The sequence below is a fragment of the Phyllopteryx taeniolatus genome, chromosome 6, assembly GCF_024500385.1.
Source record: "Phyllopteryx taeniolatus isolate TA_2022b chromosome 6, UOR_Ptae_1.2, whole genome shotgun sequence".
Lineage (NCBI taxonomy): Eukaryota > Metazoa > Chordata > Actinopteri > Syngnathiformes > Syngnathidae > Phyllopteryx > Phyllopteryx taeniolatus.
In genome coordinates this window covers 13,984,327-14,248,193 of record NC_084507.1, presented here as the reverse complement: position 1 = coordinate 14,248,193, position 263,867 = coordinate 13,984,327, and the positions used below count along the sequence as shown (strand labels likewise).

Here is a 263,867-nt window from a genome sequence, read left to right as displayed (position 1 = left end):
TTCAATTGCACAATTCCAATTATTCATCCTTACTGTGCTTCAGTCATACCCAGCCTTCCGAATCCCGCTAAATGGTGCCACAGCCATTATATGATCTGCCATCCTTTTGCAAATACGCGCCACTACTAGAAAGATTTTGCTATGTTTTTCCTTTCCCTCAACCTGTAATTAATGTTCTTCGGGGGGATGTGCAAATATAGTTGCTCAGTCTTTTAGCCAATTATGCAGAACAAAGACAGTGGATGTCAGCAGAATCCTCAGCGCTCAGGGAGCTCCGAGCACCAGCAGGCCTGACCTTCAGGCTTTCACTTCTTTACCGCTCCTTATCTGCCACATGTTACTGTCTTATTCGCGTCCAGGCTCAGTCTGCTGCAGTCTTCCAAGGACGGCTCCAGCGTTTTAATTCAAACACACGCAACAAGCACATTTTTTTTCGACTGCTTATTTCAACAGAATTTTCCTACTTGGAATAACAGACATTGGCCAAGGTCGAACAATCCTAATTTGGATCAGCACCAAATTTGATTCTTTTGTGGCTTCATCTACACTAAAATTTGATGGGTTCTTCCTTGGCCTATACTCCATCCTTTTCAAAGTTTTGTGGAAATTAATGTTGAAGTGTTAGTAGTGTTTTCATAATCCTGCTAATGATTAAAAAAAAACATCAATGAAGACATTTGTTTAGTAGTTTTTGCATAACTCTGCTTATTCCAAAACATACTGGAAAGAAAAAGGCTTCTTCGGGAAAATAAAATGTCCTCAAGCTACACCAAAAATGAAAGATTGCTCTCTTTGCTGTTATCAAACCAGAACACAAAGTTTCATGGAAATCTGTAAAGTAGTGTTTGTGTATTGTAACTCTGGTTATTATTGAAAATAACTAAAGGAAAAATAAAAAAATACCCTACTCGCAACGTTAGTAAGATTTTCTTTTTTTTTTTACTTGGCCAATTCTCCACATCTGCATCTAACCCTAAGGTTTGGAGAAATTGGTAAATTAATTTAGACTCTCCTAATTATTTACAAAATAGCTGTGAAGAAATATCCTCAATTAATGCTAACAAAAGTGCAGAACCTTTCCTTGGTCTACATAAAAATGTATTGGGTTCTTTCTTGGTGCAACCCCTAAAACATTTACAGTATGTGAAATAGGTGTCGCATAACTCTTGACAACTATTGTTCTAGTAATGATGAAACTTTGCAATGCTATCACATCTGGAGAAAATAAATGTCCTCAAAATTGAAACCAAAATCCAATGGGTTATAATCTGAAATATCCTGTAACAATACTAGCAAAAGTGAAGAAAATTGAATTGATTCTTTCATGGTCCAACCCCTACACAATGTGTCATGGAAATCTGTAGGTTTGCTGAACCTAAAAAGAAGAAACACGGCAAGGCTACCAAAATTGAAAGAAAATTCCACCAAATTCTTCTTTCTTGGGCAGTGTCACATACCTTTCCAAAGTTTTGTGGTAATTGTTGAACAGGTTAATGCGTGAACCTAAACATAAATTAAAAAAAACAAACAGAAGAAATAACCTTGCAAATTCAACAACAGTCGGGGACAAAGGCCTGGAAAAATGAATGGTTTCTTTATTGGCAGCCCTCCACACAATATGGCGAAAATCATTTTTGTAGCACTCATGTCTTCCTGCTACAACACAAACAGTGCTTAAAGCATGTTGACTTGATAAGTATAAAGATGCCATTTTGAAGTCATTTGACTGTGATTCTATGACCTATTTTGAAACAGGTTCATCACTGTGGCACCATCTTATTTTATCAAAAGCTATTGCCTAAATTGCATATACAAATTATGTGTTTTGAGTATCTTGTGCACGGTGGTGTGTTGTATTTACCGGGATATTGGACTGGCTGATCTTTCTGGAAAGACTGGCTCTGCAAAAAGGAAGCCAGACATGCTCCCACTGACTTGTGCATACCCTGGAGCCGAGTGGCTGGCACGTTAGATGGTGTGAGCACCAGGTTCCAGTGCATCCATTGTTCGAGCCAAGTAGCCATATAGGCTGCTGAAAGAGATGGGCCGCATTCATCAAACAGTAGTTTGCTGTTTCTATTTGAATTTTAGCAGATTCACTGCCATTGACGGCTTTAGAAGTCAAATATCCAAGTTTACTGGGTAGGCTGGCAGTGAATAAGTTTTAAAGGAGTCTCGGAAATGCACCAGGCAGTGACAATACAATAGTAAACAATATTACATACTGTAAATAACACAAATATGAAATGTTGCACAGATTTTAGGCGGCACAGTGGATGATTAGTAAGCACATCTGCCTCACAGATCTGAGGTCTAGGGTTCAAATCCGGGCTCCAGCCTTTCTGTGTGGAATTTGCACGTTCTCCCCGTGCCTGAGTGGGTTTTCTCTGGGTACTCCAGTTTCCTCCCATGCTCCAAAAACATGCATGGTAGGTTAACTGAAGACTCTAAATTGTCCGTAGGTGTGAATGTGAATGTGAGTGTGAATGTTGTATGTTTATATGTCCCCTGCAATTGGCTGATGTCTATTTCAGGGTGTACCCCGCCTCTCGCCCAACGTCAGCTGGGAGCTCACCCGTGACCCTAGTGAGGGTAAGTGTTACAAAGAATGGATGGATGGACACAGCTTTTAGTTTGCCTGGACTGATTCTTCCCCCAATTGATTTAAACGAGGGTAACCTCAGCATCACTCCATTGGCTGCCGTCGGCAATTACTTTGTCGATTTAAATGATTGGCACACCTCTAATTTTCTATGCTGTCGCTGTAATTAAGGTTTTCAGCACTTTTCTTAATGGGTTTATTTATGTGGTTTTGGCACACACGGGTGTGTATATACACCACAATAAGTGTACAGTGGTTCCCGGCGGTAAATGTATTTTGATCGGAAAAAAGTTCAATCAGCATCCCACGTTAACATACACAGTGCTGGGAAAGTTTTCTACGTGAACAAGTTCAAGGTTCAGTTCACTGTTCCAAAAATAAACTAGTTCATAATTCTTTTTTTTCCAGTACTGTATGTTGCTGACGGGCAATTACCCGCAAAATACTGGCATTTCCTTTCCCTATTGTTATCACACATTCAGTCCACACTCGTAGCCAGCTGTAGCTTTCGCCCTACAATGTCAAAAACATGAGGAAAAACTTGTTTGAATGGTCTTTTTTTAAATGAGGAATTAAAACAAAAGAATTACTTGTCCTTAATGTGCAAACAAAAACATGCAAAACAATATGACAGGAAGATGGTGAAAAGACAGATAACTTTGCATTCCTAGCAGTGCTGGCTGATTATATTAACAAAAATATTTTATGTTAGGTAGTCTTTTATTACCAGACAAAATAAATTCCATATTCCAACAGTGTAGTCCTACAGTGTCCCTAAATGCACCTCGCGCAAATGTAAACATGAATGGTAACTGCACTGAATCGGTTGCCAAGTATGGTGTTTATCCCCCGACATATGAAGGCTCGTATATAGTGTGTTCAGACGGGTTTTGTCCTGGAAGTCCCTAACAAAACCTGGCACTCTTAAATAAAAATGAACAGTCGGTCAAAAAACGTTCACAGATGTCGGAATGAGCACATCCTCAATAACATTCATCAGGCAGAAATGAAATAAGTTCAGGTCACGTTCGCCCAAAATATGAACTAGTTCATGAACTTTCATTCATTGAACTCGTTCAGGTACAACACTGGACATGTATCTTGATCAGGAAAAAGTTTGATCAGCACCCCCCACCCCTGTTGACGAATGTATTTCGGTTTGGAAAACACAAAACCTTTCATGCAACATACAATTGTGGCTTGTTTCAATACTAAGTGACTAGCAACTCTGGGAAACCGGTTGCCACAGAGGATGGTGAACAAAATAGTTAATGTTAAGCAGTAGCAGTAGTCATGACGCATATCCGAATTGGGACAACTGAGAGCAAATAAATCGGAATTGTGTCGCTTCAACCATGCATTGTAAATCTAGCCTATGATATTTTTCACAATTTGTTTATTTAATAATCCAACGTAGGTCGAGATATAAACAGCAGTTAAACAACTTTAAAGAAAAGTAAAAACAGCCAACATGTCAGCTTTGTGTTATAGCTGACAAAGCAAATAAAATAGTTACTCGTATTAATGTGACATTCAACTACTTTCTCGTAACCTTTATTTTTGGTGTTCAATTTTATTTTTTAGAACATGCTGCTAGCCAATTAAAAAAAAGTTGCAGGCTGCAAATGTCCCCCGTGCCAGGTTGTGGACACCCCAACAATACATGCTCAGTTTTGATTGACAGAGAGCTAGTATTTTAATATTCTTTGTGGTAGAACCGCGCAAGTATGCATCTTTGAGCACCATGAAAAGTAGAAATAAAATGTGTTATTACTATTGTTTCCAATATGATTCTGGTTGTAATAAAAATGACTTACAGCTAATAGCCCACCTGTCCAAAAAACAAAGCGATTGTGTTCATGGTAACCCAGCTGGTAATTCTACCTTTTATCGGGAGTGAAACCTCATTTCAAGCCAGGAAGAAGCAGCTCCACCTTTAGTTAACCTTATAACAGATTGTGTTCAAAGAGTGCGTGTGTGACTGTATCCAAGACTCTATCTGTTTTTTAACTTAACGCCAACACTGACATTTATTTGTTAATTAGCAGGAGCTTTTTCCCTCAAAAACTTTGCGTCGATCCATTATTTTTTGCATCGCTGAATATGGCATTTTCCTTAATTTATCAATCAATAAAGCATGGCTCTCAATATTCAGGCTACTGAATATTGAGATCGGTATCTATGAAGATACTAATCCAAATTAGTCTTATTTAGCATTGGTGTAGGTGCCAGCTCATGTTTTTTCTTATCTGTAACATATTGTCACAGTCGGTTAGCAATATTTACATGGCTTAATTGAATTCATTTGCATAAGTGTATATAACTAACAGCCAGACCTCATCTCAGCAACATCATGCCTACAGGGTCTTTGTTTACTAACATAGCCCCAGTGTCACTATTCATGAGTCTTATCTGAAAACACTCTAAAGGAATTACGGAAATGTTAGCGATTCCATGGATCATGAGGATATATATATTTTTAAGAAATGCAAGGAGCCTCATTTTAAATTCCTCCCTTACAAAATGCGATGAGGAACAGCAACGGCGTGGTAGGATCCTTCACTCTGTAGGATCCGCAAAAAGCGCCTTGACCTGTGGCGAAGACAGCCGGAGGTGTGGCTCACTGCCTACAGGATGTCTTGGGAAAAAAATAGGTCACACGTGTGGGAGAACAGATCCTTGTCTGCACACACTAGGAGCATGTGTATATGTCCTGATGGGATGCTGTTTTCTTTTAGGAAGCGGGGATTGGTTATCAGTTAGATTTGGTCTAGTGGTACAGGCAACCAGAAGGGAATAAGAAGTGAAAACAAAGTGGACATTCATCAGCGTTGCCAATCATAGCCGGCGTGATTAAGTTACCCAAAGTGCGGCGGGCTTGCATTACACCTAGTGCTATGAAAATGTGGCAAAGTACAGCTCCTGGTGTAAAAAAAAGGCTTAAACCTTTTAAAACGACGGGCATCGCCGGTGAACCGCGGCGCATGTGTATTTCAAATTACCGTAACTCCTCGCTACTTTGTGCAATTTCAATCTGTCAAACTGCCTCTGAAAGCTGTGAAGCTAATAAATATATAAATTATTATGGTGCTAAAAGGGTTAAGTTAAAGTGCTTATTTAACTGCTGTACTTAAGTAAAAGTTTTTTTAAAAAAGTACTGACTGAAATGTTATTAAGTTCAAAAGTAAAGCGCTATTACCTGTTTATATCGCCTTCTACTTGTAAATACTAAATAATGCACGCAGAATAGCTTCCCTCTTTTATTAGCTTGCATAGTGCTTATACTAATTATAAGAAAAATTACATACACTTTGAATGTGTTTTTTTTTTTTTTTTTTACTAATAGCTAGCTAGTGTTGTGCGATATGGACCAAATTTTATATCCCAATGTAGATAATTGTATGTCCTGCTGTAGTATTTTTCTATAAAATGACATGAAATGAATACCATTTTTCGCTTACCTTTTACCTGCATTTAGTTATAAAACGCATTTCATACAGAAAACAATAAAATGAATAAGCGATAAATAAAAATTCAATAAAACACAAATATCCAGTGGAAAAATACCATTCCAAATATCTGCCAGTACAGCCAGTTTAAGGAATGGACACTGCTGCTTTGTACATTGTAATGTAGTGTAATGTAAAATGTTGTTTACATCCATGCTCCTCCAGCAGTGCTTTATATGGGTATTTGCGGGTGATGTAAACATGCCACCGTAAAGTAGTAGCATTGCTACAGTTAAAGTATATTCACCTTTAGTCATTGCATACAACATTAGTGTGGGGTCCAAGGGTGTCTAAAGTCAGTCTTGTCACACAAAACCTCAAACTCATACTCTCTTGGAGCGCACTACACATTCGTTTATGGAACTCAGCTCACAACTGACCGCCGTAAAATAACAGTCGCTCTTTCGCATGTCATTCCTACGCCCCCTCTCCATGCTTGACAAATTATCCCACACTTAATCCAATTTATTCATGTTGGATTGGGTGTAAATTGATGAATCATGCCTGGAGAGTGAGGCCCAAGGATGACGTAACAGAAAGGTGACTTGTTGTGTCACCGTATCGGACCGTGTACCAACAGAGCTAACCCAATACCCCACACATTAAAATACCGATAGACGATACGATAGAGGGTGATATCTTATGGTAGACGTTTTTATATCGCACTAAAATACATATCGTAGTATCCCACAGCACTATACCTAGCTACTGTTGACTTTACTTTGATGCTCTCAAAACAACGAGTTCCCTTAGCTTTGCTAACATTGTGAACAGAATAATGAAAATTAGCAAATGATGACAACTGAAAAGTACACTTTTCTGTGCTTCATCGGATTAGATGGGCCTGTGTGGAGTTTGCATGTTCTCCCCGTGCCTGCGTGGGTTTTCTCCGGGTACTCAGATTTCCTCCCACATCCCAAAAACATGTATGGTAGGTTAATTGACAACTCTAAATTGCCCGTTGGTGTGAATGTGAGTGCGAATGGTTGTGTGTTTGTTTGTATGTGCCCTGCGATTGGCTGGCAACCAGTTCGGGGTATACCCCGCCTCCTGCCCGATGATAGCTGGAATAGGCTCCAGCACGCACGCGACCCTAGTGAGGAGAAGCAGCTCAGAAAATGGATGGATGGATATATACACACACAGACACACACACACACACAGTGGGGCAAAGAAGTATTTAGTCAGCCACCAATTGTGCAAGTTCTCCCACATAAAAAGATGAGAGAGGCCTGTAATTTTCATCATAGGTATACCTCACCTATGAGAGACACAATGAGAAAAAAAAAATCCAGAAATTCACATTGTCTGATTTTAAAATAATTTATTACCAGATTATGGTGAAAAATAAGTATTTGGTCAATAAATAAAGTTCATCTCAATACTTTGTTATATAGCCTTTGTTGGCAATGACAGAGATTAAACATTTTCTGTAAGTCTAAGGTTTTCACACACTGTTGCTGGTATTTTGGCCCATTCCTCCATGCAGATCTCCTCTAGAGCCGTGTTGTTTTGGGGCTATCGCTGGGCAACATAGACTTTCAACTCCCTCCAAAGATTTTCTATGGGGTTGAGATCTGGAGACTGGTTTGGTGTCTTTTGTAGTGATAATGAGTTCAAACAGGTGGTATTAACACAGGTAACGAGTGGAGGACAGAGGTTACAGGGCTGTGAGAGCCAGAAAACTTGCTTGTTTGTAGGTGACCAAATACTTTTTTTTTTTTTATAATAAATTCTTTAAAAATCAGACTGTGATTTTCTGGATTTTTTCCCCTCATTTTGTCTCTCATAGGTGAGGTATACCTATGATGACAATTACAGGCGTCTCTCACCTTTTTAAGTGGGAGAACTTACACAATTAGTAAAGCAATGAAACACCACGGACGCTAAGGCATACATAAGGGTCACAGGGATAGCGTCAAGTGTCATGACCATATACATGTGAATGGACGACAGTGGCAGCCCGCCGAGCCGACACCATCTTATTAGCTGACATTAAACATTCTGTAACCCGGTGAGAAATGTCTCTGTGTGGAGCACGCTTCTAACGGCAATCATGCATTAAGGTCAACTGAGATTTCTATTTAAGAAACAAAATCTTCCCCACTTCTCGGTAGTAGTGTTGAGAAGGGCCACTGTGTTTCAGCCAAAAAATGCTGTACACACAATGATAATTTGGGTATTTTGGGGTATTTTTCCCCTCATCGATCAAAGTCAGCAAAAGCTTGATTGTCAGATATCTCTAAAAGATATATATCTCATTATCTTACCAGCCTGGCTATGGGCTCCTTGACTGTGATGTGAAATGCAACGATAGCCAATAAGGAAGCTCGCTGAAGCTCATGCAGTTGTCAGACACATACAGGAGAAACTGGTTGTAGTGTTGTGTCTCCCAACACAACAAAATAGAAATGACTTATTACTTTGCGGCCACAACAAAGTTATCAGCTAGGCTAACTGTTAGCCTAGCATCTTCTATTTCTTGTTCGTAGTGTTGTGTCTCCCAACACAACAAAATAGAAATGACTTATTACTTACTAAGAGTTTGCGGCCACAACATAGTTATCAACTAGGCTAACTGTTAGCATAGCATCTTCTATTTCTTGTTCGTAGTGTTGTGTCTCCCAACACAACACAATAGAAATGACTTATTACTTACTAAGAGTTTGCGGCCACAACATAGTTATCAGCGAGGCTAACTGTTAGCCTAGCATCTTCTATTTCTTGTTCGCGTATGCTTTCTTCTTCTTTGTATATTCCGGCGGCACTCTGGATGCCCTGTGGCAACATGCTGCCTCTCGCAGTCTTGGTACTACAGGGAGAAGACTTGCAATATGGCTCTGTGTGTGCTTTTCTGTGTTGATCATCTTGAGTAGACTACACACTGTAAGAGCAGAAAGCACACACCTGCCAATTTTTTTCCTCATCGCGTGGGCTCTGTCACATTTAAAAAATTTATTCAGATGATAATAAACTGGTCAAATGTAAGCCTTCCGATAATTGCATCTTTACTCAGTTTGATCCTAAAGGGTAGAATTGAATTCAAATTCGAGAAATTCAATTTATCCATATGTAGGCACCCTGCTAAAGATGTCAAAGTCTTTGACCTCTTACCAAATTGCGAGTCTGCTGTTGCTTTCAAAATTCATTGTGTTCAACAGGGAAATCAAAAACTGCATTTCTTTATGCAATTAACAGTCCATACAGTGCAATGATTCAGTTGCTTGAATTTGTCTGATTTAACTGAATTATAACTATCATTTCCGCACGTCTCGAATATTACAGTAAAATGAAGTTGCATCATTGGAAGTTAGTTGTGGTCAGCATGGAATTCCACTGAACCTTTCTATCACGAGGCTGCTTTTCTCCCGAATGGTGACTGTATTTTCTAACTTTAGAAGACAATCAGCTAGATTACTCCCAATTTATCATCACATGAGTGAGACGGAAGTTGGGTTTCTAAAAAGGTTACATGGAAGAAAAAAATATAATTCTTAAATGTAAGCCGCTTGTGGAATATGTCTCGAGGGATTTTTCTTTTTTTATTTTGGAGGAGCCAAACCCAAACCAAATAGTCTGCTGGTTCTCTTCTGCCAGTTGTCTCAAGAGTAAACAGGATGTGTGCAGCGTATTAGAAGAAGGGGGAGGGACAGTGAGGCATAAGCCTCCAAGGAAAGAGGAGCAAAGAAAGCTGAGTTGAGTGGCAATGCCTTTTTGACAGAATGAGTGTTACGAGCACAACAAAATGACACGGCCACACATCATTTTCCTGACAACATCTCAGGGTGTTTTTATTCAGCTGAGTACTGACTCATGACACTATAAAAGAAGCAGCTAATCGCTTGGAGAAAAACAATGACTAATTGAAGAGAGGAATTGAAGGTGGAGTCGGGGGTTCTATTCTTATATTCCTTTTGTTGACTTGAGCAAACATCTCAAACCAGTTGGGATGTAAATGTTGAAGACCGTTCTCCTCAAGTTTGTCGATAAAATGTCTGTAAATTATTCCTAACAAAAAACTTAGGGCTCAAAACTGTGGTTTGTTTAAAAAGAAAACCAGCACCATTAAGTATAGTTGGATGGATTTTCATTTACATTTTTTTTTTTATCAATAGTAACAGTAACTACCTTCCAAAAGTATTATACCAGTAATGTCTTTTGTTTTTGCTAACCGAAAACATTTGGGTTGGACGTAAACAAATGAATGTGGGACAAGAGCTCAATATTTCAGCTTTTATTTCCAGGTACAGTATATACACCTTCATCTGAGACACAACTTAGAAGATAGCATTATTTGTAAGAGAAATGAGCAAAAGTATTGGTACCTTCAAATGAATAAGAACTAACTTAGTGGCAAATAATATTTTCTTGCAATAACTGCTTCCTTGTCCTTAAACCTTTGTATACTATAGAGGATATATTTCACCTGCATGCTAAAGAGAAGACTGGAAAATAAACAAACCGAAAAAGGCTGTGCGGAAGGCCTTGAAAAACAGCTTTGGCCAAATTCTGAATTATATATCTAAATTCTTGTGTGAAAGGTTTTTACCTTCAAAGTGTTTTTCCGGAAAATTTGGTTACGTCTGAATTCTCGAGCATTATGATTACTAAATTCTATACTCATATTAGAAGCATATTTTTCCCGAAGAGTTGTGACGCTTTCTCAATTGCATATCAGAAGTCTTGAGTGATATGTTTACAAAGTTATTTGCGATTTCAGAAGCACATTTTTCCCGAAGATTTTGGACGAATTCCAAATTATTTATCTGAACTTTCAAGCAATACGATTATGAAGTTTAGTACCATGTTAGATGCATTATTTCCCCAAAACTTTGAATTGTTTATCATGAGTTTTCAATCAATAAGGTTATCAACTCAAATAAAATTAATTTTTACTGTCATCTTTGCAATACAATGGTTGAACAGTATAGAAATGAGAAAATGTTTCATATGGACTACCAGAGCATCCCACATCCACATAAAAGAAACATAACAGCATTAATAAAACCATAAATAAAAGCAACCCAGTCCCTGATAAAAGACAGTAAGAAAAACAAAAACATCCATCCATAATGTATAATTATAATTTAATTTTCTTTACCGCTTATCCTCACTAGGGTCGCGGGCTGCTGGAGCCTATCCCAGCTATCTTCGAGCGGGAGGTGGGGCAAACGCTAAACCGGCCGCCAGCCAATCGCAGGGCACATAGAAACAAACAACCATTAAAACTCACAGTGCAATTAAAACTTGTTTTTAAAATGGCATTGCAGGGCAGCCAGCAGCAGAATTGGGCCTGTATGTTTAGAAGCGCGGCACGGTGGCCGACTGGTTAGAGCGTCAGCCTCACAGTTCTGAGGTGCGGGGTTCAATCCCCGTCCCCGCCTGTGTGGAGTTTGCATGTTCTCCCCGTGCCTGCGTGGGTTTTCTCCGGGCACTCCGGTTTCCTCCCACATCCCAAAAACATGCATTAATTGGAGACTCTAAATTGCCCGTAGGCATGACTGTGAGTGCGAATGGTTGTTTGTTTCGATGTGCCCTGCGATTGGCTGGCAACCAGTTCAGGGTGTACCCCGCCTCCTGCCCGATGACAGCTGGGATAGGCTCCAGCACGCCCGCGACCCTAGTGAGGAGAAGCGGCTCAGAAAATGGATGGATGGATGTTTAGAAGCCCCACAGCCTGCCAGCAGCCTGACAGAGTTTTGTACCACTTAAGCCTGCTGCACACTGAGCGACACGGCTGAAACTGACTGAGATGCCGTACTAATACAGTATACACATACAGTATATTGTTGTTATACAATAATATTTAACTATATTCATTCATTTCATATGTATTTAAAAACTAAAGCACGGAGTGTTGCCAAAATACACGGGTGCACTCACTGAATGGGGTGCTCGATCATTGCCAACAGCCTCTCAAAATATCCACACCCTCTCCTTATTCTCACCCGTTTCCTCTTCTTTTCTGCCCTTTACTTCTTGTTTGACAATCGTGCCATGTTTTTGTGATTCAATAAAAAAAAATAATGAAGAATGAGTCTCTGGGAGGGGGATTGTCCATAACGATGGTCCATATGTTGTCTTTTGTCAGTGTTCTTTGCAGTGTCAGAGACCGGCCATGTTGCTTTTCATCATGCAACTTGTTTGCTTGTCCTCCGCAGTAAAGCCGAGCAAGCCGAGCGACGGCTGCCAGCTCTCATCACTTGGCACAGGGCACAACGGCATGTAAATTTCATGACCACAGCGTGTCATCTCTGCCAATTCTCTGCCTGCAAGTGTGATTCACTGGGACACTCACAAAAGCCCGTACCATTCATCTTTTATAATGCTGTTTTTTGGTCCCGATGTGAAAAATTTACAGGGATGTTTAATCCCGCGGGTTGAGTCAGGTAGAGGGATACTGCGCACTGATGAGGCGGGCTGTGAGGGCACAGAGGGAGGCAGGGTGTAGACTGACAAGCAGACAGACAAGCATGGCTGCTAATGTAGCAGGCAGAGAGGCGCTGATGGCCTGTTGCCAAGGTGACACAGGCCAGCCGGGTTGTGTCTCATTTGCAGATGCAAACGAGACCTTGCAGCTCTTGCTGAGCCTCCTCCGGAGACGTAAACTAAACCCTCCCTCCACACGCTCAACATCCTCCCAGGAGAACAGCTCCTGCACACACCTGATCTGAGGAAGGAAGACATGTGCAACTATTTGTTTGCTTTTCACGTTTTCCTGTGATCTGCCTCCTTTGTGTCCAGTGGGTTCCTTATGAGAAGGATTGCTAGTGGCTCCTAAGTGTCCAACAACCCCCACATTGACATCTTCCCTCCTTGTATCCTCCAAGCTTCAATTGATTCTCTCTGTTGAATTGGCCCTTTTCAGAGACAGGGTGTGGGGGGCACACGGGGGGTGGCGAGAGGGGGCCGGCGAGCTGTTGAATAACAGCTCTCAGCCGACGCAGCACTCCATCCCAGCGACAACAAAAAGGCAGACTCCTTTGTTTAGCTAAAGGTAAACAGCTGGGAACAGATGACGCTGGCTGGCCTGATTTACGTGGCCACAGCAACTGGGGTGACAAGGTTTTGTTGTGGGGACACAAACAGATGACTGGAGAGGCAATCAAGTCAGACAAAAGAAAAATGGGAAAAAAAAAACCAAAACGCTTTTGTATTTGTTTGTCAAGATCAAAAAGTATCATTAGAGGGCACTTCCTCAACCAGCTGAAAGATTGGATGACATTTTAAACACAACGCGCTGAAATTTAGAAGGAAATCATCTGCCAAAAATAAACACTTGTATTATGTTGAAAATTTTCCAGCAAGATGAGTAACTGCATGTGTGTTTTGTGACGCAATGCAAAAGGCGACAGGTTCAGCCTGTTTTACTATCAAGTAAAGAAAAGTCAACTATATGCAAACCTTTGGAGCATCGCCGTCCAAAAGATTCTCAACTGCTACTGCAACAATTTCTACAAACATGGTGAATGTGCTTCAGTGGAAACACTATATTTTTCCACAATAGCTCTACATTTTTGCTTCAATTTAAAAGTGAAATAGATTAGAAAACATCTAAAACAACGAAAGCTTGTGCAAAATTTGGTGTGCTGGAAACATTCCATTGCTCTATAAAATCTCAGTTTTGTTGTAGTAATTGAAATGCAGTATAAGTTACGCACGCAATGTCAATTATGTATTAGAGCTTAGAAAACAACAACGAAAAACAAGCAGTTTTGTTGAAATAAGTCAAATGTGGTGCAATATTTTTTCAGTGGTAAGGGTTAGGCCATATTATTTATTAACTAGACATTTTCCGCAATAATAATGATATGGAGAGTGCAACCACAAAGTGGTTACCAGATAAGCTAACAGTTAGCCTGGCTTCTTCTATTTCTACTTCTGCTACTCTTTCTTCTTTGTATTTTTGTCAGTCCGGATGTACAGTGGCACTGTGCTACTTCTCACAGGTCAGTCTTTTTTAATACGACATACATCTGGTTTGGTTGCGGAGACTCGATATTGTCGGTGGAGACATATAGCTATCGCTAGCTATGCTGTGTTAGTCATCTTGAGTACACCACAGATTATAGGACCAGTAAGCACACGCTTGCTAATTTTTTCCTCATCATGTGTGGGGTTTCTCTCATATTAAAAAATCTTTGCGCAGGGGTGGTCGCTTTAGAGCGCCTCATTATCGCGGCATTGAAATGCACTGTGATGACCAGGTGGGATATATTCCAGCCACCAGAAGCTTTAAGCGATGATGTAGCATCCTTTTTTCCAGGCCGTAATAGTGGTGTTTGATTTACATTTGATAGTTGTGCGTGGCGTAGTTTCAGCACATTCAGTGGACACGCCCACAAGGTTCAACAGCAGAGAGGACGGTTTGATCTGTTTTCATGCTTTTAAATTCTCATTTTACATATCTGGCGATTTAAAAAAAAAAAAATCACTTTACAAGGATTTACAAGCTGTAACACAATCTGGTCAACTTCCGATATGTTCGGATTTAGGAAACGTTGCCATAAGACATTCTGTTAGTTCCCGCAGAAATTTACGTTGAAGACTGAATTGTACAACCGAATGGGCATTTCGACTTTGAATATAAACACATTTAAAAGTATACATTTTTTATGAGAACAACCTCTACAACGCACAGAATGCAGATTCAAGAATATGCATTAAACAACTATAGAAATGATCCCTGAAAGTATAATCTTCAAAAACATCCTATCATTGTCATCCCTGCATGAACCAACCCCCTCCCCAGCCCTGAAATGACAGCAAGTAATTAATGAGAGTAAATGCACTATTACTTGCGATCATTTTGCAGTCGCAAGTACAAAACGAGCGCAAATGGAAGGGCCATTAACAAGTGAGGCTGACACACACTTATGAGAAAAGCCACATATGCCGCACCGACCAAATCCTGAATGGTTAAATGGTCATGAATAATTAGGGCATTCTCTCAGTGAGCAGATGTCTCTTTCTGCAGAGCGCCGCTCCTCGCAAGGATGAACGTGTGGCGAGATAAGCCTGGTGGAGGAGCCTGGTGAGGGTGGAGGTATAGGGTGGTGGGGGGAAGGTGTTTTTCTACTTCTTTTCTGGATGTTAAAGTAGAAAAGATTGGACGATGTGGCCTGTTGAGACAATATAGCGTTTGGGCACAATCACACACTCCCCTGCATATATAACCCTCACACACACACACGCACACACACACACACACACACACAGGCTGATCAATGCCTCCGGCCCACTGACCTTCCCCCAAAACACACACACACACCACATAACACCGATTATTTACAAGCACTCCCATTTGAAGCCCCTGAAGTCCAGAGAGGCTCTGGTGGTAAGGACCTACTCTTGTTGCAGCTTCGTGTGTCTGCAGACCCATAAATTTCCTACCTCACCACTTTAATATTAATAATCGCTTGTCTTGTCCAAAGAGAGGGCACACTTTGTCTTGTATGTATGTTTCTGAGCTCCGAGGACTGTTCCTTTTAATGGTTTCATGCTTTAAAGAGGGCTCTTAACCTTGAGTTCCATGGCACACCAACGGTCAATAGTGTTTTAAGGAGATCTGTGGAGGCTAAATGGAAACTTGACATCCATATTGACTATATTCTTTTATTAAGGCTTATGTTATGAAAAAAAAAACATTCATTACCCTCAAGCACTAAAGAGATTAAGAACCAGGTTTATGTGGAAGAAAAATGATATATGCCTTTGTGCAATATTTTTATATTCAAAGATTCACATTTAAAGAACACTGACAAAACTGCTGTACCAACTATACAGTTCATGCCAGGCCAGTAGTTGGTGCACCAACCTAGACGTTTTTGAAGTTACGAGCAATTGAATGGTCAATTCGTTTTGGGGTTTTTGCTTTGTGCTGTGAGTGAAAGTTTTAGGTACGAGCATGCTTCCCATATGACGCTGCTCGTGTGAAGTACAAAAAGAAAAAAGAAATCCTGAGGGTTTTCTAATGCCCTCCAATGTGGGCAAGGAGACCCACAGTTGCTGATGCACTTTAGGATGTTTATTGAACAGACAAACAGTCAAACATACAAATAAAAAGACTTGCAAGGACTGCCACCTGATTCCAGCTCCTGATGGCACTCACTATGCCATCAGGAGCTGGAATCAGGTGGAGTAACACACAAATACAGTACTACAGTATGCACCGTAGTTACACTTTATAAAACAGGTTCGTTTCATAATATTATTTTTAATTTGTTTTATTATATTTTATACAATACAGTGCTATTAAACGTAAAACATTTTGTGGTGTTTTGGGGGCTAGAACAGAATAATGTAATTAAACTCTTAAGTCAAGGTACCACTGTACGGCAATGTCAAATAGATGCTCATTGTGCAAAAACAACTGTAGTATGCATGCAAGGCCAGTAGTTGACAGTGTAACCATCCATCCATCTTCTATAAAAACACCAATAATTTCAATAATTTTTATTCTAAACAGATGTTTTTTTAGGCGTATGGACTTATTTCGTATTTTGCATTTCAAGTGACAAGGCATTTGCAGGTTGCGTGTCAGACAAGTGGTTGCCAGTGTAGCTAAACGCCATCATTTTACTCTGAATAGATTAAACAAAACTCAGCACGTCGTTGTTGTTTTTGACATTTCGAATTGACACAGCAACATAGAGAAAATTATTAAAGGTTCCATATTTTGGCTGTTTGGACCGCTATAGAGTGACTCTCTAACATGGACTTGGTATAAAAGTGTCAATTTAATTTCAAAATTCTGTCATACGAGTGTCCAGAAAAAGGCCCTCTGACAGCTACTTCTGTTTGACCCAATTTTGTATCCTCTTTGTCCATATTTGGCTAAGACTGCCCCCGCACCATAGAGCCAATATGACGTCCCGAATACGAGAAAAAGTTAGTTTGGTAAAATATGGGACCTTTACAGTGTGAAACCAATTTATAGTTTGCATGGCAGTGTAGTTCACACAAGTGATCATTTTAATCTGCATTTTTATTATGCACAGATAAAGATGTTTTTGTGTGTTTAAAAAAAATGTTTCAAAAACCTAATTTACTACAATTTAACGTTTTTCATTTAAATGTCGATGACAAAAATTACTAGGAGCAGTGTACTTCTGTCACTAACCTATGTTAATGCAGTAGTAAAGTCACAATTACAATAAATATTTGTATATAACAATTCTAGGTGATAAATACAAAACAAGCCAGTGAAAAAAAAGTAATTAGTTCATTGTGCGCTGTTCCTAACCTCAAAATATATTCCAGATCCATCATAAACCAAAGATCTCCTTCAACCTACTTCAAAGCCATCTGTAGTTTGCATACCAGTCCACTAGTTAGCATTGCAGCTGACCAAACCGATAATTTTACTCTGATCGTTAGTATATAATATTGTATAGTATTGTTGTTTGCATTTAAACAGGAACAGCATCATGAAGAAGATGATCATGATGCAAAACCAGATGTAGGGATAAGGGTTGTATTTTAATTAGATTCCACTCTGGGACCGTGTTTTATTACGTTGTATCAACTCGAAGGCGAGGAAGAAGCCTTGGAGCAAAAGTAATTTAAGAGGGATAGAAAAACAAAAACAATGATGAAACCAAGATAACAAACTGAAAGAAAAACAACATCTAACTAAAATCTTGAGAACGATGGCCTGCCTTTACAAAAATAACAAAGCTCCATTTTGCATGGACTGACCTTGGAATGCTCAGGTGATTCCCATGCACACTTTGCCCAGAATGTATACATTTAGTGATTAAAACACATGGCAATCAACATCCTGAGCACCATCAATGATGTCACAGCGATCTCTGCCACGAGCGCAGATGATTAAAAAAAGAAACGACAACGCCCATCTGATTATCTGCATCCGACATGGCCTTTTGTCGAAAAAATTATCTCCTCCCAGTCCAGGCCCCATTGTTTGTTCCTGAGCTTGCTGTCAGTTGTTGTTGTTTCACGAGCGAACCAAGACGGCTCGTCGAGGCGTTTCGAGGTGGCTCCGGTGTCTGAACAGGATTTATACCCGGGCAGATCGCACACCACAAATTACAGTCTCCTCACCGACACGTTCAATAAAAACAGAACCTAACAATCCCCTGGAGGTTGAGAGGATTTACGCTCATATTATGCTCATCTACCGTACTTCAACCGGGGAGGGTCTTCGGCACCACTCTTCATATTAGCCCTCATAGGAGACAGTATGCAACCATACATTGCTGGATTTACCCTGCAGGTCCAAGTGCCCAAATCCGGTTTAAGCCCTATGTCTCAGATTGTGTGTGTGAGAAAGAGTGTCTATCTCCAGGCACATTTTAAGTGGCAACTTAATATATTAACAACACAAATAAAGCGCCCCACTATTGCCTCAAAAATGGTTTCCTCCACCCAATCTCTCCCACCTCTTCCTGGCTGGGCTCTGAGCACTCTAGCTGCACAGAGAAGTATGTTGCCTTCCAGTGTTATGGCGTAAGTGCCTGGCTTGAACCAGGATTAGTGACACATTTAACTTCAACCACTCAATACCAACACACTATTAACATTGCCGGTCCTTATTTTTGCTACATTTATTCAGAGGTCACTGTTTATTTTTTTCTTCTAGCTAGGAAATGGTTCAAGTGGTCAGACAGTAACACTGTCCTCTGTTTGTATTGGAATGAGACTAGTTGTTGTCATCTACATGTGAGAATATTAAAGTCAAGATGCTACTGAATAGTAAAATGTACAAAACAGTGCAATTTATCTTGCCTGCCTGGGAGCTCAGCACCCCTAAACCGCTGATCCTAGAATTGCTCCTGTAGCTCGCCAATGCAAGTTTGATGGGGTATATCCAATGTGTGCGTTTACACAGCACAAACAGCACATGTCTGATACATACTGAAATTTTATCCATTTCTTTTATCCCTTCCCCTTTTGGAAGAGGCCTGATTCCGTGCTGAAGATAATCGATTTGTGTGCTCTTTTTTCTCTATTTACACTGCCATGTTGCATGTTCAAAATGTCAATTAAATGGTACAACACAGTGTAATATGGCTATATGGCTCATCATCCAATTTATCCCATAAATTGGCGTAGCCTTTGCCTTTCAATTAGCCATGCTCCAGCCACATCCCGACGGTTTTATGGCGTATGAATGCAATATAATAAAAGTCTCTAAAGGTCATGTGGTGCCAGCCGCTAGGAAGTGTATCTTGTGTAGTTATGTGACTTGACTGGCGAAAGTCTGCGGACAGCAATAACTGTCAGCGGCATGCGGCGACACGCGATCCAGTCACAGAGAGTCACGTTAAAGGTCGGCCAACGCAAACAAGGGCGCCGTCGATGTATGCATTTATGGATTTGTTTCTTGGGAGGAGGCGTCTTGAACTCTGGGATTTGAAGCAGGGGAGGGGGACAATGTTATTAAGGCGATTGAATTACCCAGATGTAGATTCGAGCGAATCAATGAGGAGCAGAACATGTTTAGGGCTTGAAGCTCATTGATTGCGAGTACGATGCAGGTTTTTTTTTTCTTTTAAAGCCTGGCTGCCCTCAGTTATGACTGTACCGCACTGGGGACAAAGATATGAGTCACAAGGAGACGATGACTTATTCCTCAGCTGAGCCGCTCGACAGCTTTTACTGTCCTATCGAGACATGTTGTAACCTTCGAGTTCCACTTCCCTTATTCACTCATCATCATGTACACCTGCACAATTGAATGACATCCAACACCAGAGCTGTAGAGACTTGATTTTTAGGACTTGGGAACAGAATACACCAAAAAACATGGACATTGGGAATAGTTTAGGGTTAAGGTTAGGACCTTGATGCCTTTGAGCGACTATGGTGAATTGAGTTAAATATTATTGTCAATATGTGCTCTCTCTGAATATTCTGGACTCCTATTTCCATGCCCGTGTTGCACTTAGTAGCTAAATGCTGCCTGGAGTAATTGTACCATAGCGTGGAATGTAGCTCATCTTCCCACAGCTAGCGTAATGTGGACTTTTGACAGCAGAGTGAATCAGCAGTGCCTCTGCTGGTTTCAAATAAGTAGTGCATGCCAAATTATTGACTATCATTAATGAATCAAGCAAATGAGTAATTCTCAAGTTAATGTATTTGAATGTCTTTATTGTAGTTTGGTGTTGTGTTGATAAGCAAATGGTATCATATCAGCAGGGGTTTCTATTATATTTTTCAAGAATTTCATCATATCATTTATTATTATGTCCTTGGTTCCCTTAACAGATGCTACAAGTTATTGTTATTAGCCATATTAGAATCTCTGTTTATTATTAAGATCAGGTAATCTTTTTTGATTCCCAGACGTGAAATTCAAGTGCTAAAGCAGTACAGGGTAAAGCAGAACATTGGAGATTGTTAAAGGAAATAAAAATCAATAAATAGAATAAAACTATCTAATAAAAACAGCTTTTTGTTTTTACAACTTTTTTTAGACAATAAACAAATTAATCACCTTTTTCGGGGGCTCAGAATGCCCGAAAACCTACCAGTTTCTGCAAGCACAAGTGTCCTGGGGACTTGGTATGTTTTAGGCATCCTGATCATAACCCCCCAAAACTCACAGAGTAGCGCCCCCTGGAAAGTTAGGAAAAAAAAATGCTCCCCACAGCAGTTTCACCGATCAACATGAAATTGGATGGACATGTCTATCATAACAGGAAACACGAAAAAGTCTCAAAGACCCATACATGTAATCACAAAGTCAGTCATTTTGGTTTGAAGCGCCTATTTCGGGCAACTTTCAGGGCTCGTACTTTGACAAACTCTCGCTAGTGAGTTTACCCGAAGGAGACCCAATTGGAAACAGGTATCCCAAACAGATGGGCGACGATAAATTTCCAGAATTTTTTTCTTACGTCATCTTGTGGGCGGAGCATCGTTTTGTGGATTTGCCATAAAAAAGGCAAGGGGAGGGCCCGTTCATTACTACATGACTGCTGCTTTGCTTATTATTATTATTTCAACAAATGTTTAACTTACATTATTGTATTTGAAAAAATAGTCGACAGATTAACCAATTATAAAAATTAGCTAGTTAGCTGCAGCCCAACATTAGTATACCTTAAACAATTTGCAATATTTGAAGGACCTGCAAACTGCATCCACATAAATTATAGCAATGCAACTCTTGGATTGGATCATTTCTGATTTTAAGGTTTGCCTAATTTTGTTGGCGTGGGTGCATATTCTCTATGTAGCAACAAAACATTTTAACTGTTGGAAGTGGAAGTGGTTCTCTACTTCGGGCATTTTCGTTTTTTTTTATTTATTTATTTAGTTTTTTAAATTTCTTTTCTAATAAATTTCAACTTCAGAACGAAACGAGGACGGACAGTAATTCAAGACGGCTATGTCTGTTTTTCGAGGCAAGGCATCACACCAGTCAAATGGCACTTAGTAATGGCAAGGCGGGGGTGCGGTCTGGGTGGGGTTGGAGGGGGGGGGGGGGTATCTGTGTGTCGGCCTGGCTGAAGGTATTTGTGTGTGAAAGGAAGTGTGCATGCCTGATCACCACATCAGCAGGAAATCTCCCCAGGAGGCCTGCACATGGCACCTCACCCCCAATTCAGAGTCCTTTTGGCGCGTTGTGAAACTGACATACTGGTGCATGTTAATAATAATGTATATAATAAAGTATGTTTGTCTCCCACAAAAGGATAGATCGTATCCCATTTTGTGATAAATGTGCACAAAAGCAGTGTGGATGCAGCAAAGTGCTAAACTATGAGAAATTTAAATGTGTTTCAAAACATCCGTCGTGCTTTGGAAATTGTTCCAAATGGCGAAACAAGGTGATTGTTTACTTCAGAGCTTGAACTTATTTCCCCTGCTTGGCAGAGACTGGCGAACTAGCCGGGCGCTTTTTATATTTATTTATTTTAAATAAACTTCACAGCTCCCTAAAATGCCAGCGGAGGCGCAAAGCCACTTCATCTTCTGCTGAAAACGTGGGCGCCGAGCCAGCTGGAAGCGCAACGGGGGAAAAAATTGTGAAGTTGGAAGTAGCCGGTGGCTGGTTTGCTGCCCATTCTGATTTAGCAAATTTCACTCGCGCTCAAGTCTCGGCAAATAGAAGTGCACTTGCTCCCCTTGCTATAAATGTCTTGCGGCAACAATGTGGAAGAAACATTAGGGAACTGGTACCTGCATCAGTAAAGCAAAATGTCAAAAGGACGTTATAATACTGCCTTGGAAGTGTCTTTAAAATATGATCAAAATTAGGGTGCCCAGATATCTTCCTGGACACATCAATTTTTGAGACCTTAGTGTCTGGTCCGCATATGTTATTCTTTGGTTCTGGCTCCTCTTTAAGTTTCGCCTTTCGACCATTCGTACTCACATTCACACCTACTAGCAATTTAGTCTTCAATTAACCTACCATGCATGTTTTAGGGATGTGGGAGGAAACCGGAGTACCCGGAGAAAACCTTCACAAGAATTTGAACCCAGGTCCTCAGAACTGTGAGGCAGATGTGCTAACCAGTCGTCCACCGTTCCGCCCTTTCTAAAGTCAAGTCAAGATGATTTTGTATAGCCCTTAATCACAAAAGAGCCTCAAAGGGCTTCACAGGCCTACAGTTGGCAATGATTGACGACATCCCCTAATCGAAACCCCCCAATGAGTCAAGGAAAAATTCAAAACCCCCAAAGCTTGAGCATACCTCAAATCTTGTCTCACAACACAAACCAAAAAAATCAACCAAGCAACAGCTCGTAAAACTCAATAAGTTGGGGCGCTTGTAAATTAAGTTGTGTTTGTAAAAACACATTCTACTTGGTTCAATTTTGTATTGACTTACCATCATGTTTATAATAATAACATGAACAACTAAACCACATCAGCCTGCACTATTATTATGCTATGGAACCTTTTTAAGGTCTTTACAAGACTTAATCATGAGAGTTGTGGTGTAACTTTGCTATTTACACACATATCAACGTTGTTTTTCCCACGCTGACGATTTATCGGCCTTACACTTTTGGGCATAACGGTGGCCCAGACAGCCGCAATTTACGATAACTGAGAGCCGTGTAAAGTGGCACCCCAGTGGACAATTGTGATATTTTTTGTAATGTAGACACAATATGGCCCTGCTTAAAAGCTGTCGATCTGGTAATAATGGCAGTATTGATTCCAGCGGAGCACTTGACTGTCTTCAGCTGCTCAATGACATCTGCGTGACGTCACGCCCTCACATGACACCACAAGGAACAAAAGGTTTAAAGCTCAGATGACAAAGATGTTATTGGGTCAGTTAAAATTCACATTTTCATTGTTTATATGTAACGTAATACATGCACGTAGGTTCCAGAAAGTTTTCAACCATAGTTTAATTAAAAATTAGGTTTTTATGACGAATATTGAGTCCTCCCCGAACATACCCGAAGCTCCAGACACTAGGGTGTGGTTACTCTATCCACCGCAAGGGCTACCAGAAGTGACGTTGCAGTTGACAAACACAGCGCTACACACTATACGCAATGGCGAGCAACGTGTTGGAATATGTGGAGGAGGATTTCGACGTACAGGAGCACCCAACTGAACTTGGCATCGTCAAAGCGTACGTTTGAGCCGATCAGACAGTGACGACGACGAGCAGCCAAGTAGCAGCTGTACAACAGAAAAAGAGAGTGGCCGCTGGCTCGATGTGACGGTATGACAAAAGCATGTCTTTTTATACACGCATGGCTACCCCAGGGGTGCCAATATTTTTGCGCACGACTATACGTATTATATATTCATATATGTTTCAGTGACCCGGCACAAGCATTTACATAGTATGCAGTATTCCTATATATTGTGTGCCCCCCGCTCGAGTAGCGTTATAACATGATGCACAGAAAGTCTTTGCCGTGTGTCTGTTGGCTTGTCATATAGGCAAAAGTACAGATGACAGGCCGGAAAAGTACTGTGTGGGTTGTTTTTCCTACTCCCCAGTGCATAGTAACCATAATAGAGTCGTGGGTGTATACAAGGAAATGCTCACCTCTTGTCTGCGCCGCTTCACTGCTGCATCGTGGTGGCTATGAGATTTAATTCTCTTGCTGGCGGTGGAGGTCCCGATGGCCGGAGGAAAAATTGTTGGCACCGCAGCTGGTTTCAGCCTCTGCCTCTGTATCCAATTCTTTCTGCTAAGTCGTAATCAAAACACGCCGGTTCGAAGTGATCGGCACAGTTTGGAATGCTTGCTTGGCACCCATAGCTGAGCATCTTTCTTCCCCTGTCGATTGACTTTGCCTATCCACTGGTCACGTATTCCTTTTTCACTTGGAAAGCCAAAAAAAAAACTCTTTGTACAACCAAATGCCACACATTAAACCATCGTGACATCATTAAATCATACGACAACAAATGTACAAGGACTGGACACAACGCCGAATGAACAGGATGTTTGGCTTGTGTGACGTCATAGCGCCGGAAAGAGACGAAGACCGGAAGGCGCTGGATGCAAAAAGCACAAGGCGCATTCTGCATCATATTTATCGATTTAACTGCTGTATGTCTGCCATATAATCACTTTGAAATGGCAGATGTGGTTTGTAAAGGGGTTCTAGAGTTATCAAGAATTTTTTTTAAATCTTTGTCCTCTGACCTTTGAAGGAGGAAAAGCATCCAGAATGAATTGGATGGGATTGACACAATATTGTCTTTTATCACGCTCATGGATACGTCGAGAATCTCCCAGAGGGGCCTCGCTCATTGACCAGTGCTTTAATTTCCCATGTGAAAATAAACACTGTTGTTAGTTTACACGCCTTGTTCTGCCATCATGGCTACTTTTTGTTGACAAACTTTGGTTTTTTTTTTTTTTCTGCCAGTGTGTTGACCTTCTCATGGAGCGATACAGTGCAGAGCGTCGTGACTACCATGTGACAGGCTCAGTTTGTTGCACGTATGCATTACAGTGGAGGGACACAATTATATGATCCCCTGCTGACTTTGTCAGTTAATTAACAGTATCCAATTTTTATGGTTGTTTATTGATTATGGGTAATAGAATATCAGTAAGAAAATGCATAAAAACACAGTTCAATTCATTTTTACATCTATATAGCGCCAATTCACAACAGACGTTATCTCCAGCCACTTTACATATAGAGCAGGTCTAGAACCATGCCCCTCACTTATTAAGAAACAAACTAAACCCCAGATGTGCAAGCACTTGGCCAGTGTTTCCCAAACCTTATTGAGCCAAGGCACATATTTTACATTAGAATTAGAATCATCTTTATTTGCCAAGTATGCCAAAAAGAGACAAGGAATTTGTCTCCGGTAGTTGGAGCCGCTCTAGTACAACAACAAGACAGCCATTTAAGAGAAAATACTGGCATTGGGTCCCTGTGGCCCCCGCGGGGTGGCCAGTTGGCGGGGCGCCTCGGTGGGGCCAGCGGACCGCCCTGGGTCCCTTGGGGTGGGACGTGTACCGTCCACCGGGCTGCTCTCGGATGGACTCCTGGGCCCGATCCCGCCCCTCGATTGATTGGGTGGGGTCCTCAGCCTCCGCGGTGCGGGCACAGCAATTACAGGACACTTTTGTCAGTCTTTGTGCATGTAAAACTGTGTCAATTCACTTGCATGTGTCTGCAGGGACACACCCCTGGGACTCTTTCACTGGGTGTGGGGCCAATCACTTGCGACAAATAACTCAATCAGATTACCAATACTCCTGATCTCAACGCATCATGTATATAAAGTACACCTGTTATAGGAATCCATTTCTTACTTTCCCATCTCTCCATCACCAGAAAACTAAAGAGCTTTCACAAGATGTTAGGGACAAAATTGTAGACCCGTACAAGGCTGGGATGGGTTATAAAATCATCAGCAGAAGGCTCGTTCACAACTATTGGCACCATGATTCAAAAGTGGACGACACACAAAATGACCATCAGTTGCCCTCAGTCTGGAGCTCCATGGAAGATCTTGCCTCGTGGAATGAGGATGATCATGGTGAAGGTAAGGGAGCAGCCTCAAAGTACATGGCAGGAACTTATTAATGATCTGAAGGTAATTAGGACCTCAGTCGGTAACTCACTGCACTCTAATGGACTGAAATCTTGCAGTTCCCGCAAGAAACGTTCCCCTGCTCAAGAATGCACATATCCAGACCCATCTTCAGTTAGCCAGTGAACATCTAAACAACTCAGAGAAGGCTTGGGCTAAAGTACTGTGTTCAGATGAAACCAAAGTTGAGCTATTTGATATCAACTCAACCCACTGTGTTTGGCGGCTCAATAAATGTATGGACATCGCCATAAAACAAAACATTCATTATGTTTTGGGATTCAGTGCGACTTCACCACATTGGGAACCCAATGAACGGAGCCCTATTGTAAACTTTTGGATCAAAAACTCCTTTCCTCTGCAAGAACACTGAAGATGGACCCCAAACATACTACCAGGGTAACAAAGGAGTGCCTCCAGAAGAAATACTATACATTATCACTATCGTCGGGTAGAAATCTCACAACTCTAAAATCACTACTTTTCATGGACTCAAGAAAACGCCATCTTGTCTGAGTTACCAAACAACGTTTCAAGTTGGTTTCACACCTTATACTGCTATCACATACCAAAGCGCATCAACACTAACCTCAAATCATGTTTAATCAGGCTAAAAAAATAAATTGCAATTTTATTACATGGCACGTGGTAAGCTGTCCACATCGAAGTCTGTCCCCACGCAACCCCTGGCAAATGTCTTTAATATTTCACAAAAACAAATGACTGTGGTTACATCAAGGTCTTAGAGTCGTGAGTGAGGCAGCAAATAAAACGATGAGCTGACTAAGCAGTGGAATCGATGGAAATGAATCTGCGCACTAATTTGCCTTTGTGGCTGGCACTTCCTCCTGCATCGAAGCATTACAGTTTTCCTTTTTTCACAAAAGGATTACTCCATTGTATATAACCTAACTATTTTCACTTATCTTCTAAAATACATCCAGACTTTCAATCTTGAGGCGATACAATGCCGCACAGCTCCCACACAGAGAGGCAAGAGGCGGAGTTTTAACAACACTTCTCAGACATTCTAGAGTTCAAGAGCGTTAATAGATTTGTTCTCAAGCTAATTTCATCATTTAATAACAGATGACGGAGGGGTGGACCATTAGTATCGATTTGTGAAAAAATATGAAATTTAGCATAACCGGACCTACGGGATTTACGCCCGACAGCGACGATATTAAGGTCATGAATTGGCCTAGTTAGTCTCCAGACCTCAATCCTTAAGAAAAGCTGTGAAGCGATCTGAAGTTTCAAGTTTACATGTGGCAGCCAAGAAACTTGAAGGATTTAGTGAGTTTCTGTCAAAAGAAAAAGACCAAAATCCCTCATGAGCTGTGTGCAGACCTGGTGACCAACTACAAGAACTGTCTCATCGCTGTGCTTGCCAGCAAGGCTTTCTCCACCAAGTACTAACTCATGTTTTGCATGGAGATCAAATACTTATTTCACTCAATAAGATTCAGAATCAGAATTATCTTTATTGCCAAGTATGTCAAAAACACACAAGGAATTTGTCTCCAGTAGTTAGAGCCGTTCTAGTACGACAACAGACAGACATTTTGACCAAAAAAAATTCTTTTGAGATGTAAAAACATAAAAACACACTACAGATAGTCACTGAGCAACGAAAGGTTACCGGTAATGTAGTAATGCTGAAACGAATTTAAACATATTTTTTTTACTGTAGTGATAGTCTGTTTATTACAATGGCCAATGAACAAACAAACAAAAATTTGAGTTCACTTAAGTAAGTGAACACATTTACAAATTCAGTATTTGCTGGACATTGCATTCGATCACATCCGTAATAAGCAGCATGAATGTCAATTTTCCAGGTACAAAACTCAAATAAAATCCTTCCCGTTTAAAGTCAAGATTCCACATCACATAAGAATCAATATGATGTAACTGGTAGGAACACTGAGGTTTTTGTCCTCAGTATTCTCAGTATTTGTACCCAAAACAACAGTAGATTGTCTTCTCTGTACAACCTTGTAAAAGAGGAACATGAAGATGGGCACACACAAGCCCTTGAAAGGGAGGATATGATTTGCAGAAATGTGGTGAAAATAAACAACATGCTGTCACTTACGTAAGCAGCTGTACATTCTTTCTCCAAAATGCCGTCTGTCCTTTCCAATCAAGGTTCTTACTCTACCCACTCAGTGAAGAGTAAAAACTGGGGTTGAAGTGTGGGGCAATTTACTGTTAGAGAGCCGCACTAAAAAGATGAGGCCTGGCAGTAAAATTTGACAAAGCACACCATTCACTAGTGTAGTGGTGAATATGTTAGCGAGTTGTGACAAAGCAAATGCAGACAACTTGTTTTGCGTCTCGAGGATCCTTACATTTAGGGCTGCTATTATGCAATAGCGCTCCACTAAACTATTTGTATCAAGTGGAGTGCTCTGGGAAGCGTCTTTAACAGTATTGTCTTGTACTTTTTCCCCAGTCGCATGCTGTTTGCAATAACCCCCATAGGCCCCCCCGAACCCCACCCCACCACCAACACCACCACCCACCCACCCCATCCCCCACCTCGACTAAACACCACGCAACAGGGTGGAGGTCAAAACAGACTGCAGATAAGAGGGAACGAGGAGAAGTATAACCAGGGTGTGTGTGTGTGTGGGGGGGGGGGGGGGGGGGGGGGATGGTGGGTGACGGTGGGGCATACTCCCTGACCACAGAGCACAATGTCTTATCTTGTCCTTGCCAGTTATCAGCCACACATGTAGCGTGTGTCTGCAGCCATCAGAAATTTTAATAATCATCAAGAGAAGAGGAAGAAGCAAAGTAAAGAGAACGCCTGGATGTTGATAGTTTATTTACTGCAGCAATATCGCAGTTACACTTGATGTGATAGTGCCCTCCATTTTTTTTTTTTATTTCAAACTCAAGGCGCTCTACCTCATTCTAGGTGGCCCACAAAAGCTTGCCAGTCTTTCCTTCTGTTCAAAACTAATGTGTCATTTGCATTCCATTTTCATTGGAAATTTTAAACAACAAAAAAAAGGAAAAGGACTGATTATTTAGTTATTTGTTATTCGAGTTTTAGGGTTAGATAAAAAAATAATAACAATAAAAATGGGAAAACAGCCACAGAATTTGATTTTAATATTCAATTGGTGGGGTATAAGTGACCTGAAGTTTGGTAATTTTGGACCCGTTTTTCCATTTAAAAAAATAAATAAATCTGATCCTTAAATGAATAATTCTACATTTGTAAGTAGCCTCTTGAGGGCAACCATAACTACAATGTGGCATGCAATGATAAGTTTTACACCCCTCTTCCTACTCTGTTAGTATGACAAAAATAAACACACACGCTCATCTTAGAATAAAGAAAACCCCCGTTCCCCTCCCTCGTTGTTTGTTAGCGTGTATCTTTGTGATTAACGCGTTCAGTAAGGTGTGGTTTTCACAGTTTCCTGCAGTACTTTTTGGAAGTGGAAAAACGACAGCTTAAAACAGAGAAGAGCCGGGTAGAATTTAGCCGAGCTGGTACTGTGAAGCGGAAAAGTGCCATTAATTTGTCTGTTAAATATTTTCAGTTAGCGGAACTCTTGGTTGATGGACGATGGCATTTTGATTCAGGAGTAGACTGTTTTAATCAAGCCATAATGATTCCATCCATCCATCCATTTTCTGTACCGCTTATCCTCACTAGGGTCGCCGGCGTGCTGGAGCCTATCCCAGCTATCTTCGGGCGAGAGGCGGGGTACACCCTGAACTGGTGGCCAGCCAATCGCAGTGCACATATAAAAAAAACAACCATTCAAACTCACATTCACACCTACGGGCAATTTAGAGTCTTCAATCAACCTACCATGCATGTTTTAGGGATGTGGTAGGAAACCAGAGTACCCGGAGAAAACCCACGCAGGCACGGGTTGAACATGCAAACTCCACACAGGCGGGGCCGGGATTTGAACCCCAGTCCTCAGAACTGTGAGGCAGGTGTGCAAACCAGTCGCCCACCGTGCCGCCACCATAATGACTCAAAACTTTAAATCCTCGATAAGATCCTTCTAACCAATGAATTGCCCGTGAATCGCAGGGCTCATAGAATATAGACAACAACCATTCACAGTCACTTTTACCCAGAACCCATTGACTATGAGGCACACTTGCTAACCACTATGGCATATGTTTATTATTGTGGTTTCACTGTGACCAAAAGTCCTCTTTTCCGATTCTCTTTTGGCCCCACCTTTTGGCACGGGATCTAAATGTATAGTCTCGATAGTTATTAATTGTTCTTTGAGTCACTGCTAATGCAGTCATTTGGCTGAGTTACATGCCAATCATTACATGCAGCACCACTGTCCGTCTTCATGCAGACATTTGGAAGCCAACCTGTCACACATACTGTATTAAGAGTTCAACTATGCACACACTATTCAAAGAGACAGTTTGATAAGCTAGAAATCAGCAAGTAAGTGTTGTTTTTGGGGTATTGTCATGGATGTGTGGCAAAGACCTTTGTAGATTTTTCATGTGTCCACTGTTCTTGATTCATGGTTTCAAACAGCAATATCCCGGGGATCAGCCCATAGTGGATCTTGGATAAGCTGCTAGCCTCATGGCTTAGGTCCCCACCCCCATCTCCCTTGTGCTGGCTCTTTCCCGCTCCCGCCCTCCCTGTGCAACATACACTACACTTGCCAATTTAATAAAGAGAGACTTTGTCATGTGTATCTCTCCTACAGCTTCCTGGCCAGAGTGACAACAGTGTGGGTTGAGAGGAAAAACAGGAAGAAGACAGGCAGAACTGATCAAGGCTCAGTGCAGACACTTACAGTACAGAGTTTTATCTGAGCATGAAAACCCACCACACGTCCTCACCAGGACGTTGCTCAACATGTCAGACCGAGGGTGGCGCAACACAGATAGGCTTCCCGGTCAGGAAGGAGAACTTGTTGCTTCCTGTAGAAGGGTAACGTTGAACTGTCAGCGCCCGAGGAGGAGCGGAACTCCGTGGCCTACGTGGGAAGATCGAAGAACTAGCAAAAAGCAGCGTCCATACTTTGCACATCTGCCCTTTTAATTCATTGTGTTTTCAAAATCTTCCTCAACAGTTTGTATGTTTACATATCGTCATAGGAAAACATAGTTTTTGGGTTTGACTGAATGTGGCTGTTGCGATGGCCTGGCGACAAGTCGACGGTGTATGCAGCCTCCCACCCAAAGTCAGCTGGAATAAACTTCAGCTCACCTACAAAATTAATGAAGACGAGCGGCACAGAAAATATATATATCGATAGATGAAGGCTTGTTTGTCTATATGTGCCCTGCGATTGACAGGCGACCAGTCCAAGGAGTACCCCACCTCCTACCCACTGTCAATTTAGTTAGGCTGCAGCTCACCCTCAAGCCTAATGAGCACAAGCGCTACAGAAAAGGATCGATGGGTTTGACTGAAACTGTCCTTTTAGCAGGGATTCTGTAGCCCAACTGATATTGTCTGTAATGCAGTTAGTGGTTATTTTATAGTAGCCATTGACTGTCATTTTGGCTGTAAGTTGACTATGTTGACTGCAAACAATGAAATTGAAAATGGGTCTGAATGTTTTCAAAACATCATCATTTAGATTTCCATTGAGACCGGTAATCTGATTAAAACGGACGACTCACACAAGTGTTCAGTGTAGGCTTGCCTGAGTGCGTTGAAACCACAACAATGCAGTTTGTCTATATGTCAGTCTTTCAATCTAGCAAAAGCGAAGTGTGTATCCACGTACCAAATACAGGGCTGTACCGTTACACTAGTCACTTTTTGCCATGCAAGCAACTTGTTCGGAATTCAATTATTATTTATTAGTAGTATTTCAATACATTCAGTAGCAGGCCAACTGTCAAAAGCCCAAAACAAAAACAAAATACAGCCACATAGTTGCAGATGTGTGATACTGGGACAAAGCACATAGTCCAATACAGTGGGTCCTCAGTTTATGATTTACTTACATTTGTACATAAATCGGAATGCACCGTATTCTATCACTGACCTGAAGTAAAAATTACTGTAAACATTTATCTAAAAAACACTTCTTGGCCACAAATATTAAACAATCCAATGAAAAACCCTAAGGAAGGTGTGAACTGAGCATGCCTTCTTGTACCACGTCACCACATATACACTGCTGTGTAAGCTAGTTTGTGCACGGTTTCGAAACCTTGTATATCGGAATTGTTGTAAAACGATGACCCCCTATATCGGAGTTGTTTACACAAGTTTCTTTCTTTTTTTTTTTGTATACCCCAAATTAGATAAAAACAGTGGTTTGGGCATTTATTCGACAGGTTCGAAAGTAGATTTTTAGATCTTAATAGGGCCCAACTGATAAGGATTTTTTTTTTGTCCGATGCTGATTCAAATATTTGGCATAACCGATTAATCGGCTGATTAATTGAAAAAATATATAATGAATAAAACATTTTACAACATTAAATATAGCGCTGGGGAACAATTTGAAAAAATAAATTCTGTTGAGTTAGATTTGTATGATGATTAAAACTAAAATTAGCATGCTGATTTAAAAATCGCAATAAGTTTTTTTTCTAGCACGTCAAGTTTACCCACCAGATAAGCAAAATTCCACTGATTAGCTGTAGTAAAACCAGTTGATTACGATTGGACTCATCTACAGCTACGTGGCAACTTGTTTGTACAGTCACAATTGAGACAGTGCGGTGAGGTGTGTGCAGCTCCCAATAGGTCAGTACTATCAATATTTGCAAACAGAAAGCGAGCATAGTAGGAATTAAGAGGATTTGTGCTGGCTTTTCTCTTAACCTTGTAACCATGGGCATAAGTTCTATTTCATTTTATGCTGTTTTTTTAGTTTTCAAAGCTTGAAACTATTCCATCTTAGTGTTTTATTTACATAGATGCATAAGTTTTTCATATTTTTTAAGAAAACAGGGATCCTATAGTTAAAAAAACTTGACGTGATAGAGAAAAACTGAGATCAGTTTTGGATTCCGCACCAAAAAATATGTTAAAAACAGCTGTCAGACTTAACTCAGCAAAAATTGTGTTCCCCAGTGTACTGTAGTTTATTGTTATTAAAGATAGTTTGTTTAATGTCATTACCTTTTCTAAAAATGAAGGAACATGGACGTGTGTTAAGGCTTCTTCCTGGAAACGTATGAGCCAAAGCAGTAATGGCAGTTTCTTTACAGTGACATCACCAACGACTGGACTGACAAACATGATGCAGCTTTTTAGTCATTTTTGCAGTCCTTTACCAGCATTGTCATATGTACCTGAAACTTTAAAAAAAATGCCCAACTCCTCGCTAGGTTAATGTCATGTAAATATGTCCTCATTGTCGCGCTACTATAGCTCAACTAAAGTATGTATTTAAATCCATCCATCCATTTTCAACACCGCTTATCCTGGTTAGGGTCACGGGGCGCTGGAGCCTATCCCAGCTGACTTCAGGCAAAAGGCAGACTACACCCTGAACTGGTCGCCAGTCAGTCACAGGGCACATATAGACACGGACAACCATTCGCACACTCACGCTGCCCGCACCAAAGTCAGGCGAGTGTACCACTACACCATCAGTGACGTATATGTATTTAAATGTATGTCTGAAAGGAGTGTGCCTTTTAGAACTAGGCTGCACTTTAAACCCCCTTCCCCCTCCCTCCCAAAGAGCAAAGGTGGTCTGTTCTGCAAAGTTTTTTTGTATGCAGGGTTGCAGCCTACCTCCATAATCCGGCAACGTTTAACCCGCACACACACATACCCACACACACACACACACACACACACTTCCTGATTATCTCGTCGTTGTAATGAAGCGCTTGAGCGCTAACTGAGTCCAAAGTGATTTCTGCTGTGAGTCATTTGGATAAATATGGGGAATGACAGCGCCGACTTTCAATTTGGGCTCAGCTGTTTAGCAGTCTAGTTGGAGCAGAGAACCGCGCCGACAGACATACACGCAGCTGTCAGCGCTTTGGGTGTTTTTTCTTTCGCTTTGGAAGAACTGTTTAATGCATAGATGTGGGATATGAAGCTACAAGCGTTTCGTGTTCTGCGGAGGGGCTCGCAGCAAAGTGGTGTTTGAACAGCCTCAAGTGTTATTGCGGCCATGTAGCAGACAATTAGATCGGCTTTGGTTTTGACAGCTCCCCAGATGGCAAACTGAAAAAATTATATTAAGCAAGAACGATATAGATTCAGCAGCACGGTGGTCAAGTGATCACGGTGTCTGCTTTGGGGTTTGAATCTCGTCTCAGGCTTTCCTGTGTGGAGTTTGCATGGTCTCCCCATGCTTGCATGAGCTTTCTTTGGGTACTCTGGTTTCCTCCCACATTCCCAAAACATGCATGTTAGTTTTATTGAAGACTCTAAATTGTGAAAGTGAGATTGGCAGGCAACAAGTCCAAGGGTACCCCAGCTCTCGCTCAAAGTCAGCTGAGATAGGTTCCAGCTCACCCACGACCCTAATGAGGATAAGCGCTACAAAAAATGAGTGGATGGACAATATCCATTTTTCTTGTCTGCAAATACAGTTTAAATGAGGTACACACTTACCCATTTTTCACATCTTAACAAATTTTTAAAATGCGAGAGACCCCAGATGACAAAGAAAAAAAAATCAGCAAGTGTCTGCTTACTGCTCTTAGAGTGTGTGGGGTACTCGACATGACTAACACAGAACACTACACAAATAACGATGTCTCCATAGGGCATACGGATTGACTAATAGGGTTTGAATGTCTTTATATTTTTTGTAGTTGATGCTAAAGTGTTGATAGTCGCGATGTTGATCGATGACAGCGTTGATATTTTGGAGGGAATGGTTTTCAATCTATTGTAGCAAACCTGCAGTTGTGTTACATTTATAGTTACAAGAGTTTTAAGATACGACTGTCTGTGAGACCCTGAAGGTGTCTGTGATTGGATGAGTGAGTCAGGGGTGGAGCTAGTGAAAAGAGGAAGAGGACCGCAAGCATGTGTCTGCTGGAGGAAGGCTGACGGTTGAGAGAAACAGTTGGACGTTTTCTCTGTCGACAATAACTGTTCATTTTTACCATCGCCCACTGCTTCATTTCATTTTCTACGAAGATGCGACAGTATATTGTCTGTCTTTTTACTGTTACAGGAGAGTGTTAGGGGAATTCGCTGACAGCTGACATGAGGATTTAAGGCTGCTTGTCAGCTAGCGTTAGCGGATGTGTTTTCAAATGGCTACACACAGCACTTGTGCTTTTGTTATATTTGAGGATAGACGTTCATATTTTACAAGTGACCATGCTACCCATCTCATTTGTAATCAAATATTTCCACATGCTTGAGGCACCGTTGCTAGTTTGCTGCGCAAACTACCGCCTGTTGATTTTAGCAAAGCATCCGTGATGGACGATTAATCGACTGCAAGTTATAACGATCATTGCGGAGGGGTAAAGTCGACACATCGACTATTTGACTAGTTCTTTGAACCCCTACTGACTAACACGTATGAATATACAAAGAAGAGGAAAGAAAAGTAGTGCAAGAAGAAATAGAATGCAGTCTAGCTGTTTGCTGATCTGGTAACACTGTACATTGCAGTTGCAAACGCTTCTCATTGTAATTTTTACTATGTTGAATGACTTGTGAGATACCTTATAGAAACACTCAACACAACCAGTCGCTCCTCTATTTGACTGACTTCAAGTCATTTCCTGATTGACTATTGTTCCGTTTCACATCACACTCATGGAGTCCGGACAAACTCGGTGTTACCCACACATATAAGGATTTGTGAACGTAAATATTGAACAGGTTTGACATTTATTGATTGTTGGCCCTGACTGTTTTATGAGCAGATCAGGGAGGTAAAGTCACTCTGAACACAGCCCATATTACAGGATTGATCAGGATAATCTTTCAGATACATCCAGCAATTGGGTCTTGGACAACTTTGATCGTACGTTTGATTGAAAAATGCTCCAATTAAGCCAGATTGTTGGTTTTTATGTACACCGCTTACGTTTCCTTCAACACAGGGCTATAAACAAAGCTTTTAGAGATGCGACCAAAGTCCTGTGCTAAGCAAGCCAAACAGGCTGTAGGTACATGTGAGTGCACGTGCAAGCTGAGAGGCGTGTCACCGAGTGCTCCGGCTCCACCACAAACTCGACTCCTCCTGACATCTGTGAGTCAATTAGCTGAAAGAAGAGAAAACATCCCTGCCCCCTCTTTCGCACCCCTCCTCCTTCACTGCATGCAACCCTTCCTCCAACAAACAACTCTCAAACAGTACAGGACAGCACAGCCCAGCCAGCGGGCTTCAGCGGTGTTGCAAAGCCGCCTCTGTCTGGCCCGCGCTGGTGTGAGTCGCTCATGGGGGGAGGGGCGGCATTCAAGGCCTGGGGTGGGTGGGTGGTGGGGTGATGAGGTTGGATGTCAAGAATGTGGCTCATGGTCGGCTCTTTTGTGTGTTTTGTGCGAGATGAATAGGCCCATGTCGGGGCTAAGGGGCTCGCCGGGCTTCCCCGTTGACTCGTGTGTTAGAAAAGCCTTCAAGCCCTTGGCCTGCCTCGCCAAACAAGACAGTTGATCAACTTAAACGCCCACTACTTTTGATGCCTAGAGCATTCCATATTCAATTTGTTCCTAATCACAAAAGAAATTAGTAGGACTAGCACAAAAAATGCACTGTAATTAGTAGACAGACATATTTTGGGTTTCCTGAAGAAGCTTTACTCTTTTCAAAGTGAATAAATGTTATGGTCATTACATAGAATACAATGCCACTTATAAGAGTGCAAGGGTAAACAGTCAAAAAAGAGGAAAACATTGTAGAGTGCAGTATTTTTGTTTAGCAGGCTACTTCCTGGTTTATGCATTACGATTTAAGACAATGGGGATCGTACCATTTTTGATTGTGGAATGGTTCCACCTTGACTCAAAACAGCAAAAGAACAAAATAGAGTGTTACATTTTATTTTTGGGCATCTTTTAGTAGATTTGCAAGTCATTTCTTGGTTTCTTGTAGGATGACCTAAGACAATAGGAACATACCATTTTTGATTCAAGGGTAACTCATACTATAAAAGAGTGTCGTGAAAACCCAGTTTTAGCCTATCCCAGCTGAATTTGGGCGGAAGGCGGATTACACCCTGGACAGGTTGCCAGTCAGCCACTAAGCACACACATAGAGAGAACCATTCACTCTCACATTCACAGCGTCACTGAGTGGGAACTGAACCGACGCTGCCTGCACCAAAGTCAGGCAAAGGTACCGCTACAGCATCAGTGACTCTTATTTTCTTCCCTTTTTGTAAAATCCATTCACCAATTTTCTACCGCTTAGTCTGATCAGAGTTTTGAATGAGGCTTTGGGCTAGGTGAACCGTTACACTAGAAATGCCCCTTTTTTGTATGATTTCCTACCAAACCTCCACGACAACGCGTCTCCCTTTTTCCCAGTTGTCCCGGATGCCCTTTACGCCCTCGGGCTACTGCTGTATGGAAATATGCTCCAGTCACATTGCTAATTATTTAAGACATGTCACCTCATTAACAGCGCTGGGAATATGATGAATGATTAATAGGTCACTCTTTCTGTCATCAGTCGCCAATGTTCTCCCACTCCCTCCTTCCTTAACAAGTACCAGTTAGACAAGTCGGACGGACGGTTTTGGTGTCCGCTCACTCCACTCTCTCCTGCGCTGTGTGCACATTCCTCGAGGTAACTGGAAACATCATCAGTGGCTCTAAGGCAGGAAGTGCAGTGGAGGGGACATGATTAGTGTGTGTGTCGACAATGATGCCCCGGGCAAGTAACACTAAAGAAGGGTGTTGCCTGGATATGGAGGCGGTGGGGCTTGTGGTTGTGACTGTAAATGACCAACATTGCTCGGTAACCAGCGCAAGATTGGAAACATGAGCTGCAGTTGTGTTTGCATAGTTTGCATTAAGTCATCATCAGCGTGTGTGAACACCTGCAGGCACTAAGACGACTTATCATGCCTCCGGCATCGAGATAAGGGGAAAGGGAATTCTCGGCTGTGGCGGGTAACGTTATTTTAGCGGTTATCTGACGCCTCAGACTTCCCTTCTTGGGCTCAACTTTCGTAGCCGATAGAAAAGCTTTAATGCTGTGCAACAACTCTTCCATCAGCCTTTCAAGGGCTTCAAATGCTTCAGATACAAGGAGTCAAACAAGGTTTCAAACAGCTCCCATCTAAACACACAATGACAGAGGAAATTGGAGGATGTAACAAAGAAATGGGGGGGAATAGCTGAGTATAACTTTGAACTGCCTCTCCTCCGAGGCGACGATAACCTTCGGAGAAAGCCGTGTGAAAGATTGCAAAAGATTTAAGAAGGACATTTTCACACCTTTACACACAGAGAAACAGTCACTATTGGCGCTTTTCCATTACAAGTTACAGAACGGCCTGGCCTCGCTTGCCCTGGCCTATATAGTTGAGTATTGGTGTAAAACACAATATTTGATGCTTTAGATACTATTTATATGGCTTGAGGTGACGCGGCTTGTGAAACCTGGAAATGTGTTTTCCCAGTGAGGGAAAGCTTACTTGCGTTTTGATTGGCTGTAAGTTGCGATTCAAATTTTGAATTGTGGCAAAACCAGAGGCAGACTGATCGACCACTCATGAAAACAGTCGCCAAACCACACACTACACAACAGTTCAGTCTGGTTAGGCGGCGGCACTCGGTATGCGGCAGCCTTTAGATGCCATAATTGTGAACGTGACAAGTCACCGTGCTGAAAGAAACGGCTACATTTGTAGGCCAATCAGATGACAGTGATCTCCAGTGATGTTTTAGAACCAGGTGGAGGAGGTTCTGAGGAACGGTGTCATTGTCACCGCCTGGCCTTGAAAAAGTGTAATGGAAAAGTGCCCACACAGGGCGGAACCAGGCTGTTTGGGGGTGGGGGTTGGGGGGGGGGGGGGGGGCGGGGGTTTGGAACCGGTGCAATGGAAAAGGGGCATATGTGAAGAAACCAACTAAAGGAAACTTCTGGTGTCTTTTTTTTATAGCCATTGATTTGGATCTGGGCACAATGCTGTTGGAAGGAGTCCAATATATCTTGCAATAGCGCTTTAACTGACAACCACTGAACAGTTGCAAGAGGGAATTTCCGCCTCAAATGTAATGGGGAGGGACAGGGGAGGTTTTGAAGGGAGGCAGCAGTTTGAATATAAGTGACATTTCGGATACATTTGTACAATAACAGTGAAAAGCAGGAATTTTTTCCTTTCCAACTAGATGACAATGTTGTCAAAAGCCATTTTCACAGTGGCTTGCTCGTAAAGTACAGCATCAGAAGCATAATGTTGTTTTTTTTTTTGCCAGTTACTTTTGGATAGAATTCACCAAAGTGGGACATTAATTTGTCTGAAATGTCCGTTAACACAGTCACTGCAGGTCCATGTTTTGAGATAATTACTGTACATGCGTGGTCACCATGACAGTCATGATTGCTTTCAACACAACACACTCCGCTTACACACTGGCGATGTTCTGCCTCTGATACTACTGAATAAGGGCCCCTTCACGTCATTCCACACAAGAGCGAGTCTGTGAAAAGGCGGGAAAAAGCCGGCTTCGTGGTCACTGTATAATTGGCTAAGGTAAGTCCCAGCGGAGAGCGCTGTCTTGTGCATGCCATGCCAAAAGTTGGCGGTATCATTCTATAGTATCACACAAAGTGCAACTACTGCTTCTCCTCCTGAATTGTACTCAAAACAGTTTCATGAATACCATCCATTACAATGTACAGTATACACAGTACAATTGCAGGAAAAAGTATGTGAATCCATTGGAATAACCTGGATTTCTGCATAGGTTGGTCATAAAATATGATCTGATCTTTATCCAAGTCTAAAAATAGACAGACTGCTTTAACTAATACTACACAATTATGTTTCCATGTTTTTGCTAAACACCACATGTAACATGTGAGTTCAGTGGAAAACGTATGCATTTGTTCACGTACTTTTTCTTCCAATTGTATATGTATGGGTTTAGTGTTTTACTTTTTGCCTGTGATGATTGCAGTAGCGGTTTAGCCAATGTGCCACAACTGGTCCGCTGTGATTGTTTAATTATCAAGTAGCAATGTTGTCTCTAGAAACACTCTTTGCGCTTTAAGGCCAGGCTTCAAAAGATTGTGTTTTCAGGCTAGAGTGAGCAAATACAGTAAAAGTCCTGCATTATATAATTAAGTACATCATCTGGGTTTATGCTGCAGATTAAAGAAGATTTCAAACCACCCCATTGGTTTTTGCAGTTGCATTTTTGGATGGCTGTCACTCAGCATTAGACAAATTCCAAGCATTTTTTTTTTACATCTTTAACTCATTTAAGACCTGAAAAGACCTGATTAGGCCTGGTCATTAAAATGCCAGAGTTGTAGTGTACTTGAAATAGCTGATGGAAATGATGGCTGGACACTCAGTTAAAGTAATTCCGAATAGAACACAGGTGGCGTATTTGGAAGTATTGTAGCTCAGCAAATATTTAACAACCATTTAACCATTTAATCCCGAAGCCTGTAATATAGTGCCCAACCTTTAGAATTTGCACAAATGATTTCTGACTTTTTTCAGGAGAAAATGTGGTCTGGTTAGTATGTACTGTATGTAACATTGTTTTTGTCATGCTGAATTGGGTGGAAGCCATTAGACTGGACAACACAAAACGTTGTCCGAATGCAACAGTACATCCATCTATGCATCCGTTTTCTGTGCCTGTTCTGGGTTGCTGACTTTGGGAGATAGGCTGACGACACCCCGAAATGGTCGCCAATCAATCTCGGGGTACATCTAGAGACAGACGGCCATTCACACTCACATTCATATCGTCATTAAGTGGGAACTGAACCCACACAGTTTGCACCAAAAGTCACCCTCAGTGACACATACATATTTATAAAAATGTTTTTGATATGGTGCCAATAAGGGGAAGGTGGTTGGGCATTCTATTTCCTCATTCAGACGAGGATATTGCGTAGATTTGGACATTTTTATCCAAAAGGCTTACTAAAGCTTTTAAAACCCTTATTGCACATTTAAAAATAAAAATAAATGATACTTCAGCGGCGGCACGTGGTTGACTGGTCAGCACATCTGCCTCACAGTTCTGGGGACCGGGGTTCAAATCCTGGCCCCTGCCTGTGTAAGAGTTTGTTGCCTGGGTGGGTTTTCTCCGGGCACTACGGTTTCCTCCCACATCCCAAAAACATGCATGGTAGGTTCATTGACGACTCTAAATTGCCCATAGGGGTGAATGTGAGTGCGAATGGTTGGTTGTTTCTGTGTGCCCTGCGATTGGTTGGCGACCGGTTCAGCGTGTACCCCGCCTCCCGTCCGAAGATAGCTGGGATAGGCTCCAGCAGCCCGGGGACCCGAGTGAGGATAAGTGGTAAAGAAAATGGATGGCTACATCAGCGGTAGTCTGCTAATAATTAATTAAGTTGTGGACTTTGTGTTGTTTGGATTACTTCCTGAATAAATTTAAATCTAGATCACTCTTGTTTGTTTACTGTTGCATCACCCTGATAATGACTTTATTTTTAGATGTGTTTTTGCCGTGCCATGCGAGTAGACCTGTTGAACTTGAGCTAACCTTGTGACCACACACAAAATGTGCCTCAGTTCTGTTTAATAGAACTTTACACCAAGCAAATCGACAAAACAGAAATGTTTTTTTCAAGATCTTTTGAGCGGTTTTTGGAAAGTTACATCAGCTGTCTATTTAGATATGCAAAAATTAAGCTTACAAAGAAAAGAACACTGTACCCACTGTGAAACATGAAGGAGGCTTGTTTACAATATGTTCTGGGGCTGCTTTCCCATAAGGGGTGTCTTGAATCTGTGCTCAGTGTTCTGGGTATAATTAAATCTAATGACTATCAAGGTATTTTGGAGCAAAATGTGCTAGCCAATCTCAGAAAGCTTGGTCTCAGTCACTGGTCACGGGTCTTGCAACCAGATGAAGACCCAACACACGCAGCTAAAAACACCCAAGAATGGCGACGAGATCAGACTGAGTCTTGATTGAAACCCTACTGAACATCTGTGGAAGGAGCTGAGACATGCAGTCGACAGGTGCGCTAGTCTCATTGGGAACTACAAAAATAGTCTTCAGTGGTTGCCTTAAAAGGTTCTGCAACAAAACATTTAAAAAGGATTAGGGTTGCATCATTTTTGTTCAGGACAGTTTTTTTTTTTCTTTTTAGAATTCTGTGGGGCCACAATTCAAAAAGCAATACAGTAGCCGACACAAATTTTTGAAATTAGTTTTCAGGGAACTTTGGGTTATTATTACTTTTGTCAGTTTCAAGATATTTCATTTACCATTCTAGGTTTTCGGGCAGTGTCTAGGTAAAGTTCATACTGTATGTGTTTTCCTGGTTGCATTGGCCATGCTCATGACCGGTACCATGTAGCTAAACTTTTCCCATGAGGTGTGGATAAGATTTAAAAAAAAATAGATAAATAAAAATAAAAAATAATTGTATATTCTTCATCTTTTTAAAAGCTGAAACCAATCCAGTATTGGTCAAACTGCTACACAATTGTTCAATTAAATAAAAAATAAAATAAAAACTAGCCTACACCGCAGCTACGCGTTTATCGTTATACAGTGTCCCCTCGCTATATCATGGTTCATTTTCTGTGCTCTGACTTTTCATTCTACTTTCGAGCATTGAGTACAGGAACATTTCAGACATTCAAACACTTCTGTGCCTTCATTGTAGTACCACGTTGTGTTCCCTATAGTATTAGTTTTATATGTTGGAACAATATTTCAACTTTTCTTGTAACCTGAGGCGGGCTGAGTTTAATTTTAGTTGTGGAAAATGCTGTCGGCCAAAACCCACCCACAATTTATTATATGATAACATGCAGTATTTTGTTATTTTCTCAGTGTGGAAAGTAGAAAAAACACCACCATATAGTGCTTAAACTACAATAAAAGGGAGGCGAGTACGCACTAATGTGGAACAATCACAAATGTTGTGTCAGAAAACTCCTTCCTTAAGTGGTACATTCCGACCACCCCAAACCCGGACGCCCCGTTTTATTTTACTTTCACTCAGCCCACGACCTCATCAGCCTCCAATGCAGAGTCTCTCTTGCCCAGTTCTACGTTCCAGCGAGGTATGCTTGACTCAGAACCTCCCTCCCCCCTCCAACGCTCCCTCCCCCAGCAGCCTTGACTCAGGCTTATTGCCCTCGCTCAGCTGCTCAGCTCTACGCTGACTGTTGATTGGTGCTCGAGAGAAGGAAGCCTTGGGAGTATTTATAGAGACTCTCTCCTTAACCAGAACAATAACAACCCCCCCCCCCCCCCCCTTCTCTCTCTCAACAAACACAAAGAGAAGAGGCCACATGACTTTTGGGTTTCACGTGGGACACTTTGGACATCGTTCACATGCAGTGATAACAATATCAGAACATTAACTTTACCAAGTCTCGCTGTCCGGGCAGGGCTTCATATGCCACAAGCAATACAGCTGCCAGTAGCTTTGACGCACATGACAGCAATTGACTTTCAGGAAGTGGCAGTACGCTTCCCCCGGTCACTTGGTATCAACATGCATGTCATCCAGTTTAACACTAAAGCTCTTCCTCTTGGATTTGTAAAGGTATGTTAACATAAAATAATATATTGAAAACTGGTTACTTTTTGGGGGGTTTTTTTCAAACAGTTTTGGGTACAGACGACAACTTTGTAAGTGAAAACTGTAATATGCATGCCAGGCCAGTTGTTGGTGATGACACTGAGAAACACTAACTCAAATAAATTTTCCCCATTAACATGAATTGAAATGCCATTAATCCATTTCAATCCCCCCCCAACAAAACATCACTATTTTTGGTGGTGTTTTTGATAGAAAAAAAGCACTGTATTGGAGAAAAAACTTAATTATAGAGAATGCAAATCAGTTTTGAAAGTGTAATTACTGTACAAACTGTAGTATCCGTGTATGTGTCTGCCTTTAAGGGACGTGGTCTAATGAGTGAAATCAGGAGCTTAAGTCGGATTGGCTGATTAGTTTGCGTATGAGCGTCTTGGCATAAGTTGTGGCTCACAGCACCTCCTTGCGAGTGTTCTCAGTTTGTGTTTGTACGTTGAATTGTTTGTCACATTGAGTAAACGGCTGAAAGTACATTGGCGACTGTGGCTTGATACGAGGACATTACAGTATCTTAATCGCTCCATTTTTTTTCCACTTCAAATCGAGCGACAGCACATCTGAACCTTGCTCGCAGCAAACATTTTCGCGACACAGTAAAAAAAACAAAAAATCGACAAGAGACAGCTTGTGACTCAAAAATTATGTACGGTATACACAAACCACAAATCCACGATAAATCAAAATTATAGCAAAAGTATGGCATATTAGGGCTACAGTACATAGAACAGTAGATAAGGAAAATTATTGCTGATTGTAGCCAGTGAAGTAATGTTGAGGTTAGCTGCATTTACTTCGTTTCTGTTTGCTGACACTCATGTAGTTGTGTACGTGCATTTTGGATACATAGGTTTTGTTTCAAGTGTTTAATAAACACAGAGATATTGGATATAGGTCACTGGCAAATACCTGTAAATAGTTTTTAAAAAAACTGATGAAGACAGTAAATTGACAACTTGGACCTTCAATGCCAATCCAGCCACTGTCATGTGCGTAATTACGTGATTCAAACATGACTCCTTAAAAAAAATAAAAAAAATAAATAAATAAAATTAAAAAAAGACAATATTGTGTTTTGTCATTTTCTTAGTTAATTATTTGTGTTCCTTCTCTGGAACGAAATAAAAATTGCGCTTCTATAGTCACATTACAGAAAAACTGTGAAGCAGCACATGTAATTACTTGTGCTCGATAATGGATTTGGCGAGACCAAGAATAAAGCCGCAGCTAACTCGGCGTTTCTTGTTTGATGTTATTGGTATGTAAAATATGGACACACCTAATAGATTCACTGTTAATTGACGCATCAATTGCCCGCGGTATGCTTTTGTCATACTGTATATGTCAATCCTTTTGCTATGACGATGGTAGGCTTATAGAAACTGACACAGGCCGTTGGGTTGAGTGAACGTCGGTGTTGAGAATTTATTCCCATTTCTACTAGCAAATGATGTTAAATTTACCCTTGTTTCTACCAAGCACTACAATTGTGTTCATTTCGCCCGCAACATACGGTTCGTATCAATTGTACACTGATCTGACTTCCTCGCATTGCTGTGTCAGGTGCAAGAAAAGCTTGGCGTCATACAATAGCTGCCATTGTGTAATTGGCCAATTAATTCAATAAATTACATTAACTCAAAACCTACTAACAACTTCTAATCCATAGTAGTTAAGTTTAATGGCACTGTTTGTTTTCTTCCCGTTCAATCCATTCACTTATACAACAGAAGAAAGCAGACAATTCAAGCATTTTTTTCTTTTCTTTTTTTAACCTAACCCTCTAGTGTACTGAAGCCCTACAAAGGGATATTCAAAAGTGGGATGTTTTGGTTTTGGGGACCTTTACAACAAAAATGAAATAGAATAAAAACTGAACCAAACCAGACCTCTTAGTAGGGAAAAGGCTGAAGGTAAAGGTAACACTTTTTGGCATACTTCCATTGGGATATTGGATATGAAAGTCATTTATCCCAAACCACTTTTACAATAGTGCAAAATAGAGCATTTTTCAGACTTCCTTCTGTTGGGGTTCCAACCAAAGGGATAGGGGACTTAAAGGGGCAGGATAGAAATATTGCCGTTTGTTGGCTGGTCGACAGAAAATGGTCACGGGAATGAGAATGACACAAATGGTATAGTTTTAAGAAGATGCAGTGTAGGACTAGGCATTGATTCCTGTTTCCACAGTCATGTGTGTGAAAATGTATCCCTGCTTCCATCAAGCACTATGCTATAGTTCAGTTAAGGTAAATCTCCAACTCGGCCTGTATGTCAGTTATGAAAATCTTTTTGGCATTTAAAACATACCAACCATTTTTGTAATTTGCCAATTAAGTAAATAAAGAAAATGAACTTTACACAGTACGTTGCAGTGTTCTCGCAATTAATTTCAAATGCAGAGTACTTATTTCTTTAAATGGGACTTTTTGCCCTATGAAAGGATACTGAAAATTTGACAATTTGGGTCATTTATTTTGAGACCCCTTACAATGGAAAATGCATAAAATACTACTGTGCCAAACTGTGCCAAACTGAACCAAACGATAACACTTGGTGGAAACGAGGCTAAAGATAAAGGGTATCACCTTTGGCACTCACGCATTTGGATATTGTGTATAGAAAATATATACCACAACCACTTTCAAAATATTGCAACATACAGCATTTTCGATCCAAAATGAAAGGATAAAGGGCAGAACTAGACCCACTGCAATCCTTTGATTGGTCGAAACAGAACAGTCACTGTAACAGGAAGAACACAAGTGCTATATTTTTAAGATGGCATAAGACTGAGCATTTATGTGTGAACTCACATTCACACATACGGGCAACTTAGAGTTGTCAATTAACCTACCACGCATGTTTTGGGAATGTGGGAGGAAACCGGAGTACCCGGAGAAAACCCACGCAGGCACGGGGAGAACATGCAAACTCCACGTAGGCGAGACCGGGTTTGAACCCGGGTCCTCATAACTGTGAGGCAGACGTGCTAACCAGTATCTCACCGTGCCGCCACAAACCTTTCAACTCATTTAAATTTTTTGTCCCAATACTGTACCTTTTTTCTCAAATTGTCGGATGACATGATGCCCCTCTTTTTACGTAATCAACACTTAATATGCTCAAAGAGCGATTGTCATCCAATTTTTCTCAGTGCTACATAGGTAGGTTGGCATATCAGTCTGAGGTGTTAAGACCCTAAATCTCATCGTGGGGCGAACACAGTTTTCCATTTGCGCATCACTTGCTGTCAATATAGATGAGTCATCTATTCATTTTGAGAGCATTTACAAGAGCGTCATCGTCCTGGTCTTCTGAAAATATGCCGCCAGCGGAGTTGACGTGAAATGCAGCCCTCGCTTTTCAGTGCAGCATCATGACTCACGGGGAGGCGCAAGCCAGCAGTCTACGCTACTGAGTGGAGAGTGGAAGTGCCACTTGCACCAAACTGCTCTGATTAACACAGTCACATGACCCCCACCTTCCCTGCAAGCACCCATGCTCGCTCGCTCACACGTTAGGGATCAATAAATGGCTCAAGGCAGCTGTGAGCATGTGTGCGTTGTGTTGGCTCCGCCCCCAAAAATATTGGACTACAGTCAGGGGGCAGGATACATTTATGAAATATACACAAAGCAGGATCATTGCTGTTTTATACAAATGTTTGTTGTTTCACGATGTTTGGCTGTAGGGCTTAAAGCTAAAAATAATATTTGACATGGCCCGCAATGCAAGTGCACTGAAAAGTGGGACTGTTCTGGTCAGATCGTCTGGCACGCATTAAGGCTTCTTTATACTCGCGCGGACGGCGACCGCGCCGACGTCACTGCGGCTGTCCCGCGTGTAGTTTGCCCTTATACTCGAGCGCAACGCACGCGCGCAGTTTTGAAAATGTACTGCAGTTCACCTCCAAGTCGGGGGTGTCGCTACGGCTGGTATTGGCTAGGACACCACAGGGTGGAGCTTCCTCTGCATTTTTTTGGCCATTTAGCCGTTTTTCCTTTTCTTTCCGTAACAAGGAACAAAGCTACAACAATGGCGACCGTGGAACAGTGTCTGCTAGAACAAATGGACCTAGATGACCAGATGATACGTTTAACTATGCTGCAAAATCGATCGTGAAGGCGGCGGCGTAGCTGGTATGTAGAACCAAGGGGCACGCTGAGTACGTCATCACTGCATGTGATTAAAATGAACCAATCACGAGAGATGATCTCCGCGGCGTTTGACACGCAGCAACAATTTTTGCAGTGTGCGCGTCAAGCTACGCAAAGGGGCCGTGCTGGCCCATTCGTCGGTCACGTGATGCAATGCGGGTGTTGTCGGCAGCGCGACCGCAGGAGTATAAAGAGGCCTTTACAATGCAAATGCATAAAAAAAATACTATACTAAACCGGACTACTTAGTAGAAACAAGGCTAAAGGCTAACTACTATGACTACTATTCGGAAAAAAAAAAGAAAAGAAAGGGGGGGGGGGTTATATAGAGCTTTTCTAGATATGCAAAGACACAGACACCATTTACAACTAAAACAGTAACATTTCACTTCATAAGCCCTGGTGAGTAAAAATAGTTCAGTTTCAGAAGCAAAAATGGTTTTCTCCACTTTCTGCTGCGTGTCAAGGTCCAATTTGTAAACATATCACATGGATGATTCATCAATAAATATTGCTTTAAGATTGTCTGCTTACTACAGATTGCTCGTTTTGAAACTGAACATAATGTGAGTCGTCGGGCAGGTGCGGATCTATTTAAGTGGGACGCAGGGCCGTGGGCCACCCCAACAATCCTGAAAATTCCGCAAAATGTACCTTATCGCCTTTAACAAAAAGCTGTAATGTAGCACTTTTTCTAATTAACTATTGTACAGTCAGAGAAAAAAAATATTCGACCACCCTTGTTTCTTCCGTTTCTTGTTCATTTTTAATGCCTCCTACAGCCACAGCTACATTTGTTTGGACAAATATAATGACAACAAAAATAGCTCATATGTTTAATTTAAGAGCTGATATCTATCCATTTTCCATGGTTTTCTTGATAATAACCAAAATCACTGGGAGTACAATTTACATTGACTGACTGGCTGGGTGACATTCTCAGTGGAGAGTGCTCCTTACCTAGGGGTGGCTTATTAATACTGTGACCCCGGACAATGTCAAACACGGGCAAAACGCCTGCCAACTGTTCGTCATTTACAGACAAATTCCCCGAACAATAGATCGTCTCCCGCACGTATACACTCAGGGGGCTCGTTTCATTTGCAATAGCAGGCAAGGGGTCGTTGTCCTGAAGTGGGCAATCGGCAACACGTGCATCTGGTGAGTGCAGGGCCGCATCGATAGTCAGCACACGAAGCACATCAGTGCACAGCTGTAGCTACATGGCCTAGAATAGCACATTCCTCTGTGCTCCCCTCCTCACAAGGACCCACTCGGTAGGTCACATGAACCAGAAGTGGACGTGCACAAACATATAGTACATGAACATGTTATTTTAATGACCTTATTCCCACAATTGGATTCACATTTATTCCTCATCCATGCACTTAAGGCAGGCTCATTTAATCACCTAAATGGCCGCTGCCTCCTTCATGGCCACCTTTCTACACTTATGTTGCATCCTGTCTCTCTGTCGCAAAATAAAATAAAAAAGGTCAGCTGGCTGCAAGGCCTTTTCCTATGGGGCCCCCCCTCTCTCTCTCGAATAATCTGTCTGATGACATCACAACAGCTACTTTACACTCCAGCAGAAAGGCTTTGGCATTAAGTCGATGGGGGAGAATAAGACACTACAATGTAAACTGCGTTTTCGGCATTGTAAATGAGAATTGTCTGCTTGAATCTAGGTTACAAAAACAACAAGATAAGGTCATATTGAGAGTGAGCAATAACTACATGAAGACATGGACTAATTTAATTTGATTGTCTTTATTGAAGTCATGTATATACCTCACTGTCTCGAAACATCCTATCCTATTTTGTCTATATCTAGCTATCTAAAAATGCACCAATAGGAAATTTAACCTCAGCTATCATCCTACAGGCTTTTTGTGAGCGACAGTTGTGCTCACCCTTATTGCCACCCATGAAGTTTAAGTACAAAATTTGGAATATTTCCAAGAAAATGAATCAAGTGAAACAACAACTTGTGTTTGATACAAAAGAGCAAATGACGAACAATATTTTATGGACAGATGAAACAAAAATAGAGCTTTTAAGCAAAGCACACAAACAGTATGATTATAGACGGCGCAATAAAGCCTTTAAGGAAAAGATCCATAATGCTGTGTATGCTTTGCCGAATCTGGTACTGGAGGCCTTGACTGTATCACAGGTATCATGAAATCAGAAAATGATCAAGAGATTTTAGAGCGAAATGTCTTACCTAGTGTAAGTAAACTTTAAGGTACACATCATGGGTCCTCCATCAAGACAAATACCCAAAGCCCATATCTAAAAGCACAGCGGAATGGTTGAAAAGGGGGGGGGCAAAAGACCATTTTAAATAGCCAGCAAATGAGTCCTGATCTCAATCCAATTGAGAATCTTTGGGGGGAGCTGAAATCTGCCATTGGGGAAAAGATCCCTGCAAATGTTCAAAAGCTTGAACAAATTGCAAAGGAAGAATGGGAGAAAATACCAGTTGAGAAGTGCAACAAGCTTATAGATGGATACAGGAAATGTTTGGAGGCTGTCATTGCGACCACAGGGTGTGTAACCAAATATTAAGGAGCGGTACCAATACTGCTGCACATGCTGTCTTCTGGATTTTTCTTTGAAATTACAACAGCTGGAAAAAAAAACAAACACTTCTCTTTGTTACCTTTCTTTGGGCCTCCAATTAAAAGATCCTGATGATATAAGTTTGATACATTTCCATTTATTTCTGAAGATGTTATACAGGTTATGCAAATAATGAAGGAGTGCCAATAATGGTAAGAGCGACTATACAGCATTGTGTAAAAGTAGTGGCCATTAAAGTTTTGGTGAGGGACTGGATAAAGGCACGGACGGCGATGTCAGAGTTTTTTATATTTTCGTGTGTATGTACTTTAACATGTAAAGCACTTTGTGAGTCATCGCTGTGATAAAGGCTGTACAAATACAATATACTTGCTGATGATGATACTAATAATATTTGGAATGAATCATTTCTTAATGCGAAACTTGATTGAACACTGTTGTGTGAACGTCTATTTGTAGGTAGCTAGATAAACAGACAGACAAGATCGATGAGGCATTGACACAAAATGCCTTTACAGTGCATTCAGCTGTGTCTATCCCCGACCGACTCCTTTGGGAACTGTCTGTCCATCTATCAATCCAGCAGTGGAAGAACATAACGGAGTACAAGTATTGAATTATAGGACATTATGATAGCATACAGTATCTGTCTGAACAAGGTGTCTTTTTTTTTTTTTTTTTTTGGGAAGCGTAAAACACAGCAGGGGAGGAGAGTATTTAAATAGATTTCCAGTGTCACCGCTCTCAAGACTGCCCTTTTCTTTTCTCCGCTACGCCCCTGCACAATTACACTAATGGACCAATAGGAAGCAGGAGGAGGCGGGCCCCCGTGCCTCTGCCCCCTTCCCCTCCTCCCTCCGCGGAGAAGACCGCCTTCCTTCCTCGGGAGCTTTTTAGATGTGCATAATCCCGGAGTTGACCCAGAAAATAGGCAGTCGCTTCAAGATCTGACGCTTCAGTCTTTGTGCGCACCTCACCCGGCAATGACGCGCGGCCCCGCGGACTCCACGCACTGAGCGCCCCCCTCTCTACCTCCCTCCTCTCCCTCCCTCTCCTTCCTCACCGCAGCGGACCACCGGACCGGACCAAGCCTTGAGCGGAGTAACTTTTCCTTTTTTTTTTTTTTTTTTTTCCCCCCCCCCCCCACCCCCCTCCCGCTTCCTTCGGTGGAGCTGAACACGGTACGTGGTGCACATTGTTTCTGTTGTAGTGAACTGGAAGCTTGAATGTTCGGTTTTCGTCTCAGTGTGCGCGCGCATGTCTCCTCTCCTCTTCGCCGTCGCTCCATTGTTAACTCGTTTCTGTGAAAGGCGCCGTTAAAAAGCTGATTGTGACGATTCCGCGTTGAGATGGCTCCGAATTGAGACGCGCCGTGCGTTGCATGATGTCCGTGTTCTTTGTTGCAACCTTGCGTGCGTAAAAATGTGTCCGTGTGTGTGCGTGCGTGTGCGCGTGCGTGCCCTCCTCCTGCTGCTCTATTGCGTTGAATTGGACACTGAAGCCATTTTAAAAGGCAATTGCGGCGGTTATTGTTCTTATTGTGACTTTGCCACGCGTTTGAAAGACGACGTTATTTCCACCACGAGAGGAGGACGAACACACTAGTTTAAAAATGCAAAATGAGTGGTGCAAGGTGAAGGGCCGGTGTGCAAAGTGGGCATCTTAACACCCAAATCTGTACCCCTCATTATCCACACAGGAGGCATGGCAGACCACCTCATGATGCCCATGAATCACGGTTCGGCCGGCGCCGGTCTCCACGGTTACCGAATGGGCATGAACGGCCTGCAGGCGGGCCACCCGCCGCACGGCCAGCAGACGTCGGCCATGCGGGCCATGCCCGGCGGCCAGATGATGCACTACGGAGGTGCCCAGGCCGGCATGGAGATGCGTCAACGGCAGGGCATGGTGCCCCCCGGCGGGCCCATGAGCGGACAGATGAACGGCGCCCAAATGGGGCACCACCACCAGATGATGTATAACGGGCAGCAGCATCACATGCACCAGGCCCAACAACAACAGCAGCAGCACCAGGTCCAGCAACAACAGCAACACCAAGCCCAACAGAGCCAGTTCATGAACGGAGGCCTAACATCTCAGCAGCTCATGGCCAGCATGCAGCTCCAAAAACTCAACACGCAGTATCACGGACATCCGCTGGGTCCCATGGGTGGCGGCGTAGGGGGCCACATGGGCGGCCCCGCCAATCAGTACCGCATGAACCCGGCCCAGCTGGCCAACATGCAGCACATGGCGGGCCCGGCGCTGGCGCTGAATGGCATGGACGCGGACATGATCGACGAGGAGGCGCTCACCTCGCTGGTCATGGAGCTGGGTCTGGACCGGGTCCAGGAGCTGCCCGAACTCTTCCTGGGCCAGAACGAGTTTGACTTCATCTCAGACTTTGTGAGCAAACAGCAGCCCAGCACGGTTAGCTGCTGAGAGGACCCGCCCCACCCCCCACACCTACCCCCTGCCCTTCCCCAAACGACCCAACTAGCCTGGACCAATGGGACAAATACATGGACGGTGTGCTCATCTCTTTTTTTAGGACCACCGAGCCGAGGAGTCACGGCGCCGGGTGCGCGGAAGGAGAACTCTGGCGGTCCTCGTGGTCTACAGGGTGGGAGGGCTCGGCCGACCTTCGGAAGTCTCGTCTCACTTCCCCACTTCCTGGACATGAATGTTTTAAAAAAAAAATTAAAAAAAATTTTTAAAAAAAAATCACAAAGCCACTCTGAACAATAACACTGTGTTTCCTCCAAGGTGTATTTATTTATAATCGGACAAAGAGAACTACCACCTCCCGGGGAAAGTGATTTTTCATGATTTTACGTTAATTATTACGGTCCCCCTCATCATCCTCCATCTTGGTATTAAAAATAAGCTCAGAAGTTCCAAAAAGAAGCCTTAATTTGACAAGGCATTGTCCACCTTTTGAAAGAGTTTGAATTCTTTTTTTTTTTTTTTTTTAGATGTGCTGTTCTCAAAAATCAACTGCTTGTACTGTATGAAGCTGTATAACTCTTGACATGTCCACACTGTTTTGTGTTCTCATGGAGACGTAGAACCGCCTTAATCACGCAGATTCTTATTTATTATTATTGGTTGTTTATAGTCCCTTTTTTGGTGGATGAGATTTTGAAAGGAGAGAGGGAAGGTCTTTGTGAAAGGTTTTGAGGATCAATAAAGATGGCCTGGATAGAAGTGTGGCCTGCTTTTCCATTCATTGCATAGCCTCTCACTCCCCCACCAAGCAACCACCCGCTGTCGCCCTCCCCCGGGCCCGAGCTAAATGCTGAGGTTTAACCTGTGGGTGAAGAGACGCGTCGCTTTCTTCTGCCATGGAAACATGATACAATATTTATGTTTGAGGTGTGCGCTTAAAGTTATGCAATTGTTTGACATGGCTGAGAAAAGGCCACTAGGAGATGAGTGTTGTATTCTTACTGGCGTGGCTTTTGTTTGTTTACAGTTTTTCATATATCCAATTAAACTGATAACGATAATGGGTCAGAATTCTTCCAAAGATGTTGTCATTAAAATGTAGTGAGAATTCACTCTTTCATAATGCTAGCATGTTTTGCGAATTACGTCAAGCGAAATTTATGGAGTCAATGAATTTTACGGGCTGGTAAAAAGCCTGTCCCGTAACTTTTTAAAGTGTAATCCATGCTAAACTGCGTTTTCTAATTTTGGGGCTCAATAGTTGTCGGATTTGTATGTAGAAGATGGACAATTGTGTAAGAAATCTCAAGGGAACTTTGGGGGTTGCGGCCTTTAAAAAGTTATAATTTTTGGGGGTTGACAGCTAATAAAATTATCCGATCCAAAGAGGATTTGTGATACATTTCAAGTCAATCAGACTTAATGCGCAACAGGTTCTGCATTTTCAATTTTGTCATTTTGGCGCTTTACAGTGCCCCAATATTGTAAAATCGCGGCAATTCTTTTTTGTAGCAATACATCTGTGTGAGAAATGTCAAGTCAATCACTGATGTTGTGGGCTGCAGCCTTTTACATTTTTTTTTCTTTTCAATTTTGGGACCTAATAACAGCTATTAAAACTGCATGATCAAAAAGAATATTTTGTAGAAGACAGAAGAGTTGGTGTTTTGTGAGAATTTAAGTCAATCAGATTTAACGGGTGTCTTTTAAATGTTTTGGTGCTCGCTAACAGTCCGACTTCTGAGGGTGCAGCCTTTTAAATCCCCCCTACCTGGCAAAATTCTATGATCCAATGGTTTTGGAGAGGACAATGAGCTGCACTTATGAGTATATTTCAGACTTAATGGGTTAGGGGGGGGGCGCTTTTATTTATTTATTTATTTAAATTGGGGGCTTAACTGCTAGTAAAATGCTATGATCCAAAGTATTATTACAACACAAAAGCTGGACTTAAGTGAGAAATTTCAAGTCAGAGTTATTGGGCGAGGAGTGCTGTTTTGTTGTTTTGACTCTCAGTGAGAGTGCTCCCATCTGGTACTCAGTTACTTTTCAAAGGCTTTTACGTGTGGAGGGGACTTTGAAACGTGTAAGAAATTTCAAATCACACTTACTGGGTTGCTGCCTTTTAAATGCTGGGGTTTGCCATCAGGCAAAATTCAGCTCAACTTCTGTTTGAGAAGGTTCAAATCAATTACTCTTAATTGGCTGAGAGCTTTTTATATTTCGAGGTTAGATAACAGCATCTCCATCTGGCAAAATTCCATGGAGACCAAATATGTTTTTTGTTGAAAACATGGAGCTGGACTTGGTGAGAAATTTAAAGTCAATCACACATACTGGCTAAAGTGTGCAACTTTTAAAAACTTAATATTTTGTGGTTTAGTAACACCTAACTATTTTTCATGTAGAGAACATTGAGTTGGACTTGTGTGAGAAATTCATTCATTCAATTCATTCGCTTCTAGAATGAGGGGAGCGTCAATTTAAATTTTGTAACTCTGGCTTTCATTAACAGCACCTCCATCTGGTAAAATGTTATGATCAAACATATATTTGTACTTTGAGGCAGACTTGTGAGTGAGACATTTTTAGTCAATTCGACTTCCTTCTGTCCATCCAAGTTGAAATCAGATTCGATTTAGATTCCACGTTATTGTAATTCAAATGTAACGTGGGAGTAGCTTATTTGTTACTAGCATAACTTGAGAATATACATAACTCTTGGAAAAATCCACTGAAGAATGTGAACAGTGTTGCAACATATAATTGTCTAGCTTTCGCAGTCTCATGAGTGTTACATTTTGTTCCCACCGTTTAATTATTATAACGCAAATGCTCATTGATTTTGCAGGTGATCAATTCAAAATCAAGCCTTGGCGGTGGTCTTTTTTGTGTTTACTGGAGATTAGCTACATAAATAAAGTGGTAGGTAACATTCACAGTGTTTACTTTAAATAAAAAGTAGCCACCAAAGAGTAAGAAGCGTTTAAAGGTAGTATTTAACTAACATTAGTTTCACTTACAGCACTGCAAACATTTGGTTCTTTGCTCTGTTTGTGTATGTGCGTGCCTGCGTGCATGTGTGTCTGCGTGTGTGTGGTGTTGGGGGAGGTTTGACTGGCCAAAGAATGCTTACCTTGATGGGGGTTTAACTGACTTAAAGCTTGTAAGCCACGACACAAGAGGCCTGGTGCCTTTTCATGGCTCATACATAGTGGATGGACAACAGGAATGGATGTGGAGGACTTGTGTAAGACATTTCACGTCAGACGTATTGATTGAGGAGTGCAGCTTTTCCAATTTAACATCAATAATAATAACAGTGCCCCCATTAGGCAAAATTCAAAAAGATTCAAAAGATTATTATTTTTTTTGGTTGAGAAAACTAAGGTTGACTTGTCTAATAAGTTTCAAGTCAGTCACATTGATTTGGATGAGGGGTGCTGTCACGATATATAATCGTATGGTATTGGACTGGAACCAAAAGCAGACTGAGGCGGAGGGAGTAGAAGAGAATCGTTTATTTGGGGGTAGCTAAGGGTTTGTATATCCAAGGCGTGATAGTGGTCCGTACGAACAAGGAACGTGCAGGAAGCAGGAGCGTGAGCAGGTGGAAGAGCTTGACGGTGTGGTTGGAGCAGGCAGCGAAGCGGGAGACACAGAAGGAACACTGGAAGTGGAGGATGAGTACAAGTGTGGGTAGCCAGGTAATCAACTTACACACAAGAGTAGGAATCACGAGAGTCGGCCTGTGTACCACAAACGAGTGCGAATACTCTGGCGCTGGATTCCTGGATCTGGCAGGCTTATATGCAGGAGTGATGAGTGCTGATTGAGAACAGGTGCGCGGGCGAGGAGGTGATGATTGCTGGAGGGAGACAGAGAGGGAAAAGCGAGGCACAAAGCGCCACCCAAGCTCCGAAAGGGAACTGCAGGGCACAGATCATGACAGTACACCCCCTCAACGGACGCCTCATGGAGTCCTTCCAGGCTTTTCAGGGTGAGCCGCATAAAAATCCCTTATCAAAGAGTCATAAGCTTGCGAGAGATCCAGGAATGTTCCTCCGGACCATACTCCTCCCCAGTCCAATGAAAGCCCCACATCCAGGATGCGTGACCCCGTGAAGGCAGGATGGTCGTTGATGACATGGGAGGTGAGGGGGGGGGGCATTGGGGGTATGGCCGGAGGGCTAAGGGTGCTGGTGGAGACAGGCTTGAAATATCGGGTAGATTTTGAGAGATTGAGGGAGCTTCAACTGAACCGAGGTGGGATTGATGACTTTAGTGATCGGAAAAAAAACAATGAAGCGTGGTGTGAGCTTACGTGATTCGGTCTGGAAAGGAAGGTCACGGGAGGAGAGCCAAACCATCTGACCCACCTTGTATACAGGCGTAGGGGAGCGATGAAGATCTGCCAACCGCTTGTTTCTTTCGGCTGACTGAGCCAGGGCAGCCCTGGTGTCCTTCCAAATAGATTGTACCCGACGTAAGTGCTCCTTCACCGAAGGAACAGCCACTGTGTGCTCCTGTTCCTTAAACAGAGGAGGTTGGAAACTGTAGCATGCCATGAAGGGAGATATGCCTGTGGCGGAACTGGCGAGGGAGTTGTGGGCATATTCAACCCACGGGAGAAAGTTCCTCCAGAAGGCGGGATTGCGTGCAGCAACACAGTGAAGAGCAGACTCCAGGTTTTGATTTGCCCAGTCCGTCTGGCTGTTGGCTTGGGGATGGTAGCCGGAAGACAGACTGGCTGCTGCGCCCACCGCCTTGCAGAAGTCCAAACCTGGGAGGAGAACTGAGGACCTCGGTCTGAGACAATGTCAATAGGGATGCCGTGAAGTCTGAACACGTGAAGGACTAGAGGGTTAGCGGTCTCAAAAGCAGAGGGCAACTTAGGAAAGGGTACATCATGGACAGACTTGGAGAAACGATCTATGATGGTAAGGATGATGGTGTTACCTTCAGAGGGGGGTAGGCCGGTAACGAAGTCCAAGGAAATGTGGGACCAAGGGCGGGTCGGAATGGGTAAGGGGCGCAGCAGACCAGCTGGGGGTAGATGCAAAGTCTTTCCTCGGGCACAGACTGGGCCACCAGAAGTGTTGTTGAATGAATTGAATGGTTCGGGTGATTCCGGGATGACAAGTTAGTTTGGAGTTATGGGCCTGCTGAAGTACTTCTGATTGGGCAGAATTGGGCACAAAGAGACTGTCTGGTGGTCCAGTCTTGGGATCGGGTTGGGTTCTCTGAGCCTTCTTAACAACTTACTCGATCTCCCACGTGGCAGCCCCAACAAAGTGGGAGGGAAGGATGAGGTCCAGTACTACCGAGTTGGAGGGGGGTGAATAAATGCAAGAGAGGGGGTCCGGCTTGCCGTTACGAGAACCAGGGCGGAAGGAGAGGCTGAAGTTGAAACGACTGAGAAATAGGGCCCAACAAGCTTGCCGGGGGTTTAGAGGCTTGGCGGAACAGAGATAGGCGAGACTCTTGTGATCGGTCCATATAATAAAAGGAGAAATGGTCCCTTCCAGCCAATGCCACCATTCTTCCATGGCCCAGACGATGGCCAGCAGCTCACGATTTCCCATGTCGTAATTCCGTTCGGATGGGGAAAGGAGACGGGAAAAGAAGGCACAGGGATGTAATTTTTGGGATTCGGGGTCCCGCTGGGAGAGGACGGCCCCAGCTCCAGTTTCAGAGGCGTCAACCTTCACAACGAACTGGAGGGTGGGGTGAGGGTGTCTCAGAATGGGGGCGCTGGTGAAAAGCTCCTTCAGGCGTTCGAAGGCTTGAGATGCTGCTGGGGTCCACTGAAATGGAAAGCTGGTGGAGGCGAGACTGGTGAGGGGAATGGCGACTTTACTGTAATGCCAGATGAATCTACGGTAGAAGTTAGCAAAGCCCAGGAAACAGTTCTTTGCGGGTGGAGGGATTGGGCCAGTTCATGACTGCTTGGATTTGAGCCGGGTACGGTTGTAGTTGTACTTTGGCAATGATGTATCCCAGAAAGTGTACAGAGGAGAGGTGGAATTCAGATTTTTCAGGTTTCACAAAGAGGTGGTTTTCAAGGAGGCGCTGAAGGACTTGGCGGACATGTTGGCGATGTTCTTCGGGAGAGAGGGAGGAGATGAGGATGTCGTCTAAAGAGACAAAGACGAACCGGTTAAGCATATCACGGAGGATGTCGTTGAGGTTTGAAAGACTGCGGGGGCGTTGGTTAACCCAAAAGGCATGACCAGATATTCAAAGTGTCCGAGGCGGGTATTGAAGGCAGTTTTCCATTCACCCCCCTCTTTAATGCAGATGAGCATTGCAAAGGTCCAACTTGATGAATATTTGAGCGTCGCATATGGATTCGAATGAGGGGTCAATGAGGGGCAGCAGGGCTTTGTTCTTAACTGTAATGTCGTTGAGACCACGGAAGTCAATGCAGGGGCGGAGAGTGGTATCTTCCTTTTCGACGAAAAGGAACCAGGCCCCCAGGTGGGAAGAAGAGGGCTGGATGAGTCCAGAGGCAAGGGATTTGCGGATATAATTTTCCATAGCTTCCTTTTCTGCACGGGAAAGGTTAAATAGGCGGCTGGAGGCGAGAGGGGCTCCAGGCAGGAGGTCAATTGCGCAGTCATAGGGGCGGTGGGGGGAATAGACATGGCAAGATCCCTACTGAACACCGGGGTGAGGTCGTGATATTCTTCCCGGGAGAGATGGATTGGAGTTACTGATGGCTGAGGTTTGCTGGAGGTCGGATGGCCGAGAGAAGACAGTGAGAGTGGCAGGGACTCTAACCAGTGATAGACAGGTGGGTCCAATCGCATGACAGGTGCAGCCTTTTAAATTGTGTGCTTTTGGGCAAATTCTACTATTCAAATAATTTGTCCTTTCAAAAATCCAAAGCATATTTTTATACTTTGAGCTGGCCTGGTGTAAGAAATTTCAAGTCAATAATACATCTCCATCAATGCAAGATTAATTTAGATCTGATCCAAGTTGGACATCATAGTAATTCAAATATAACATGGAAAAAAGGTTATATTTATATTGTATTGCTGCTATCCATCCATTTTCTGTACCACTTCTCCTTACTAGGGTCACGGGCGTGCTGGAGCCTTTCCCAGCTATCTTCGGGCGAGAGGCGGGGTACACCCTGAACTGGTCCCCAGCCAATTGCAGTGTTAGGCTACTAGTACGAGAAAATTCAAGTCAACAACACTTATTGGGTTAGGAGTAAAAAAAATTTCAATGTTGTGGCTTCATAGAGCTGTAAAATTCTATCATTCAAAGGAGTATGGTGTAAAGAACCTTGACCCGGGATGTCGTGTGAGAAATTTCAAGTCATTCACACTTATTAGGTGAAGCGGCCAGCCTTTTACATTTTGTAATGATGTCGTTCAGTAACAGTGACCCCATTTGGTAAAAGCGTATGATCCAAAGCATATTTATGTAGTTTGAGCTGGATGTGTGTGAGAAATTCCAAGTCAACAACACTTACTGGGTTAGAGGTTGCTGTCTTTTTGTGGCTTGATAAGATAGCAACATTCTACCAGTCAAAGGATTTTTAGTGTAGAGAACATTAAACTGGACTTGAAATTTCTACTTTAGAGGTTTGTTTTATCCCTAAAATGTTGGCTGAATAACACAATTTGTGTGAGGTTCTGTGTGCTAATTAGCATAGATGGTGAAGAGAGTGAGTGATGCAAAGCTAAAGATTTTTGGTTTGTTTTGTGCCTGCGGGCGATGAGGCGCTTGATTCCAGGTCACGTTGGGGGAAACATCATTGCCACATTTAGCGTATCACATACCCACATCTTTAGGGGCGTGAGCGCTGATGGGGGTGGAACAAGCGCTGCCCGGAATAGTCTCTGCTGCGACTGATTGCTCAGTTTTTGGCCTTCTCATTTTTTTTTCCACTTCCACGTTGTTGTGCTTTACATCAAAACCAGACATATTTTCATCGATGATCGATGTAGAAATATCCTCATGAACTCATTCACTGCCAGGTCTCCATGTTAACATGGATATTTGAATTCAACAGCCGTAAATGGGGAAAGGGAGAAGATTGAGCTGGACTTTTGTGTGAGAAATTTCAAGTCATTCACACTTATTGGGTAAGGGGGAACCGCCTTTTAAATTTTGAGGCTTAACAACAGCTAGTAACATTTTTTGTGTGTGTAGGGAATAATGATCTTCACATGTGTGAGAAGTCACTCACTTTTATTGGGTTAGGGTTGCACCCTTTAAAATGTTGACATTTTGCAGCTTTATAAGACCGACTAAAATTCTACCATTCAAAGAACATGTACAGAACAATGAGCTGGGCTTGTGTGTGAGAAATTACAAGTCATTCATATTTATTAGGTGAGGGCTGTGGCCTTTTTAATTTTGACATTTTGCATTTTAATAATACTAATCTATAATCTGAATATTAATGTGTATTTAAAACAACTGAACATTGCTTTAAGAATGGCCCACCATCTTACAGCTAATGAATAATTGTGCTTTCTCAGGGCACTCCGGTTTCCTCCCACATCCCAAAAACATGCATTAATTGAAGACTCTAAATTGCCCGTAGGTGTGACTGTGAGTGCGAATGGTTGTTTGTTTGCATGTGCCCTGCGATTGGCTGGCAACCAGTTCAGGGTGTACCCCGCCTCCTGCCCGATGATAGCTGGGATAGGCTCCAGCATGCCCGCGACCCTAGTGAGGAGAAGCGGTTCAGAAAATGGATGGATGGATCATAGAGTGCTATTATTCCTTATTAAAAACACAAACACAAAAAGTTTTTTTCTTGGGGAGGGCTAGATTAATGGCATTTCCAAATAGGAGATTTTTTTTAGTTACTGGCAAGGTCACGGAACGTATTAAACTCACATCTCAAGGCACCACTGCATTGTGTGAGTTGTGCAGCCTTTCCACATTTTGTAATGTTGGTTAAAAAAAATAACTAATTGAGATCGATTTATGAGTGAAAATTATGAAGTCATTCACACTTACAGGCTGAGGCCGTTTAAATTTGGACATTTTGTGGCCTAATCAGAGCTAGTGCCATTCTCCTTTTCCTGTAGAGAACATTGAGTTGGACTTGTGTGAGACACTTATTGTATATGGTGAGGTGTGTGGCCTTTCAAAATTTGACATTTTGCAGCTTAAAAATGGCAAGAAAATTTCTACCATTCAAAGGATTCTTCATGAAGACAACATTGAGCTAAACTGTTACATTTATTCGATAGGGGGTGAGGCCTTTTAAAATATGACATTTTGCATCTTAAGAACAGCGAGTAATATTCTCTGGTTTGTTGAGAGAATATTACCACTTGCATGTGGGAAATGTCATGTCAAATTTTTGAAGCCGGATGTCTGTCGGGGACGACGGACACTGTAATATCCCCGTCAACCAATTAACCGTCTACGTATTTCCTTGGCCTCGTCAAGAGAGAAAAGGGCGTAAAAGTAGGCCATGGCACATTGCTTAGCAACGGGCCTCGTGCATGGTGCCGATCTGGTGAGATGGTCTTCTTGTGTCTGTGTAGGTGTGTGCGTTTGTGTGTGTGTGTGTATGTGTGGCACCCGCTCGTATATCTACTAATTGCACACTGTAATATTATGCCTCAATTAAAGCAACAATACGTGGTCATTTTAGGTTTAGAAAGATAACGGCAAATTGGATGATACGCTGGCTTTTTGTAATGACGTTGCCACGGCGACCCCCGGATAACTTCTTTTACTTGTGTGTTGTAAAGTTGGACCTGCCAGGACACATTGACTAACATAACGACTTGCTTGATTTGTGACTTCCTATTAAGTTTTATAAAGTTCTAAGAGGGCCATACAAAATTTATGAACCCCAAAATTTTAAAATAATTTGAGCATTTAAGGGTTTTGGGTCTATTTAATTTAAGAGGAGACTAAGGGCAGCAAGAAAACAGTAACATTTGAGGATACTTACCTACTGTACATTCTGGATTTTACTCCATGATCTCCACGTTGCTGCAGCACTCTGTTTTCTTGATGCCCTCAGTATCCTCATTTGAGGATATACATATACTGTATACAAAAATAAACATTTTTGCCACCATTAGTCTCCTTTCGGATCTTGACTCAAAAAGAAAGAGAACAAATATTAATAGCTTGCAGTAAAATACACCACCATCTCCACATTGCTGCAGCGCACCCTTTTCTTGCTGCCTTTAGTCTCCTCTTGGATATGCCCACAAAAATAACAACGGAGAACGAGGGTCTCCTGTATTTGCCACTTGGCATGAACACATTTAATTCAAGAGGCGACTGAGGGCAGCAAGAAAACAAACATTTGAGGCGGTAGAGCTAGAAATGATTAAAATGAACACACATTAACTTTAGTTTAAGCAGTTGTTGTGCTTTAACTCAGAATGCTGCAGTATTAGGCTCCACAGTCTCCACTTTGCTGCATTTTGCCCTCAGTCTTCTCTCGGATGTTGGCCATTGCTAACATTAGCTCAGCGTGTTGCCTGTTTTTTTTTTTTTGCTGCCCTTCAGCTCCTTTTAGATGTCGTCTCTCATCTATTAACACCTAAGCTTCAAACAAGAAGAAGGAATAAAACTGCACCTCCTGTATGCAGAGTCCGAAATTAACATTCGCCAGGTACCAAATGAGAGTAAATTTACCGTTTGGTGTGTTCATCTCAGAGGGCTATCCGCCAAGTGGCGAGTTAATGTTTGTGCCATATTCATGTTTCTTAGTCTTAATTTTGGTGGATTTGTCCTTTGTTCCGCTGCTGTCTGCATTATATGAACGACACACAATCATTCATGCATAATATAAACAGACGCACACGTGCCAGACAAGCTTATTAAGTTGTGGGAATGTGGAGATTTTTAGCAGGAGGCAAGCGGCCACGGTGACCGAAGACTGAGGTGGTGGAAAACGAAGCGGATGCGGGTTCATCGTGCACGAAAAACTCTTGCGGGACGGGAGTTTGAACTAGGCACTGAAGGACAGGACATCTAGCAGATGCCATATGGACCAATCACAGCCAATGTTTCCATATTTAAATTAGGGAAGATGAGCGATCCAATCAAGGAGTATGATCCCACTGAGGCAGTAATGCTGTGTGTGGCACAAGGACTGTGTCAGGAGCAAGAGCCAGATTTTATGGACTATGTGAAAGCCAGTAGTAGTTATTAGTGATGTCCCGATCCAACTTTTTCACTTCTGATTCGATACCGATGTTGCAGCCTTTTGGCCAATACCAACATCAGTTCGATCCGACATCAGCAATAATCATACACACTAATATGGAATGTTAGAAAAGGCTTGACCAAGTGATGTTACTCAAACAGAGAACAATAATCAGCAACAGTAGGTATGAGAAAAACGGACCCATTTATCATTAACAAATGGTTTCCATGAGGTAATTTTAAAAATAAGAATGTACTACAATTGAATAAAATAAATAACAATTATATTCGGAAATCTTGAAAAATAACTTCAATTAAACCAATAACAAAAATATATTTTCAAATTGCAACATAACCACTGCTTTACTTAAACATAAGCATATTCTACATTTGAACAGATTAAACCATGAAAAATAATGTCAATAAATAATAAATACAAATTATACTTTTAAAATGCAAAATAACAACGTTCAATTCAGTTTTTAAAGAATTGTTGTTGTTTTTTACTGTCATTAAATGGTGGTAACGTCATTTGCTTTCGCCACATGAGCGGCAATACACTTTTGAACTTCTTGATGCAACCGGGATTGAGTTTTATTGCCAATCACTGTTCCTGCTTTGCATATCGTGACCTCTGAGGGGCAGTGTAATACACGCAATGATACACACTTGTAGTAACAAAGAAAGCAGAAGAGTTCACGATTAATTATTGTTATTATAGCTCGTTTTTTACTGAGTTTGAAGAATATATGCCAGAGAGTTATATTGCCTGTTTCTATGTGTTTATACAACATTTGTGTAACAATATACATTATTTTGAGAGATATGTGCTGTGAGTTCAATGCTAATTTTCGTTAGCTCGTCAATGGTGTTTTTAATTCATTGTGTGTTAACTTTGAACAAAAACGAAGAAAGAAACTAAGTCTGTGCTGTATTTGAACATTCAATAGATGTAATTCTTTTGTTATGTGTGTTTTACAGTGAACTTTAACTGGAGTGTCAAGAAACAACTTTAAGCAAGCAACATTGACTCTTACTCCTTGCTACTATATTAGCACCTTAGGAAGCTGTTGTGGGCGGCACAGTGGCCGACAGCCTCACAGTTCTGAGGACCCGGGTTAAATCCCTGGCCCCGCCTGTGTGGAGTTTGCATGATCTCCCCGTGCCTGCGTGGGTTTTCCGTTTTCCTCCCACATCCCAAAAACATGCATTAATTGGAGACTCTAAAATTGCCCGTAGGTGTGACTGTGAGTGCGAATGGTTGTTTGTTTCTATGTGCCCTGCGATTGGCTGGCAACCAGTTCAGGGTGTACCCCGCCTCCTGCCTGATGACAGCTGGGATAGGCTCCAGCACGCCCACGACCCTAGTGAGGAGAAGCGGCTCAGAAAATGGATGGATGAATGGATGGAAGCTGTTGTTGTGATCACATGGGCGTTGAATGCCATCCGGGCACTGCTGGATAAAAGTGTTGGGAGCATGAAATGGACTTCTGAAATAAGATTGGTAAAATCTGAGATTTTAGATCCAGTCCGATACGATCCGATTCTCGTTTTTTCAGACATCGGACCGATTTCCGATCTCAAAGATCGGATCGGGACACCTCTATTAGTTAGGCCTATTTTAGTGGGGCTTCAATGTTCTTAAGCCCCCCCCTAAATGATTTGGTTGTTAAAAAAATATCTATTTTTTAACCCCAACAAATTCTTTAATAAGCGGGGATAAACCACGAATAAGCGTTTTAGAGGTTGGTTCCCCCAAAAAACGAAAACAATTGGAAAGAGATTGAAACAGTTGTGTTGTGAGCCAGTCATGTCATTAGCCTCTAAATTGATCAGTTATTAATTAAATGTGAGCTATTTGTGAAACTATATATTTTATAATACCATATTATAGAAATAAGATGCACGCCCGCGACCCTAGTGAGGATAAGCGGTACAGAAAATGGATGGATGGATGTTTAAAATTATTTAATATTTTGGCAGGTAAAAAATATGCTTGGTTGGTGGATTTTTTTTCATCTACACCACAGATGTCAAACTGGTGGCCCGAGGGCCAGATCCGGTCCGCCACGTCATTTTATGTGGCCCGCGAGAGTGTGCATCGACTTTGTTTCTTGCTAATATACCAAAATTGCAAATCGGCTTCACTTTTAAAATTATTGAGATATTGCAAGCATTCTTTTGTTACCAACCCCCCATTTAAAATAAAATTGATTCATACTGTAGTTGAACAAACAGTTTTTACTGGCTTCTAATTTCAAAAGTAATTATCCATTAATTTGTGTACATGTAATAATATGAGGCAATCATATAGGTTTGCCCATATAGAACGGCCCTCCGAGTGGAACCATAACTGCGATGTGGCCCGCGGCAAAAATTAGTTTGACACCCCTGATCTACAGGCTTGGCCGGTGAGTCAAAAAGTTAATTTCAAACACTGCCTGTATGCTAAGCGCCAATGTGAAGGAACCTATGGTGTATTTTGATTGGAGAATAAGATTTTGTTGAGTTATTCATGATTGTATTATTATTTTCCTTATTTTATGTTTTGTGTGCAGTGTTCCCTCACTATATGGCGGTTCACCTATTGTGGATTCAGTGCATTGTGGATTTTTTTTCATATTGACATCATGCATAATTCACCATAATCAAATGATTTTGAGTGTATGCTGTAATTTTTTTGTGGTAAAATAAATGCTTGGCAGCCAGGTGGGCGACTGGTTAGCGCATCTACTCTTCTCAATTGCCTCACCTGGATAGGCACATTTACAGTCTTCCATGAACCTAACCTGCATGTTTTTGGAATGTGGGAGGAAGCTGTATTACATGAAGAAAACCCACGCAAGCATGGAGAAATCTGGTTTGAACCCAGAACCTCAAAACTGTGACGCAAACGTGCTAACCACTGTGCTGCCCCATTGTTGCCATGACTAAAAAAATCCTCAATACATACAGTTTTGTAGCTACCAACTCGAATTCCCGAGGCAGTTATTCCCAGAGGTGGGTAGTAACGCGCTACATTTTGTACGTTACAGTTACTCAAGTAGCATTTTGGCTAAATTGTACTTGTCAGAGTACTTGGCTAAGAAACGGTACTTTTACTGCGTTACAATAAAATAATGCCACTCGCTACTTTTATTGATCAATTATTGTTTATTTATCAACTATTTCTTGCGCGACATATCTGTTTCGACTATGACTTCCGCATTGGGTGCTGTTTGCACCAATCCAATTAAAGCGCAAGGGATGTTTAAGTCTAGTTCACCAATCAAATGACAAGGAAGTCACATGACCTCACACAACGTCTTCTATTAGGCTTCACAGGCATAGGTAAAAACTAGATAAGCTATTCTGGCTAATCGATGTGCTTACATGGCGACCATGTTGGAAAGGTCGTCGTTACCATTGAAGATAACGTGTTTACATTGAGACAAGGAAAAACAAGAGCTTTCATGTATTGTAGTATTTGCCTGGCACTGTCTGCCCAAATGTGGATATTTCAGCCCACTTCTAACTTAAGGAAACACCTTGTGGTTAACCTTGTGTTTTGTTGTTGCTTTGGCTGTGCATATTAGCCGACATTCGCCCTATTTTATCACAAATACCTGTAAAACATGCATCTCTTGGGGTATGTGGTAATATCGCACACTGTATATACACACACACACAGATCAGAATTTGCACATTTGTATTTTATTTTTATTGATTTTCATGCTCTGATTAAAAAAATCTAGTTACTCACGATTTACTCAGTACTTGAATAGTTTTTTCACTGTGTACTTTTGACTCTTACTCAAGTAATTTTTTGGAGGAATACTTTTCACTTTTATTTTTGACAACATTATTGTCAAGTAACAGTACTCTTACTTGAGTACAAAATTTGGCTACTCTACCCACCTCTGATTATTCCTTAGCGCTGTTTCAAGAGTCCACCTGACTCAGTCAGGATGTGTTCATGACTTCTGCTTTTTGCAGCAAATTGTCTTCCTGTCAGCTCGCAGTGTTCTCGTTTTAAGTCAGCCAGCGAAAACCACACGCTGACAAATAAGGCAAAACGAAAGGGGGGGGAAAAAAAAAAAACCCCAAAAAATCAGGTAGGCCTACAGTATACTGTATATAATATTAAGATGTCACCAGCTCATTAAAAAAGGTGCTAGTATTCTTTGTTGGGGGATTTCCCAACAGGTGCTTTTATGATACAGATGGAAAAGTACCTCATGTGTTTAAGTCCTTTTATTATTCATTGTTTTTTTTTTTTTTTTTTGAGGGAAGGATGGGCACCCATTTGCAGCTTTCACACATGACCAGGCCTTCAAGTAGGTACACAAACACAGACACGCACGCCCGCACGCACAGGTGTACAACGTGATCAAACAGGCTAAAAGGGACTCCTCAGTGTCAGCGTGGCGGCGAGACGATTTATGTCTCATTATGTTGGATCACATTAGAACACGAAGCAGCGTTTTGCACAACTCGTAATACAATACATAAAAATTGACTGACATTTACAAGGTCTGACAAATCCTTGAATGTAAGGAAAATCATGTACAACTTTTTTGTAATTGGGCTATGTGGCGTTTTGCAAATGAGCCCTATGAACTCTGCCTAGCAACAAGTGGCCACCAGGACATAAGAACCTGAGCAATTCTGTTCAGTTTAATTTGATTGTAATTGTAATATTTTAGGATGAATGGCAAGCATTTTTTGTTGCCTGTGTGGTTTTTAGAATAGTAGAGAGCGCGGATTTTGGAGCCCTCTTTTTTTTCTCCCTGCCTTTAGTCTCCTGTTGGATAAAAAGTCTCCTATGCGAAAAATAATACAGGAGACCCTTGTGCTCCTCCATTATTTTTTGATAGTATGAGCTGATCTGTCATATGTGTACAATGTGGCGTGTTTTTCGCAGTTTCACAAGGTACTACAGTGGTACCTTGACTTACTAGTGCCCCACCTTATGATGTTTTTGAGTTACGAGCCTTTGTGTCATCAATTTTTTGCTTTGTTACAAGTCAAAATTTGAGTTATAAGTGAGCAAATTGAGAACACTAGCAAGGAGCTGCAGTAGGCCACTTCTCACGCCCAGACGCTCGCACGCAGACTAACCGGCCCATCAGACTCCAGCTCCTGATGTCGCTCACGGAGCCATGCCCCTTAAAGGCACACAGCCAATACACGAATACTATAGTAATTACACTTTATAAAACCAGTTTGTTTTTTTACATTCTCTTTTATTGTTTTATTATGTCTTTCTACAATACAGGGCTGTTTTCCTTTTTAATTTGTTGTTGTTTTTTTTAACTGATGAATGGTATTTTAGTTCATTTCAATAGGGAAAATTGATTTAACATACAAGTAAATTGCGTTACAAGTTTGGTCACGGAACTATAAAAGCATGTTTTTGAGTTATTTATTGACAACATGGGCATGTTTCGATCTGTTTGTTTGACTATTACTAAGGGTTAGGGTGTCCGGGGGGCGGGGGAGGTGATGGATCGTGCACGCTTGAACTTGTCTGAGAGTCTCAAGGTTTTTGTCACGTTGGCAGTTTAGGTGTTTGCTGGTGGGAAAACAACACATCCCTCGGGGGGGGGGTTCAGGGTTCATTTTTATGGACCCAAGCGCAACTTCCTGACACATGACTCTTGTTTTCATGCAACAGGCTGCGTGGGGGTAAAAAAAAAAAAAAAGAAAAAGAAAAGCACCATAATCACATCCATGACACGCTTTTTTTTTTTTTTCCAGGAGACACTCGGTTAAGCTAATAGTTTTGTTTTCCGCCTGCAAGCTGCTGAGGGGGCTTTAAAAGGCAGCCATGTATGGAGTGCATGCAAGCTTCCGCGGCTAAGTGGCTGATTTTGGCATGTCGAGGCAGGTGACAGGTTGCCTGGCGACGGGTGACTCCTACCCCTTCGCCGTCCCCCCTAAATCTGGGCTCACATGATTTGCCAGCTCTTTGAAGTCAAAAGCAGCCGGTGTAAATAATTGATTTTGCCGCACGCGGCTGACACCTTGTCGTGGCCCGAGCACGTCGAGGTATCCTGACGAAGTCTGAAGGTGGGAAATAGTTAAGGCGTGTGTGATTTACATGGGTGACCTTTTTTTTTTTTTTTTCCCTTTTTGCAGAAGGCGCAAAGTTTCGACAGCGTTACACACAATGAAAATGCATTACAATGTTTGTGTTTTGCCACCAGGTGAATTCCTCTGTTTAAAAAAAAAAAACACTTAGATGCTCTGATTTGGTTTGTTAAAAATGACGTTTAAAGCACGAGTAATTGTTTTTGTTCGATTTTGCTCCAGGCTCCACCTGCAGGCTCCAAGAGTAATTTATTTTTAAGCCACTGCAGTAAAAACTTTAGTAAAGGTTTGACGACATGAGCCCAAGCTACCTCATCGCTAAAGATGGATCGATTGAATTGGAATTTAATATTTTCTTGTCAAATCATCAATTCATAAAAGAAAGTATATGTACAGTGTGCAGTGTTATTGTGGGGCCTACATTCCAGACCAACCCGGACAATGCGAAAAGCTGCGATTTAGAGAGACCATATACTGTATATAAAAACACCCTGTGTATATTTTTTTTAAACATAATTTTATCATTTATATTTTTATATCTATTTTTACATTGAATTTTACATCTCTACTGCACATAGTTTTGGGCTATATCGCATGCATTTACATTTGAGATATACTGCGTACTGTGCATCTTATTTGTGCGCGTGAGTGTGTTTACATTTTTGTCTTTTACTTTTAAACACATTTTTCAACAGTGTGAAGACTATCACATTAAAATACGTTTGTATTATAACTGCAAGCCTATATTAGCCAATCATGAGCCTGAAAAAAGTCCTGTAAAAATAAGCCCAAAACGCAGTGAAAAACGTATTGTATGTTTAAAAAAAAAAAAGAAAAACGATTTGTGCTTGTGTGGCCTTGTATTGCATTTGAGAGTGCTCGCAAATTGAATTATAAAAGCATGCCAGTTGAATATAAACGAAATCATGACAGACAACTGTTATACTCGAGTACTGTACTGTATTTGATTAGATTTTATTTGAGTTTAATGAAGAACCAAGTGATAGCTAGTATGTATAACCACTAAATATAGGTAATACATAGTATTTTGTAATGTGTATACAGTGTTACCTTGTTATATCGAATGTTTTTCAGCATTTGTTATTGGCTTTTGTGCTTGCTATAAGTGGAAAAGGAGAGCCACAGTTGCCGATGCACTTTTCAGACATTTGTTGAACGTCAGAAGAACAGTAAAACAAAAACACAATGCGCGCACTCACACAGGAGCTACTGTTGGCCACAGCTCACATCCAGACATTCACGGACAGACTCGTGCAGGTCACGCGACCGTTTCCCAAAGACACATGCACTAGGTCAGAATTTTCTGTAATTTTCTCTGAAAAAGTGGTAGCACTTGTCAAGGCTGGGCCACCAGTCTATTACATAAAGTACAGTATAGAGATGCAACAATTAATCGATGAATCAATTAACAAATTAATCAAAAACTATTTTGGTAAATGATTAATCGTCTAGATACCTTTTTTAATGTAAAATTTTCTATCCATCCATCCCATCCATCCATTTTCTGAGCCGCTTCTCCTCACTACATCTAATTTTACATTGGAAAACAATGATCAACATTTTGCCCGTTTTCTAAAATGTTCCTCACCATCAATTTAAAATAATATCCTGTTTTTGAATAAAGGTATGGAACTTAAATGTTTTGTTTAAAAATCTCATTGATTAATTGAAAGAAATAATCGACAGATTAATCGGTTATAAAAATAATTGTTAGTTGCGGCCGTAACTACCAATAAAATATTGTAGGTGATAAGGAGTTTTCAAGTCAACAATAGCAATGCAAACAGCTCTCTTTGTTACAAGCTTGTGGACCATGAATAGGATCTGGTTGCTGGTATTTAAAAGCACAGTTATTACATAGTGTTGTCCAACAGTGGAATGTACTGACACAAATAATCCAACTGTGTTGACTGCTAAAAATTTTTTTTATTTTTCATGGGGAAAAGCATTGCTATGTTCACACTGTAACATATTTCACAAGCTGATCAATAATGACTGAGGTCCAATTCTCCTGCAGGGGCCTTCTAACTGAATTGCATTATGTTGCAAGGACTTCATATGATTCTATTTACACCGTGTACGTGCAGCTTTTATATGACTCGGGTCCAATTTTTATGAGAGCAGGTAGAAACACACCCCCGGCCGACTTTGTAGGTTAGAAGGGAGGCAAACAGTATTAGGGCAGCCTGTGCTCTGTACACAGTGTCTTTATGAGCACGGCTTTAAAGCTACGTGCTAATCTGGTGACAGTGGCGAGCACATACTACCAAAGACAGACTGGCTGTTTGTAAGCGTGGGGGTGGAATTAGTACAAGAGAGCGCTTCTTGTCAAGCTTTACGTGGGGCTACTCTGCTGATCAAGTAGCAGAAATACAAACGTTGCCCATAATTTTCCAGTGTTCCTATAAAACTGCTCTGTGCAGTGACATTTTTATAACATGTTTAGTTGTAATGAGACATGTGAACAATAATGCAGGCAAATTGGGGTCTCCTCTATTCAAGAGGAGACTAAGGGCAGCAAAAAAACGGTGACTGTAGCAACGTGGAGAATAATAATACTGCGGCGTCCAGAGTTATCGATATAATAGCTTGGTATGCGGATCTGCTGTTATAAGAAAAAAAAAAAATACATTTTCAACGACAGTGGTGCCTAAAGATACAGCTTGGAATCTTCATTCCGTGACTACCCTCGCAACTTAAATCATTCGCATCTCAAATGATTGTTTCCCACTGAAATGAATGGAAATAGCATTAATCCGTTCTGATTGATGGTAAAATTCACTCCCGTCCCGGGGTAACACCGCGGGACCCACGGGACCCGGTGGGAATCCCGGAAAATATCAGCCTCAAGTCGGGCCACCACCTAAGTATAGACACTGGCCGGCTCGGGCCACTACAAATTTTTAAATCACTAAAAACTTTCGCCTGCTGAAAATGGCCCCAAACTGCATTTTCAGTGTCGGTCCGAAATTCTTAATCACCGAATCATCCCGTCTCAGATAGGCTATTGTGATTATGTAAGGAGAAGCTACGACTAGCACCGCCTGGCTGGATAAAAGGACACTCATTCGGGTTAGCCTCAAAACGATAGCCGAAGCTAACGTCGTTAGCATACAGCAGCTCGTACTTTGCAGTCTGTAGAATGTTAATCTGCCCTCCCTGAGGGTGCCGTTTATTGACCCCCCCCCCCAGATGGAGTTTACTGTAAAACTAAACGCACAACAAAAACGATTACAGTCATTTTATATTTAAATACAAGACACATCGTTTAAGAAATCGCCAGTGAATGCTAACAGTCAATGGAAAACTCTATTGACAGGCTAGCTAGTATTAGCATTTGGTCACGGAAGGGTTTTACCTTCAAATACGAATATTCACACAAACGCCGTAGTAACACATACAGACAGGTAATATAACAATACTCACTGTCATATATTCTTCCAAATCTGTGAAAAACTAGTTTATTAATGTTATATCGCAACTTTCTTCTTGTATGCTTTTTTTAGTTTACAGAACATGAGTATCTCCATGCTTGCATCACACCACACTGCCCCTAAGAGGCCCCCGCCCCCTTCCCACTGCGCAAGTGCTGCGAAGCAAATCCAGATAAACATATCAGATCATATAGCCAATAGCACTCAACAGAAATACAAAATTTACAGCTAATGTATATGATCGGTGTTGGCAGTGACTGCCAGATCTCACTCATGGATTATCGGTACCAGAATAGACAGCATAAAACACTGATCGAAGCCCCACTAATTACACATGGTGTGCACAACATCACGACACAAGATAAAGCATTGTTGGAATGTCAATAATAAGCAAAAGTTTGAATAATTCTGTAATTGATTTATTCTTTTAAGAATTATTATTAACTTGTGGAATTGCAATGCCTTGATTTTAGTGAGGTTAGTACAGTCATTGCCATAAATGCATTGTACCAATAATTTCTTAAAAGGGACTTAAATAATACAGTATAAATACGCTAAATACGAAATAATCACTAAAACTTAACGTATGATGTCATGAATATACGGGGCCAGTAAAGGTTCTGACAGGGCCACTACAACTTGCTTTTGTCAGGCCACCACTCAAAAAGGCTTCCTGTCGTACCCTGCCTACTCTGTGTGATTATATATATATATATATATATATATATATATATATACACACACTTATTTGTTTACCCTTGTTAGATAATATATTTATAGCAGGCTGAACAACATACAGCTCTGTATTAAATATAAAAACAGCCTCTAATACAGAGTCACCATTCTCTCTGCATTTTTGGACCCTCAGCTAGATAATACCAGCGCTTACAGGAGGCTGGATTTAACTCTGTATTAAATATAAATACAGCCTCTAATACAAAGTCGCCAGTAGCTTTATGTGGCTGTGTTTGGAGTCCTGGTTCAATATTATTACCCACGCTTACAGTAGGCTGACTAACATTTTACCTTCCAGGACAAAGGCTGCCATGAGCTGGCCCACTCCATCTGTGGGCAGGTTGCAGTGGTGGGGTGCGGGGGGCTGTCAAGATTGGAAGATATTAAACCCCCCCCTTCCCTCCATCAACAGCCACCCTCTGAGCCCTGTGAGCAAAAATGTAGGTCTGCTGCCTCCTTTTAGTGGAAGATAATGAATTTTAAATTTAGAATGATGCCACTGGCACGGGTTATGAAACATTAAGGTACGATATGGTTCACAAAAACTGACCAATCAGTTGTACGTACAGTGGAGTCTGAAGGGCTCCGTTCCATCTAGTTTCTATAGCGCTTGTCATCATGAGGGGCGCGGCTGAGCCAGAGCCTATCCCAGTTGACTTTTTGGGTTGAAAGGTGGGGCACTCCGAACTGGACACCAGCCAATCACAGGGCACATTTAGACAAACAACCATTAACACTTACATTTACACTTTGGGACAATTCAGAGCCTTCAGTAAACCTAGCTTGCATGTTTTGGGTTGTGTAAGAGAGATTTGAACCTGGATTTCCTGACTGTGAGGCAGAGGAGTTAACCACTAGGCTACTGAGCTTAGGAATGTCCCGATCCAACTTTTTCACTTCCGATCCGATACCGATATTGCAGTCTTGAGTTTTGGGCGAAACCGATATCGGTCCAATCCGATTTCAGCAATAATCATACATAATTTACTTATTTTGTCGTATGAAATGTTAGAAAAGGCTTGATCATTTGATATTACTCAAACAGACAACAATAATCAGCAACAGTAGGTATGAGAAAAACTGGAATGGACTGCTTGTATAAAAAAGTGGTCAAATTGGAGATTTTAGATCCAGGCCGATTTTTTAATTTATTTTTTATTTTTTTGCTGACATCAGACCAATATACGATTTCAAAGAGCGGATCGGTACACACCTGACCAGTGTTCCCTGAGATTGGAATCCGACCAGTGTTTTCGGGAAAAATATGCCTCTCAAGATGAACAGACTGTCGTCAAGCAAGACATCAGATATTTACAATAGATAAAAAAAGACACCTTGTTCAGATAGATAGATCAAAAAAAAGTAGACAGATAAAGTAGATAGCAAGTCCAAATATAGTCCCAATAGTGTCTTTGGTGCTTTTCAAACAGACTACGCGTTCAAAGGTCTTCGGGACCCTCACCCTGCACTGGAAGCATCTTAATTGCCCTCAGGCTGTTTTGGGAAATGTAGTAGCACCAAGAAGAGGAAGAGATGTGACCCGTGGACCTGAGTTGAATCTTTCTTTAGTTGCAACATCCTTGGTCCTCTGTTTACGTTAACTCCTCACTTCATAGATCCCATCGAGGAGTCGAAAAGATCAAGCGAGGAGGGGTAGATGTTTGGAAAAATGAGACGTTTGTCGATGTCATTTCATGGCCAAGTCAATTAAAGATGACATCACGTCACAAATCAATCGTCTCCGTGATGGAATTATTACCATTACAAGACATGTCCACTATATGCTTTGTGTTTCAAGTGGAATCAGATTAAACGCTGTTACACTAAACAGTATTCTGTTACTGTTGTGAGCTGAGTCGATCGTGCGTGGGCTTCCCCAGCCTCGATCCCCCAACATCCCCCATGCTCCTCACTCACAGTCAGGGACGGACTTACCATCAGGCAAACACAGGCAATTGCTTGGAGCCCTGAGATTTCCATAAATACAGATTAATAACATTTCTTCAGTTTAAAGCAATTATTATTGTTAGGCTCGTCTTAATTCACACTCTTAATAACATCCAAATGCTTGATCGTTTTGAGGGCTCCCTCTTGTGCAGACTTGATTCAGGATGAGTGCAGCAAAACAAAGCAAAATGAAGCGGTTATCCCAGGGGAGCAGAGAACTGGAGAAGACGAGGGAAAAAAACCCAGTTTTTATCAAAACTACCAAAGGTTTCCAACTTTTTCACTGTGACACCGAATTTGCGTAACCGGCAACAGCATCGTGTATCAATCCAATGGATGAAATGAAAAGACTTTTATCTCAAAGTGACAAACTGAAAAAACAGATTTATACTCCAATTGTGGCACTATAAAGAAAAACACAAATGTATTAAACAACTCTCTCTGTTTAAGAATCGTGTGTGTGCAATGATAAACTATTTATGATCATCAAAACTTTAAGGGGACTTTTACTTTTTTCAATGTTAATAAATACATGTGAGAACACTACATCCTAATTACAGGCTTTCATGGTGTAGTAAACATGAATCAGTGTAATTAAATTATAATTCATTTCAGAATTAAAAACTGCGCAAGTAAAACAGAATTAGAAAACTTAGTATATTTAAATTAAAATAATGAAGAAATTAAATAAGCACGCTCTCTATAAACCTTAATGTACATTGAGTTTTGCAGTTGCTTTGTCGAGAGCTTTTTCTTTCAACTCCACTGTAAACTTCAGTTTAAAGATGCCACGTCGAGCACTTTCTAAATAAACCAATATTACAGACGAGGTTTCAACCATTTTCTCTTGGAACGCCCCCGAAATTTTCAGCTTTTCAGATACCACAATCTACACTCTCTCTTTAAAATCCATTGTAAACTTCAGCTTTATACATGCCATTTCAAGCAATTTTCTTTAAAATCCGCTGTAAACATGCTTTACCGATGCTAATTCAAGCACCTTTTCGTTAAACGCAACAAAAAAAACTTCGGTTTTACAGATTCACACTCAACACCTTCTCTTCAAAATCCACAGTAAATTTCAGCTTTACAGATGCCATTTCAGGCACTTTCTCTTCCAACACTTCAACTTTACTGATGGCACACCAAAAATTAACATTGTATGTCTTCAAAATTTGACACACCTTAGAGAAGAGTGTTGTTAACAACCCTGCCAAATTTGAATGAATAATAAAATCTGATAATTTCTGTTACGGATGAAGAAGTTCTTACCTGAGTAAGAAATGAGTACTGTATTTCTGTCTTTTCACGTTTTCAGCAAATGTCTGAAAACATGTATTTACAAACAAATATCTGAATTTATTTTAAGCAATACCAATGAAACACCACAAGGTGACAGTATCATTTGGTAATACTGTAATGTATCATACAATATACAGTAGAGTATACTGTATGTATAACATTGTATTTAATGTGTAGTTACAAGGGCTAACACTACTGATTGTGAAGGCCCTGGCCAGATTATATTGCCGTGGCAACATAAAGAGGCTGAAATTTGATAGGACAAAAAATAAGAGAAATGCTACAAAATGAAGAACATTGACTATTAGGAATAAATGAATAAAATTTCAGTTCTGTAAATGTGGGTCGGTGCTTCTGATAGGGTTTAGGCCAACAGCGAAGACCTTGCTGACCTCCCGCCGGTGGTTTCATCATACAGTGGTTAACCTATTTTTACACATAAGGTTAACAGCTTTTCACAATGGCGAAAAAATTAATTCGCTTTACATAATTTCCTATAGGAAATCTGTTGTGTGTGCTTCTACACCACAACGACACTTCCATATGGCTGTATGAGTGATGTACGAGTCAATATATCAGGCAGGTAAACATCCAGGTCGAAGGACTGCTATCTATACACCATTATGTGTCATTACAATACATCGCTAATGTGTTGTAAGAGGTGACACTTAGTGAGAGCAGCACCTTCACAAACACATAATATTAAGCACAAAGAGCTGTTATTTCTGGTTATAAATAGCGCCGCTTAAAGACACACACTGTCTAACATCAACAATAAGCACAGACATCAGGGCCGCGGCTTGTCACATGCATGTACGTGTTCTCTCTCTCTCTCTCTCTCACACACACACACACATATATGCATGTCAGTTACAATCAGTGGGCTGGGTCAGTTTTCCTGTTTGCACTCAGAGGATGCGGTTGAACGTTTTTGCCGACGTCACACACCACTCACACACACACCCGCGCACACACACACATACACTAAAGCCAATATAAGCCCACTGGTGTGGTGACAAAGAACGACAGTGAAGGCCATTGCTGTCATCACAAACAATGCAACAACTTGTTTGTCGGATGCAAGGGGTTGGCTGGTAATTAAGCGTCCGAATAAAAAAATAGCACACTGATCATGATGCTGAGGGGAACAGATGGAGATGTGGCCCACCCATGGCACAACATGTCACAGTCCCAAGGAGAAACACCAAGGAGACTGAGGGAGAGGAAAAGGGAGGGAGGGAGGGAATGACCAGAGTGAGACTCTGCTACCCCCTGCAGGCTAACATATGTCAGTAACGTGCCTCGGTTTTAAAATGTGAAATACTAGAGAACCACCCCCCTGCATATACATATATTTTTGGCAGGCCTTGAATACATATCACACACACTCAAAGTGAAACTGAAAGTGTTTCAGCTTCTCTCCCGAAGCAGCTATTATAGCCCAAGTAGTCTACCTGTGACATTATCGTATGTAAATGCCAAAAGGTGAGTTTAATGACTTTTTGTGTTTGTGTAAAGTGCTAGTGCGCATATTTGTTTGCCCTTGGGCGATGTCGCGTCAGTTTGTGCTTGCGTGTTATTTAGACTACAGACATGCAAACACCAAAGGCATGAAAAAAAAAAAAAGACATTGTAGGGGGGATCCCCTGGGCCCCCGCAAAGAATTTTGAGGATTTTAACATAAATTCTTAAATAAAAGTAGGGCTGTGAATTTCAAAATAAGAGCAAGTAAATTTAAAAAAAGCATTAAGTGTTCAAACCAAGTGCTTAACTTCAGAATAATTATTTGAAAAAAACCCTAACAAAATACAGATAATACTTCATGTTTTGATCATATGGGTAGAAGCAAAATCATGCATTGTAAAAATGCATTATACATAGGTAGAAGGGTTTTCCAGAATTTTGAGGTCAACTTAGAGGGTGCGTATTATACATGGGTGCACATTATACACGAGAAATTACGGTAGTTAGATAATTGTAGGCGCGTTTCCTAATTAATACAAGATGTACAAGCGGATCAGCTCTTGTCGCCGATGTTATGTGTGCGTCGCGGTTCCGCTGGGACCACAACCAGGGCCACGACCTGCAACACTTCAACGTGAAAATACAAAAGACCAGCACAACAAATACAACACTGGCTGATCTGATGAGCAAACATGTTCTTAAATGTAAAGTAGCAATAGAGGATGTCCGCCCCAGATGTGGGTAGAGTAGCCAAACATTGTACTCAAGTAAGAGTACTGTTACTTGACAATAATGTGACTCAAGTAAAAGTAAATAGCCCTCCCAAAAATTACTTAAGAGCAAAAAGTACACAGTGAAAACACTATTTACTTAAGTACTGAGTAAATAGTGAGTAACTTTAAAAATAAATAAATAAATAAATAAAAAATAGAATGTGAATGTGCAAATTCTGGTGTTGCTGTGTGTGCGCGCACAGTCAAAACTACATCATCATCTGCAATTTACTGCACGATGTTTTAAGTTATAAGTGCGCTGAAATATCCACATTTGGGCAGACAGTGCCAGACAAATACTACAATTCATGAAAGCTGTTTTTTTTGTTCGTCTAAATGTAAACACGAATAGAGCGCCGGTTGCCTTCATGCTAACGACAACCTTCCCAACATGGCTGACACGTAAGCACGACAATCAGCCGGGCTGATTTATCTAGTCTTAATACCTATGCTCGGCGAACCCAATAGAAAATGTGTGACGTCATGTGACTTTCTTGTGTTGTGATTGGTGAACTTGACTTAAACGTCACTGGGGCGTAAATTGGATTGGCGCAAACAGCAGCGTGAGCAATAATTGATAAATAAAAGTAGCGAGCAAAATTTAGATCATCGATCACAGAGTAAAATTCACATCAGGGCTCACTTTGGCAAGATAACGCTCTGATATCCATTTTAAGGTCCATGTATGGATCTTGCGTGGAGCCCCAGATCGAGTGAGATTATCAGTGGTATTGTATTTCTTCCATTTTCTAATAATTGCTCCCACAGTTGATTTCTTCACACCAAGCTGCTTACCTATTGCAGATTCAGTCTTCCCAGCCTGGTGCAGGTGTACAATATTGTTTCTTGTCCTTTGACAGCGCTTTGGTCTTGGCCATAGTGGAGTTTGGAGTGTGACTGTTTGAGGTTGTGAACAGGTGTCTTTTATACTGATAACGAGTTCAAACAGGTTCCATTAATACAGGTAACGAGTGGAGGACAGACGAGCATCTTAAAGAAGTTACAGGTCGGGGAGAGCCAGAAATCTTGCTTGTTTCTAGGTGACCAAATACTTATTTTCCACCATAATTTGCTAATAAATTCTTTAAAACTCAGACTGTGATTTTCTGGAATTTTTCCCCTCCTTTTGTCTCTCTTAGAAGAGGTATACCTATGATGAAAATTACACGCCTCTCTCATCTTTTTAAGTGGGAGAACTTGCACAATTGGGGGCTGACGAAATACATTTTGCCCCACTGTACTAGTATGCTCTTTGTCCTGACTAGTAGGACAACTACGTTACGATTAAGGCAAAATTTGTAGTAGACATCTGCACTAGATTTTAAAAATCTTATGCCATAAGTAGTCCTATTAGTGCATCATCAAATAAAAATCCACTAACCCAAAAAATAATATAAGCAACTAAAAGTCGCATTATATCTTTATTAAGCGGCTTAACACATCATAGTTCTCTTTATGTAGGAACTCTAATATAGTATCAAAACATTTTTAAAAAGTACAAGAAACAAAGACAATGTAAACAACATCCACAAGAAAAAAACGATTTTGTCATGGCAGAATTATAGTTTGTCATTTAGTAAAAAAACAAAACAAAATGCAATTCATCCGGCTATAGTTAATGTAGCTGTGTGTGCCTCCAAAAGAGACATTTGTTAAAAGTATTCCCAACTATTGGGATCAAACGCAATGATTTTATCATTTTGCGTTCTCCAATAAAAAGGCAAAATACATTATGTTAAAAGTACAAAAGGTGAAATGTACAGAATGCATGTAACTGTTAAAATCTGGCCATTAAAAAGCCTGTTTTGAAGTTTAAGTGTCATAGTAATAAAAAAATAAAATGAAAAAACATCGCATGCTGCCTTGGGGCTGGATTGTGCTGCATGAAATAAAGCATCCTCATTGGATGAGGTGGACGTGATTCCAAAGGTGGCGACCGATGAATGTAATGAGTCAAATTGTGCTCCTTAAAGGAAGTGGCGACCTTTAGAAGGCGACCTCCCTGCGCCCCACTGCTCCACCCCTCAGGCTCGTTTGAGCTTGTCGATGTGAAAAGTGAGTTTGAGGGCGGGGCCAAGCTTCAGGCCCATGTACTTCATCATCGTGTCGCTACGCAGCAGCAGCAGCGCCTTGCCGTCGATCTCCTGCGGCGGAGGACAGACGCTCACGTCATGTCATCTTCATGCTGGACATATGGAGTACAGAGGCACCTTGACTTACAAGTACCCCAACTTAGGAGTTTTATGCTTGGTCTCCCCCCCCTCCCCCCCCCCAGGTATGAACCAGTACCAGTCATGCCGGCGCGCGAGTGAATTGCGGGGGAAAAAAACAAACAAAAAAAGATGAATTCGGGTACGGTAATGCCCTCGGCAGGTGGGTAAAGAGACCGACAGCTCCTCGTGCACTCTTCAGCCGTTTATTCATCGAGAAAAAGAGTCAATACAAAATAATATTAGTATACCAGTTAGGATACTCCTGATAAAATTAAATAATGTAACTAACATTTTTGAACACATCTGAACATCCATTCATCCATTTTCTGTACCGCTTTATCCTCAATAGGGTCGCGGGTGTGCTGGAGCCTATCCCAGCTATCTTCAGGCGAGAGGCGGAGTACACCCTGAACCGGTCGCCAGCCAATCACAGGGCACATATAAACAAACAACCACTCGCGCACACATTCACACCTAAGGGCAATTTAGAGTCTTCAATCAACTTACAATGCATGTTTTTGGGATGTGGGAGGAAACAGGAGTGCCCGCAGAAAACCCACGCAGGTACAGGGAGAAAATGCAAACTCCACACAGGCGGGGCCGGGAATTTAACTAAATTGGTCCTCAGAACTGTGAAGTAGATGTGCTAACCAGTTGACCACCGTGCCACCACATCTGAACATGTGAAATATATTTTTTAATGTATTTTTCAACATCCGCCTCACAGTTCTAAGGACCCGGGTTCAAATCCGGCCACGCCTGTGTGGAGTTTGCATGTTCTCCCCGTGCCTGCGTGGGTTTTCTCCGGGTATTCCGGCTTCCTCCCACATCCCAAAAACATGCAGGGTAGGTTAATTTGAGACTCTAAATTGGTTGTTTGTTTATACGTCCCCTTTGATTGGCTGGTGACCAGTTCAGAGTGTACCCCGCCTCTCGCCCGAAGATAGCTGGGATAAGGTCCAGCATGCCCGCGACCCTAGTGAGGAGAACCGGTATGGAAAATGGATTGATGGATAATAAAAAATATGGTATAATTTTGTCATGAGGTACCGTGTTCCTTTTTTTTTTTTTACACAACGCAACCCTTGTACATACAGTAATTACACTTACACTAAAACCAGTGTATTTGTTTACATTCTCTTTTATTCCGTTTTGTTTTTATACAATACAATGTTCCCCCAGATACTGTAATTTCTCATGTATAATTCGCTCTTGATTATAATAGGCACCCCCAAACTTGACCCCAAAAATTAAGAAAGGTCTACTACCCATATACAATGTGTACCCATGATTCCATTCACGTTTATATGCTATAAGTTTGTGGTTACCCACTTGTGATTTGTATTTCTGCCCAACTCTAATCAGTTATATTAATACTGAGATGTGTTTGCTCTTTAATAATGTATTTAATGCTGTGAGCCACCATAGTTTAGTTTTGAATTAGAAAACAATTCAATAGAATTCAACATAATAAAGCCACAATATTAAAGCTAATGCGTATCGTTAAAAAAAAAAAAAAAAAAGAAAATACACACACACACAGCGATTGGGTGGCGACCAGCTCAGGGTGTACTCCGCCTCCTGCCCGAAGTTAGCTGGGATAGGCTCCAGCATCCTCCCGCAAGCCTAGTGACGATAAGCGGTACAGAAAATGGATGGATGGAGATACTCCCATATCGCTGTTTTTGTGCTTCTAAGTATTGCTTTGGCGCACTCTTGTGGAATCTTGGTGCCAAGGAACTATGTTGATGTAAGTTGAGGAGCTTCAATGTAGTGCTTTTCCACCATCTTGTGGAGTCTATAGGCACTTCTAACTCTTGGCGTCAATTACTTATAGATTTTTGCTATTCGCGGCAGGGCTCGGGGTGATGTTGCATACAAAATGAGAACTTGCAATGCGCTGCTGTAGGCACCACTGCTGAATCTCACTAGGCCACGCCACTTAAATCTACGAATACTGTACAGTAAGTATGTACAGAAATTACTCTTTACAAAACCAGATGATTTCTTTGTCGTCTTTTATGATGTTACATTTTTATACAAGTGCTATTTTTCTTTATTCAAACCACGTAATAAAAATTTCTTTTACAGATTGATGGCATTTCAAATGATTTCAGGGGGGAAACTTGATTTGCTATACGAGTAAATTGAGTAACGAGTTTGGTCATGGTACGAATTAAACTCGTAAGTCAAGGTACCACTGTAATGATATCCACGTATGCTTACGTGTTTCCTGAACAGGTCGGCGTGCGGCGCCAGCACGGGGTCGATGTCTTGGATGTACTGCATGACGTCTTCGACGCTCCACAAGGTGGGGTCCTGGCCGGAACCCGATCCTAAAGGAGCACAAGCACCGACTCATGCAGGTACTCTGTGTGTACATGTGTGCGCGCGAGTACCTGACGTGCCTTCACGATCTACACGGCTCTCCAACTTTTGTGAGCTCGGGGAGCAGGGGGTCTTCTTTAAGTGCTCTACTGTTGGCGCCACCGTGCTGGTCTCCACAGACTCCCCTGACCAGCACAGAACATTCAACTGATAAAATATGCTATTTTCACCAATAGTGAACCTGGACAAGTACTGGCTTAAGCAGGGGGACAAGGGGCACTGCAGGATTTGAGCCCCTGGCGGTATAGTGTGTTACTGATGATAGCCTTTGTTACTTTGGTCCCAGCTCTCTGCCGGTCATTCACTAGGTACACCCGTATGGTTCTGAGATTTTTGCTCACTGTTCTTGTGATCATTTTGACCCCATGGGGGGAGATCTTGCGTGGAGCCCCAGATCGAGGGAGGTTATCAGTGGTCTTGTGTGTCTTCCATTTTCTAATAATTGCTCCCACAGTTGATTTCTTCACACCAAACTGCTTACCTATTGCAGATTCAGTCTTCTCAGCCTGGTGCAGGTCTACAATTTTGTTTCTGGTTTCCTTTGACAGCTCTTTGGTCTTGGCCATAGTGGAGTTTGGAGTGTGACTGCTTGAGGTTGTGGACAGGTGTCTTTTATACTGATAACGAGTTCAAACATGTGCCATTAATACAGGTAACGAGTGCAGGACAGAGGAGCATCTTAAAGAAGAAGTTACAGGTCCGTGAGAGCCAGAAATCTTGCTTGTTTCTAGGTGACCAAATACTTATTTTCCACCATAATTTGCTAATAAATTCTTTAAAACTCAGACTGTGATTTTCTGTTTTTTTCCGTCCTTTTGTCTCTCATAGGTGAGGTATACCTATGATGCAAATTACAGCCCTTTCATCTTTTTAAGTAGGAGAACTTGCAAAATTGGTGGCTGACTAAATACTTTTTTGCCCCACTGTACCATGTCAAGCACTCACTCTTTAAACTCCACCATACCGTTCTGTTTTACAGATTCCATCTTAAGAAGCAATTCCTCTTTGAATTTCATCTTAAACTTCAGCGTTACACATGCCATTTTAAACACTTTATTTAAAAAAAACACTAAACTTCAGCTTTACAGATGCCATTTCAAGCACTCTCTTTCAACTCAACTGTAAACTTCAGCTTTAAAAATGCCCCGTCACCTGCACTATAAACATAATTTTTTCAGACGCCAAGTCTGCTGAACATGTGGTGTGCTATGATAATGGCGTCTGCAGTGACCCACGGTGGTGGTATGAGTCATAGCAAATTTATTTACAAAAAGGGTACAACAGGGCTCGAGACTAAAACCAAATTGGTCACGTGACCTTTTTTTTGGACTACAAATTTCATCGTCACATTTGCCTGAGTGCATGTTTTAATGGTTGAAAGTCGCCTTTTTCCCCCCGCTGCAATATCCTCTTTGAGAGACTGAGTGCGTGAGAGAGAGAGCGAGAGAGAGCGCTATGACCATGTGACGGCGTGTCAATCATTGTTATGAATTCCATTTGAGTTAAAAGCAACCTGCTGCAATATGATTGGCTGCCTGTCGTCGGGTTATAGGGTTACTGTTAAATATGCCACCACAACGTACGCTGATGCGTCTGGCCAGTGGCCACCACATACCTATATTGATGCTAGCCCGCTACTTATTTATTTTAAATGACAAGTGTGGGGCTTCAACTCATCTGGACTACTGGTGAGCAAGCTCGCTAGCCCACGACCATTTAAAGTCTGGTAAGCCGGTAAACCGCTCCTGCCGCCAAGTCACCTACAGCTTTTCTATTTACACACAACATTATCACTATCAATGCTGCTATAATTGTCGCGGGAATAATACCAAAAGCTGTTTCCCTGAGTGACGTATGATAGTCTCAAAATTACGAGGATCTGTCCGTGCGTGCGTGTGTGTTGGGGAAGCTATACTGTTAACTGCAAAGATTGCCGGCTTAATTTGTGTCTCGTTTTCATTCCACTCATTATTACAAACACAGAGACACAGTCATGGGCAAAGGTTTTAATAACTTTGTCATGAAGCTAGCAAAGCTAACAAATCTATCTAAACCCTGTTTATAGCATAGACATACAGATACTGTATGTGCAAAGTTAAAAAGTCCAGACTCCTTTAAAGGGGATTGTATAGGAAAACAAACTATCATTAAAATAAAGTGCAATAATTACATTAGTAATGATTTATTTATCTTCTGTTTGGGACTATGATTTTAAATAGGTAAATTGGTTTGTTTTGCGAGTATATCATTTGCAAAATAGTATGACGAATCATAAATGATACTTTCATATGGTGGTACACTTCTGTAATCATTTTTAAATGTATGTTAATGGTTGTGATAATGCTCAAAATTAAGTGGATTTCCCAGGGGGAAGAGGGTTAGGAGCCCTCATTATAAGAACTAGCCCCTCTGAGTTTAACAAATGATCAAATAAAAGTAAATAATTTATTTTTTGTTGTTTGTTTTTTAAATTTAATTGACCTGTTTTGTCTGCTACTGCTTGTTGCGGACAAAATTTTGTTCACAGTAACATATCTTGAAAATATCATCTCTTGAGTCTTCATACGAAACTATGGTATGTCATGGTCGTGCTGTACCTTCTAAAAAAAAATGGTGCAACTAAATCATGTGCTGGTGCGACCAACTTTTTTAGTTGGTGCTACTAGTGCAAAAGCCCTGTTCAAGTGAACACAGAAATTGATGCCCGTCGTGAATTAGAGTGTAGGTCACTGTCTGAGGAATTACAGTATGTGAGCATCAACAAATATGACACAATTTTTTCCATCTGCTGACAATAAGGAGTGCTGTTATTCATCACTATGAAATATATCATGAGGTAGTCGTACCATTGGCAGAGGGCCGGGAGATCTTGACCACTTTTGAGGGCATGGAGCTTTTGTACGAATCCTGCAGGAGCCTCTTAGTGCCTCGACCGGGACCCGTGGTCAAGTTGTCTCCCAAACTTCTCCTGTCTGAATGCAAAAAGGGAAGTGTTATACAGTGAACCTGAAGCTATATTGCAGATTTTTACAGTATACAGGCAAGTCCAAATTTAGAATTGCAAGTCTTTAATGCAGGATTATGTTGTGCTGCAAAATGCTGGGCGGCACTGAGGTCTACTGGAAGACATGCAACAGCAGAGGAAGAAACGCAAGAAAAAGAGGCAGAGAAGGTCCACAACTAAACTACAGGAATAGTGTTTTTTTGCAACTGGACAGTGAGAATACATGCCTATATTGTAATTTTGTATTTATTGCTGCTCCACGTGTGTTAAAGTAGCAGTCATGTCTACAGCCTTTCTTCTAATATGTTAGCATTAAGCTAGCAAACCTCTGCTATTATATAGTTTGGTTGAACATTTTGGTGTTTAAATATAGGATGTAGGGCTGGGCGATATGGCCTAAAAATAAAATGTCATATTTAAAAAAAAAATACAAATTAATTTGCGATTTTTTTCCCCAATTCCCCCCCCCCCCCTCCCCCCCTTTTACTTTTTTTTTTTTTTTTATATACTTTTTTCCCGACCGATTTTACTTTTTCCTAAGAAAAGTAAGTGCAAATAACAGTTTGAATAAAATACTTCTGGGAACATAAATGTAGCATAGCATAGAGAAGCGACTGAAAGCAGGACAAACGCACCAAGACGTGCTTGTGCCCAACGGTGGCGAACAAAAGTGTGTCTTAACTCTGTTAAAATTAATGACCAGTCGCCTCAGTGCAACACTTGGAAGAAGATTATATTGCGCAAAGGAGGCTTTCACAATGTGTAACGTCTGACACGCTCCGAGCCTCAGCCTACACCGCGTGGAGCTTCGGTGAACTCAACTCTTAGTCAATTGGGTGAGTGAAACAAAATACGTCTGTGCCAACAATGAGGCAGCTAACAAGGTAAACGGTTAGTTGCACTTTTGCACTGATGGTTTTTAGCGTTTATTTTAGTCTTCAAACCAACGTAAGAGCCGATGACAGAAAAAAAAGCTTCACATTAAAAATTCACCGTAGCAACTTTATATCACAATAAATTGGGACAAAATTCACATCACCGCTGTCTCACTGTATCACAAACACCAACCTTGTGCCTCATCAGTGGGTAAGGAAAAGAATAAACCTTTTATAGCATTTGGTTCAATCCATTAAAAAAAAAATACCCCAATTCCAATTAAGTTGGGACGTTGTGTTAAACATAAATAAAAACAGAATACAATGATTTGCAAATCATGTTCAACCTATAATTAATTGAATACACTACAAAGACAAGATATTTAATGTTCAAACTGATAAACTTTATTGTTTTTAGCAAATAATCATTCACTTAGAATTTTATGGCTGCAACACGTTCCAAAAAAGCTGGCACAGGGTCATGTTTACCACTGTGTTACATCACCTATTCTTTTAACAACATTCAATAAACGTTTGGGAGCTGAGGACACTAATTGTTGAAGCTTTGTAGGTGGAATTCTTTCCCATTCTTGCTTGATGTACAGCTTCAGCTGTTCAACAGTCCGGGGTCTCCCTTGTCGTATGTTACGCTTCATAATGCGCCACACATTTTCAATGGGAGACAGGTCTGGACTGCAAGCAGGCCAGTCTAGTACCCGCACTATTTTACTATGAAGCCACGCTGTTGAAACACGTACAGAATGTGGGTTGGCATTTTCTTGCTGAAATAAGCAGGGATGTCCATGAAACACAGCCCCATACCATCACAGAACTTTTGAACTTTGCGTCCATAAGAGTCCGGAGGGTTCTTTTCCTCTTTGGCCTGGAGGACACGACGTCCACAATTTCCAAAAACAATTTGAAATATGGACTCGTCGGACCACAGAAGACTTTTCCACATTGCATCAGTCCATCTTAGATGACCTCGGGCCCCGAGAAGCCGGCGGCGTTTCTGGGTGTTGTTGATAAATGGCTTTTTTTGTATAGTAGAGTTGCACTTACGGATGTAGCGCCGAACTGTATTTACTGACGTTGGTTTTCTAAACTGTTCCTGAGGCCATGTGGTGATATCCTTTACACATTGATGTCGGTTGTTGATGCAGTGCCGCCTGAGGGATCGAAGGTCACGGGCATTCAATGTGGGTTTTCGGCCTTGCCGCTTACATGCAGTGATTTCTCCAGATTCTCTGAACCTTTTGATGATATTATGGACCGAAGATGATGAAATCCCTAAATTCCTTGCAATTGTACGTTGAGGAACATTGTCCTTAAACTGTTAGACTATTTTGTCACGCACCTGTTCACAAAGAGGTGAACCTCGCCCCATCTTTGCTTGTGAATGACTGAGCAATTCAGGTAAGCTCCTTTTACACCCAATCATGGCACCTACCTGCTCCCAATTAGCCTGTTCACCTGTGGGATGTTCCAAACAGGTGTTTGATGAGCATTCCTCAACTTTCTCAGTCTTTTTTGCCACCTGTCCCAGCTTTTTTGGAACGTGTTGCTGCCATAAAATTCTAAGTTTATGATTATTTGCTAAAAAAAAACAAAAACAAGTTTATCAGTTTGAACATTAAATATCTTATCTTTGTAGTGTATTCGATTAAATATAGGTTGAACATGATTTGCAAATCATTGTATTGTTTTATTTATGTTTAACACAACGTCCCAACTTCATTGGAATTGGGGTTGTGTTTGTGTGCGGGTGTGTATATATATATATATATCACACCGGTGCTGTGTGAAGTTACTTTTCGTGCCAAAATGCTGAGTTCCGATGCGTACCCTTCAAAATAAAAGGCTAAAACCATATAAACCATTTGACGTGATAAAACAGTCCCAAATAACGATTTTAACAATGCTACATTTAACTTTTAGCTGAAACATTAATTAATAAATATTAAGTCAACTTGGTTAGTTCCACACACATTGCCTTTTAGTTCATAGGTTTGCTATTGATACTGGTTATAAAGAACCCAGAGTCAAATGTTCATTTTAGTCTATGCTGCGGGCTGCTAAGAAAATGGATGTTCATAATTTGGACAATCTTTATTTAAAGCATGCAAACCTTTTTGACCCAGCCCCCTAAAAGAATCGGAATTGAGAATTGTTTGGAACCAGAATCGAAATAAGGAACCGGAATCGGGACCGGAATCGCTCAAATTCAAACGATGCCCAACTCTTACAAAATCAACATGATATTTTGGTTGAGGGGTAGGACATGAGATCTGTGCTTGTTGTCTGTATCTTTTATACATTTAAACCCGTGTACGGCTGCATGATTCTACTGGACCACCTCTGTCGTTGTAGAAGACAACGACACCCCCTCCAGGTCTCATCTGATTTTCTCACAAGTACTGTTGTACAAATAGGGTGAGGCAACTTGCAGCTAGGTAGCACATACTGTAGCTGGAGACCAACTCTAGCTACTCCTCCATTAAGAAGGAGCAGAGTGTTTAAACGGGTTGCATCTTGGGACGTGAAACTCAAGAGCAAAAAAATATGCAGGTAGGCGTGAATAGTTTTTTAGTACATACCTGGGGTCTACAGTTTGCAGTAAGTGGATAAACGCAATCTTTCTGCTGTAGCTATGGGCCATAACTTTAGCGATGTGCAAAGCGGCCGCTTGAGTGATTGCCCTCCATCGTGCCCATTTACATTTCATACATGATGCCTTCGATAAATTATTCCACCACAGTAAGCTGCTTTTTAGCAGGAGTTTGTTGGTTGTAGCGAGCCTTTTCCCCTTTTAAAGATTGACATTTCTCCCACTTGGCTGGATGCTGACGTTTCCGATGCTGGAATAAGTTCGCTGTGCTGCCGTCTTTTGTTGCAATGGGCTTTTTGACAGACTTAACAGCGTGCAGCTACTTATTCCACGTCTGTTGCCACAATTCCTTTCTTTTGAACAAATCTTTTGCTTTCATTAGCGGTAGCCATGTTGTTACACTAGTCTGTGATGGAAAGAAGGGGGAGGGTGGTAGCTATGGAAGCCAAAACATTTTTAGTTTATTATTTTTTAAATTATACGCAATTAAAAACTTGGGGGGAAAAAAATTATATATATATCAACCAGGCCTAATTCAATTTAATTCTCTTGTTTTATCTGTTCGTTTTAAAGGAAACCTCTATTGGAACTGCAAAATAAACATCTAGAAGCAAGCACATTTTTCCTCTTATTTGGAGAAGTATGTGAGCAAGAGTCAGCGATGTCATACAATAGAGGGGGGGTCGCGTATAGCCCACGATAAACGGAGGTTCCCTGTAGCTTTCATTTTTTATCAGATGACATGTAACCAGGGCTGACGTGTACCTGTATGGAAAGTGTGGCCGTCGTAGTGCAGGTTTTCTCTGGCCACAGGCTGACTCCCAAACAGTGGGTCGCAGTGAAGGTTGTGACAGAGCTTCTCCAGAAAGCGGAGGACATAGGTGACACTGCTGACGGTAGGCAGCGTCAGCGTGTGCTGCTGCTTCTCAAAGAAGGCTGGAAGCACATATTCACCCACAAACTCAGTCAGTCAGTATTTCAAGCAAAGTTCATTTCATATTTCATATTTTCATACTATTATTTCAAATAACCTCACCTGAAATGACCTCACCCCCCTGGCCGGCCTTAAGGCAGGAGAAGATGGTTGCCTGGTTGTGGGCAGAGTCAACGCAGGCTTGGACGCACTGCTGAAGCACAGACGACGCCCGGCCGGGCCCGAAGTGGTCCGGCAGCTGCTGGATGCGCCGCTGGTCCAGATGGGGCCCAACCTTGCCATACTTGTTTAGGTAGACACAAACTAGGCGGGCAAAATGACAATGAGAATCGATGAGAAGCGATAGAGTGGGGGAACACTGTAATATTACAGCATTTACCTGTGGGGGCCTGTAGTGCAGATTTCGGAATGGTGGCGTTGTCGAGGGGCACAGTGCTGGTGTCAGGCTCCGGGGTGCTGCTGGTGGGAGACGTGGGGACTGGATTAGGTACCAGGCGAGGTTTTCTCTAGATAAAGAAGAATTGCAGCATTAAATTTGTACCAGTCTTGAAAAACATCACCATTTAAAAGGATAACATACAATCGAAGCGTCTGTCATGTGTTGTTGGGCTGTTGCACAAAAATACATGTAGATCTTTTGACACAGTACAAAAAAAACAAAAAAAAAACAATATCGCCAAATTGAGAATATAGCGACTGGCACTGACATTCAATCGCAAGTGTACATTATGAGGCCAAACATGAGCAAGAGCAGCATCAGTGTTACCATTAAAGGTGGAAATACAAACTTGCAGCTGCTGATGTGTACCTCAAAGGTAAACTAATAACTTGTCACTCGTCAGCAGAATGGAGCTCTCCTTTATAACCAAGCTTCTCCTGTGAGTATTATTATTATTATTGTAAAGTCTACAATACTGGTTAATGAAGCAGATGCACAAATAAATGTGTCAAAATGTTTCATTTGACAGTGTTTAGTGTTAGTAATTGAATTTGCATCAACTTACACCAATAATTGGTTAATACACAGTTATCAAATACAAATTGATTTTGCAATATATTTTAATGCAAAATCAAATTTCATCTGATTATTCTAGATCAAGATTAAAGATCCTTTGTCATTGTACAAGACATGCTACAACAAAATTCAGGTGCACTCAAGAACCAGACTTAAATCAAATAAGTATAAAAGTTAAGTAATAAAATACTTCCATTTATTCACTTCAACTCACGTTCAACTAACATTTTGCACTCCAAATGTATTAAATACTCTAAGTACCAACATGTGCAGTTAAAGGATAGCAGTCCATTCATCATAAATGAGAATAAAATGCATGTTAATGGGGAAAAAAAAATAAAATAATGGGGCCAATTCTTTGATGGAATAGTCGATAGGATAATCGATTCTAAAAAGATTCGATAGTGACAGCCCTAGGCTGGCCTTTGATAGGATAATTGATTCTAAAAAGATTTTATAGTGACAGCCTTAGGCTGCGCTAAGTGTTGCATTTAAGAGCAAATGTAAAAATGAGGCGGCACGGTGGGCGACTGGTTAGAGCGTCAGCCTCACAGTTCTGACGACCTGGGTTCAATCCCCGGCCCCGCCTGTGTGGAGTTTGCATGTTCTCCCCGTGCCTGTGTGGGTTTTCTCCGGGCACTCCGGTTTCCTCCCACATCCCAAAAACATGCATTAATTGAAGACTCTAAATTGCCCGTAGGTGTGACTGTGAGTGCAAATGGTTGTTTGTTTGTTTGTGCCCTGCGATTGGCTGGCAACCAGTTCAGGGTGTACCCCGCCTCCTGCCCGATGATAGCTGGGGTAGGCTCCAGCACGCCCGCGACCCTAGTGAGGAGAGGTGGCTCAGAAAATGGATGGATGGATGGATGTAAAAATCAGCTGTAAATGTAGTTACGAGTGGGGAAAATCTATGTGGTTGGTATCGTTGATTTTGAGATATCTTTTTTTATTTTTATTTTTTTAAACCTGTCCTGTTCAGCTGCATGGCCATGTAGAAAGGTGGATCTGTATGCCTTTTGTGCTGAAACAGTTTTGCTGTGCAGCAGGGGAGTTTGAAAACCTCTTGAGTTGATATCTTAATATAACCTGTGTTATTGTTTGCTGTCACAGCACAAGCAATTAAAGCCTAAAGCGTGTCTATATGGAACTTATAAGCGAATGAACATATCACATGTATGTTAGTCAACTGGTGTACGGAGTTGCTGACCCGGCACATTGAGGAAGGGTGGGCCCGGGCCCCTCCATCAGCAAGGGGGGCCAACCCAGCGCCTTGCCCAACCAAAGCGCCCGACCGGTCCCAAAGGGAGGGGCATGGGTACTGGACCACCCCGAGATTTGAGATAGTAATATCTTGAAAATCAGTCAGTCACTCCTATCCACTCTCTGTGACTTTTTTGTCATAGTTCCCGCTCCCTGTGACTTTCACTCCCGTTCCTGTCCAATCACGTGATTAATCATGAAATTTACTCCCATACCGCAGGATCCAGTGGGAATCCCCAAAAAATGTCTGCCTCTAGTTCAAATCTCGACTCAGGACTTCCTGTGTGGCGTAACGTTTGCACGTTCTGCCCCGTGTTGCGTGTTTTTTTTCTGGGTACTCCGGCTCCCTCCCACATAACAAAAACATGCATGGTAGGTTAACTGAGGCACATCGACCTATATACTGTTACAGGTCCAACCATCCATTTGCTGAACCACTTATCCTCACCAGGGTCACGCGTCTGCTGGCTCCCAAACCAGCTGACTTTGGGCTATAGGCGGGGTACACCCTGAACTGGTCGCCAGCCAATTGCAGGGCACATATAGACAACCATTCACACTCACATTCATACCTACGGACAATTTCGAGTCTGGATTCAAATGTGAGTATTAATGGTTGTTTGTTTAAACGTGCTATGTAATTGGCTGGCGACCAGTCCAGAGTGTAGCCCACCTCATGCTCAAAGTAAGCTGGGATAGGCTGCAGCTTACCCACGACCCTAATGTGGATAAGTGCCATACAAAATGGATGGAGGAATGGATGGACTGATATTGTTAACATTTAATAATGTCCGAAAGTTGGCAATTCACAATTTATACTTTTCCAAAACCCTTTTGTTTTCTCTCCATGCTGTTTGATTACTTGCTTACTCCGCATGCACAATATAAATTACCGACCTCATGAGCTTTTAGGAATAGATTTGAGTGACAATGGTAAGATAAAAATGGTTGGCAGTTGTTCAGAATACAATATTTCTCTCTCGGGCATGTCACATGGGGAATAGCATCTACAAAGTAAAGCGACAGGCCAAGTTCAATAAAATATTGGCAATGCTGGCTGGTTGGCAGCTTCAATGAATCTCTGGCGGCTACATTATCATCATTAGGGTCTGATGCACGGTCTTATGATCTGCCTTGCCAGCTTGCAAAGTGGAAGCGTCACTCAGAAACTGCATTTGACAAGCACACAACTAACTATTACGGGTGGAACAGCTACCTTGCTGCCAGGCTTTGGGCCTCTTTTCTTTGGGATCTTGACGGGTGTGTCCTGCGTCTGCGGCAGGGCTATCCTCTGTGCCCAGTTGCCTGGGAGTCTGCCGCGGGGTCGTCCTGGACCTGCCGTGGGCCGCCCGGGCCCGGCAATGGTGTCTGGCAAAAAGCCGGCTCTCCTTACCCAGCTCAACTGCAAAGACGAGGCAAAGAGCGTGATGATGGAAATAATGGTCCAATTACTGCCCAAAAATATAGAATTGGTAGAAACCAGTGGCGGGGACTTACCTGACTTGAATCTAGCACTAGATACCACTGCCACAACGTCCCAATTATAAAAACCAATCATTGCTATATAATAACGCAATATAATAGCACATTGGGCTGGGCGATTTAATAACAATTTCAGCTTTTTAAATTGTGGCTTCGGTAGCTTACTGATATGCATTGTTAACACTGAAGTAAGAAAGAAAGCTTTTATCTGTATAGCACTTTTTTATAACATGCAGTTACAAGGCGCTCAATAAACATGCAAAATTGAGACAGATTGTTTAGAGTAGAAAAAACATGTAGGCAAAGTAGACAAGGTTTCAAACATGACACTAAAAGAAATCAACTAGAATAAAACAAAACAAAACATGGCAGGTGAATAGAAAGGCTTGACAATATAAAAGAGTTTTCAGGCGTTGTTTAACAAGACATGGCGGCCAACAGAAATGAGCTTGTTTTACTAAAGAGGTACAGTTTTGTCGGTTTGGAATTAATTGGTTCGTGTGTGTGTATGTGTGTGGAGGTGGGGGTTCATGCTTCGCGGTCCCACTATATTGCAGATTTTAATTATAGGGGTTACTCTTTTTTTTATACTGTTTGTACAATACTTTGGATGCTATCCATTGCTCTTGCTCTTTCTCAATATATTGTGTGAACAGTGGTGAAATTACCCAGGAGTGGCCAACCTACAGAGATTACCTCAAGAGAATAGCAATTTATTCAAATCCTGGTTGGCAGACAAACAGCTCCTTCTACTTCCGCTTCTTCCTCTGAGGGAGGGACATTCACCTCAAGGCATTGTTGCCCTCTACATGGTACCAATCCTCATTGCAGTTATCCAGAGGCTTGACGATCACACATAAACTGCACCCTCCCTCACCCATCCCCGTTAAAAAATGCCATTGACGTCTTTAGACGGCATTGGCAGGGAATAGATGGATTCTGAATGACATCTTTGGACGGCATTGGCATGGAATTAGTTAAAAACGAAAGACCCAGTCCGAAACCTTGGTGTACTCAAAGTTCTGCTACTGGTCTATAAATAACTAAATGTTATAGGTCCTGAATACATGGAAGAAATGCTCATCCATCCATCCATTTTCTAAGCCGCTTCTCCTCACTAGGGTCGCGGGGGTGCTGGAGCCTATCCCAGCTGTCATCGGGCAGGAGGCGGGGTACACCCTGAACTGGTGCCAGCCAATCGCAGGGCACATAGGAACAAACAACCATTCGCACTCACAGTCATGCCTACGGGCAATTTAGAGTCTCCAATTCATGCATGTTTTTGGGATGTGGGAGGAAACCGGAGTGCCCGGAGAAAACCCACGCAGGCACGGGGAGAACATGCAAACTCCACACAGGCGGGGACGGGGATTGAACCCCGCACCTCAGAACTGTGAGGCTGACGCTCTAACCAGTCGGCCACCGTGCCGCGGAAGAAATGCTCATGGAATACAAACCCAGTAGGGCTCTGAGATCTACAGACTCTGGTCAAATAGAAGAGGACAGAGTACAAAGCAAACATGGTGAAGCAGCATTTAGCTTTTATGCTGGACACAAATGGAATGAGCTTGCTAACAGAAGGACATCAGCCCCAAGTGTGAATGTTTTTAAGTCCAGGTTAAAAACGTATTTTTTCTCATGCTTTATAGAGCATTTCCACTTGTAAATGATCTTTCTTTTACTGCATGCTGTTTTTATTGTATTTTTATTTCTCTTTTTGTTTTAAATGATTAAAAGATGTTTTAAAAAAAAATACTTTTAATCACGTAAAGCACACTGAGTTATGTAAATAAATTTACTTTGCTTTATTTTGAAAACGAGACATGCAGGAGAAAATGTTGCTCTGTGCGTGACATGTAAGGGAAAACTCCCGCTAAGAAACAGGAAGAGAAAGGCGCATTTTCTTCAAGTTTTGAATAACGTTTACCCATCCAGCACTGATAGAAACCAACATCCATCCATCCATTTTCCGTAATGCTTTATCCTCACAAGGGTCGTCCACTTAGAAATGTTCTGGTGTCTGTGGCCTACCTTGCGTCCAGGCTTGGGTCCACGTTTTTGGGGGATCTTAACAGGCTCGAGGCCTTTGCTCATCTGGATGCTTGGTGGTCCTGAGGCCGAGGCCTTCTGACTCCAAGAGCCCTTGGCTTTCCTGCGGCTGGGTTTGCGCCCCCTCTGACCAGCAGGCTTGCCAACTGCGGGCGGCGTGTGCATGGCCGAGTTCTCCACTGTGCCGTCTGTTAAGGGCCCAATGCTTTTTAGCATCACCGCTAAAAATAGACAAAGATAGAAACAAACGGAGGGCAATTACTAGGAATGTTTTGGGATAATGCAACGTCCACAGTATTTAATGAATTAATGAGGGCTTATGATGGTGACAGTTGACTCAGAAAATTATTATTATTTCAATTTCTATTGGGATTTCATTGGTGCCACAGAATTTTCACCCAAAAAGGCATTATCAGCATTGAACAAAAAGAAGGGAACAACAAGGCAGCATCCAGGCAAGATGTGAAGATTTGAATTAGCGCTGCCTTCCAAATGCCTGGCACTTGTGACAAAGCCAGAAACGGTGTGATTGCGAATAAATACCTTCCAGGCCTAAAAGCGCAACTCTGCGTGAAGGCAGCTGCTGACAGATGGGAGGTCACTCTGACAGTCAACCACACCCTGACAGTCAATCAAACACCTTTCACAGACACGTGTGACGGGAAAAATTATTTTCACGAAAAACAGTAAGAAACAGAAATAGTATATAGTATCCAGCCTGCAGAGATCCTTAATTAAATACACTTTAAAACAGGTGTTTCGATCAATGCAATGTTGCAAGCTGCAACAACTTTTCATAAGGGAGCAAAAAAATAAAAATCACGTGATCAATCCTTACAGATGGCTTAATTCTTTGTTTAAACATTTGAAAGAGTATAAAGACCTCTAGGTTACATGTTCATTGAACAGTGGGAGCCTTTGCGCAAGCAAGCGACTTGTTTTCCTCCCCTTGACAGCAGTTGAGCAAGTTCACACAGTCACACTCAAAAACTTAATGGGAGGCTTCGTTCTATTACTTTAAAATGCATATCTGCCATCTCACTCTTCTTACCTTAACTGCACTGTCCAAACAAAAGTCAAACGTGTCATGTCATCTGTTCCTTTCTCCGCAGATTAATTCTGGCTAGCGGCTCTCTTCCTGCGTCGCTTCTCCCTGCTCTTCTCTCCTCCCTCCATCTGCCAACCAGTCTACATAATAGGGAATATAGACTGTTTAATGACTTTCCTTCACTCAGTTGTTGGTTCTCAGGAGCACCTGGCCATCCATAAAGTGTAAAATTGAACACGCAACTCCATCTTTAACTGGTCGAAAATCCAGAGTCACTGTCAAGCAACAACCAGTCCTGCCTACTACTGTACAATGTGTGAAACACTACATCATGCAGAGGGCACTATCATGTACTGTAATCCAATTCAATTAATTTCAATGGATAAAGTTCAGTTGACATACGAGTGAATTCAGTTACAGCGGCTGAAATAAGTATTTAACACGTCACCATTTTTCTCACTAAATATATATTTCCAAAGGCACTATTGACATGAAATTTTCACCAGATGTTGGGAACACCCCAAGTAATCCATCCATACAAATAAAGTAGAACACATAAAATGAGAAATTAGGTTGTGTGTAATAATGTGAAATGAAGGGAAAAAGTATTGAACACACGAAGAAAGGGAGTTGCAAAAAGGCATGGAAAGCCAAGAAAACACCTAAAGTCTATCAATAATCAAACAGCAATCCAGCCCCTTGTAAGTGCAAATGAATATCAGCTGGTTCAGCCCTAATTGATGGCCTACAAAAAGGTCTCATTAAGTTCGCGGACCTTTGAGTACCATAATTTCAATCCGCATATTGAAGAATTGACCGTCAAAGCACCTTGACCTTCAAATGAAGGGCTAAGTGGAAGGGGTAAGACAAAAAGGAAGGGCTAAGTGGTAGAAATGGGATCTCAAAACTCAATCTCAAAACTCGTCTCAAACCCCATTTTTATTTTTTGGCTTTATGGCATGAGACTCTGTATTTGTTTTGTTTTTTTGCATTTAGTTTTGTTGCATTTGTTTGTCATCTTTTTAGTTTGTGTATTACTGCTTTATAGATTGTTTGCTTTTTTTGTGTACAACACCTTGTTTCAGCTGTGGTTGTTTCTAAAGTATTCTATAAATAATGTTGAGCGCTGACTTGAGAGACTATGTCAAGGTTCTTGTGTACTGGTATTTGTGTTTGCCACTGTGTCCATGTGCCACATACACACAATATGGTGTATGAAGTGCACTCATGTCATGCATACACCTAGCTGTTTTGAATTGTGAAAAAAAAATAAAAAATCAGTCTTTTCTGCGCACACTTGGCATGACGTGACACGCCGCGTTCCGAACAAATGCCGCACAACACTCATGCAGGCCAAAGTTTTGCATTCGAACACTTGAATTCGCACCTTTTGTTCCAGGCGGCTGTAGGTTGTCCCCAGAGAGTGCGCACCAGCCGACTGGGAAGATGTCACGTGAGTCGTAGCGGCAGTAGTAGTCAAAGGCACCCCGCCAACCATCGAAGGTGACCTGCACCTCCACTCCACGCAGAGCGCCCACAGTGGCCGGGCAGATAAAGTGAGGGTTTTTGCGGTCCACCGCCTCCAGCTTCATGCCTACTTGGAAGGAGTTCTGCTCCGGCGCAGCAGGCTCCTGCTGGGGATGATGCAGGAGTAAGAAGAGGGTCACGGTGCCGGAAAGTTAAACGAACACTTACATAATAACTTAAAATAAAATATTTCAATAAAAAAAAAATACAATTAATAGAATAAATAAATACAAAGAATTGTATATAAAATGTAAAATCAAATACTTAGCGGGATATAACCTAACTTTTCCATTCATAACACTGGACCATACATGATGTAGTGTCTTATGTAGTTGGCATACCGCAGCGTTGTATAAATAGAGATTGACAGTGACTCAAGTTATATCTGCAAAATATTTTACTGTGAATATGAAGTTTGTCTGCAACAAGCAGTGACTGGCTAAACAGGTCATTTCTTTTATGTAATTTTAAAATGGAACAATGGAAACATGTTCAGATAAAAACAAAGCATAACAACAGGAACATGCAACTGTTGCTACCGTAACAATTGTTGCTGTCCTTGAACGAACAGCCCAAAACGTCATTTCTTGAGCACAACACCACGTTTCCCCCCTTTTTGTTGTTTTTCTTCCAATACACATTGCCGCAATCCATTGTTGTTGTTGTCACCATGGTAACGGTTATATCCCGTCTCGGTGACCAGTGACACGTTTTCCGGTCCTGCATCCACGACAATGTTTGATTTGACAAGATAAAGCCCAATGATTGTAAAAGTTGGGATACGGTGATGTAATAAATGTTGTGTAGTGTTGCCTACTGTCTGACCGAGATACGGAAAGATTTTATGGCAGTCGTCAGAAATAGTACCATTGTGAAAAAACTAATTTGTCTTGAAGTCTGATCCAGGCATAGAATGTTGAATTTTTTTCTCATGTATTCCATGTAGTGTGACATAGCAACAACAAATCTCTGACAGCGCACCTTGACGTCAACCAATAGGATTGCGTATTGTGAAACAAATTTTCTGCAAGCATATATACATTTATTTACACTGCTCAAGTACATGTTGATGTACAAATTTAAGATTAAAATTCAATTTGCCTCATTTCTTTGCTTTTTTGTTTTGGCCTTCAACTTGAGCCAGGTCCATCTCCACCTGTACCTGACGCCTGCTTCAAGCTGTGCCACATGAATAGCATCCTCCTCTTTAACCACTCTCATTCTGGAAAATAACTAACTAAAATCATTGTCTGTTTCACTTCATTTTTCACTATTACCAACTTCAAAGGCTAATCGCAAATGGGTCCTCATAGAAAATATTAAGTACAGTACTTTTCTGTTTGTATTGGCCATTTCGGAATTTTAAGTTAGTTCATTCTGTGTTGTGACATAATCCTAAACATTGCTCCGTCGTTTAATACATTTAACATTAACATCCATTAACATAACTAATTAGACAATAGTAGGCGGGCTTTCTAATTAATACAAGATGGACTAGCGGATCAACTCTTGTCGCAGATGTTACGTGTGCTTTGCAGTTCCGCTGGGATCACAAACAGGGCCACGACCCCCAGCACCTCAACGCGAAAATACAAAAGACCAGTGCAACAAATACGACACTGGCTGATCTGATGAGCAAAAATGTTGCTTAAACGTAAGAGTACCAATAGAGGATGTCCACTTCAGAGGTGGGTAGAGTAGCCAAACATTGTCCTCAAGTAAGAGTACTGCTACTTGACAATAATGTGACTCAAGTAAAAGTAAAAAGTAGTCCTACAAAAAATTACTTGAGTAAGAGTAAAAAGTACACAATGAAATTATTACTCAAGTACTGAGTAAATAGTGAGTAACTTCTGATCTATTTTTTTTTTTTTACCACAGCGTGAACATCAATACAAAAAAAATGTAAATGTGCAAATTTTGATGTTGCTGTGTATGCGCGTGTGTGTGTGTGTATACACAGTCAAAACTACAAAGAAAACATCTGCAATTTACTGCACGGTGTTTTCTCAAGTTATAAGTGAGCTGAAATATCCACGTTTGGGAAGACGGTGCCAGACAAATACTACAATACATGAAAGCTGTTGTTTTTGTTCGTCTAAATGTAAACACGAGTAGTGCGCCATTGCCTTCATGGTAACGACGACCTTCCCAACATGGCTGCCACATGCATATGACGATCAGTGGGGCAAGCTTATCTAGTGTGAATACCTATGCCCGGGAAGCCCAATGGAAGACGTTGTGTGAGGTCATGTGACTTTCTTGTGTCGTTTGATCGGTGAGCTAGACTTAAACGTCACTCACGCTTAAATTGGATTGACACAAACAGCGCCCAATGAGGAAGTCGAAGTCTCGCGCACGAAATAGTTGATAAATAAGTAATAATTGATACATAAAAGTAGCAAGCGACATTTAGATCCTTGTAATGGAGTAAAAGTACCGTTACTTCTGAACAGCAGAAGCGGCGGAAGTTTTTTTCTGGTCTCGTCAACTCCTGTGACTTACCCAAAGCAAGTCCGAGCGCACAGGCGGAACCTCAGGCCGCATATTAGTCCGCCACGGAGGAATATTCACAATTACATCTGTGTGTGGATGGTGGATGTGTGGAATGGATCTAGGTACCAGCATTTAAGGAGTACGAAACAGCCTATGACGACAGTGGTTTTCCATCCATTTTATTTGTGTGACTCCAACTCAAACTTAGTAGTTCCGTGTCAGCCTAACCCCTTTTCATCAAATACAGCCAAAGTAAAATAAGTACGTTTAGTGGCCTAAATTGATTCACATCAGTCCAACTCAAATGACTATAATAAATTATTGTAGCGTTTACCCCTCCCCACAATTTATTTCACACAACACAAAATCTGGTAAATGTGTTTTTATTGAAAACTCACAAAATAAAACTAAATTCTTGGGAAATGCATTTTTAACTTTACATGCTTACATTTTTAAGCTTCTTTGTAGTTGTATTAAACACCTTTGAATCTAGTCACTCATATAGTAACGCAGGTTAGTGCATCTTGAATTAACACATTTTAAGTACTAGAAAAGCATCTTCGATGACAGTCTTGGACTGTGAGCACACACCCTGACTGTCCCTTATGAAAAAAGTTAGATTTTCAGCTGCTGTACCTTTGCATTTAGTTTGGTCCATCCAATTTCATAATGATCGTCTGGAAAAACTCAAGAGGTGTACTTCAGGTTTTCTGGAAAGACTAGATGAAGGGCCCTGATGAGCCCAAACAGCATGATCAACACCATGATGACACTGCCAGCGTTGTTAAGGACCTCGATCACAATTCCCACAACCTCTGGCTCCTCATGTCCATCTTTTCACATTGTGTAAATCTTTATGAATGTGATGGTGATGTTCCTTTCTGCATCCTTAGCTACCGCGGGCTGAACAACAACACAAACACAAAAAACAAATTAATTAAAACACACCGGGGACACCAAACGGAAATCCATATACAAAATTACATCCAGCAGTTTAAAGCAACGGTTTATCAGTTGTTATGGTCAAAAGAGTGGGATAGAATAAAATGTGTGCACGAGCCATTTTGCAAACTCTTAACACAACAGTGGCGCAGTAGCTAAAAATAGCACTGATTCAGGATTAGCAAATAAAATACTGCATTAACAGAGCAGTACGGTGAATAAGTACTGTACTCAATTTAATGTACGCACAACACTTGGTCACAAACTCTTAAATGCTTTTGCCCAACTTGATTCGCGTGCAGAAAGAAAAAATGCCGTGAGGAGGGAAGGAGGTCACGTGCCAGGTGCTACTCATCTATCAATGGGCAATTTAGCTACCCTTTGATGTTTTAACAATATAATGTACTATAAATGCCCCATAAATGACCTGCCTTGCATTCATACGGCAATTTTTGATAAGTGAATAACGCACAAACGTCACTGAACTTTCAATTCATACATACATTCAACAGAATCCACGAGTGGTGGGGGTCGGGCGCTATGCGGAGGGGGCGTCTGCCAAAACAAATTATTAGTTAATAATTCACGTTCGTAGCTTCCGTACATACGTGTACACTTTTTCAAGAACATGTTCTGCGGTTAAAACACTAGTTAGAGTAACCACAAACACGAGTAGTCCTACTCAAACTCCCTTCGAGTGTAGGCCATCTTAGCAGTTAAACCTAGCATAGCTAGCTAGCCCATAAGGCCTGCCCAACTACGTTGACGGTCTTCGCGGTCTTTTGGTAAAGGTTATTTTAAAAAATAATAATAAATTAGACAAAAAAAAAATCAGTACTCACCAGGGAGGGAAATTACAGCTGTCTTTCTCCGCAGCAGCGCCGGCACAAATTGTCGAATGTTGCTAAAGAAAGCAAGCTGAGAGCGCAAGGAACAAGTGTCTGATTTTTTTCTAATGGGCGGTCCTAATTCAAATTTCAAATGAAACACATTTGTTTTGAGTTCATGAATGTCAAAGTGAAACTATTTCTTAAGCTTTACAAAAAGTACATGTGTAAGTTGTGAATTAGATTTGTTTTAGAAAATCAAACAAAAAATAAATATGTTGCATGAAAGAAGGGCTTGAATCATTTTTATGAGTGCAATGAGGATAAGCGGAACAGTAGCGTCTGAATACTTTCCGTACCCACTGTATGTTTAGCGCATGATTCGACAAAACTTTGGCACGTTAGTGCTAGCACTAGCTTGTTGTTGCCTGCTTGCGAGCTGTATCGTCTTAAAAGTATAACATACCTCAAGCAATCCCTGAATTGACAGCTGAAAACGTCGTCTCCCCAGCACACCCCCCCCCCAACATTTTCACGCGGCGATCCATTGTTTGACAACAACTTTTTGTCGCCATGGTAACGGTTGTATCCAGTTGCGGTGAAAGGTGACACATTTTTCTGGCCACGCCTCCCCAACAGTGTTTGATTTGACAAGATAAAGCCCAGCAATCGTAAAAAAAAAAGGGATATGGCGGTATAGGAATATACGTCGTGTAGTGTTGCCACTGTCTGACTGAGATACGACAAGATTTTATGGCAGTAGTCTGACATAGTTCAATTGTGAAAGACCAACTTTGTCTAGGCATAACAGTGCATCCAACCAACTACTATTTGAGGACTTGCTTGTGAGTGTTGTACAGGTACCTTGTGAAAGATGCGCGGAGGTGCCATCTCAGCTCCATTTAGTGTCTTCAGAAGAAACAAGGGCCAGGAGGATGCGTTGAGACGGAAACCTGATCCACAAATATTCAGAATGCTAGGTATTCCACCCATAGCAAAACCCCATGAATCAAAACAAATGAGGCCAGTGTCAGTGTGCATCTTTTACCAAGCGGTGGCTGCAGCATGCCGCCACTCTTCTCACAGTTGCCGATGGGCTGGATCTCGGACGAGTCCACCAAGCGCCAGAAGTCGTTCTTGTTGTCGGAGCCGTCTAGGCGCAGGCGGAGACGCGACCCTGTCAGCCCCACAACTGTGGCGATGCAGGTGGATGTGGTGTTGCGCGGGTCCTGAGCCTCCAGCTTCATACCGGCCTTAAACTCATTGAGGGGAGGCGCAAGACTCTAAAAAAGTTGTTGATTGACGTGTTAGTGAAAAGTTAGTCTGAGATTCACTGTCAAAGGTATTACTTACCTGACGGAAGCATGAAGCAGGTGCCGCACTGGCGCCTGTCTCTTTTAGGTACTTCTCCCAACTGAAATGGCCTGTGGGGATACAAATAGTTAGTACACCACAGAAACTTGTGTGGGACTTACTTACACTTGAACCTCTGATGCTCAATGCCTTGAAATCATATAATTTGGAATTTGACCAACTTTTTAATGAAAAATATAGTTTGAATTTCAGACAAGACTTCACACTTTAGAACTGCATGATGTTTTTCTCTCTTTTTTCATGCCACCTTTTCCAAGGAGTAGCCTCAACAGTGGTGTTAGAGGGGACATTGTGGAAATTTGACTTATTTGTTTGTATACAATAGCTATTTTTGATAACTCTAGAACCCCTTTACAAACCACAGCTGCCATTTCGAAGTGATTATATGGCAGATATACAGCAGTTAATCGATAAATATGATTCAGAATGCGCCTTCTGATTTTTGCATTCAGCGCCTTCCAGTCTTCATCTCTTTCCGGCGCTATGACGTCACACAAGCCAAACAGCCAACTATTTTTCCAACGGACATTGGGACCTCCACCTCCAGTAAGAGAACTAAATCTCGTAGCCACCATGATGCAGCAGCGAAGCAGCACAGACAAGAGGTGAGCATTTCCTTGGATATACCTGTGACTCTATTATGGTTACTATGCACTGGGGAGTAGGAAAAAAAGACCCACACTGTCGTCTGTACTTTTGCCTATATGACAAGCCAAAAGACACACGGCAAAGACTTTGTGTGCAGCGTGTTATAACGCTACTCGAGCGAGGGACACACAATATATAGGAATACTGCATCCTGTGTAAATGCTTGTGCCGTGTCACTGAAACATATATGAATATATAATACGTATAGTCGTGCTAAAAAATATTGGCACCCCTGGGTTGGGATTATTTCAAGCCATGACTGTATAAAAAGACATGGTTTTGACATACCGTCACATCGAGCCAGTGGCCACTCTCTTTTTCTGTCGTAAAGCTGCTACTTGGCTGCTTGTCGTCGTCACTGTCTGATCGGCTCAAACATGTACGCTTTGACGATGCCAAGTTCAGTTGGGTGCTCCTGTACGTCGAAATCCTCCTCCTCCACATATTCCAACTTGTTGCTCGCCGTTGCGTATAGTGTGTAGCGCGCTGTGTTTGTCAACTGCAACGACACTTCTGGTAACCCTTGCGGTGGATAGAGTAACCACACCCTGGTGTCTTGAGCTTCGGGTATGTTCGGGGAGGACTCAATATGCGTCATAAAAACCTAATTTTTAGCTAAACTATGGTTGAAAACTTGCTGGAAGTTACGTGCATGTATTACATAAGATATAAACAATGCAAATATGAATTTTAACTGATCCCAGAACATCTTTGTCATCTGACCTTTAAGCATGCTGTAATTCTTTATACTTTTGACAGAAGAATGGCAGACACATTTTATTGAAGTACCTGGGAACTGTTTTAAAATGTGAAACAATTGCATGTCTCCTTTAAATGAATGTAAGAAGAAAAAACAAAAAAGAAAAATCAACGCATTAGTTACATTAAGTGGACTAACATTCAAAGCAAGTGTCCTGATGCTTTTGTACTGCGTGACCAAACATCCCTTCACCTCTACCATGTCTTTCACACAGTGATCTTGTTTTTTTTTCTTCCCCCCAACAGAACCCAATGAAGCGGAATACTGCTCTAACTGTGCGCACTTGCTCACAGTGCCAGAGTTGTGTGATGCTTGTCGGACACTGACATTTCTTTCAACACAACAGTGCAGGAGAAATGAATGTCAGGTATTAATTTTTGCACCACGGTCCCATCATTGTGGACCCAACCTCTGTTATGTCTGAAAGTCCTTCAAAAGGCAGAAAATTCCGTCGTCAACTCTGTCCCAAATCAACGCTTTTCATCCAGAGCAGTGAGATGGTTAAAAAACAAACAAACAAAAAAGACAGACAAATACAAACCGGGAAAAAGCAGCTTCTACACAGAGTGTGAAAAGGCCGTAATTTACTGAAGGGTATCACAGGTTTTTTGGGGGGGACATATTATTGCTATTAATTTATTTTTTCACACTTTTATGCCAGTTAAAATTGTATTGCACCATGACCCTGGAATTGATCATTTCTATTTACACTATGCTCGATAGCAAATTAATAATAATTACCTTGGAACAGGGAGGGCAACCTGGAGGGCCGTCCACTCCGGGCATGCTTGATTCTTCTTGCATCTTTCCACTCGATAGCTAAAAGGGTCAGAGAGGAAAAATAAATTGATCTACATGAAATATTCCTCTGTCAGTATTCAGCATCGCATGATATTGCTGTACAAAAAACAGAATCTATTGAAAATATCAGGACTGATTACAAATACATCATCCTGCAAGCTACTGAATGAATACTAAATCATTTGAATGACAGTAATAATATAGTACCTTTCTGCGGCACAGGCTTCCTCATACTCCAATGGTACGGACCAATCTCAGGATATGAAAGCTGCCTTCCACCCTCCAAGATAAAAAAAAGCAGTACAATCTTACAATTAAAAAACACGTTTTTTTTAAATCATGAAACATTCAAATTATTGCAACATCTGAGCATGACTACACTTGAACGTAAATATCAGGGGCGTAAGTAAGGAAAACTCAACTCAACTTTACATAGCACTTTAACAACAGCCGCAGTTCTAACAATGCACTGGACACAAAACATAATAATAATAATACAATCATAAATGACCAACTTATTTGCTTCATTTTATTCCCTCTTGTTGCACGTTGTTTGAAGCTGTTAGTAGAAGAGAAAGGGGCAAGATTGAAGTCTCCATCGACCTGTATGAGGGCGCCGGGTTCATAGATGTCGCTGGCCAAGATACTGAAATTGTAATTTCGTGATAACAGCGTGCATGACGTCACTCACGTTTGCTACAGGCTGAGTTTGAAAGCAAACAAGAAACTAGTTTTCTATCAGCCGATGGTTTGTCCATTGGCTAGTAAAACACATAGAAAGATTGCATCAATTCTACAGCCCCATTTAGTGGTCTCTCTCGCTTCACTTTACTTTTTAGTGCTGATTCTCAGAACTCAGAACTGTGAGGCGGATGTGCTAACCATCGTCTGGTTACTCATACATTATTTCAATAATAGACTATTTTTTCCCCAATAATTGATTGAGATTCAGTTACTAGTTTGTTCTGTAACATGTCAGAAAAGGCAAACACGTTGGTCAGTTTTCCAAAGTAAGAGCAAATGTTTGCAAATGTCTATTTTGATTAAACACAAAGATAATCAGTCTGCTTTCATGGACAACTACAGAAATCCGACAATATTTACTGTCAGAACGCTGAAATCTGAGGATTCGGACAAGGTAAACAAAGGCTCCAAAATATTAATCTTTTCTCAAAATATCCATCCATCCATCCATCCATTTTCTGAGCCGCTTATCCTCACAAGGGTCGTGGGAGTGCTGGAGCCTATCCCAGCTATCATCAGGCAGGAGGCGGGGTACACCCTGAACCGGTTGCCAGCCAATTGCAGGGCACATAGAAACAAACAACCATTGGCTCTCACATTCACACCTACGGGCAATTTAGAGTCTTCAATTAACCTCACATGCATGTTTTTGGGATGTGGGAGGAAACCGGAGTGCCCAGAGAAAACCCATGCAGGCATTGGGAGAACATGCAAACTCCACACAGGCGGGGCCGGGGATTGAACTCTGGTCCTCAGAACTGTGAGGCTGACGCTCTAACCAGTCGTCTACTGTGCCGCCTTCAAAATATCAAGGACAAGGTAAACAAAGGCTCAAAAAGATTAATCTTTTTTCAAAATATCCATCCATCCATCCATTTTCTGAGCCGCTTATCCTCACAAGGGTTGCAGGCGTGCTGGAGCCTATTCCAGCTATCTTTGAGCAAGAGGCGGGTTAAACCCTGAACTGGTGGCCAGCCAATCGCAGGACATTTAGTTGTCAATATATTTGATGATAAATTAGTCGTCGATTAATTGTTGCATCCCAGTGGAGTTACAGACAACTGCGCGTTATCATTTGTGAAGGCAATTTTTGACACCACTCTCTTCATATTGGAAGACTGTGCATTATGGCGTGCCTAATGAAGTGTCTGGTGAGTGTATGCTGTATTTGAATGATGACTGAGGATTTGCTACAACTGGTTACAGTCGCCCAACAACAACGGATTCACCGAGTACTTCCCCAATGCAAATACCCTATGAAATTGAACAAGCTTGCTTACCTTACAACTCCATAACCACTTAGCGGCGTTCTATTCCCACCGGACGGGCTCCTTTTCAACAGAGGTGCGCCTTTTTCTTCCGCCAAACTGGGGGACGGCGTTCAAATCGAAGCGACCCGGTACCTATGAAAACCAGTGACAAGACAGGACAACATTAACGGGCTTCAACTTTCACAAAACCCCTCGGCCACGAAAAGCCTCGAGTCACCCAGAAACAGTGCGTCTGACGCAGACACGAGCAAGTGGTGTTTCGCCCACGGTAGTGGCACGCAGACGCGCGGCGCCTCATTCAAAGTACAAAAGCAGAAAGACTCCCTCCCCCTCGCTTCCCCATCGAGGAGACCTGCCAGCTCCGCTTGACAGGCGGCCGTGCCAGTCGGGAGCTAGGCTAACTAACGCTAGCCGCCACGGTGTAAGTCCTATTTAAACAAAGAACTCAGTGTGTGAAACTTCACCGGACTTATCGTGTTATTTCAAGCACAGATGCTAAGTAGGCAAGCTAGGCGAAGTCAGCCCAAGATGCTAACTAGCTTAGCATGTGTGGTGCGAGCTCGTTGACCTCTTTTTTTTAATTTTATTTTTTTAACCATATTATGGAAGTTCGAAAAAACAAGAGCGTACCTGGCACACTTTCTGCGGGGGCCGCGTTCGCTTTCGGGGGCTCCGCGACGACGCCGCGTACTGGAAGAAGACGCAGCTCCCAGTGTTGTTTATAAACGTGACGAGCTTTGTGGCGTGTGATTGTTACCAAGGAGTAAGCTTGTCAGAGTCACACAGGCTGGAAGACCGATACAAGAGGAAACAGCGGAACCCAGGGACCAAAAGGTAGTATTACAAGAAAAACGTCATGCGAAACATCAAGCGAGATACACTACATTGACGGGGGCGCTTATTATTAGCCTTCAGTTGTTATTTTTGATTGTCCTGTACCAGGGGCCACCAGGTAGCCCCCAAGCACCTCATGAGTAGCCCGCTGGCCTCTTCTAAAAATATGTCTATTGCTGAGGGCAAATCAACTGATTGTACAGACACGACTCAGCTGAAGTGTAATGCTGAAATGAATTTCAATGTCTTATACAATATAAAGTGCTCCATACAATACACTTTACTCAGTACACTATGCATAAAATGGGCTTCTCTCCATCTAATATATGTGCGCAATGCACCAAAAATACCCCAGACACCTATGTTCATGCTATATGGGAATGCACACCAATTCAATGCTTTTGGTCTTCGGTTACACAGAAACTTTCTTATATTTTGAATTTCAGGATTCCACTTTCCCCAAGATTGTGCATACTTGACGACTTAAGCACAACCGACCTGCCTAATAAATATTCACAATCATTACTCGTCGCATTAGCTACCGCTAAGAAAACAATTCTATTAAACTGGAAAAACAAACAAGCTTTTAACATCAATCACTGGCTAAATCTCATCATAGAATATATTGCGTTAGAAAAAATATCAGCAGAAAGTAAAAATCAATTACATATATATACGTACAGTAGATAGCTGGTAACCCTTCCTCAACATGCTAAATCTAGATTCTTGATTCCTTTGCCTGGGTAGTGTGCCATCTGACAATAACAAGACTATGTTCTAAGTGTAAAAGTAAACTTTTGACTTCTGTATTGTTTGTTGTCGAGGTTGTTGTTGTTACTTTATTATTATTCTATTTGTAATTCTCTTTTTTTCTTATTCATTTATGTACTTGTTTTTTTTTTTTATTTATTTTTTGTTATTTATTTATTTATTCTTTTCTCTTTTTCTTTCTCACATTTTAGACCAGGGTGTGGGGTGGGGGTGGTTGGGGTGGACCACTGGATTGACCTCCCGGGGAGCATGGATGGTGTGATGGTGACTCGCCCGTGTTCCGTGGGTGCTGGGGCAGTGCCAGCTGGCGCCCGCCTAGGTCCCCCTCTCTGGCCGATGGGGCCCCCTGTCTTTTTTTTTTTTTTTTGTCCTGTTCGGCTGTTAGGTCAAGCAGAATGGAGAATCTGTATCCCTTTTATGCCGGAACAGTTTTACTGTGTCACAGTGTGTGTTTTTAAGCTTCCGCTGTGGTTTCTTCGTATTATAATTGAAGTTTATTGAGAATCAGAGTCGAACAGAACAAAGTTCCTAGAGGGGAAAGAGAAACGAAGACAAAAGACAAAGCATTAATTGTAAGCAGGATGCAAAAAGTAAGTAGTTAAATTATCTACAACAATGAAACATTAAATATGAGTGTTGCATGGGGCTGTAGTGCTACACTCTGTGAGGGAAGGACAGGACAAGCTAGAATCGGACAAGGACAGGAGAAGAAGCATGCAGGACAAGGGTCGTGAACCCGGCTGTACAACTGAAGTGTGGTGGGATGTGCCTGTTTCTATAGGACGAGAGTATGAGTGAGGGGATACACAAGCAATTTGCATATTCATGAGTTATTTGTCGCAATAAGTGAGTGGCCCCACACCCAGCGAAAAAGTCCCACGAGTGTGTGCCTGCGGACACATGCAAGTGAATTGACACCATTTTACATGCACAAAGACTGACAGAATTGTTCTGTAATTGCTGTGCCCGCACCACGGAGGCTGAGGACCTCACCCAATCAATTGAGGGTCGGGATTGGGCCCAGGGGTCCACCCGAGAGCAGCCCGGTGGACGGGACACCGTCCCACCCTTGGGCTGGACGGGGACTGCCTACATCATCGGCCCTGCAGGTTGGGGTGGCGTCTTGCTCTCCTGTGGGTGGAGGGGGGTTGGGGATTGTGGCTGGGGGGGTGGCATTGGGTCCCTGTAGCTTCCTCTGGTTGGCTGGTTGTCGTGGCGCCTCAGTGGGGCGAGCGGACCGCCCTTGGTCCCTCGGTATGGGACGTGTGCCGTCCACCGGGCTCCTCTTGGTGGACTCGTGGGCCCGATCCCTTCTCTCGATTGATTGGGTGGGGTCCTCAGCCACTGCGGTGCAGGCACAGCAATTACAGGACACTTCTGTCAGTCAATTCACTTGCATGTGTCCGCAGGCACACACCCCTGGGACTTTTTCGTTGGGTGTGGGGCCACTCACTTATTGCGACAAAAAACTAATGAATATGCGAATTGCTTGGGTATCCCCTCACTCACACTCTCGTCCTAAAAACTTTTAGACTTTACCTAGTCACTCCCACCACACTTCAGTTGTACAGCCGGGTACACGACCCTTGTCCTGCATGCTTCTTCTCCTGTCCTTGTCTTGTCCTTCCCTCACAGGATGTAGCACTACTGCCCCATACAACACTCATATCTAATGTTTCATTGTTCTAGATTTACTGATTTACTTTTCTCATCATGTTTACAATTAGTGGATAAATACATAAATATCCATTACAATACTAAGAAACCACAGTGGCAGTACTCCACTGTGACACAGTAAAACTGTTCCGGCATAAAAGGGATACAGATTCAGCATACCAAGAGCTTTTGGGCAATTCATTGCTCCCAACTTTGTGGGAACAGTTTGGGGATGGCCCCTTCCTGTTCCAATATGACCATGCACCAATGCACGAAGCAAGGTCCATAAAGACATGGATGAGAGAGTTTAGTCTGGATGAAGCCTGCATACTACTCCAACATTATATAGTGGACCGACGACATTAACGTTGCAACCAGGCGGAAGCTAGCTCGTTAGCTTAGCTATCTAAGCTTGCTTCACATTGGGGGACTACTTAGTAAGCATTATTTTGCAGGTACTACAAGTGCATTGGTCTTCTTGGTTGAGACAAATGTGCGCCTGTTAAATTTTGTCTTTGGGAATGACTCATTGTCAATTTGAGGGATTTAAGTAGCTATGCGGAGTCACTGATGTCTACATAGCTTTAGATCCAGGAACATTGTTTAACCATAATTACCTTTAAAAAGGCCACAGCTCTCTTTATCTTACATAGTCTCTTTATCGAGGATTATCACCTACAGTGGGTACGTAAAGTTTTCAGACCCCCTTAAATTTTTCACTCTCTTATATTGCAGCCATTTGTTAAAATCATTTAAGTAAACTTTTTTCCTCATTAATGTACACACAGCACCCCATATTGAAAGGAAAAAAAATATTTGTTTACATTTTTGCTGATTATTAAAAAAGAAAATCTAAAATATCACAGCCTTAAGTATTCAGACCCTTTGCTGTAACACTCATATATTTAACTCGGGTGCTGTCAATTTCTTCTCATCATCTTTAAAATGGTTCTACACCTTCATTGGAGTCCAGCTGTGTTTGATTATACTGATTGGACTTGATTAGGAAAGCCACACCCCTGTCTATATAAGACCTTATAGCTCACAGTGCATGTCAGAACAAATGAGAATCATGAGGTCAAAGGAACTGCCTGAAGAGCTCAGAGACAGAATTGTGGCAAGGCACAGATCTGGCCAAGGTGACAAAAAAAATTCTGCTGCACTTAAGGTTCCTAATAGCACAGTGGCCTCCATAATCCTGAAATGGAAGACATTTGGGACGACCAGAACCCTTCCTGGAGCTGGCCGTTCGGCCAAACTGAGCAATTGGGGGGGGGGGGAAGAGCCTTGGTGAGAGCGGTAAAGAACCACCCAAAGGTCACAGTGGCTGAGCTCCAGAGATGCAGTTGGGAGATGGGAGAAAGTTCTAGAAAGTCAACCATCACTGCAGCCCTCCACCAGTCGGGCCTTTTATGGCAGAGTGGCCCGACGGAAGCCTCTCCTCAGGGCAAGACACATGAAAGCCTGCATGGAGTTTGCTGAAAAACACCTGAAGGACTCCCAGATGGTGAGAAATAAGATTATCTGGTCTGATGAGACCAAGATAGAAATTGTTGGCCTTAATTCTAAGTGGCATGTGTGGAGAAAACCAGGCACATCACCTGTCCAATACAGACCCAACAGTGAAGCATGGTGGTGTCAGCATCAGGCTGTGGGTGCGTTTTTCACAGGGACATGGAGACTGGTTGCAATCGAAGAAAAGATGAATGCAGCCAAGTACAGTGATATCCTGGACAAAAACGTTTTACAGAATGCTCAGAACCTCAGACTGGGCCGAAGGTTCACCTTCAAAAAAGACAATGACCCTAAGCACACAGCTAAAATACTGAAGGAGTGGCTTCAGAACAACTCCGTGACTGTTTTTGAATGGCCCAGCCAGAGCCTTGACTTAAACCCAATTGAGCATCTCTGGAAAGACCTGAAAATGCCTTCCCACCAACATTCAGCATCAGACCTGACAGAAAGTGGAGAGGATCTGCAAGGAGGAATGGCAGATGATCCCCAAATCCAGGTGTGAAAAACTTGTTCCATCATTCCCAAAAAGACTCACGGCTGTATTAGCTCAAAAGGGTGCTCCTACTAAATACTGAGCAAAGGGTCTTAATACTTATGGGTGTGTTATATTTCAGTTTTTCTTTTTTAATAAATCTACAAATATTTCAATAATTCTGTTTTTTTCTGTCAATATGGAGTGCTGTGTGTACATTAATGTGGAAAAAAATGAACTAAAATGATTTTAACAAATGGCTGAAATATAAAAAAAGAGTGAACATTTTAAGGGGGTCTGAATACTTTCCGTACCCACTGTATATCCAAAACCAATAAACCAGTGGATGGTCACTAGCAAAGTGTCAGTCTGCGTTTCGGAGTTGTGGCTTAGCGAAAGGTGACCTAAACTGCGACTCCATGGCTATAGGTCACAAGCAGAAGAAGAGTCCAGAAAAGATCATCCACTAATTTATTCATGGGCCACTTGGAATTCCATGGTGACCACTTGACCACCCTTTGAGGAGAAAACACAGAAACACTGCTATAAATAATGCGGCTGCAGTAGAAAACTGCATTTATTCCGATAAAGAGTATAGCAATGTGAAAATAGCGGCTGTGACAATTAAGGCCCGAGTGGCAAATGTGATGTGATTTGGAGAGAACACCCCCAGCACTTGGCTTGTGTGTGTGTGTAATGGTCACCTGGCAGTGCTGTTAATGCGCACTTCATCCTACGCTGGGCAGGCCGTGGCCCCGTGGCACTCCCCCCCCCTTGCAGCTCCAGGCAATTATGTTTGGTTTCATACGGTGAAAAGGGTTAATTGGCAGTGCCCACGCGCCTGATTGGACCTGTTTCACGCCTGTCGGCCTTCATCGCGTCAAAGGAAGCCCCCCCCCCAGTCCACTGGGAAACCATTATTAGAACACTCACACAGTCACTCCTCATGGACATGCACACATCGTGTTCTTAAAATGTAATGTTCTTATCATTGTGCTCATGAGTGGGAGATGTGGGCACAAAAGCTGCAGTGAACTATAGAAGTAGACTCATGCTGAGACATGAATGTGCTTACATTCTAGCGTTACCCACAAGGGGTCAGTGTTGTTTCAGTCAATGCTCATTTTCCTCCCATCCTTTCCAACCTCTCATTATCATCATCATCATCATCATCATCATCATGCTATCCTCTGAGGACCCACATGATCCATCACGGCACATTGTTCTGTCATTTCAAATCACTCATTAAATCCTAATAATGATCGTCTTCTTTCATTATGTAATATTTATGCCGTCCTTCTTCCCGTTCTCTCTTCTTTTTTGAAGTGGATTTTGTGTTTGAGAATATCTCATTGTCAAGTTTCCCTTTAGTGTTATTGTGTGCTTGTCTCTCAGTAAGTCCATGTGATCTTAGTTCTTTATTAATAAGGCATAAACCGGGGAGCTGCTGGCACTGATCCCCATCATAGTCGTCATACAAGTTCGTTAGAGCCAATTAAATGCGTGGACAATGGGCCCTGCTCAGCGGCTATTGCTTTTATAAGGCACGCGCTTTAAAGATATATACTGTAATGATTCTATAAGTCTTACAGAGGTGCTTTTGAAAGCTAGTGGCAGGAACGAGCCTCTCAATTTAGCTTGCTTTCCTGAGAATTTAGTAGGATTTAATGATTCATGATCCATTTTCTAAAGCGCTGGTCCTAATTAGGGTCGCAGTTAACTAAAACCTATCTAGGCTAACTATGGGTGTCCCAATCATATTTGACATGACACCCCATGCTGATGTATTTTTTCACTTGTCAGGTGTTAAACTTAAGGCCTACACTTCTTTCCCAGCTGGACACCATGCAGCACGGCCGAAATCGGACAATCCCAAAAATATAATTATAAAAACAAATACAGTTGGCGACTCCCTGCCACACATCAGGCAATTGACCCCCACACATTCAAACAAATACGGTCCAATGGAAAAACTCTGACCCCTGGTATTTTTATTGTTTTGTACCCGTAAACGTAATTTTTTGCCAGATGAAAGCTTGCGTGTATTTTGGCGATAGAGACTCTCCAAACATCACTATTTCATCCACAGGTACATCTATCCATCCATCCATTTTCCACACTGCTTATCCTCACTAGGGTCGCGGGCATGCTGGAGCCTATCCCAGCTGACTCTGGGCGAGAGGCGAGGTACACCCTGGACTGGTTGCCAGCCAATCGCAGGGCACACATAGACAAACAACCATTCACACTCACATTAACACCCTACGGGCAATTCAGAGTCTTCAATTAACCTACCATGCATGTTTTTGGGATGTGGGAGCAAACCGGAGTACCTGGAGAAAACCCATGTAGGCATGAGGAGAACATACAAACTCCACACACGGGAGGCTGGATTTGAACCCGGGTTCTCAGAATTGTAAGGCAAATATGCTAACCAGTCGGTCACTGTGCCGATATATATATATATATATATATATATATATATATATATAAGAATCAGAATCAGAATAATCTTTATTTGCCAAGTATGTCCAAAAAACAAAGGAATTTGTCTGCAGTAGTTGGAGCCGCTCTAGTACGACAACAGACAGTCAATTGACAGAGAACACTTTTGAGACATAAAGACATTGACAAAAAAAAAACAGTCACTGAGCAATAAAGGGTTAATAGTTATCTGGTAATGCCGGAACATTATTATTTTTTTGGACAATTGTGCAAAAGATGCAGAGTCCTCTAGCACTTAGAGCAGTTCGAATGACTAATATTGCAATAGTCCGGTGCAATGACCATTGTGCAAAGGGCGCCGAGACTTCAAGGAGTGTATGCAGTTTAAAGTGACGAGTAGCACGATAATCTGGGACAATGTTGGTTGTGCAAATGTTGCAGACACTCCTCAATCAGTGTGCAAATGGAGCAGATGCTACTCTGGCGTGAGTGGCCAGTATTGGTCAACAACAGATATGCAAATAGTGCAGCGTGGCGATACTACTACAGTGAGTGCACGAGTAATATATAATTGGCCCCACAGAAATGTGACAACGAACTCAAGTCAAAAAAATTGCCAGCATGTTGCAATAGAATTGTAGGTTAGGTGTTTAAGAAGATGATCGCAAGAGGGAAGAAGCTGTTGGAATGTCTGCTAGTTCTAGTTTGCATTGATCGGTAGCGCCTACCTGAGGGAAGGAGCTGGAAGAGGTGGTGACCTGGGTGTGGAGGGTCCGAGAGGATTTTGCACGCTCTTGTCTTAGTTCTGGCAGCGTGCAAGTCCTCAAGGGTGGGTAGGGGGGGTACCGACAATCCTTTCAGTAATTTTGATTGTCCGTTGCAGTCGGAGTTTGTCCTTTTTTGTAGCAGCACCAAACCAGACTGTGATGGAAGAACACAGGACTGATTCGATGACTGCTGTGTAGAACTGTCTCAGCAGCTCCTGTGGCAGGCCGTGCTTTCTCAGAAGCCGCAGGAAGTACATACTCTGCTGGGCCTTTTTGAGGACGGAGTTGATGTTGGTCGCCCACTTCAGGTCCTGATAGACTGAAATTCCCAGGAACTTGAAGGTCTCGACGGTTGACACAAGGTTGCTGGACAACGTGAGGGGCAGCTGTGGCGAGGGATGCCTCCTGAAGTCCACGATCATCTCTACAGTCTTGAGCGTGTTCAGCTCCAGGTTTTGTCGGCCGCACCACAGCTCCAGCCGCTCCACTTCCTGTCGATATGCAGACTCGTCACCGTCCTTGATGAGGGCGATGACAGTGGTGTCGTCTGCAAACTTGAGGAGTTTGACAGCCGGGGGCGCTGAGGTGCAGTCGTTCGTCTAGAGAGAGAAGAGCAGCAGAGAGAGGACACAACCTTGGGGCGCCCCAGTGCTGATGCTGCATGTGGATGAGGTGGCCTCCCCCAGCCTCACCTGCTGTGTCCTGCCCGTCAGGAAGCTGTAAATCCACTGGCAGGTGACAGGTGAGACGCTGAGCTGGAGAAGCTTGGATGAAAGGAGTTCAGGGATGATGGTGTTGAACGCTGAGCTGAAGTCCATGAACAGGATCCTCACGTAGGTCCCTGCACTGTCGAGGTGTTCAAGGATGAAGTGCAGTCCCATGTTGACTGCATCATCCGCAGACCTGTTCGCTCGGTAGGCAAACTGCAGGGGGTCCAGCAGGGGGCCTGTGATGCTCTTGAGGTGGTCCAGCACGAGACGTTCAAAGGACTTCATGACCACAGATGTCAAGGCGACAGGCCTGTAGTCATTTAGACCCGAGGCGAGTAGAATGGCTTACAGTTCAAAAACTGCGACTCCAAATGCGGGCTGCAGTGTGTGCTGAGCTCCGTGACGTCCGTACACCATTTTTCGTTGATATAGAAGCATATCCCGCCGCCTTTTGTTTTCCCCGATAACTCCGTGATACGATCTGCTCGGTGGAGATGAAAACCCGAAAGCATGACGACGCCGTCGGGTACAGCGTCGCAAAGCCAGGTCTCCGTAAAGCACATGGCGGCGGAACGTCCGAAGTCTTTACTGGTCAGAAGATGAAGCTCGTCCATTTTGTTGGGTAGGGAGCGTACATTCGCGAGGTGGATCGACGGGAACGCCAATCTGTATCCTCTCTTGCGGAGTTTCACCTGGATGCCGGCTCGCTTCCCTCTGTGGCATTGCCTCCGCCTCCATCCGCCGAAAACCACGGCCGCCGCCGCGGTGAGTAGCTCGGGTAAAAAACTGACCGAATGTTGGTGAAAGAAAGTCCGGAGTAGCCTGCTTGATGGTTAGCAAGTCTCCCCTTGTGTAAGTGAGTCGTGTAATGTCTCCAAAGACGAACGAAAAACACAAAAACAATACTAGAGAGCGTGTAACCGAGGCGACCACACTTGTAGGTGATATATATATATATATATATATATATATATATATATATATGTATATATATATATATATATATATATATGTATATATATATATATATATATATATATATATATATATATATATATGTATGTTGCAGTGATGTTTACAGGCAAGTCAAATTTTGAATTGCTGCAAAACTAGTGGGTGAAAGTCGGCAGTAGTTGTTGGATGCTGTGTGGCAGGCCAAAGAATCCCTTTATCAACAGTTGTTCTTGACTTTGATACTATCGGCGTATGTGAAAAACGTATCTCCATTCTGTGTCAGTGCTTTTAATTTAGAACAGGAACACAGAAAAAAAAGGCAGAAAAGTGCCAGCTTCTACAGGCATTGTTCAAGGGCCTACTACTGTATGTGTGTTTGTGTGTCCTTATGTTTTTACGTCACACTCGGTGGGTGCAGTGCTGGCGACCCAAGGAAGTGCAGTGTCAAGTGTGAAGACGCTTGGACGTACGATGCCTTTGTATTTTTGGCTCAAATGTGTTTTTGCTGTCTCTCTTTCACAGCCGCATGTTTCCATGTGATTTCCTCCGTGGGCCTCCATTGCCAACTCCCATCTTTTCGTCAGCGGGACTCTACCGCCTGGAACTCTCTGTTCAGGAATTAAGGTATCGAGCTATGGATGGAAATGTCACAAGAAAAAGCTTTTGACAGTTATTATGAGGGACTATTTTGAGGTATTTTGGCAAAAAATATTTCTTTACACATTAAAACCACACGCACGAGTTTTTTGAAGCAGCTTTGGAGTTGAAAATTCAGGTGGCTTTTAAGTTTCTCTTAGTGAACATATATACAAAGACACACACAACACCATCAATACAAATGTAATGTAAATGTAGATTCGTTCACACAAGTAGATCACAACTTCATCAGAAGACCATAAGATAGTTGCGATTGAACTGCATTAAAAATAATGTTTTTCACAGATTAGGAAGAATATATGCCTGTGAGTATTGTTATATTACCTGTCTGTATGTGTTACTGCAGCATTTCTGTGTGAATAGTCATTATTTGAAGGTAAATCACTCCCGTTGTAAAATATACAACGTATGCAACTCTTTTTGTTTTACAATCAACTTCAAATGGAGTATCAATAAACATCTTAAATTAGACAAATATGGAGCCTTTTTGAGGAACTGAATGAATAAGCTTAAAGCTCTAATTCACTGCTATTTTTTTTATTAAAAAAAAAATAATTTTCACCCAAGCCACTACAAGAGGAGATGACAGAATGCTGTCAGCTTCTGACACATCTTGCTTTCGATATCTATATATATTTTTAATTTAGTGACTATCCTATACATTCCCACGCTGGATCACTTGGTGGTGCTCTTAAATGATGTAGCGGAAATTACGTATTTTACCTATGAACGGGCAGGCCCATATATGGACAGCGCGTAGGTCGACTGAGCCATAGAGAAAGGAGAAAGCATGCGGGGTTAGAAGGAGGAGGCCGGACCAGCATTTAGCCTACGTCATACCAAAGCGACAAAATCTTTGTTGTAGTGCTGAATTCCAGCATTAGGGCGCGCCAGAAATCACAGATTTTGGCTTTAATGTGTGACTGTTAGTTGTGAAATATGACGAGACACTGACTATGAGTGAGGAGTGAGGCAGGACAGATTTCATTCAAACATGGATGAGTAACTTGTTGCACATTTTTAGAGTAATTGTATGTTTTTGAGTACATCTCAAGGATCCATGTGCGTCCCGTGTCCCTGATGCACAAAAATGATGAGGGACTCAAGAAGCTTTGTGAATATGCTTCGACTGACGAACAACATTGCGTACCTACGTACAGTATGTGTCTAAGACTCATATTAAGGAGTATCGCATCGCAGTTTCCGGGTCAAAATTTGCATTCTGTGCATCAAAAAACACATTGAAAAGCAAAACCGCAAATCAGGTTTATCGCAGAGACGGACGGTCACAAAGACGGAAGATGGCAGTGGCGTATTTGACACAAGGCGCTTATGTCACTGATGCATGGACACGGAAGTGAAGTGTTCAACTGAGAAGCGCCAAGACAGAGGTTGCAAAATGCAACACTGAATTGAGGAGAGGAAAAAAAAGACAAATGGTGAAAGTGTGGTCGCATTTCATAATGAAATGCGAGGCGAGCACCCGTTTGTTGTAACACGGACCTTTCTCTCCGTCGAGTATGACGCCGCGTTGCGGGATCCAAGAGACGAAGGTGAAGCACAAATTGATGAGCTTACCGTTAGTCTACTTTACAAACATAACGTTAGCGCTGTGGGCTGAGGTCTCTTTGTGTCTCTTTTAATTATGATTACCGTCGAATGTGTGACTTTTTTTTTTGACAAGGACAGTATAACGCAACCATAACGGTACATAGTGTGCTTTTTGCTCAGTGTAGTCACTATATGACATATGACCAATTTGATGATCCGTTAGTGGCAAAACCTCGAGTCAAATAGATGAAAAACATGGCAAATGTGGCCAGGGGAATAAGAGTAAAATGGATCATCATCATGTACCCAAACAGAAGAGGATTTAGGTGATGCACAAAGGCTGTGAAAGGCCACTGAGAGCTCTTGTTAAAAGTGCATATAATATGTGAAACGCCATTATGAACTAAAACAAAGGTTTTGAATAAACATAACCTCTAAAACGGTTCAGTTAAGATTTGTTAAATTAAACGTAAATGTAAAATTGTTTGAGACTTCACCGTTGTGTCAAGATACCAAACAGAAAAGGGGGAGCTCAAACTTTATTTTTCTTAAGTTCAGCACTTTATTTGAACACGTATAACTTACTTGCTCTGATTGTGAAATGCTGCCCTACTTTTATTTAGTAAATGAGAGAACATTACACAGTTGTGCTCATATGTCTGATTAGCAGGGCAGAATTTGTAAGATGTGTACAAGTTGTTATTATGCTCTAATATCATTATATCAGTGGCATAAAAAAAACATTGATACTATCATTTATCTTGAACGTTTTTAGGAAAATATATTGTTCTCAAAAAATTTGCTATCGTAGCAGGCCTAAACAAATATATTGATATAGAGCAAGAGCAATAGATAACATAAAAATATTGTTCAAACAGTATAAAAGATGAAAGAGTAGCAACTGTAATCAAAATCTGCAATATAGTGGAACCGTGAAGCGAGAACCGCGATGTAGCGGAGGATGACTGTTTCTGTATTCCATGATGATAAGTTGCAGGGACTCATTGTTCCAGAGCTGGGACTCATTGTTTCAATGACATGTACGTCCCGGTCTATGATCTGTGTATCTGTATATGTTCCACAGTTGTTCACTATTCTTTATTATTTATCATTTATTATTCTGAAAATGCAGGTCCCTTTTAAACAACGCAAAATATATATTTTTGTGCACTTAAAAAAACTATATTTGGCAGATATTGTAGGCTATATCAGACATTTAAATGTTTTTGTGTTGGTCCATGGCCTATTGTAAAGCTATTTGACTAGCTATTTTGAAAAAATTATGGAATTTTTGTTTTTATCCAATTCATCAATTAATCGCAAAAATAATCGACCGATTAATCGAATATGTAAATAATTGTTAGTTGCAGCCCTAGGAGATAAACATGAGTAATGGGTAAAGGATTTCAAATTATTTTTGCATGTTTACAAAAAGATATTTGCTTGACTGTTGAGGAAGGTGTCTATGGAGTTGTTTACACTAGACTGGTTATATGTGAATATTGATAAAAAATAGTATTGTTTTGATTGTTTTTTTTTAAATGCTTTAAAGACTCAATACACAAACATCTGCAAACAAATCGCAGAGTGGCCGTTTTTGAAAACAACACTGCCGAATAGAGGATTGAAGCACATGCTTTGGGGGTGACAAAAAAGTAAACCTCATGAAAATCGGTTGAGAAATGATCAAGTTATGACTTATTTTCAATTTCCATGCATTGCGTTTGATGGCAACATACAATTGCTTTAAGACACGACTAATCAACAATCAATTCCACACAATCTATTGAATTCTGATGTATTAATCATTTGTTAGGCCCTTCCTTATTAAATGCATCAAATTCCAAACTTGCCTGAAAGCAGTCAAAGGGTATTCAGAAGACAGTTTGGGATAAGACCTGGGAGGACTAAGCGGTTGGTCCACATTTAGTAATAGTGACATCACCAACTAGTGGCCTGGTATGCATATTACATCTGTTTCAGTCATTTCAGTTCCACGTGAGCAGGGACAACGTTTTTCTGTGAATGTCAAGTGTCCAACTCAAGGCCTGGGGGTAAATCAAGTCAAGATTTCATGTATCTTGCTAAAATGTTTTTTCTTTTCATTTTGGCAGAAAATCTGAACCAAAATTGAAATTTTCCTTCCTTTATTTTCTTTACTTTTCCAAATATTACAAGCATTTATTTTATAAATGTGTTCTTGACATAAATTTAACAATCATAATTTATACTTGGTTATCAGTATTTTCCATGACTTTGACTTCAAATTCACTTTGATGTTATGAAAATATACTGTATGTAAAGAAGAAAGAAATGCAAGGGCGATTGTGTATACATAATAACAGCATGAGGTGATCACACATTGATAAGATTTTAACAGGCATAAAGGAAACCACAACAACAATCTGGCCTTTGAGGAAAATGAGTTTGACACAATGTTTTTGAAAAACACAAAATAAAAAGAAGCAAGGTACCAGTAATTGTTTGGTGTCTCTATAGATCAATCTCACTGTGCCTCTTGCCCAATCCACTTATCCCTGTGACCCTACACAGAATAAGTGGTTTTGCAAATAGTTGGTACATTGGACCAGTTTCTCTTTTTGGCAGCGTAGTAGCGTAGTAGTTTTGGGTCTGTTCCGAATGTCTTGCTTGCTCTTTTTCATTTTATCACGCTAATTGAGTCTGGCTCTGCTCATTGGCAATGTGTTTTTGGACTTCCAAACATGTTGCCGAAGGTGTCCACTAGCCAATGGCCAAGATCCATCGTTGCGGCCTGTTTCTGCTCACACAGGCAGGACGACGAGGATCTTTTCCCACTGCGCCTCCTTGTCACTTTCAGCACTCTGGCACTCTCCAACAAAGTCACCCCCTACCCCTCCTTTATTCACACGGACACAAATATCCACATACACGGCGTCATTAATACACACACGAGCATGCACAAGTGTGTGCACACGGCGAGAGTGAGATTGCGTGTGTTCCCTCCCAACTGTGCCTCAGAGGACACACACAAATGCAAATCCTGGTACACACACCCCATCTCTGCTGCCATCCTGGGAGGGACATGCGAGAGAGCGTGGGAGAGAGAGAGCATGAGCATATGTTGGATAGACATTTGTCAGAGGGGGGATATTTCTCTTTGGATGTTGTCTCACAAGCTCTGATGGCGTGGCGCAGAAAGAAGGCATTTTTTCCCCGTCCAATTTATTAATCCTTTTAGGCGATGTTCTCTGTTCAGAAATGCAAATTGAATCAATCTGAGGCTGACTTTAAGACTTTTCAAGTGGGATTTAATTAGAAGCCAGGGCCTGCAGTTTTTAATGAGAGAGGGGGTGGAGAAAGAGAGAGAGAGAGATGGAGAAAAAGAGTCATGGGGAGGGAGAGTTGGTTTGCTGTTTTGATCTGGGGTCCTGCTGGAGAGAGGATACACAAACACCCACAACGAAAACATGCACACACACAGACACACACACAAAGTTACAAACATGCGCACATGCACGCAAATTCACCCTGTGTTTGGTTTTTCCCTCATCTCCTTCTGAAAGTTCAAGCAGACATCTTTTTTGACTTGAAAATACATCTCAAAATCTACTGCCCAAAAGTACAACGTAGACGGAATGAAACTTGACTTTGGACTTCAATGTTGTTGTGAGTCCAGGAGCTCAGGGTTTGAAACACATTACAATAAAAATGCTTGTTGGAGGAAAAAGTTCAGTTTTGGAAATTTTGGGACAGCTCACTCAAAATATGAGCTAATTATTACTGTGTATGTTTGTCTTTCTTTATACCCTATTGGATTATATCAGTTCAAAGCAGTGCATGTACTCAGGATAGGAAGAACAGGCCAGTTCCACAAATGTACTTACAAATAATTTTTTAAAATCTATTTCATTAAAATTTTGTATTTGCTTTAAAATCTGACAAGAGGAGTAGTTATCCTACTAAGATCTTTGACAATAGCTAACACTTGTGTGATATAATTCAAAATCAAATCAAGACTTTGAGCCTTGAAAGTCTGAAGCTTAGTTGAACATTTCTAATGCCTTTGACCTACCTCAAGTACTACAAACACTTTGGATACTATTGTAGTGTATATTGGTCAAATCAAAATGCAATTAATTTAGGAGAAAATAATAAGCCGGAAGCGATACTTGCGTTACTTCCAGTTTACCGTAATTTTAAAATCAAACTAATGTCTCGAAAAGGGCACCACGTCATTTTTTATGTATAAAATTTAGGAAAAATGACGATAAACCTTTTTATCAGTCTCGTAATCTGTAGGTTGCTACACTTTATGAAATTTCGAGTTCTAGATGACAGAGGTTTACTGAAACTCACACAAAATACAACCAAGAGTGGAATTTTATAGTATAGTTAATGACGTCTACAAGGGATCTAGAGATAAACACAAAAAAGAGGTCTAACTAAAGGAAGAAAATAACACTAATAGTGGTAAAAATAAGGAAAATTGGCGCACAAAAAGGGGAATAAAACATCCTGTATTGGACTAAAGTTGGAAATGTGAGCCTTTACTGCTTTGAGTCAGAGCGAGAGAAAGCAAAGTTGGGATTTTGAGTGAAGCTAGTAATTTCCCCAAAATTATTAGGCACATATGTTGTACATCATAGTAAGGATTGCAGTGTTGACTCACAAACGCATATCAGCTGGTCTTTGGGGAGTAGTCTTCCTCCGGACCTCAGGCGGAAACGAAGCAGGTTTGGTTGAAGAAAAAAATGCACAAAAATAAAAACAAAAAAAGAAATGGAAAAGGAAAGTTGTCCCGTTTGGATGCGCTCGTAACTTTACTGCCGGTTGAACTGGTGGCGGGCCGAGCTCTGGCCCTCAGATGCGTGCGGGACCGGTACGAGATGCTGGTAGTTGTACGCTGAGGCTCTGCCGACCGATCGTGGCTAGGAAAAGCGATCAAAGCCACATGGCCGGCTTCTTCGATAGAAAACGCCGCCAGCTTGGTTGCGGCGGGCATCTGCGCACGTGGTGGCACTGGAGGCGCCCGAGGACAATGGAACAAAAGAAGGGGAAGGGGGTTGGCCGAAGGCTTGAATCTAGTCTAGACTTTTGAACCATAAAATGGGTTTAGAAATCATATTACCGTATTTTCCCCACTATAAGGCGCACTTAAAAGCGTTTAATTTTCTCAAAAATTGACAGTGCGCCTTTTAACCCGGTGCGCCTTATGTGTGTACTGCGTTCCAAAATCAGTAAAAATGTTGTTGTGCAATTTTGGTAAGCGCTCCGCTTCATTGACTGTCAGACCATTTCCCGCCGACATAGGGACGTAATACGTACACTACTGCCAGCGATAAACCAATTAGAGAACATTACATAAAGCTACGTACAGTCCGTATGCTTATCTCCGCCACGCCTCCGGTTGGTATACTGTACTACCGGTATGCTGCAAAACAACATTTGTTTAGCTAAGGACCCCCGAAAATGGCATAAGCGAAGAGACATGCTTACGAGCCACAATTCAAAGTACAAGCTATCAGTTATGCGGTTCTAAATGGGAATAGAGCAGCCGCGAGAGAATTCAAAATGAAGCACAAGAACAGCCAGGAGAAGCGTCTCTACAGTCACCATTCGACTGAAGGCAATAATGATAGCGCAAGACATGAAGATCGAACACTTTCAAGGAGGTCCGTCTTGGTGCTTTCGTTTTATGAAAAGACGCCATCTCGCCATCCGCGCAAGGACTACCGTGGCGCAGCAACTGCCAGCGAACTCCAACCGTTGGACATTGGTGTAAACAGGGCATTCAAAGTGAAGTTGCGAGCGGTGTGGGAGCGATGGATGAGAGACGGCGAACACACCTTTACTAAGACTGAGAGGCAGCGCCGGGCGAGTTACGCCACCATATGTGAATGGATTGTGGATGCCTGGGCTCAGGTGTCTCCTTTGACTGTTACCGAGCTTTCGCGAAAGCCAGCATCATTGCGGAACAGCCACCCGGCAACGAGACTGACTCAGACGAGCATGTTTGATGGCGAAATTGCCCAGCTGTTCAATTCAGATACAGAAGATGAGGACTTCAATGGATTTGTGGCAAAAGATTGATCAAAAAATAATGTGAGTGTATTTTTAAATACATAGTAGAATAAAGTTCAACCAAACTCACTGTTTTGCTTCCGTTACCTTGTTTTGGAATGCGCCAAATAATACGGTATGCCTTATGTATGGCTTAAGACCTGTAAAACTGACAATAGTGACACAGACACCAAGGCATACATTTGGAATATTTCTACAGAGTTCGTAAAATATCAAAACGAACATTTTATCTTCAAAGGTGACTCCACGGGTTCAAGCTCGGAGTTCATCTGAACGCCAGTCGGTGGCGCCTTACGTGCATGTTTGAATACTAACCAACCAAGTCGTCTTCTTGGAGGGTCCCTTTTGGTCGGGGAAGGGGTCTTTTGAAGCCAGGAATCAAGATTTGATGGGAAGCTGCTAATTAGGTTAAGGTCCACTTGACGTACACCAGGCATTCTCCTAGTGGCCGTTTCACAGCAGGGCAGCGTGGAGGAATGTGGTTATCAAGTGGTTGTGAGTCCCTGTGGCACCTCCAATTGCAGGAGCTACACTATCCATCCATCCATTTTCTGAGCCGCTTCTCCTCACTAGGGTCGCGGGCGTGCTGGAGCCTATCCCAGCTATCATTGGGCAGGAGGCGGGGTACACCGTGAACTGGTTGCCAGCCAATTGCAGGGCACATAGAAACAAACAACCATTCGCACTCACAGTCATGCCTACGGGGAATTTAGAGTCTCCAATTAATGCATGTTTTTGGGATGTGGGAGGAAACCGGAGTGCCCGGAGAAAACCCACGCAGGCACGGGGAGAACATGCAAACTCCACACAGGCAGGGCCGGGGATGTAACCCGGGTCCTCAGAACTGTGAGGCTGACACTCTAACCAGTCGTCCACCGTGCCACCGGAGCTACACTATAGTCATTGAAATCAAGAAATACCAAAATAATTGACTGAATTACTGAATGCAAAAGTTTACTGCTTTGACATGCTACAGCATCCACCTTGTTTCTGATAACCTAAAAAATAAATATTCCTCCTGCTCTGACAAAAGATTATGCGCATGAAAGTATTAAGAGTGGTTGAAATTAACCAGTAACCATGTCTTTGACCTAACTCAACTACTCCAAACACTTAAAATCATTAAAATTGGTAAATGGGCTTTCACTTGTATTGCGCGTTTCTGTCTTCAAGGTACTCAAAACTGTCCTCATTCACCTAGTCATGATGCAGCACCAGGAGCAACTGGAATTTTCACAGCAGCTACATTTTGGGTTTAGTTATTGTTAAAAATCAGTACTGTTCTTGCATTCTCTTAAAGAAATACCTGAGAATCTCCTTAGGTTTGATTGTTTTGTTAAAAAAAGTTATTGGTAGAATGCTTCAAAAAGGACTATATTGTTGTGATATATGATCGATTTGCTTACATTGTCCACCTTGTGTATGATATATGTCAAAATAAACAGCGTTCTTGCCTTGACATTGAATAATGTTTCAAAATCCCCCAAATTATAGTTGGCTTCTGTTAGGAACTAAAAAGAGACCTTGACAGAAGCAACAAATGTACCAAGACCAAATCGAGCATCAACACCATAAGGGCTCATTGTCAACCTTGTTCTGAGGGTTTAAAAACATGAAGAATACCCAAATATGGAATCAAGAAGTAGATAATCAGTAGCTGCTGTCAACCTTGCGCAATTAACGGATGCACGGTGCTCTTACGTATCTAGCCGTATAGCCGGGTCGTTCGACTCCGTGAGGAATCCTTTTCAGGCGGAAACTTCCTCTGCAACCGGTCTCCTGACATCACAGGATGACCAAGGCTCAGTTAGAACAAAGTCACTTCAGCTTCCACATGCTTTTGTTTGACTCACTGAGAATGATTGAAACATCCAAAAGTGGGATGTACTCAATGAGCACACACATGTACGGTATGTGTGTCAGAGCCCAAATGTTATTTCTGTTTATTGTGTTTATTTTTAGTTATTGCCGCTCTTTTGAACATTTGCGGACCTTCCTGTCGCTCGAGTACCAATGATTGTAACAGACAGTGCCTCCTTCAAAAGAAAATCTGCTGCTTGGATTCATCAGAGACTTTTCATTGCCATTTGGCTTCCACATATTCTGGCTGATACATTTTGGGGAAATATGTTAAAATGTTAAAAAGGGTGAAGTCAGCCCATGGTGCCAGGATGTGGTTTTCTTGGGAGCCCTCCACCCTCTCCGCCTTTGCGTTTCCAGTCACCCACTCATAGTGGGGCTGAGGAAACGTCATTGGCATTTTTGAGTGCAGATGTGTGACATCTTCACGGCTGTGCCGTGCGTCTGTGTATTTTTTTTCTTCCCCTTTCTTCCCTATGTGTGCTTTGCTTTTTGTTTTGAGGAATCCACGAAAGCCAAGTGGGTGGGGAAGGCTTTGACTCATGAGTGCTTCTAAATTGACCATTTCCACTTTCAGAGGTTTCTGTGCGATGCCGTCTCACAGGAGATGCAGTTTGTCTATGTGCAAAAAAAAAAAAAAAAAAAAAAAAAGGAAGAGCCAGTGATAAATGTCAGGAAGATTATTTCAATCTTGCAAAGTTTAACATGGGTAGGACTAAACATGAAAAGATAGGAAGCAAAACAACAATTTTCTATGCCAGCGGGGTTGACGTGCACTTGCAAAAGAGGGAAAAGATGTGAGGACTCCCATTAAAGTCAAAACAGCCAGCGCGTGCCACCGCGAAAAAATGTTTGACAACTAACTCACACTGTCAATGTTTAAACAATGCTAATTAATCTCCGTTATAGAAACATGTAATTAATCTCCCTCTCATCCATTATGGCTGTCTCTCTGTCTGCTCACTCACATTTAATGGAACATGAAAGGGAAACCCAAAGAGCAAATGCTATGTTGTGGTCCTTGTGGGGAGCTCATTGTGGGACTCACATCAGAGGAGAAGACAGGCCGAGAGACAGACGGACGGACATGTTTTGACAAACAGACAGTTGGTCCAAAACTCCTCCCTATCTTAGCGCTCTGTGCCACCTCCCTCACTCACTCGCTCCCTCTCTCTCTGTGTCTTTGAACTAAGGCCTTCATTAACAATCTGCTGATTAACAAGCTGGGGAACACAGGGGGTAGATGGATCAGAGGCGTAGAGATAGACAGCGAGAGACATGTAGAGAAATAATAAGAGCGGGATGCAAGTTAGACTGCTTCCACACTATGCCGCCATGTTCAGACTGCATATTAATTTCCATGGGGCCGCGGCAACAACACTAAAAATACAGCTTCATTAAAAAAAGGGGAAGGAAAATAAAATAATGGATGGAAAAGTTGGACCTGGCTCAAAGTTAGTTGCAAAACAAGGAAATAAGGAAGGAAGCCACACTGTACACTATATGAGTCATTAACTCTGTCCATTCCGAGGAGTTCTAACACTTCCATCCATCCATTTTCTGGAGCCTATTCCAGCTATCTTTGGGCAAGAGGTGGAGTACACCCTGAACTGGTCGCCAGCCAATCGCAGTGTTCTATCACTTATCTTGTTAATTAATTACTAATTATAAAGTATTCCGGGTGGCACGGTGGGAGACTGGTTAGCACATCTGCCTCACCGCTTGGAGGACCTGGGTTCAAATCCGGCCTCGCCTGTCTGGAGTTTGCATGTTTTCCTGGGTTTTCTCTGGGTGCTCTGGAGAACTCTAAATTGCCCGTAGGTGTGAATCTGAGTGTGAATGGTTTTTTTTTTATATGTGCCCTGTGATTGGCTGGCGACCAGTTCAGGGTGTACCCCACCTCTCGCCCAGAGTCAGCTGGGATAGGCTTCAGCTCGCCCGCGACCCTAGTGAAGATAAGTGGTACAGAAAATGGATGGATGGATATACAGTACAGTATTGTGTGGTAGAGTTAAACCGACAATTTCTAAATACAGTGGTGCCTTGATTTAAGAGTGACCAGACTTTTTCAGAATACGAGCCATTGTTTGGCCGATTTTTTTGGTTTGACTTGTGAGCAAAAATTTGGGATATGACCGCTGTATGGTGGCAGAGAACTCATTTCCCTTCAGAACAAGCAGCAGTTTGGCAGATGGTGAAGAATTCTTCCAAAAAGAGGCTTCAAGCTGTTTAATGCCACTCCCAAATGAAGTTTAATGTCAAACTAGAGTCAACATAAAACAAAGAGAATTACATGTTGTGCAGTTTAAACAACGACATCAATTTGCCTTAGGAAAATCCACTAGCTTAATGCTAACACACAATGAAAAATGCCATTGATGAGCTAACAAATAGCATCAATAACCATTTAAGCAATGGATATTTCAACACAAGCGCTACTTAGAGGCAGATATTCTTTATCCTTTGTGAAAAATTTACGACCGCTTACTGAGTCACTGACAGTACAGGAAGTCCTCGAGTTGCAACGCACAAGACCTACGAAATTTAGACTTTACGACGCCTGCGCCTTGTCCGCCATTTTGTCCCAGCACCATAGTGTTTCTGGTTAGCTAGTGCATAGTGCTTGTCTGTGTTTGTGCGGCGGGAGTATCTTTGCCTTTTTCGCCCTCCTTTTTTCACACTCTCAGTAGTAATGGTAAGTACAGCATCTTATTTTTTTATTTTAATGTATTTTAGTTTATGTATACGAAGTGTTAACCTTTCCTGCTACGGTCACCTGACCGTGCTCGGGAGACGCAAGGGTTAACTCCCTTCTCTCGTTGCACAGCTGAGCTGGGTGGCGGCAACAATAAAGGCACGAAGCACCGATTTGCTGCTTTAATGGCTTTATTACCTCCTCTGCACATTCAACGTCAACGGGTCCTCCGCTAAACGCTACTCTTCCCCGGTCGCCGTCACTACACTTGCTACTGTTACACACTCGCACCTCCGCGCACTCCTTCCTCCTTCACAGTCCCGTCTCACTCACACATCGACGCACACGCCCACACACACTGAGCTTGCTGTCACAATCACGTGGGACAATACCCGTAACAGAAGTATTTCGCCGAAAATTTCGACTTTAACGGTGAAATTCGACTCAGTGAAAATCGTGTTACGTCGCCAGCGTAGGAACGGAGCTCGTTCGTAAATCGAGGACTTCCTGTAGTTTGTAGGTGTCTGCGTGACCGTATTTTCACGACCATAAGGCGCACCATATTAAAAGGCGCAGTCTCAGTTACGGGGTCTATTTCTGTATTTAACACATACATAAGATGCACCGTATTATTGGGCGAAGGCATGGTAAAAGATACGCTAGCTTAAAACATACGGTAGCATGCATGCACGCTAAAACATATGGTAGCATGCATGCACGCTAAAACATATGCTAGCGTATGTTTTTAAAAATTAATGTTTTTAAAAAGGCAGCGGGAACGGAGTTCGATTGTACTTTATTGAAGTATTTAACGATGTACTCACGTTATTTTTTGATCAATCCTCATCCACAAATCCATCAAAGTCCTCATCTTCTGTATCCGAAATGAACAGCTGGGCAATTTTGCCATTAAACATGCCGGGTTCCCTCTCGTCATTGTCGGAGTCAGTCTCGTTGCCGGGGGGCTGTTCAGCAATGATGCCGGCTTACGCGAAAGCTCGGACAACAGTCAAAGCAGATACCTTAGCCCAGGCATCCACTTGCGAACCATGGATTCGTTGATCTTGAATTCTCTCGCAGCTGCTCGATTCCCATGTTCCTCCGCGTAACTGTTAGCTTGCAGTTTAAACTGTGCTTCGTAAGCGTCTCTCTTCGTAGGTGCCATTTTCGGTGGTCCTTAGCCAAACCGATGTTATTTTGCACAATGCACATACCGGCACTATATACCTACTGGGGGCGTTCCTTTAGCGTCCTCTTTCACGCGCACCGTTCCCCCTTTAACCTCCGCATGCTGTCCTCAGTCACGTCTGCCTTCCTCTATATAAGCAGTGTGTCGGCAGGAAATGCTCCCAGTCAGTCAAGCGGAGCGCTCATCAAAGTCACACAACAACATTTACAGATTTTGGAACTGGAACTGGAAGTGCACACATAAGGCTGCCGCATTATAAAGCGCCCCGTCCATTTTGGAGAAAATTTAAGACTTTTAAATGCGCCTCATGGTCGTGAAAATATGGTATGTTATTATAACAGTATTTGTTTTTATGAAGCACAATATTATAGAGTACTATTTTCCTTATTAATAAATACATTATACATTTTTTGTTTGTTTTTTTGGGGGGAGACTGCAACTGATTAATGGCATTTCTATTTATTTCAATAGGGAAAGATGGTTTGAGTGAGGCTGTGTTTTGAGTTTGAGCTTGGTCACGACTCATGGAACAAATTGAACTCTTATATCAAGGCACCATTGTACCTTGTTAATATTCTTAGCTATTATAGAATTGTAGAAATAAGTTAGTCACTGTTCACTTTAAAACAAAAAAACCCAATAAAAAGTCTTCACGTTCAATGATGAATTAGTTGTTAATGAGCATAACCGATGCAGCAATCTTTTTCATGTTCTTAATTCTGAAATATAAAAACAACAACAATACACACATAATAAGTGATATCGAATTTGAATCCCTTTAATGCGAGACGTATAGGGACTCACATTTGATATCACGTATTATATGTATTATTATTTATTAATGTATATTTTCTTTTGCTTATTTTCTCTTGAGGTCCTTATTTTAGAATAAGTGTCACCAATAAGCCAAATAAAAACCTAGTTAATCCTTTGGTGTTAGCTAAACTGAGGTTTTGCATTACATTTTGAAGGACAAGTGCTCGAATTCGACGTTTTGCGAGGCAGATTTTTCTGGAAAATTTAAGCAAATTAGAATGTTATGCTTGGCTCAAAAAACATGTAGGTATCAACTGGAAGCTGTTCAAACCACAGGCAAATGGACTGACAGCCTGACATTCTGTGTTTATTTGAGCAAGCTTTAGTCTGGTTTATTGTGTTTCATTTAAGGCCTAATTTACACAGAGGTTGCTGGACCATGGAAACAAAAGAGTGGGCGCCGGAGGAAAGTCTTGAGGACAGTTCCCATTCTGATGTCAAATGGAAAAACACTGTGATAGATGACAAAAAAATGTAATGGTAGTCCTTGTGAGCGCCAAAAGACTACATAACGTTTGTCCCCGTGCGTTCCTTGTCTTCAATTTTCCCTGCATTCAGAGTGGTAGCTGGTGAACTGATCTTTTTAAAAACCATTACCATAATCCTAACCCCAGGCCTATTCATAAAGTAGTCTTGTGAACTAATCGTCAAAACTCTAACTCTCACCCTGAAACCCTAACCCTAATAATGTGGATGTCTTGTGAAGCGATCAGTTTTAAAACCACAATCTGACCCCAAACCCTCATAGGGGTGTCATTATAAAACAATCTTCAACACCCTAACCCCTAAATACCTAATACAAACCCTGTTCATAGGGGTGTCTTTGCTTTCTTCTTCAAAACCCTAGTCATACCCAATGTTTTTAAAAACCCTGACGCTAAATATAACCCCAGCCCTGTGCATAGGGGTGTCATCTGAACCAATCTTCAAAACTCCAACCCTAACCCTAAAAACCTAACCCTATTAATACAGGTGTCTTGTGAACCAATCTTCAACAACCTAAACCCAACAGCTAACGCTAATCCCAAACCCTATTCGTAAGGGTTTCTTGTGAACTGATCTTCTACACATCACTAACCCAACCTTTATTCTATTTTATAGCATTAACTCTATTCTTTTTTCTAATGATATCTGACACATGATCATTAAGATAGCAGAGGTCAAATCAGTACATGGTCCTTGTGCGTAGTCAGCCTGTACCACTTGTCAGATTTTCAGCGATAATTCTATTTCTGAGTAACAACCCAATTGATTTTCAATGTGTGAGCCACAATGTAAACAAAAGTATTGGAGCAGTGCTGTTTTTCCTTACAGCTAATCGTTGCAGACTTCGCACATTTAGGAGTTTGTAGCATTTTGGAGATGGCTATGACAAAAAATACTAGTAACAATTATCAGTCAACACAATTTAAAATAAAAAATTATCTTTGCTGGATGTATTTTTACACATTATAGTTAATCCAAAAGAAGATAGTTTGCATAGATGGCACAGACTCAACTATTTATTTACCACCACCTCTGCACGATACACAGTTTAAATGACATTAAAAAGTTCGGCATTCATTTAGTCATCCCTAAATGTTTTTTCTTTTCTTTTCTCAGAGCCTAGCTAGAGTCGCATATAATTTTCAGATGCCAACATCTTATTAGCCAGTGTGTTTAGTGCATGCAGAAGGAGGACAAAAAGAAGCGGCAAAGGAGACATTGAAAATGACCGGGAGAGATGGGAAAACCAGGCTGTCACGCGGTGTTAGACAGGGGGAAGAATTCAGACTGATGTGGCGAGACAGCGAAGGAGCTGGCCTGATGTACAGATCGAGCAAGATAGGACAGGCGGAGGCAGCGAGCGCGAGGGATCGTCCTCCAAATCAATGGCGTCTCCCATCAGAAGATGAATGCTCTCAGGCGCTTCCTGCGGAACTGAGCATGCGCATAAGAAAAGAAAGTCAGTCCAACAAATAATGAATACGTAAATAAATAAATAAGGCTGTAAACCAATGAATAAACATGTTAAAACTTCTGGAGGACGGATCATGATCGATATGCAGTCGGTGGTGAGTGTTTGCACATGTGCCCGTCTTTGTAAATTGATTTTTTTATTTCTGCGTGTTACGATTTTTCAAAGATTATCACCGTAGTCACTGCATGATTGCTTGTTAAAGTCATGTTTTTTATCGTGACTTTCCGGCTGCCGATACACTGTACAGTACATACGCTTATAAGCATCCATAACAGTGTGTTCAAGAGTCTTAATCGACTGGGAGTTCTTCCTTGTGTAAGTTTATATTTACTTGCATTTAGCTTTGTGATGCATTCATCCATTTTTATCAGTGTAGGTCTGCTCGTGTGTATGTATGTGCATGTGTGTGTGGTGGGCTCTCTGGTGAGTCTCCTTAACATCAAACAGCTGGAAGTGATAAAATATTTAGGAAGCACTGGGAGTCTGTGAATATTAATACTGCTTTTTCCTTCTGTTTCTTCTATACCCCCCTCTTTTTCCTCATCTTTTGCTTCCTTGTTCATTCCTCGACCGTGTGTCTGGTTTCCCAACCCTGTTCCACGTGTCCCCTCTCGCTACCCCGTTGATGAGGGTAAATCACAGTGCTTTAATTGGGAGTCGCCGACGCCCGCTGCCGCAGGGAAGAGGAGTTGACCTCTGCTCCTCTGTCATGCTAGTGGCGTCAGCTTCTCACTGCGTGGGGATAAGCCGTGTCAGTCCCGCGCGGTGCCCGGCGGCGGCAGAGTTAGCCAGAGTGCACCCCCTGCGCCATGTCAGACATGAGAGTGGACCAATTGGCAGACACTCACACTGGCTCATGAACAAGAAGAGCCATGGGGCCTTTTTGCCCAAGCATGGCTGGTATTTGGGAATCCAAGCCTGAACATCTACTGCACTGATATTGGTAGTGCTGGAGCAGCTAAAAAATAGGGGGGATATTGATAAAGGGCCATTTCATGCATTTCCTCCCTCTTCTGATCAAAGTTAGCCAAGGCCCAATTTTTGGATGCATCAAAAAGATTTTTCTAAGGAATTATCATGTGGTGTGGGGTGTGTTAAGAGTGACTATTCCTTCCTGAACTGTTGGTAAAATGGTTGGGGCAGAGATTCACGAATGCTCAACCTGTTAAATAATCATTATCGCACATACCATGTACAACCCCAATTCTAATGAAGTTGGGATGTTGTGTTAAACATAAATACAATACACTACGAAGACAAGATATTTAATGTTCAAACTGATACACTTTATTGTTTTTAGAAAATAATCATTAACTTGGAATTTTATGGCTACAACACGTTCCATTGTGTTACATCACCTTTTCTTTTAACAACATTCAATAAACGTTTGGGAACTGAGGACACTAATTGTTGAAGCTTTGTAGGTGGAATTCTTTCCCATTCTTGCTTGATTTACATCTTCAGCTGTTCAACAGTCCGGGGTCTCCGTTGTCATATTTTATGCTTCATAATGCGCCACACATTTTCAATGGGAGACAGGTCTGGACTGCAGGCAGGCCAGTCTAGTACCCTCACTCTTTTACTACGAATGTGGTTTGGCGTTGTCTTGCTGAAATAAGCAGGGGCATCCATGAAAAAGACGTTGCTTGGATGGCAGCATATGTTTCTCCAAAACCTGCATGTACCTTTCAGCATTAATGGTGCCTTCACAGATGTGTAAGTTACCAATGCCATTGGCACTAACACAGCCCCATACCATCACAGATGCTGGCTTTTGAGCTTTGCGTCCATAACAGTCCGGATGGTTCTTTTCCTCTTTGTACAGTACATACAAAGCGTCACTCGTGTCACTCTCCACTTAATCTCTATACTTGGCTGACACTGACAGCAGTGCTACTGCTACTGTCATGGGTGTGTGTCCCGGTTTTTGTCTTCCCCCTGTTTCACACACACCTGCTCCTATGAGCATCTTCACCACCTGTGCCTCGTTCACCCTAATTACCCCTTGCATTTAACCTCGTGTCTCATTCTTTCTCGTCGCCAATTCGTTGTACCTTGTTGTTGCGTTCCAGCATTCCTTGTTCCACGTCAAAGACTCACAGTAAGACTAGACCCTGTTCTGATTATTGACCTCGCCTTTTTGCCTCATGTTTTTGGATATTGTTGCCTTTTTTGGATTGCCTGCATGTGTACCGACCTCTGCCAGTATATTAAACCTCTCTTTTGTGAAACTGTCCATTTGTTTTGGAGTCATGCATTTTTGGGTCCTATCCTTTGTTCCGTTCATGACAGCTACTGACACGAGCACCATTATACAGTACTACATTTTTACAAGGCATGAATTTAAATCAATAAGTTAATATTCTACTGTGATGGAAGGTTTTTCTTTTTACAATTCAATAGTAAAATAAAGATTTGTTCTTCATATCCATTCATCATAACATTTAGGCCTGGCCTACAGGAAAGAGTTCTTTATTTGTTGGCTATATCCAATGTTGTGTTGGTCATATGACAGAATAATTTCTTGTGTTTAGTGAATAATCCTGAAGATAAATTTGCTGCTCGCAGTATTTGTTTAAAACAAACAAACACACAAAAAACCCTCCCAATTAAGAATATTTTCCGTAATTGTTCAGCCCTACTCCTGATTGATGACTAGGTAGTTTTAATTGGGCCCACTTTGTTAAAGCTTAGTGTGACCAAAGCCTACCCTAGCCACACTTGTGTGTAGTTGGCCACCACATTATTTGTGTTTATGTGGCTAAACTACATACAGCATGATTTTTTATGCTGTTTAGCCACATTGGCTAAGAGGTTTCATAACCCAGTGCCAACCCTGGTTGACCGTTTGAATAACATGTCTCATAAGCCATTCACCACAATAAAAATGGCAAGGATTTGCCTAGCTTCTTCTACTGCTGTTTCTTTTTTATAGTGTTTCTCAGCAGTCTGGATGCTCGGTGGCACCACCCTGCCTCTTGCTGGTCAGTCTTGGGAGTAAAACAACCGTCTGGCTTTGGGGAGGAGACTTGCGATTGTCAGTGGTGTAGTGTCGTTATGTGTGTGGTGTTCTATGTTGGTCATCTCGAATACAAAACACACTATAAGAGCTGTAAGCACACATGCAGATTTTTTTTCTCATCGTGTGGGGTCTTTCACATTTTAAAAATCGGTTAGAATGCTAAAAATCAGTATGTGTGTATCTTGCTTAAATTGAATGACTGACCGGATGGTGAATGTGTAATGACACAATCTGTAGCAAGGTGACCACTGGCAACCGGTGCTTCAAGATTCTTCTGATATTTAAAAATAATGCCAAGAAACAAAACCGAGCACTGACAAGGAACATGTATGTCAAACTTCTCGGCATGACTATCATTCAAAATCTATGTCGGAAGTGTGGACAGGATTTCATAACCCCTGAAGGTTCCGTTGGTAATTGTGATTATTAAAGCACTCCGAACAATCTGATTTGACTAATTAACTTCACCTACCACAGCCATCCTGTGTCAGATGAAGAATTAAAATTTCAAAACTGATCCTACCTATATTATCATTGAGCACATTTTTTCATATCAAAGAAAAATATGCCAGCTATTAGCAAAGGCACGATGATGACCATCAAACCAAAAATGGATGTAAACCGAATTTGTAAGTCAGAATGTGCCATAGTCGATAACAAACCAAAGCTAACGCAATAGTAAAGATAATAAATATGAAGCAATCAAATTAAAAACAATGAGCACAGCGGTAAATGAGTAAGCCTACGTGACAACATATTCTTACAAGTAGTTGATTGCGCACCGTTTGTAACTCTGAAATGTTATATGTCGATACTATCATAAGCCGAGGACCCCCTGTATTTTGTTCTATTTTCATTATTTCCTGTTGGAATTTCTTGCTGAAAAGATATATGAAAAGATCTGACCTTTGCTTCATCAGTCATCTTGTCTGAAGATGCAGCACACCCTGAAGACTTAACGGTAGATTGAGAATTGCAAATGTGTATTACATAATGATTACCAACAATGTAGAGTAATAGATGTGAATCTGACTTATAGATGTGCAGGAAAGCAGGTAGCATGAATAGCCTACGTGCATACTACAGGACAGGAAGACGGGAGGATGCTGCCTGTTGTAGCATCGGTGACAAGAGCAGCAATGTAATTACAGGCTCGCTGATAAAAATCAATCTCATTTCTGACACTCACAACACATTTCGTCGGCTCAAAAGATCTCTGCCTCTTTTAGAGAGAGAGAGAAATGGCAGGAAGTTGAGGTGGATAGATGAGTACTGCAGCCATCTCTGATGTGCACTCAAGTTGCTCTGCTGGGGCATTTTCTCGAGCAATTCTGAAAAATCACTTGCTGTTAAATTGCAGTGACCTCAGCTACTTGGCACTATTTTAGACTTCGCTAGGTGGCGCTACATCTCTGTACATCTGGACATGATAACAATGGCTCACAATCAAGCAACCATTTCCCCCTTTTCCTCCCTGGAACGTGTTTTTAGTGATTTTCTTCTTTGTGATAAAGACAGCATGCATATGCTGCTACGTATTTGTACCAATTGACCCATTTTTTTGTGTTAAACCTGATTAGAATTTACGGTAATTGTCCAGGTGTTATGATATTGAGGCCAATAAAGAGCGACCAGTTTTATATGAGACAAATGAAAGGTCACTATCAAAGACTTTATACAGCAGCAGGTGGTTTGTGAGGCCACCTCAAGGCATGTCGATGGTGAATTCTAATCAATGTTAGCCGCTATGGGCAGCATGGTGTTCCAGTGGTTAAACACATCTTCCTCACAGTTCTAAGAATTGGGGTTCCAATCTTGGCTCCTGCCTTCATGCATGTTTTCCCTTGGGTAGGTTTTCTCCCAGGACTCTGGTTTCCTCCCATATTTCCAAAAACATGTTAGGTTCATTGGAGACTCTTAAGTTGTCCATAGGTGTGAAGTGTTTATATGTGTCATGCTGGCTGGTGACCATTCCAGGGTTTACTGCCTCGCGCCCCAGGTCAGCTGGGTAGGCTCCAGCTCACACTCTAATGGGGATACACGGTATATAAAAAAAGTATGAATGGCTAGATATCCACCATTTCCAGAAATGGTTTCTGATGGTATAGCAATCTTTGGTTACGTATCTGTAAGCTTTCAGGAAACTGACAGAAATACTGACGAAATTACCGGTAATTCAAAGATAACAGACAGAACCTATTGCATGACCATGGAAGATATGCAGCGTTAGACCGTTGTTGCATGTTATAGTCCACTGCTTCCTTGCATCTCTTGTCTCTCCTGAGCTCATCAAGTGTCCGGTAAATAACTAAAGCATAAGCAACGTTTCGCTTGGACAGGAGAAGCACGGATGAAGGAGATTATCACAGCATGCAGTCGGCCTCTAGTTTAATATGCTGCAAAAAATAGTGCAGTCACCTTTATTTCCAATTTATAATTTTTTAATTGTTTTCCATTTTTTGGTTTGTGAAAGTAATTCTCAAGGAAAGACTACAATGGTTTATTGAGTGTCACGAAAAGGTGCTGAGTCACCACAAGAACCCTAGACCCACTTCAATGCGTCATGATGTTTCTACAACAATGTGGAACTCTTTTGGTGAGATGACGGCCATTGTCCCAAAATATAACACTCTAGATTTGGTGTCTCAATGGTGGTGATGCTGAAGAGCCTTTCAATTGGAATGAGATCTGGGGACTGTGTCTTGACTCAAGCATGTGATTCATATTATTTTCATGCAAAAAAAAAATATTCTGAAGGGAAGCATCTGCATTTATGTTTCCACTCTCATTAAGGCAGGTTGTTTTCCTTTTGTTTGTTAGCCATCTGGAGACTTACAATTTTCAAATATTCTGCTCATATATGTAAAAGTCAGACCTTTTGCATAGGTGGGATTATTGCATGAGATATAATGCCAAGACGGTGACAATAAGTTCAGCGAGTCTATTGATTCGGAAGTTACAATTTGTTCATATTATAACTAGATCACTATTATCCCACAATACTCTTTTTTCCCCTGTGACACAAAACAGACACACACACACACACATACGCACATACACACATATGCACGCACATACACAACTGTCGAAGGAGAGTAAAGACAGAGATGGAGTAGAAAGGCGTCAGTGTAGAGAGGATTTATGAGCGGGGCCTGTCTGTTGGCGATGGGCCTGGGCCCTCTGTGGTCCACTCCTCTGTAATATTCACCACTCCTCAGGCTCCCATGTGTCTGCCTGCGGCCGCAGTGCACACTAGCACGCATGCAAGCACATACACACATATTGCAGACGGCTCCAGAAGAATCCAGTCAGTGTGCAATTACCCTTCTGCTGTCATTGGGCAGTTAACATCTGCTTGCTCTTTTGTCTCATCTCATCTTGTGCTTTTTGCATTTTCATTCATCTTGCCATCATCGTCTTCTCCCCCATCCAATGCTCCACATGACCTGGTGTGCAGACACTGAAACAAGCCCACAAAACCACAGGTCAGCGTGCTCGACTGTACAGAAATTCCACTTACATGTTACAAACAGTGAACTGGTTTCTTGAGCTCTGATCGAGTGGCGTCTCGACAGCAAACTCCTGAATAGAAAGATTATAGCGGAAACCTTGGGTCGAATGCTGAAGTCGTGCAATTCAAAATTGAATTCAACTAGAAAATCTCGTGCAGTACTGTAGCCTAGTGGGTAGCACATCTGCCTTACAATTTTGAGGTCCAGGTTAAAATCTAATTTCCAGCGTTAAGTCCCCAAGCTTGCATGGGTTTTCTCTGAGTACTCAGGCTTCCTCCCACATTCCAAAACTGTTCGGGCTGCGCACCCCTAAATAAGGTGACCGAACTTAACTGTGACTGAACTGCTGCGCAGTGTGCAGGGTTGAGCAACTACTCTTTATGAGTTGCCAACCGCCGGCAACGAGTTTTGTTGCAATTTGAAATTTGATTCACAGGTGAACGCCGTTGCACATATATCAGCCAATCAAAATTTCCATTTTGTATCACGTGATGAGCTGCCAACCTGTACCAATACAGTACCTATTGTGTTTTACAATAACTATGTTTACAATTTCATATGTACTTGTGGCTAAAAGGTAAAGTGTGGAGAGTCTCTTTTGCTGGAATGCACAAGTGCAGACAATGAATGGGCCTATCATTGCCAACAGCCTCTCAAATAGCCACACAAAGAGAGATAACGGACAGTAAATAAAGGAAAGCCATTATTTCTCACCCGTTTTCTCTCTTTGTACAATCCCCAATCTCCAATGAATTTGGGACATTGTGTAACTAAAACATAAATGAAAAACAGAATACAATGATTTGCAAATCCTTTTCAACCTACAGTATATTCAAGTGAATACACTACAAAGACAAGATTTTTAGGGCTCTCTATTCGTAAACTGTGCAATGGTGCGCATCTTGATATTTGTGCCAGCGCAAGGCTCGCTGCTCGTGTTTCGCTATTTGGCAGACCGCTCTGTACCAAACTGTGTGGTGTTGGCGCAGTGGGGGTGTGTCCTCTTGGGTTCTGCCCAGAACATTTGACATTTTGGGGACTGAGGGCTGTATTTCCACTCATGCAAAATTTTTGTGCAACCACAAGACTCGCTGTGCCCAATGCACAAACTATCATGTACGGTTGGGGATGGATTCATTTTGTGGAAATATTAGTTTATCACCAGCTCATCCTGTATTTAATGACGTTGTCTTTTGCCACATGGCCAAGTGACAATGGCATGGATTGCGCTCTCCATGCAGCGTGACCGTCATTGCGCCTCACTTAAAGGAAATAAATGAATAAGTCACTTTGATTGGTGGCAAATAAAGTTGGCAGAGTTTCCGCCCACGGGCGCAGACAGCGCCTTTTGTACACCGGCTGCGCGTGGCTGTGCATGTCTGCGAGATTACGGCAATTTGGTCTAACGTTCCCCCTCACAGAGATATGCCACGTGCCGCACTGGGTTTGCGCTAGTCAGGAGAACAGAGCCCATAAAGTTCAAAGTTCAATTACTTTGAAGACAGAAATGTGTGAATTAAAATAAAAATTTGTGATTTAATCATTTGCTTTATTTGGTGATTGCTACACCTTTGATGACTGGGATGCTGCTGAGGAATTGAGGGAACAATGAAGAGACAGAAGCAGCACAAAGCGTTAATTCCATCAGATTTAAATCAACTCGGAGGCAAGAAGGATGAAAAAACTCAAAGAAAACAACGAAATAGGTCGTTAAAATGCAGAGACACTTCCTGGCACAAAAACTGACACATATGAACTGAACACTTCACCATTGATGTTTTGAATGATACTCTGTGACAATTGTATGCCGTCATCCAATCAATGAAGACCGATAGAGAGTAGAATGTTGCCAGCCTAAGATCTTGCATCAACCGTCACATACTGTATAAATATACCAATTACATGTGTAATAATCAAAAGTGATTTTATCATCATACCTGTGGTTGTTATTTAACATTGTCAGACTAGAAAATCTAATTCCTGGAGTGCTGAATAGCGTTTCCATTCCCTTAGAAGGTTATGGGATTGGAATGACTCTTTATAGTCAAGCCCTCAGGCGTTGCAAGGGAAAATAAATTGTTTAGTAAAACTTTCTATTACATGCAATATTACATGTATGAAATTAATAATTGGTAGTTTCATTAAATATTTTTGTTGGCAAGTCACCATGGTATAAGTGGGTTAATGCCCTTCGAGGTGTACAATTGTCATGGATTAATGAATTTTGCGAAGGTAACTGACCTCTGTTGCGCGTCGGTTCACGCCTCCACCTTGTCCAATAATCCCCGATAATAGTAAACCTCGTCAGGCATTCACTCTGATGTATACGCGTCTGATCTTGAATGTTCGTTGTCATTGGCATAAATAATAATAATGGGTAGCTGTAAATTCTCTGACGACTGGCTCATAAATTCCAAATATAAATATGGGTTGGCTAAGCATCCCTTATTATTACCCCCATGCCCTCCCTACCCCACCCCCCACCTATAATCCTCTGGAAATTATTTGGCGACATAGTGGCATTTAAAGAATCAAAATGATACACATCTAATCAAATGTCACAAATGATGCAAATTTTTTACTGAGAAGACTGGAAATTAGAGTATGGAAAAAGTAAGGAATTTTGAAATCTAAAATGTGTAGAAACCCTGCATAGCGGACATCACGTTGGACTTTAGACAGCAAACTAGTTGAGACTGAATCAACATCACCTCTGCAAAAAATACACAATGCAACAAATATAGCAGCCGCGCAGGTGGAACAGGTCAGGGCTGACAAGGACTTGTTGAACAAAGAGACACAGATACAATGCAGCAATACCAAGGAAAGGAAAAAATGTAGACAGTCTAAACAACACTGTGATACAGGGGAATGTTTTGTGGCTTGGTTGTCATCGTTAGAGCTACAGGAACTATAATGGACAACACTGCTAACACATTCTCTTGTTTTTTGCAATGAATGCAACTAAATTACAATAAGCCTTTAAAACAACTACCTTTTTGTTATCACAAAGACACAAACACAACTTATGTTCTGGTATGAGCTGGTATATTATTACAATAGACAGAAGGTGGTGTTTTGGGCATACTGTATGTATTTGGTGATAAGTTAACATATATAATGTACACACATATATTTATCCATATCGATAACCCACATCATTATTAAGAATTGGAAGTTGGGGGGATTGTACTAATGTTAGTATTCTGTGAACACACTATTCATTTAGCAAAATTTAGCAAAGGAAATTTATCAGTACCATTTTGGACTGATGATCTTGTGCTTTATAAATTTAGATTTAAACTGGGCATACACTGTAACAATTAAATAAGATTTCCACTTACCCGTTTTGAAGTCTCGCCTGGCAATTGTTCAGTAGTTGTACAGCGATTGGATTGTGATGTGTGGACAGCAAAAATATATTTTTTAAATAATTATATACTTTTATTAAATATGCACGCAGGTGGATTGCATCTTTAGCAGACGATGTAATCTGAAGGAGGTTACTGACTGGTAGTGGTAGGGGAGAGTGTGGCCAGACAGCATAGGATGGCGATGTGTAAAATGTCTCTGCTGGTGGGGAGGAAGATGAAGAAGACAAAGGCAGAGCAGAAAACCATGTGGTGGAAGCTGAGAAAGGAAGAGAAGAGGTGAGAGAGCTTCTCGGTGGACAGGAGGAGCTTCCAGAAGAATGGACCACTACAGCCAAGGTAATGAGAGAGACAGGCAGGAGAGTACTTGGTGTATCTTCTGGTGGAACCTCAAAGTACAGGAAATTACACAAGGAAAGAGGTCAGCTAAGAAGTGGGACACAAAGAAGTTAGAAAGGCACTAGAGAGGATGAAAATGTGAATGCAGCTGGTCCTGATGGCATTCCTGTGGAGGTATGGAAGCATCTAGGAGAGGTGGCTGTGGAGTTTTTGACTAGCTTGTTCAACAGAACTCTAGACGGTGAGACGATGCCTGAGGAAGGGAGGAAAAGTGTGTTGGTGCCCATTTTTAAGAACAAGGGTGAAGTGCAGAGCTGTGGGAACTGTAGAGGAATAAAGTTGATGAGCCACACAATGACGTTATGGGAAAGAGTAGTGGAGGCTAGACTCAGGACGGAACTGAGAATTTGCGAGCAACAGTATGGTTTCATGCCTATAAAGAGCACCACAGATGCGTTATTTGCCTTGAGGATGTTGATGGAGAAGTGCAGAGAAGGTCAATCTGTCTTTGTAGATCTAGAGAAAGCCTATGACAGAGTACACAGAAAGGAACTGTCAACAGTCCAGAGCAATGGGGAGTGTAGTAAGGAAGTGAAGAAACAGGTCCAAGCAGGTTGGAACAGGTGGAGGAAGGTTTCAGGTGTGTTATGTGACAGAAGACTCTCTGCTAGGATGAAGGACAAAGTTTATAAGATAGTGGTGAGGCCAGCCATGATGTACAGGTTAGAGACAGTGCTACTGAAGAGACAACAGGAAGCAAAACTGAAGGTGGCGGAAATTAAGATGTTGATGTTCTCTCTAGGAGTGACCAGGTTGGATAGGATTAGAAATGAGTTCATCAGAGCGACGGCCAAGGTTAGTTGTTTTGGAGAAAAAGTTAGAGAGAGCAGACTTGGATGGTTTGGACACATCCAGAGGAGAGATAGTGAGTATATTGGTAAAGGGTGATGAGGATGGAGCTGCCAGCCAAGAGAGCTAGAGGAAGACCAAAGAGAAGGTTGAGAGATGCAGTGAGGGAAGATATGAGGGCAGTTGGTGTTAGAGAGGAGGATGCAGGAAATAGGCTTACATGGAAAAGGATGGCATGCTGTGGCGACCCCTAAAGGGACAAGCTGAAATGAAAAGAAGACAAAGAAGCAAGTGCTAATAGAGTTTCCTAATTTTGAGGCTTTCCCCTCAAGTTATAAACAATAAGAACAAGCCATGTTATGAGGTGTGTTCTTGATAAAGGTTACTTGTAGAAAGAATATTTTTGGTATATCCACAGTCTGCTGAATCGTAGTCTTCAGTTGACTTTCATTCCCACCATCTACAGGATGTAAGTCAATCAGCACTGGTCAATTGGTTTGTACAGCGTGCGTGCTGGAATTGTTAGCATAGTGTGAGTTGGAACACAAATCCTACAGTTTATACTGAGTTTTGGTTCTGTCTCATTATGAGTTGCACCTGTTTGTGTTTGGTCATTTGTCAGCTGCATGCAACACCATACACTATTTGAAGTGTAATTCAGCAGCTTGGTGATGAAATGCTTTAAATATGGGAGTTAAAAAAAAAAAAAATGTACTTAAGTTCACGTTGGATGGCAAAAGGTAGAATTAACTAATGTATCCACCTGTTGCCATTAATACAACATCATTATCAACTAAAGACCCAGATTTCACATTGAGTAAGTAAATTTCTGTGTAACTTTAGACAAGATCATTATTTTAGTCTATATACTTTTTGTTACATTATTTGGTGGTGTGCTGTGGGATTTTTCAAATTTAAATTGCTGTATGCTGTATTGGCTCAAATGAATGTTTGGAAATGCCGAAATAGGGCGTAAAAAGTGTACTATAATTTTTTTTATCCTTGTGGTATGTCAATGATTACATGTTATAAAGACCTGGGAACTGTTTTAAATGGTATGGTAGCCTTTTATTGTCAGTCCTCAATATATGTGAACATACAGAGGGCTGAAATTACTTTTTCAAGAGGCACTGTCACGAAAACAATACAAAACAGTATAACATGCACCCTTTAATGTCACTAATCCTGTCCCTGTATTATCCTGTTTAGTTTCTTGTTCATTTATTTTCCTCGGCATATTATAACAAAATTGTATTCCTTGTGTTTATTTGCATTTTGGTCTTCTGGCCTCTACAGTAACGACATACACGCCATAGAGATCTTCTCAAAAATCAGCTGAAGTTGATCTAAGGAAACAAAAAACAAAAAAACGAATGAAGCACTGCAGAAAAGAGCCATCAAATAAGCATTCAGTAGGGATCAAGTGCACCACTGACAGAGGTTTTGGGCTAGCTCGCTAATAAGCTGCTTAGGTGCATCAAACGGCATGCACAGCTACCTGCAAATATTGCTTTCCCTTTAGATGCCGGTTTGATCTTGAGGAGGTGACATCGCGCCTGTTCGTGACTTGTAGCCGCTGCGGTAGTCTTTTTTACTCGCTGCGCTGTGTAACACTGTCAGTCTCTGAGCGGCTGTCAATCACACCAGACATTAGCATGCAACTCCAACCAGCCGAGACGGAGGCCTCATTTATTTTAAACTATACCACCATTATTTCAGGCGGCACAGAGGGATAAATTAAATCGTATTTGAATTTTAGAGGAAAAAGTTAGAAAATAGAAAAATATGGTATTTAATTTGTTTGTCTTCTTGCTGACGTGAACTGTCAGATACAATGTGTGACAATATCATTCAACATAACAAATATAATGGAGCACGATGCTTATCGCTTCTGCCTCACAGTCGAGATGTCCTGGGCGGTGTGGGGGTTTGGGGGTTTGCTCGGGGGGTGGCGTTGGGTGCCTGCAACCTCCTCTGTGTGGACGGTTTTCGGGGCGCTTCGGTGGGGCCGGTGGACCAGCCTGGATCCCTCGGTTTTGCAGGTGACTCGTCCGCTCTCAGGTGGACTCCTGGGCCCGATCCCGTGGTGCAGGCACAGCAATTACAGGACACTTCTGATGGTTATGGTGCATGCGAAACGGTGTCAATTCACTAGCATGTGTCTGCAGACACACACCCCTGTGACTTTTTCGCTGGGTGTGGGGCCACTCACTCATTGCGACAAATAACTATGCGAATTTCTTGGGTATCCCCTCACTTACACTCTGGTCCTACAAGTGGTTATAATTTACATAGCCACTCCCACCACACTTCAGTTGGACAGCCAGTAGGGTTGGGCATCGAGAATGGAGAACCGATTGAAACCGGAACTAATGTTCTACACCGCGCGGAGCTTCAGTCAAGTCAACTCTCAGTCACTTGGGTGAATAAAATACGTGTATGGCAACATTGAGACAGCTAACAACGTAAATGGTTGCTTGCACTTTTGCACTGATGGTTTTTGCGTTTATTTTAGTCTTCAAACGAACGTAACCGCAGATGACAAAAAATAAATAAATAAATAAATAAAGCTTAACATTGGGCTAAAACTTCACACCACAGCAACTTTACATCACAATGAATTGGGACAAAATTTACATAAACGTTGTCTCACAGTATCACAAACACTAACCTTGTGCCTCATCTGTGGGTAGAGAAAGGAATCAGCGTTGTAGAGCATTTGGTTCCATCCATTAAAAAAATAAATAAATAAATCACCGGTGCCGTGTGAAGTTACTTTTCGTGCCAAAATGCTGAGTTCCGGTGCATACCCTTCAAAAATAAAATGCTACAAGCTTAAAACAAGAAGTCAAGTCAAAACTTGCACATATAAACCATTTGACATGATGGAACAGAATACAGGGGCAGCTATATAGTTATTATATAGTTAAAATAGTTATTTTAACAATGCTGTCAGTGAAGTCAACTCTTTATCAACTGGGTGAGTGAAACATCCATCCATCCATTATCTGAGCCGCTTATCCCCACAAGGGTCGCGGGAGCGCTTGAGCCTATGCCAGCTCTCATCGGGCAGGAGGCGGGGTACACCCTGAACTTGTTCCCAGCCAATCGCAGGGCACATATAAACAAACAACCATTCGCACTCACATTCACACCTACGGGCAATTTAGAGTCTTCAATCAACCTACCATGCATGTTTTTGGGATGTGGGGGGAAACCGGAGTGCCCGGAAAAAACCCACGCAGGCATGGGGAGAACATGCAAACTCCATACAGGTGGGGCTGGGGATTGAACCCCGGTCCTCAGAACTGTGAGGCAGACGCTCTAACCAGTTGATCACCGTGCCGCGTGAGTGAAACAATACAATAAAATAGTTAAAACAGTTAAAATAACAATTTTAACTGCTATATTTAACTTTCAGCTGAAAAATTAATTAATGAATATTAAGTCAATTGGGTTAGTTCCACACGCATTGCCTTTTAGTTCATAGGTTTGATATTGATACTGGTTATAAAGAACCTCGAGTCAAATGTTCATTTTAGTCTATTCTGCGGGCTGCTAAGAAGATGGAAGTTCATAATTTGGACACCCTTTATTTAAACCATGCAAACCTTTTTGACCCAGCCCCCTAAAAGAATCGGAATCCAGAATCATTTGGAACCGGAATCTAACTAAGGAACTGGAATCGGAACCGGAATCGCTCAAATTCAAATGATGCCCAACCCTAACGCGACCCCTGTCCTGCATGCTTCCCCTTCTGTCCCTGTCCTGTCCAGTCCTGTCCTGCCCTTCCCTCACAGGGTGTAGCACTACTGACCCATACAACTCTCGAATCCAATGTGTCATTGTACTCGGTATATAATGCTTTACTTTCCTCATCTTGTTTACAGCTAGTGCTTTGTCTTTTGTTGTCTTCTTTTCCTATATTATTTACTTACCTCTCCTTTGTTTTTTCTGTCATTCCCCTTTAAAGGCTTTGTTCTGTTTGACTGAACAACTGTAATTCTCAATAAATATCCCTCAGAATACAAAGAAACCACAGTGGCATCTTAAAAAGTCCACTGTGACATAGTAAAACTGTTCCGGCATAAAATGAATACAGATCTTCCTTTCTGCTTGACCTAACAGCCGAACAGGCCAAAATAAATAAAAGAAACCTACAACGGCATTAGCATTCCCTGGTTGGCTTAACGGGAAAACACAAGAAAGGCTTTAGGGTTAGGCTTGGTCGTCATGGTTACGGTAAGAACAGGAATTGAAAAAGAACAGGTTTAGCCGTATCATTACTCGCAATGCAGTTTGGTGACATATAGTAGAGTGTCACAATTAATCTTGGTTGATTTATACTAACATGATTGGCTTGTACAGCAGAACCATCCATCCATCCATTTTCTGTACCGCTTATCCTCACTAGGACCTTAAACCTTAAGTGACTTAATGTTTTTAAGGTTGAGAGTTGAAAATAAAAAAAAATGTACAGGCATTTTAAAGTAACATTTTATCATTTCTAACTGTCATACAATAAACTACTGTATCACAAGAATACTACTGTACTACTGTAATCTGGGGATCGCTACCCCCTACATTACTAATCGCTACCCTACTGTATCACAAGAATACTACTGTACTACTGTAATCACAAGAATAAACTACTAAATAATGAAATTAAATAAAACAAAAACAAAATAAAACTACTAAACCTTTAAAGGATGCCTGATGTTCTTCTAGCTGTCTGTGACCCACCCAAAATAGGTCTGCGACCCACTTTTGGGTCCCGACTCACTGGCATAGACGTTTAAAGCTTGAAGTCGACTATTCACTAGTCACGTTTTTGGCATCTCGTCTTCCAATGTGCCAATTTACAGAGGACTATAGAGTGGAGCACAAAAAAGGTTAGGGATCGCTACCTTGCTGAAAAAATATCAATGACATCATCGATTCATCAACTTTTACTTGATTTTCATCGAATTAGCGTCGACTACAAAAAGAAAATTGCTAGTCGTTTAACCCCTCGTAGTGATTATGGGTTATCCACTGTAAAGTGCCCTCACTGTATCCCATAATGGTCACTTGAAAAGCAATATATCCCATGATGCATTGTACAGATACAGAAAAATGATTTTCCATTTCTGAGGTACTATTTGATTTTCATTTAAAGACAAATACATTCAGCTTCAAACAATATGTTATTGTAATTTATTCATTTGTTCAATATTTATTACTGAAGGTCCGCCAGCTCCCGTTGAAGTACGACGTTGTGGTTAAGTGATACCAATGACATAACATGCAGTGTGCTCAAGAAGTATTCGAAAAATGCTTTTTATTTGACTGATGAGTCAACTTTACAGTCCGCTATATAACAATCAGAGATGAAGGAGTAGGGAATTAGTGAATGATTCCAAACAGCCATGAGGATTGTTTGAACCTTTCATGCTGTCACTCACTCGATGCTACCAGGGCCTGTGTTTCAGGAAGTGGCAGTAAAGCAGTGCTGCCGTTTTAACAGAGATACAACAGGGGGAAGGCTGACAAAGGAAGAATAAAGTGAGGGCGATAAAGAATTGGGAAGGTGCGCGTACAAAGAAGAGGGACAGAGGACTGTGAGGGACACATGAGAGAGTCCAAATGGAAAGGAGTGCTGGCAGGGCGAGCTTATGAAATTGAGCGCGTCCACATGTTCAAAGGGAGCGCATGAGGGATTTGACAATAAGAAAGACTGAGGAGGAAAAAAAACATCAGTGGCACTGAAACAACAAAAGCAAGAAAAAGCTGAAGAAAAGCAGCAAGGAGGATGAGGAAGACTTTGGAAATAACCCATAAAAAGTATTTTTTGGTGCCTCTACAGTATGTCGGACACGTCTAGGGGACGCTGCAAAACCCTTCAAATGCAGAAGATCCATGTCTCGCTTTATTTCAAATGTGACCTTTTGGAGCATTTTAGGAAAATTGGATGTGATGGATATTAAGTCGAACACTGTAGAATAAATTTTCTCTTTGGCCATCATAAAACTTGAATGCTGTTCAAGTGATGTTTTAAGTAGTATTTTAGCTTAATTAACTGTCATGTACTGTAAGTTGTTGACGAGTTAAATAAATGAAATCATTAGTGGATTGTACCTTGGATTGCTGTGTGTGTGTGTGTGTGTCAGATGGATATGGTGAAATTAACCAGTCGTGACTTTGCACAAGGTAAGCAAATCTGCATTGAGTTTTGTTGAATGCACAGATTAGCGTTAGCTAGGAGCGTTAGTTTCTCATGAGCGCTTACTTGATGCTCGGTGACATTGATGACGGAATGGTGATGTGGGGGCTGGCAGGGACGGTATTCTGATACGGGTGATAAGGGCAGCCGCCCAGGGCGGCATTCTCTCGAGGTGGGTGGGTGAGTGGGCGTGGGGGGGCACAATACACCAAGCGTTGGATTGTTGATCCACTAATAGAGAATGTGATCCTAAAGGGGAGGGGGGTATTTTGAGTTTTTGCTCGTCATCCACTCCCATTCATTTGAATTAGGGACGTCCCGATCCAACTTTTTCACTTCTGATCCAATACCGATATTGTGGCCTTGAGTTTGGCCGATACCGATATCGGCCCGATCCGATATCAGCCCGATCCAATACGAGCAATAATTATACATACTTTACTTATTTTGTAGGATGAAATGTGAGAAAAAGCTTGATCCGGTGATATTACTCAAACAGAGGACAATAATCAGCAACAGTAGGTATGAGAAAAACGGACCCATTTATTATTAACCAATGGTTTATATAAATTAACTTTAAAAATAAGAATTTACTATAATTGAATAAAATTAATAAAAATTATATTAGAAAATAATGAAAAATAATGAATAAAACCAATAATAACAAATTATGTTTAAGTTGCAATATAACCACTGTTTAACATAAACATTTGAACAGATTAAAGGAAAAATAAAGTAGAAAACCATGAAAATTAACCTCAATAAATACAAATTATACTTTTAAAGTGCAAAATAACATCCATCCATCCATCCATTTTCTGAGCCACTTCTCCTCACTAGGGTCGCGGGCGTGCTGGAGCCTATCCCAGCTATCATCGGGCAGGAGGCGGGGTACACCCTGAACTGATTGCCAGCCAATCGCAGGGCACATACAAACAAACAACCAGTCACACACACATTCACACCTACGAGCAATTTAGAGACTTCATTTAACCTAGCATGCATGTTTTTGGGATGTGGGAGGAAACCGGAGTGCCTGGAGAAAACCACGCAGGCACAGGGAGAACATGCAAACTCCACACAGGCGGGGCCGGGGATTGAACCCCGGTCCTCAGAACTGTGAGGCAGACGCTCTAACCAGTCGTTCACCATGCCGCCTGCAAAATAACAATTAAAGTTAAATTTCGTATTTTTTTTCCCCCCCATTTGCTTTCTCCACGTGCGGCAATACACTTTTGAACTGCAACTGGTTAGTTGTATTGACAATATCGTGGCGGACAGGAATCGCGTAGTGAGGCTCGAGGTGCTTAGCTGTGTCTGTGTGTGCATGGAATGGACTGCTTTTATAAGAGTGGTAAAATCAGAGATTTTAGATCCAGTCAAATCCGATCCGATCCTCGTTTTTTAAATGAACTTGCCGTGATGATCATCGCTGGCGACAATGACCGAAAGCTTTGCTATTACAACCACTGTTACATCATGAATTATGAATGTAGGTAACATATGTCTACTTTATAGAGTATTTGTATGGCTTGGCAGCGGCTGAGAGTTGCCCACTTAAAACCTAGAAATGCTGTTCAGCTGGGTTGAGTGGGTGGGTACCAACCACAAAGTGGGCAAATACTTGAATATTAATTGACAAAACTACGTCACACTGTCTGTGATTTCTAATCCACCCGTTTTGCAAGCCTTTTGCCGTTTATTGACTTTTGCATTCAATCGACAAACTGCATAGATGTCAAACTTAAACCACGTCACAGACTCCTTTTGACCTAAAGTATCTTCTTCTTTTCGTTTCGGCTTGTCCCTTTAGGGGTCGCCACAGCGTGTCATCCTTTTCCCTGTAAGCCTATCTCCTCCATCCTCCTCTCGAATGCCAACTGCCCTCATGTCTTCCCTCACGACATCCATCAACCTTCTCTTTGGTCTTCCTCTAGCTCTCTTGCCTGGCAGCTCCATCCTCATCATCCTTCTACCAATATACTCACTATTTCTCCTCTGGACGTGTCCAAACCATCGGAGTCTGCTCTCTCTAACTTTGTCTCCAAAACATCGAACCTGGTCACTCCAAGAGCGAACCTCAGCATCTTCATTTCCGCCACCTCCAACTCCGCTTCCTGTTGTCTCTTCAGTGCCACTGTCTCTAATCCGTACATCATGGCTGGCCTCACCACTGTTTTAGAAACTTTGCCTTTCATCCTAGCAGAGACTCTTCTGTCACATAACACACCTGACACCTTCCTCCACCCGTTCCAACCTGCTTGGACCCGTTTCTTCACTTCCTGACCACAGTCACCATTGCTGTGGATGGTTGACCCCAAGTATTTAAAGTCATCCACCCTTGCTATCTCTTCTCCTTGTAGCCTCACTCTTCCCCCACCACCCTTCTCATTCATGCAAATATATTCTGTCTTACTTTGGCTAATCTTCATTCCTCTGCATTCCAGTGCATGCTTCCATCTTTATAACTGTTCCTCCACCTACTCCCTGCTTTCACTGCAGCTCACAATGTCATCTGCAAACATCATGGTCCACGGGGATTCCAGTCTAACCTCATCTGTCAGCCTATCCATCACCACTGCAAGCAAGAAGGGGCTCAGGGCTGATCCCCGATGCAGTCCCACCTCCACCTTAAATTCATCTGTCACACCTACAGGACACCTCACCGCTGTTCTGCTGTCCTTGTACATGTCCTGTATTATTCCTCTCTGGGTACTCTGTCATAGGCTTTCTCTAGATCTACAAAGACACAATGTAGCTCCTTCTGATCTTCTCCGTACCTTTCCATCAACATCCTCAAGGCAAATAATGCATCTGTGGTACTCTTTCTAGGCATGAAACCATACTGTTGCTCGCAAATACTCACTTCTGTCCTGAGTCTAGCCTCCACTACTCTTTCCCATAACTTCGTTGTGTGGCTCATCAACTTTAATCCTCTGTAGTTCCCACAGCTCTGCACATCACCCTTGTTCTTAAAAATGGGCACCAGCACACTTTTCCTCCATTCCTCAGGCATCTTCTCACGCGTTAGAATTCTATTGAGCAAACTGGTCAAAAACTCCACAGCCACCTCTCCGAGATGCTTCCATACCTCCACAGGAATGTCATCAGGACCAACTGCCTCTCCATTTTTCATCCTCTTTAATGCCTTTCTAACTTCCCCCTTACTAATCATTGCCACTTCCTGGTCCACCACACTTGCCTCTTCTACTCTCCCTTCTCTCTCATTTTCCTCATTCATCAACTCCTCAAAGTATTCTTTCCATCTAGCTATCACACTGCTGGCACCAGTCAATATATTTACATCTCTATCCTTAATCACCCTAACCTGCTGCACATCCTTCCCATCTCTATCCCTCTGTCTGGCCAGCCTGTATAGACCATTTTCTCCTTCTTTAGTGTCCAACCTGGCATACATGTCATCATATCCTTCTTGTTTGGCCTTTGCCACCTCTACCTTTGCCCTGTGTCGCATCTCAATCTATTTCTTTCGCCTCTCCTCGGTCCTCTCAGTGTCCCACTTCTTTTTAGCTAACCTTTTTCCTTGTACGATTTCCTGTACTGTGAGGTTCCACCACCAAGTCTTCTTCTCTCCTTTCCTGCAAGAAGATACACCAAGTACTCTCCTGCTTGCCTCGCTGATCACCTTGGCTGCAGTGGTCCAGTCTTCTGGAAGCTCCTCCTGTCCACCGAGAGCCTGTCTCACCTCTTCCCGAAAAGCTGCACAACACTCGTCCTATCTCAGCTTCCACCACATGGTTCTCTGCTCTGCCTTTGTCTTCCTAATCTTCCTCCCCACCACCAGAGTCATCTTACACACCACCATCCTATGCTGTCTAGCCACACACTCTACTACCACAACCTTACAGTCGGTAACCTCCTTCAGAGTACATCGTCTGCACAAGATGTTGCTTCTGCGTGCTTCTACCTCCGCTCTTGTAGGTCACCCTATGTTCCTGCCTCTTCTGGAAAAAAGTGTTCACTACAGCCATTTGCATCCTTTTTGCAAAGTCTGTCCCTCCAAGTTCCTTTCCTGGATGCCGTACTTACCCATCACTTCTTTATCACCCTTATTTCCTTCACCAACATGTCCATTACAATCTGCACCAATCACGACTCTCTCTCTGTCTGGGATGCTTAGAACTACTTCGTCTAGCTCCTTCCAGAATTTATCTTTCCCCTCTAGGTCACATCCTACCTGTGGGGCATAGCCACTAATCACATTATACATAACACCTTCAATTTCAAGTTTCAGCCTCATCACCCGATCTGATGCTCTTTTCACCTCCAAGACATTCTTAGCCAACTCTTTTTTTTAAATAACCCCGACTCCATTTCTCTTCCCATCTACACCATGGTAAAATAATTTAAACCCTGCCCCTAAACTTCTAGCCTTACTGCCTTTCCATCTGGTCTCCTGGACACACAATATATCAACCTTTCTCCTAATCATCATGTCAACCAACTCCCGAGATATTCCTGTCATAGTCCTAACATTCAAAGTCCCCACATTCAGTTCTAAGCTCTGTGCTTTCCTCTTCTCTTTCTGCCAAAGAATCTGCTTTCCACCTCTTCTTCTTCGACTTCGACCCACAGTAGCTGAATTTCCAACAGCGCCCTGCAGGTTGACGGCGCCGGTGGCAGACGTTGTTAACCTGGGCCACGACCGATCCGGTATGGAATTCTTTGAATGAACGCTCATATTTGTTTGGCAAAGTTTTATGCCGGATGCCGTTCCTGACGCAACCCTCTGTATTTATCCGGGCTTGGGACCGGCCTACAGTTTGCAATGGCTTGTGCCCCCCTTAGGGCTGCATTCCTTTTGACCTACATTATGTTCTGCATAAAACAGTTGAAATTGTTTCTGATGCAAGTAGAAAGCAAGCCGAAAGTCAGACAAAGTTGAACCGCCTAAGGACCGCCGCACACCGAGCGACTCGGTCGAACTTCAGAACTCTGAGGCAAACATGCCAACCATACACCCACCATGCTGTCCATTTCCAGTAATCCCTCTGGGGACATTTATTTCTAAATCTAAATGCTGCTGACCAGTGTCCTCGGAATTAACTACGTTCGACAGGTTCCACTGTACAGATTCCAACTTTACAACTCAGCTCTCTTGAGTCAGGTATAATTCAAAATGTGCAACATAGCCATCCATCCAGTTTTTTTTTTTTTAGAAAAAATTCTTTGACTCGGGTTGGGTTAAGGGAGTTGAAGTGGGAGGCAGATACGCTGCATAACATGAGGGCGGGAAGCACCCGCTGAGAGCCAGTGCTCAGAAGTGGCCTTCTTGTGGTCCCTGCCACTTCCAAACAGCATCATGAAAGAGCGTCGCTGTGTCCGCCATAGGGACCCAATTCAAAGAACCCCCGGCCAAAGCATGCGAGGTATGCTGAGGGATGGGATGCAAAGAGCAAGAGGAATGTGGATGCACTCCCTATCCTGCCATTACCTCCCCAGTTTCTCCCCACATTCCATCCTTTGTCTTCCCCCCCCCGACATTTCTGTCTCCACATTGACTTTTAACATTTGCATAAGTGAGGCGAGCGTCCCAAATAGTGCTCTCTCTCTCTCTCCCGCCGTGCTTTCTCCCTTTTGGTTAACAAGAGCAGAGAGTTCAAAGTGTAGCCCTAACGGCTTACATGTGTTTCGATTAAGAAGCTGGCACGCACTCCCCATTTTAATGGGCTTTCCCTGCTCTTAGTTCACACGGCGCTGGAAATTCGGAGGTAAAAGGCTATTAATTGTGGCGGCTATGGCAGGAATGCGGTGGGTCGGATGGCAGGAATGTGGCGTGGTGCTTTAAGGCACATATGTAGGCACAGATGCTCAAAAGGCACACACAGCAGAAAAAAAGAACATCAGAAGGTTGCAGGTTAAGTTAAGGCGGTGCAGTGCATAGAAGCAATGAATTAGCACCTGCTGCATTTAATGTGATCAAAATCATTGCCTCTTGAGTAACTGTCCTTTATTCCGTGGGAGCAGCACATCTTTCAGCCTTGAGCTTTTCAGGAGGTTTCACGCCGTCATTACTTTGTTCTTATTATTAAAAAGAAAAGGTTGCCATTTACCCACAACTATTCACATCCGACAAATCTAAAAAAATCACTCTAAATGAATGGATGAAAATCGAACTAGCCACATTAAATATAGTCTACATATACAAAAATAATAATTGTAATTGTGATATTCTAGCAATATGACATGGTCTCATAATAGGATTTTTTTTTCTCACACAATTACAACCAGATTGTTGTAATATTTCGACTAATTTCTCATGAAAATTTTTTATTGTTTAATCCATTCTATTCATATAGTTCTACAACTGTATTGTCACAGTAAAAGTCACAGTAAAAGTATTTTCTTTTCTATGGTAGCCCGAATGCTCCTTCATTCGTTAGCCCTTCTTCTGATTTTGATTCTCTTCCTTTGGAATACTTTACAGTTCCAAAGCACCCTGCGGTTAGAAAATAAAAAAAAATACAATGAACGCAGGGTACAAAATGATCCCAGCCATGTAAAATTAGAAAACGGGAGGGAGAAGAAATAAAAAAATGAGCGCACCCAACGTGGTGGCATGTGAACTAATGACGGGTTGGTGAAAGGGAACTGGAGGGGGTCATGCAATCGTCACCTTTTTGTCCCACGTATGGTGGTTTGTGGTGTGCCCGTTGGCTGGGTAGCACTCCTTGTGGGCGCCCACTCGAGGCTGGGAGGGTGGAGGTGTGCTAAGATGAAGGTTAACATATGAGAACTCACGCACATACCCACACACATTCCAAAGTCGCCCTATTATTATCATTATGCAAGTGTGACTGAAAATGGTCCCCGTGAGCACCGACAGATATGAAGGCATTTTTAATGAGACGCACATGCGCGCGCACACACACGTTTCCCTTCGACCTCTGCTCTGAGGCAAGTCAGCGCTAGCACACAGGCCGCCGCTGGGGCCGAGCGCCAGTGTGTGTGCCCAGCTGCATGCCAACTGTGCCCGCGGGCAGCCCGGGCCCCCAACCACCCAAGGGAGCAAACGGCCTCTGTGTTCTCCATCCGTGTGTGTCCCCCCCCCCCCCCCACCTTCCCCCCCACACACACTATACTTCTCCCTCACAGTTTTCCTCACCCCCTGTCTCCTGCTGAGCCATGCATCCCGTCCGCCCATCCCCATTTTCCTGTCCATCTCTTTTCCGTCTCACTCTGGCTGCAAGTCCTGGAGAGTGACTGACAGGCAGTGAATTGCTCTGAGGCTATACCCAGATAAAAGGCATAGCATGCACACACACACACACACACACACACACACACACACACACGCACACACTGAGAGTCACATCCACTGTTAAAAGACACACATCCGTCCATTCTCATATTGGGCCAGCTGCAATACACTCCAACCAAGAGTGGAGTGACAATCTCTTTGTCCGCTCCCTCCGCCCTGACGTCTGAATGTTTGGTCACTCTGTGTAATGTTGCCTGTGGTGTGTGTGCGTGTTTGTGTGTTTGTGTGTGTATGCGCGTGGGTGCGCGTGTGTGTGTAAGAGAGAGTGACGCAGGCAGGCAGACTGAGTGTGTGTGTTTGTGAGAGGGGGAGATATTGTGTCGCAGTGTGTGGTGTCAGGTCTGGCTGCGTGAGCTGACACTGATTATAGTCTTCACAGCTCATTCCCATCACAGGCAAACCATACAGCCGAGGCCAAAGCCCGTTATTTAGAAAAAAAAAGTTGCAATGCTGCTGCCTTGGTACGCAATTGCTTTTATATGCCTTCAGCTGCTTGGCTATTTGCCTTCACAGAGCTGCACTGCTAGTTTCTAGACATCAAGATGGGGTCTATGAATTCTAACAAAGTCGAAGGCCTCTGAGATTGTATAAATCGGAGTTGGATCGACAGAATTTGGGTAAATTATGGCTCCAAAGTGAAACAAAAGAGTTCGAACTGTACTTTGTTACTACGTTTTGAATGTGAACTGTATAGATCATCGATATTTATCTAAAGTGAGGTACACACACATTCCGACAATGGGGCCAAATGTGTGCATTGTGCACTCCCTTCCAATCAAAGTCAGGGAAGGCTTGATTCTGTGATGTCTCTGAAAGTTTATTCTCTGGTGTGGGTAAGGTGTGTTACCAACAATTTTTCATCCCCGATCTTCTTGCAAAACGGTCAGGGCAAACCACTGTAAAGGCTGTAAACCTGTTCAATAATTACTATGGCGCAATTCTCATGTGTGTGTTCAACGCCGAGTTGGGCTGTGCCACGGACTCCATGATTGTGACGTGAAACAGAAATAAATTAATTCCTATAAAAAGATAGTGTGGTCCCTTGAGATACGAGTGATCCGACTTAGGAGTTTTCGAGATTCGAGTTGTCGTCCCGCCGATTTTTTACTTTGATTTGCGATATGAGCACTGTAGCCTATGGTGGCAGCGAACTCAACTCAACTTTGTTCACTAAAAGCAGCATTTTGGCAGAGAGTTACGGTTTATTGCCAATCTCAGTTGAAGTTGACTGTCAAACTAAACATCAAGCAAAGAGAATTATGTTATACACTTAAAATAACCACTTAGCTTTGCCTTAGGGATGTTCACTTAGCTTAATGCTAACAAGCAATACAAAACACCATAGACAGGCTAACCAATAGAATCGTGTCACAATGATATAACCCTTTAAACAACTGATGTTTCAGCACAAGTGACATGTAGAAAGACCATATAACAATACTTACAGGGAAAAAAATCCTCTGTGAAAAACAACTAATATTACTGCAGCTCATGAGAAGTTGTGACCATCTCCATGTAGCCCTATATAGCCGTATGTCTGTAATATGCTGCCCCCAGGTGGCCAAGGCGCACACACCAAAAGGAGCAGCATAATCACATTGAGTTATCATGATCAACAAACTGTTTAATTCTTTACAGTCAGTGTAATTATGTTATTAATATTCAGATTTTTTATAGAGTACAGTATTATCGAGTGCCATTTTAATTATTGTGACTCAAAACAAAAATGTTGGCGTTATTGTGGGCGGCTGGAACGGATTAATGGTGTTTCCATTCATTTAAATGAGGAAAGATGATTTGTGCTACAACTGTCAAGTTATGAGTATTGTCATGAAATGGCACCACTGTTTAAATAAAAACGGTTTAGATTTTCTGCATTTCACTCAGTGGCATTGGTGGCAAACCACAGATGTTGTATTGACACCAAACTTTGCTAACAATATCATGCATCCACTGAATGTGAATTTCTGTGTTGTGACACATGCTCCTGTGCCTATTGTGCCAAATGATAGGCCGCACTGTGAAGTGTATAATTATTATAACAACCCCTGTGTCTTTTCCCCCCAAATGCAACTATACAATGAGCAAGCACAGAGAGTACCAAACGCCGGCATCTGATGGCCCCACTCTCACATTTCAGTGTCATCGACTGCTTTATGCCACATAGAAAAAGCAGTCCGTGGCCAGCGAAGCGTGTAATGGGCACATTTGACTAGCTCAAGTGAAAAAGCTGAGGTACCGAGGGTGGGTGGGGGAGGCAGGTGAGGTAATGAGGATGGGAGACAGATTGAAGGTGATTAGCACAAAGGAGGGAAGGGCGGCGGCCTGCGCTGTATGTTACAACAGAGCCAGTCACCTCGTCATCTGCAGCCTCAGCGGGCGTTGGCGTGATGTGCCGCACGACGCTAGCAGCAATCTGCGTCCCCGATGCGAAGCGGAGCAGCATGGTGACGCTGAGAAGAGAGGCTCTGCTAACGTGTGATGTGACTCTTTGTTAAATGACAGCAGATTAGAAGTCCAGGAGCCGTTTATACTTCGTACATTTGAACTGATGTGGTGTACATTCACACACATTATTGTTTTGGAACCTTTGAAAGAAAAAGGTAGTAAAGTGGACATTTTTAAAAATGACGTCATGGTGTATGTGTAAACTAGGGGTGGGGCAGTACAGGTAACCCTTAGTACGGTCTGTGCCACAGTTTGGTACATTTTTGGAAAATGGTTTGTTCATGAAGAGAACAACTTTTTTCTCTCCCAAAATCATCTCGTTATTTTAATCGTCAGCAAAAACGGCATTTTGTAGTGTTCTGAATAATATAACATCTTTGTAGTTAACTGTTATTTAAACTCAACTCTTTCAAATGGTGAAGTGTCTCTTACTACTTGACTAATTGTCTACACGTGACAATGCAGTAGTATGAAACATATATGACAAAAAAAAATTCAGCTACTGTGGGTCAAAATCGAAGAAGAAGAAGAGGTGGAAAGCCGGTTTTTCGGCAGAAAGAGAAGAGGAAAGCACAGAGCCTAGAACTGAATGTGGGGACTTTGAATGTTGGGACTATGGCAGGAAAATCTCGGGAGTTGGTTGACATGATGATTAGGAGAAAGGTTGATATATTGTGTGTCCAGGAGACCAGGTGGAAAGGCAGTAAGGCTAGAAGTTTAGGGGCAGGGTTTAAATAATTTTACCATGGTGTAGATGGGAAGAGTAATGGAGTCGGGGTTATTTTAAAAGAAGAGTTGGCTAAGAATGTCCTGGAGGTGAAAAGAGTATCAGATCGAGTGATGAGGCTGAAACTTGAAATTGAGGGTGTTATGTATAATGTGATTAGTGGCTATGCCCCACAGGTAGGAAGTGACCTAGAGGTGAAAGATAAATTCTGGAAGGAGCTAGACGAAGTAGTTCTGAGCATCCCAGACAGCGAGAGAGTCGTGATTGGTGCAGATTGTAATGGACATGTTGGTGAAGGAAATAGTGGTGATGAAGAAGTGATGGGTAAGTATGTTTTGGAGACAAAGTTAGAGAGAGCAGACTTCGATGGTTTGGACACGTCCAGAGGAGAAATAGTGAGTATATTGGTAGAAGGATGATGAGGATGGAGCTGCCAGGCAAGAGAGCTAGAGGAAGACCAAAGAGAAGGTTGATGGATGTCGTGAGGGAAGACATGAGGGCAGTTGGTGGATGAATCCGATAGGCTTACATGGAAAAGGATGACGCGCTGTGGCGACCCCTAAAGGGACAAGCTGAAAGGAAAAGAAGAAGAAGAACATGACAAAAAATAATAATAATTAATCAAAAACCACTACTTGCGCGGGTTGAATTGTATGCCTGGATCCCGCTCTGCTAGCATGACCAACTGACCCACGCTTAATTCAACTGTTACACTTAGTTTGGAAATTAAAATTGTCACTGAAATGGTGTAAGGGTGCAACACATAGCCTGTCGTGCATTTTCATTAAGAGACCAAAGCACACATCTTACGACCAGAGAAAAGGGCTGCAAATCTTAAGCAACAAAAGCTCCCACTGCACAGTATATTTTCTAGTGTTTATCGTAAGTGGCATGGTAGGCATCTTTAAAAACATTCTTAATAGACACTTGTTGTTTCTCTGATGTTGCATTTTCCAGTTACTCAACCGTCGTGTGTCCAGCAAGCGTGATACATAAAGAGATACAAACACAGGAGAAGCTTTGTCAAATTGCTTGTGTTTATTTAAAAGTATGTGTCATGTTTCGTAGAGAGTAAAATGTCAATCAACTCCAGCACTCACTCCATTATCATTGTATTCATCAGTAAAATAAAAATTATTCACACTTGTCATTTAAAGGAAGCCGGTGCATCTTCAAATTTTCGTCTTTCAAATGCTCCACAGGGGTTATTTCAACTTGCATACGTCGACATCGCCAACCATCAAACGCTTAATATTGCGCTACAGGACTGGAATGGATCAGCATCAAATGTATAATGTGTAATAATTATCTAAATTTTTATTATTCTTTTATATTCTATTCAGTTTTTTAATAAACAAAAATTTGTTAAGCAATTACCTCTTACAGAGACATATTACGTACAAAATTTTAAACCCAGTACAAAATTTGAAACCCACAGACATGCTGACGTCATCAGTCATTAAACACTTTATGATGCGCATTACCACTTTCTACAGGACTGGAGAGGAATATCATTAGATGCAACATCAGTGACGCTCCTTAACTCAGCATTTGTGTCTTTAACATGAAATCTTATCTCCTTTATATGAGATTACAGTGTGGACCCTTGATCTGTTGTATTTTTTATCATTTTGTTTGTTTCATTTTTGATGGCTTTTTAATTGTTCATTGTTATACTAACATTGGTGGTTATTAATGAGAGTTAATGTGGATGAAGCTATATGAGTCATTGCCAGCCTCAATCTGAGAAAGAACAGAACAACTCAGACGATGCATCAACATCTCAGTCGCTTGACTCAGCGTGAAGGGTGTAGACTCTGGAGAGTCGCCACCGCCAGTCTGGTCCTGAATCACGAACACCGCTGACGTGCGCCCCAGTGCACACGGCCACAGTGGGAATGTTAAATCTAGCGCTGCGCTCCCATCATCTGTGTGCAAACGCCACACTGCGCAGTATGCGCACAGTGCGTTAACCCCTCGACTGGAGATGATGTAACGGCGAGGTCGGCGGCAGTCTTGCGTTGTTCACAACGATCAGCAATATGGACGGAATCTTAAAAATCCCTAATAGATCTACAGCAGGGGTCACCAACCTTTTTGAAACGGAGAGCTCCTTCTTGGGTACTGATTAATGCGATGAGCTACCAGTTTGATATTAATAATAATATATGATTCTCTCACAATATTTATCAACAATGATTTAACCTGGAAGGAAACAAATATGAATATGCAACACTTTAACTCAAAGTCAAGTCAAAAGGTATGAGAGAACACTGGGCACAACAACAGCTGTATCAACAACAACAATAGTCCAAATACTTTATCTCTCTGCAACTGATTACATTTTCTAATGATCACTTCAACTACATTACTAGAAAATCACAATGTTCCATCAATGGTGAGCACCAGGTTGGTGACCCCTGATCTACAGAGACATCTTGGACTAGGTGTACAAAAGCGTGATACCGATATTGGGCCAAATTTGAGCAGGCAAGTTGGGCCAACCCGACTTTAGCTCCTGACGTCACACACTAGGCCACACCACTTAAAGGTACACTCCAACTAGACAGTTGTTGTGACTTTTGGCCCAATGTATAGTAATGGTTATAAAACAAGTTTAGATTCTCTTTTACGATTTTAATTAGCTTTTTATAAAATTAAATTCATTTCATTGTGACAAATTTATTTACATGATATGAGTAAATTCATTTACAAGTGTGATCATGAAACAAGCTAAATTCGTAAACCAAGTTAGCACTGTAGACCCCTACCACCACCGTATTAAACGCAAAGGAATAGTATGACATTAGAGGCATAGTTTTTCATGAAAGCTGTGATTGAATTTCGTGCTTTACAACCTCATGTGTGTTCAACTTTAGAGCTTACAATGTGGAAATCAAGTGAGTATCTTGAAGGATACTGATGATTAACTATTTTTTTTAAAGATTTGATTTACAGGTAGAGCATTATGAGAGGCTCTCTGTCACATTCCGCACCAGTGTATCAATAAAAGTGCAGCATTCAATTTCAATTGCTTCAAAAGACGAAGTTGAAGTGTCATCGTTGCCGACTTAAAATAAGCATGCGGTGTAACCACCATGTTGATTGCCTCCAGATGTCCGCCTTATTTAACCCCCTTGCAGCTCCTGTGGGCGGCAGCGGTGGCAAGAATACCGATGTGTGGTGCGTAACGGAATGTAAGGAGCAGGTGTACGGCGGCGTAGCGGTGGCGCGGTTCCCATCCCGCCGCCCGGCCTCTTCCGTTGCTTAATGACTGCGCCACGGCCCTGCCTCTTTTTTGGGAGCTTTTGAAATGCGGCCAGGCAGATGTTCAGGGATTACACCTGTACGAGATGCCTTTGACGCACTGAACATACATACTGTATGTATGTTCACTCAGGCATCCATTTTGTATGAGGGGTGGCAGTCTCAGGATAAATCACAATATTTTGCCAGTGATAACACAAAAATAGATTTTTCACACCTCATCCATCGATCCATTCATTCTCTGAATTACTTATCCGGGATTACGGGTGTGCTGGAACCTCTCCCATCTGATTTTGGGCAAGAGGCAGGGTACACTCTGAACTGGTCACCAACCAATCTCAGGGCTGACAAAACAAACAACATTTCACACTGAGGTTCACACCCACGGACAATTTAGAGTCTTCAGTGGACCTTTTTGGAATATGGGAGGAAACCAGTTTTCTCACCTCATAATAATAATAATAATTCTCAAAACCTTTTGTTTTGTTGCAGGTGAAATAGACCCATTTCTAGTGTCAAACTCTTACAATGAATATTAAAGCTACTAGTGTCAAAAACCAAAACATGTTAGTTAGTCTGATACTGATTATGATAGTTACAAATAAAATTGTGTTATTCAGTGATTTTACAGTTTTACAACTAAAATGTTGTAACCCTTTGATTTTTTTTCCTGTGATTTTCCAAAAGGAGACATTCTGAGCCCCAATTATAAGAAGCTAATTGAAGTAGTAAGAGAATGAGAAATTAGATAATAGAAGGAGAGGTACATAACATAATATCAGCATATGCCCCATAGAGTGGAGTGACTGATGAGGGGGAAAAAAGCTTCTTTGAAAGCATTAAACAGCTGACCCCCAGCATAGTTGGAGTAGACTGAAATGGACATGTTGGTAGAGCAGAAGATGGATTTTAGCAGGTGCATGAAGGGAACGGGTATGGCAAAAAGAATAAGGAGGAGGAGAGAATTCTTGAGTGTGGCAGGAGTGCCAACTTGGCTCTAGTGAATACATTCTTTAAGAATCCAGATGAGCACCTAATCACATAGAAGATTGGAGGAAATGTCACACAAATATATTAAGTCTTGGTGAAAAGAGCAGATCGCAAGAGTGTGAAGAACTGTAAAGGAATACCAAGTGACGAAATTGTGGCACAGCAAAGATTGTTTTGTGCAGTGTTTAACATCAGAAGAGGAGAAACTCAGCAGACGATGGAGAAAAAGTTTTAAAGGGGCAGAAAATGGTAGAATACAGAGGAAAAAGTCAAGAAGCCATGGAAAGCTACTAAATCAACAGTAGGGGGGACCTGGAGAGCTCCGAAAACAGCGGTGCTGATGGCAGCAATAGAGGTTTGTGGCACTACCCAAGGTGGGAAACGTCAAGGAAAGAGACTTGGTAAGGAAATGAAGAAGTGCAAGAAAGTATAAAGAGAAAGAAGACAGTTGAAAAAGGGTTGGTGTGTTGAACAGAGAGAAGCTTATAGAAAAGTTAGAATAAAAATAATAAAGTTAAGAGAGCTGTGGCAAAAGCCAAAGAGGAAGCTTGGTCAGACCTGTATAACAACATTGAAACGAGGACAGGAAAAAGAGAATTTTATTAGGTAGCATAAAATGAGCTCAAACAAAACTGGACATCGGAGAAGTTCCCATAGTCAGAGATTAAGATATTTCACTGCTTACAGAAAAACTGCAGATCACAGAACAGTGGAGAGTTTATTTCAACAAAACTCTTAATGGGCCAGGGATCCACTCATCGCCCATCGATAGAGGTCCCAGTGCTGGACATATCATTAGTAGAAGTCAGAAAGGCTATGCAGAAAATGAAGAATGACAAAGCAGTAGGAAGATCAAGCCTATACTCGTAAACCAGTTGAACCATATTGGTAGGAAAGGAGAAGTGATGTCTCTAAGGGTTCAATGTGTTTCAGTACCTGGGAGTACATGAATGAGCAAAGAGGTGCTGAAACAGCGGTAAGAGCAAGAGTGACAGCAGCATAGGCAAAGTGGCGAGAACTGTCACAGGACACAAGAAAATGCTGAAAGTCAAAGTATTCCATAAAAACACACCACAGACAATGGTTATTTAGACAGCTTTATCACCAGAAACATCAATCTACCTAGTCACAGCTTCCCCGTTAGAGCAGTGGCCCACAATCTTTTTTCTGGCAGGAACCTGTTCATGCTAGTACATAGTATTCGCGGCCTGGCAACCGTTTTTCAACAGGCAGGGGTGGGGATTGGCGGACTATGCCAATCGTAAGCTAATCGCCGACGGGGCGGGGTGGTGGCGACGTAGTTTCCCCATCGGAAGGTAACTGTCGCCAGAGTGTGGTCGGGGGTGCCCCGTCTCCCGCTCTTCTAAAAAAAACGTCTATCTGTGATAGACGTTAAATGGCCTGTGGACCGGTACCAGTAGTTTGGACGCCCCTGCACTAGCCCATATGGGAAGTAGTAAGAAAAGTAGTAAGAAAAAAAAATGTTTTAACTGAATGAGATACCAGTTATTAAAACTACATTTAACCAAATGCAGGAAAACAATCAATTGTGCATTGGTTCATTAAAAAAACAAATGTTTTTTTCTTCAGTTCGTTGTGTGTCGCTGCTTTTTTACAGGAGTCTCAAGAGGAAACATGTCACATAGGACAGTTTTGGCAGCAAATGGAGACACTTCTTTTGAAAATGTTTTCTTTGGACAGTGATCACCTTTTCTCTTCATCACGTTGCATGTCATCGCCTGTCTCCCTTACAAAGTGAATGGGGCAAGTGTGACTAGAATAAGGTTCTATTTGTCATGGGAACATTTTGGAAAAAAAATTCCTGTACCAGGAGTTACACCCACAAAGGAGGAATTGTAACCACTAGACCATACTGAAAGATCTCCCCTGAAGGGCAGTCCTGGCACCGAATGGTGGTACTTGTGATAAAAACCCATTGGCTATATTTAACAAAGAAGATGGAGAATCTCATGCTTAGAAGCTTGTCTAAAATGTGCTTCATTAAAATAAAGTGATGGCAAATCCTCTTCCACTTGTTGCCTGTCATCATTTGTCTCTAGGAGCTGCAGTCTAAAGCGGAATTATGTGTTTTGAAGGACAATATTAATACATGGACAGTTCATCATATTACAAAATCACAAATGGTTGGTTTTCACAGTCAGTATATTTCGTCATATCACTACTCTGTACATGCACGTTTTCTGCAGAGCTGAACCAGTGACACACACCACCTATGTTTAACCCCTCGTTTTTTGGCTGGACATGCAGTTTCTACCACCTTGGTGCTACACACCTCCATCCCGCCGCCGCCTCGCCTTTCGATATTGTGTGCCATTACGCCGTAGCAATTTTGCAGCTGGAGTCTGCTTGTCTGGCTGGCCTTAATGGAGAGGTGTACGGCGAGCCTATATGAGAGACAGTCTTCCTTTCTCACACGCTGCTGTCAGAAAGCATACAGGCCTGATTAACGACAACAGCCACAATAGCTCTTTATGCATTCTCTCCTCTCGGCTGGCCCGCTGCCAAGTCAGCCTCAGGGAAGGAGAGATGTACTCCTGCCTCTGTGTGCGTGTGTGTCTGCATGTGTGTGTGTGTTTGTCACAATGAGAGAGAGACAGAGAGAGAGAGAAAGAGAGAGAGAGCAAGGTGAGGGATGTAATATGTTATAATTATGTGTGTGCGCGCCATGTAGGGGGAGGGAGGCATTTTGAAAAGTGCCAAAGAGAATAATCAAATGCTGCAAATCCTATTCACAACTCTCCAAGCGGCCTGTGGCCTTTGGTGGATTAAAAAAAAAAGAAAAAAAAAAGGCCTTTTTTCTAACCCTTTATCAGGCATGTAAGCAAATCAGCTAACTTTAATTATCCATCCATCCATCCATCCATGCATCCATCATTCTTACTTATTTAAAATGTCAGTGGAATTGTTCATTATTTGTCATGCTAAGAATTTTCGGCTAAGATTTATCTGCGAGCCAGATGCAGTCCTCAAAAGAGCCACATGTGGCTCGTGACCCCTGTTAACGCCAATGTTACCCCAATTTGTCCGGGTGTTGCTGAGCAGACCGGGAGGCTTGTTATTGCCTTGAGTTGTTAATAAAAGCTTGCATTGGGGAATACGTTTTGTTGTCTTGAACACTTTTTACACAACACGACTGAAAGTTCCAAGTGCCTGCCATCTCATAAAGAAGGGGAGAAAAACTATATAATTCAAGAGAAAACTTTTAATAAAGGTAAAAGTGATGCTAAATGTTCATTTAGCCACTTTATTTGTCAATTGTATTAATGTAAGTTGGTGACTCATAAAACAGGCCACCATTGTCTCTCTACATACTGTATGATATGGTGAACTTAACACTACCGTTAAGTATAAAACCGAGTTGTATACAGTAGCTCTGAAAGTTGCTAACTGTTGGTCTTTGACGTTGAAGCACGCAGGCGTGCGGTGGGCACACGCTCGCTAGCAGCCATCTCCCTTCGCTCCTAACACAGAAAGGTTGAGAAGAGCCATCTTTCATCTCCTCTGCATCATCACAGCGTCTGCATTATTAATGGGCCTGATTACTGTAATCAAAAATTCTTATTTATTTGGAGGAGTCGGAGGAAGGAGGAGGAAAAGGAGGGGTGGAGGGAGGCGGCGGCGGGGCCTGCACAGGCTTCTCTCTCCAGACAAAAAACCTTTTGGTCTCCTGCTTTAATTTTTCAGAAATGGAGATGCCGCAGTGCCCTATCTTCCCCGAGTTCAGAACTAAGCTAGTTAGGCGCACATAAACATGCAAATACAGAAGCTCTGACATTCAAACTTTTTTTCCCTCGTAATCTTTGAGCCTCGTCTTGCCGCCGCTTCCAAACACACACACACACACACACACACACGCACGCGCGCACACACACACACACACACACGCATGGAGATAACTGTCAATAATAGCACCTTCACCAAGACAATCATGCAGACTTTCAGAAGAAGCTGAGACAGAAAGTGGAGCATACGCGTCCTTGCCTTTCATCTACCTTTTTGAGCTTCCTTTCCAGCCTCTTCAATGAAATCTGACTCCTTTGGCCTTCCTCCTCCTTCCCTTTCCCTTCCTTCCTTGCTTCCTCCTCCACCAGCCTGTCTAATCTCTCCAGGCACTGCCATTTGCATGCAAATAGTCCATTAGCGGCTCTGGCAAAAGGAGACGCAGCCAGGAGCTCACCACCAGGTAATCAAGGACAAAAGGAGTGCAGGAAAGGAGGGTGATGAAAAGAAAGACAAAGTACTTGTGGAAGGGGAGGCAATGGGGAGATGGGCATGTCAGGCTGAGATCACAGGTGAAATGTGGCGGCGTGGCAAGAGCCACAGAGGAAGGGAGAGGTGAGGTGAGCCGAGGAGAGATGACACATAGAAGAAGATGTTGTAATGCAAGAGGTACGAGTTAAGATTAGAATGAGTGGAGTACGCCAGAGATCAGAGAAGACTTCATTGGGGCTTGTCGCCATGTCAGTCTGCAAGCTTTATGAACTAAAAAGGAGTCGGCACTTGGAGAACGCTTGATTTCATGTTTTGTCTGCATTTTTTTTAAAAGCGGCTTGCGACAAAGTAACTTGTCACCGAGGCGCTGCCCATAAAAAAGTCTTTGAACATGATAGTATCTCAAGTATTATGCATTTTTTATGCAATTTAAAACAGTTTTCTTGTATCTTGTTCAATGGCGTAGACGTTTATTTTCGTAAACTTTATCCAATCAGTTACTGCCACCGACGTACTCATCAAAGTATGTTTTTCAACAAGTAGGCATGGAAGACTCTCTCACCCAGCTTGTCTTTGAAATTCATTCAGGTTTTTAAACCATTGTCTAACAGATCCCTGTAGATGGCAGTGTTGCATCGCTTTGGATTTATGATCAGCACAGCTTTTGAATAGACCATAAAGATTAGGGTGTGAGTCTCAGCTTGTCACATTGATTATGAGGGAGAGAAATGCCAACATGTTGGAAGTCGGACACATTTAGGCACCTGACGCTCGAACAGAGCATGAATATGGTATAAACAGAGTATGTGTTGTAGTAGGTAGAAAGTGTGTGTCACAATCATGCGAAGACGACAGTTAATTGAATGAATGACAAGCGGCATGTAAAAAAAGCCACTGATGTTCAACTCGAGCCACGTGAGTCAGCGTCGCTCGAGGCGCTTTTCATAGTTGTATATTTTTAATAAATGATTATTTTGTCGGCGGCACGGTGGGCGACTGGTTAGAGCGTCTGCCTCACAGTTCTGAGGAGCAGGGTTCAATCCCCGGCCCCGCCTGTGTGGAGTTTGCATCTTATCCCCGTGCCTGGTGGTTAATTGACAACGGGCAATTTAGCCCGTAGGTGTGAATGTGAGTGTGAATGGTTGTTTGTTTGTATGTCCCCTGCATTTGGCTGGCAACCAGTTCAGGGTGTACACCGCCTCCTGCCTGATGATAGCTTGGATAGGCTCCAGCACGCCCGCGACCCTAGTGAGGAGAAGCGGCTCAGAAAATGAATGGATGGATGGATGGATTATTTTGCCACCGAAAGCCATTTATTTGTCTGTGGTGTCACAAAAGCAAAACATAAAATATTTGGGTCACGGTCAGTGTTCTGCTTTTTGGTCAGAAGCCAATGTTTTTGGTGAAACCAACCCATCTCCTATTTCTGATTACTAAAGAACAGAAAGAGCTAGAAACAAACATTTTCGTGTGAAAGAAGAGAGAAGTCTCTCTTTTTTTATTTGGTAGGTTCTGTGCTTATATTGCCACAGTACCCAGTTTTCTGTGGGTCTTGAACGATCAGTCAAAATGCTCTAAAATGCTAGCAAAATGGAGAACTGCCTTGAAATGAGTGGCAGTTAAAGAGGACATACAAATGTATGGAAAATTTATTTTTTTTGTATCAGAATTATTTGGTCTCTGGAGTGCTTGGCCACCCAACAAGTCTCCGACCACGACATTACAGCGAGGCTGGCCCCGGATCCAGAGCCATTTTCAGGTGACGGCTGCAGTCTGGATATAGATAATTTATCCATGGTGAAACAATACATCAAAGCAAAAAAAGTAAGCAGAGCTGCACTGATGTTTTGGTGGATGCATGGATTATCATAAATTATGGTGTTAGCTTCTGGTATGTATTTTTTCACAATTTAAAGGAGTTGCCAGGTGTCAGCCGTTTACCAAGCAGATGGGGGAAGAAAAGTCACTCTTAACACACACCACACAACAGGATAATGGCTCAAGATAATCTTTTTCATACATCAGACAATCAAGCCTTTGCTGCATTGATCGTTCTGACTTTCTGTAGGTGTGCTTTAAAGCTACTAGGCTTTACACGATAAGGATTTTTGGGACCGATCAGCGAGTTTAAAAAAACGATAACCGATCACCGATCCGATCACAAGACGGAGGAATGTGTCTATTTAAATGACATGTTCATTTACTGTATATACATGTGTACTTAATTGCTCCAAAAAATATATTTACAATAAATAATGTATCTTTGTTCCTCTATTTATGCCCTTGAGGCATAGTGACAGACAGAACAAATGAATGGTCTTCTATTAGATGGCAGGAAGTAAATACAGTAATTAATGTATCCACTTTTTGTGGCATTTTTGTTTGTTGGTGCTCTGTGAAATTTTTCAATTGTAAAATATGTTCCTTGCCTCCATAAAGGTTGGAAATCATTCTATTCTAATCAGTCAGGCCAAACCAACATTACATGACAGAAATAAGGGGTGCTAACTTACTGTAATTAAATTACATTATTTTTAATTAAATTACTTCACCCACACCGAAACTTTAGAGATGCGACAGAACGGCGGCATGTTTACGTCCAACCGTTCGTGCTACCGCTAGCCTGCTAGGCTACATCACATTTTATTGCCTGCTTGTGAGCCGTATCCTATTAAAAGTACGGAAACATACCTCAAGCAAGTCTTCAACGAACGTCCTCTCCTGTCCTGAGCACCGGTGACCACCAACACACGTTTTTCCCCCATTTTGTTTTTATAATACAGTCGGCGCGATCCACTCTTGTTGCCGTCGCCACGGTAACGAGTGTATTTGAGTTGACAAGCCCAATGATCGTAAAAAACGGGATTTAATTGCAGTAGTCTGACAGTGCAATCTTGAAAGAGCAAATTTGTCTTGTAGTTTGATCCGGGCATTACGTGTTGCCTGTCTCCAACGTGTTGTCTGTCCCACACCGCCGACGTTTTTTTTTTTTTTTTTAAATAACTTCATTGGCCGTCAGATATTTACAGTACTACTTCAAAAGACACGCGACAAGGGTAAAAATAAACTAGCTTTTGGATTCAGATATATTGTGCACGCAGCGCCACGGAGTTAATGTCTTTTGCGGAGCCGATCAATGACGTCATTGATCGGTTCGCCGAATTATGACATTAAAGCCGATCAGCATAAAATGCTAAATATCGGCCGATACCGATCAGCCCAATCAAATCGGTGTGAAGTCTAAATGCTACCTTGCATGACTTCCTCGAGCATTTAAATTTTCTATTGAACATTTATGCACCCATTACAGGACATTCAGATGGGCATAGAACAGTATACAGTACATGGGGTATATAGAACAGATTAAAAAAACAAATATTGTTACACTGTATTTGTATTTAGTTTGTTGTTGTATATCAGAATCAGAATCAGAATCATCTTTATTTGCCAAGTATGTCCAAAACACACAAGGAATTTGTCTCCGGTAGTTGGAGCCGCTCTAGTACAACAGACAGTCAATTTACAGAACACTTTGGAGACATAAAGACATTAACAGAAAACAAAACAAACAACAATTGTGCAAAAAGATGCAGAGTCTTCAGTTCGAATGGCTAATATCGCAATAGTCCGGTGCAATGACCATTGTGCAAAGGGCACTGAGACTTCAAGGAGTGTATGCGATTTAAAGTGACGAGTACTGCGATAATCTGGGACAATGGTTGTGCAGATGTTACAGATACTCCTCAATCAGTGTGCAAATGGAGCAGATACTACTCTGGCATGAGTGGCCACTATATGCAAATAGTGCAGCACGGCGAGACAACTACAGTGAGTGCACGAGTAATACATAATACAGAAATGTGACAACGAACTCAAGTCAAAAAATTGCCAGCTTGTTGTAATGGAATTGTAAGTTAGCTGTTCAAGAAGTTGATTGCAAGAGGGAAGAAGCTGTTGGAATGTCTACTAGTTCTAGTTTGCATTGATCGGTAGCGCCTACCTGAGGGAAGGAGCTGGAAGAGCTGGTGACCAGGGTGGGGAGGGTCCGAGAGGATTTTGCACGCCCTTGTCTTAGTTATGTTTTATAAAAAGGATGAAAAGTGAAAGTAAAAGTAAACTTTTCCAAATTTGAATGTTCGGTTAGCAGGTTGTACTGTTTGTGGTAATTTTGTCCGGTCTTTCCAAACAAATGCATTGAAGAATCCAAAATGTCCACAGGTATGAATCTGAGCCTGAATGGTTGTTTGTGAACCCTGCCTCGTGCCCAAAGTCAACTGGGACAGGCTCCTTCTCACCCATGACCCTAATAAGGATAAGGCGTATAAAAAATGGATGGATGGATGGATTGATTGATTTTTTTTAGCCATGGTTGTAGAGATAAGGACGACTGTTTGAAAATGTTTTCAAAACAACAACTTCCATTTGCTTGCAGACAAAATGTCAGGGAAGGGAAAAAAAACTGCAATTACACATACAAAACGACATTTTAATTCTCAAATCTGACAAATTGTTTTCCTCCTTAATGTGAGACTTCTGCACGTAAAAGCCAATCTTGTCAGACCGTAACTAAGAGTAGGCTAAACCTCCCAAATGTTGCGCTTTTCATTTATCGCCACCGCCCGCCCCAAAAAATCACAAGCATCGGTCGACCATCTTCACCTCACATCCCCGTGCATCGATGCATGCACTCGTTAAACTTCTTATGGGAGAAGAAGTGCATAAGCGTCAAAGGAAATGAGCCTCCCACCGCCGCCGCCAAGTGCCCCTCCCCCTCTCCACTGCGAATTTCTTGATTGCGGCCTGTTTGATGTCCTAAACGCGGCGTGCTAAGATTTGCTCTCTGTTCCTCGCCGAGCCCGCCGTTTGAAGCTGTGCTTGAGCGACATCGCATTGGCGTCGTTACACTCTTGCTTAAAACGGCAATTATTATTGTTCGCTTTTTTTTTCTCTTCCTGCTTCTTCGTGAGCTCGTCGCATATAGTGGGGTGGCGGAGGAGTGCGACAGGGAGCACTGACTCCTACCCACACACTTGCTCTTAACGAAGCCGTAAATATGCACGCTGCAAATACCTCTCTTCTGACTTGAGACAGCCGCTCTTACTGTTTCCTCAACGCCTTTTCCCCCCCTCCTCCTTGTCACAAGTATTACTGAAATTACACCTCCCGCAGATATCAGCAGCATGCACCTATTAAGGCTCATATATTACTGTCACGGGCGCTTGGTTGAACCTGCCTCCACTGCTTCTCCACATCTTCATAAGCTTCCACTGTCAGTTGTGGGAATATAAAAGACTCTTTGGAGATGCAAGGCACCGTAAATATGTTTACTACCGCCACCAAGGAGGTTATTATTCGGTTCAGTGTGTTTTTATGTGTTGGCAGGATTGCGCAAAGGCAAATGGCTCGGATCAAGGATTTCACTTTGCTTTTTCACAGTGGCACCAATGGTACAGTCCGATCCAGAATTACAATGTCACCATCCATTCATTTGTAACTCTATAACAGCGGCTCACAGCAGCCGTGGAACATTTGAGACATGGCTGCACAGAGAGACTAAAAAAATATATCTTTTTTTTTTTAATTGATCATCAGTCTGAAATAAGTTTTATTTTGAAAATCAGTTTAGGATTGTGCCTCTTTTCCACTAGGGGTTGAACAACTTTTTTTTGTGGTCAACGCTAAGGTGATGATACTCTCATCCAATCAGAAGCAGATACCTTCAAGGTACAACTTCAACTCAAACGCCAATTGATGTAACACAATTGCTACTTGCTACAGTATCTAAGAATAGTTTTTCAATAATGTATTGTAGCAAACCATCAGTTGTGCTACGTGGATAGTTGCAAGAGTTTTATAAGATCTGACAGTCTTTGGGACCCTGAAGTGCTCCAAGCACAAATCCACTCTCTCTCCTTGCACTGGCATCCCCACCCAACTCCAGCCTGGCGGTAGAGAGAAGTGCTAAATTAACCGTTAAATTGTACAATAAAGGAGTTACTGATCGACCTTGGCTTATCTCTGTTTCATTGTGTAAGCAGACGCTACAGTATATTATGCTTTTTACCATTATAGCAGGGTATTTGGTGAATTTATTGACGGCTGACATGAGGATTTAAGGCTGCTCGTCATGTAGCGTTAGCGTTTTCAGATGATTGTGCAATGATAGCACTTGTGGTTTTGTTATATTTCAGGATAGAATTGCATATTTTGCAAAAGAGACAGTGCTACAAGTCTCATTTTTAATTAAATATTTACACATGCGAGGCACAGTGGACGACTGTTGAGCACATCTGACCCACAGTTCTGGGGACCGGGGTTCAAATCCTCGCCTCGCCTGTGTGGAGTTTGCTTGTTCTCCCCGTGCCTGCGTGGGTTTTCTCCGGGTAGTCCGGTTTCCTCCCACATCCCAAAAACATGCGTGGTAGGTTGATTGAAGACTCTCAATTGCCCGTAGGTATGAATGTCAGTGCGAATGGTTGTTTGTTTATATGTGCCCTGCGATTGGTTGGCGACCGGTTCAGGGTGTACCCCGCCTACTGCCTGAAGATAGCTGGGATAGGCTCTAGCAGCCCGCGACCCTAGTGAGGATAAGCGGTGAAGAAAATGGATGGATGGATGGATGGATGGATATTTACACATGCTTTAGGCCTCCGCTGCTAGTTTGCTGCGCGAACCCACCACCTTTTGATTTCGGAGGTGTCCAAGACCAAAACACGTGAATGGCAATTAGTCAATCGCAAGCTATAACCGTGATTCCGGAGTGGCAAAGTCGACGTGGTGATTACCTCTATTTCAGACATGTCAAACCATTCGTAAAAAAGTAAGCCCAAAAAAAGATAAAAAAACAAGCGGAGAGCTTCTTCGGCAAGGGGAAAAGGCCAAAGGATAAGATAACAGAAGAACAAATAACTTTCAAGATATAGAAAAGCTGAATTTGCGCTACAAAATCAGAAGTATCTATTTAAAATAGCTTTGCTTCTGCCTATTTCTTTTGGGCATTGTTAAGGTACTTCATTCTCAAGTGGTGGGTCGGGACCCAAAAGTGGGTTGCGCAGCCATTTTGGGGGGGGGTCACGGACATGTAGTAAAACATTCATAGCATAATACAGACGGTTAAAATGGTTACAGTTGCTTTAGTGTGCGGCCTTCATTTCCTAAAAATAAGACAAACGATTGATGTTACACTTTCTTAAGAAGAAGAGATCGGTGCCAAGAGACAAAATTTTGGAAATGCAGTTATTTTCATCCTCAGTTTCTTCATACGGTGCTCTGACAGGCATGTTAAACACATACATGTACTAAGTATGAGTCCTTATGTTAAAAAAAAATGATACGTTTCAAAGGCTATTTTTCAGCAATACATGTTCCTTATTGTTTCTAACTCCTGTACTAGTGGCTCACGACTTAGCAAAAATTGAAAAATGTAGATCACAGGGTGACAACAGTTGAGAACCAATGGTTTATATTATGTAAGTGCCTGTGAGCTGTTGCCCAATTGCTCAAATATAATCCAATGAAAATGGAGATATGATAATGAAATATGGGCTCATCGCTACAGGTGATTCTCACAAACCAAGCTCACGCTGCGTATAGGGGATTTTGACCTTCGTCATTGTTTCCATAGCGACAATGTTTATGCCGCCATCTAGCCGGTCAAAAATACAGCAGCTTGCAACGTGGAGAGGCGGAAATAAAAAAAAACAAGCTTACATTTTCAAGCATTCTTTCAAATTTGGATCACGTGAGCAAGACGTATCGAGAAAAACTTGATAGACAGATAACTTGTAAAACAAAGGACATGAAACAATGAAGCAAAAATAAAGGACTGAATACCTTGCTTCCAGTTCCAAAATCCTATCTTTTTCTGCAATTAAGGTGACTGAAAAAAAATTACGTAATAGACTTGACATAAGTAACACACATTTCTCCCATTCCCCCAAGATGGGACCGGCTGGTTGAAGAAAGACAAGCGTAGGGCTCCCACTAATTACAAAAGCTACATTCAGCATTATGGTGAGTTGTATTTTTAGTCATCTGTTTTTGTTTCTATGCTGGTCTGTCCAAATATTTTTCACATGGTCTGTGGTGCAAAAAAGCTTGGGGACCACTCCTTTATGAAATAGGAAGTAGCCTGCTCGTTAACAAACAGGCAAACTAACATAGATGTGAGTTTCTCATGAAAACAAAAATCGATTTTCAGTCAGTCTCAAATTTGTATTAAAAAAAAGATCCCATATAGCAGTTATTCATTTATCTTATTAGAATTTATCCTTAAAATACAAAGGCGTATTAAGGGCTACACTGAAAAGAACAAACAATACATTACAAGATTCAAGCCGTAATTTTACACGAACATTACTTTAATCTCTATCTCAGAAATAGGTGACATATTCTTGTAAAATCATAACTCTAATCTCACAAATATGTGTATTATTTCATCTAAACAAATATGACTTTTTTTCTACAAAATAAAACCTTTTTTCTCTGTAGAACTTTATTCTCCTAAGATTACAACTTTAGTCTCACAGTGTATCTTTTTCTCTTTTCAGTGTGGCCCTAATACTCCTTCGTGCTGAAGTAAAATTTAACTTAATTGCATGAAATTTATTACATTTAAAGTAATTGCAATCTTTTATCTGCACTTGAATCTCATTTGAACGCAATATGCTTTGTGCATGCAGGATCTTGAGGTGTAATGTCAAACCAGGTTTTATCCAAACCAGATCCAGATTACACATTTGACCACCATTCGAATTTAACGGATGGAAAATTCCATTTAAAATTCTTCCCCTATATCTCAGACCTGGCTGGAGATGAAACCTAACCGCCTTTTAACAATTAAGATTTTTATCTCTTCCTTTTGTGAATCAAGGTCACCACTGGTGTAGGTTTATCTCTCTCTCTCTCTCTCACACACACACACACACACGCACACTGTTGACCTGCAACTTTGACGTACAGCGGCGTGTTCTTGGCGTGATGTGTTATTATGCAAAGGCACGCGCACGGCCAAACATGCCGAGACGGTGGAGGACGCTTGCGCCTCGGCAAACTTGGCCTGTGCCCAGCGGTGCACTCCCCTTTTATGACCCGTCTTTTATGGTTTATTTAAAAAGTAACAGTCCCTTTATAGGTCATTAAAGCCCAAATAAAAGACAGCAGACTGACTTCACTGGAGTGGAGCGCAAGCAGACGCCAACCACATTGACACACACACGCGGGCGCGCGCACACACACACACACACACATAAACACACAAACCACAAAGAGCATCCAAGTCCAAGAGTTGTATGACCTTACTTTTCTGCATTATTGTCCTTATACTGTTTTTCGATGAGGTGGAAGGACGGATATCCATCCATCCATCCAGTTTCTACCGCTTATCCGAGGTCGGGTCACGGGGGCAGTAGCTTTAGCAGGGACGCCCAGACTTCCCTCTCCCCAGCCACTTCATTCAGCTCTTCCAGGGGAATCCCGAGGTGTTCCCAGGCCAGCCGAAGGACGTAGTCTCTCCAGCGTGTCCTGGGTCGTCCCCGGGGTCTCCTCCCAGTGGGACGTGCCCGGAACACCTCACCAGGGAGGCGTCCGGGAGGCATCCGAATCAGATGCCCCAGCCACCTCATCTGGGTCCTCTCGATGTGGAGGAGCAGCGGCTCCTGGAAGGACGGATAAAAACATAGAATGCAATATCACTCGTAGACTGGAAATTCCCTATTCCCTTTGAAATTGCATATGCATGCTGATTGATGATTATAACCTGTTTTAATATATAACTGGCCTAGTGGTTAGGGCTTCAGCCTCATGTGTGGAGTTTGCATATTCTTGGTTAGGGCTTCAGCCTCATATGTGGAGTTTGCATATTCTCCCTGTGCTTGCGTGGGTTTTCTCCAGGTATTCAGGCCTTCCTCCCACATTCCCCAAACATGCATGTTAGGTTAATTGAAGACCCCATAGGTGCGAATGTGAGTTTGAATGCTTGTTGGTTAAATGTGCCCTGTGATTACCTGGCAACCAATCAAGGGTGTATCCTACTTCTCACCGAATTCAGCTGGGATTATCTATAAAAAAAGGCTATAGAAGATGGATGGATAATTAAACTTCTATTAAGATGTGGGTAAAAATTACCCATTTTAAACATGTGAAACCGTGGAATTTTTTTTTGTTGTAAACAAAAAAATAGGACTTTTTTCTATTCTTTTTATTATATATTTTTTTCCAATACGGTGGACGACTGGTTAGAGCGTCAGCCTCACAGTTCTGAGGACCCGGGTTCAATCCCCGGCCCCGCCTGTGTGGAGTTTGCATGTTCTCCCCGTGCCTGCGTGGGTTTTCTCCGGGCACTCCGGTTTCCTCCCACATCCCAAAAACATGCATTAATTGGAGACTCTAAATTGCCCGTAGGCATGACTGTGAGTGCGAATGGTTGTTTGTTTCTATGTGCCCTGCGATTGACTGGCAACCAGTTCAGGGTGTACCCCGCCTCCTGCCCGATGACAGCTGGGATAGGCTCCAGCACGCCCGCGACCCTCGTGAGGAGAAGCGGCTCAGAAAATGGATGGATGGATGGATGGATTTTTAAATTTGACATTGTGTATTTATTTACATAGACAGGAGTAAAGTAGGGCAGAAATGTTTAATTTATACATACTTTCCCATATTTTTCTGTGTTTGTGTGTGTGTGTGTGTGTGTGTGTGTGTGTGTGTGTGTGTCCATGTGTGTGTGGAGGGGAGTTTTATACCAATTAACAAAAAAACATGTTCATTTTTTTTTGTGCTGGTTAAACATACAGCGAGTCACATTGTCCCTTAAACATTTGTAACAGGAGGGTTAAACACTTTATTAACATTAAAAATGAGTGCATAATGCAAAGATGATTAATATGCAGCAAATTTTTATCACACAAACGTAAAAAGAAGTTAACCACTGTCAATGCAATACAACACTCAACCTTAACTTTTGTAACAAGTGAGGCCAGGACGCCCTGGTAGCTTCTTTCTGCTTTGAACGTGCGTCCGTAACATCCTGTGTATATTCTTCTTCTCTTGACAATTGCTGTTGAGGATGGTAGTCCTTGTGGAATAAGTGTCACACAAAACAGCAAAGAAAAAGTGCAAATATTTTAGTTGATATCTTCATGTGTTATGCGCCATATGCTAATGATACTTTTTTTATTTTTATTTTTACACTGTTCAGGATAACGCTTGCACTTAACAATAAGCAACAGTTAACACACTTTGGGTGGTGGACGAATGAATGAAATGTAGCTCACAACAGGAGACAAACGCCTCCCCCCCTCCTCTCAACGGTCACATTTTGACCTGTGCGTGGCGGCAAAGTGGCGGTGATTAACGTGACAGAAATGTCAGCCGAGAATAATGGTCGCAATGTAATTACACAGTCCGTGTGGCCACCGCGAGGACAGGTAAGACGGACGCTTAACGAGCTGCATGAGCTGATGTTGTTTCATGGCTAACTTTGATTCTTCAACAGGATGCTGGTCTCTACCTTTTTAGTGCCAATACAGTAGACCCCTGCATATTTGCGGTTCGGCGACCGTGGATTGACCTATCTTCAGATTTTTCTGTCTTTTTGTTTGTTTGTTTTTCTCCCAAAAAGCATATTGGTGGTTTATCCCCGCTTATTCAAGATTGTTTGGGGGTTTTAAAAAATATATGAATTTTGTTATTTTTTTCACTGCAATGGGCGTCAGTTATCTACAAATTTCCACTATTCACAGTCCAGCCCTGTCCCTATCCCCCGGGTCCACTATATTAAAAAGTTTGACGTTTAATAATATTGTTTGACTTACTAGTTTACTTCAGTCCTTGAGCAAGCTCGTTATACATGCAATTTACTCTGATGTCAAATCAATTTTCCCTGTTGAAATGAACTTGAGCTAATGCAGCCTATAACAAATTGGGCAAGACACTGAACCCTAATTTGCTAACAGTGAGCCTGGCAGCTCCTTGCATGGCAGCAGCCGCCCATTGGTGTATGAATGTGTGTGTGAATGTGAGGCTTTGTAAATCGCTTTTGGCACTGTGATGGTGTAGGTAGAGCACTATATAAGTGCAGTCCATTTGCCATATTTACCATTTAAAATGTAACAATGGAGACAAGACACTTGTTAACAATGCTGCATGTGTAAATGTGTGTAAAGTCCAAGTTGCGTTGTGTGTCGGATCCGTGCAAAAGAACGCCAAGTTACTGTATGTCTGGCACCATTGGCTGTGTATACCACACGCTTATACATTTTCAGTGCTGCAATATGTGTGTGTCTTCTTTGTCTACGTTGGTGATAAAAGGAAACAAAAAGCTGGAGAGGAGAAAAAAGCTCTGCCGTTGTACGTTCTTCTTGCATTAGCAGTGTGCAATGTGAGAGGTTTCTTTTTGTGTGCGGGTCACCCTCAAAAAGGGTGAAGCAGGTTTCCACTTTCTCGCTGTCGCCATCCAAGCAAGCAAGAGAGAGGGCGTGGTAGCGAGGCCTTAGTTTTATTAGAGATAATGAGAGAGAGACATTCTACCAATTAACATCTGTAATCTGATATTAATTCCTGCCACCCAAACTGGATGGGAGCAAAAATACTCACACAAGCACAGACAAGGTCGTGCGTGCAGTTGCTCCCACACTCACAGAGGTGCAATGATAGAAAGCGTGCTGAGGGTCAAACATTCACACTGATGCTATTGTGTGTGAGAAAACATTTGTGGTTTCCTTTGCGTATCAATTTCCAGAAATCAACCTATTAAATAGTTTTTTTAGTATACTATTTTAAAATTTTAACAGTACGTATTTCATTTAGTTGTTGTTTGTTCTCTTTTTTATTATTATCATACATACATATTGTAATTAGGTATACTGTAAATTCTGGAGCCAAGACATACACAGTATAGATACAGACAAACAGAGAAACATTGCTGCACCCACGCTGCTGCACCCAAGTCAGGCAAATGCCCCACTACTCCATCTGTGATACATATATTGATATATTGATTTTAAGTATTTCATTTACTGTGTTTTGTGTTTTTTTTTTTTTTTTAATGAATTTATTTTATTTTGTATATTTCTTTTTCTTTGGGAGAAATTATACTATGCTTTTACTCCCTCATACATTACAAGATTTTAAATTTGTGACCTCATTAATTCATTAAAGTGATCATTATATCTACTACAATGATGTCTGAGCATCATTTCATTATATATAAGAACTATATTATTTCTATTGTCTTTTATGATATATAATACAGTCTATGTACAGTATTCACCAATAATACATAAAAGTATGTTAATTGGATATTTTACAGTATATAAAAAAAAAAAGTCTGGTCTAAGGTTACTCCAAATTTCGCAACAAACAAAAATATGTAGCTGTTGGTAGTGTAGAGGTTCATATAGCTAACCCACTGAAAAATAACCTGGCGGGAGAATGATCTGTTTTTCACCCTAAGCTTGGAGAGGCTCAAACTCTCAAATGGTTAAAAATAAAAAAAATAAAAAATGGAGGGCTCGATGGACAAAAACATGCACTCTATGTTGGGTTAAATTCCATTTATTTCCAATGAACAAGTTAGTGATTCAAGGTCTAGCCCTCTACTCCTTAAGAGTTCATCAAAGTGGATTGTTTTAAATTTTATTTATTTATTAATCCAGATAAGTATATTTTATGTCTTTTCACTGTTACAGGAGAGTGTTTAGTGAATTCACTGATGGCTGATGTGAGGATTTATAGCTGTTACTCAGCTAGCGTTAGCGGATGCCTTTTCAGATGGATGTGCATTTATATTTGCGGATGTCTATTTATATTTAGTATAATATATATATATATATATATATATATATATATATATATATATATATAAACGTTCTACACACTTTGGGCACCAGTGCTAGCTTGCTGCACGAACCCAGCACCTGTTGTTTTCAGAGAGACTTCCGTGGGGCGATTAATTGAATTCATCTGTAACCGGCATTGCGGAGTGGTAAAGTGAACGTGTCCTTTGGTCGCTCAACCCTTGTAGCGCATACGTATACTGTCCTGAAATAGGCTGCGGTGAAGATGTGTTGGCGTTTGACAGATCATTTTGAGGTACAGTACATCAGCTTCGTACCACGAAAACTATTGCTTGTACCCCTCGACACTTGAACATACCAGTAACTTTCTGGCCCAGTATTGTCCCAATGGAAATTTCCATTGGGATCGACACTGTAGATCTTGCAAATGAACTCCTATATGGTATCCCCGTTTATGCAGATTGCTTGCATTTCATACACATACTGTAATTGAAGCAGGGATCTTTTTGCTGTAATGTGTCATGTTTTACTGTAGATACAATGTCTCAAGAATCTTCGCTCTTTCTCCTACACTTCCTTTTAGGCTTGACCCCCATTGCATTAACCTTACCTGGAGCTCCAAAAAGTGTATTTGTGTGTTACGGCATTTTTCCTGCATCCTTTCTCTCTCTCTCTCTCTCGATATTGCGCTTGACGTCTGCTTTTGCACACTGTACTGCCACTCGCTTTTTCTCACCAATTACCTGTCTGCATGGCTCCGTCTGTGTTCTGTGATTGAAAGAGGAACGTAAGGATGTGTGTGCGCGTGTGCATGTGTCAGGTTGTGTGAGAGAATGTGTGTGTGTTTCGGCGTCTCCGTCTTCTGTTTCCTCCCCTCCAGATCTCATGTATAATTTATGGTCCTGGCTCATGAATATGCTAATTAGCCAGCGTGCAGGGAGAGGTGAGAGGGCTTCCCCTGTTCTATTCTTACATCCGTCTGATGAGAGCAAAAGAGAGAGGGATGGAGAGGAGAGAGGTTGGTGGGTGGGTATTGAGGAGGTAGCGGAGGAAAGAGAATAAATAAATGAGGGAGGAGGGCGGGGAGCGACGACGAAGGGCATGATGCTGGAAGGAGAGCGCACAGAAAACGCATTTATATGAAATCCCCGCCGCTCAACAAATAAGCATTGCGGCAATATGGACACCGGAGAGCCCCATGTTGTTGCTATAGATCGTGCCGGAGACAAATGAATCACCCATGCTGAGGGGACGCGGGGGGTGAGATTGGAGGCGGCGGTGAGAAAAAAAAAAAAAAAAAACGGCGAAATGAGACAAAAGAAACTGGTTGTTCTGTTTTTTTTTTTTTCGAGGCGGGTAAGTAGGTGTCAAGACACGGGTGCCGTGTTTGTAAAATGGTGGTGGGGAGTAACTTAATACAAATAATTTGTTACTGTGCTTAAGTAGATGCTTTAGGTATATGTACTTTACTTGAGTATTGATTTTTTGGATGATTTTACTTTTACTCCCTACATTGTCAAAATAGGCTATTTACTTTTTTCAACATCTGCTGATCATGACACGACAAAAAAAAACATGATTGTGTCTTGTGCCAGTCTAAAAACCACTAGATTCTTGCTTTCAAAAATGATTTGTTTTTCAGTTATTAGACTTTACACCGATCTGATCGGCTTGTTCGGTATCGGCTGATAATTAGCATTTTATGGCGATTGGCTGATCGGCTTTAATATTATAATTGGCCGAGATCGGCTCCGCAAAGGACATTTACTCCGCGTCACTGTCATGTACAGTATATTTGAATCCAAAAGCTAGCTTATTTTTAGCCTTGTCGCGTCTCTTTTGACAGTACTGTAAATATCTGACCGCCAATAAAAACATCAGTGGTGTGGGACAGACAACACATCTGAGACAGACAACAGGTCATTCCTGGATCAGACTACAAGACAAATTTGGGCTTTCACGATTAAACTATGTCAGACTACTGCAATAACATTTTGTATTCCGATACCACCGAATCCTGTCTTTTACAATCACGGGGCTTTATCTTGTAAACTCAAACGCGACCGGATACACTCGTTACCACGGCCACAACAACAATGGATCTTGCATGTATTGTGTTGGTCAAATAAGAACAAAAATGGGGGGAAACGTGTGGTGGTGATAGTCACCGGTGCTCGGGACAGGACGTTCACTCAAAGATTGCTTGAGGTATGTACACATACTTTTAATATAATACGGCTTGCAAGCAGGCAACAAAACGTTATATAGCCTGGCAAGCTAGTGCTAGCACTAACGGTTGTACGTAAACATGGCGCCGTTCTGTCGAATCATGCTCTTCGGTGTGTGTGAAGTCATTTAGTTACAATAAAGTAATTTAATTAAAGTAAGTTAGCACCCATTGTTTCTGTCATGGTGTAATGTTGGTTTGACCTGACCTAGAATACATGACTTGACAAGAGAATATTTTTGAAGATACTCAATATACAGTACACAAGTATATACAGTAAATGAACAAGTCATTTAAATAGACACATTGCTCCATCTTGTGATCGGATGGGTGATTGGTTATCGTTTTTTTTTAAACACGACGATCGGTGATCACCCCCAAAAATCCTGATCGTGTAAAGCCTAGTTGTCATCATTTGCTAAGTCATTTTGCAGACTTTTTGTCCCTCCACACTCACTAACATGCATGAGCGCCATTGTCAATTTCACAGAGAGAGCATATCCAGCTTGAACAAAAAAGCAGCGCTAGCAATACTAAGCAAACTTTAGCACTGTAAACAAGCCGACATTAGCCCCATTACGAATAAGTCACGCGACCAATGTAGCAGACATTGGTCGCGTGACTTATTCGTAATGGAGTGTTACTATGACACTAATGCTGCGTTCACACCAGACCCGAATTAGACCATTCGTGCGACGTGATTACAGATAAAGTCAATGCAGTTTGTGTGAATAGGCGCTGTTCGCGTTGTGACAACCAAGAACGGTGAGCAACGGGCCAGCCTGGGGGACTGGACGTGCCGCTGGCCACCATCCCCGCTTATAGCGCTTTGTCAGTGGTGGTGAAAGTAGCGGGAGGGTCGGACTGGAAAGGAAGAGGGGAAAAAATTTAAAGGAACCAGCTGGGGTGACCGTCTTCGGACACGAGTGCGCCGACAACCTGCTGAAGAGGACCGAGGTGGGAAATTTGGAGCAAATGAAGCGAATGTGCGTTCAGTGTGTATAAATACTCCCATGATCCAAATTGTGCGAGGGACAGGAGGCCGAAGTTCATTTCGCGTCCGGTGTGAATGTAGCATAAACATGAGCGGTTTAAAGGTTTAATTTTTTGAAAGTACAGTCAATACAATTTTTCAAAAAAGGTGATGAACATAATTGTCGAGCATAACTATTGCTAATTCCACATTGCTTCTGATTCCTCTCAGCTGCCTGAGGTCCCTCCACCACTCAAGGGCCATTCGTATGTTCACCCTTGTTTTGCCTTGGTTTTGTTGCTCCTTTGCTATGCTACTTTTCACGAATATTATGCCCAGTTGTTGGCAAACAAGGGATAGGAATTTTTTATTTTATTTTAGAGGTGGATATTCCATCATAGTTTCAACAAAGCTCCTGAAGCCTAAGGTAACACGTCAGCACAAGGCCGCGGGGCTGTGCCCACTATGAGTGTGCCTGCCACTACATGAGCCATGAGACCCAAACTAGCCATGAGAGGGAGGGAATTGATTTGGGGTGGGGACTAAACATCAAATGCGTCGTCTTCAAAGTTGCATAACATGAAAAAGCTTTTAAAGCACATCAAACCTTGACAGGCAGCTGCGGGAAGATCTCGCTCGCCTTTCTTCTCGTTGCTTCTTCTTCTTCAACCGCGGTTGTCTATCTGCCAGGCCTCCACCGCCGCCGCCACCGCCTCACCCGTTTCCTTTTGTCTCACAATCTCACTCCCTCGCTCTCAGGATGGGAAATAGTGCATGACATGCTCAGTGTGCATGCATGTGTACATACAGTCAGTGTGTGTGGTGCGGCCCTGTGGGTAGAGAGGGTATTCCGGCGGACAGCTGATGATTCAGCATCTGTCGCCGTGCTTACGTAAGAGAAGCACACATGAGGCCCGAACGGCTGCCTGACTGACTAACAGGATGAATGACAGAGTGACAAAACGCGCTTGATGGACACGCTTATGACCCACTAACATGCAAATGAACAAGCTGCACTGTACTAGAATACACCTATGCATTCTAATGAGGGTGCTATCAAACACTTCTTTTCTGCTACTTGCGCTTCTGATGATGGAATAATTGCCCCTTTGGGATTTGAATGAGGGTTTCTGATTAGCCAAAGTGGATGTCACATGGTCTTATCTCGAATCAGTCATTGGTTGAGCTGCCAATCACACACTGACCCTCCTAGTAGTCTGAATGATTACATTAACACATTTTTGACAGGTATGATGAAAAAAAATTATTACCTTTTCAATGTGCATATTTTCACCAAAATGTGACCCTGGGAAAAACACCTAAGTCATAACCATATTCCTGACTGTGGGAAACAAAATAAATACATAAAAAAATACTTATTGCATTTAAACACAATAACAGTTTTTATTCCTGCCGTGCGATTGGCTGGCAACCAGTTCAGGGTTTACCCCGCCTCCTGCCCGAAGATAGCTGGGATAGGCTCCAGCACTCCCGCGACCCCAGTGAGAATAAGCGGCTCAGAAAATGGATGGATGGATGGATGGTTTTTATTCCTGCTTAATAAGCACTGTATTTTTGTCAACAAAATGTCACACTGTTAGACATTCCTGTAAATTCTAGTTATTTACCACATACCATACAGTAAAATACTTTAAAGTGATTATACAGTAATTAACTACAGTTTCCACTGTATCGTGGGATTTTGGTTTATGTCACACAGCGTTACTGTATTTTGTAGCAGAAGCCGCATGGCTCCCAGCATGCATTGCACCATGAAATGTTGAACTGTTGACGTAATAAAGACTTTAATCCTTAATGTTCATGAATGATCAGGATTAACGTAAAATGAATAATGTCTGTTTGTGACCCGTAGTTCATTGAATGTGTGTCTTTTTTAACTCTCGCGTTACATTTTTATTATTGCACTTTGTTCTTAAAACCCTGACCGTGGGTTGTATGCGATAGAGTGGCGTCCCAAACAGTACACCTGTATTCAAGTGAAGCGAAGCGTTATGGGGTGTCTTATGAATTACGTTATATGTATACGTGTGAACTTCCTTGTGCTTGCTCAATTTGGCCTACATCTTCTGCAAGCCAAAAGAACTCCCAGTTTCCTTGTGTAACTCATTAGCACCGCACCGAATAAAAAGATTGATTTAAAAAATATATAGTAACTCTCTGTTGATAGTGTGTGATGGCAACCAAAATCCCATGATGCAGTGGAGACTATATTTATTTAAAAGTATAATGACTTTACAGTATTTGTCAGAATCTGACAGGCTTAATCAGCATTCTATCATCTACTCTTGTAGTGACTTGAAAATGAAAATTACTTTTATTTTCAACAAAAAATAGTTGTGGATTATAAAGTAGCAGTTGTTAGAAGGTTTATAATTAATGTAGCATGTATGCAAATATGTTAGCCTGTCTATGATTTGGTGGTAATTAAATATCCAATGTCTAATTTCCTTTTAGTTTGTGTGTCAGTTTTACAGTAAACCTTTGCTGATCCCCAAGAAGAAAGAAAATCTGATAGAGCCAGTGAGAGAGCAATAGAGAGCATTTGGGGGAGGGGCGGACCCGAGTTCATTACGCTAAACCTGGACGGCGGCAGGGGAGAAAATGGAGAGCGACAAGAATAGCGCCGGTCGGCATGCAAATCGATGCATTAGCAAGCCGACCTGCTCCTTATCCTGACACAAAAGAATTGCATGGCAAACACACACACACACACACAGGAGTGAGTTCCTGACTGAAGGTTGCGCTTGCCTAGGAGCACACACTAACACAGCTTTAAGGTGCTTGAGAAGAAAAAAACAACAACTATGTGGCCTTCACAATGTAGGCCTGACGGGGAGATGGACTTCTAGGGTGGCCTGATGGAGTTCCGTGAAGAACTCGAGGTCAGGAGCTGTAACGCCGAAAGATAAAATAACAAAATAAAACAGCCTGCAAACAGTGTCTGAGCGGGACACTGTTAGTGGACCATTTGAGTAGAAGTGAAAGAAAGAGAGAGAGGTGTCGCCTCTTCTCACTGATCCCTAATGCCGAGGGGGATTTGCATACATTTTTAATCAAAGCAAATTAGATCATAACCAAATTAAATCGCGCTTTCCAGCCGCCCCCTTTCTCTGTCTACCTCCTATTCCATCCTCCCACCTTTTTCCTCATCATTTAATTATAGACGCTAATACAGTAGCTAGACTACTGCAAGAACTTCAGCACCATGAAGATAATTGAGCAAATAAATATACAGTTCTTAACACATGTATTAGACCAGCAGCCAATGTAAGATTTATGCCACAGCTGCCTAATATTAAAAGCATTGGTAATTACTAATATCATGTAATGGGTAATACAGCATGAAGCTCTTTAACCCATAATGATATTGCTAATATTAATGTGTGATACTTAGGCAATGTTTCAAATAAAAAATAGTGTATTGTTATTTCTTGATCAAGATGCCAATATGATGTTCCATCCATCCATCCATTTTCTGAGCCGCTTCTCCTCACTAGGGTCGCGGATCCCAGCTATCATCGGGCAGGAGGCGGGGTACACCCTGAACTGGTTGCCAGCCAATCAATGTGATGTTATTTATTCCCATTTCTAAAAAAATGATGATAAAAAAAACATTTGTTTTCGTTACTTAGGTCATTGTTTTCCAACCTTTTTGAGCCAAGGTAAATATTCTATAGGAGGAAAATTCCACTGCACATTACCAAACAAAAATCTCAAAATCACAAAATGTATACTGAAATAATGATATCGCACTTCAATTTACCCGGGCGCTTCAGCTGCCCCCTGCTCCAGTGTGTTCCACTAACATGTCTATGTGTTCACTGTGATGGGTTAAATGCAGAGAACAAATTTCGTGTGCATGCATGCATGTTCATGACAATAAAAGATGATTCTTCTTCTTCTTCTACACAGTGTGAAATCTGGGTCTTTTTATTTGAATAAAAAGCTATTATTCTGTTACAGTATATGAATGGCAACAGGTAGATATACAGGTTTAATGGACCTTCTGTGTCACTGATGGTGTAGTGGTACACTCGCCTGACTGGGGCGGGCAGAGTGGGTTCAGTTCGCACTCAGTGACGGTGTGAATGTGAGTGCGAATGGTTGTCCATGTCTATATGTGCTCTGCGGCTGACTGGCGACCAGTTCAGGGTGTAGTCCGCCTTTCGCCCGAAGTCAGCTGGGATAGGCTCCAGCCTAACCCTAACCAGCATAAGCGGTGTTGAAAATGGATGGATGGATGGACCTTCTGCCATCTGATGGAAGATCTATGTATTTACTACAAATAATATATGTTTGTTCATCTATCGATGCCAGTGACAGGTAGAATAATTAAATGCTTTTTATTTAATTTTTTGCCTGTCACTAAACTGTACATCGCTGGCATAGATAGATCAACAACAATATTTTGTTTGTAGTGAATAAATACTTTTTTGACCAATTAAGTGAACATGGATAATTTCCTGTGGCACATTTTTTGATCCCTCACAAAACGCAATGCTTGGGAATAACTGACTTAGATAACGCATAAAGGTAGACCAGCCAGGACACCTCTAACGCCATTTTAGTAACTAGCATTGACAGTAATATTACTGTTCGGATATGTGCGCAGTTGGTTGTGAACACACCCACAGTGGCGCAGCCTGGCCAATCTCGGATTTGCCGGTGTGCGCTGGTTCATGAAATTACCAATACCGGTCTGAACCACCCCTGATGAACAGTTGCGCTTCCCGCCACGCCGGATTTACATCACTGATGAAAATAGGGCCTTATGCCAGTGATTCATTAGTGTGCCGTGGAAAACTTATCAATTTCACTTTCATAATTATTTATTTCCTAAAATATTATACTGTATCTGTGTTGGTCTATCTGGGCCAGTGTTGTATAGTGACAGGCAGGACAATTAAGTTTTTTGCCACTGAATGGCAGAAGGTTCTTCTTTACCAGCAGATGTAAAAAAGAAGGTTCTCCGCATCATCAATGACCCATCCCACCTCGCAACGCTCTCTTCCATGCTGTCCTCCTCTGGCAGGAGTCTACGGAGCATCCGGTGCAGGACCGCCAGGCTGAGGAACAGCTTCTTTCTGGAACCTGTTAGACTATTAAACTTCAAGTGCTCTGAAGCCCTCATATCAGTGCCCCTGTGTCACCTACAGTGGGGCAAAAAAGTATTGTCAGCCACCAATTGTGCAAGTTCTCCCACTTAAAAAGATGAGAGAGCCCTGTAATTTTCATCGTAGGTATATCTCACCTATGAGAGACAAAATGAGAAAGAAAAAAATCACATTGTCTGAATTTTAAAGAAATTATTTGCAAATTATAGTGGAAAATAAGTATTTGGTCAATAACAAAAGTTCATTTCAGTACTTTGTTATATACCCTTTGTTGACAATGACAGAGGTCAAATATTTCTGTAAGACTTCACAAGGTTTTCACACACTGTTGCTTGTATTTTGGCCCATTCCTCCATGCAGATCTCCTCTAGAACAGTGATGTTTTGGGGCTGTCGCTGGGCAACACAGACTATCAACTCCCTCCCAAGATGTTCTATGGGGTTGAGATCTGGAGACTGGCTAGGCCACTCCAGGACCTTGAAATGCTTCTTATGAAGCCACTCCTTCATTCCTTCGTGTCTTTGGGATCTTTGTCATGCTGAAAGACCGAGCCACGTTTCATCTTCAACGCCCTTACTGATGGAAGGAGGTTTTCACTCAAAATCTCACGATACATGGCCCCATTAATTATTTCCTTTCCACGGATCAGTCGTCCTGGTCCTTTTGCAGAAAAACAACCCTAAACCGTTTCCCATGCTTCACAGTAGGTATGATGTTCTTTGAATGCAACTCGGCATTCTTTCTCCTCCAAACACAACAAGTTGAGTTTTTACCAAAAAGTTCTATTTTGGTTTCATCTGACTATATGACATTCTCCCAATCCTCTTCTGGATCATCCAAATGCTCTCTAGCAAACTTCAGACGGGCCTGGAGTACTGGCTTAAGCAGGTGGACACGTCTGGCACTGCAGGATTTTAGTCCCTGGCGGTGTAGTGTGTTAATGATGGTTCTGTTATTTTTGCTCACTGATCTTGTGATCATTTTGACCCCACAGGGTGAGATCTTGCGTGGAGCCCCAGATTGAGGGAGAATATCAGTGGTTTTGTACGTCTTCCATTTTCTAATAATTGTTCCCACAGTTGATTTCTTCACAACAAGCTGCTTACCTATTGCAGATTCAGTCTTCCCAGCCTGGTGCAGGTCTACAATATTGTTTCTGGTGTCCTTTGACAGCTCTATGGTCTTGGCCATAGTGGAGTTTGGAGTGTGACTGAAGTTGTGGACAGGTGTCTTTTATACTGATAACAAGTTCAAACAGGTGCCATTAATACAGGTAACAAGTGGAGGACAGAGGAGCCTCTTAAAGAAGAAGTTCCAAGTCTGTGAGAGCCAGAAATCTTGCTTGTTTGTAGATGTCCAGCCAGGACACCTCTCATCCCATGTAAGCACTAGCATTGATGCTAAAAATACTGTTCAGATATGAGTACAGTGCTTGTACAAACTTTGCAGCCCACTAAATTAGAGGCAGACCCCGAAGGCGCAGTAGCCCTACTCTTACTTACTCTGCTTTAAGAGCCATTCATTCACAACTTATTTCAGTTTTTGCATGCTGCATAATGTTTAAGTTTGGGGGTTATTGACTGTATAATGGGCTGTCACAAGCTAATCCGGGAGCCTGGTGATGGGCATGATGGCATCTTCCTCCCCCTTTGCCTCCACTCCTCTTCCTCCCGCATCCTGTATGTGAATGTGTCAGGGAGGAGACATCAGGAGCCTGCCTGCTGATTTATTCATGATATGACTTTTAATATCATTTACTGGGACATGGAAGTCTGCATCTTAAATAGGTCTTCAGGCACCTTTGGGTGGCGGCATACATAACGTGCAGCCATTTTGTGTGCGTGTGTGTGTTGGGGGTGCGGGGTGGGGGGGTGCGGTACTTGTGGAAACATGCAGATGCCTTGTGTGTTTACAGCTTAATACAGTATATGTTGAGTTTTGTGTTGCAAAATGATTAAGTGTTTTACGTGGTGATTGAGCAGGTCGTTGTGTAATGTATATAGTTAGACAATCCGTTTCACACATTTAGAAGTGAGAAGTAGGAAGAAATTTCCCGAGTGTTTTGATGGCCAACCCACAGCCTTAAGTATCGAACATTTCACAATAACATCACACAGTGGCAAAAGCTGAAGCTTTCTCCGATGGTACCACTAGTAATCAAACCCTTCCATGCCATTTGACCAAGGCAGAGCAATTGCGCTTGAATGATAATTTTAGCCTTCTTTTCCACCTCCGTAGTCTGAACGTGTGACGTGTCAGTCAAAAATAAAAGTTACGTGGGGTAAATTTCTCCTAAGGGGGACCCAACGCCAACCGTAATTTACATTTCAACAGGTAAGTTGATTCAAAAACAGATGTGGTGGAAAATCAGACCTAGTTAATATGATCATTGAGGGACTGGCTAATTAATTCAGGCGATAGCAATACAATCAAATGCTTTAACCTCGGTCATGGCAAATGAAGCCTAAAGGCTAGCATATTACAATAAATTGTAAATGAGCCTAGCCTACCGTTGAGTGGTTGTTTTAGTGACTGATGCTGTTTGACTTACAATCTGTTAGGCTATCGTGACTGATGATAGCTAGGGAGGCAGCTACCGAATAGTTTGAAAATCGATTATTTATTTATTTATTTATTCCATCAATTAATCAGATAAAAATGTATTAAGAGTTTATTACAAAACCAATTACTGTTAGTTAACTGATATTTGGATTTTATTTTATTTATTTGGTTTTAGTTAATCATTAAACAAACAATATCACATGAGAGTGATGTTGTATTCACCAGCAATTTTTAAACTGAGGGCTACTTTTTTGTAGTGCTGTGGGATTAACCGAAATTTTATTTTTTGAGTTTGGCTTCTCACGATGATAAAAACGTTATAATAGAAGAAAAACGATTAATGTGCCGTGGCACCGGTTGTCTTTGCAAGTTCCTGCGTTCTAAACGGACCCTTTGTTGCTTGTAGCAAGCATGTGACGCATGTTCTTCTGCCCTCCCTGAGCGTGCTTTAAATTGTTTATTGATTCCCAGTTGGAGTTTACTGTAAAACTAAGCGCACAACAAAAAGAATTACACACATTGTATATTTAAATACAAAACACACATTGTTTTAGATGTCGCCAGATTATGCTATAGATAGAAAACCCTATTGACGGGCTAACATTAGCATTAGATCACGGGTGGGATTTACCTTCAAATATATACACACAAACACCGTAGTAACACATGCAGATAGACAATATAACAATACTCACAGACATATATTCTTCCTAATCTGTGAAAAACAGTTTAATAATGTTTTATTGCGATTTTCTTCTTCTACTCTTTTTTTAGATTCCGGTAATACGCAGCTACATGCATGCATCGCTCCACACTGCCTCGAAGAGGCCAAAGTGCATACAGCAGGAACAGCAGATAGAGTCATGGCTTTGTATAAAAAGACACCAACGCTTTTCCCCCCTGACTGTCAGTCTAAAATGTTCCTGTTTTAGGTAAATTAGGATTACCAGCAATATTTCTATTTGCTAAATGCCAGAATATTTCTAGAGGGATTTTTTTAATTTTATTTTTTACAAATATATATAATCGACAATACAGTCATCCCAGGCATGCCAATGGTTTTAGCCACGGCTGTATTTATTTTTATTTATTGTTTTTTATTTATTTATATTTTTTACTCTATTATTATTTTACTTGTTACTAATTTATTTTCTACTTGTTCTTCTATTAAATTATCTTTAAAGTTGAGTTTTGTTATTTAATAAATACTAAGATTAAAAAACAATAAATAATCATATTTATTAATCATGATTTCAATAGCCATCCATCCATCCATTTTACGTTCCGCTTATCCTCACTAGGGTCGCGGGCGTGCTTGAGCCTATCCCAGGTATCTTCAGGGGAGAGGCGGGGTAAACACTGAAGTGGTCACCAGCCAATCACAGGGCACATAATGTACAAACAAACAACCAGTCTTACTCACATTCAGACCTATGGGCAATTTAGAGTCTTCCATATTTCAATATCAATCAAAAATAATCGTGATCATTACTTTTTCCATAATTGTCCAGCCCTACTTTTTTGGTACTGATTAATGCAAAGGGCTACTAGTTTGATATAAACTTCTGAGGCTGTCTCAGGTTTAACTGTATTGTCACTTACAGGTTATTTATACTACGGCTGGAAATAAGGATTATTTTCATAATAGATTAAACTGCCTATTATTTTTTCCATAAACTGATTATGATTCAGTTACTGGTTTGGTCCCGAACATGTTAGAAAAAAGGCAAAAATGTTGATCATTGTTTTGAACCGTAAAAGCAGATGTTTGCAAATGTCTTATTTTGATTAAACACAAAGATAATCAGTCGGCTTTCATGAAGGACAACAGAAATCTGAGAAGAAATAAATGGTTGGTTGCCGATCCGCGAAACATAGCAAGAATCAGTCCGTGGCGGAAAAAAGAGTGGGGACCACTGCTTTAGACTGTGAAGTGTATAGCGTGCTATAGTCTACTAACAGGCTACTCAAAGTAAACATTTTGAGAAAATGTCTTACACAAACCAAATGATGAAGATTTGGTTCTCAGTCTGTCCCTTTAGAAATGGCTATTAGTATTTACGCTGGATTAATTTTGAATTTTTTGAAAATAACCTTTTGGGGTAAATCTGGTGGCGCGATGCCAAATACAACATGAACATGAAATGATGACCATTTTTGTCATCTTTTTAGTTCAGGTCAGTGGTAGTGAAGTTTTGCCACCCAGAAGTATCCTGGTGTCTATTGTTGTCCCTTCTTTAACCCATGAATTTTGGAAACGACATTTTGGACAGTTGTATGGTTCCAACTTTATGGGATCAGTTTACAAATACCGATAATTGGGACAATTTTGAGCTCCTCCTTTCTGATCAAAGTCAGTAAAGTCTCCCCATACTCAGAAAAGGGCCCAACCCCACCCCTCATTACAGTACCTTAATTGCTTAATGTTTTTTCACTTCTCTTGAGCAGCAATGTTTCTGAATCTTGCTCATAACTCAAATTCGGAGTCGCAACACAAAGCAAAAAAACAAACAAACAAGTAAAGGCCCATAACTCCAAAAATTAATACGTTGGGGCACGTGTAAATCAAGGTACCACTGTATTTTCAAATTCCAAATGCTGGTGAAAAAGCTACAAAATCCAGAGAGAGAATAGCTCAGTTCAAGCAGCACGTGCGGGAACACCGCTGGGAACAGTTTGTAAGTGTGCACTGCACACGCTGCGTCCATTATTAAACATGCGTGTTCACATCGGTGAAGCCTGTTCATAGAAGAAGAAGCCATTAAACGGTTAAACATGCCTGGAGACCAACTGGCGCTACTCCGATCCATTTGAGCTCCATCAGGACCAAGCCCAGTTTAGGGGGCGTGTGGGTTCTGCGCTGAATTTGGGAAGTGGGGCATGATTCACAAATCTGGAGCCTATGAACATTCATTCCCATTCCCACAGTATATTTAAAGGCGTTTGGAGTGGAGGTGCCTTGTAAATTAAAGAATATTCCTTAAAAGATTTAAGTAGCTGAATGCTTAAATGTGCGATTAAGACGTTTATTTCTCTTTCTCTAAACTCAGTACGTGGAAGAAAGATACGCAGATGACTTGAGGCTGTATCAAAAAAGCTGCTTGGCACATTTAAGATTCCGGAAAGTTTTACACTTATCAAGCTCATCGTGTGAGTGGGAGCCTGGAGCTATTTGTTAGCATGCTACAGGCAGGCTAGTAGGCCTCCCATTTAAGGTGGCACTACATATTTGCTTTAATGTCATATTAGTGTTTGTGGTTATGTTATGGGAATTAGATAATTATTTGAAGATGTAATTTGAGTAGATGAACTAGCTAAAGTAAATTTTAAAGCTTTGTATCTAATTTAGCTATAATAATTTGCATAGTAATTTATATGATCATTTGAGCAAATATGTTTGTGATGTTTGTGATATGTTTTTTTCCATTTTCATTTATCATTGAAAATAGATATAGTGGTAAATAAGGAAAAAAAAATATGACTTTTACAGTTTTTTATTTCCAGTTTCCACCATATATTAAATATTTTGAAATATTTTTTATAATTTTCTAAACTAAATATTGAATTTTCTTTTCATTTGTATTTTATATCATACTGTTGTGTGAAACCTTTATTTTTTTTACTGAAGTAAGTTACTTTTCTCAGGCTCATTTTTGAAAAACTATTTTGAGAATCTATCTATCTATCTATTTATTTATTTATTTATTTATTTATTTATTTATCCCCCCCCCCATGCATGACCAAATCAGGGTCTAGATGCTGGTGGCAACAAAGAATGGGAGTTTGTCAGATTGATTTGCTTGTTTGTTGAAACATATATGGGAAGAGGATGTTGAAAAAATAATCACATGTTAAAAAGCAATCACGATGTTGAGGAAAAAAATACAATCAGATTATTTTCCAATATCGTTCAACCTTAAATCCGACCGTACAGGCAGGTGGGGACTTAAAACAGGAACTGGTAGCTGGCACAGCGGAATAACACATCCCGACTGAGTCGAGTGAGTGGGGGCCAACTATTGGAAAAAGTAAAACACATTTTTGGTGTGATTGTGCAACAGTTGCTGAAAACTTCCAACAAATCTCTCAGAATTTAAGAAACAAGAATGGAGCGCATCCACTAGGAGCTATGTACTACAGTATATATGTTGAAGCGTGTGTGTGTGTGTGTGTGTGTGTGTGTGTGCGCGCGCGTGCGCAGGTGCTTGTGCGCACGTGTGTATAAGTTAGCTGACGGGTGAAAGCGTTGCTGCCTGGCTGCAGGTCCAACGTGCCCGCAAGTCAGCCATCAAACTTTCACGTGGGCACATCAATAATTCAGCACCCTGCATTGTGAAAGCGTTAGCATGCCACTGAGGCACACGACAAACCAGAGGGGGTGAGGAAGGAAGGGGGGAGACGTCACGTCAGCGCTAATTGCTCTCCCTTTCCTTCTAGTGCATGGCCAATTAGATGGATTCCTAACACTTGAACAGTCCAAAACGTTCAAGACAAACCGCACACGTCATGTTTCATGTCATTTTTGTTGTGCTTTACTTGTATGCAAGGTGTGTCAGAAATGTTACAGGACTGCTGTCACAAAATATTATTTTAAATCCAAACTACCTCTTGATAACCCCCTTGAGCTTGGGAAAGAGGGAAAAAAATCACACGAAGCCAGGTTGTGTGAGTAGGGAGGTTGCTCTAGCATGGTGATGTTATTCTCGGGCAGGAATTGTCAGATGCTCAGGGCATTTTAAGCAGGTGCGTTGTTATGGGGAAGCAGCCACGAGTTGTCCTGCCACAGGTCTTGCCTCCTCTTGGTGTGCTGGTTGATTGTCTGGCACACATTGAAGAGGAAAAAATTTGAGTTGTAGTGTGGGTTTGAAATACAGTAATCCCTTGTTTATCACGGGGCTTACGTTCCAGACCACCCCAAGAATAGATGAAAGCCACAAATTAGTGACTAAGTATTTATTGTATGTCCACTTAGGGTCGCCATTTACACATTGTACAGTATAATAATTGTGTGTGTGTTTGTTTGCCTTTAAAAGGCAGGCCTGGTCTATTGAGTGACATGGAAATCAGCAAATGACACCCTGCGGAGGAAGCTCATTTTGTCCCCTTGTGACCGTGATCTTCTTCTTTCATTCACGACCCACTGCTCGTGACCATAGATGAGAGTAGGAACGTAGATCGACTGGTAAATTGAGAGCTTTGCTATTCGGCTCAGGTCCTTCTTCACCACGACACGACACACCTCAGTGACCTCAACCCCAGCGATAGAATATCCCACCCCAGAGTCCTCAGACTCTGCTTCCTCATGGGCATGTGTGTCGATGGAATTGAGGAGGTCTTCAAAGTATTCGGTCCACTGACTCACAACGTCCCGAGTTGAGGTAAACAGCGCACCGTCCCCACTATACACAGTGTTGACGGTGCACTGCTTCCCCCTCCTGAGACGTCGGATGGTGTACTAGAATTTCCTTTAAAGCCGTTCAGAAGTCGTTCTCCATGGCCTTACCGAACTCCTCCCACGGCCGAGTTTTTGTCTCAGCGACCACCAAAGGTGCCAAAAAGGCCCAATAGGACTCCTTCTTTAGCTTGACGGCATCCCTTACCGCTGGTATCCACTAACGGGTTCTGGATTGCCGCCACCAACAACCTTATGGCTACAGCTTCGGTAGGCCGCCTCAACAATGGCGGTACGAAACATGGTCCACTCGGACTCAATGTCCCCCGCCTCCCCCAGGAGATGGGTAAAGTGGAGGTGGGAGTTGACGCTCCTTCTGACAGAGGACTCTGCCAGATGTTTCCAACAGACCCTCACAATACGTTTGGGTCTGCCATGTTGAACCAGCATCCTCCCCCACCATCGGAGCCAACTCACCACCAGGTGGTCATCGGTTGACAGCTCCGCCCCTCTCTTCACCCAAGTGTCCAAGACATGCAGCCGCAAATCCGATGAGAACTGCGGCCTAGGGTGTCCTGGTGCCAAATGCTCATCTGGACACGCTTATGTCTGAAAATGGTTAATTATGGACAATCCATGACGTGCACAGAAGTCCAATAACAGAACACCACTCGGGGTCTGGTTACTGTCAATGCCCACGTGAGGGTTGAAGTCCCCCAGCAGTACGAGGGACTCCCCAGCGGGAGCACTCTCTAGCACCCCCTCTAAGGACTCCAAAAAGGGTGGATACTCTGAACTGCTGTTTGGTGCATCGGCACAAACAGTCAGGACCCGTCCCCCCACACAAAGGTGGAGGGAGGCTACCCTCTCGTCCACCGGGGTAAACACCAACATACAGGCACCGAATCGGATGAAAATAAGTATGCCCACACCTGCTAGGCGCCTCTCACCGTGGGCAACTGGTACCAGAGCCCAAGCTGTATGTGGAAGTGAGCCTGACTATACCTACAGTAGTTGGAACTTCTCAACCTCACACACCAGCTATGGCTCTTTCCCTGCCAGAGAGGTGACATTCCACGTCCCTAGGCCTCTGTAGCCGGGGATTGGACTGCCAAGGTCCCCGCCTTCGGCCACCACCCAGCTCACTACGCACCCGACCCCCTTGGCCCCTCCCACAGATGGTGAGCTCATGGGAAAGGGGACCCACGTTGAGATGTCATCTGAGAACAGGGTCAGGTTAAAAGTATATTATTAATAATAATAAATATTTGTAATATAAGATAAGCGAACCTTTATTAGTCCCACAATGGGGAAATTCCCATCGTTTCAGTAGCAATCGTGGATTTTGGTAATATAAATATATAATATAAATAGCATGCAAGAGAAAACATCTATACAAATATATTCACAAAATAGGAATCTAAACAATGTTATTTGTTTGTTTGAAAAATAGAATGCTGAGTTTTAATTTTGATGTTTGAGATCTGATTAATCTGATTTAATCCTTTTTTTCTTTTTAACCAAGGTTCAAAACACAATTAGTAAAGGCGAATTTTGATGATGGCGCGTCGAAATCTCATATGCTTTGATTCAGGCTGCAACTGCATCCAAATAGAGAAAGCCCAAGCACCACTCGTGGTACTAGTACTGCGATTTTGAAAATCTCTGTGTATATGACATAGAAAGAACTTAATTTTGAATGAATAAGTATAGAGCTATTGATTTTTAATGTGTATTGCACAGTGTTTGAGGTCAATTCAATACACTTTGGGGAATTTCTCTTTCTTATTTCATCTTGCCTTTGAATGTGTCAAGCATGTACTCTGTTGATTTTGAACAATGTCCATCTCAAAGTGTTTTCAGGTCACGGCAGCACATCGGTTTAGCCAATCACAATTAGCAAGCAATTTTTACACTTGATTTGTCATATTTCTTCGTGCCAAGGCCATTATTTATCAAGGAGTGCATAGAACAGGTTCTGAATTTGTTCTTATGATTGCAATTTACAATATCTATACGTACAAAAACAATCCGTATTTATCAAATGTGGGGCGATCTGTCGCAATGTGTGTTGATAAAGCCCACCTGCACTGCCATGCCTCATTTGCACTGAGAAACGCCACCAGTTGACCGTATATGGTAGCAACAATGCCTTTAAGAATGCATGGATTGACTTCCCTCTCCGAAAAAGAAGGCGCAGAAAATGAATATCTCCGCAACACCATTGAGGAACTTGTCAGAGAAGTGGAAACAACCCATAAAATACTGTTTGGAACAATTAATGCAGGTATTACCAACAAAGGGAAAAAAATGACATGGGAGAATTTAACCACTGCTATTAATTCTTTTGAATCAGAGAAAAGAGCAGTGACAGAAATACAAAAGTTTGACATCAAACTCAATGCCACAAAATGTGTCACGGCCCACAAGCGAGAATTCTCTTTAATTAACTGGAGGACAACCAAGTTATAACCATATATGCATTTATATTGCAAACATTATTGGGGACACGTCACTAGAGTGCACTTAAACGCGTTGCTTAATGCCCAAAAACTGCTGGGCAATATGACTTAAAATTCACATCATGGTATAAATAGAATCCCTTCACAGTAGCAAAGCAAAGCAAAGCAAATGTATTTATATAGCGCATTTCATACATAAAATAACTCAATGTGCTTTACATGATTAAAATCATTTAAAATCAAAGGAAAAAAACAGCTTATAAACATTTAAAACAAAGAGAAAAAAAAAAAAAACAAATACAAAGGACAAAAACGAAAAAACGTTGGACGACTGGTTAGAGCGTCTGCCTCACAGTTCTGAGGGGTGGGCTTCAATCCCCAGCCCCGCCTGTGTGGAGTTTGCATGTTCTCCCCGTGCCTGCGTGGGTTTTTATCCAGGCACTCCGGTTTCCTCCCACATCCCAAAAACATGCATGGTAGGTTAATTGACAACTATAAATTGCCCGTAGGTGTGAATGTGAGTACGAATGGTTGTTTGTTTGTATGTTCCCTGCGATTGGCTGGCAACCAGTTCAGGGTGTACCCCGCCTGCTGCCCGATAATAGCTGGGATAGGCTCCAGCACGCCCGCGACCCTACTGAGGAGAAGCGGCTCAGGAAATGGATGGATGGATGGATAAAAATACTATTAAAACAGCATACAGTGAAAGAAATATCATTTAAAAGTGGAAATGCTCTAAAATGTATGGGGAAAAAGAAGAATTTTTAACCTGGACTTAAAAACATGCACACTTGGGGCTGACGTCGCTTCTGTTGGCAACTTATTATTGTGCAGCATAATAGCTAAATGCTGCACGCCATATTTGCTTTGGACTCTGTGCTCCACTATTTGACCTGAGTCTGTCGATCTCAGAGCCCTACTGGGTTTATATTCCATTAGCATTTCATTCATGTATTGAGGACTTAAACCGTTAAGTGATTTATAGACCAGTAGCAGAACTTTAAAATCTATTCTAAAGCTGACTGGAAGCCAGTGTACAGACTTTAGAATTGGAGTAATATGCTCTGACCTCTTTGTTCAGTAACCGTGTATATTGCAAAATAAAGTCTAAAAATTATAATGAAAATGTTTCTGAGCGGGTTATTTAAATGTGAAATGTAAACATTTCCTGTTAAAAAGGGCAGAAAGTATGAGATTTATTTTTGTCTGATTTTCATTCAAATTTTTAATTTTCATGTAAACGTCTTGTCTCTATGCACCACGGAAGGATAGTGTTTAGCTGCTAGCTATGTAGCACATAGCACGGCTCGTAGCTGGTGTTAATTCGGAGCGAGTTAGCATAGCGCCATTTGTAGCGGAGGAAGGGTGACTGTGTGATGTATGCATGTACATTTATTTTTATTTTTATTTTTTTTATTTTTTCACCAGCTCGGATCTGGTGTGGACTCGGAACAAGTTAGGCTAGCACGTAGCATTTCCCCCAATTCGCATCGTGAGCAGCTGGTAAAGGAGGGAGGCTGGGTGGACACCAGCTCAGAGCTGACTGGTTTGCTTTATCTGTCCACGAGTTGCATGCCGTTTGTGATTGGTGAGCTTGGTGGGGATACTATAATTCAGTCATGTAATAATTCAGACTGTTAAAACTATTACAGTTGCTTTGGTGTGCAGTCTTAATTTCTTGAATAGAAGACAAACTACTGTATTTATGTTGCACTTTCATAAAATGAAGAGGTCAGTGCCAAGATATACATTTTTGTACACACAATTGTGTTCATGCTTCGTTTCTTAATAAGGCGCTTCTGTAAAAGTGGGTTGTAACTAAGCAACAAAAGAAAAATGTGGGTCCCAGGGTGACAAGTTGAGAACCACTGCTATACAGCAGCTGACGCACAGATTCTGGGTCAGCGGGGAGCGTTTCACAAACAAAACATGCGACTTTGGCGATCGCGTTGTCTGAAATCACTATTTCAATCAGAAAATTATAAATTGTTCAGCCCTAGCTCTAACTGCTTGGGAAACCCTGGCTTCATTTCAGCTTGTTGATGATGGGTACTGGGTGTAAATTGGGGCCAGGGCGTGATTCGGCTTTGTGTCGATTGCGAAATGCCACATATGTCTCCAATCTCCTCCTAAGATTTCTCAGTGGCCACAAATCCCAGGGACGACAGGATCTCGATGTGCACTCGGATGGCTCTGGTGAGCCTCGTCGTGCGTTCTATTTGTAGTTTCACTGTTCAACCACAAGGGTTTGGATCGACGCATGGTCAGAGCTGTGTGTAAATTTACACAAGTCCCCATGCAACAACAACAGTCAAGTTGATAAATTCCATACTTTGCGTGGAAATGTTGGTACACACGCTTGATAAATGAGGGCCCAGGAATCTGTTGATTTTGAATCATCCAAAGGAAGAATTCTGTTGATTTTGACGACACGACGTCACACGAGTGGTTGAAGTCAAATCAGTGTATCAATCAGAATTATCCACCAATCTTCTGATCACACATTTGGGCATTTTCTCGTGCCAAGGCAGGAAATCTATTGATTCGGAATGTGCCGAAACAAGAATTCGGATGATTTTTACTGCTAAACTAAACCCAGTTCCACTATAACAATTATCAACCAATCTTCACACATTTTGTTTTATTCCTTGGTGCCAAAGCAAGACATCTGTTGATTTTCAAACCCAAGTATTTGAGGTAGATGAGAAAGACAATTTCAACTTTCAGTGGCAATAACGTTATTCATCATTTGGTCCCATTTTGTCTGCTTAGTGTGTATTTAGCCTCCTGCATCCTCAACCATTGTACTTTGTATGAATGATTCCCAAAGGTCAATAGCATATTTACCTTGTAATATTGGGCATTGCTTGATATGCTATCATGGGGTGGACAGGTTCAATGGAATATTTTGTTATATACATGATCGAGGCCAGCAAGGCCTTCTCTTTTGGCCGAGACAGAGGACATTTACTACCTATGTTCTAATATTTGTTCTATGAAAGTCTTTTCATTTGGGAGTGTTTTTCTTGGCTACACTGCTTCCAGTCCAGTGTATGTGACTGTTAGATGTTTTGCCCAATCAGATTTCAGCCCTCATGTGTTGCCATGTCAATTTAATCTGCCCTGGGCCTTCAGAATCAAGAGTGTGGACCCATGTTACTTCAACCATATTAGTGTTATCTGTGATAAACATGGACTGTTCCTCCTCTATAGAGTATGTGTTAGGAAAAAGAAGCCAGACTTTTTCTGTCTTTCCTTTTTTCAGCTGATGGAGCACAAACACACATATGCTGCGAGGGGTCAACGTGTGTTCTCTTTCTCACACACACAACACACATACACACACTTACACACACACACATACATACATGGACATGGACTTCACATTGGCGTGCAAGCCCGCCAGCAGAGACGACTGACAGCCGAGGCGAAGTGCTGACGGGAGGCAACGTTCCTTGAGGTAATTCTCATGAGATGAACATGTACTGTAAGTGTGCATCGTAATAACAACAAAGGATATTTCACCATCCTGTCCGGATAACCAATGGAACTCAGCAAGAGGTAGACCTCCGCCAAGGCCGAACAATCCTAATTTGCATCAGCGTTTGCATAAAAATTATTATTCAGGAATTTCTCAGTGATAAATGAAGGATTTTTCTTTTTCTTTTTAAGGCATGGAACCATTTTTGGTAACTTAAGTCAAAATAGGTACCACACATCTCACCCAAAGGTATTAGAACCATATGAGCCAATCAGCCAATTAGGGACAACCAAAATAACAAAAAAATATATTTTTAAAGGCCTGTATGTGCAGCCATAATTTTAAAAGAAAGGTTCTACTCATACATTATTTAAATAAAAAAAAATAGTAAAACAAAGTGCCCTGCGATTGGCTGGCAACCAGTTCAGGGTGTACCCCGCCTCCTGCCCGATGATAGCTGGGATAGACTCCAGCGCTCCCGCAACCCTTGTGAGGATAAGCGGCTCAGAAAATGGATGGATGGATCGATAGTAAAACAAAGTAAAATTCTTTAATACTAATAAAAATGTATATACATAAATTTTTAATAATGAGTAAAATCTTATTAGAATATCTGAAATTGAAAATTCTTGTATGTGTTCAATGTATTGCAATAGTTTTCTTAAGTTATACTTTTTTATTTATAATATACTGATAGTTTTAAAAATGGTAAAAAATAATAATCTATAATAATAATTTAAATAATTATGCATTTTATTAATAATTACCTTATTATTTAAAACACATGTATGTCAGTTATTTTTTATGTATGTTGTATTTGTACATTATTTTAACAAAAAAATAATAATACAGTAAATAAAAAAATAAAAAAGTGAGTGTGAGTGGTTGTCCGTGTCTATATGTGCCCTGCGACTGACTGGAGACCAGTTGAGGGTGTGGTCCGCCTTTCGCCCAAAGTTGGCTGGGATAGGCTCCAGCTCTCCTGTGACCCTAAACATGATAAGCGCTATTGAGAATGGATGGATAGATGAAGTCTTGTAATGTACTGCAATCACTTTGAGCTACATTTACTTTGGCACACAGTATTTAACAATTGGATCTGCACTTTTATTGAGACTTACATGCCCCATCCCATCAGATAATTTGGAGTTTCATCATTTTTGCATAGTTGTCTTCACAGTTATGAAAAGGCTTCATTTTTCTCCTTCATTGGAGTCTGAAGAGAAAACATCATGCAAATGAGGCTAAAACACAACAAAAGGAGAAAGCACAAAAGAAGCAGGAGAAAGGTTAAGTTTAAGCATCTCACTTCCTGGAGGGGTGGTCTTCAGTCTCAACGCGTGGTGAAGGCCCTCAAAATAAACACAACGGCGTCCACCTCTGCCGTTGAAGAACTCCTGAAAGGCCCATGTAGTGACCCCTCCATCCTCATCTCTCCTCCAAATGCCTCACAAGGCGACCTTTAGTCGCGTGACCTTCCTTGAGCACATTCAATGTGACCTCCTTCAGGGAGACATGCCATGTGATATACAGGAGGAGGCTGCCGTCTGTGTGTACATTGCTCCATCTCGCATATGTGACAAACCTCGGACAAGGCATTTTTCACATGAAGCTCCGGTTCAGATTTAGGTTACGCTTGGTTTACATTTGGGTTGTTTCGTTCACAAACGTTTCGTTCAAAAGAATGAATCTTTTCAGTGTACGTACTGAACTGAATCCGTTTATGAAATGATTTATTCTTTCAGCTTCGCCGCCGCTGTGAGCGAGTCGGCTGGGAGCGGAAACAGAACTGCTGTAGCGTTCTGTCACTCACTTCTGAATCGTCAGCGAATAACCAATGAGCAGCCAGCGTGGGGGCGGGACTTCACTAAATGTATTGCGATGCAATTCGCCAGCGTTGTCACTCACTTCGGCGAATGACCAATTAACAGCAAGCATCGAGCAGGGAGGGACGAGCTGAATGTACTATTGAACTGAATGTACTGAAGGGAACTAAATGTACTGATGAACTGAAAGTGAACTGAATGTACTGTCAGCCACGAGTGATTCGTTCGTTGAACTTCTTCGTTCGCGATCTGCCAAGGAGAGACGTACTAGTACGTATGCAGTGAACTGTCCTCTCAGGCGGACGTTCACTGCGAACTAGTACGATGAGTGATTCGTTCGCGTCAGGAACGACATATTATGCAGTAAACGTATTCATGAGTGTATGTTAGTATTTTAGATTGTATAAACATCACACACATTTTAATTATATTCAGTTTTTCATTATTTCTATATTTGTTACGTGTGGCCTACTTTTCTAGCTCCTTGTGAGTGTTCTCATTTTGTGTTTGTGTGTTTGATTGTTTGTCCCGTCCAATAAACGTTATTCGGCGACTGTGGCTCTTCTTGCCCACATGCGAGGGCATCACACTACTTTAAATGTACCTTAAATGCTCAATTTGTTTCACTCCTCTCACATGGTGGCATATACGAGGCTCGCTCATAAATAAAGCTTTGGCTTGCAAAGCAAAAAAATCAACTAGGCAATGGCTCGTAACGCAAACAAGTTGTAAATTGGACATCGGTGAGTCAAGTTACCACTGTATCGCCCTCAGCTTGAACTTGCCAAGATGGCGTCCGCGTGCCTTCTTGTCTTGATTCCGAGTCGTTCATGTGGACAGGAAGATGAGCCGGAGAGAAGTGAGGCGGTGCAAAAGCGGGCGCCCCACCACAGAGATCATCTATATTTCATGCAGCTCTCAATTAGCGTCACTGTTCACGGGGCGGGAGGTCGGGGGGAACTGTCGCCGTCTGTGCCGTCCACCTTCCCGATGTTTCCGTGGGGGGTCTGACCTGAGGGAGGGGTTTGATGTGATGTTGTTACCTTAATGCGATAATGATGTTACTCCACACGTCAGAGTGGCAACAATTGTATAAGGCCGTCACCAGGGACAACGCCGCTGATGTCACAAATGAACGTTCATCGTAGTTGTCATGACGCCCCAGAGGATTGTCTCTAAATAAATGGCCTGTGTGCTCAACTGCATCAAATAAAAAGCCCATTAACAAGCTAACGCTAGCCACACCAATTGTGGAACTGTCATTAATGAGCCTGTCCTCTGGAGAATTTAGTAGGATTTTGTTCAAAAAGTCATATGTTGTAATTTCTAGAAATTTTACTTTTGTGTGTGTTTGAAATTAAATCAAATGTCAGTTCTGTAGAGAATTTATCAAGATTTTGTAAAAATAAATAAATGAATTAAGGCACTGCGCTGCCATTGTGTTTCACATTTTTTTGTGTTTTTGAAACTACCAATACCGGGACCATACGAAAAAAGAGCAGGCCTGGAAAATGGTGAGCGAAAAAGTTTTGCGTCGCTTGAAAGTACTTGTTTACAGCTGTCGGTTGTACTTTACTGTACAGAAATGTACACTGTACTAAACCAAGGTAGCGATAACATTAGCCATGCATTATAAACACTTAGTCTGTCCTCACATACACTCTTTATGATCAAATATAAGAAAAAGTGTTGGTATCTATAATGGGGAGTACACTCTTGTCTCCGGTACATGTGGCGGGAATGAAGCGAATACACTCCTGGTGTGTACACTACTCCCGCTGTCAAACTTTGCTTTGTGTCCAATGAACAAGCATTGAATCGATCATCAATCATCGATCGTCAATTGATGATGCCAAGGTATAGCTTACATCCAACCAGAGCAAAGCTTTTTTACATATCAAATGTTAATTAAGTTAAATAAATCCAGCCGTCTCATCTGCCGGGCATTTTGGACCGACTAGATATCTTGAAAAAGGCCATCCTGGCCATTTCCAACACAAATTATCTTGCAAACCCGATAAAAGGGCACCAAATACAAACAAAAATTAAGCAAAAATACTTGTCGCACGGAAGCTTTAAAGGTGCCATATTTTACCAATTCAACTTTTTCTAGAATTTATGATGTAATATTGTCTCTAGGGTGCCTCAGTAAACGTGAAATATGAATTGAAATTGTTCATGCATTCCTTAGGTCCACACTTAGTTGTGCAGAGAGGCCTGAAATCATCCATCCATCCATTTTCTGAGCCGCTTCTCCTCACGAGGGTCGCGGGCGTGCTGGAGCCTATCCCAGCTGTCATCGGGCAGGAGGCGGGGTACACCCTGAACTGGTTGCCAGCCAATCACAAGGCACATAGAAACAAACAACCATTCGCACTCACAGTCATGCCTACGGGCAATTTAGAATCTCCAATTAATGCATGTTTTTGGGATGTGGGAGGAAACCGGAGTGCCCGGAGAAAACCCACACAGGCACGGGGAGAACATGCAAACTCCACACAGGCGGGGCCGGGGATTGAACCCGGGTCCTCAGAACTGTGAGGCTGACGCTCTAACCAGTCGGCCACCGTGCCGCCAGGCCTGAAATCAGGTCATTCGAATTTGTTGAGCTTATCCCCGTCACTAGCAAAGATGTCCACCTTCCCTTTCTGCTCCCAAGCAAGCGCTTTCAACATAACAAACACGTGTGCCCTCACAAGTGGATCTGCTACACGGATGCAACCAATCAGAGGAAAGGGGGCGGTCTGAGCCAAATATGGACAATGTGGATACAAAACTGGGTCAAACAGAAGTAGCTGTCAGAGAGGCCTTTTCTGGACACTCGGATGCCAAAACTGAGGTGTGTTTTTTTAAATGAAATTGACACTTTTATACTAAGTGCATGCTAGAGAGTCACTCTATGAGAGTCTACATAGCCAAAATATGGGACCTTAAATAAATGTAATACAAATAATATGCCCTAATCTTAACATCCATGCTTTGCAATTATGGCATTTCTGCAGCAAATAATACCATATTCAACACAGTGATCCAACATGATTGTGGCTTTTTGATTGTTTTCTATTTCCTATTCTCTGCAGAATTTTGTATGATTTTGTACTAAAATACATTTAATATTTTTTTGTTTGTTTCCAGTAAGATGAAAAGCAATGCTTTGTAGGTTGTTTGTTTTTTGTATTTGATGAGTAACCAAACTACTGCTTTGAAATAATGACAAATTATATATTTTTTTAATTTGACTTCATCATATTGAGTTCTTGTCTGCTCATGTTGCATTAACACATTAATAATTAGGTGGTTGCATAAAAAGAAGAAATTGCACATTTTGGCTGATGGTGTCAAATTTGGTCAGCTCAACGCGCTGACCATTTGCATCCTTTGTACCTCCTCACAATGCATCCGCACAAAGATGACACCGTCTTTTCACTTTCACTTTCAGACTCATTCATGGCTTTGATCCTCTTACATCCCATTAATAACATGATGATACTATTGTCTGGCTTACATGTGCTACATCTCGATTCGGTAAAATGACTTGGCGATTTGACCTAACTTCACTCAAGATTTTGCTTACAGGTATCATCCTGTATCCAGAATATAGAATGTTTTTTATCTCAAGCCAATAACCTTATTGATTTTGACACAGTCAAATAGATATTCAGAAAAAAATGTTGTTTTTTAAATAAGATGACCACTTTATTGTATTGTTCTTTTAATTTTTGACAGTTGGACTCATAACAGATTTTACAAACATTTTCACCATATATATACACATACCATACACATTTGCAGGCTCAATTGTGTATACGTATGTAACATGTCATACATTTACTGTACAGTGGTGCCTTGAGATACGAATGACCCAGTTTGCGAGTTTTCCGAGATATGAGCTGTCCTCCAGCCGATATTTTTTTTTGCTTTGACTGGCAAGAAAAAAAGAAATATGAGCGCTGTTTGGTGGCGGTGAGCTGTCATTTTACTGTCAAACTGAACAGAACAAAGAGAAGTACAGAACGCCTTGTTTTTAAAACAAACACATAGCTTTGCCTTTAAAAAGTCTGTTTACCTGAATGATAACAAACAATGCAAAATGCCATAGACGGGCTAACAAATAACATCGTTGTTATGGTGTTGTAACCCTTTCAGCAACAGATATTTGAACACAAGCGTGGAGCAACACGTTGATATCTAATATGACAATACTCACAGGCATATTCTTTATCCTCTGTGAATAATAACAACTATTACTATGACCATCTGAATGCATCTTTATGTCTGTATTATACTGCCTACAAGTGGCCAAGGCACAGAGACCACAAGGGTCATCACAATGTTCACTGAATTTGTCATGATCTGTGCCCTGCAGTTCCTTTTTTGGAGCTTGGGTGCCACTTTGTTCCCTGCTTTCCTCTCTTTCTCTCTCTCTCTCTCTCTCTCTCTCTCTTGCTCTCTCTCCCCCCAGCAACCACCACCTCCTCGTTCACGCACCTGTTCCCAATCAGCACTCATCATTGCCCGTATTTAAGCCTGCTTGACCCAGGGATCCGGCGCCAGAGTATTCGCACTCATTCATGGTACACAGGCCGACTCTCGAGACTACTCTTCGTGTTTGTAAGTTGATTACCTGGCTGCCCGCACTTGTACTTATCCTCTTGTGTTCTTCTCCGCTTCCAGTATTCCTTCCGTGTCACTTCACTGCCGGCTTCAACCACGCCGTCAAGCCCGTCCGCCTGCTCACACTTCCGCCTCCTGCCAGTTCCTCGCTCCTTCGGACCACCCTAACGCATTGGAAATACTAACCTGGAGGTACTTCTTAATAAACCATTCTCCCCTATTCCCTCTGCCTCATTCTGCTTTTGGGTCCAGTCCAAGACTATACGATTACATATCGTGACAGAATTGAAGCAAAAAAAAAAGCTTAATTCTTTTTAAATTACATTTGATTATGTCATCCCTGTTTTTATATCTTAAAATATTATTGATTGCTACTTTTTTTTGGTTAACAAAAATGACTAAATATTGTGTTGTTGTTTTTTTAGGGGCCGGGTGGGCTGGAATGGATTAATTGCTTTTCCATTTAGTTCAATGGGGAAAGATGATTTATATTGGTTCCACAGTCATAATGGCCCGCTGAGAGAAACCATAACTACGATGTGGCCCATGACCAAAAATGAGTTTGACTATTGTATTAAACATTATAAAATTGAAAGAAGATGTTCCACTGTATCTAATTCAAGATGACAGGCTTGTTTTTTGCCTATTTAATAAATATATCCATATAGGCCAAAAATGCTTTTGAAATCTTTGTTGAATCCTATGAATTAGTTTTAGATCAGATAAGCTGAGAAGGTAAGCAAAAGCGAACATTTGCGTTCGTGGCATCCTGTTAATTTGCAGCATCAGGCCATATCAGCGTGAGGAGAGGCAAGTTTGCCGGTGGAAGCTGCAGCTGCTTGGTTATCTCTCGTCTAATGCTCCCATGGTGGCTCATTTAACCAGGCGAGGAAGCAGAGTGCAGCCGACAAGTAAACGAGGCCTCATCGGACGCACTGGGAAGCAGAAAGCGGGAGAGGTGGCCAAGGAATCAACTTTTTGCGCTGTTCCATGTTTAATTGAGCATATTTACAAGGCTAGAAAAGTCAAGTGTCCCCCTTTTTTCAGGGTACACCATGTGTGCCGTGTTTGTGGACTAGGACTCACATTTCACTTATGTGCATAAGAAATTAAGAGTTTTGAAATTGATTTTTTAGTCCACGCGAAAAGTTTAATTTAAAAAAAAAAAAAAATTGATAACTGCAACCAAAATAATATTGCCAAACCTTAACAACTTCACCACTGCAAAATACAGTGGTACCTTGGTACCAGTTTTATTCATTTGTTTTGTTGTAACTCACATCACTCGTTTTCGCAAATCATCTTTCCCCATTAAAATAAATGAAAATACGATTAATCCGTTCCAACCCACCCAAAGAACTCCAACGAGAAATTTTGTAACAGGTTTTTTTTTAAAAGATACATGGCACTATACATAGAGTATTGTGCTGTATAAAATCATACAATTACAACATAATTAAAGAGGATGTAAGTAAATAAACAGTTTCACATCATTTCTTCCTGCTTTATTTTAATGGACATTGTGCTCTTCCTTCTCGTGTGTGCACGCTGGCCACTGGAGGCAGTGTAGTACATGTAGCAATGCACATAGATTTGATGTTGACACGAAAAAAAAACAAAAAAAACATGCTGCAGTCATAATATTAGGTGGTTTTCACGGAGCGTAAAGAATATATCACTGCCGTCAGGTGGAAGCCTTGCATCTTCAGAACCATCACTTTTCAGGAAATAAAAAAATAAAATAAAAGGCATGTTTGTTGAGCCATTAACATTACATCTTCAAAGAAAGCAAGCCTCTTTCAACACTTTAGATTGATCAATAATTTGTAATAAAATAACAGACCCACATGGGGACTGACCCATCGATTTGTGAAAAAATATTAAATTCCCCAAATTCGGGCACAGTGACACGAGGAGAGTGCGGTGTAGGACCCAAGTGAAGCACACCGAACCACCGGAATAGTTGGAAAGGACTTTAATTTCAACTGTGACAGCTCACATCAAAGACCATATACAGCAGTTAACTTCACAGTCAAGATGGCGAGACTTTGAAGACTGTGAATTTGCCTTGGGGCTAGGGTTAAGTCATGTAATGCTCCGTAATCCACAGGTAGCAGGCCAGGGATGCTCACACTTCATTGTTGTTCTATTCCACAATTCACAGAGAGTAGGACGGGGGAAATCACACTTTGTCTTTGTATCAGAATCGTCAACGCCCACGGGGACAGCCAAACAAACTTCCTCAGGTAGAACTACATCGTTTGTGTTCAAAGTATTCAGTACTTAAAGCTGTTTATAATTACTGTCTCATCGACGCTTGTTTTGTTAGCCCATCTATGGCATATTGCATTGTGTGTTAGGATTAAGCGAGCGGACTTTTGTAAAGCAAACATGAGATGCTTGGTGGCTGTGGTTATACATAATTCTTTTTGTTTTAGTAATACTATTTGTGGCGGCACGGTTGACGACCTGTTAGAGCATCTGCCTCACAGTTCAATCCCCGGCCCCGCCTGTGTGGAGTTTGCATGTTCTCCCCGTGCTTGCGTGGGTTTTCTCCGGGCACTCCGGTTTCCTCCTACATCCCAAAAACATGCATGGTAGGTTAATTGACAACACTAAATTGCCCGTAGGTGTGAATGTGAGTGTGAATGGTTGTTTGTTTGTATGTGCCCTGCGATTGGCTGGCTGGCAGTTCAGGGTGTACCCCGCGTCTTGCCCGATGATAGGCTCCAGCACGCCCGCGACCCTAGTGAGGAGAAGCGGCTCAGAAAATGGATGGATGGAAGAACAAATGTGTATATTTTCAAGAAAAAAAGTAGCAGTTTTTTTAATAGAAAACATGCAGCTGACACACTGCTCTGATAACCTTCCCCTTCTTTTGTAAATGACTGTAAACCTTATTTTGAAAGGTTATGCCTTTTTTAATCGAAACATGTCTTACAAAAATAAGACTTTCTAAGAAAAAATTATGACCTTTTTGAGAAAAATATAATACTTTTTACCCTCACAACATATATATTTTTGAAAAGTACTTTTTCTTAGAAGAAATATGATCACTTTCCTATATAATGCCTGACATTTTTCTTGAGAACAATAAAAGTTCTTAAAGAAAGAAATTACTTTAAAAAATCTCATACTGTAATATTACAACTTTTCTACTTAAAAATACACAATATTGGAACTTTAAAAAAAAACCTTTCTTTTATAGTACATTTCAAAACTAAATTTTTTAATTTCATTTCAGCGTTTTCATTAAAACTTGATTTTCGAAGTATTACACCTTCATTCTTCGATTAAAAAAAATGTGACATTTTATTTCAAGAAATATGACCTTTTCTACAAAAATATGACTTTTATCCCTCAAGAAATTGAATTTTCTTCTTGAAAAAAGAAATGATGTTGCATTCATACATTCATAATAAATCTGTCCATAGTTCAATTGTTAAGATGTCAGATGTCGCTTACACTTTTTTTTTTTTTTTTTAAACAGCCACTTAAGAATATCTTGCGAGTGAAAATGAAAGGAATGAACTAGAAAAGCTAAAGTGGTCGTTTTACAGCGATGTGAAAGATGTGAGCGAAGAGAGTGCATGCTCGGCTTTACACCGCACTCCAATTGGTGGCCACTGTGGTTAAAGGTGAAACCCATCCATCCATCCATTGTCTGAGCCGCTTTATCCTCAAAAGGGTCACGGACGTGCTGGAGCCTATCCCAGCTATCATCGGGCAGGAGGCGGGGTACACCCTGAACCAGTCGCCAGCCAATTGCAGGGCACACATAAACAAGCAAGCATTCGCGCTCACATTCACACCTACGGGCAATTTAGAGTCTCCAACCAACCTACCATGCGTGTCTTTGGGATGTGGGAGGAAACCGGAGTGCCTGGAGAAAACCCACACAGGCACGGGGAGAACATGCAAACAGGCGGGGCCGGGGATTGAACCCCGGTCCTCAAAACTGTGAGGCAGATATGCTAACCAGTCATCGTTTGTGCGCATATGTCGACTGGTTAGAGCAGTCGACCACCGTGCCGCTAAAGGTGAAACCCAGTGACTAAAAGCAATTGGTTCCCTTGAGGAGAGCCACAATGCACAAACTGGCCTTGAGCTCCTCACATGCTTTTCCTCCATCCAAATTCTTACCCGGTTTTGCAACCGCTGCAGGACGACCTTGGAGATTCCTTCCTTCTTTTGTCTGACCAGCTATCCTCCCAGTGCTATAAATTGCAGTACAGTAAACCCCTGTTTATTGTGTATTATATTTTGGATACGTTACAGACCAAACTGCAATAAGTGAAGATCCACGATACAAAGAGACCGTATGAAAAACCTTTGTTGTTGTTAGTTTTTACCCCTCCAACATGTTTTAAACATATAAACTCATTAACACACAGTTAAACTTATCAAAACACACGATTAAAACACATTGTAAACACACAAAATGGAAAGAATAAAATGTATAGAAAAGACTGTACATATTCTCATGTTTGTGTCCTGTACATGCATGCGCCTTTAAGAGGCGGGGCCTGGTGGGGTGGCATGTGAGGTCAGCGAGTCTGCGTGTGAGTGTCTGGTTGAGAGCTGTCGTCGACAGCAGCTCCTACGTGAGCGTGCTGTTTAGGTTGGCATTAAGTAATTATACCTACCGTAAAAACCCATAAAAATGAGTGGTAAGGAAAATGGATGAATTATCCATCCATCCATTTTCTGAGCCGCTTCTCCTCACTACGGTCGCGGGCGTGCTGGAGCCTATCCCAGCTGTCAACGGGCAGGAGGCGGGGTACACCCTGAACTGGTTGCCAGCCAATCGCAGGGCACATAGAAACAAACAACCATTCTCACTCACAGTCTTGTCTACTGGCAATTTAGAGTCTCCAATTAATGCATGTTTTTGGGATGTGGGAGGAAACCGGAGTGCCCGGAGAAAACCCACACAGGCACGGAGAGAACATGCAAACTCCACACAGGCGGGGCCGGGGATTGAACCCGGGTCCTCCGAACTGTGAGGCTGACGCTCTAACCAGTCGTCCACCGTGCCATCTTGGATGAATAATAATAATAATAATAATAATAATAATAATTAATTATTATTATTATTATTATTATTATTATTATTATTGTTATTGTTATTATTATTATTATTATTATTATTATTATTATTATTATTATTATTATTAAATGGGAAACACTTTAAACTTTCAAGAATAAATGCAAAGATACTTGATGTAATCAAATTGACAAATTGAGGATCAGGGTCAAAATAAGACCATCCTGGGTTGTAGTACTTTTTTGGGGAGTTCCAGGAACCTTTGGGGCAGAATGTGCAGCATATTTAATTGGCACCAGGAACTACAGTAAAGGTTGCTGTAATGTACATGAGGTGTGGGTGTGTATATATATATATATATTAATCCAAAAGCAATGATACTGTATAATTAAAGTAATAAAGAAGATAATATCGCAACAATTACAGTTCATTACACCAATTTTCTTCAGGGATCAGTTAAGTATTCGGATTTGTGAGACTAATTGCACACTTCGACCACAGAAACGAAGCAAGGAACTTTTAGAGGACAATTGTACCTTTGGATCACAGGAACTATTGTCTAAATCTTTGGTAATTTTTTGGGGCCAAAAGAGGACCCGGCTTTAGCAGCACATTCGAAAGAGACAGAAACCCTTTTGTCTGCAGCACTGAACATATCGATTTGCGAATTTCCGCCTATAATTGAGAATTTGTGATTTAGGGATATAGTTAGAATTGCCTATCTTAATAGTTTAGACCACAGTTACACCACAAACTATGATCCTTAAACACTTACAAACATCTCTAAACATTGCCGTCGTCTTAAAAATGAAGTACTGTACAGTACAGAAAATACCTTACGGCAAACCACACATTTCTCGCCGGTGTCTGCTTGGTCCGTGCAGTCAAGTTGCTGCCTGTCACTCTCCACATCCGTAGTTCTAGTGGCAACTTCGTCCTTAACCTCTATACCGGACATCTTCAAATGGCGGACCGCAGACCGGGTCTTTCCCGAGTCTAGGTTTCATGCGGACCCACAGTCAAATGCCGTTAAATAAAGATAAAGTATGCGCGCTGTCACAGACTGGTTACGAGCTACACCAAGTTGTGATCACGTGGCCATAATGAGCCAATGAGCCAACACAGAGATCTGTGGGATATGCAAGAGAAGATGCGGCTTGTTTCAAATTTCGGAGTGACTCAGAAAAACGGATTTAAGAATGAATGGGTGGACTAGTAGGCCTACTTTTCTATTCTAGGAACTTCGTGACCCTAAAACTAAAAGTTCCTACAACTTTAGGTGGAAATGAAACTTGTTTCGCATACATGTGGTGAGTGAAATATACAGTATCTGCAAACTACAGTAGTTGTACAATAAAATAATGTATATTGGGATTTCAATACATTTCAAATGGAAAAATATATTTGCTATACAGTGTGCCTTGACTTACGAGTATCTTAAATCCCCTTTCCCTTTTGAAATGAATGGAAATGCAATGAATTCATTCCAAGTCCCCAAGACACACCAACAAAAAATGTTGCAACATGGGTTTTCAATCAGAAAAATAGCACTCGACGGTATTGTACTAAATAATTAAATAGAATGTTAAGAATCTGGCGGCACGGTGGACGACTGGTTAGAGTGTCTGCCTCACAGTTCTGAGGACCGGGGTTCAATCCCCGGCCCCGCCTGTGTGGAGTTTGCATGTTCTCCCCGTGCCTGCGTGGGTTTTCTCCGGGCACTCCGGTTTCCTCCCACATCCCAAAAACATGCATGGTAGGTTAATTGACAACTCTAAATTGCCCGTAGGTGTGAATGTGAGTGCGAATGGTTGTTTGTTTGTATGTGCCCTGCGATTGGCTGGCAACCAGTTCAGGGTGTACCCCGCCTCCTGCCCGATGATAGCTGGGATAGGCTCCAGCACACCCGCGACCCTACTGAGGAGAAGCGGCTCAGAAAATGGATGGATGGATGGATATTAAGAATCTGTGCGCCATGATAATTCAATGGGCATTGTGCTGCTACTTCTAGTGTGGGGACCTTGGCCACCAGGGGGGCAGTATAATACATATACATATACTTAATGTAGATTTAATGATGAAACACAGAAGAAGACCAACACAACTAATGCAATAATAGTAGTCATTTTTTGCAAAGGATAAAGAATATTGTATGCCCTGTCTGCATGTGTTGCTACATCTTTTTAAAAATAGAAGTTGCTTAAAGGTTTAAGGTAAATGTGATATTGATGGTAGTTTCGTTTGCTCGTCTGTGGCATTTTGCATAGTGTGTTAGCATTACGCTCTCAGATTTTTGTGAGACTAAGTTCTTTTGGTTTGGTTAAATACACAATCTGGGATGAATTTAATTTCCCAGTTAATTTTAACTGGGAATCGCGATAAACAGATTGAAGCAAGCACTTGGCCTCTTTTTTGAAGAACTGTTCCTCATCGACTAAACTGCGGCTTCTTGTGAAGTTCATTACCACCATCTATTTCTTGTATCTCGAATATTCCCTCGCAACTCAAGACAAAAAAGTTGAACGAGTGACGAAAAAAAAAAAGATCATTTTTAAATTGAGGTAGCACTGTACTTCTGAGAGTTTCAGGAACCATTGGGGTGGCATCTGCAGCGCTGCAACATAGACTATATTGCCAAGAGTATTCACACACCTGCCTTGACTCACATATGAACTTCAGTGACATCCAATTTCTAATCCATGGAGTTCAGTATGACGTCGGTCCACCCTTTGCAGCTATAAAACCTTCAACTTTTCTGGGAAGGTTGTCCACAAGGTTTAGAAGTGTGTTTATAGGAATTTTTGACCATTCTTCCAGAAGCGCACTTTTGGAAAACTTGTTCAGAAGAGTTAAAGCTGTTATATACAGCTATAACAGCTTTAAGGCGGAGCGATGTCATATTAAACCCTATTGATTAAGAAGGGGTTTACTTTACTTTAGATGATATCTTAGTCAAGGCAGGTGCCTGAATACTTTTGGCACCCGGCAGACGTCCTGTACGGAGATCTGATTTAAGGCCAGTCGAGAGCGTCTCTCGGCGCCGAGATCCGAGATCAGCCTGCGATCGCGGCCACTGTGAGTCTGAGCTGTGGGCTTTGGTGAGTAGTGAGAAATTAATTAAGAGTGAAACAGCAGCAGGAGGCAAGATGGAGGGGGAGGATCAAGAAAGGAGGAAAGAAAGCGCCTGCGGTAGCGAAGGGAAGGGGGGGGGGGGCTTCTCCTGAAGGATCAAGACAATTATTGCTATTATCATTGTCTAATGTGTGTCTCTCGCTCCTCACTTGACTCGGCCTTTGATTGTCGCCCCCTCCTGGCCCCTCGTTTGTGCCTCCCAACGCCACACCACCACTCCTCCTTAACCCCCCCAGAGCAAGGACACGCTGTTTGCCGGTGGCGGCTGCAGGGGAGGCCTAATGAGATGTCTATCGCCTCCGTCTAGACTGGACTGCCCCCCCCCCCCCCCACACACACACACACACACATACACACAGCCCACAAGCACCAGTGCACCACCAGGCAATGTATTACACACTGTACCCCGTCTCCAGCCCAGGGAATAGTAAGTGTGTGTGTATGTGTGTGAGCAGCATGGCCAACGTGTCTGGGAGGCAGGAGCTGTGCTTGGCAATAGATTTGGGCTTCTTCTTTTTTTTTTTTTTACACTCTCATTTGTGCGCATATGTCGACAGTGTGTGTTAGAAATGGTGCGATTGGGGAGGCGGGCCGCCGGGTAGGCAACACGACATCGTGATGGATGCCCTCACACGCACCCCTCGTCCTCCCTCATCCAATACTCTGATTGCCTATTCGGACTCTTCCCCCCCCAAAAAATAATGCCCTCTAAATCCAGCCATCCTTGTTGTCAAAGCCAAGCCTTCAGTTACTTCCTGCTAGGCAGTCCCACGGCGGAACTCCGCCAAGGGGACCAGTACAGGGCGCCCACAGTGACTCTGTAAAGTCCTCTCCACTGGCAAAGACAAAATTCATTTCACACATACTGTACATGATTTTTTTTTTTTTTTTTTTGCAGCTGCTATTATTGAAACTTTCAGGGACAATTTCAGGCAGCACAGTAGCCTAGTGGTAAGAGCACTTGGCTCAGACTTCTAAAGTTCAAATCTCTGCGCTGGCCTTTCTGTGGATTTTCACCGGGTAATCCAGCTTTCTCACATATTTCAGAAACATGCATGTTAGTTTCAATGAAGTTTCTTTTCAATTGTCTCTAAATGTGAATGTGAGTGTGATTGGTTGTTTGTCTGTCTATGTCCTGTGATTGACTGGCATGACATCAAACTATCTACAGTATCTATCCTGCATTACTTTATTCTGACTAGAGCTGGAATAGCTGCCACATCACATTTAATTAAAAAAAATACTTAAATAAATATATAGAAATAGTATTTCACACATTTTTAGCCTTTGTTTATGGCTATCCCCACTTACTTACTGCGCATAGTTTCTGCACATGTGCGCAGTTGTAGTTCATTCATGCAGTTGATCATGGATCTTCGATCCAAAAAGCCCTCCACCGAAACGATGATCTCCATGGAAGGAGGCGTCCAAGAGTCCAGTCCGAGGAGCTGCACGGATATTCATGGCAGCACCACAGCCGTAGCCTGCCAGATAGCTATGGAAGCAGCTGTTCCCAGCAAGTGAGGATTTGTGGCACCTACACGAACACAAAACCAAGCCGGGTTCTACCTTTGGCCATGGATCCTGGTTAAAGTAAGCCATTTTTCAACTAAAAATGAAAACCTTTCTGGTGGGAGAAGTGGCAACCAAAATGAGCCAGCGTATTCTATTTACTAATAGATAGTTTTCAAATAATAACATTAGATTTTGTATTTGTTTGTTTTTATTTATTTGTTATTCTATTTATTTCGGAATAGTACAAGGAGTATCGATTCGATTCTGGTTCAGAAGTCATTCACTACTGTCAACATGAATAAAAAAATCAGGATTTATATCTAACTTAGTCAAAATTAGTTGTGAATAATCTGTAAGGATGACAGAATAGGAAGTTTTGAATTTTTAAAATAGCTGAACATTTCTTAAAACTTCCAAATGCAAATAGAACGGAGCTAAAAAATGTATATAATTATTTTTATCTAAAAAAAAAGAATTGTTGAATGAATAAATACATTTTTATATAATCATAAATACATTTTTAAATACAAAAAGACAAACAAACATCTGGTTTCAAATCTAGAGAGCAAAAGAAAAAGGTCATCAGAAAAATGCAGTAGAGAAAAAAATCTACAAGTACAGCCACAAGTACAGTACCCATCACTGGGTCTTGTAGAATCTCAAATGGAATCTGACGTGGTCGCGCCACAGTGTTGTGTGCCTCCATGTTATATTCAAGGGAGCCTTCACGCTACAATATGTATGTGTTTATGGAAGTGGTTGTAGTTTGGAGCAGTGTGCACTGTTTCTAATATTCACCTCCAGATTACCCAGCTTTTGTAGCGGCGTCTCGTTACAGAGAGACTGTGCGGTGTACCTAATGAAGTGTCTGCCATTGGGAGGACATCACTTAGTCAGTATAATACGTGAAAAAGTTGGTGCTTGTTTCAGTAATTTGGCCTTGCCTTCATTGTGTGTGCATTTGTGTGTGTGTTGGTGGGGTGGGCGAAGTGAGAGAGACCAAAATGAAAGAGAGACAGCGAGCTCGTTAGCAGCCATGCTGAAAGTCTGCTCCAGTTACTCGCTCGACTGGGAGGCCCCGCCTTTTTTTCTTTATTTAACTCAGATTCGTTTATGTGTTGCATTTCCCTCTCTGCGCCCTCCGTCACCTTTTCACCCTTCCTCCCAGGTGACGCACTCGCTGAGGGTCACCCAACTGGGCGAACAAGGTGACTCACCCTTAGCTTTAGCCGTCTTTGTGGGGATTTTAGCAGTATATAGCAGTTTGGCTAGATCTGGCTCACCAAATCCATCCATCCATCCATTTTCTGAGCCGCTTCTCCTCACTAGGGTCGCGGGCGTGCTGGAGCCTATCCCAGCTATCTTCGGGCAGGAGGCGGGGTACACCCTGAACTGGTTGCCAGCCAATCGCAGGGCTCAGAACATGCAAACTCCACACAGGCGGGGTCGGGGATTGAACCCCGGTCCTCAGAACTGTGAGGCAGACGCTCTAACCAGTCGTCCCCCGTGCCGGCTCACCAAATAATTTTTTGTAAACCCACTGAAGCTAACCAAGTGTGTCTACTGATTGGTAGGAAATCTGTATGAAAGTTGCAATTTTTCTTGACCTCTTACAGATATTACAACAATTTCTTTCACTAGATCTCTTCTTAAAATACATTGTACAACAGTATTTACAGTGTATTTGGTTGTCACGTATTATGTCATTTATATTTTTCACGACCTCTGATTTTAAACTGTTTGTTGCTAGAAGAAATGAAAAGCAGGGACTACTGCATTTTTATGATTTTCACAGTCAGAAGGGCCTGCTGAGGGAAACCATCACTACAAGGCTCACGGAAATACACTTCTCGCATAAGGGTAGCAACAAAAGTACATAATAGTAAAGACATACACAGCATCATAAAAACCTTGTGCGTTGCACAATTTATGATGCCCTTCAGAAATGATCTAATTACTCATTAAACCCATTACACTCTTGTCTTAATAAGTTCATAATAATGGTGAAGACATGCAATTTCACTTTCACAAATTCATACATAGCGGTACCTTAGAAATAACACCATTTAATTTGATGTCTGCTACTGTATGAGTGCAAAATGGCTGTCTCACCTTGGCACTTCAGCTCACAGATCCGTCTGGTGTATTGCAGCAACATAATGAGACTCCTCCGGTGGCATTCACGGTAAAGACAGCTTGAGTTACACATTACATTTACAGTTACAGTTACATTTGTAAAAGAACCAAATCAAAGGAACTCTTACAGCACTACGATGTATTTGTGTTAGTTTTCATGGAAAAGGCATGTTAAGCAATAGGAGAAAATCCTTTATAACCAATAATGGAATTAACATCTTTATTCTTCTTTACTTTGGAAACATTACGATAAAGGCATATTGGCATTAAAAGTGTGAAAAAAATGTTCTAAAGTAATACTTTATTTGTCTTTAAAAGAAATGTTTACCTTTTGAATGATAACAAATGCCAATGTTTCAAATACTCATATTAATCAAAGTAAATGATGTTCAAATGAAATTCAGCGGGGTATGTTTTTGCCATTATTGATCAATTCATGTGAAAATTCCGCATAGGTAGCTGCTGTTAGCATTTAATGTCACCGTTCTTGGGAAAAGTATTTTACCTAAGTTCACCTTGCTGCTGTCAACGACGGAGTTCCAGAGGGTGGTTGGGTGTGGGGGCGATTGTTAATAATCGGAGGCACTTTTGGATTATTTATGCATGCATGCGCGCATGTGCGTCCCGCGGGAGGTCGCAAACAGCTCTTATCCGCCGCCATCGAAGGCTGACGCTCCAAAGCTGCTGCCATCAGCCACAAACTCATTAATTACTCCTTAGTATCAAGCCGTAATTAGAGACACCAATCAGGATGAAGATGAACCCAACCCCCTACTAGGACTGTGCTGTGTGCTATAGTGATCTTAACTAAAGCTGAGATGGGGGAGGACGTAAAGGATAGCGAGAGGAGGGGGAGACAGAGGTCGGGTGAGGAAGAACACAAGAGGGAGGCGATGTCGACACTGGCGAGGAGCATTAATTTGACATTAATTGTGTCATCTTGTGCTTTATTAACCTCCTCTGTGTCTTCCTCTCTCCTCCCACCAACACAAACACCTCTCATCCTCCCTGAGCGGATCAGGAGATGAGCAAAGATCTGATTAGACGTGTCTTGGGTGGGGGGGATGATAAGGGTGACACGAGGACAAGAGGGGGGAAAGGTGAAAGGGTTTGCGTGTGGTCGTTAAGGGACCCACTGGTCGCTGCCGTAATGTGGTAATTGTCAGGACGTACTGCAATAGTGGAAACCTACTGATTATGTCATCACTATGAAGGCTTTAGGAGTGTTTTATGATGATTGTGGAGTTTTGTTGCAATGATTACAATTGGGCTTGTTGTTAAAATGTCCATACATTGTCTTCCGTAGGGTGGCGGTTGAGCTTGAGCCTATTCCAGCTGACTTTGGCTTGAGAGGCGAGGCACACCCTGGAGCCTTCTATTCCGATTATAATCGGTTTAGAAGCCCAGACCGAATGAAAATGATCTATATAAACACCTCTATAGGAATAAACAGGCCAAATTGAATTTCATTCGGTTTCACGGGTGGGAATATCGTCTTTGACGTAAGTACACGGTGATGTCACCATTTACGCACATCGTAAATATGCCGGCTTCCAACCAGAGCTCGTATGAGTTTGTTTTTAACTAGTTGTAACTTGTTTTTATCAAGGTGTTGTTTTAATAAAAGTGTAAAAACAATCACAACTACTGTGCTAAATAGACAACAGACCTCCATCTTGATAAATGATGTGACGTTCACGTCGATATGCGCATGTCACACGGCTGTTCCGATTAAATGTAGTGCACATGTATACACCCGATCAGAATCGATAACGTCACATGTGAACAGTTGACCAGAGATCTTCAATTGGAATGACAAAAAAGTCTGCATGTAAACCCGACTACTTGACGAACAACCATTCACACTCACACTTGCCTTATGTCGCCTGATCAGTTTGTGTGCGGGCCAAAAGGAGCATGGAGGAGACCATCACCCAACTGACTCTAGGCTCCTGACATCACTCACTGAGCTCCGCCTCTTAACGGCACACATCAACATATGAATACACAACTGTGTAAGTGACTGTTGCCTTAATTATACTTCATTATTCTTTCTTATAACTTTTTAATTAGTGGTGGGACTCGATTTAAAAAAAAATCTAATTAATTGGAGGCTTTGTAATTAATTAATTAATCTCGATTTATCACATTTTCATTATATTACAATATTTATCCCCAGAAACTTTAAATGGATTTAAATGGATTTTAGTGCACAACTGAATCAAATAATAGACATAGACATGGGTACTGGTAACCCGGGAAAAATGCATTTAATTGTATTTCAAGACAAAACCGTACAAAAACAAAAACATTCCCTGGTCACAATAGACCAAAACTTAGTGTCATTGGAGGATATTTTTTTCAAGCTAAAGTTTGCATCTCTAAACCCACTTTCAGCAAGGCTAACAGTGATAGCTCTTTGCAAGATGTGAGCAATACAAGGTATGTGTGTGAATGGGTGGTGGCTTGCTGCAGCTATCGTTGCTGTTGTTGCTGTTCCAGTTGTGGTTACCTTTTGTAGAATTCTCAATTCGTCTGCCACAGAGAGAAATTGCTCTGCACAGTTTTCAGCATAGTGTCTGTTGATTGGCTTCTGCACAGCCAGGGCAAAATGTTGTAGATGCCATGTCCCATCTGTGACATCAGCAAGGGGGGCAGTGACGCCGACATAATTTGTATTATTAACAGAGCTCCAATGATCCCCAGTCAGAGCTGCATATTGAGCCTTCTGCAATGCATCCAATTTTACTTGCATTTAGGTCTCATAAAGTTGTTGAATTTTCCCTGAAATAGTTTTTATGCATGGCAGTTGAAAACTTGGATCGCATGTCGCTACCTGTAGCACATTTTCTAATCATTTGTCTTCAACTATTACTAGTGGGGCAGCACGGTTGATGACTGGTTAACACATCTGCCTTACAGTTCTGAGGACTGTGTGGAGTTTGTATGTTTGTATGTCACCTGTGTGGAGTTTGTATGTCACCTGTGTGGAGTTTGTATGTTCTCCTCATGCAGACGTGGGTTTTCTCCGGGTATTCCGGTTTCCTCCCACATCCCAAAAACATGCATGGTAAGTTAATTGGCGACTCTAAATTGCCCGTAGGTGTGAATGTGAGTGCGAATGCTTGCTTGTTTAGTTGTATATGTGCCCTGCAATTGGCTGGTGACCAACTCAGGGTGTACCCCGCCTCCTGCCGATGATGGCTGGGACAGGCTCCAGCACTCCCGTGACCCTTGTGAGGATAAGCGGCTCAGAAAATGGATGGATGGAACATATACCGTAATTTGTCGTGTATAATGCGCATTCCAACCCCCCCCCCCCCCCCCCCCCCCCCAAAATAAAAAAAAATTGTCAAAAGTCAATAGTGTGCATTATACATAGGTATAGGGGCAAATGGAAAAAAACTTTCACATTTTATAACTGTATTTCGCCATCTAGTGGTTATGAAATAGCTGTACACTTTCATTCCAAAATGCCACCGCCACCTTGTGATTATAAAAAAAGTGTAGCCTCCACTTTCATTCCAATATGACAGGGGTATGTATGACTGGATATATGTACAGTTGTGCTCATAAGTTTGCATACCCTGGCAGAATTTTTGAAATATTGTTTTGTTTAAATATGACTGACTGAACAACAACCATCATTAATTTCTTTATTGTTATGTTTTGTTTAATGATAATGCTTTTCTGAAATGCTTGACCGTTTAATTTGATTCCAATTAAAATAAAATTAAACGTGTTTCGCCTGGTCCTTCATGTTTTCTTTAAAGAATTGTACCCATCTTAGAAATCCTGCCTGGGTAATCAAACATATGAGCACAAATGTGTGTTTTCTAATTTAATAAATAAAAGTAGGGCTGTTAATTTCAAAATATGAGCAAGTAAATTAAAAAAAGGATTACGTGTTCAGATAAAGTGCTTAACTTCAGAATAATTATTTTTAAAATGTCATGGTCTGTGTTTTGGTTTGGGTTGTGTTTAGTTTTGTTCCATCTTTTCCTGTGTTCCATGTTTGTCGTGTGCTCATTAGGTTGTTGTGTCCACCTGTTCTCATCTACCTTGTGTCGACCAATCAGCTCTCTCCAGCCACTCGTGTCTTGTCCAGGTGTTCCTCGTTGTCTCATCAATCTGTTTGTATTTAGTTCCCTGGTTTCTTTCATTTCTTGTCGGTTCATTGTCGTTGTCACATGTCTTTGCAGTATGTCATTGTCAGGTATCTCTGTCTGCGCCATGTTATCGTCACCAGTTGCCGCTCAGTTATTTCACCAGTCATGTTTTGTTTCTTGTTTTGGGTTTACTCAAGTGTTTCTTTGTTACTCTGTGTTTAGATTTTGGACTTTGTTAATTTAGCATTGAGACTTTTTCATGATCTTTGTTTTCCTTTGTTTTTAAAATTAAATAGAATTTTTTTTATACACTCCTACACTACTGCGTTGCCTCCCTGCTTCCCTGCAGTTGGGTCCTCCGTGTCCTTGCCTTGCATTCCTCGCCATTGACCAACCCCCAAACCTGACAGAATGAACCTACCAGAACAGGACCCAGCGGGAAGAACATGGCGTCACCCTGGACACCACCAAACTGCCTCCCACCGTCCTCAGCCTGCCAAGCATACATACCCTCCTCCAATAAGCCCTATTGTTCAGTCTTTTCTGTCCTTTTCATCTGTGGCCCCCACTTGTCCTAGTTATTCACCATGCCCTACTATTTTACATCCACATGTTTTTTTAGATTCAGATTTTTCTGATTGTGAAGATGGCCCCGATTTAGTTAACCTCCTGTCTGATTCTGACTCTGACACAGATTTATATTTTTCTGGTTCCTTCCCTACTTTATCCCGTCCTCGTCAGTTTTTGTCACGTCTCCCCGTTTCCAACCCCAGTGAGTCCAAATCCTTTCCCTCGGACCTTTGCTTGGGCACCCGTTTGACCATCTACCCGGGACCGCCGCGTGGTGGCCAACGGAGGCGCCCAAGTAAAGGTCAAATTTTGCCCTCTCGTTTTTTTTCCCACACGTTCCATGGCTCCAATTAAGTCACGTCTATTCAAACCTGCCACCATGTTCAGAACCAGCCATTTTTCCTATTTCTCCTTCCCGAGTCCCTGTGCACTCTGCCCCTCCCGTACACTCTACTCCCAAACCTCAATGGCGGCAGGCTGAGTAAGCGACTGCAGGCTCCCGTTACTGCTCCTTGGCCGCCGCCGCGGCATGCTGCCGTTCCTGCTCCTCGGCCGCCTCCCCGGGGTCATGTTTTGATCATATGAGTAGAAGCAAAATCATTGCATTGTAAAAATGCATTATACATGGGTAGAAGGGTTGTCCAGAATTTTGAGGTCAACTTTGGGGGTGCATATTATACATCGGTGCGCATTATACACGAGAAATTTCTGTACCTGTTTTATATTTTTGTCTGTTTGACATTCTTGTGTTATAGAAAAAAATAATTCAAAGTTACTCAATTACTTTAGTTGTTGAGGGTTTTTTTCTTTTTTTTTTTTTTTTACTGAATACCTACTCTTAATCAAGTAATAATTTTTTATTTGGAGGACTGAGTCATATTAATCAAAAGTGACAGTCCAGTTTTTGGCTACTGACCTCTGCTGCTATGATCTTGGTTAAAGCAACAATTGCTTATAAAGGTCTTGTTTTGGGCCCTTTTAGATGGTGGATGTGTGAATGAAGTGTCCAGTGTGTTTTAAGCTACCAGGCCAAGTGTGTAATTACGTCTACTTTTCTTACCAAATATAGACGCAGCCATCAGGCCGCCATCTGCAACAGATTATTGGATTTATGCGAGGTACCTGGCACCCATTTGGACTTCTACTCCAAATGCTCGTCCACACTGACACACACACAGGCTGCGTTCAGAATCTCTCCCTATCCACTGACTACATAGTGCCCTTTACAGTGTGTTTGCCATTTTTTAGTGCTGCTCAAATGTGTAGTGAGTATAGGTTATCCCCCGGTGGTTTCAAATAAATTTTTTGTCGCGGGCCACATTGAAGTTATGGTTTTCCTCAGTTGGGGGCCCATTTTGACTGTGACCCCATCTAAACGTATGATCGCCTCATATTATTACATATACACAACAAAACTACTAGTTCTGAATTCGGAGGCCAGTAAAAAAAAATGTAATCGTTATTCAGTTCATTTGGAAAGAGGGATTCGTAACAAAACATGCTTGCAATATCTCAACATTATTAAAAATGAAGACAATTATCACTTTTGGTACTTTAGCAAGAAACATGAAATCGACGCAGATGATTTGCTTTCCTGGGCCACATAAAATGATATGGCGGGTCGGATCTGCCCCTCCGCCCGGGCCTTGAATTTGACACGTGTATATAGTGCCCTCAAAGTATCCCACAATGCATCTTGAAAAGCAGTGAAGTGAACCGATGGTCACTATATAACCCATGATGCAGCAACAGAAAAAGCAACACAACAACAAACAAAATGTAATGACATACATTGTTTTGTATTCATTTAGTAACATATACTCATCCTCAGATAAAAACAATATATGTCATTTACAGTATTTGTTCATTTATTACGGATGGTCCACATTATGCGGCAGCAATGACGTAATTAACAGCACACCCGAGTAGTTTTATTTGACTGCTGAAGGAACAATATAGTCCAATATATACAGGAAATACATTAGTACATTGCAGTACAGTATGCAGTTAATTTTTTGCATCCCTGCTCGATCGCAGATTTTTAGTGATCATTTTTTTCAAATGTATTTTTACATTATAGAGGCCAGTCTGAATTTAGAGTTGTACACCTAGTAAGCCTACCACATTTTGCAACAACTTGCTGCGCAGCGCTGAGGTCTACTGCAGCTTAATAGAAGAAGAAGAGGCAGCAAAGGGACCCACCTAAGCTACTGTTATAGTCATTGCTCCCAAAGAGCAATGTTTGTATGTGTTGCTGCTTTGTGTATGTTAGCAATTCAAGCTACTTGGAGAATGTAGTGAGATAAATGACAAGTTAATCTACTGTACATGACATGAAGCTTGGGTGGAGCCTCTTTAAAAGAAAAACTCAACCATGCTACCGAGAAACGTCGTAAAACTAGAATTGCTGCTACTGCCCAAAACTGTCTATAGTTATCGAAACATAGATGGCAATTGTCGTTAGCTATGAATTTTCATATTGTATGTTAGCGTTAATCTAGTGGACTTTCGTGTGGTTTGGTTGAACTTGATGACGTTTAAATATACAATGTTTAATTCACGGCAGCACGGCGGCTGACTGGTTAGAGGGTCAGCCTCACAGTTCTGAGGACCGGGGTTCAATCCCCGGCCCCGCCTGTGTGGAGTTTGCATGTTGTTTATCAGTTTATTTTTGAAAGGGGACAATGCAATTTCATAAAACACATGAAGTACACATGGTTAAAAAAGCCAGAATTAGCCAGAAGGCTAGTTTTCATCTGTAGTCCCCTGGCCATGATGTAAAAAAGCAGTAAAATACATCTACAAGACAATATAATACAGGATACATAATCAAACTATACTATTAAGAGAGAATAAAACCATAATTTTTTTGATCATAACAAAAAGACAACATAACATAGTTGTCTTTTAGTGTTGGCAGCTATATGTGTTAACTAGCCACATTTTCAGTTTTTTTGTGAAGGCCTTGTATGTTGTAAGCAGTTTAACCTCCTCAGGTACTGAGTTCCACCAGCGCTCCTCACTGACCAGGCTGACTTACTGAAAGTGCTCCTGCGCAGAGGAATGAGACAGTCACCTCTGACAGAGCCTCGAGTGACACGCTCAGAGCTGTTTCTTTGGCTGATGAACTCAGCCAGAGGAGCTGGGGCCAAATCATGCAGTACTTTATAAATCAAATTTAAATCTGCAAATATGTGAAGACGGTCCCAGTTTAAAAGACTGTATTTTTTTAAAATTGCACAGTGATGATAGTGCCTTGGTTTTTTATCCATCACTTTAATTACTTGTTTGTACAAAACTTCCAATGGTTTTCCCCATGCCTGCGTGGGTTTTTTCCGGGCACTCCGGTTTCCTCCCACATCCCAAAAACATGCATGTTAGGTTAATTGAACTCTAAATTGCCCGTAGGTGCGAATGTGAGTGCGAACGGTTGTTTGTTTGTATGTGCCCTGCGATTGGCTGGCAACCAGTTCAGGGTGTACCCCGCCTCCTGCCCGATGATAGCTGGGATAGGCTCCAGCATTCCCGCGACTCTGGTGAGGATAAGCGGCTCAGAAAATGGATGGATGGATGGATGTTTAATTCACTTTTGTTTTATGTGTCAGTTTTACAGTAAACCTTAACTGGTAGTGACAAACAGGAGAAGCAAGCAAGCTTTGCCCATTGTTTGGAGAACGGTGCACGATGTTATACGATATCTCCAACTTCTTGATAGTGACAGAGTGAAAACAGGCACTGAGGAATACTTTAAAAAGTGGGTTTCAATACGTTTAAGCATGGTTTAATCAGTTTAAATGTGTTTAATGCATGTGGGAGGGGTAAAATGATTTTAATAAAGGTTTTGATATGGTTCCTCTCGATCGTGGATTTTCACCAATCACGGGTGGGTCTGGAATGTATCCCTCGCCTTAAACAGGGGTTCACTGTATATTGATTAGGCACTAGGGAATGAGTGAATGATTCAAAACACAGTCATAGTGATGCATGACCTCATGAGAACTCAATTTGTGTAGTTACTGACACACTTTGTAGTTGCTGCAAGTGATTGGCAGCTCTTTTAATACACGGACTTGTGCTCAACAACAACTCTTGTTATTAATGTTTGCCCATACTGTTTTCAGAGGCCTTGTTTACGTTGACGCGATGAAATTTAAGCCGTCCAAGGTAATGCAAAGTCTCCTCCCTGGTCGACTTTGCGGGCGGCGTTAATAACTTAAATGCCGAGAGTCGCGTCTGCGAGGACGAACAGAACGCTGACGTCTCGCTAATTGTTTGGGCCTTTTGCGCGCAATTTTAAACCCCCTCAAGGTTTTTGTGATGACCCCTCTTGACCGTCACTTGCGTGTCTCATCCTTTTGCGTTTTACAGCTCTTTGAATGCAAAAAAAAAAACATAATCCAGTGGAAAAGTGCTATTGTTGCGGGGATGTTTTCTCAAGATGATTATCGACCGAAAGCTCCAAAACCGATGAGATGTTCTACTTTTTGTCATAACTTCAGTGATTTTGTACAATGATAACCTTCCTATGTAACACTTCGTTGCCTTGCTTATTATTGTGGTTGACTGACACTGGGGGCTGTTATTTTGACTCTCATGCAGTAAGATGAAGCAAAGTAAGTAAGTATACGATATAGAAGGGGTGCAAACGATGAATTGAGATATCTATCGGGAGAACACATTGAACAATGTCACCGGTATGTTATATTGTCCAGTTAAAGTGCCTTGGTAGATGCGGATCTTATGATTATTAACAGAGCTCAAATGGGCTATGAACTGAGGTAATTAAACTTTTTTAAAAAAAACTTTTTTCTTTATGAGATATTAGTGGGGAGGCCTAATATTAATCTGTGTTGTTGGTACTCTATATTGACATGTATGACGAACGCAAGTGGTGTTAAAGGCAGATTAAAAAGGGCAGCAACAAACTGGGCAGAACTACTACAGTAAATCATGTAGCTCTCTACAGCATGGACACACACAACATTTTGGAGGATCACAAGAATCTACTGGAATCCTAATCGCCACATAATGTAAGATCATTTTTCAATAAAATGTACATCATGGTGGTAACGCTCCTCTTTTTGAATCATTCACATGGCTCGGTATGTGCTGCTGTTTTTGGTTGGCATAAACAGGGAGTTTTTTTTTTTTTTTTTAAGAAACCACCACACCCAAGGAAGCGCAACCTATCAGAGACAGAAGGCGTCAGTTGGGCTGCAGGAGCTTTTTGCTGAAATGATCGTGGAATATCCATCTCTGGTTAGTAACAAAAGTTAAAAAGAAGGAATTGGACAGATCCTGAGACAAAACAAGGATTAACATATGTAACGGTGGTGGCCAATGCGGTCCAAGCGCAACTCCAAGTGCACACCCTCGCTGCGCCAATACAACGAGCTTGGGACAGACCGGCCTACCAAATTGGCAAACAGGTGCAGTGAGCCTTGCGCTTGGACCAAAATCAATCTACGAGTTACCAGACACCAGTCGATGCCAGTTTTTGCGCATGATAGCAGTTGTCCCGTCTTTGAAAATGCAACCCTATAGTGACACTCCATCATGAAAAGGTCATGGTACCAACGTAGGAGTGCAAGTGACGTGAACGTTCACGTAAGTGAGGGGCATGGCTTTGGTTAGAGACTCGAGGTGGGGAGGGACTAATTCATTGAGGCTACATTCAAATCTTGTTAGCAGTTTTAAAACTTTATTTCTTGAACAATAGTGCTTATGAACTGAGGTAACTTACAATGTGTTTTTTTTGTTCCCAGAAGGTAGATGGGTGGCGGACAGCATGATGGGTCTAGGGGTCATCACATCTGCCTCACAGTTCTGAGGTTTTTGTTCGTGTGTGTATGTTTGCCCTGTGATTGGCTGGCAGCCAGTCCAGGTGTACCCCACTTCTCTCCCAAAGTCAGCTGGGATAGTCTCCAGCTCACCCGAGACTATAATGAGGATAAGCGGAGAAGCTCTCTCACTGTCTTTTTACTGTCTGCTAGCGGTTAGCGCTTAGCAGTGTCCCCAGCCAGCCTTTAGCTTCGAGGGCGGTCTGCATCTACGACGGAGGAGGAAGGACCTTCTCGCAGATGCTTGAGTGGATGAGTAATGATGCGCTAATGCTGCCTCACTTTCTCTCTCTTTCTCTCTCTCTCTCTGCGATAATGAGGAACAGAAGAGCAAAGCCTCCCCGAGGCGCAGCACCTGGACCGAGCGGACTGCCTGGCTGTCTGCTGCGCCCTGGACGCCTCCCAGGAGGGCATCACTCTGGATCCACGCCAGACTCCAAAGTGGACGTCCTCGTGCCCGATGGAGAAACGACGGAAAGTTTTAGCTCATCAAAAATATACCACACCTCACCCAGCTCCTCACTGCTTTCCCTGTGTGGGGTCATTGCAAAGTGGAGACAGTAGTCTGCTGCCTTTTTCTTCATCATACAACGACTCAAAACAAGTTAGGGCTATTCGGCCTCTTGGTGAAATTTCAGAGTGAACCTAAAATGCACTACCACCTTTCCAGGTGAACTTAAAACTGACCAGCTCTAAACTTTTGAATGCACATGTCCAGCTATTACTTTTTTGCAGTCTCATGATGTCAAAACGTGAACAGCATGATGAAGAGAACTGTTTAAATAGCAATTCTAATTGAACCGGCAAATGTTTTGGTCCATTCATGGAACAAACACCTGAGAATTTTGTCAATCAGCCAGTTGTGCTAAACATACTGAAACAAACAGTTGGACGTGCATTTGAAAGTTTAGAGAAGGTCACCTGTATCAGTTTGGCCACTTGTTTACATGACAACTGAAGATTGGAGAATATTATGCGTAGTATGTCGCATTCAAAGCAATATTGGCAGAAAATAAGGCTGTGTTTGTGTGTGTGCCATCCCACATAATGAGCTTGATAATGCTTCTCCAGTGAAATGTACATTTACTGACCAGCAGATACATTAGATTGCAGGGGGTCTACGGTTTACAACAGTATCGACGTACGAGAGGTGGGGTACACGATAAACTGGTCGCTAGCCAATCACAGAGTGTTTTCAGACACCTTCACCATCTAAAGCAGGGGTGTCAAAGTCATTTTTGTCGCGGGCCACATCGTAGTTAGGGTTGCCCTCGGAGGGCTGTTATGACTTCATTGGGAACGGCGAATACAGATACCAGGGCCGATACCGGCCTTATTTCAAGGGATATGGTACGCTTGGAGGTTGCCGACATCGGCCACCGATACTTAAAGCAAAGAAATCTGACATGGAGTAAGTCCTCCTCACCAGTAGTTGGCGCTGCTACACTGCGGCGGTTTGACACATTGGTAAATCTTCATGTGCGTCAGAAAGAAAGAATTGTGTTAAATGAAATTTGAAGTATCAAAAGTACAAGTGGTATCTCTATCATGAGTACTCAAGAGTGAGATACGACTGAAAAAAGTCGTATCAAACATACATATAAATGTATGATCGCCCAATATTATTACATATACACAACACATTGATGGATAACTAGTTTTGAAATCAGAAGCCAGTGAAAAAAATAGTTATTCAACTGTTATTTAATTTTATTTCAAAAGTTGAATTGGTTACAAAGAAATGCTTACAATAGCTGAATGTTACCAAATTGAAGACAATTTGTAGTTTTGGTATTTCAGCAAGAGATATGAAGTGGACGTTTGTGATTTGCTTTTGCGGGCCACTTAAAATTATGTCGCGGGCCGGATCTGGCCCCCGGGCCATGAGTTTGACATGTGTGATCTAACATGTCGTTTTGGCTGTTTGTTTAGTTGACGATGGCCTTTTGGAGACACAAACATTTTGATGAAGGTTATTAAAGTGTATGTTTTCCAAACTGATCGCACAGTGGTAACTTGCCACGCAACAGCAATTCACGTTTTGAATGGTAGCAAAAATACTGGCCGACTGTCGGCCACTCATGAAAACGAGTTGCCGAACCAGCTCGGTGTGCGGCATGCTTTATTCAACGGATCTCTGTAGTTCCAGTTCAAACTGAAAGAAAAAACAAAAAATCTTAGGTTTACTCCGATAATTCGCGTCAAAATTTACAACAGTGCCTCTTTTCACGAAACGCGATTTTTGCGTTGTTTCCAAATGTACGTGTGTTGTGCATGTGTGTGGAGGTGGGGTGGGGGAAGTGTATGCGTCGGTGGTCTCCCAGGGGCCTGGCAGTATGGCGCTGTAGTGCTGCACACTCCTCCCGTGAAAACACCTCCAGTGGGAGCAGGACAGCTGTGGCCGACCTATCCCCGCTTCGTGGGCCATAACGAGCCTCATGACACACACCTATTACTCCAATACTGACAATCTGGCCGCCTGCTTTGTGTGTGTGTCTGTCGAGCACAAATACACAGTCACACACAATCCCACGTGCACACACAGCGTTTTTCACATGCAGACTGGAAAACAAACGATGCCCCCAGACTGCCACAGTTCTCATTCTCATCCTCACGTAAGTATCTTGTCCGCAGTAAACCCAAAAACCAAGAGCTCCAAGTCAAGCCAGACCCCCGCCAAGGCTTAAATCATTGTGCACCGATACAATCCAGGGCACAAAACATTACCACTTGATTTGATTTGATTACATTTGTAAGTGTCTGAGCATATTAAATATGAATGGCTGTCAATTGGGATTATATCCAGTTTAAACTTGTTTTGTCATGATCATGCATGCACATAACAAATGGAATTCATATCACATCCGTTTTGACTGATATATATAATTTTTCTTCACTCGTGTCAATATAAAAGATAAACAAAGGATGGGTTCTTTTAAATATCTTAAGAATATACTGTATATATAATAAACAATTTTATAATGTAATCATGGATTATGACTAAAATGTAAAGGTTCGTGAAAAATATAAAATATTTATTTGCAATGTATGTATTTTTAAAAAATCCATTTCAATACGTGAAATTAATAATAATAATAACAATTCATTCATTAATTTTCCGTACCGCCTATCCTCACTAGGGTCGCGGGCGTGCTGGAGCCTATCCCAGCTGACTCTGGGCGAGAGGTTGGGTACACCCTGAACTGGTCGCCAGCCAATCGCAGGGCACATAGAAGCAACCAACCATTCGTGCACACATTCACAATTTAGAGTCTTCAGTTAACCTACCACGCATGTTTTTGGGATGTGGGAGGAAACCGGAATACCCGGAGAAAACCCACGTAGGCACGGGGAGAACATGCAAACTGAGGCCAGATTTTGAACCCAGGTCCTCAGAACTGTGAGGCAGATGTGCTAACCAGTCGCCCACCATGCCGCCAATATAATAATAATAATAATAATAGAAGTAGTAGTATACATGAAATATATAATATTAAATCGGTCTGGGCACAGGGTGATAGTAGCATAATTTGTGGTATTTTTAAATAATATTACAAAAATAATTCAAATACGTTTTTCAGGTGAGCTCATTTTTCAGGTAAGCACATGGAGGAAACTGCGTCTTTTGAGGTGGTTTTAAATATAATTGTACACATTTTTTTTAATAAAATGATTTATGAAAATAACCAATGGTTTTTCTGCTAAAGCACATGAAATAAATTACATAGTGTTATATTTTTTTAAATCAATAACAAAAATACTTAAAATAACAATGTCCGCTTGAGCAAATGGGTGGCATATTTTGTGTGATTTTTTGTTAATATTGTAAAACAATTGAAATATGTTTTACAGCTTGACCATGCAGAAGATTTTGTTCTTTTTTTTTTGGTGGTGGTATTTTTATGTTCCAACAGTAACGACAAACAGAATGGAGTTCTTTCTTTTAAATGCATTTATTTAACAGTCACCAGATGATGAGATACATTCTCTTGAAAAAAAGAAATAGACAACAAAACTGATATTCTTTTGAGATTTTTTTTAAAAACTATTTTACAATATTCTTAATATATAGATTTTTTACAAAATAAATGTAAGTAAAATGGGAAGGAGGAGGAGGGGTGGTTGACATCTTAAAAAACAGGAGGGAGGAGAGGGTGTACAGGCGTTGACTCAAACAACTACCACATTTAGGATTCGACAAAGACCAATCTCTGCATAAATAAATATAGGAAAATTAGACATCACGTATAGCTCTCTTTTCGGATAGAAGCGTGTCGCTTGTGTGTGGGTTCTAATAACACAACGCGCCCATTTTGCTTTGAACAGTCTTCCCCAACCACCGGTCTGTGAGGCATTTATTACTGGGCCGCAGAGAAACAATGACCAGTTTATATAATTTCTTTTGTATTGCAATTCACTTGTCAATGTGTTTTATTTTGAAAATTGACCGGATCTTCTCCGCCGCACGAGACTCGAACGCGTCTGTTTCCGCTCCGAGTGGGCTGACTAACGGCGGCAGAGCTCAAAGAACAAAATCATTTCATAAACTAATTCCGTTCATTACGTTTACTGAAAAGATTTGTTCTTTTGAACGACACGTTCGCGAGCGAAACAACACTATATCAGGAGTCCTACTTCAAATACGGGTTTATCGCAACAGTTAACTCTCACGCACCAAGTCCCCTCTGATACAGATACAGTCGTAGGTTGCTGCTCGACACAGGCAGAACTACTTTTACGGAGTTAAGTCTACTCTCATTGAGGAGCTACGGAACTGCAGTTTGGTCTGACTGTTTACAATAACTCCGACCCCCACTCCTGCATAGCGCCCCCAGTGGACGCACCACGCCGAAGGAGGAAGCAGAAGTGAGGCAAGCGTGTGTGTATGTATGTGTGTGTGTGTGTGTGTGTGTGTATATATATATATATATATATATATATATATATATATGCACGCCACCACAGCCGGTCCGTGAGAAAAATGCCGACCCCCACTCCTGCATAGCGCCCCCAGTGAACGCACCACGCCGAAGGAGGAAGCAGAAGCGAGGCAAGCGTGTGTGTATGTATGTATGTGTGTGTGTGTGTATATATATATATATTTATATATGCAATATATATATATATATATATATATATATAGAAATTTATATATGCAATATATATATATATATGCACGCCACCACAGCCGGTCCGTGAGAAAAATGCCGACTCCTAACCGGTCCGCGGTGCAAAGAAGGTTGGGGAACACTGGCTTAGAAGACTCCACACCTTTTCCACCAGTCCGTTTGACTGGAACCAGTGCGACCTAGAAGCCCTGCAATTGGAGGTGTGTTTACCTCACTTAATGGTCTGATAGTCTCTGCCATGTTTGACCTTTGGCTCTAACAATAACCCCACCCCAAACCCACCTTTTGCTTTTGTCTACAAGCCCAAATGCAGCGAGGGTCTCCTTGGAGGAGCCAGAGAAGGAGAAATAAAAGGGTGTCCTTTCTATGACTCCCTCAAGGCCAATGATAAAGAAGCTTCAGACTGACAGCCTCCCTTTACCCGCCCCCCCCCCACCCCCCTACCTCACCCTCGGTCCACTTTATCCACTACACGCACTCCAACCCCCACTCACAAACACAGAAACAATTGAGCAAAGCACACACGTGGGCGGGCGACCGACCGACCGGAGGCTGAGAAGAAAGTCATACTTGCACTACTACCGACATCATTTCACCGACAAGAGTTTCCTCACTTCTAATACGTCAGCGCTGTGGGTTGGCAACGACACAACGACAACTACACAACAACAGAATAAACACACAGAAAAAAAAGGGGTTCAGGTTGGGAGGGTGTCATTTGTGGTGTGTGTGGATGGCTTTACGGGCTTCTCATCGACCCAAGCCCCTTGCACACTGGATTTTTCACATCTTGCTATTCTGCACGTAAGCTACCGACCGATGCGGGATGGCGGTGGGCTTCCGAACTAGTATCTGAGGCGTAGCAAACCAGAGTGTGAAGCACCATCACAGCTGCATCAAAAGGAATCGTCGCCGTCAAAGATGCTGGTGGTGACGTAGCCACGCTTCAAATGATCTGGATGTGTGAAGCCACAATGGCTGCGTGTTCCGTCTGAAAGGGTAGATAAATGCTGGCTCTATGGTTAAGTCTCCGACGTGCCAATTTGCCGGAAAGGCAATGTGAAATGGAGTGGAAAAAAATGTGAGAACTCAGCCCTCGAATCAAGTACTATTTTGGTTTTAGGGATGGATTTCTTTTCCGTCTCACGCAAAAGTGGACACTGACATTGGCATCGCAGCATCTTGGCTTTCTCGACAATCGCCTGTCCCACCCCTACTCTCACCCCCCCCCCCCCCCATGTGAGAGGACAATGTGTTAGCTTCTCAATAATGACGCATCGCTGCCGCATCACTTTGGAGATTAAAAGCAAGATGCTGAATTTCAATCAAGCCCCATTAATGGCTCGCTGTGAGTAATGGCCACTTTGTCTCCGCTGGCAGGCGGGGAGAGAGAGCCACTTCCAGACAGTAGGGCAAGAGAAAAAGAGCTAGAGAGTGAGTGCCTCCAGAGGCCCAGGTGAGACAAGGTGATACAAGTTTTTAATTCACCAAATTGCATGCAAGCGAGTAATGATAGAATCTATTTGGTGATGTAGTGACAACGCGCCTCGCCTGAATGGCAAGAGGACATTAACTAAACATCGCATCCAACAGAAGAGTCAAAGTGCCAAGGTCTGGATGTATGAGGCCGTAAATAACAGGAATGGTGCGCTAAGACATTGGTGAGAATTGATTGGATCTCATGAGGATGAATTTCATTATGAAGAAAACCGTTCCGGATCAAAAAATTGATTTGCATTTATTGAGTTTTTGCTAAGGTTTTTGTGTTAACGTGCTGCAATCATAATGCAGCAATGGATTTGTTTTGTTTTTTCATGTTGTTGCACTTTTTGGTCCCTACTTCTGACAATGACTGATTAAGGGGCCCATTTGAGTTTGATTTCTGACAGTTTATCAACTCATAAAACATGCCGGGATCTGCAAGAGCTGCTCTGTGAACACACTTGCGATAAAGTGCATGGAGAGTTCAGCTCTCATGGTAGACAAGAATCAATGATGCTGAGAGATTGTCATCACACTATAGCTGATATGGGGAAATACCAAATGAGACATGAGCTAGATCTTGGGAAGGGGGTGGGGTGGGGTTACCAAAAGAGAGGGGGGGGGGGGGGGGGGGTGACAGACAATAAAGAAAGACATGGTCCTATAGTCTCTGTGTCAAGTCAGGAATGTCACAGTTGAGCACAGTGCTTTATGGGTAAAATTGTTCTTTTGTGGGTGCCAGATGGATCGTCTCAGTTTACCCAGGGACCCAGCTCTGGTTGCTGTTGGTTTGCTGTGCACCGCCCAGTCCACTCATTCCCATCCCCATGCCCATAGTCACACCCATCCCCATTCCCATTCCGATGCCCACTCCCTGGGCAAGGGAGCAGTCAAAGTTGAAGTCCATCTCCTCTCCAGAGTCCATTATGTCATGGAGGAGGATAGACTCCACGTCGCAGTCCAAGCTGCCCTGAAACATGTCGATGTCCAGGTCAGCGGGTAGTCTCTCGTGCGGGTGGGGTTGGTGGTAGCCGTGGTGATAGCCGCCGGTGCCGTTGCTGCCGACCATACCCTGATCGTGGTGGAAGGGTCCGTTAGCCATGGCTTGGTGTTGTGGGTCGGGGTAATGATTGTGACGAGGGTGCGGATGCGGCGCTGTGGCCAAGTGGCAGGAGTCCTGAGGCATGCCGAGCATCCCCGCCGGGTTGGGGGGCAGCGTGGTGGATGCCGGGAGGTGGGCGTATGATGGGGGGCTATACAGGTAAGGAGCTTTGTGATTATAGGTCTGCAGTGGATTACCGTTGCCGCATGGGTTCAGGGGCAGCGCTCGGGGTGGGGTGTGGTTATGGCTGATGCTATTGTGGCTGAGGCTGTGAGATGAGTTGTGATTATGAGCGGGCGTATGGCTGTGAGTTCTGTTGTGGCTCTGGCCGTGGCCGTTGTGGTGACCAGCGTGGTGGCTGTGAGGGTTGGAGCCATTACACGACATCAAGGGATGCCCTTCTCTCTTCAGGCCCAGCATCATTTCCTTGGGGCAGTACGGCTGCCCAGCTGACCCTCCTGTTAAAAGACTCTGCAGTGCGTTGGTGCTGGAGTACGTCCGCATCGTCCCGGAGAACCTGGCTGGCTTGTTCTCTTGGATAGTTTGCATGGGCGAGTGGTGGCGCATCATGCCCATGCCTGTTGTACCATACCCGCCTGTACCATAGGAGACCTGGCTCTTCACACCAGAACTGTAGTGGTAGACTGAGGTTTGGTGCTTATGCCTGCCAACAGAGGGATGCTGTTGGTGTTGCTGCTGTGAATGATGATGATGATAGCCATCCTCCATCAGCTGTTCATCAAGACTGATGGCACCTGTCAGGTTTGCCAGCTGAGGCAATTGCTCAAGGGGAGGACAGCGGTTGCCTGCCCCCATGGATGGAGAGTGGGCAGTGGGCGATGGGTAGAGGTGGGGGGAGGTGGAACAGGACAGGCCTCCCTCATCAGGTTCCTCCGGTTCCCCCTCTGCAAGGATGGGTGACAGACGCCCGCTCAGGGTGGAGGCTGACGAGCTGGCCCTGGAGTGGAGATCTGTCCAGGTGTCAAACTCACTGTCCGTCCCAGAAGTCCCTCCAGAACTAGGTAGACCTTTGTGCGGTGGGCTTCCATGGTCAGGGGAGCCCTGTAGCCCCACGACAGTTGACCCTGCTCCAATTCCGGGACGTCCGACCCGCTTGCCTCGAATGCGACCTTTGCTCTTCAGATACTTGGTGTTGTTGTCCATGGAGACAGCTCGCCGTCTTGGGGCCTTTCCCATCTTCCCTCCGTCGGGGTTCAACATCCACCAGGAGCTCTTTCCAGTGCCCTCATTCTGAACACGGATGAAACGTGTGTGCAGGGACAGATTGTGACGGATGGAATTCTGTTGAGACATAGAAGAAAAAATGGGTGTTAGAGTACATATGAAAACACTCTAGATGGCATGTGAACATATACTGCTTCTCTGTGGTCAGCACTGAACTTTACATTGTGGGTCTTTGGCATTTCTGTATCAAATACAGGGGGTTCTCAGTTTAGGATGGAATTCTGTTCCTATGGCGGCTATGTGAGTCGATAGAAGTCGGATCATGCCATAGTCTTTCATTTAAAAAAAATAAACTTTTATATATATATATATATATATATATATATATATATATATATATATATATATATATATATATATATATGTTAATACAGTAATAAAGTCATAGTTACAGTTAAGATTTTTATCAGAAACCCTTAAAGACCATAAATAAAAAAAACAATCAAATGAAAAACAATAAGTACGGCAGTAACAGAGATGACAATGTATTCTTACGACACTGTAGTGCATTGTGCGCTGCTTGAAACGCTGTAAGTCGAGACTCTTAGTATAGTATGAGGAGCCCTAAATGTACCCCGGGTTCTTTCTGAGTACTTCCAATTTTAAAAATATACAATATGTTTGGATCTTTGGTGACTGCAAATTGTCTCTTGGTGTGAATGGTTGACTATCCCTCTGTGATTGGCAGATGATCAGTCAACGATGTGTCCCATCTGTCAGCCTCAGGCAGGTGCGATCAGCTTTAGCTTTAACCCTGGTGATCCCAAAATGGATGGATGTCCTTAAAGAAGTTGAAACATTGTGATATCACACAACTATCAGTGGCACGTCTACCTCTTCGGGTCACTTTCATATCTATTATTACTGTACTCAAAATTCTGTGCAATCAGTGTCAACCAAAGTCACTGTGTCGTAAAACAGTGAAAAACACAAACACCTTCAGAGGACAGCCTGAGTTGACGAGGCGCTTAGACCCTGTCAACCACCGCCAACCTGAAACGACCCGCGACTCCGTCTTTAGAGGCTCTCGGCACGCACGTCAGTCCTCCCACTTTCATTCCTATCAATCCAGCTGTCCTCCTCTACGTCTCCATTCAGACTGGGCCCTGATGTGAGCTGTTGCGGATGGGTGTACTGTATGTTTGAAGTCTGTGCCAGTCTGGCTCAGTGCCAGCCGTCGTTGCCCTCCCGAGTGCGCCTTCAATGGGAGGATGTATCAGGAGATTGAGCTGGGGGCAAGGAAGGCTAATGGATGTATCCCAATTTCCAATATCTATTGCCACTGCCAATCTCCTTCCTCGCCTCCCCTCCATCTTTTTTCTGTTTCCATCACAATCCCCAGTTTCTATTCAGTCACTGAGTGCTTCCTATTTTTTGTCATTTCTTATCCCTCACATTTCTGTGCCCACAACAATAATTTTCCAAGTCTGCTTTCAATCGCTCTGCCGTCAATTATGCAGTGTGTCACCAATTACTTTCCCATTATCCTGGCAGCGTGTACAGCCATCTACTCGGTAATTCTGAGGATCTAATTTTTGTATTGTCATTTACATTTCAAGGGTTGCTGGATGCTGAAGTTGCCGATACGCGACAGTCACTCGCCTCAGAATTTGGCTCTTTTTGTTGGCGCGTCAAGCGTTTTGGCGCTCGAAGTCGGAAAAGTATCAAATAAAAAGCATCCCCTGTGGTTTGGGAATATAGTGGTACAATGGGTTTACTACGATTGAGGGGTACGCACACTTCCACCATCTCCATTATGTCGCAGATTATTTGTATTCACGGCGAAGTGCGCACCAGGGAAACTAAATAAATCAAATTCTGGCAGAGAATACGCATAGAGGGAGAGAGGTGGGGAGGCGAACTGAATTCAGGTGATCTGTGAATGCCTCCTTGGGTTATCTCACTGTGACACCTCCGGCGGTGCATCGCCATGGCAACCGGGTAAACGTGCACCGGCAGAACTAGATCATATTGTGGCGAGAGAGAGAGAGAGAGAAAGAGAGAGAGAGAGAGAGAGAGAGAAAACGAACGAGAAATGGAAGGAGAGAGGGGGATGGGGGTGGTGGAGGATGCGAGAGGTTCTTTTGATGCCGCTGCTCCAACACTAAACAGCCTTTCATCTCGGCTGTGCTAAGGCCCACAGGGGACACCCGCTCCCCGCTACTGACGGCTTCTCGACGTGCCAACTTCCCCCCCGAACCGCCCCTCATTCTCCCCCGACAACCTATCACACCGCGCCAAATCATCGGCATCACATTGTGTCTTAAATGAAATTTACCATCAGCCCTTGATGGCAACGTTGTATGCCTGTTTTATGAAGATTTCGAAGAACAGACCTCACACACCTCCTCCATTGGCATTAGTCCCTTTACGCTGGCCATCCAAGTCTGTTTTTACCACGCAGGCCTATGGTTGTGTGTAAGGTGCCTATGTAAGATGGGCGGTATGAGTCCACCCGCAGATTTGCATGCTACCGACGTAGTAACACAGACGTAGTGTGAAGTTTAACACCCGAGACTCACTGTTCACGCCCCTTTGTGGTGAAAGCATTTGTCGACATCCCAGACAGTGACGCTTATGTCGCCACGCATCGCATTATGTGAATGCGTGAAACCGCAGTGACTGAATGAAAACACGCACTATGTTCCGCTTCATGATTTCTTTAAAGAATCACTGCAACCTTCCTGCAGTGTTCGGCAGCTGAAGCCATTCTCTGCGAGTTTCGACAATCACTTTTGTAGCAGTCGTACTCATACTCGTACGTCAATGGACTCACAAGACTTTTTCTCAATGTAAGAAATGTATGCTTAATTGAAAGTTAATTACCGTAATTTCTCGTGTATAGTCGTGCATTTTTCCCCCAAAAAAATTGTCAAGTCAATAGTGCGCATTATACATGGGTATGGGGTAAAATGGAAAAAAACGTTCATGTTTTAGAAATGTATGCCACCATCTAGTGGTTATGAAAAAGCTGTACACTTTCATTCCAAAATGCCAGCGCCACCTTGTGATTATAAAAAAAGGTGTAGCCTACACTATCATTCCATTATGACAGGGGTACGTATGACTACATACATGTACAGTGGTGCTAACTAAGTTTACATACACAGGCAGAATTTGTGACATTTTTTTTTTTTTTTTTGAAATATGACTCATGACTGGCCAACAACCATCATTAATTTATTTATGGTTATGTTTTGTTTAATGATAATGCCTTTCTGAAATGTTTGACCGTTTAATTTGAATCCAATTAAAATAAAATTAAACGTGTTTCGCCTGGTCCTTCATGTTTTCTTTAAAGAATTGTGCCCATCTTAGAAATCCTGCCTGGGTAATCAAACATATGAGCACAACTGTGTGTTTTCTAATTTACTAAATAAAAGTAGGGCTGTCAATTTCAAAATAAGAGCAAGTAAATTAAAAAAAGGATTACGTGTTCAAATAAAGTGCTTAACTTCAGAATAATTCTTTGAAAAAAATAAGAAAATACAGATAATACTTCATGTTTTAATCATATGGGTAGAAGCAAAATCATGCATTGTAACAATGCATTATACATAGGTAGAAGGGTTTTCCAGAATTTTTAGGTCAACTTTGGGGGTGCGTATTATACATGGGTGCACATTATACATGAGACATTATGGTATTTTTAATAGGACATTTTTGGCAATCATGAGCCTTTGTTGTGTGACATGGGTTACACTACAGTTAGCCATGGAAAAAAACAACTACAGGGGGTCCTCGGATTACAACAGTCCAGACCCAAGATGTCTCGTGGTTATGGACCGCACAAAATGAACTTGTTTGCGCCCCTTTCAGTGTGCACACCAACCACAGAAGTAAAGGCAAGGAATTCTTGATACCATTTTTCATTTGATTATAAAATATTTTTTGTAATTCTGATTTTACTACTGCAGTTACGTAGATTAGTGATAAAACTACGTGTTTTACGAGTCCAAGCCGTCTCAAACGCATCAAAAAATTGAGTTACGTAAATGTCGCAGGAATGGAACTCCATCGTAAACATCAAAATCTTTACTTGCTCCTACAACTTCAGTGCAAAAAGCAAGTCTAAAACATTGCAACTCCAGGAAAAGTCTGGTTTTTGGGGTTTCCAAATGAAATCTGTGAAATCCTATATTACTACATTCACACATACTGTATGCCTTCATTCAGAAATGAAAGACAAGTCCAGTTTCTGTGTTTAAATGACGTACTTCAGAGTCAAACAGTTTTTACATGGTTGTGATTAGAGTAAAGATGTTTAAAAGGGTTTCAAGCCGCTGCAACCATTCTGAGAGTAAATGGGGCCAACTCTGGCCGTGCTACACTTGCACTTCAGGCTAAAACTCTGTGTGACCCGTCTGATTCAAATCTCAATTTTATCCCCGTGTGAGGGAAGAGCAGCCACACTAAACTTGGAGGGATTTGCTGTCATCCCAAACCCTCTTTATCTGATGAATCCACCTGCTAGAGAGATTTGGGAGATTTCTGACGGTGGCCAGCCATGACCATCATCATCATCAGCATCACCAAGGCTCTCTGCGCCACATAGACTGCTTTGAACATCTGAGAGAGCGGGCAGGTTTGCTGGTGTTCCCACAGTGCAGGTGCGTGGTTCACTGATGCTTCCCCCAAGACTGAACCAGGGGGGGCAATTTGGCCAAACGATAGCCCTCACGCCCCCAAAACAGGCAGTCACTACTAATCCCTCTCTATCCCAGCGTAATCCCAGACAATCCTGGGCTAATCCCAAGTAGATTCAGGGGCACTCCCAGCTGGGCGTCTCACACAGAGCCACGCCAGGTCATCATGGATGCAGGGGGCAGCCCGGATACTCTGGGATCCAATGGCAACACTGCATATAACGTGATGATAACGCGCCTGTAGAATGGGATGATTCCAATACCAAGTATAGGGTGTTCCAATAACTTTGACATCATTTGAAATATGAAGATTTGAATAACTACGTGTCCTTTGCAAATAAAATTCTATAGGCATCCTGTTGAAAAATAAAAATCATTTTACAATTCCAGCAACATTATTCAAACATTTATTGATAACAGATTTCCCAAAGCGTCACTAATGTTCAATATTTGCACTACACAGTTTCATTTTTGCCTTCCTTTTTGAATTTTTTTCATGTCCAAATTTTCTCTCCAAGTGGTGTATATTTGCACACTCTTGTTTGACTATTTTCGAGCATATTCTAACAGATGCCTTTTCTTTGCTCTTGAATGTCATTCTTCATTTTGAAAATAAAAAGTAAAATATTAAACCAATATTAAACTGTCCCTGTAAAGTGAAAATAAATGTTCTACAGACCACACTAGAAGGATGTTGTTACCAACCCTGCAAATTTGAGTACATAAAATGAGGCTTCAAAATTGTGAAACATTAAGTCGTTCTATTTGCTCTTTAAACACTGTGGGCATGTTTGCTGAATGCACTGAAACCATGCACCGCTCAACCGTCAACTGTCAATCAAATATAATTTCTATGACCTGGAAATATGTATGCTACTTCGGCTAAACCTTTCATATACGGACACATCCTTACATGTTTGAGCTGCAAAAATATACTGTATCATCTCAAAGCCTTCTGGGGCTGGAATATATCCAACCAGGTAGTCCCAGAGCTTTTATAAACAGCTACAACGAGGCACTCTAAAGTGGCCCTGCCAGTGCGAAGCCCCTGTCCACCTTCAGGCCGTCATGAGAGACTTATGTTTTTCCCTCGCTTTTCTGCCTTCTGTCCGTGATGGCGCTCTTAAACCACATGAGCGGATTATTTGAAAGGGAAGAAGCATTTTCGGGGTGTAGGGATAGCGAGCAAGCTAGCTTCCCATCGCAATTGCGTGGGGAACTTGTGCTTCAAAGTATGGCATGCAGCGCCATTTCAGCGATGCCGAAAAATCTGGAAAACTGACATGGTAAGAAAATTAACGGTATATCTCCAGACATGAGGACTCCATAGTTCTCAGGCTTCGCACGTTTTCAGCAGTTATCTTCAAACATGTATAATGTATTTAGAAACAAATCTGAATTTATTTTACAGGGTCTTTAAGTTTAACAATACACATAGTATCTCTTTAACATTTTAGGTCACTTGAGAGAGAATTGGCTATGTTTTTAGACTATGTGAATGTTTTTTGGAACACATTGTGTTTAACAGTGTTAGTTGAGGCAGCGAACCTCTGTCCTTTAGTTGGGGCTAGCTAGCTTTGCCATATTTTCAGCCCCTTCAGATTGAATAGAATAAAATCAAAAACTTTATTATGTATTAAATATTCATAGAATGGAAATTTCTCCTCCAGCCCCCTGGCTCGCCGAGGCAGACAAATGAAGCCCGCAGAAACATACAATGACAGGGGAACACACACATCACACGCTCTGGTCCGGGAAGCTACTTCCTATTCAAATCATCCCCCCCCCCCCCCCCCTCCTTAATACAACGGGCCTTCAAGAAAGGCCGCTAAATAATTAATGAAGTGGCGGCGGCGTCTATACAGATGCACTTTCTGTTTCCATAATATTTTGTTGGGGAGGGGGGGGGCCAGATCAAGAGTTATAAGAAAATAGTTGTTTTGGTTTGCAGGCCAGCACACACAAAGCGAATTAGGTCAAAAGGAGATAATATGGTTATACAGTAAAAGAGGATAAGGTAATTGAGAAGGCCCAATCACAGCCAATTAAAGTGAACAAGATTCTCTTGGGTGATCAGAATCAACACTCATTAGGGTTTAAATGTCGAGATAGCTGATTTCGCTCTTTAGACAATAGAGAGCAAGCCACCTGCTTTGTACTCAAATTAAAAGCTTGATAGATAAAAATAATTAGGAAACTGACTGGACAACTATGGTGAAACAGGCATTTTTGTGCCCCACTAACTAATGTAATCAACCTGCAGCAGCACCACACCAATGCTGATGCACAATATGACTTGGTATCATAAAAATAACTGCACATCATCAAAGTGCGAAAAAGACAATCCCCATATGAGGTGGGATGTGTCATTTTTAAAAATGACTGGTGATGAATGCTATATTCAAGGAAACTGGGAAAATGGAAATTTAGAAATGAGTGCCTACAGTGTCGGTACTATAATGCCCTAGCATGTGGGAATTGGGAAAAGAGAGCCACGGTCTTTTCAGCCATTTAATGAACGCTGGGAGAGCAGTAAAACACAAGCACACTCTCACAGGAGCTGCTGTCAGCCACAGCTCACACCCAGACACTCTCACACAGACTTGCCAACGTCAAATGTCAACCCATCAAGCCCCGCCTCTTAAACTCATATGCATGTACACAAACATGACAATACGTACAGTATTTCTTTTACATTGTGTGCTTGTAGTTTGTGTGTGTGTGTGTGTGTATTCAAATATCCATTGAATGTATTTAAAAAGTGTGTTTTAATAAGTTTAAATGAGTGGAAGGGGTTAAACCATAACAAAAAGAAGTTTTTATATCACAGATTTTCACCGATGGTGGGTGGGTCTTGAACGTAACACCCGCAATAAAGAGGGGTTCACTGTACTTCAAAGATCACACTGTACTAGGGAACACTATAGAACTAAAAAAACTAAATAATAATATATAATTAAAGCAATGACAAAATATACAATGTATTAATTATTAGAAAATATGTGTTGTGATTACACCAGCTGTACTGTGTTTATGTTAGCTTTTCTGTCTTGATTGGTTATAGTAGCTTGACTGTTTTTGCATTGCAATTGGTGTGTCGCTAAATCACTATATTCTTGATGCATCCGTAAAATTTACTTTTAAAAGAAAAAGTGTAGGTTTGTTGTCAAGACTGTTGACAGTCTAATTATATATTCACAAACAAAGAAAATACTAGCTTAGTGCGGTCGTTGCCCAAGTTTTTCTGTTTATGTTTGACTGGAACACTTTGAGGTTGGACCTCGTGAGCGCCATGTGGCACAGTTGCGATTTCCCAGCAGTCTCGAATCTCGTACATGTGCTAAAGGCTATCACAATAAACACTTATCTGATCATTTTCGTGTTTATGCAAGCACCAGAAACAACTCTGAACGGAAATGTTAGGTCCAACGCTAGGGCTAGCCTGGCATGATCATGTGCAGACTGATCTAACAATATTACAGATTTGTTTTCAAGATTTTGACAGTCTAATTATATATTCACAAACAAAGAAAATGCTAGCTTAGCGCTGTTGTTGGACTGGTACACTTTTAAAATAGGACCTACTAAGCTCCACGTGGCATATTTCTGATTTCCAAGCCGTCTCAAACGCATCAAAAAGCCATGCCAGTGGATGTATTTGGTAAAAGCCAAAAGAATAAACACAGTACAGTCAACTCCTAGCTATAATGTAAACACCATCTTTAGCGCTAATGTAAAATTAAAGTGTCCAGTCTAAGAGTGTTATAGATGACTAAAGTAAGTCTTGACAGTCTAATTATACAGTATTTTCACAAACTAAAGCACAGCCGGTACCCATGTTTTTTCTTACATTGAAGGTAGCTTTTTTTCCCCCAAATCCTCCAGCCAATGACTGTTCGACGCACAAATTCATCTATTCATCATAGTTTGTGGTATATTTATGGTTTAAACTATTTACACAGTGTTACGTTGAATTACAAATTTAAATTGTTCCATGATTGAGCTTGTAACTCAATTTTCTCACGTCTCAAATTGTGATGCAGGATATCGATGTGTTCGAAACAGTGGCAATGTATCGGTAGCTTGCTTGTAGATTGGTGGCGCAAGGGATCGTTCTGTCTGGTCCAATGATTTGGGCCAGCTGTGTTCTGAGGTGTGTGTGGGGGGGGGGGGGGGTTAGAGATGGGAAAATTGAGATACCGTAAGGGGCCCCATCCCAGGCGCACAAAGGGGTGCCCTCGAAATGCCGCCCACTGAACCTACGGCCAAAGAAGAACCCGAGAGGGGGTGAGAGGAACCGGGTCAAACGGTCTCATCGGGAGGTCCGGGAAAAAAGCACTCTGCCCCGATTGAAGCCGGCTCGAGGGAGAAGCAGCGTGGCGCGCCAGGCCCGCTAAGAAACACAGCAGCTGCTCTTGTAGTGGCACCGGGTAGAGCCGCTTGCCACACTCCACTGGTATTACCCCAGCGTTTTTCACGCAGAATGGAGCCATTATGTCTTGGTCAAAAGGAGTATCCCTGCATGGCGTGCATTCATTTGATGGGACTAAATCAAGAGGGACCAACACAAGCGCTAACTGTGTTTATTGTGATTTTTTTTTTCATGCGCACAAGGGGGCAGGGATCAGGGGAACGGCAGAGGGAAAAGTGGGGGTGCGGGGGGTGGGGTCTCAACACAGGCATAGTTTTGTTCTGCACAGGAATGAGTTTTGTCAGCTAAGCTTGTCTCCGGGCTATTGGTGGAAATTAGCGCCGGCTAAATATTCACTTTCCCTGATTGATGTCACGGCTGGCGTTGTTCCCCCCACTGCACCCCCCTCCCTTTGAAGGGAAATAAAGAATCTAGGGGATAAATAGGGACAGGGTCGAGGGAAAGGGGAGGGGGGGGGGGGATTGGTGTCTGTGGGAGTCTTGAATGAGGTCTAAAGGGCCTAATGGCTGCACAGATATGACACAAAGGAGCCGAGACAATATGTTGTACTGGCGACAAGTGAGACTATGAAGCAAGAACATGGGGAATGTTTGCGTGTGCGTGTGTGTGTGAGTGTGTGTGTGTGTGCGCATGTGTGTGTGAGAGAGAGAGAAAGCGAGAGAGAGCGAGAGATGTAGCTATTTGCCTGAGCAGCTTCGAGTGAGATGATTAAAATCCCTTTAGGATGCTTCTTTAAGAGAGACAGATGGGCAGGGTGGCCTGTTTTTGGAATGCAATCAAATTGAAGAGATTAAAAATAGGCGAGTCGTCTATTAGGAGGTGAGAAACAGTTACTCCTCCGCTGCACGACACTGTCACCTCTGCAAGCGGCGTACAAGCCACGCAGGCTCAATAAACCTGCTATTACTGGCATCAGGGGCAGGATTGGACTCTTTGGATCAGTGTGAAGTCTGCCAAATGGCACCAGTAGTCATTTCTTGCACGACAAGAATCAGGGTAAAGGTGATGGACTGGCCAATGATGTCTCCAGACCTAAACCCTATTTAGCATCTGTGGAACGAAATGTGTAGGAGCACAAGGTCTCTAACAAGCACCAGCCCCACCAGTGGTGTCATCATCGAGGAGTGGAAGTGGATTCCAGTGGCAACCAGTGAAGTTCTGGTGAACAGTGCTGGAAAGTAATGCTGACCACACAAAATATTGACACGTTGGGCTTAATTTGGACATTTTTGCCTTGGGGTGGACGCACTTTTGTTGCCAGTGGTATAGAAATGAATGGCTATGTTGCATTCATTTTGTCAAACATCATTTGCACAGACTGATTTCTCTGTGAAAGGGGTGAAAATCTGGAATTCTCTACCTGAACATGTGAACAATATCACAAACGTCAACACTTTTGTGAAAGCGCGCAAATCCTGGTTATTTCAGCAAAAGAGCTGCTCTCAAGTTAGATTTTCTGTAACACTGTCACTGCCTAATGTGCCTTTATTGTTTGCATTGTATCCATTTTGTCATTTTTAACTGATTTAGGTGTTTGTTCCGATAAAAACCTTTGCAGGGTTGGGTGTTGCAAATTAGCATTTGCTATAAACAACAGGATGCTTGCGTGGGATGCCTGTTTCCAGTTGTCTATGCTACTATGTTACCTAATAAACCTAATTGATGAGGTTTTTCTTTATTTGTATATTTGCAAAAACATGAGGTTTGTACAACATTTTTTGAGATACTGTATTGGTGCAAAAACCATATACTGCATGTTCAGTGACTGCTTTATTTTTTTCAGGAGCAGGAAAATCTATTCATTTGCTATAGCTCTTGCCTTCATTTGGGTTGCACTGAGCTGGAACCAATCCCAGCCGACTTTGGACGTAAGGCAGGTACACCCCGGACTGGTCGCTGGTCAATCAGAAGCGCATATTATAAATAAATATAACATAACATAAACATTCACACTCACACTTACACACAGTTTTCAATGAACATGCGTGCTTTGGAATGTGAGAAGTAGCCAGACCCACACAAACACGGGGAGAACACGCAAACGCCACAAAACCGTGAGACAGACGGGTTAACCAGTAATAAATCATGCCACAAACGAAGGATTAAGCACCACAAATGTATCCTACAAATCTGATCCAATGTCCAGAAACCATGTACAGTACCGTAAGTACATTAAGATGTCAAATTGTCATTATTTAAAGGTGAAGTTCAGTTAGAAACTCCTCATTCCTGTTCAAAATGATGAAACGTCAAAAGCACGCTGAAATGTTTTTGAGTTTTTGATTGACGGGTGGTCTAATAAATTTGTTAAACACTGTCAGTCCAACTACAGTATTATTTTTCCAGGAGCAAGAACATATGTAAAGATTTTTTTTTTTTAAATGCCACAAACAACCATTTGAAATGCAACCTATCCCTATACAGTTATGTTTCACATTTATTATTTTTTGTATGTTTCAAAATGACTTACAAAAGTGTCCTCCTGTCACTTTTTTCCCCAGGTGTAAAAAAACCTCCCAAAAAAAAAAAAAAACACCTTTTCATCAAAACCACAGCACACATGACTGTTATTAGACAGCTTAAGCAGCAGATATGTAAATCTATCTTTTCACAGCCATTGATTTTAATGCTTTTTAAGCGGCTTTGCCCTGAGTGTCCGCATCTGAATGAGGGCATGTGTGTGTAACTGTAATAACGCCATCCAATAACCAACGGATTCAAGCTCCTCTCAGCTTGTAAAATGACGTGTTAGCACTATTCTCACAATGTCATTAAATATTGCATTGACACCAGGGGACCAATACATTTTTTTAACAATGAATTCAATAAGCTGCAAAATTTACCAATTTTGGCAAGCCACTGGAAAGAGAAAAAAATTGCCTCCGACACCAGTTTCACTGGTCACCATGAAACTGGGCGTACATGTCTATCGGGACAGGACGCATGAAAAAGTCTCAATGACCCATGTATGAAATCGAACAGGAAGTTGGCCATTTTGGTTTGAAGCAGCCGAGGGCTCATACTTTTGAACTCCTGCTAGGGAATTCACCAAAAATTGTGCAGCTTTTTTTGCCCACAACCTCTATTGTGACGTCAAGGTTTGGTGATCATTGAGGATTATCATAAAGTTACAAAAGAAAATTGCTCTGACACAAGTTTCACCGATCAACACAAAATTGGGTGAACGTGTCTATCATGCACGAAAAAGTCTCAAGGACCCATGCCTGAAATTAAACAGGAAGTCTGCCATTTTGGGTTGAAGTAGCTATTTTGGGACAATTTCAGGGGTCACACTTTCTCATGCTTGAGGAGCTAAAAGAAATTTTGCCCAAATGAGCCCCGGATAGCCGAGACACACGGGCAACAATGGATTGCCAAGCTTTTTTTTTTTTTTTTTGCCTATGCCACTTAATGTGGGCGGAGCATGGCCTCAACAGTTTGATGATCATTTTGAGAATTCGGAATGAAAACGCATGGCTGCTTGTAGTTATTCAAATTTTTTTCATGGCTCATTTAGTTACATAATTTTAAACTGCATGTAGCAAAAATATCCATATATTGTCAGTCATTTGCTCAAAAGATTAATTAGCGAAGGTCGTCAGTATTTGTTTCATTAAAGCAAAGTGACTGTGACTGACTCATGTCTCGTCAAGTCTAAAAAAATACAATAAAATAAAAAAGTGAATGCGGGCGGTGTGGTCTAAACAAACGCCATTGTAAACCGAACCCCCCCAGTATAGGGCAAATTTTACTGAGCTCCGTGTGTCACAATAATGTGTCAAAATTTCTGTGTTTATGGTTATCATCACGGGTGCATTTCTGTGTTGACTCGACAATAACAAAGTTCATTTTTTTGCTGGCTGTGTCAAAATCTCGCGAGATTTGTTGACATTTCGCGTAATGATTGGTTGGAACTCCAAATTGTACCACTTTGAGGAGATCCACTGTAGTCGAGCTAGATGACGTAGTTTTAGTTTCCAAACAGCACATAATAAACCCGTTTGCGCATCAGCGTAAGATTGCATTGCGTCTTTATTAGTTACAGCCATACTTACTGTTACTCATCTGATCGTTTAATATTTATGTTTGATTGTTTAATATTTATGTGTTTCTCATACAAATATTCCCCGTGATTCTGACTTTATTACTGGCTTAGCATAGGTTAGTAACAGACGATCCAACTTACATACAAATATGTAATCGTCATGAAGTGATAACCCTCTGAAAAGGCAGGAAAAGACAGATTAAAGTGAAATAAAGTGGACATTTTCATCAGACGGCGACAAATAAACGCTCTACACCATGGCTACTGCACTTTTCAAGGAACAGCTCTCTTATCTCAACGCCGAATGTGAGCAGGTACAAAAAAAAAATATTCCAACGTGGCTTCCCTGGGCTCCCATTGTACTCAAATTGACTGAGTTTGTACAGTTGAGTGATTCAAAAGGTGCTCCATATCCGACCCCATTATTCCGCAACACCGCGGGAGTGCCATTTATGAAAAGGCTCAGAATGGAAAGCCAAACGCTTGTGCGCCGGATCAGGAAGTCGCCGTGGAGAGGGGCCTGTAATGGAGATGGTGGGGGATTCCTGCCTGACTGTGCACTAATTGCAGCCAACGGTTGGCGAGCCGTCAGCGAAGCCCGCCCCCGGTGCCAAAGGGAAGCGTTGGCATCGGGGCGGCGGCAACGACGGTGGAGGGGCGAAGGGCTGCCACAGCTTTGGAGGGTAAAAATAGACGCGGACAGATTAGCGGAGCATCTGAGACCCGGACAGGGGATCGGAAAATCCACTCGGCTAATGCCAGGGACAGCTGAGTGTTGCCGGTGGGCGTAAAGGGGACACAATCTGGGCCTCGCATCTGACGCCTACGCATGTTAGAACAGAAAAAAAGTGTGGTGGTGGACACAGAGAGCTTCTCTTTTTTTTTTTTTTTTTTAACGCTGATACCTGCAAGAGAGGCCGAGCTCACACCCGCCCACAAAGGATTCACACAACAGGTGTTTGGGCTCGGCCACCTGTGGGGCCTGCAGCCTGCTCGCACTTCACACACTTCGTGCCAAGGGAGCAAGCTAACATTTTCCACTGGGTTTGCCATGCCTTTGTTCACTGAAAGCAACGGAGCTGGAGAGGAGATGCTTTATGAGTCTTTTTTTTTTTTTTTTTTTTTTTAACAAGACGGGCAGGATCTGAACCTGTGAGCCTTTGCGGGTCCACGTGCGCACCTGTGTGTCTAAAGGCGTCATTATTTATACATCAGAGCACTTTAATAGCCAACAGATGCCATGCGGATTTGATTATGGGGCCTCTGCTATGTGTAGAGAAAATCAAACTAATGCAATTTTTTACTTTTTGTTTTGTTTTTAGTCACCATGTACTTTCGTTTAGAACGACAAAAATCAAATGCCCCACATTCTAAAGGTCAGCGAACACCTGTCAAAATGCCAAGTCATTGAATGGGCACTTAAGAAGCTAACAGAATTCACGTTGTACGAAAGTACAATTTCCAGTTTCTACAAGTCGTGCAATGAAATCTTTAGAGTGGTAGTTTGACTTGGAGCCACCGCACACCGAATGACACGACTTAACGCGACTAAACCGAAATATCGCAAACTAATTATAGTCGGCAACTCTCCACCGCACATCGCTCGACGCGCTACAACAGAAAAACTGAAAGCCTTGTCCTTCATGGGGAAACAAGTTGAGACAGCACATAGACTGCACTGTATTTTTCATTGAACCACAAACAACATGGAGGGATTGTCAAGGAAGAAGCTGATTTCCCTGGCAGCTGTAGCGATTTTATAATATTACAAAAACATTAAACGGGCAAGAAATAAAGGCAAGAGTGTTGATATTTGAGAGGCTCTAGGCAATGATCGTCCATTCATTTACTGCACATGTGCATTTCAGCGACAGAGACTCTCCACGCTTCGCTTTTTAATCACAGATACAAATTATTAAATTATTTTTATTATTGTTGGGGAAATTATTTTGGAAATGTAGTAACAATTGCAAGTTACCCTGTTGAAAATGTAATAGTAGTGCAACTATTTTAATTACTTTCTAGTCATTTTAATACTAAGTAATCTAACTAATTACATTTGACTACATTTTACTTCTCTTAATTTTGAATTCAAGTATCAACAGGACCCTTGGATGTTTCCTCTCAAAAAAAAGTGGAATAAAATTATCATTCTGCAATTAATCACATTTGTTTTTTTTCCATAAATGATCAACTGATGACAAAACGAGGAAATGTAAATGTATAATAACAAAATCTGTTTGTTGCATTATATGTGCATTTGGAAATACCATACCATACCATCTTGACCTAATGGTAAATGTGTACAATTTTGAAAAATATCATTTCAAATGACAACCCAGATAAGTGAATGTTCCATAAAAAGTTCAAAATTATAAAGACGAAACTGTTCAAATGTCAATGTTCTTTTATGTCTTCAAAAGTGTAATTATGAATCTAAATCTCAGACAAACTAATAGATTGCATCACAAGGTGGCACTTAAAGGTCATATTTGGGACAACATGTCATGTTGGAGAGTACAGCAGAATTCCACATGACCAGAGAGAGCCAATCACAAATGTCGGCTTTAGAAGGAGAAAGTTACTTGTAATTAGTTACTCCCTAACACTGCAGGTACATGAAATTATTAATACAGTAATAAAATATTGTAAAACAAGATATATTTACTGTACTTACTGTATTTGTATGGCTTGGCGGCAGCTAACTTCATCTTGCTTCTACGCGGAAACATCATTATTGTTGTGAAAGATCACGTGATAAACATGGCATTTTTGATCGGCCGTTACGTCAACGACGTCGCGACGCCGTTCACCTGCGATTCAATTTTCGAATCGCAGCAAAATTAGTTGCCGACGGTCAGCCACTCAAAACTAGTGGCACAACCCCCGCACACAGTGTGCCAGTTCAGTCGCGTTCGGTCACGTCACTCGGTGTGCGCTGGGTCGTACAAGTGTCCCAACTTACGAGTTTTCCGAGTTACGAGCTGTGTCTCTGTCGATCTTTTGCTCGTGTCACAAGTGAGCTTTAGATACGTCGCGTACTAGTTTAGCGCAGTCACAGGGAATGTTTTTTATTTACATTCAAGTGAACCACTTTACAGGTTATTGCATTACAGTACTTCATTCATTCATTCACCTTTTATAGCCAGCAGACGGTGCAGATTTGATTGTGTGGCTTCTGTCACGCGCAAAGAAACTCAAATCAACATTTTTCTTTGGCGTCTCTTTTACCCTCCCGTTAATCTCATTCATAATGAAGAGAATCTCATTTCCCACGTTCCAAAGGTCAGCGAACACCTCTGATCACACTTTAATGAACATCATTCTCAGCATTTAATTCAATTTCGGTCGCCGCCGCTGCCGAACAAACGGCGAACTAAAATTCCTTACATTGTCCGTTTAATCGCATTCCGCCGTGTCATAATAATGCAATATACCATGCGTGTACACACACACACAGACACACACGCGCACACACACACAGAGGGTGAAAATAAGTCAGTGAAGTGCTAGTTTGGGTGACATGTTAATAAAATAAGCTTCTTAATTGTGTGCTCTCAGTTAAAGTGGCATGAATAAAACACTGACACACAGACATGCACACACACGCCGGTGTGACACAAAGTCTGGCACACCGG

At 42.0% G+C, this 263,867-nt stretch overlaps 3 protein-coding genes and 2 long non-coding RNA genes across 7 annotated transcripts in view; 2 read left to right on the top strand and 3 right to left on the bottom strand.

Moving 5' to 3' along the window:
* Positions 1–51,320: 51,320 nt before the first annotated feature.
* cited4b (Cbp/p300-interacting transactivator, with Glu/Asp-rich carboxy-terminal domain, 4b) lies at positions 51,321–54,073 on the top strand. The gene is made up of 2 exons (XM_061777283.1): positions 51,321–51,745; positions 52,264–54,073. The coding sequence occupies exon 2, from the start codon at positions 52,269–52,271 to the stop codon at positions 53,004–53,006; it is 738 nt and encodes a 245-aa protein (XP_061633267.1). The 5' UTR covers positions 51,321–51,745; positions 52,264–52,268; the 3' UTR covers positions 53,007–54,073.
* A 27,227-nt stretch (positions 54,074–81,300) lies between these two features.
* On the bottom strand, positions 81,301–110,958 carry LOC133479552 (polycomb protein SCMH1). 3 transcript variants are annotated; one of them, XM_061776700.1, is made up of 16 exons: positions 110,808–110,957; positions 110,187–110,309; positions 108,370–108,442; positions 108,103–108,180; positions 105,933–106,003; positions 105,628–105,862; positions 105,444–105,532; positions 100,175–100,421; positions 97,722–97,960; positions 95,425–95,610; positions 92,313–92,439; positions 92,036–92,236; positions 91,765–91,935; positions 87,359–87,484; positions 84,351–84,460; positions 81,301–82,055 (listed from the first exon to the last, which is right to left on the bottom strand). In XM_061776700.1, exons 3-16 carry the CDS (start codon positions 108,392–108,394, stop codon positions 81,936–81,938), a joined length of 2,025 nt encoding a protein of 674 aa, XP_061632684.1. In that variant the 5' UTR covers positions 108,395–108,442; positions 110,187–110,309; positions 110,808–110,957; the 3' UTR covers positions 81,301–81,935. The 3 variants fall into 3 exon arrangements, with proteins under 3 accessions (XP_061632684.1, XP_061632685.1, XP_061632686.1); XM_061776701.1 differs by having other exon boundaries at positions 100,175–100,418; XM_061776702.1 differs by lacking the exon at positions 81,301–82,055 and having other exon boundaries at positions 84,356–84,637; positions 110,808–110,958.
* On the bottom strand, positions 103,703–105,436 carry LOC133479554 (uncharacterized). Its single transcript, XR_009788994.1, has 4 exons — positions 105,046–105,436; positions 104,595–104,670; positions 104,256–104,307; positions 103,703–103,713 (listed from the first exon to the last, which is right to left on the bottom strand). It is a non-coding gene; the product is annotated as an uncharacterized LOC133479554 (long non-coding RNA).
* LOC133479553 (uncharacterized) lies at positions 110,895–217,140 on the top strand. The gene is made up of 7 exons (XR_009788993.1): positions 110,895–111,011; positions 120,824–120,925; positions 181,276–181,347; positions 209,144–209,338; positions 215,552–215,759; positions 215,860–215,991; positions 216,225–217,140. It is a non-coding gene; the product is annotated as an uncharacterized LOC133479553 (long non-coding RNA).
* A 26,162-nt stretch (positions 217,141–243,302) lies between these two features.
* LOC133479750 (forkhead box protein O3-like) overlaps positions 243,303–263,867 on the bottom strand; it is a 60,009-nt gene continuing 39,444 nt past the window's right edge. The window contains exon 2 of the mRNA XM_061777096.1: positions 243,303–247,163. Coding sequence (XP_061633080.1) covers positions 245,517–247,163 — 1,647 coding nt within the window. The 3' untranslated portion in view covers positions 243,303–245,516. The remainder of the gene's footprint in view (positions 247,164–263,867) is intronic.

Coding starts and splice junctions, on each gene's coding strand:
- cited4b (XM_061777283.1), top strand. CDS start 52,269: ATGGCAGACCACCTCATGATGCCCATGAATCACGGTTCGGCCGGCGCC.
- LOC133479552 (XM_061776700.1), bottom strand. CDS start 108,394: ATGAGGAAGCCTGTGCCGCAGAAAG. Junction 105,863..105,932: donor CTGCTTCATGCTTCCGTCAG/GTAAGTAATACC, acceptor CAACTTTTTTAG/AGTCTTGCGCCTCCCCTCAA. Junction 105,533..105,627: donor CATGCTGCAGCCACCGCTTG/GTAAAAGATGCA, acceptor TTTGTGGATCAG/GTTTCCGTCTCAACGCATCC.